Source organism: Podarcis bocagei (genome assembly GCF_964188305.1).
Source record: "Podarcis bocagei genome assembly, chromosome: 13".
Taxonomy (NCBI): Eukaryota; Metazoa; Chordata; class Lepidosauria; order Squamata; family Lacertidae; genus Podarcis; species Podarcis bocagei.
Window position 1 is genome coordinate 23,371,613 of NC_138138.1, and position 211,567 is coordinate 23,583,179.

Sequence of the window (211,567 nt, forward strand, 5' to 3'; positions counted from 1 at the left end):
CTGATGGCTGCCTCAGCCACTGTTTCCTTGGAGGTAGGTTTATCTGGTTGCAGTGGCTCAGTCTGAGAAGCTGCCCACCACTGAAAATTTCCCACAATGCCCCAGAACACTCAGTGTAGCAGAACTTTTTTGGGGGGATCACCAATCTTTTTTGGCCAGTAGACACATTTGGAATTTTGAGGAAGTGTCAAAGACACAAGTCACAAAACTGGTGCTATGAGCTATGAGAGCATGGCATGCCCTCCAACATTTCTCCGATGAAAATACGGACGTCCCATTCCATAATGATAATTTTGCTGTTTATACCCCACACATCTTACTGGGTTGACCCAGCCACTATGGGCAGCTTCCAACATACAGTGGTACCTCGGTTTACAAAGTTAATCCCTTCCTGAAGTCCGTTCTTAAACCAAATCTGTTCTTAAACTGAGACGCGCTTTCCCTAATGATGCCTCCCGCAGCCAGCGCCCTTCCACTCTTCGGCTTCCGTTTGTAGACCGAGGTAAAGTTTACAAACCAGAACACTACTTCCGGTTTTGCGGAGTTCGTAAACTGAATAGTTCGTAAAAGGACTGTTCTTAAACCAAAGTACCACTATATATAAAAAGCATAATAAAACATTAAAGAAACTTTTGCCTCATTTAGGGGCAGTATTTCAAGGGGCAGTAGGAAAATGAGAGTACCCCTAAACATTTTTTTAAAGCACTAGATAACCATACCCTCCAACATTTCTCCAGTGAAAATAGGGACATTCTAAGGAAAAGTGGGACATTCCAGAATCAAATCAGAAACCAGGACGGCTTCTCTAAATCAGGGACGTCCCTGGAAAATCGGGACACTTGGAGGGCCTGGCATGGCATAACACAAAATGGCTGCTGTGGGGGCATGGCATAACAGAATGGCTACCACATCTAAACGAAAGAGACAGGAACACAAAATAGTGTTGGTGTGCCACCACATCAACTCCCCCTTCCAAATCAAAGAGGGAAAAGGAATGTGCAATTAATGCAGGAGAGAACAAGCAAGTGCAAACAGGAACTGAGTTGCAAGAGCAGTCTTTTTTGCATTGTGGATATGGGGGGTGGGATCAAAAATTACTAAGACCTTTCACCGGCACCATGGAAGGTACTGGTGGCCACACCTAGAACCTCCAAGCATTGTGGGAAATTTAAATGGTAGGTGGGTTCCCAGGTTAAGCTACTGGTACAATGTAATTTCATTGCTGAGGGGTGGGGAGGTACCTTGCTCAGGGGCTGCTCAGCAATGAAACCAGCCTTGTTGTTATCTCTTGAGTGCGGTGTGCCCTGCTAAAGCTGGAGATTCTAATCTGTCCTTGTATGGTGCCAGCCTCCACAATTGTGACCCACCGAGCTCAACAGACCCACAGGCATGCATTCTGGCGTGTTGGGCATGTGATTAATATCCCACTACACCTATTTTGCAGTCAGGGGAATGCTGCAAAAACAGGTTTATTGAGGACCACCAGATAAGGCTGGAGGGCTGTGTATTCAGTGATGGGCCACAGTTTGTGCAGGTTTGATCCAATGGATATTCTGGAGTCAGCAATCAATAATAATAATAATAATAATAATAATAATAATAATAATAATAATAATAATAATAATAATAATAGAAACTGTGACATGCCCTTGCTCAGAAGCCTTAACATTCCTCCAAGGGATGAAATATCCAGCTACAATGCGTCACATAAGCCCTACATGAAACCTTTCCCTTTTCCATCTACTCGGACTGCAAAATGGGCATTTCTCTCACCATCATCTGTGACTTTATGTTTTTCCTCCCTCCACTGTGCAGCATTGGGGGTGTTTATAAAGAAAAGCCTGCTTTAGCATGGAGCTGCAACCCTAGTAACATGCATTTTGTTTTATAACTGATCTATGCGGGGATCAAAAGGTCATTTCTCTCCAGCTCAAACTGAACAGTAAACCTCATGGCAGGGGTGGGGATCCCTCAGGCTTGGGTGCAAAATGTCGCCCTCCGGGCCTCTCACATTTTGAACTCTCCCCAAGTCACACCCCTCTCTGCCCTGGTGACACCCAGCACACCAGCCCTGCTCCACACCCTCTCTGAGTGCCTTTGCCTGACTGGAACGTATCTCCGAACTAATAACACCTCTTGCTTGCCTTGATGAAGGAAGAGGAAATGTTTGTGTATATGTGAGTGGAAACCTCTGATCTTTGTGTTGCTGGAATGTAACCACCCACTTTTGCCTATGGCCCCACCCATCACTGATGTGTGGCCACCCACAAGGTTCTCCTAGCAGCGGTTCTCAACCTGTGGGTCCCCAGATGTTGTTGGACTACAACTCTCATCATCCCTGAGCTCTGGCCTTGCTAGCTAGGGGTGATGGGAGTTGTAGTTCAACAACATCAGGGGACCCACAGGTTAAGAAAGGCTGTAAGAGGGAATGTGTCCCTCAGGGTGAAGTAAGTTCCTTATCCCTGCCCTTGAGACCTTCCTTCTAACAGTGTGGAATGCCTCACTAGCTTGAGTTGTCAGAAGCTGTTTTTCTTATTTTCTTATTTGTCCACCTGCTTTATATACCACTTTTTGGGGCACAACTGCTTCTTCAAGGCAGGGTACAAAATTTCAAAAAGTGCATTAATGATAAATATTTTTTTTAAATGTCCAATTAAAACGACACACTCCTTCAAATTGAACAATAGGAGGTGAAAACGTCAATGGCGATCAATTAAAAAAATGAAGTGATTAATAAAAAGTAGATTGGAATAAAAATGGGTTTGTTTCTTAAAAGTTTCCAAAGATGGGGTTCTAAGGGAGAGAGTTCCAGAAGAGCAAAGCCTATGACAAAAAGATCCTGCCTCTGGTACCAGCCACTTCTCTGTGCATGTATGTGCAGGACTTGTTTGGGGGATACACAGGGAGAGACTGTTTGGTTCATATTTACTTCATAGCCTGAAATCCAAGTTCAAGGGTCCTTGCTCAAAGTGTCACCTAAATGCCATCAAACATCCAATTCAATCCAAACCATATTAACTCATATCCATTACAGTGGAGGAAAGGACTTCTGAAAATGATGGCAATGCACATTGAATTCAAGGTTGTCCTTTTCCCACATTCAGTTCAGTTGCCTCCAGTCAGTCCCTGCCAAGGCTGTCTGGTAAGTCAGGTGAACACTTGCTGTGAAGAACTGTATTAATAACTCACCTATCAACCTCAGTTGATACTCATAAAAACCTACTGTTCTGCTGAACTTTGCACACCAGTTTCATTGAACTTCATCACAGTTTGTCTTCCTAACGGGCAAGAATTACTTGCTGCAAAAAACTTGTCCCCGCCGTTGCCCCATATATATTGGGTTTCAAAAGGACAAACTTCCCCCACCCTCACCCATCTCAATAGAAAGCATTAGGCCACATTTGCAACATACATTTAAAGCACTCTGAAACCACTTTAAATAGTCATGGCTTCCCCCAAAAGAATTCTGGGGGCTATCATTCATTAAAGGTTTTGAGAGTTGTTAGGAAACCCTTAATTCCCTTCCAGATCTACAATTCCCAGAGTTCCCTGTGAAGAGGGATTGGCTGTTAAAGCACACTGGGAATTGTAATTAATTATAGTGATGAGATTGTCTCTGAGCATACACAGAGTGTCTCCCTAGTAAGTAGTTGCATGCAAACACAGACCAAGACAGGGTTGTGAAACAATGCTATGTGATTTAAGGGAAGGGCTGATTTTACATGATTAAGATCTACAGCTAGGTTTTGACTACCTGTTTTGAGCCAATATGTTAGCTGCCTTCTCTCCCCGACCACCTTTCATATCATCAGCCCCCAGACCTATCTATCCTTAGAAATCCCCGCTGCCCTCCAGTTCCTCTGTGTCTTCTTTCTCCCACTGATCTTTCATATTATTTAAAGTGGCCGGACTGTTTTCCACCATTCTGATATAGCTTTCTCTTTAATTAATTTGTGATTATTCTGTGACATCACAGCAGCACACCCCATGGCAGGGGTGAGAGATGAGTTGTTTCCATGGTCAGCTCATCCTTATACCTTGATCTCCCAGTGCTATCAAAAGAGTGTAGTAGGTCACTTCATCCTGGGACAAAAGAACTTACTGTGTTCTGCTTTGATAATAGATTCTAAGGACAGTGTCAGCTGCAGGAAATACAATCCCCTTTGGGCAGATTGGGGCAGGGTTGTACATCCAAGAATTCAATACAGAGCACGTCCATACAATATAGCCTTTCTTTACACTGAAATGTCCCTGTTTTATTTCTGTTTAGTTTCAAATATGACCCCACCCAGCTGTGTGTGTGTGTGTGTGTGTGTGTGTGTGTGTGTGTGTGCTTCAAACAGGTTCTTTATGAAGCTATTTCTGCTTTAGAGGCTACAAAAAGGTCTATTCAGTTGCATCCAGATGCATCTTCAACCCCCTCCATTTACCTTTATTTCCTCTTTGTATTAAGGGCACAAAAAATACGAGGAGAAATGAACAGAGAGGTTTTGTCTTATTTACAGCTTTTGTTTATAGCAGAAAGACATTCAACTAACATATTAGGAAAACTCCCTCAGACCTCCACAGCCAATCAGAGTAGGAGTTACCTCAGCAAATATCATGCTATTCAGACTGGTTGCTAGGCAACACCTCCCCAACCAACACCCTCTTGGTTGGCTGGCTAACTGTAAACAGAATTAACCATTCGGTTACTAGATGAATGATCCCTGATGCACTTCCAAAAAGAGGTGTGCATGGGTACTGCTCTCCCAACAACAGGAATGGCAGCATCAGGGATAGAAGGCACAACTCTGACTGATAAACTCTTCTGGCCCCATATCTCTTTAAGTGGCCATCTGGAAGTGAAAGGCACTCACTTTGTGCTGAGACACACACATCCATCCTTTTTAGAACTGTACATATCTCAGGGAGAAATCCTAACAAGTGAAAATAAGTGCCAGGACAAGGTCTTGGATTCAAATGAATACTTCAGTCAGTTTAGCTTGGAGTGCAAGATCTTCACTGGGATGTTACATAATGCTTCATAGCTGAGCACCTGGTAACAACTACAAAATAAGAAACAACTCCTAGGCCAGTCTTCCATAAGCTGGCATGGCCTCCTGCCTGGACCTTTAGGACTGCAACTGTGTATACACCATACATTTTCCTCCCAAAGGATCCTGGGAACTGTAATTAAAGATGCTGGGGATCATAGCCCTTTGAGGGGTAAACTCCCATTCCCAGGACTCTTTCGAGGTGGGAATGTGCTATAAAAAAATGTATGCAGCTAAAAACTCCCATCATCCCTTCACATTGGCCATGTTGGCTGGGGCTGATGGGAGTTGTAGGCCAAACTATCTGGAGGTTACCAGTTTGGGCAAGGCAGGACTGTACCTACACATTGGTGCAAACTGAAAATTCTTTACAGAAGGATTTCTTTAAACTTTTTAGACCTCAGAAGCATCCTGAAGCCCTCAAAAACATTAAAAATACAACCCTGCAAACAGAAAGTCAGCAGAGCAGGAAGACAGATCCAGCCCTTTGCCTGCTGTGGTGGATTTCTGTTTGAAGGAAGTTTTAACAGAGGGACGATCACCTACCTACAAGCCAAAGTGTTTTCAGACCATTCTCTCTCTTCTGCACCACCGTTTGCATGTACAGACTAGGACTTAATAACCAGGCATTTATTTGTGTGTGTTGTGGTATGCATCATGCTATCGTAACAAGAATCTGAGGATCAGGGAAACATTGAAAATGAGTGTGTACTCCTGTGCCCTCTGCAGACGCTGTCTTGCCTGGCAAATGGGTCTACTTGGTTGCTCACTCAGTACAGAACCAGTATGTTTGTTACTCCATTTGTTTCTTATGCAGTTTGTATTCAGTGTATGGGGAGAGACAGGGCCCATTGCTACTGCTTGTCTTCCAGAAGCAGCAGAGAAAGCTTTCTTCTTGGCTCTAAACCACTAGCAGATATTCCCAAACCAAAACCAAGGCATAGTCACAAGGCTTAACAGCTCTGTTTGAATGCAGACATGAGATGCAAATCCTGGTGGAGAATTAAAATACCCTCTCCTCTGATATTAAGAGGCCCAGCATTTCCTCTTTGCAAATATCTCACTGTGTAGGTTGAAGGAGAGGCCAAGAGTCCTGCAGTTCTGCTCCAGGGTCCCAGCTAAGCAGGAAGCAAAATTAAGAGGCCTCCTCGAATGCCCATGGGCAAAGGATAATCATCTTTGTGGCACATTTTTACAGTGTACCAGGAACTTTTACAGTGTTCGCCTCATTATGACCTCAGCTCAACCCTGGGATGTAGAGGTTAGGACCCAAGGTTGTCTGGCTCAGCAGTAATGTGATGTGGAGTTTCCTACAATCAAACCCAGCACAGATTTGAGCATCACATCACTACCCCTTTGCGATTTAATTGGATTCTATAGAGCTCAAGTATCTCATTACTTCAGAGACCACAGACTTTGGCTACATCTCTGCTCACAAAGTGGGCACATATTTATAATATATTTATCTGGGGGGGATCCAGGCACTACATTTTTTCAGGAAGGAGAAAAGGAGAAAGCAAGACATACATACCAGTGTCCCTTGTAGGTTTACTAAAGAGCAAACTTCATGTAGTTCAATGGGATTTACACCTAAATAAATGTGCCAATAGATGCAACACAACCCTCTGTCAGAAATATGCAGAATGGCCTGATTGGTCTCTTAAGAGACCAGTTATTATATCTATATCCCACCTTTCCTGCAAAGATTTTATCTTTCTAACAACCTTGTGAGGTAGGTTAGCCCGAGAAATGGTGACTGGCTGAAGGCCATCCAGTGAGCTTCAAGGCTGGGTGGGGATTTGAAGCCTAGTTCTCCAGGCCACAGTTAACAATGTTAAGCACAACAGTACAGTGGTACCTCGGGTTAAGTACTTAATTCGTTCCGGAGGTCCGTTCTTAACCTGAAACTGTTCTTAACCTGAAGCACCACTTTAGCTAATGGGGCCTCCTGTTACCGCCGGAGCACGATTTCTGTTCTCATCCTGAAGCAAAGTTCTTAACCTGAAGCACTATTTCTGGGTTAGCGGAGTCTGTAACCTCACGTGTATGTAACCTGAAGCGTATGTAACCTGAGGTACCACTGTACATCAATTCTTTTTAAGATGTCACATCACTTTTTAGTAATAAAATATCCTACGTTTCTAAAACTTGATGCACTAAGGCTCAGATTTACTGGAACCCACACCTTCCAACTTGGGACCTCTTCCCTAATTCACAAATGCCCAAGCGATCTGTGTGTGTCTGTGTGCATGGTTTCACACATGATCAGGGACGCTGTTCTCTTGTTTATTGCTTTGCATGGTTCAGGATATGCTTCTGATCTCCAGGCACCGCAGTGACAACGTGAAGCCTCAGGCTCAAACAAGGAAAGCGAAAGTTCAGGAGCATTCCAGAAAGGGGTGTTTCCAAAGGCAAGGCAGGAGGGGGCTCTCCCAGGCTTTAGGGAATCCCATCATCAAATGTGAACTGCTCTGGCAGATCTTAGCCCTCGATTAGCAAGCGAAGGAGCAATGACTGAAAAGGCAAATATGTGCCGGGAGCTGAGAGAGGGCAAAAGGTTATCAGGGATGCAGTTTCACTGGGAGGCAACCCAAGAATGAACAGAGAGCAAACCGATACTTGACTTGGGCTGCACACCAGAGAAAAGCCCATGCTAACTCCACCTGGTGGAATGTAGAAGAACAGCATGCTTTGGGGAGGGGGGTAGATGACAATGTAAAACCAGAAGAGAAATCCAGTATTTCCACTTTTCACCGGTTGTGCCTTATGTAATAAGGCCACAAACACTCACAGTGGTTTCCCTTTGGAATTCCCTCCTTTCAAGCATTCGTCAGCTGAATCCAAACCTCTTTTACCAGTGCTCTTAAGAGTTTCTTTGGAGAAGTTTTTAAAGTTGCCAAGATTAAATTGCTTGCTTTTAGCCTGGGGTTAGTTTCAGCATATGATTTTCAACAACCGTACGCAGTCATCACTTCAGAGTTGTGAAGCCTTTACTCCTTAGCGCTTTTTCTTCTCCTAAAGATGTACTGCAAGGCAAAGGGTACAGATTTTCCCTCTGCGTTTACACCTGAAGTCTTTCTCATGACTAGGTATCAGTTTAGGATCAGTTTTCCTTCTCCTACAGTAGATGGGCTAACTTTCCAGGTTGATGAGCCACTTCTGCCCCTCGCTAACTCAGCAAGGGCTTGAGACCCAATGGCTACCCACACCTGGTTTAGTCAGCCAGCCAGTCAACACAATTTCCCAGGGTGTGGCCACTGCCGCACGCTGACAGTTCTAGGAGCCACAGGTGAGAGATGAGGGCAGGGTGGGGACCAAGGATAGGGAAGCTACCCCAGAAGGAGCATGACATGTCCCCCACCAGAGCACTTCTGGAGGCAGGAAAGACGACACACACACTTTTTGTGGGGGGGAACAGGACAGAAGTTAATATTAATCCACATTCACCTTCAACTATCATTCACCAGGCTGAATTTTTACTGTCCAAATGTACATAGGCACAGACTCAAAGGTTGGTACACAGCAGCACTTATAGACGCCAGACTGCCCAGACAGAGCAACAACAGGAATTATCAGGACAATATCCAGTACTTTTAAGACCTTCACAAAGAACATTAACAGAGCACCACACACACACACACACACACACCAAAGCACGTCTCTGACCCATTAGGATCAGTGACTAATGTATTTACTGTTGCACTTCCAGTTTTGTCTATGGAAGAACCACAAAGCGCATGTAAGTTGTCACACTGGGAGATAACACCTCAAGGCAGGAACAGGAGTTCCTTAAAATGAATGTTACTGAAATGGGGATTTCCTGCCTCTTTCCTACCGTACACCCATCTGCTATGGATTAGAGAGGCCTGGCAAGTGATGTGGAAGGACTGCAGTTGCAAAAGCTTGGTAGATATCACCTCCCTCTTTAAATAAATGGAAGATCAACTTTGGACTCAAACTCTTTGATTGTCCCAGGGACTGTCAGGTAAGCATGGAATCTGATATCCAGGTCAGAATTCCACATCCCAAGTATCTCAGGCCTTTTTTACTTTAAAGAGTTCCTAGCTTTTATAGATTGAAGGTCGGAAAATGTGGGGGGGGGGGAGTGAAAACAGAAGCAAAAAGGAAGGGAAGACAGAGCAGAACATCCACCTGTCTTCCGCCCCATTAAGCCTTTCTAGTTCATGGGGACATAGGAAACTGCCTTATACAAAGTCAGATCATTAGCCCATCTTGCTCAGTACTGTCCACGCTGAATGAAAGCAGCTCTCTGCAATTTCAGCCGGACTGAATCTAGAATCTGCATGCAAAGTATATGTGCTACCACAGCCCCACACCTTTAAGCTCCTGAACCTATAGTCCTTGCACACCCTTGGTTGTAATAAGTGCTGGTCTATCCCCCTTCCACCACTCCCAGTCCTTGCACCAGAATCCACATATGTGTGCCTATGTTGTTTTACTGCATTTTCTGCACTGGGCACACTGGACGATTTGGGAGGTCTCTTCCAACTCCATCTTGGTTGCCCATTTAACAGACCTCCCAATTTTCATTTTTGTTGGTTTCAGAATCTGGGTCCTCTTCAACACAGAGCACAAGTCTCTTCTAATCATGCCTGATATAGTGAATTTATAGAAACTGAACTAAGCCTATCTGCTCCATTCTAATGCAGAACCACACAGATATATCTGCTAGCCACAGCATTAAGCCAGTCTGAAAAGTCAAGAAGTTGTTTTAAACTGCTTTTAATATCGTGTTCTAATGTTGTAACTTGCCCTGTGACCTTAGGCTGAAGGGCAGGTAATTAATGATCTCCCACCAGCACCTCTAACTGTGGAAACTATAGCTTTAGGGGATTGAAAATCCTCAAGGTTTTATGCTTTGTGAGAAATGTTAGCTAAATGTGTGAATAGTTTAAAAATCTGTAGTGCAGTCATACCCTGACATATTGTTACCTCCAGGGCCCAAATATATGAGATGGGCAAAAGGAGATTAAACTTTTAGAAGACACCTGAAGGCAGCCCTGTACTGGGAAGTTTTTAATGTTTGATGTTTTATTATGTTTTTATGTGTGTTGGAAGTAGCCCAGAATGGCTGTGGCAACCCAGCCAGATGGGCGGGGTGTAAATAATAAAAATTATTATTATTATTATTATTATTATTATTATTATTATTATTATTATTATTATTTGGCAGGTACCTTTTAACAGGGCTCAGAGATCCATGAGGGCCTCGCCCAGGTTGCAACCCAGTTACAGTGGTGCCTCGCAAGACGAAAAGAATCCGTTCCGTGATTCTCTTCGTCTAGCGGTTTTTTCGTCTTGCAAAGCAAGCCCATTGACGGATTAGAGGATTAGCGCTATTAGCGGCTTTTAGCGGCTTATCAGCTTATCGGATCAGCTGATAAGCGGCTTAGCGGCTTAGAAAAAGGGGGGGAAGGAAAAAACCCCGCAGGAACTCGCAAGACATTTTCGTCTTGCGAAGCAAGCCCATAGGAGATTCGTTTTGCGAAGCACCTCCAAAATGGAAAACTCTTTCATCTAGCGAGTTTTCCGTCTTGCGAGGCATTCGTCTTGCGGGGCACCACTGTAGAAGGAAAATTACTGAGGCTAAATAAAGTGCAGACCATGCTTGAGGATATATGTATGCCAACTTATTTCCCTGTTTCCTATGCATCTGTTGTCCAGATCTCGTGAGATTGCTAGTCAAACAAGCAACCATCCTGAAACAGTGACTTGCTGGCTCAGGTCCTTCTCTAGATCAGAATGAATGCTTGCACAGTTCAAGTAGAACATGCAGTTTGAGAGAAAGAGAGATTTGTGCTTCCTTAATGTGACATACTCTCAAGAATGACCAGTCCTACAATGCTTAGTGCATATGCAAGAGCGAGATTGCTGGTGGAATGGACAAACACACAAAATAATCAAGGACACTGATCTCAGGGATTGTAGGAACCAGTGCTGCTAGCAGGCCCCAAAATAAAAAAGAACACTTTCAAAATTAAAACAGAATGGTCGGGATTGTGCTTTGTGTGTAGGAGGAAGCCCATGCTACAAGTTTGCACTGCCCTTCTCCGCAATAATGTTTAGGCTGCTTCAACCTGCCTTTCTTCCAATGGTTCACACAGAGATTACCACCACTTTATCCTCACCAGTACCTTGTAAGGTAGGCTAGGCTGAGAGTTAGCAGCTGACTGAACAGCACTGCAAGGATTTCAATTCCAGGTCTCCCCAGTCTATGACTTTGTCCAGCGGTTCTTTGGGTGCTCTGTCTGAGAGGCAAGTGGGGGAACAAAGAATTTGGCACTTTAAAAAGAGAGAGGGTGAACTCTACAAGCTTCTCAAGGAGACAGCCTCTCGTAGATCCAGTTGTCCTCTCCTCTGTGGGTCATAGGTTTCAAGGGTGCACTGCTGTCTTGGAGGTACCGGAAAACAATGCGGTCATGCAAACGGTTTGTCTGGCCCTGCCAGAACTCTATGACTTTTGGTTTCAAGATGTAGCCTCCCCTGGAGGGGATAAAAGAGAGAGAGAGAGAGAGAGAGAGAGAGAGAGAGAGAGAGAGATAAAGAGACTGAAAGAAAGAACCCTAAAACAACAAAGCACCAACTCGCCAATTGGTAATAGGGCTGTGTGAGCTATAAAAACAAACCTCAGGGGGTGCGGAAATAAATCAAGAGGTTTAGCTACTCTCTAATCCCTGCTGTAGAGGGACACGGGTGGCGCTGTGGGTTAAACTATAGAGCCTAGGACTTGCTGATCAGAAGGTCGGCGGTTCGAATCCCTGTGACGGGGTGAGCTCCCATTGCTCGGTCCCTGCTCCTGCCCACCTAGCAGTTCAAAAGCATGTCAAAGTGCAAGTAGATAAATAGGTACCGCTCTGGCGGGAAGGTAAACGGCGTTTCCGTGCGCTGCTCTGGTTTGCCATAAGCGGCTTAGTCATGCTGGCCACATGACCCGGAAGCTGTATGCTGGCTCCCTCAGCCAATGAAACGAGATGAGCTCCGCAACCCCAGAGTCGGCCACGACTGGAATTAATGGTCAGGGGTCCCTTTACCTTTACTAATCCCTGCTGTGGTGTTTGCCACAACCTACATTCCTCAATTTCCTTTGGCTTGAGTTTATTCCAACCAGCCCCATCCACCACTGTAAAAAAGATCACAAGTTTCTGAAAAACTTGTGGGGGGACAACATACAGAAAACCAAACGGCCAGAATGCACACTGAGGCCTGACTCACCAATACGCTGGCTTAGGCACCTTAGCCTCTCGGTACACCTCTTCCAGCTCTGCATTTTTCTTCCTTAAATACTAACAAAAAGAGGAAAAGGGCTGTGAAGCTTTCCGTCAAAAGGAAACTACCTGGGAGCTTGGTAATAACTCGAATCTACTAGGTGATTTGGGGATATAGAGAGGCTTGCGGATAATCTGCACTTTGTAAGGATGACTAACGAGCATGTCGTTTGCTGAGAACTGGAGGAAGAGGATGCCAAGGGACAAGCTCAGTGGATAATGGGTGGTGTTAGGACTAGACTATTAATTTATTTAAAAGTTTTAATAGAAAAAGTATAATGAGAACGATTGGAAGATTTTCACAGAAGACATTATTGGGTAAGAAATGATGTTGCATAAATATCTGATACTTTTAATTGTTATTTTCTTTTTCTTTTCTTGTTACTTTTAAACTTTTTGTACTTTTTGATGTGGATAATTCTTTTTCTTTCTTTTTCTTTTTCTTTTTTCTTTTCTGTGCTTAACTTTGTTGTACTTACCTTTATTGTAAGACTGTATTTTAAACCAATAAAGATGTATTTATTACAAATTTATTTAAAAGTTTTATATCCCACCTTCCAGCCAAATGATCTGCAAGGTAAACTGTAATGATACATGCCAGGAATCCACAACATTTTGGAGCCCAGGGACACAGATGGAAATCTAAGGAACTGCCATGGCCACCAAAAAAAACCCCATTTCACAGAAGAAAGGCTGGTGATGCTCAAACACCCCCCCCAAAAGAAACCAAACACCTATACCCCCACACCTATTATAGACAAATCTAAAAGTTATTTGTGTTAAAAATGGCTGTTAAGAACTCAAGCTCAACTACAATAAGTCTTAACACACTGGATATCTACTGTAGCAGAGTTGGGGAACCTTTCTAGCCCATCTCCCGCGCCAAGTTTAAGCTGCCCATTTGTCGATTGCCTGAGCTTTTTTGACTGCAGGGGTCTTTGGAAGCTGCTCTTAAAGCATGGCTTGCACAGCGCTTTGCACAGGGGGTATAGAGGCACTGCCATCAGAGAGCCTTCTGGCCGAGCCCTACCATTATCCAACATCATATGAAATATCAGCTGAAATGGCCCGGCAAGTCAAATAATGAAGCCCAGGGACCAGACATTCCCCACCCCTGTACTACAGGATGCCTATGTTGTGGAGGAGCTTTCAACTTTTGTGCAGAACCATGTCTGAAATTGTTCTTCAATATCCCTGATGACAAGCAGTCCACCTTAAGAACCTTCCACGTTAAGGAAGTTTTGATACCCGTTTACAGATTATTATTTTTGTTACCACGTCTAACAACGTACACCCAAGCTCTCCAGCTTATCATGAAAAGGCATATTTCAACACTGTTTCCCCACCCCCAACGCTGGTTCAAGAAAGGGCAGCCCCAACCCTGCAGCTCCTCACCTCTCTGTCCGCAATCACCGTGCTTTGACGACTCACTACAGCCCCGATCTGGCTGCTCTTTGGACGCGTATAGAAGTACTTGTCCGATTCCTCCTCAGAAAGCTTCTCTACAGGGCCCTCAATCCGAACCTGCAAGCAATTCAGTTCAAAGCATGTGAAGCACAAGACCAGAGTGAGGATGTGCTAGTAAGGGGGCTTTGCTGTGCAGTTCAAATCATAGTTACCCCAAGCTCCTCTCCAATATGGTGGAATTAACTGAGAAAAGAGAAGGTGGGTGGAGATGGAAAACTTAATTTTTAAAACTTAATTGGACAATTCCAACTCTTCTGATTTGCTTGTTTTCTGTGTGAAGCACTGCTCAAAAAAAGTCTCTCCAACCTACTTAATCTTGCGTAGGCAAACATTCCCTCTTACTTCTTAAACCCATCAAATTGCCAAGTTAAAAACAGGCTCATTCCAAACTTTCCTATTCCACGTCATTTTTTTTGTCTATTGTCCATGAAACCAAATATGATGAGGAGTATAGCATCTAGATCAAGGGAAGTAATAGTGCCACTGTATTCTGCTCTGGTCAGACCTCACCTGGAGTACTGTGTCCAGTTCTGGGCACCACAATTCAAGAAGGACACTGACAAACTGGAACGTGTCCAGAGGGGGGCAACCAAAATGGTCAAAGGCCTGGAAACCATGCCTTATGAGGAACGGCTAAGGGAGCTGGGCATGTTTAGCCTGGAGAAGAGGAGGTTAAGGGGTGATATGATAGCCATGTTCAAATATATAAAAGGATGTCACATAGAGGAGGGAGAAAGGTTGTTTTCTGCTGCTCCAGAGAAGCAGACATGGAGCAATGGATCCAAACTACAAGAAAGAAGATTCCACCTAAACATTAGGAAGAACTTCCTGACAGTAAGAGCTGTTCGACAGTGGAATTTGCTGGCAAGAAGTGTGGTGGAGTCTCCTTCTTTGAAGGTCTTTAAGCAGAGGCTTGACAACCATATGTCAGGAGTGCTCTGATGGTGTTTCCTGCTTGGCAGGGGGTTGGACTCAATGGCCCTTGTGGTCTCTTCCAACTCTATGATTCTATGAAAAGTTCTTTTCTCCCACCCTACACCTCCGGATGCCTGTGGCCCAGATGTGGCCCATGGCCTTGTTCCATCTAGCATGTTGCTTCTTGCCTTGCAGTGGCGGGAACAGCTGTCTATCATTAGATCTTGAGGGAGGAGGAATAGCAAACTCACATCCCACAGACTCTATGGCCTCTCTATGGCACAGAGAGATGGCCACAGAGAGGGAAAGCACACGACTTCCTAGTCGCTATGGGGGTCTTTCCCATGGCCACATTTTAAGGTGCCCTGTTCGTGTTGGTGGCTCTCTGAGCTGAAAGGGAGATGAAAGACAGTAGGGAGGAGATGACTGAAAGAACAAGACACACGGCAATGAATAGCAGTTTCTGGTTCCAAAATTCAGACTCGCTACAAACCAGAGAGGATAACCACAGTACTCCCTCCAAAGGCATTATTTCATTTTCATTAGATACAAGAAGAGCTGAAGCAAACTCAAGTACCGACACTTCAATCCCTTCCATATTTGAGATCAGAGTTCAGCATCATCCACAGAACAGGCGAGAGAGGAAGAGCCTCCAGCTACAGCAAGATCATGCCCTTGTCCATCTGCCCAAGCCCTGGCTACATATAGTCAGACTCAAGAGCATATAAGGAGCAACTGGGAAAATGAAAAGGAGCAACCAGGACAAAAGTTCACCAAAGCTCCTCTTACCATGTCACCCACCCCATGTATTACAGAGGTTTCCAGTTTGACTACAGGACTTCTTTTCAGTAGATGCAGAGAAGACAGTTTACCTGGCGATTGAGGGGCTCCCAGTAGAAGACCATCGAAGCAAATGGGTTTGAATCCTGCAAACGGTGAGAAAAGCAACAGGGAAAAGAAGGTTGCCGTGTCTGCTGACTAAGGCTGTGTATATATCATATATTCAAAGCATGTGACTTCCCACAAAGAATCACGGGAACTGTAGTTTGTGGGGAATTGTAGCTGTGTGAGAGGTAGTGTTCCCTGCATTCTTTGGGGGTGGGGGAAAGTGCTTTAAACTTGGGTGTCTACACAGAGACACCTGGATTCCCTAAGCTAAAAGGCAAGGATGATCTGGAAGGAGGTTCTTAGACTGAAGAGTTTTTTGTTGTACTTTTCTTTTCAGTCAGCCTCTCTCTCTCTCTCTCTCTGCTCCTTGAATTGTCTATTTGCAGAAGGAAGAGGAATTTATACTCATAACCCTTTGGCTGGCCCAGTTTAGCTCAGGGTCACATGTTGCTGAGCTGGCAAAAACTAAGACTCCATAGATAGCTTCTATGAGACTTCCAGTTCCCCCTCAGTAGCTTGCATAGGTGCTTATGTATGTTCCCACAGCAAAATGGAAGCAGAATAGGCAAATATTTGCAACTTTCCTAACTTTGCGTAATTGATATTGGTCACAAAATGTAGATATCCTAAAGGATTGTTGCTGTTTCACTTAAAAAATAAGAAGCCTGGATTCAAAGTGTCAGCTCCATAGAAGTAAATCTGAGGTGCCAGTTTACAAAGGTTCAACTTTTCTCCGATAATCTTTCTGTACAAGTAGCACTCACCAGCTCTCTCCCTTTCCGGCTCTCATGGTTAGTGAAGAAGCGAAAGCCTTCCTGGCTAAACCCCTTCAAAAGCAGCATCCGAGCAGAAGGCCGTCCATCTCTGGGAAGGGATAAACACAGCTTGTAGATAGGCAATTATTTCCTCTTTACTTTGGCCCTGGGTCCTCCAGACCCATAAAGCACACAAGAATACAAGCCATCAGGCAACGATTCCTACCTAGTACAGGTGGCTAAGCACATGGCATTGACTTCCCCAATAGATGGGCACTTCATAGCTTCTTCAAACCATACAGAGAACTGCTTAATAGGGTTAAGGGAGGTCAGATGTTTCTCCTCAAAGGCCTGGGATGGGAACAAAAAACACCCATACTGTTAGCAGATGGCTACACCGTTTGACACCAGTTCTTCCCCCCTTTCAGTCACACATCTATCACTTCTCATTTCCAAAATGTGGTCAGTGTGTCATATCCTACTGCTTCTCCATCATGGGTGGGACACGGGTGGTGCTGTGGGTTAAACCACAGAGCCTGGGGCTTGCTGATCAGAAGGCCGGCGGTTCGAATCCCTGTGACGGGGTGAGCTCCCATTGCTCGGTCCCTGCTCCTGCCAACCTATCAGTTCGAAAATACGTCAAAGTTCAAGTAGATAAATAGGTACCACTCCAGCAGGAAGGTAAACGGCGTTTCCATGTGCTGCTCTGATTCGCCAGAAGCTGCTTAGTCATGCTGGCCACATGACCCAGAAGCTGTACAGTGGCTCCCTTGGCCAATAAAGCGAGATGAGCGCCACAACCCCAGAGTTGGTCACGACTGCACCTAATGGTCAGGGGTCCCTTTACCTTTCACTGTTTGACGCCAGTTCTTTTCCCCTTTCAGTCACACATCTATCACTTCTCATTTCCAAAATGTGGTCAGTGTGTCATATCCTACTGCTTCTCCATCACCTATTGTGTTCTTGTAAACTCACCAACCCTTTCCATTTCTCCTTCCCTCCTTTTGATATTCCCCAATTGTTTCATCATCCTCCCAACCTTCCATAATCATCACCTGACCCTTTCCTCCAAACCTGCCTGCATCTATCAATTGACACACCCACCCAACCTTCTGGACCCAGTCTCATAGTGCTTAATTTGAAGCAAAAGCTCTCTACCTTGTCTCTTAATATTTGCTTTGGATGCCTTGGGTGAGGTCCAGCCTGAATTAGATGTGAAGCCATGACTAATGTAAGCCCTGGTGATTTCAAAGGAATTCTAAATGCAATTTCAATTTGATCTAATCCCTTGTTCACAGCTTCAAACATCAAGGAGATCCTATTATTAGTTTACTTGCAAATTTAGTGAGAAGGAAAAGAAAAGATGAAAGAAAATTGAAAAAATAAAGAGAAGAGGAAAAAATAGAAACGGCAAATAATGCCAATAATGATAGACTACAATGCAGGTAGGTACAGTAACCATCAGTCCATCAGTATACAAATTTTAACATAAGCCCTTTAGATGTCCACATGGACAGCCACCTGAAATTGATGCCTATATGAAATATGTTAGATCTATATGAAACAGGTTAGATCAAATACAAACTGGGTAGTGAGGCCCTCAGACCATTATGTAACAGATAGTGGGCATTTATTTTTCCACAACTCTTTTATACCTCCAGCATCTGTTTGTGTTAAGACAAGTGAGCGTCTCTATATATGCTCAGCCACTCTGTATATGCTCAGAAACAACACCTTTATTACTACGCCACGATTCTTTTCGGAGCGAAAGTCAAACTGCGAGGCTAAGCGCAGAAACGCCGCGCAAACTCAGAGGCACTCTGTCCTTTAGCATTCCCCGGCCCCGAAACGCTGCAGTGCAAAAACATGTTCTGGGGTTTAATACTGCTCCCTCACCTCATCATCCCCCCTGTAGTCTTTCCGAAGGTGCGTCAGATCCATGGCACGAGACGATTTCCCCGCTTGGCTTGAACCACGAAACCCCAAAGGACGCGACCCCAGGCGAACCGCGCAGCTCAACATCAAAGGAACCCTTTTGCCCCCTTTGCAGTGCGCACGCGCGGAAAAGAGCAACGCGGGCGGAAGCAGCTCGTATCTTCTCCCCTAACCTCAGAGGCCGGGAGGAAAGAGGTCTTCAAGCGCCCAATCAGAAACGAAGCAAGAGCCCACCTTTTCCTCTACCCCCGCCCTAATTCGACCACAGCAAATCAAGAACGCGAAGTGACAGTCACCACCAATCAGAAAGTAGAAGGCGGTCCCTCGTAAACTAATAGAAAGCGACTTGCCTCTAGCATCGCGAAGGGTTTGTGTACAGTGGAAACGCGCCCGTAAGCTCGCGAGTGTACACAGTTCTTCGCTCCCACCTTTTGCTTATGAAGTTGTTTCAGCTGAGAAATAAATCACTGGCCTATGCTTTGAAAGCACATTCCAAATGCATTTTGTCTCTCAAAGTATTCTGGACCCTGTAGTTTACACTTCACAGAATTACAGTTCCCAGCAACCCTTAAACTACAGTTCCCATAATTCTTTGAGGGGGGAAATCTGCTTCGAATGTGCTTAAAAGGCACAGTGCATAGTGTACGCAATTTCAAGCCCCTACTGAGCAGTGTATTCTCCCCCAACTATTCACAAATGGTGGCAACAAAGACAAGGGCTTCTTGCTCTTCCTGAGATCTTATTTATTTCCCAAATTTTCTTCAAGCAGCTCCGCCGTAGATCCCTCGCCTCCACTTTTAGCACATTAATTAACCTCTTAGGCTAGGCTAAGAGACAATGGGCTTCATGGCCAAGTGACTGATTGATCATCAAAAAAATTAGATGCCAGTAAAGTCCAATGACAGCAGAAATGTCACATCAAGGGTAGTAGATTCATACATGCACCCACAATCCACAAATACATGGGTTTTTGCACAAAGAGTGTGATGAGCTCACCCCAAGTTGTATAACTGAAAGATCATTTTCTATATTTTTCAATAACACATATAGATTTGTGGGCAACTAACAGCTGCCAGGAGCAATGCCTCAACGCCTTCCACATGCGATGCAGCAGGAAGATTTTGGGCATCACATGGCAGGGCAGAATCCCAAGCTCCATTCCCTGTATGTTGGCATTTGTGTCTCAGCAAGGTCTATGCTTGGTCATGTGCACAGAATGGAAGATTGCAAGATCTCCAGGGGTGTGTTGCATGGGGAGCTGGCTTCAGTCTGCAGATGTGATATGAATGCTGGCAACATTAACTCTGCCGTGTGGGAATCGCTTGCAGGCAATCACAGTGCCTGGAGACAGACAGTCAGGTCCTGTATCCACATTGGCCAGAGGAGGAATGACAGCTGGGAGGAGCACAGAGAGAAGAAATGCCATGGTGCTTCTGCAATAGCACAACCAGACACCTTTATCTGCCCCAGCTGCAACAAAACATGTCTCTCTACAGACATAGCAGGCACTGTAACTCTGCAATGGTTTGACTTCAGTCCTGAAGGTGCACTCTTCCAGTTTCTCCTGAAACAGACGGATGCCAGCCAACACAGCACAGCAGCTGCTTTTGGACTGTTCTAAATCCCTATGTGCATTGCCAGAAGTTACACTTAAAATGGCATTTGCAGGATGTGTGGTGGTGACATCCTGCATAAGCCCCATATACACAAACTCTGCTACGTGTAGCAGGCACATGGGCAAATTTTGCCTGAATGAAAAGCAAAAAATGCATAACGAACTGAATGAATTAGAAACCATAGCACCTGTGTTCATATTAAGAGTAACAATGCCACTGTCTGACCCAGGTTGCTAAGGTAACAGTGACATGACCTTCATTGTGACACCTCCCTCTGCTGGCCCACCTATTAGATGACCAGAGGTCCTCTATGAGAGTAAGTGTTTGATGCTTTTCTCTTTCATTTTGTTAACATTTCCATAATTGTTATATTTTTAGTCTGACTTGATTATAAACCAATAGGACTGGAAACCTGCTTTTGGTGTATGAGACCTAGATGAGACGAGACTTCCTAATTGCACAGAAGGACTTGTCACCAACTGCTGTTACTAAACTCTCCAAAGATTGGAACTCCTATTTCTGTTCTTAACCAAGTGCCGGACATGAGTGGAACTGCTGGGAGAAGGAGGGTGAAATGTAGAAAAAACAGAATCCTCTAGAAATTGCAGGCAATGTGAAATGATAGGTTATTTGGGTGTGCTTAGAATCATCTGCACAGTTCAGTAAGAAGCAGTGTACATGAATACCTAACATATCAATGTTAGGTCGTGTGTGCTCCCAATTTGGTAAGATGCTGGACAGTAAATTTGTTAAATCTTAAAATACTTTTCTTTTCTAGACTTCGCTCTTGTGACAATGAAGCATTCTGTAAACTCTTCCTGGAGAAAGCGAGGGAGGGAGGGACAGACAGACAGACAGACAGACAGAAACACACACACACACACACACACATTTGAGGTGTAGCTAGGATTTGTTAGTGATTTCTGGTTCTATTGCTCTTTATGGCTTGTTCAAAGCTATTCTAGGGGGGACCTTCCTCAGCACTGAAAGGATTAATTTCAAAACTAAAATGGCTTGCCTTTTCCTTTGTGGGGATGTTATGTACTGAGTTGAATAGGATCCAAACTGCAGCAGTCTGATTGGTCCTAGAACAATAGGATCCAAATTGCAGCAGTCTGATTGGTCCTAGAACAATAGGATTCAGAATGCAGCAGTCTGATTGGTCCAAGAACAATGCAGCAGTATGATTGTTGGCAGAAACCACCCAATCATGCTCCAGATATAAGTGAATCCACAACCTGATTGGCTTACAGTAGAATTCCAGAATTGACCAATCATGTGCAGCCCATTGTGTAAATAATGTATATAAAGCAGATACTTTGAGGGGACATTCATTCATTCCTCCTCACCACTATGAGCTGAATAAAGAGCATGAAATCACTTTGCGACTCTGAGTATATTTCACTGGCGACGAGGATGGGATCCCGCTGAGCTGACTGCTACACACAGCACCGCAGCACCGCCACCTGCCGCACCGCTGCCTCGCACCGTGTATCCAGGCTTCAGCTCCGGGACACAAGGAACTCAGAATGGCAACCGACAGCAACTTCTTGCCGTTCAACGCTCATCACAGCCAGCATCCTTGGAACACGAGCCAGAACCTGAACCCCGGACCAGGGAACACCACAGGCCGCAACGTACACGTAGGCTGCCGGCGTACCTCGAGGACTATGAATGCGACCTCCCGGGCAGGACTGGAACTTAGAGGGGAGGGGTGTTATGTACTGAGTTGAATAGGATCCAAACTGCAGCAGTCTGATTGGTCCTAGAACAATAGGATCCAAATTGCAGCAGTCTGATTGGTCCTAGAACAATAGGATTCAGAATGCAGCAGTCTGATTGGTCCAAGAACAATGGAGCAGTATGATTGGTTGGCAGGAACCGCCCAATCATGCTCCAGATATAAGTGAATCCACAACCTGATTGGCTTACAGTAGAATTCCAGAATTAACCAATCATGTGCAGCCCATTGTGTAAATAATGTATATAAAGCAGATACTTTGAGGGGACATTCATTCATTCCTCCTCACCACTATGAGCTGAATAAATAGCATGAAATCACTTTGCGACTCTGAGTATATTTCAGGGGACCTTCAAAGCTCCAGCAGGCGATATTGAGGAAAAAGGATTTTGATTGCATATTATACAATTCCATAAACTGCTCCCACCTGTGCTTAGAAATATAATTCCAAAGGAAAAGAAATAAATATAATCCCCTCTATTTCCAATGTTCAGGCTGTGAGTGCAGTTCCTCATGTAACCAAAATGGCACCATCTGCGCACAAGAGAAATGTATCAGCAGGCTTGGGACAACTCCAAGGTTTGACAAAATATAAAAAAATATTTAGGAAAACACCCATCGTGTAGGAAAACTTGGGGAGGGGGGTAATGAGGACTGATCATGCCCAGAGGCCATGAAATGCTGACTAGAAATGGGCGGGTGGGAAAAAACTATGGGGAAGGGGAATGGAGTGGGATGATTGGAATCCTGTTGATTTGTCAAGCTCTGATGCTGCCCAGCAGGAGTTAGGGTGGTGCCCTAATACATGAATCACTCCAAGCCCTGAGATCAGTAGGGGTCCCCTGTTTGTGGTCCCATCAAAGGATGTGGCCTGTCAAATGGGCACCCAGGGCAGGGCCTTCTCTGTGGTGGCTCTGCAGTTATGATCTTCCCTCCCTTGGAGGCAAAAATGGTTAAGACACTGATGGGTTTCCAGCACATGCTGAAGGCTCCCTTGTTTACCCAAGCCTTTGGAAGCCATGTTGAGATTTATTTTTCATCCTCTAGTCTTTTTTTAGCATTTTTCACCAATTATCTTTGTTTTACTGTGGGTTTTCTTTTTATAGAAGGGTTTCTGTAAATCTTATTATGTTTGCTTTACGTAAACTGCTTTGAGCTCATGGCCTGATGCAAAGCAGCATAGAAAAACTCTTAAGGGTTGCATTCAACTAAGCTGTACTCAGACTAGATTAGACTAGACTAGACTAGACTAGACCCACTGACACGAACCAACATTAGTCACCTTTATTAACTTCAATGGGTCTAAGATGATTAGGACTAGGGCTGGAGACAGACCTAAATAAATAGAGAAGTAAATATCTAGAAGCACAACATACTACAAAAGCTCCATGTGGGCAGGTAGGGAAGGACTGCAAACCCTCATTTCTCACTTTCTTCTCCCACTCTGTTCTCTAGGCTGGAAAAGCTGCAGATCCCCATTCAAAAGAGGAATGCCAACACTGACGCAGCAGAAGAGGGATACCAGGCAATAGCCTCTGAACCAGAGGGCCTGGGAGTTTCCTTTCTGCCAAGAGAAAAAGGAGGATGTTTCTACGGAGGATGGGGAACAGCTAAAAATGGCCTGGAGCTGCTGCAAAAATGATGTCTCGGCCCCCAAACCTACCTCCACGCCTATGCGGCTGGAAGTACCAACGGCAGTCCCCCAAAACAAGAACCGAGAAGTCCTAAGTACAAACAACTATCCCCTTCCTCACTGCTGTAGAAGTGAAACCCCTGTGTTTCCAGCACACTCAACCCAGAATGCTCTGATAGCCCAGCACAATTCACATGTCAGTTGTTTGCCCCATGGGACTCTGGCAGTAGCAGTTAGTGGGGTGACAGCATTTAGCTGACCTCCCATCACTGATATCACTGCTGCTTACTGAGAGGGGAAAAGGGTTGTGAGGTCAGCCAGCTGCAAACGTACTGGCAGGAGCACTGGATTGGCTCCACCAATGTGCTTATGTTGTGCTCTCCCCCTCCCAGTAAGTCACCTCTCTCCCTCCCAGTAAGCTGCAGTGGCTGCTTGTGAAGCATACGCAACACAGGGCTGTCCAGGTGACATGGCTCAGAAGTCAGAACCCTGGGGGCTGGGGAAGACTTGGACGCAGGGCTCATCCTCTGAAAGACCTTCAGAAGCCACTACCCCACTGGAGATTTTCAGCAGAGGGGTTCCCCAGGAGTTAATGAAGCCTTCACCTCCACAGCCTGAGGAGATAGCCCTGACCTGTCCTCCAAGCCTCAGGATATGTCCTCAGAACCCTCAGCAGTACAGAAAGACACCTCTCTGTGGCCTAGGGAAAGCAGAAAGTTGCTCAGCTCTGTCAGAGCCAGGACCTGAGGAACAAACCATGGCTCCCTTAAGCACCGACAGTTTCCCGTGGAGTTGGGAAGCATCGAAGTCTTTAGCAGCCTTTCTCAACCTGTGGGTCCCTAGATGTTGTTGGACTACAACTCCCATCACCCCTAGCAAGTAAGGCCAGAGCTCAGGGATGATGGGAGTTGTAGTCCAACAACATCTGGGGACACACAAGTTGAGAACCGCTGCTTTAAAGCCTCCAGCCCATTTACCCTGCATCCAGTGTGCTGCTGGTTTGCGAAGCAGCGTGCACACGTCACATTAGCCGCAACCTTTCCTATCGTTTCTTATGAAACACGGTTTTTTGAAGTGTTTTCCCCTCAAACCAGCTTTTCTCCAAATTTAGAAAAAGAACCACCCATTTGCACTGTAAACTGGAAATGTGTCCACAGCCTCAGTTAGCTTGCTACCACTGTCTTGCATACAGCCTGACTCAATCCGGCTCTACTGTGAGCTGACCGTGGTCCTATTTTCCCCCTGCAAGTCCTAGCCTGGAACAGCAGTTTGCTCCAGGCAATCTGTGCAGGAGTTTATTCTTGGGATGATGATGATGATGATACCCCGCCTATCTGGCTGGGTTTCCCCAGCCACTCTGGGCAGCTTCCAGCACATATAAAAATGTAATAAAACGTAATAGAACACGGTGGAGACAGTAACGTGGAACAACCTTCTCGCATCCTCATCTGTTTTCGTAGGTGTGCGAAGAGGCCTGTCTGTAGCAGGCAGGCTTCAGGCTGGTGGCAAATGAAGCGTGCTCTAAATTTGGAAGAATCAAGGCTGATATTTTTTGATATTGTGGAACAGTAGTAGCAGGGTTCCTTTCTCTGGCTGTGCACACGCTATACCTTTAAAGAGCAATCAGATAATTATGGGCACCATAATTTACAAACTACAGTGCCCATAATTCTTTGAAGGAGGGAGAATGCACTTGAAGGGTACTTGAAATATATAGTGTGCATCCAGACTCTGTCTGGGAGTAGCCATCTTACTGTGTCCACATGGTTTACTTGTGGGAAGTGGCTGAGAAGCCCAGTTGGCTGGATCAGATGTGTCATGTGGAACAAGATGCAAAATAAAGCTCTTGCCTTAGATAGCTGCTTAGCCAGCATAGCACTTTTGCACATTGCAAACTTCTTTGAGAATACAGCTGCTCTCCCTCTGCCACCCATGGCTCTGTGGTAATATGTTGGGATGAATAATGGAGCAGCAATTTTCCTCCAAATCCTTCCATGCACGTGGGGTGGTTTAACTGAGGGCAGCTTCTTACAGTCGTACCTGGCCAGGTAGGCAATTTATTCAATTTATTATTTGCTGTTTTGGTAGTTGCTTATATACTGGAGCACGAGGAGGATGACGACGATGAAGAGGAAGAGCAAAAGCAAAAGCAAAGGAAAGAATCAGTAAAAGAGCCAGAACAAGGACAAAGAAAAGTACAAGAACAAGAACAAGAACAACGAAGGGTACAAGAACAAGAAGCAAAAAGAGTACAAGAACAAGAAGCAAAAAGAGTACAAGAACAAGAAGCAAAAAGAGTACAAGAACAAGAAGCAAAAAGAGTACAAGAACCACAAAAAGTACAAGAACAAGACAAAACACGGCGGCCATCAAAAGGTCAAGGTTGGTGCATAAATCCAGGAAAATATTTATCTGTTTAGGAAAAGTATATTATAACCTTCCAACTTCTGCCCGCCCAATACTTGTTCCAAGTGTAGAATGCACAGTGTCTTGTGTCAATATGTACATTAAAGATTCCCTTAGAACTATACAGGGTACACTGTATATAGTAAGCCACTCCCAGCTTCCAACAAAAAGGGCAACCCAGCTAGTCTTGTCTCTCCCAGTACATATTATCCAGTGAGTCAGTGAATATGTTCTAATTGGTGTGTCCTTTACGAATTAGAGCTTTTCTTTGGGCTACAGCACACACCTCCTTTTGCAATAAACAACTGCTACTCAGATAGTCTTGTACCCCACTTAAATATTATCCACAATGATCGAATAGATTCCAAGCTCTCTGTTGATACATATCAAGAGATTTCGACAAAGCAAGGAGACTATCATGTTACTAACACCCCCTTTCCTTTCCTTTCCTTCCCCCACCCCACCCCTGGAAGATGATGATATTGAAAGGCCCTGCACCTCCAAAGATGCAGCTGATGGGACGGAGGCAGAGACACAAACCAATCCACGCTATTTCCCGAAATCACCAAAAAAGATCACATTGGATGAGATCCTGCTTGGAATGCAGAAGATCGAGTACACCATCAGTAACACAAGTAAGTCAGGAGGACCTTTCATTTTTATGGAATCGAATTTGATCAAGCAGTAGAGGGTGTGTGACTGTCAAGAGCATATTGATATTGAAGTTGCAAAGGGAGATTGGGGTGGGCTTTGACTACACCCACTGCTGTCTCTGCCCTTCCCCACTGCTGGTGTGCTCCCAAGGTTACCCCCAGGGGAATGCAACACTCAACAGAAAAAAAGCTTCCTCGCTTCTTTGCACCCTTCTAGACTTCCTGTTTTTTTTACTTCTGTATCATTCTTGCCACTGCAGGTAACTCGCATGTGACACTTTTTTTACTTACGTGATTGCATGTAATAAAAAATTTAAGGTCTTAAACAGTGGTACCTCGGGTTACATACACTTCAGGTTACATACGCTTCAGGTTACAGACTCCGTTAACCCAGAAATAGTACCTTGGGTTAAGAACTTTGTTTCAGGATAAGAACAGAAATCGTGCCCCGGCGGCAGCAGGAGGCCCCATTAGCTAAAGTGGTGCTTCAGGTTAAGAACAGTTTCAGGTTAAGAACGGACCTCTGGAACAAATTAAGTACTTAACCCGAGGTACCACTGTATATATAATAAATGTTCATAAATGTACCAACCAAGTACATACATAGATCGGCACAGGAAGACCGACCTGAAATCATTCTGTCTCCCAAACTGACCAAATGTTTTCTCTGCAAGGAGTGAGGGGGTGATGGAACCTTCCCATTGTCTCAGGAACTGGGTAATCACCATCTCAAAGGAATGGCCAGACTACCAGGAAAGGCAATCAGATAAGGCATTATCAATAACCTGGCAGACAGGAAAAGCAACAACATTCAAATTTCTGTTGTAGACCGCCTTTTCTGTGATGTAGGTATGATGTATGGCGGGGTGGTCTTGAGCTCCAGAGAAGGCAATTTAAAATGTCTATATAAGGGCAGGCACACCTTTGTTCTGGGTCCTCCTCCTTTCTCCTACAAGTGAGGGAAGCACCCTGTTGCAACAGTTTAATAAAGATCAGGCTTACTAGCTGCTTTGCTTCTCAATATTCTCTGGTTGGCCTCTGTTATTTTCTCCACTGATGGAGAACGTACAAAGGACTCTATAAGGGCTCTTGTGTCCCCCATAAGGGAGTAAGGGCAGATTTTGTTTACAACAGCAGATGTGCAATTTGTGGGGGAGATAAATAGATGGAGAGTGGAGGAAACCCAGGGGTGTAGATTCAGGAGTTTGTGGCTTTTACACATATTTGTGTATACACATGGACCCCCGTAACCTAACCTTCCCATAAGATGTGAGTTACCTGTATTTGAAACCAGTTGTCACAGAGTGTGTGTTGAAGCAATAGTTGTTTTGCCCGAGTCAAAAATCATGCTGTTTCATTGCAGTGAGAGACTTTGAGCAGCGCCTTTCCCGCTTGGAGCAGATCGTTTTGAAAATGAGGAATGCGTGGATCCACCACAGAACTTGCCATCTAGAGGGTCTGGAATATGACGATGAACAGGATTAATATTTTTCCCCCGTCCTGATTTTATTGGTTTTGTAGATTTGCAAATCGACATCCTTCCCCCATCCAATAAAAAATATTTATTTGGGAATCAATAAGTTGTTTAATCTTCTAATCAAGACATGGCTAATTAAGACATATCTGTGTTTTCTGGTTATGTTTTAACACTTTGTGTTAAACAACCTTTACAATTATTTTTCAAAATTTAGACTTGATCATAATAAAAAGTTGACCATTATGGACTACCATTGGCAGGGTGGATAAAAATCAATGATTTTTAAAAAATAAAATAAATCAGATTTTTTTAAAATTTAAATCAGATTTTTTTAAAAAAATTAAATTGGATTTTTAAAATAAAATGCTTTTGGAGGAAAAAAAAATTCTAAAGATATTTTTGTATTGAAGTTACATTATAGTCCAAAGGCTATTCATCAGGAAATAAGGATTTGTTTTAAGTTTTTCATGTGTGCTAAAACTCAGTCTAAGTTGTTTTCTTTTAAATTGTTTAATCACATCAGTTAACAAACATGGGTAGATATGCTATAATTCTATTTTTCAGTTAAATAAATTGTTTAAATTATTATTAAGGAAATTATTATTTTTCTCCTTCCAATAAAGTACAGCAGAACAGTTGTCCAAATACAAACAGTTAACTTATGAAACCTCACAATAATTTCAAAATTATCTGTCTATGTATTTCTAATAGTATAACCAAATCAGTAATTTTTGATATAACTGTGAAAACTACTCTGAAAATTTATTATTCCAAAAATGAAACCTTCATCTGGTTGTAAATATTAAGATTATACCAGCAAGAATGAGTCTTTCTGTATAAAAAAAGATTTAAATCAAGTTGTACTGATTAGTGATTTAAATCAATTTGATTCAAATCCACCCTGATCATTGGTAATAATAATTAGCAAAACACCACCCTGTTATGGGCTATCATTGGTCTGTACCTTTGCCCACATGGTTTGACTTCAAACCACACAGGTAAAGGAAAACATTTAGGACGGTAACCTTGTTTTAATTCAAGGCTTGTCCCCATGGGTGGGCATCTGTGGAGGACCCACACCCTAGCAGGGGCTGACTGACCTGATCTCCCTGGATGTGCTTCTCTGCTTCGCCAGGCATCCTACTTGTTCACTGAGGAGCTGCCTTACAGTGAGTCGGACCATAGGTCCATCAAGCTCAATATTGTCTCCCCACAGTGACAGACAGTGGCTATGCAGGATTTCAGGCAGGGGAGCTCTCTCCCAGCCCTACCTGGAGAAGAAACTAGACCCGGCATAGGCAAACTCCGGCCCTCCAGATGTTTGGGACTACAATACCCATCATCCCTGACCACTGGTCCTGTTAGAGATGATGGGAATTGTAGTCCCAAACATCTGGAGGGCCGGAGTTCGCCTATGCCTGCATTGGAGATTGAACCTGCGACCTTCTGCATGCAGAGCACATGCTCTACTCCTGAGCTACGGCTGCAGTGGGTCAGTGTGTCTGGCTGTTGACTAAAAGTTGGGTGGTTTGAGCCCACCCAGCGATGGCTGTGGGCAGGATTCCTGCTTTCGACTAGATCAGTGTTTCCCAAACGTTTTTGGGCAACGGCACACCTGCTTACCGGAAAAAAATCTCGCGGCACACCACCATTAAAGCCCCGCCCCCGTGACGTCAGCGCGCAGCGTCACGCCGGGAGGGACGCACAAAAATGAAAGTTTTTTCCCTCCCCCTTGCCGGGGTGGGAGGAGGCAGCAGAGCGAGGGCAGCTGAGGCGGCGGCGGCAGCTGAGGCGGCGGCGGCTGCGATAGCGGGCGGAGGAGGAGCCGTCGCCGGGAGTTGCTGCTGCTGCTGTTGCTGCTGCTGCCCGGACATGCCGGCCTCCTCCTCCTCCGCTGTCTCGCGCTCCTCCCTTTTGCGCGCGCTGCCCCGCCGCTCGGCACGACCACCGCGGAGCCGCCCCGGCTCGACGCGGATCCTCCCTGCCGCCTCTCGCCGCCGCCTCTCGCCCGCCTCCCTCCCACGGCACACCAGCCGGTGTCTCACGGCACACTAGTGTGCCGCGGAACACCGGTTGGGAAACACTGGACTAGATGACCCTCAGGATCCCTTCCAACTCTCCAGTGGTACCTCGGGTTACAGACACTGCAGGTTACAGACGCTTCAGATTACAGACTCCACTAACTCAGAAATAGTACCTCGGGTTAAGAACTTTGCTTCGGGATGAGAACAGAAATTGGGTGGCGGCGGCGCAGCGGCAGCGGGAGGTCCCATTAGCTAAAGTGGTGCTTCAGGTTAAGAACAGTTTCAGGTTAAGAACAGACCTCTGGAACGAATTAAGTTCTTAACCCGAGGTACCACTGTACAATTCTAGGATTCCCTGAGAGACAGAACCTGCCTCTTGGTCTAGTCCAGAAGGGATGAGCTTTTCTCAACCTGTGGGTCCCCAGCATAGCTATCAACCTTCCCTTTTTTGGCGGGAAATTCCCTTATTCCAGCGCTGTTTCCCGCTGCTATCTCGGATTGTTAGATATTCCATGGACTGTCCCCGATACAGGTAATGAACTTTCCAACTCGGCCCGGAAGCTGGGCGGCGCGTCACTAGTCCATCTGCTGAAAAGTCTATAGGGAAGGCGAGAAGGCGCCTCCCCTCGGCAGCCAATGGGAAGGCGGCGGAAGGCGGCCCAATGAGGAGGCAGAAGGAAAGAGCTCCGCGGCCAGTAGGAGAAGGGCAGGAGGAGGCGCGGAGAGCTGAGCGTGACGTCCGGGGGACTCTGCGCCAAGCTTGTAAACAGACCCTATGGAGGTTCTGTTAAAGGTACAGGGTCTCTTCTGTCTTTGGGGTGGGAAGGCAGAAGCCGGCAGTTGGGGTGAGAAGGGGCTGCTCAGGGAAGCTCGTGAGGCCTCGACGCAGTGCTGCTTCTCGAAATGAGAGGTGTACTCTGCACATGCTCAGTGGCACTCTTTTTTTTGCACGGTCTACTCAATATGTTCCAGGTGTCAACCCTGCGTTTGAAAACAGGTTCCAGAGCTGTGATTTTGAAAGAAACGGAATAATACCTTCGGGTATAGGGCGGCATATAAAGTCAATAAATAATAATAATAATAATAATAATAATAATAATAATAATAATAATAATAATAATAATACTTCAGTTCTTGCGATTGATTGATTGATTGATTGAATTCTAAGAAAAAAATTGTGTGTATGTGTGTATGCACCATCTTGGGTATAATTTTAGACATATATATTATATATAATTGCATACAAAATGAAGTAAAAAAAAATTCTAGTGTTTAGAGCAGTGGTTCCCAACCTTTTTTTGTCCATGCCTCACCTAAGCATCTCTAAAATCCTGATACCAGCCCCCCCGTGACATATAATTCTTATTATTCAAAAAGAGAACTCCTATTCATGTGGAGGAAGCCTAAAAGGCAATTAACTGTTAATAACTCATTATCGAATTGCCCCCTTATGGGGTGTGTGCCCCATATTGGGAACCACAGGATTAGAGTGTTGGGCAAGAACCAGGGAAACCGGAGTTCAAAGCCCCACTCAGCCATGAAGTTCATTTGGATCAGTCAGTGGCTCTCAACCTACCTCACAGGGTTGTTAGGAGGATAAAAATGGGGGGGGGGAGCATATGCACCACCTTGGAGGAAAGGTGGAACGTAATAAAGAAACAAATAAACTCTGCAACATTAACAGCATTTAAGTTTTGTAAAATGGTATGTCTTAGAGATCCCGTTTACTTCTAAGTTATGCCCTCTTGACTGAGAAGACATTGATCCTAATGCCAGGTTGTGCAGATTGATTTTGGTTACCCAGTTGTGAAGATGCTTGATGGCATCTTAGTGTGGCATCAAAAAGAGTGTCCCAGACCTCAAAGCCCGAAGGCCTAGCTGAAGGATACATTTGGGCGGGGGGAGGAGGGGGACAAGAAGGCAAAAAAGAACGGGATCTATGTGTGTGTGTGTGTGTGTGTGTGTGTGTGAGAGAGAGAGAGAGAGAGAGAGAGAGAGAGAGAGAGAGATTGAAGCAAGGTATGGGAAAACAATATATGAATAATGGGGAAGGATAGGGAAGTTCTGTACTGCAAACCCTTTTTCTTCCACACCATACACTTGAAGTGCGTGATTTCCACCAAAGAATTATGGGAAGTATCAAAATTCAAGTCCACAATGTTCATAGCAGCCCAAAAATTTTTCAAGTTACTGCAAGACATCTTTGTATTTCATCTTTGTCTTTGTTTGCATAAATGAACAATAAAACCTGATGGACTATATTGACAGATACTATTATTATTATTATTATTATTTAGATTCTCCTTGTCTCCTCTACAAGATGAGGAGCGGATTGTTTTGTATTATTAAAATTATGTTAATAATTTATTTATTTTTTTAAAATGTGGAAACTTTGGTGTGTTATGGGTGCTGGGAACTGTAGCTCTGTGAGGGGGTAAACTACAGTTCCCAGGATTCTTTGGTTGAAATAACATGTTTTAAATTAATGGTGTATATGTAACCTTAAACTCAGACCCGTGGGAGAAGGCTTTTGGTGACCAGGGTGGGCACCCTTGCAGAAGCTTTGAAACATTTCATTCTGGATTTATTTACATGCTCTCATGTCTTCGCTGACAACAAATTCTATCAAACTCTGGCTCAAACTGAGGGTTGGTCTTGGACAGTTTCTGGTGCAGGTGTTGGCCTTTTCAAAGATGGGGACCAATAGCTGAAGGTATCACAGACCCAACAAGCTCCAAATCCTAGGCTGTGCAGCAACGTATGGATGATAATCTTCAGGAGGAAGCAGGAATGAAAGGCAACACTCTGGAGAGTTCTACTTTTCATCAGCCCCACAGGCTGACCTCTCAGCGACGAGTGGCTGAAGAATGTGTCAGGTATGGAGAAAGTCCAGGCACAATACTGTTACCAGGTATTTTCTAGTGGGATGTGCTTGTAAAGGGCCATCGGAAGAATGAAAAATGACATTCCAGTGGTAATGTTGAGTTGCAGTAGGAATTCATATTGCAAAAATGACAGGAGGGGGGGGAGTTGTAGGAGAGCCATGCAGCATAGAAGGGGGGGGGGGTACAATTTAGGCGAGATAACAAGACTTCGAGCAGTTTGGAGGGATAGTGTCCTCACTAGCAAGTGTTGCGTTGGGTTTTTTTTTAATGCCAGCATTTACACTTTAGGAAGTAAATTGGGACCATGCAGGTTACTAATGAGTTCGAATTGGCCGTCTGCAATTAAGGAATACTCGGACTCAAGTCTTTGTTCTAGAAAGGACACTATTTCCCCCTGTGTCAAAATTTCCTTTGCAATGAGTGCTAGTCATTTTCATGTTACTGTTTTTAATGAAAAGAAAGTTCTTTCCCCCCCCCCCTGCAAGAACGGACAGGGAAGATTCTGGGGAACCTAAAAGCAGCACAGCCGATTCATAAGAGTCATTCTGTGGTAGTTGCTTCCAGGCTTTGCAAGATCCTTTTCTCTTGAAACTTCCTCCTTCTTTTTGTCTGCTTCCAGCACCCAACCACTAAGGAGCGCTGGAAAAGCCTGCCCTCCCCTAACATGCTCATTCGAAGAAGGCATAAACCGGAAAAAAGCCAAGCTTGCTGGTAGAAGACACATGAGTCCAAGCCTTGCCCCTCCAGTCCCTCCAGTGCTGGAACTGCAGGGGATGTCTTACGGACAAGTCTTCCAGAATTTGGATCTCCATAACCAGTGTCCTTTCAGTATGCCACAGTGCAGGAGGACTCCAGAAAATCCTGAGGCTGCCCATGCAGCCCCTTACATGTCCATCTCTGCCCCTGCCAGACCAGGAGTGGATTTGTCACAACCCCCGTCACTGAGTCACCAGCTGATGGGTTGCTGTCATCAAAACACACACGAATGCACGCCTGTCACAGACAACAGCAGAGTGACGAGTCTGTACACTGAACTGATCAGAGAACTGGAGCGGCAGGTGGCAGAGTTGAGGAGAGCGCTGGCGTCTCGGGAGGAGGCTGCTGTGCGGCAGGAGAAGAGGATCCAGGAGCTGGAGCTGGAGAACCGTGAGCTGAAAGCTCTCACCCAGAACTTAGAGGAGCAGAACGACTTCCTGTCCATCAGGAACAGTGCAGGAGGAGGAGCACCAGCCAAGGTGGTGCTGGGAAAGGGACACCCTCTCTTTGGTAAAAAAAACCCAGTAACACCTAAATGCTGCTTGCAGTGGGGGAATAGAGTTCTACACCAGTGCTCTCTCCAGTCTGTACTGGAAGTTTCAAATGGAGGCAGTCCATGAGGACGTCTCAACAAGGGATGTGGTGTGAGAGGAACATACTAGGGGTAGTGTCCAATATGGCTATGGGAACAGGGCCTCCACAAGTTATATAAAGTGTAAACTGCAACCCAGGAGGTAGTGTCAAGCCCACAGTGCAGGGGAATTTAACCCTTCTCCCTGGGCCTTTTTGTAACTTCATATAGCCACCTCTTGCTCTGAGGTGGTGCTGTGGGTTAAACCACAGAGCCTAGGACTTGCCGATCAGAAGGTCGGCGGTTTGAATCCCCGTGACAGGGTGAGCTCCCGTTGCTCGGTCCCTGCTCCTGCCAACCTAGCAGTTTGAAAGCACATCAAAGTGCAAGTAGATAAATAGGTACCGCTCTGGCGGGAAGGTAAACGGCGTTTCCGTGCGCTGCTCTGGTTCGCCAGAAGCAGCTTAGTCATCCTGGCCACATGACCCGGAAGCTGTACGCCGGCTCCCTCGGCCAATAAAGCGAGATGAGCGCCGCAACCCCAGAGTCGGTCACGACTGGACCTAATGGTCAGGGGTCCCTTTACCTTTATAGCCACCTCTTGCTCTGAGTTGCCATGTGCCTTGCAGCAGGAAACATACAAGTACCATACATCTGTTGTCTTCCCCACTGGGCAAAATGAAGTCGTTTATTGTTTTCCACATGACTTCCTGATTATTTACAATGTAATCCACACGGTTGAAAATTCCGCCGCTTCCAATCACTTGCTTGTTGTGTCTATTAAGTGCATGCAGACAAGAGAGGTCTGCCATAGCTGTGCTTCGATCTAATGACTGCAAGCATCGGGCATGTTGCGTTTTTCTTCTTTGCTGAACTTTACCACTGAGGTGTCCCTATAGCACTGCTGGTTGTCTCTTCATATATGTTGAAGCTAAATGTGAAGCAGACAGCGCTACCAAGAAAAGGGAAGGGTAGGAAAAAAGAGCCATGTGATCCCTTCCAAATAGGAAGTACAGTAAGCCTGCAACTTATGTACATTTAATTTGCACACATTCTGTTTTATAAGCTTGGCAAAGGAGGAGGAGGAGGGAGGAGAAGGAGAAGAAGAAAGAGGTTGGATGTTCAGGAAAAAAGGCTTTGGCAATCTCATTTATCATTGAACCCAATGTGTTTTGACTATACACAATTTTGGCTTTAGACACGATCCCTGGAATGTAACTCCCACACAAGTTGCGGGTTTACTATGCTTTTAAAAACAGCAGCCTCAGGTCTCTGCTCTCAAATCCAGGTAGCACATCATGGGAAGATAACTACACATACTACTTTTCTGAGAGATTTTCCAGAAATCCTGTCTGATGTACAGTTCTTGTTGTCTGTATGTGCTTTTCTTTCCCCAGATGTCAATGAAAACAATATTCAGTTCCTCAAAAGCCTGGTGGCAGTGCTGGAGAATGTCACACCTTCACAGGTAAAGGTGCCATGTAAAGGGGATAAAAAACAATCACTCGGTTGTTTTTTTCTTTGAAGAGTAAAGTGGAATTGTGAATGAGAGCTGTTATGGTTTAGTATTCCACTACAATTGTCATCTTTATGACAATTCTCTGGTATAAAGCCAAGAGTCTCAGGCTTGTAGTTCAGGGCCAGCCTGTAGGTAGTTGACAAAATTACTGCCTCTATATCCAAGAATAGGAAGTACCCAAGAATAGAAAGTTTTCTTTCTACGTCAGCAGCTGACATTGATTGTGTGAATACAGGTTCAATTTCCAACTTCTCTAGTTTTTATTTTAAAAGGATTGGGTAGCAAGTAGTGTGAAGGACCCTGGAGAGCCCTTGCCGGTTATGGTAGATAATGTCAGGCTTGGAAGTACGCAAGGATACAAGAGAATATTACAATACAAATGGAAAAACAAATTTAATAGCTGTCAAGGCAACAAGAAATAACAGTATGAAGAGAAGATTGCACATGGGTGAAGGGAAGTAGTGGTTAAAGAGGGTGGGAGGTATAAGGCAGTAATTGGAAAATTGTAGAGGACAAATGTGCAATTTAGGAGGTTAAGAACAAGGAATTAAAAGAAGAAGATTTAAGTTAAAGAATAGTAAAATAAGGAAATCTGAGAAGAATTTAGTACAAATGAAAACATGAGAGTCATGTTACTGCTTCTATCTTGGTTTATTTTGGTTGTAAAGTCTTCTGTTATAAAGGTTTATTTTCGTTGTAAAGTTCTCTGTTGTAAAGATTGTACATAAAATCAATAAAACATTATTTTTTAAAAAAGATAATGTCAGGCTTGGTAGACAAATGATCCGATTTGTTATGAGGCAGCTTCCTGTGTAAGTCTATATACCACACTCTTTCTCTTGTTCTTTACTCCCAGGTATCTGTATCTTTTTCAGGTCAGTGGTCTGCAGCCACCACATTCTCTGGAAGATCAGAGGCATGCGCCAGCCACTGTGCCACATATCTCACCAGGTTGGAGGATACTAAACACAGAACCAGGTGGCTTGTCACCCTGGATAAATGCAGGAGATGGTTCAGGAAGTCCCATTGGGCTCAGTGATGCCACCAGCACATGGGACAACCATGTACAAGAGACACTGTCTGATGAGTCACCTGTATGGGCATTGCCAATGGAGGTAGGTGATGGGGGAAGAAGTCTCTCTCTGACCAGACGCTGCAATGATGTTAAACATATTGTAAGGCATTCATTCAGAGGGAACATTGGGTGGCATGAAGCAAGACCTGTCTCTGTTTGATTCAGGAGGAAAATGGTTCACACCTCTGCATCACAACTCAGGCAGAACTGTGCCACTGAGCTGTTGCTTTGTGGCAGAGTGCAACCAGTTACTTGCATTTCCAGGTAAGGCCCCCAGAGAGCCAGGGACCTGATGTCTTATGAATTAGCTTCCTGTGTCTGGCCATTAAATGAGGCCTTTCGTTTAACTTGGCTGATCGGTATTGCCACATTCTCAGTGCCTGTCTGGAAACAACTCCATGGGACATTAAGATAACAGAATAAAACAGCCATGCAGGGCACCATTTTATATTCCATGTTTTAATAGCAGCTTCAACCCATTTTCAAACCGAAGGAGGGAAGTGCAAAATACAGTGCAATGTTGTACCAGCCTTGAAGATTAAGTGGAATGAGAGTCGCTGTGCTTATTCATTAGGAAAGCAAAAGACGCCTGCAGATTCAGACCTAAAGCATATATAGTCCAGTATCCCATTTCCCACAGTGGTGAAACAGACACCACTGAGAAGCACACAATGAGGATGTGAGCGAAGTAGCGCTCTCCCACTGTTGCTCCACAGCAACAGATATTCAGCGACATTCTCCCTCTGGTCCTGGGGACATCATGATTCTTGGCAGCCCATCCTATCATCCACAAATTTGTTTAATCTCCTTGTAAAGCCATCTGAATCAGTGACTGTCACTACATCTTGTGGCACTGAGTTCCACCATTTAACTATGCCCTGGACACCATCCCTGAAATGTAGAATCAACTTTAGCTTGATGCTCCTGCCCATTTTCAAAAAGCGGGCAGGAAACACATACAAAGCAATGCAATGTTGCATCAGCCCTGAAGATATCGGAAAGAAAATGGGTGCACATGTTCAGGGTGTCATTCTGGATGTCAAGTTCAAAACCGTATTCAGCACCTGTTTTCAAGAGGGTAGGAGTCAAGGATTCCGTTCAAACACCTGGACTTTACTAGTCTGAGTCAGGTAGTGGCAGCTGCTTGCCTTTCCACATCAGGAGAGACATGCACAGGCCATGGTTGATGCTGCCGCTGAGTTGCGTCTCCTTTTACCTCCTCATGACTCTGGTAAACAGAATCAAACAATAAAGCTCCGATGTTTTGAGAAGCTTTCCTCCTGGACCTTTGGGAAACAGGTGTACAGATTGAGCTTTCAAATACAGAATATAGAATTGTATTGACAGTAGTGTATACCAACTAATATTCAAATATCTCAATCGCCAAGGTAGACACCATATAATATTCTGAAATTTTCCTCTTTGTCCCCTAACTGCCCTGCTGCTTTTGAAAATGGACCTGTAGTGTCAAGCATGTTTGCTCTCCGAAGAGAGAAATATATCAAGATATGTGCACAACATGCTTCACTTCAATCTCTCAAAGTGTGACCCATGTTGTCTTTCTTTAATGGAGGCAGGAGTTGAGCCGGGATTTGTCCTTAAAACAGAGAATGTTGTCCTGAACATGTACACCAACCTACATCTCTGTTATCAAGAGAGATACTGGTGGTGTGCTAGATTTTACATTTTCCTCTCCATGTTCTTCTAAAAATGAGTATGAGCTGTTATTGAATTTCAGTTAGATCGGTGCAGATTTGAGTGCCTAGTATTCTCAGCCCTGGTTATACAACTACTAAACATTACAATTTCCTGCCAGGTAGGTTTCAACACAATCAAATCCACACAGAATACCAAAAAGGTAAACCCAAGTGCGGCTTTGCTTGTGTGAACTGGACTGAATACAGCTAATGTTTTGTAGAGCGTAGCTTTGCTGCTGTTGCATGTCAGTGAATGTTTGAGCCGGTTAAATACTCCTCAGCTTGGTTCTGAATGGATCTGCAGCATCACAGTCTAGCCTCCTTAGATGCAAGAGTGGGAGAAAGGGGGCGGGGCTTCACCATCACACCTGGCTTGAGAGCAGTACATGTGAAAAGGATCTAGGAGTCTTGGTTGACCACAAACTTGACATGAGCCAACAGTGTGACGCGGCAGCTAAAAAAGCCAATGCAATTCTGGGCTGCATCAATAGGAGTATAGCATCTAGATCAAGGGAAGTAATAGTGCCACTGTATTCTGCTCTGGTCAGACCTCACCTGGAGTACTGTGCCCAGTTCTGGGCACCACAGTTCAAGAAGGACACTGACAAACTGGAACGTGTCCAGAGGAGGGCAACCAAAATGGTCAAAGGCCTGGAAACGATGCCTTATGAGGAACGGCTAAGGGAGCTGGGCCTGTTTAGCCTGGAGAAGAGGAGGTTAAGGGGTGATATGATAGCCATGTTCAAATATATAAAAGGATGTCATATAGAGGAGGGAGAAAGGTTGTTTTCTGCTGCTCCAGAGAAGCGGACACGGAGCAATGGATCCAAACTACAAGAAAGAAGATTCCACCTAAACATTAGGAAGAACTTCCTGACAGTAAGAGCTGTTCGACAGTGGAATTTTCTGCCAAGGAGTGTGGTGGAGTCTTCTTCTTTCGAGGTCTTTAAGCAGAGGCTTGACAACCATATGTCAGGAGTGCTCTGATGGTGTTTTCTGCTTGGCAGGGGGTTGGACTCGATGGCCCTTGTGGTCTCTTCCAACTCTATGATTCTGTGATCATAGCGCAGCTTTATAGAGTAACATAACCTCCTCCCATTGGACAGGAGAATGGGAGGACGAAGCTGGAACTGGTCCCCAACTCGCAAGTCTACGTTTCCCACCACCAGCTGGAGGACCTATCCCAAGTCTCCACTGACAAGCCTGAGTTGATGACCAGACGCTTGTTGGATTACTTCTTCTCTCGTGAAACTCTTGCCCGGTCTTCGGCCACTGGACAACGCATCGCCCACAACAACATGACCATGGAGAAGCCCACCCCATTGCCGGTTGCTGTTGTAAATGCTATCAAAGGTAGGGGATGTGGCGAGATCTTAAATAGTGCTGATAGGGAAAAGCAAAGTGTGAGCAGGTTTACAGTATTTCCTCTTCGGTAAAGATTGGGGCAGTGCCTTTTTATCCTAGCTGTTAAACCTAATTTGCTTTACTCTCAGATTAGAAATTCTGTTATAAACTTCCTCCTCATTCTCAACCTCAATGATTATCTAAAACCACTGTGTATCCCCTAAGCACAGTCAGTATGTTTTTAAAAGGCCTTTTGGCTGTATACAACTGTTATTTTTTATTTTATTAAATTTATATGCCGCCCTTCATCTGAAGATCTCAGGGAGGTCCACGAGATAAAAATGCAGGAATCGAAGCACAAAATAGTTAAAACAAAAATAAAACAATAACCCCCACCTCCCCCATAAACACATTTAGAAGGCCATAGACCAAGGCTTGGTTGAAGAGATACGTTTTCACCTGGCACCTAAAGATGTAAAATGAACAAACCTCCCTGGGGAGAGCATTCCACAAACGGGGAGCCACTGCAGAAAAGGCCTGACTCAAACTAAGTTGTGTCCATTAATTTCAGCGGGTTTACTTTGTGACTTGCATGGAATACAACTTGTAGTTTAGTTTGTATTTTAAAATAATGTTTCCTACAAAGCTGGAGTCTGCACACACTGTGCTTTGAACTTACGCTGTATGATCAAGGGGTTTGTGAAACTGCAATTATTATTAGGATGAGGGAAGTCAAGAAAATAGGAGTTATGTTGAGAAAAGATATTTTTGTCATGTTTTGGTCCAAGATAATGTGCAGCCACGGAAACCGTTGGGACGTTTGTGAACTTGGCTTATATTATTATTGAATCATCATCAGGTGTTTATAGGCTTTTATAGGGTGACAAAAGGTTGTAAGCTTATGTCGTAATATTTAGTGCAATGCTATGACCTCTCAACTTTTTCTTTAAATATACATGATTTTTTTAAAAAGGTCGCAGAAAAAAAGCTTTACAAATAAACTGGCTGCACTAAAACAAACAAAACCCTCCTAACTGTTGGCTTTTGCAGAAAATTCCCAATTCTTTGAAAATTTGGATCATGCAAACATGTTAAGATCTGTGTGCTTCACTTGCGTTCATTCTTCTTGGAAAAGAATTTGGACTGGTTTGGAAACATACAAGCTGAACTGATGTTTCCTGTGTGTCACCAGGAATAACACTGAACTAAGCCTCTGCTTCTGTCTCTCACTGTGCTTGCACCCCCACCTACAGAGTACGTCACCAAAACGTGTGGCAGAGGCTGCAATTTCAATGCGGTGATCAACAGTAAATGTGGGACCTCCCGAAGGGCAGTTAAGAAAATGATTGACCCGGACTGTCAAAGTGGACCGAATGGCGTTACAACCACTATTTTCCAAGAACCCCTCAAAGGGTAGTACAGTAACCCATTTTGAGACCAGGATGACACAGATTTGGGTTCCTTCTTGTGCAGCAATAGTGGCAGATGGAGATCATGGAGACCAGGTTCCTATGGATTGAGTCTTAACTTGCCAGTGCAGGGGACAGGGAAGAGAGGATGGAATTCGTAATGTCTCTCTTGGAAATCTCAGCAAGTGGGACGACCACAGAACTCTTCATTTCAGGAAGCCTTGAATGGACGGGATGAGAACTTGACTCCCAAGTATTTTCTGAGCTACGTGTTTGCCTAGAACAGTAAAGCAGTCTGAAAACAGATTTCCCTATTCTGTTACCTGAGAACCGTAATTTTAATTTATTATCCACTAGCATTTCCCAAAATGGGACCACCTCACTCCTACTTGTTTTTTAAGTTTACTATCTCACACTCAGTTTTACCTTCAGCTGCAAACTGTTTGGTGCTACTGCCTTTGTAACTCGCCCACGGTCCTCTCAATCACCATTATTTTATGAAGGTGGGAAGGTAAGTCAGATATCCATTTAAAAAGTCACCCGCTGGGGGAATTTGAGCTCTCACCCATTTCCTCTGCAACCCTCATCTCCTGCATACTGGTCTGGACAGCCAACCATGGAAGCCACTTGTTACTGAAGCAAAAACATGCAAGACACTAGCTTCTAATAAATGTTATATTTCTTGTAAATAAGACATGTTTCAAACTGGAGTGTAACAGCATGGGTTCATTTATTTCTCTTTCCTGACTACCTCTCAAAACGGTTATTTTCCCAAGTTGGTGGAAAGGCCTTGATGTGCAAGACTTTGAGGGCAACAGGACGGAGGTTCAGGTTGGTGGGAAGAATTATGTATATTCTGAGCCCACACACTGGAAGATTAGTTGGCTTCCTGACAGCTAACTAGAGCGTACAATCCATTGGGAAGTTCTGTACAAGCCCCACTGAAATATACTTTCTGTTCATTTCAGTGAGACGTATGCCATAGAATTTCCTGCTGGCTTGAGCCTCTGAAAGAATCCACAAAGTATAAGCAAGTTTGCCTTGCCTGCCCTGCAGTCTAAGGCTTGTTTTATAGGCAGGGGATAGCCTGAAATGGGAGTCCCATGATGACTTACCCTGCCGCTACTGTGTGCAAAGTCCAACAACAACATGCTCAACATTTTGAATACATCAGCACTGTGTGTTCCTGTGGAACGTATACACCAGCCACAGGCCATACCAATACATGAAATTAATAAAGCTTACCTGTGAATGTTGTTAATGCTGTACACAAAGGGATGGTAAGAAAGAGAGAAAACTTAAATTCAAAATGTACATCCTGGCTAACTAAGTTTTGCTTTTGCATTGTAAACTAAACTGTCAACAAAGTCTGGAGCTGCCCTTGCGACCACCTGCATATAGTCTCAAAACACCTCTCTAGAATCTCTTTATACCTCAGCAAACCACCTAAATGTGCTTGCTCTTTCATTCTTTAAAATGCAGCAAAGCAAAACGATCCTTTGTTCCCAAACTGTGGCTGGATTTGCTTCCAACGATTGGATTTATCAAGAAATGTGATTTTTCTCCCCCCCCCCAAACTCCTCCCCTTCTGGGCTGGCGTCACACTGGCCAGCCGAATTTCATAGCATTGATTAAAAACAACAGCAAGGAATTGCCACTTAAAGAAAAACATACTTCAAGCCGTTACAACTAAAAAATAAAGTGGATTTTTTTGTTTAATTTAAAAGCTCAAAAATAACAAGCCGTATGCTTCTGAAACATGTAGGAAACACATAACGCAATATATAGTCTATGATACAATATACACTATAATACACAAAAGGGGCTGTATCGGACTTCTGTTTTAGAAAAAAAAGCGGGAGGAAACACTAGTTTTCTGGAAAGAAATATGATGGAACATAAGGTGAGTGGGAGGGAGAGAGGAGAGCGAACACCCTTCAGTTCTGGAAAAACAATGCTTGCATTTCGGCACACAAATAATTAGCTCACTTCAATAGGGCTCGGCAGTCTGCAACCTCCCACTGGGTTGCAGCCCATCACTCCAATGCATTAAAAACAATCTGTTTCCACACATGGAGCTGCATCATTCGTTCAGTGCTGTACTGCATGCTATACACCACAGGGTTTGCCAAATGCCTCGCATGTGTTAAGAGCAGATTTCTGCTGCCCTCGTGGCTGTCTGGATCAGGGCACATGGCTCTGACCCATCAGTTCTGCTACAAACAAACAAGGGATCCCATTCACACATAATATTTTCTCCACTCTCCTGAGCAAAGTGCTGCTGCTTGCACACCATAGAAAGCTCCGTGTGTACACACAAGAGCACCCCACTCCCCTAGTTCACAGGCCTGGGTGCAGAGCTCTTGCCTTAGCACAGGGGCTTGGGTCTGTGCCTGAATCCTTCCTTGGAGTGAGACTTTCTTTTAAAAAAGGAGGAATCATTAAATTAAAAAAACAACTCACAATACATAATTTGGAGGAAAATATAAGGCAACCTTCTCCGTAGAAAAAACAGGGGGCTTCCTAAGGAGGTTTCTTTTTTTTAATATAGATATAGATATATATTTATAGATATTTATAATTTTAAATATAAAGTAGGAATGTGCTGGGGGTGCAGAGAGAGTCCCATTTTGGGCGGCTTCCCTGCCCACCATTCAAAAGCTTCACAAGCACATAGAGGTGGGCGGGAAGAGGGAATCAAGATTACAAGTGGGGTATAGTTTCGCTGGTGCTACTATCAAACACACAAGGAGGCCCTTTGGTGCGGCGGAGCAGGGCATTCGCTTGGTGGGCTCCTCAGGCCACTGGGTGGATGCGCTTTGCCTTGCTAACTCCTCCCCCACCCCTTCCCTGCCCGCTACTGGGCTTTGTGCTGATATTTAGCCAATTCGCTTGGAAGCGACATTGATTCTCCTTCATCCCAGACTGAAACCACAGAGTCTGATGCACCTTCCAAGAGGTTCTGACAGAGTGTGCAAGGAGGTCATCCGATGGAAAGAACAGCGGCTGTTACTCCCTTCTTTGTGCAGATGTTGCCCCAGTCAGGAGGGTTGCTTGGGCATGTCGCTGTCCTTTCGCAGAGACCTTCCTTCGTGGCAAAGGGTCGCCAGCACCCACACTGCTCCCTTTCCTTTTCCGATTGCACCCAGCCCTACAAGTTCTTGGTGACCAGGTGAGTTTTATAGTGCTTTGTCAGGTGGTCGCTTCTAATGAAGCGCTTTTGGCACTGGGCACACTCAAAACGCTTGTCGCCTGCCGAAAGGAAGGAAACGAGAGCGACGTTGGCATGCGCGATACAAGTTCACACAAACGTGTAAATTAACTGGTGGGATTTACTGACACAAGATGTGGTGATAGGAACTTGGCTTGGATGGACTGATTTTTTAAAAGGTTTCAGAAAAATGAATGAAGCTATTAGCTTTTATAAGTAAATGAAAACCACATATACAGACATTCATAACAAGAATGGCTTATCGCCTTCAGCATGTCCTGCATGCTACAGGGAGCATACAGGAGTCTCAGCCTGCTGTTTGGGGTACCTTCTTTAAGCAAAGCTTATAACAGATATTTACATTAGGGTTGTGGGGAGCCTGTGGTTCTCCTTACTGGACTCCATCTCCCCGCAGCTCCAACCAGCATGGCTAACAGTCAGGGATGATGGGAGTTTTAATCCAACAACATACTGAGCCCCAAATCTCCACCGCACTTGTAGCAGCCACCGTACGGCCACTGTAGCTGTGCAATAGTTATGGTGCCAGCAGCTATGCTTGAACAGCAACATGTTCAAGGCTTGGGTGAGCGCAGAGGCAGTTGCTTTAGAGAAGAATTGGCGTAGGGTAGTTATAACCACAACCTGTGAGGCCAGGAGTCTCTCATTGGGTGGCCTCCAGCAAGAATCTAGCTTAGTCCTTTCCAAGGAAGTAAACTCTCATCTCTGAGCTACACCACTCCAGCCTGCGGGTGGGGACACATATAACTCAACACTTTTCCATATAAAGTTCCAGCCCACAGAAAACAAGTGGGTTTGGGGAAAGCTAGACTAGAATACTTCTCCATTAGATCTAATTTTCTATACGGAGGAATTAATTTCTGTATGAGGAAGCTTTTAAACATGTGAGCAACCCCCCACCCTGCAATAGTACAGCCCAAAGACAGGCTCACCGTCAGAGCAGGAGCTAGGCCACTGCCTCTCAAGTCTTAGCTCTCCATCTGTGAAACGACAGCAGCCTCATAGGTTTGCCTTACATCAGGCATGGCCAAATCTGGCCGCCCAGATGTTTTGGGACCACAACTCCCATCATCCCTAGCTAACAGGACCAGTGGTCAGGGGTGATAGGAACTGTAGTCCCAAAACAGCTGGAGGGCCAAGTTTGGCCATGCCTGCCTTACATGGTTGTCATACAGATGACTCAGAGAAGATGCCAGAGTAATTAGGATTTATAAAATGCTTTTCCTATCCATTAGTGTTATACGACTCAAAGAGCAGGGGTGCAGGTGGGAGAGAAGCAGAGAGGAGACAACCCACCTGTATGCGTCCGGGCATGCCGCTGTAGCTCGTCACTTCGCGTGAATCGCTTCCCGCAAAAGACCCAGTTGCAGACGAAAGGGCGCTCGCCTGTGTGCAGGCGCACGTGGGCCCGGAGCAGGGAGGTCTTGCGGAAGGTCTTGCCACATTCAGGCACGTGGCAGATGTGCCTCTTCTTCCCCTGATCCCCCAGCCTGGAGGGAAATAAAAGGGGTGAGAAACTGTGCGTGGTCTAACTTGTGTGTGAAGACCTGGGAACACTTGACTTCAAAGCAGAGTGCCCTGGTGAAACCTCACAGATCAGATTACTAGCTCTCCAAGGATGACTTAAGTAGCAGCAACACTGCTAACTGGTACCAAGTAGTAACCCAGCTGCTCCTCTGGAAATAATCTCCACTCTGTTGCTGCCACCCAAATCCTAACTCAGGAACAGAAATATTTGTTGCCAGAGCAGCAATCTGTTGAGAGGACTAGGGGCTTCTTCCCTTACCTCTTTTCCCCATCCTTGCAATTGGGGCAAGTGCAAGCCATCCGCCGTCTCTTCTCCCCAGGCTGTAGGTCCCCCAGGAGTGCTTGCTCCATCTGCAGCTGAATCTGGGTGGGGCTCAGTCCACTGATGGTCAGGTTGTTGCCAGAGACATTTTGCACCGTCAGCTGTTGCTGGCCTGCAGGAAGAGGGATGGATGAAGCTTAGTCCAATACTAAAATATGCCCAGATTCAGTGGGGGAGGTACAGTTACTCCACTAAAGCTCCATAGAAAGTTAGGCCAAGATTTCACAGGCCCCTCATTGCAACTTTTCTCCCTTGCCTTTCTACATGTCAGTACTGCACTGGGCTTGAAGAACTATCCAGGGTTCTGAATGCCAGGATTTCGTTCCTGTCTAGGACTGGGCACCAAGGTTCTCCCCAGCCTTATCAGCTCTATCGCCCCTGGTTTTAGTTCTCGCTGGAGTTCTCCTTCACAGCCCTACCTGCTCCCCACATCCCACTGCTTCCTCTGACATCTTGCCGTATTATGAACACCAAGCCTCTCATAACCTTTTCCGTCTCAGAGAAGCAGAAGTAATAAGTGTTGCCTGACTCCTTATTTCCCCAGTCAGCAAGTGTACAAAAGCAGAAAGGGTGCTGTGGTGCTATTATAGGTGTATGTGCAAGGACACACCACGCATGCAATTGAGATAGCATAAGGATGCCTTACAAAAGCCAGAAGATCCTCCGGCACTCTTGAGCATAACAGCACTGCCACTACATTTTGGGGCTGCTTTAGCCATCAGAAGTAGCCATTCTCCTGCATCCATTTGGCAACTTGTCCTCATTCCGGGTAAGTAGGTCAATACAATCCCAAGCTTGCACCTCCTACCCAGGAAGATAATTATGAAAAGAAGCTTGAAACAGGGACCTCAAGCAGTAAGGGTTTTATTGCCTACCATATCAACTTTTATATGTGCCGTAAACTATGTGCAACAAGATTTGCAGGGCACAAGAGAGACATCGTTTAAGCAACCCAATCCTAAAGCAAGTGTACTCAGAAATTAATTCCACTTAAATTTGGTTTTGTTCTATGGCTGTCCTAGTCTCTCTTGTCTCTATGCCGTTTCTCTCCATGTTTCCCAGGTGTTGTCCCAAACCTTTAAAAAACACACACACAACACATATCCCTCCAGGAAAGCTATATCCATCTGGATATGCTGCTCATCGCAGGATCATTACATATCACATACACTACCTCCTGTGTTGGTGATGGTGACAGGAACGCCTTGAACTTGCACCCCATTGATGCTGATGGTCTGCATTGCCTGAGCAGCAGCAGCAAGCTGAGCGGCATTGAGACTGATGATGCCTCCGGCAGGGGCGATCTTTGGCAGGGCGCGCTCTTTGCGAGCCCCTGTCTTTTTGGTACTTCCTCCTGTCTGGGAGCTGCGGGGTGCAGGACTGCTGCAGGAAGTGGCGGAGGAGGCAGTGGAAGAAGGTGCCACAGTTACACCTGGGGCTTCCTGCAGAAGCACTGTCTGCAGCTCACCGGAAGGCGTCTTGAAATAGACCTAAATAAATGACACAAAAAGGAAAAAGCGTGCAGTCTGCAGCTTCCCATTCTGGTGGTCTCCCATTACCCTTTTATAGCTTTATTGTAGATTACATAACACTTTCTTAATACAGACACATTTTCTATCCCTGCATTAATGTAGATACCTTGATCATAATGAACATGGGCTCCCCACCTCTCTATATTATACCTTATCCCTATCACTGTGATAATTCCTTATGCCAAGCGTACTCTCTTATACATTTGTCACCATTCTACTTTTGGCAATTTAAATAAAAATGTAGTTTTTTCACTTTATTGCAATATAGACATTAATATCGCCAGATAACTTAATTTTTTAAAAATCCTGAACAACAAGTCTGGCTCCAAAGCTACCACTACTACTACTAAAAGGTTTAACATGCTAAATGGCACGACAGAAATGCAACCCTCACTAATTTTCTTGGCCTCCTGGTTGCAGTAAAAAAAATGTTTAGGATGCTTTATAAAAATATATATATTAATTATTTGTAAGCCACACTGAGTGCAGGAAGATGAAATTCTATAAATAAGTAAAATAAAATAAATCAAAACAAATTAAATGTGATTTAAGAGGTTTGGTGATAGTAGACATTTTATTTTCATGTTGTCAGGATCTGTAGAGATGGGGCAGTTTAGAAGTGAAAAAATAACCAACAGATCTAGATCCAAATAAAGCTACTGAGGTGAGGTGAGGGAACCAGAGCTTAGTACCCGTGTCTGGGGATGTTGGGGGGTGGGGGACAGCAATTACCTCCAAGCACTGCAGGCCCCACTACAGAAATATGATTTTCACAAGGACTGAAAATTACTGGATCAGACCGCTTGCTAAATAATTTGCACATAACCTTAGCATTTTTTATATTTTGGTTGAGAAAATGGACTCCCTACATTTTATATGCATGCATTATGTGTGTGTGTGCACGTGCATACAGACACACTCAAATGAGCAAATAATCCATTGGGTATGTACTTTACTACGCTTAGAAGATTGGAATTCCTCCCACCCTAGCCCCAATTTCACCCCATAATTCCAGGCATTCTTGACCTGCAACTGAAAACCCCAAATACCTGAGTGGGAATTGGCTCAGTTGTCTGGATCTGGAAGTTCTGCGGGGATTTCTGAGGAACGGTTGGAAGAGTGGCCGAGGCTGCCTGGACCACGCGCAGAGCCTGCTGTGGAATCTGCACCACCTGCTGCTCCTGTTTGGGTTGGACCACTTGCACCTGTTGGACCATTGCTGGCTGCCCAGATCCCGGGCTCTGCACAATCAACAGGTTGTTCCCTGCTTGGATGATGTTGTCGGCCGTCGTTTCTATCAAGACCGTCTCCACTTGCTCTGTCACAGCCATCGCAGCTGCCTGGGGTGAGGACACCACCTTCTTCCGGGCCTTTTTGCTCGGTTTGGAGGGGCTGTCTGGGACGATCTGAGTTTGAGCACTGGTGTCCCCGGCACTCACCAGGTTGCTCACTGGCAGGGTAAGAGTGACGTTGCCGCTGGTGCCAGTTAACTTGACCACGTTGCTTGCGTTATGGACAGCTGTTGGTGGGGTCTTATGAGCGGGCGCAGGTTTGATTGGCACAGGCTTATGAGTTGAGGAGGAGGAGGAGGAGGATGCTGACGAGGAAGAGGAAGAAGGGGTGATGGTACTGGGAATAATCTGTATCTGGTTGCCCAAGTTCTGCTGTACTTGAATGGTCTGCCCTGATGTCGTCTGGATCTGCGGAACCGCCTGGTACTGGATGTTGGCAGGTGAGCGGGCCCCTTTGTTGATCACAGTTGGGTTCTGGATAGTGAACACCAATTGCCCGCCGGGATAGGATGTCCCGAGCTGAGACCCCTGGATTTGGAAGAGGTTCCCTTTGGATGACAAAATCCCAATGCTGTTCTTGCTGGAGCTCAGCGGGAGGGGAGCAGGCTTGATGGGCACCAGTTTCCGAGGAGCAGGCTGAGGAGGGGCAGGAGAGGCAACTGCTGCTTCTACAGCTGGAGGACCGATTTTGCTACATGTGGCTGCAAGCAGGGCTAGTGGAGATGGCTGAGAATCCTACAGGAACAGAAGAGTTGTGTTACAGGTAGGCTGGCAACAAACAGGTTGTTTCAGATTCAGCACAGCGTAGCTGGAAAGGAAGGAAGCCCAATGTGTGAGCAGTATCTTAATTTCCACGACTAAGATATGGGGCTTTCGTTCTAAGGGTGCACAGTATCACATTCTCAAATAAGCAGATCTCACCACTGAATTTGACTTCAACAATCTAGTGTAGTTTCTAAGAATAACAATATATTGCACTCTTGAGTGCCTAAGGTGCTCCACCTACATAGTCTCAAAATCCAACAGTCCTATAAAGTTAAGTCAGTGTCATCTCCACATTGCAGGCAGACTTCCCCTGTCTCTTGATTGCGGATAAATTGACTGCAGGCATTTTCCTGTCCTCTGCTTTCTATTAAGGCTTCATGAGGCCCAAATGGAAGCTAAGATATAGCCATGCCTTGCTCCTCATTATAACGTTTCCAAAAAAAGAACAAAGTTTTCATTTCCTGCTGTATATGAATAACACCAGAAGCTTTTGTGGGGTTTTTGAGGAGCATTGGCCTCAATACTGCTCTCACACACATTTGAAGAACAAGAGCATATAAATGCTGATTTCTCTCCGTCGCCAAGAGAAAACGGGTCAGGGGATATTCTGGAGTTTTCAGAGACCTCTGCTTCCTATAGTGCAAACAGAGATGCTCTTTGATGATGGCGAGGAAACAAAAGAGATTCCTGAAACATTCACACAAAGGAAGAGGGCTGGAATCAGAACATTAACTGCGCTTCAAAGAGAGTATCTATGCTCCTGTTCATTCTGCACCTAAAATGCTTCTCTCAGGCCAACTTTACACAAACATCAAGCAAGAAAGAAGTCACCCGAAACTGAAATTACATGGCAGGTGCCCCCCGCCCAGTTGTACTTATACAGTAGCTTGCCACCATAGGAGCCAACTCCTAAGGGTCAAGGTCCCTTCAGTGCCCCCCATAAAATATTTGATGGGGCTGCCCCCCCCAGTTGATGGCCATTGCCATGCAAATGGTGTGTGTGTTGTGTCTTGTGATTAATTATATGGGGCAGGCCTTACTTGCCCCCTCAATGTTTTATTAAAGTTTATACCCCTGCTTGCCACATGGGTTAGAAAGTGGCATGAGGTCTCCTTCATGCCACTGCTAACAGTGGAGAAAAGCCACATGGCAATGATGGATCTGTATGATCGGTAGCACCCCACAAAGAGTAATCACGGCAGCTGCCAGAAGCTTGCTGTCTCTCTCAGAGCCAGGCAATCTGGGTGAGGTGGTCAGGTGAATGCCTGTGCCATTGCCACAGCTGCTAGAAAGACTTCTTAAACTTAGATTTGTAAAAAAACCAAAAACAAAAAAACACTAAAAAAGGTCCAAGTTTAAAAGGCCTTTCTAACTTCTACAGGAAATCACAGCAGCGCACGCTTTTTTCAGGCCACCTCCTTTGTGTGTTTTGAGTGGGTGGCTCTGGGCTCCCAGTGCTCTGGGAGTTCAGGAAACCAATGAAATAATTATCTCTTTCACATAGGATCCCGAATCCCTGTGGTGTACCTGCCCTCTCATTTCTTTGATCAGGGCCAGGGGACGTATAGAATGTAAATCCCTTTCTCTGCTTCATTTTTTTGCTAAAGCAGACGATATCATCTGGGAAGGAAAGGGTTGCCAGGAGCAAAGGCTTTGGGAAAAGCACATCCGTTAGTTAATAGCTCATCAACCAAATGTTCAGTAATGGTGCTTACTTGACCCAAGGAATATTTATATAGGGCATCCAACCCAATCTGAAGGGTGGGTATGCATTAAACATGTATTGGGACCAATGACACATTTAGAATGGAAAACATGGAATAGCCAAATTGGGACTGCTTCAGAATGACAGGTGGGGGAATTCCTGCTTATACAAAGAGGAGAGCATTCTGACATAGCCTTTTCTCCGACATGTTTTCTACACAGAAACCACTTTCACATGGGAGAGCATTAAAACATAGCATTTGCCACCTGAATTCTGAAGCAGTAATATCCCACATGCTTTTTTGAACATGCAAGATCAAGGAAACCTGGGAGGACTTGACTGTCAGCTAGGCTTTCTTTGCAGCGTGAATAATCTGCTTTGAGCTTCAGTTCTACAAAAGCCGGTCAGCCAATGCCTTTCTTTACTTACAGCCCAGGACCCTACCACACAAGAATTGCTGTCCTGTAACTGGAACCAGCATTCATCGTTTCCTCATGCAGCAACACCACTAAGCCACAAACATCTTAAAGACCTACCTGAGCTGTAGAAGCAGCAGGCTGCAAGTATTCGCTGGGACTGACAGCAGCAGTGGCAGCCATACTGTCCTCTGTATCTGCAAGAAGGAAAGATGGCTAACTGTTTACTGAGGCCTGCATCCACAATGGCAATATCCACAAAAAATCAGAGCCTTCGGATTATTTTCATTTTTTAAAGCATATTTAAATCTCTTGATCACAGGGCTAAGGTATGGTCTGAAGGCACAGGAATGCACTACCTTGCAGTAGCTAAGCAGGGTCTGCCTCTGGTCTGTGTCTGGGTGGGAGACCTCCTGGGAACCACATCAGTCAAAGAGTCCATGTAAAGCACAGGTGGGGAATTGGTGGTCCTCCATATATTGGTAGTGAAGGATGATGGGAGCTGGTAGTCCAGCAACATCTGTAGGGGCTTAGGTTCCATACCCTTGGTGTAATGACTTCCTCTAAATCATGGGTAGCCAACTAAGGCCTGGGGGCCAGATCCGGCCCAATCGCCTTCTTAATCTGCCCACGGATGGTCTGGGAATCAGCATGTTTTAACATGAGTAGAATGTGTCCTTTTATTTAAAATGCATCTCTGGGTTAATTGTGAGGCCTGCCTGGTGTTTTTACATGAGTAGAATGTGTGCTTTTATTTAAAATGTATCTCGGGGTTATTTGTGGGGCATAGGAATTTGTTCATTATTTCCCCCCAAAATATAGTCCGGCCCCCCACAAGGTCTGAGGGACAGTGGACCGGCCCCCTGCTGAAAAAGTTTGCTGACCCCTGCTCTGAATGCATGTTTAGCATTTCAAAAAGTGACCAATGCCCAAGAGACCAGACATCTCTTACAGGGTACACTCAATCAAAAGTCTTGATGAAAGTCTTGAAATGGTTTCCACATGGCATAGGAGCCAACCCCTAGGGCCGTGGGGGCTTCAGCCCCCACAATAATATATTTGAGGGGGCCATGCCCCCACAAAGTTGATGGGCATTTCCATTCAAATGGGGTGTGTGCACTGTGTCATGTGATCGATTATGTGGGGTGGGGCTTACCTGGGCCCCCACAATATTTTATTCAAGTTGGCACCTCTGGCATGGTAGCCATGGATAAAGTAGCATCCACCCTAGTCTCAAACACAAATAAACAAGAGCAGAGCAAGCTGACATGGACTAGACTCCCAGTGAATGGTTAAAATAACCACACACCCCTCTTTTTTCTGCAGGAGGTGGTTGCTCTCTTGCCTGCTTTAAACTTCTGCTGTTTAGTTTGCACCATGTGGGGCAATGAGTAGCTAGCAGCTGCGTAGGAAAGTATATCGCGAGTCTTGCTGGTGGGGAGGTGGGATTTTGTTTGCATCATACTGAGTGAAAGTGAACAGATTTTTATATAGGAAAGCATGACGGTGGTGAAGAAAGTGCAACCTTAACCATGCCTATTCAGAAGTCCTACTGAATTCAATGGGAATTACTTCCAGGCAAGTGAGGTTAGGCTTTCAACCTGAATTCTGATTTAAATGATACATGGCCAGGATTAACATGTCTGCTACTTACCTATGAGCAAAAGCTACCAACCCCAAGTCAGAGCCTAAGAAATCACTGAAGTTAGTGGAGAACAAACACAAAAAGTGTTTGACGGACTGAAATAGGGCACACAACATTATATTTCAATGCAAGATCATGGCAACAGTCCTTTTTTACTCTTTGTTCTGACTAGGCTATGGAAATAGCACGGGTCAGCAGATGTAAAAAGCTCCTCTTTGAGCGCCACAAAGATGTGGATGCCCCCCTCCCACTTTCAGACAGAAAAAGCAATAAAAAAATTGAACTAGCAGGCTCTGAGCCAAGTCACCACTGAATCCGCTTCCTAGGTGCAGAAGGGGTCCATACTTATGGGAAATACCCCCAAATTTTCAATAGCTAATTTTGAGCTCCCCCAGACGAAAGACTGGCATCCCCCAGAAAGTCTAGTGTGTATACTGCATAAAGCACTTATATTGGGGGTGGGTGGGAAATGGCAGTTCTTTGAGCTGGTTCCCCTCATTCCACTGGAATAACTAACAAGTGTGTGAAATCAGTATTTGTACATAGTAACTAGTGCTCAGACTCTTAAAAAAAACCCCAGTTGCCAGGAACCCACAAAACCACTTATTTCAATTGGTAGGATTCTCAAGATTCTCCTTGCACCATCCCACATCGCATAGTAAGGAGTACAATTTTAGAGCATGTTGTGCTAGCAGACACAAGAGTGGGAAATGGACTCTAAAAAGGCACAAGGAAAGGATTGAGGACCTGGGAATGCTTAGTCTAAAGTGGTTGGGGAGGGGGATCCTAACTGTGGTGGCACAGAAGCAAGTCCCAGTGAATTCAAATGGGTACTTCTGTATCAAACACAAGTCCTATAGCATCATAGAGACTAACCAATTTATTACAGTGTACTTTTTATGTGTCTCAACTGACTAAATAAAAAATGAACAGGGAGGATAGATACTATATATGGGACTGGGGGGGGGGGAGGAAAAGGCATACCTTCAGTATACCTAGGGGCCTCTATAATTTAGCATGTCTGAGTGTATCATGGGATTGTATCCAACTAAATTCTACTTCGAGTAAACCCACTGAAAATAATAATTAGTCATGTCATTCATTTCAGTGGCTCTAGTCTGACTAGCCGTGGGTGGCGCTGTGGGTTAAACCACAGAGCCTAGGACTTGCCGATCAGAAGGTCGGCAGTTCGAATCCCCACAACGGGGTGAGCTCCTTTTGCTCTGTCCCTGCTCCTGCCAACCTAGCAGTTTGAAAGGACGTCAAAGTGCAAGTAGATAAATAGGCACCGCTCCGACGGGAAGGTAAACAGAGTTTCGTGTGCTACTCTGGTTCGCCAGAAGCGGCTTAGTCATGCTGGCCACATGACCCGGAAGCTGTACGCCGGCTCCCTCGGCCAATAAAGCGAGATGAGCGCCACAACCCCAGAGTTGTCCATGACTGGACCGAATGGTCAAGGGTCCCTTTACCTTTGTCTGACTAGCACTGGATACAATCCATGGATTCTATTTTATAATGTATTACTTTATCTATATAATGTACATCTTGCATTTATGGCGATGACTGGTGACCAACAGTAAGAAACACCACATCTAGAAATAAATAAATAAATCATATAGCAGCAATTGCTCATTCAAATAAACAGCAAAATCTAACGGTTCTAAATTTAAAATGCTTAAATCAGCAGTTCTTAAAAGTCTGGGGAAACAAACACCTTTGCCTGGTGCCTAATCAAGTCTCCAGGGCAGGAGGAGCCCTCCTTTGGGAGAATGCTCCAAAAGTCAGGAAACATCATGGAAAAGGCTCTCTCCAGTCATCACCCAGCACACTTTAGATAGAGAGGAGCACCAGAATAAAGGCCTCCAGTGACAATCATAATGGATTTGTGGGTTGCTATGAGAGAAGATGATCAAGGAAAAGAGACGGCGGAAGAAGAATGGAGAAAATTTAAGAGATACCTTAAGGACTATTATAAACTTGACGAATGTTAGAATGTTGAGGTTTGCAGGAAAAAAAAGGAATACAGTGACATAAGAACAGATTATAGAAAAGATCAAGATGACAGAGGTTGGAAAGGAATGTTTAGAAGTTGCTAAAAAATTATGGACATTGGAATGCAGAAAGGGGGGGTATGGGGGAGTCCCGGAAAAGAAGTTTATGAAAAAATGTTATGAAATTATACGTGTTTGTATGTCTTTTTAGGTGTTTGCTTGTCTTTAAAATTTTTGTAAAACCAATAAAAATTTTATAAAAAAAAAAAAAGAGAAGATGGTCCATCCTAAGCAGTGTGCAGCTTTAGAAGTTAGTGTAGACTTTAAAATTGTTGCACATGGTGGGCCTTTACACTGGCCAGACTAAATATGTTACCCTCAGCTGTTCTTGAAGGTAGATATCAAAAAAATTCATTCGAGAACCGGCTCTGCCCCTGTGGAGCTGGCTACGTAGAGACTGTGTCACACGTTCTCTTGTCTTGCTCCCTATATAAAGATCTCAGGGACAAGACCATCACACCGCTCCTATCTGCCATCCCAGGCCACTCTTGTGAAGCCAAACTGTTCTCACTCCTAGCCGACCAGAACAGCTCGACAACAGAGAAGGTTGCCAAATTTATCGAGAGAGCAATGAGACTAAGAGCTGCTATCTGAATGACATTAGTGTTGTCACCCGGATTCCTCGCCTAGGATCTTATTTTTATTATCATTATGTTTTACTACTATTATTTTATTACCTCTGCCAAGTTTTAAGTATTGAGATTATTAATTTATCTGCATCTGGTTATTATTATCTTTCTCCCTGTCCTGACCATCCCTCCGAGGTTATATTTAATATTTATAATCTTGCAATTTGGCTGGCCTATTTACTTAACTGACCTGGAACAATGTACCAGAGAAAAGGCCGTCGCCCATGGGACAGAGGGTCATTGATGAATGATAATCCAGTTTTTACCTAAGCTTTTAATAGGTCATAAGATTTTATGGTATCTATATTTGTAATGTATTCTTGTCGATGTTTGTCCTTCGATGCTATGGCCTGTCGGCTACGCAAATAAAGTCTCTATATATATTTTGTTACTTATGTTAGAATTCATTTCATTTTAAGCTGCACTGTTGTTTAAAGATTGTATTTTTAATTTGTTGTGAGAATTATAATGTGTCTTTACACATTATAATTCTCACAACAAATTAAACATACAATCTTTTATTCAAAAACATCAATGGACTTTTTAATCCATACTAGTTTATGCCTGTTGCTTCCCCACTATTATTTAAGTATGTGCCCACCCTCTTATAACTACTGACTGTCCCACGTGTATGTCATTCCCACCTCTCTCCATACCTTCCTGGATCCATGACCACATGTTCTCTCTTGCTCTTGGGCCACCCATATTTTCTCCTGTACACTATACTCCTGTATGCTATAACCACATGCCCATACGTGCACCCAGTAGTCAGCCACCAACACATCGACCCTCAAGCACCCTCTCATACCTACCTTTTACTTGTGCTACTTGACTTAACAGCCATCAACCTCCTTCTTTCGAATGCACAACCTAGGCCCTTCCAAACATATGAGACCCATCCTTCTCCATGCCACCAAATTATCTTTGCACCTTTCCACCGGTTGCTGCACTTCCTTCGTCACATTCAAATTCTGTTTTCTACTACATGACTATCCAATGCCTCCCAACTCAATTCACCCACCTATTTTCCCCTTGGTATGAGGACCCCCCCATCACTTACACCCAATAACCACGTGTCTCCCTGTACACTTTGTCCCCCCAGTTCAATGCCTGCCTTTGAACCACTTATCCCTGCCCTGCTCCTCTTTCCCTTGCTAGCTACCTTTGCATCCAGTGCTTATCTTCTTCTGCCCCCTGCTCAGTCCCTGCCCATCTCCTGCCCACCTTCTAAATACCCTTGGCTGTGGCCCCCTTTTCTGTCCATTGTTAAGGCTAGTAAACCTACCACCACTACCACTCATGTACCTTCAAGAGCAGCCTAACATACAGAAGCTTATCAAGAGACAGGCACCTTTTTTGCTAACATGAAAGCAGAGGACCTGCAGACAGCTTCACCTGCTTGATATCAGGTTGCTATTAAAAGTCCGAGCCCAGGGGGAAAGCAAACAAACCCCCTCTGCTCCCACTCCCCACATGCCCTCTGACCCCAGGAACCAGACGACGACCCCAAGCCCCATCTCCCTCTCCCACTCCTTGCATTCCCCCCTCTCTCTTATGGGTCCCCCGAGGAGGCGGGCTCTCGTCTTAGCCCCGCCCCCTTCCGGTCCCAGTTGCTTCAGTCCCGCTCGCGCTCTCGGCCCCCTCCCTCCAAGGCCCCCCTCCCACTGCACAGACCCCTCCTCTTCCTCCGCACGCCCCCGCGTTCCCATCCCTTGGTTTCTCCTCCCACTTCTTCACGACCCCGGGCCCGCCCCGCTGGGCTCACTCACCGGATAGAAAAAAGAGGCGGCAGCGGCTGGGACCCCCCTCACGGCGCCATCTTCCTCCTCCTCAGCAACCCGGGCACCGCCCTATGAGGCCCGCCCACTCCGCTGTCGAGCGACCAATCCCTGCGCGGTCCCTACGCCGTTTGACCAATCAGAGCGCGGGTGGTCCGCCTGCGTAGCTGCCTCCGTCCCGATCGGCACGGCGTCTGGCCAATCGCCGCCCTTCCCCTGCTGCGTCGGGCTCACCCAATGGGAAAGAGCGGCTTTGACAAGGACGGACGTCATTTCAGAGCCCAATCGCAGGCGTGAAATCACGAATTGACTAGCCCAATCGCCAATTGGGGCTGAGAGCAGTGTTGCGCCTATCCTTGATTGATTGACAGGCAAAGGACCCGCGAGGAAAAAGAGAGAAGAGAAACACATCCACACAGAGGCCTTAATCAAGGATGGGTGGGCTTTATTTTTTGGGAAGTCTGATTGGCCAAGGGATGGAAGAGTGGCTTCACAGGAGGCCAATAGGAAAACTGGGGTGATTCCTCCGCTACATCTTTTTACGAGCGTTTGGGTTCTATACCTGAACTGGCTCCTCACCAGAGGCGGCTGCATTTGGGGCACCTGCAGAAGCTGCGGCGGCCCTAGAAGAGAGGCGGCGACTGAAGACTGAGACACAGTTTTTTCTGTTACTTAAAGCAGTTGCAAACCAAACGGTTTCCAAGCTCATCTTTGCCATCTTGGAAGCTGGAGACATTTTGATTATGTTTTGATTAACGAAAATGGGAGGCCGGGGGACTCCTCGGCCTTTGGTAGCGCACAGCGTCCGCCACAACAGCAGCGGCTTGTCTTCCAAATCATGTAAATGGCACCAGCATTTATGGATTAGGCAGGCAGGCAGGCAGAGAGCCCGACAGCAGGTGGAGCCAGAACCAAAGGCACGTAGAAATAGCTGAAGTCCAGTTTTGTCCCCATCGCTCCTGCCTGCTAAGTTGAGGGTCGATTTCAAAAATTTCCACTGGAAAAACGGTTATGTCCCTGTGGAGATGGCAGTACAGTGGTACCTCGGGTTACATATGCTTCAGGTTACAGACTCCGCCAACACAGAAATAGTACCTTGGGTTAAGAACTTTGCTTCAGGATGAGAACAGAAATCGTGCTCTGGCGGCAACAGGAGGCCCCATTAGCTAAAGTGGTGCTTCAGGTTAAGAACGGACCTCTGGAACGAATTAAGTACTTAACCCGAGGTATTGAGTCAGTGGCTCATGTTATCACTCCTCTACTATTGTCCATGTGGGTCGCTCAATCATTCCTACTCCTGTCTCCTTTGTTTTAGAAGATCAAGATGATCAGGTGACAGCAAAAACAGCAAGGTTTTTAGCGGGGGCAATTAGAATAAGATCTCTTATTTGATTATTGATGTGAACCCCCCAAATGTATTTTCTATAGTTAAGTTTTTACCTCTTCAGCACATTTTATTTTATTGCTATGGCTAGTGGCTGATGCAAATACAGATTCTGCTAAGTTTTCCAAGAACAACACAGAGTTGAGGAGGAGGAACCTGACAGGCAGGGTCTCCCCCACACACCAACCCTGGACTAGATGTAAGGCAGGCAGGAGCGGCCTGAAGTTGGTGGGGCAGTGCCCCCACTTGCCCTAATGCAGTGGTAGCCAAACTTGGCCCTCCAGATGTTTTGGGACTACAACTCCCACCATCTCTAGCTAACAGAACCAATGGTCTGGGATGATGGGAATTGTAGTCCCAAAACATCTGGAGGGCCGAGTTTGGCCACCACTGCCGTAATGGATCACACTGTACTGCCTGGATGAGGGCATTTCAATCTACTAGGCCACTCTACTCAGTATTTTAGGTGGTGACATTCATTTTTTCATTCAGTTTATATCCCGACCTTCCTCCAAACTCTTATTTGTTCCTTTGAAGCCCCACCCTTACCCACTCCCCACCTGAAAGCTACTGAGAGATCAAGGAAAACCAAAGGATCATCATGTTTCCCTCCCCTTATGGTTTTGATCTATGGGCTACTTTTAAAATGAGGCTGCATTTTAAATTGCATTTTAACCTGTACTTTAAATTGGTTCCCCCCCCCCCGCCGCCATTGTATTTTTACTGTAATTTTACTGGTGTTAGCCGCCCTGAGCCCGGCTCTGGCCGGGGAGGGCGGGGTATAAATAAAATTTATTATTATTATTATTATTATTATTATTATTATTATTATTATTATTATTATTATTATTATACAGGACCAGCAAGGCTGTTTCGTTTGCAAAGCCAGGCCTGAAGCCCACTTGAAATAGATCTACAGAATGGTTTTATCCAACAGTGAGTATGCCTCACCTGATATCCCCGCATCAAAAACACAACCTGGGCACAGCAAATGCAAGCATTTATTTCGCACCAATTTGCCTTGCCACTTCAGGCATTCAGAAACCTCTAGGCCTCAATATGCTTTACAACTCTAGGGGGCACCAAATGCTTTTGAGAACAATGCAGGCCAGCATCTGCTCAGATGTCCTGCAACATATTCTAGACTTAGCATTTGGTAGTAGTGCGATTGCAACCAGGACCTATCGTAGCATGGTTCAGGCTTCCATCTGCTCCGTTCCACCCATCCTCCAGCTTTATGCTCCCTCCTCAGTAGCCACTTAGCACTGTGGCCATTCTTTGCTGGTCTGTTGTGGGTTGGGTCCCTGGCTCCAAATATACTACCTTTTCCTCCAAGGAGCTCAAGATGGTGTACATGGTTCTCCCCTCTCCATTTTATCCTCACAATAACCCTGTGAGGTAGGTTAGGCTGAGAGGCAGTGACTGGGCCAAGAGCACCCAGTGAGCTTCATGGCTGAGTGAGGATTCAAACCCTGGTCTTCCAGGTTGTAGCCTTAACACTCTAACCATTGCTCCATGCTGGCACCCAGCCTGCTGATATTTCCCTCTTATGTGTGGGTGGTGCTGTTTTGGCAACATAAGCGACTGGCATCAGAAACGGAGGGAATGCTTATCAACACTGGACAGTTCAAAAAGGAGAATCTGGAAAGTCAAAGAAGGCTGTAGTGCTGAGTCTTTAATTTTCTCCCCCCCAGACTACAATTCCCATCATCCCTGACCACTGGTCTTGCTAGCTAGGGATGATGGGATTTGTAGTCCAAAAACAGCTGGAGACCCAGGTTTGGGAAACACTGCTAGAGTAAACCAGAGGGAGTTCAACCTGTGGAAAATATTCTACAAATGACTTAGCATTTGTAGACAACAGCCAGCCCTGTGCCTCGTGAGTGTTCATGCCTCATTTAAAGCACATGACTTCACTCAAAGAAGCCTGAGAACTATTCTTTACCCCCTACAGAGCTATGATTCCCAGCAGCCTTCAGTTCCCAGGCTTCTTTGCAGGAAGCCATGTGTTTTAAATGCATGGTATGTACACAGCTAGTTCTCAAGAGGGTTTGAAAATCGAGGCTATTGCAATGCATCGTGAACAGCAGCAGTTATGGTCTCTGAGTATTAAGCCTATGCATTCAGTTTGGTCTTTAAAAGAGACTCTTGAAGCGATACTATAGGCATCTTTAAATATATGATGGGCTGCCTGTCACAAAGAAGATTGGGCAAATTGGTTTTCTGTTGGTACGTTTCATTCTTCCACAAACCCCTCTTTAGTCTGTTGTATGAGTAGAAGAGCCTTAAATGCCATTTTAAATACAGTGGTACCTTGGCTCTTGAACTTAATCCGTTCTGGGAGTTTGTACGACTCCCGAAACCATTCGAAAACCAAGGCACGGCTTCCGATTGGCTGCAGGAGTTTCCTGTACTCAAGCGGAAGCAGCATCGGATGTTCGTTTGCTGAAAAACGTTCACAATCCGGAACACTTACTTCCAGGTTTGCAGCATTCAGGAGCCAGTTTGTTTGACAACTAAGCCGTTTGGGAACCAAGGTACCACTGTAATGATTAAAAGTTATCAGCAGCTATAGGTGTACCTCTGGCTATCTGGAGACAGACTGCAAAAGCACACCATCATCTCTATGCCCAGCTTCCAGAGCCCCCTGGCTGGCGACTGTTGGAAACAGAGGGCTAGATTAGATGGGCCTTGACATCACTCCCTCTAATACCAGACTCAGATGATGAGTGCCAATTAGCACCAGTACCAAATGGAATGAATGGGAAATTAGAGGGAGATATAAGCAAGCCACAAAATGTTGAGTGTCCGTTGAAAAATAATGGATTTGTGGTTTTTTTGGGGGGGGGGGTGAGTCCGGAATCTAGACGTGTGTGGCAGGTGAGGTGAGGATTCACTGCAGCATTTTGTTGCAGGTCGCAGTTGTGATTCAGAAAAGCAATTGTGCATTCTCACACAGGCAGATTATACATTTGAAGGGAGACTGTAAATTCATTTGAACATCAAAACCCAAATGTAATCTTTGAACCGTTGGGATTTTGAGAGTCTATGTGCAAATATTGGTGAGAATTTTCCTCCTCTCGTTTGCTTCCCCTTTACGTTAGGGGTGTGTATGTGAAACCAGGGCATCATCAAACCCGGAAAGGGCACTGACAAGCGTGGCTTCACTGAGAATCTTTGTCCCTTTTATAGTCTCTGAGATGCTTCAGTTGCTCTTTCATGTAGACCACAGAGCGTTGCTGAGAGTTTACTAAGAATCTTTGATCTGGCTTTAAACAAAAAGAGGAGTCTATGGTTGGGTGCCTTTTCTTTTTTTACAGACCTACCGCTCTCCCTCTCCTCCCCGCTTCACAATCTGTATTAGAGAACACTAAGCGAGTTCTGGCTTGCTCTGAAGCTATGAGGTTGAGAGATAGGTTGCATTGCGGAGATGACAAAGACCCTGTTGTGGGGCCAGCCAGGTACAAGGGTTTAAAGTACAGGTGGAAAGGTTTGTCAGTTTCCATTTCCCTCAGTCCCTCATTTCTCCAATCTTAAATTCAGTTCACCACATTTATTTACATGTTGCCTTTATATATACCATCATTCCATGGTGGCTTAAATTTTTTTTAAAGTCATCATTAAAATCCATCCTAATATTTCTCCTTATATGCAGTTTTGCAGCCTAATGAACACATTTCTGCAAGCAATTTCCTTTAATTAATGCACTTCTGTACCCTTTTTTAAAACCTGCATTGCATGCAAAATTCTAAGTGTGCATTTCAAAGGATAGCTAGATTTCAGTTCATATCTTGTTGCGTGCTGTGCAATTTAGGACTGAATTTCTTCCCATCCCTGAAGTTGTTTACATATTTTGTGTCAGGGTAGACACGTATTCTTTGGAAAGCTAAAGAGTTTTCAAAAGAATACTCTCCATGCACTTACCTGAAATTGCTAGATTTGGAAAATACACTAATAAGGCTGCATGTACATTTCACCTTTAAAGCAGATTCAAAGCACATTCTTTCCCTCAAAGTATTCTGAGCACTGTCGTTTACACTTCCCGGAGTTACAGTTTCCAGCAACCCTTGACAAACCACAGTGCCTAGAATTTGTTTGTGGGGTGTGTATGTGTGTATGATTCGAATGTGATTTACAGGTACACAGTCTACTGCAAAGAGACAAGGCAAAATAAAGCGGAGGCTTCAGGCCTAGTTCCACAGTATGGGGCTGGCAGAATGCATCGACTCCCGCATTTCTCTCCCTGGAAATATTTGGCAAAAGAAGGAGGAGATGTGGTAGCAGCATCGCCTTCCCTCTTTTACCAGCCCAGCTTCACTTTATTAGCTGCAGTTTGCAGGAGGCAGGGGAATGATGATGTCCTGTTGCCACATGTTCCTTCTACCACATGTCGCCAAGGGAGATGCAAAGGTAGAGAGAAATATAGGACGCTGCCTTTTATCAGGTCAGACTGTAGATCTATATTGCCTCTATGTCAACTGGCAGCAACTCCCCAAACATTTTTAGACAGGCGTCTTTACCTTTTGTGTGCAAACCATGCGACCTGCCGCTGAATTTCAGCTCTTCCTTGAGGGTCTATGGCAATTTACACCCTTGCAGTAGATAATGGGAGCTGAGTTTGAGCGCCCTCCAGTTTCTGTATCTGTCCCTTGCAGTGTTGTTTTTTTGAGCTGGAGCTCAGTTCCGGCACCTCTCACATGGGCGCCATTGCAGGCTGACACTCCCCACACCCGTTTCTTGCCTTTGCGTACTTCTGAGAAGCCTAAAACGAACATTTCAAGTCAAAATGGAAGCTGGCCAGCGTATGTGTGTCTACACTTTTTTAAGATCTATGACTGAAATATACTCGGAGTCGAGAGTGGATTTCATGCTCTTTATTCAGCTCATAGTGGTGAGGAGGAATGGAAGTTCCCCCACAATATCTGCTTTATATACATTATTTACACAATGGGCTGCACGTGATTGGCTAATTCCGGGATTCTCCTTGATATATACTCAGAGTCGCAAAGTGATTTTGTCATCGGAGGAACAGGTGGGGAGAGGGCTCACGGAGGCTGGGAGGGACTCAGCAGCGGAAGCAGGGACCAGCAGGGGGAGAGATGGGTCTCTGGAGGAAAGTCTCACGAGGGCTGAGAGAGACACAGCAGCTAAAGCAGGAACTAGCAGGGAAAGGGGAGGATCTCTGAGGGAAAGCGAGCAAGAGGGAGGGCTCAGGGACACGTCCAGCGAGAACAGTGGGGAGGTGTCAGAAGCTCCCATAGGGAGACCCATTCCTCGCCGGAAGCTGTCACGTCGTGAGTCCAGAAGACGTGTTTCCGTTAAGGAGCTTCTATGCTGGAAGCGCTTCCGAAAACAACCACTGTCGGAATCTGCAAGTGACTAGGGCAGACATGTCTGAGGAGCTCTGTCACACACAGAGGTTTGTGGAGTTGCACAAACTCTGAGGGACCACGATTTTACGCACAAGCAGCTAATCATCCCATCACAGATTTCATGCTCTTTATTCAGCTCATAGTGGTGAGGAGGAATGAATGAAACTCCCCTCAAAGTATCTACTTTATATACATCATTTACACAATGGGCTGCACATGATTGGCTAATTCTGGAATTCTACTGTAAGCCAATCAGGTTGTGGATTCACTTATATCTGGAGCATGATTGGGTGGTTCCTGCCAACCAATCATACTGCTGCATTGTTCTAAGACCAATCAGACTGCTTCAGTTTGGATCCTATTCAACTCAGTACATAACACTCCTGTAGGCCAATCAGGTTGTAGATTCACTTCCACCTGGAGCTGGATTGGGTGGCTCCTGTGGACCAATCAGACTGCTGCATTTTGGATCCTATTCAACTCAGTACATAACAATGACTCTACTTTGCTCCTAGCCGCGATCGGTTAAGCTAAGCTAAGCTAAGCTAATTCATATTTCCTTTTCTTCCACCCATCTCCCGTGTAGTGGTGGCAGGATTTAAGCTTTCCTACCAGTCCTCTACCGTTGCACACATGCACGTTCGCACAAGGGCCCTTCCAGGCTGCCCATGCCATCTGCCTGAATGTCAGAGAATGGGGGGGGGGCACATTGATTTGACCTGCACCAGAACCAGGGGTGACCCCCCCAACCAGCTAGGCAGACAGCTTGCCATAGTGTTTAGTACCTCCACAGGCAGTGAACATGGCTGCTGTGAAACCGGCATCTGTTCAGGGCTGCCCCAAGTCATAGAATCATAGAATTGTAAAGTTGGAAGGGACTCTAAGGGCAATCTAGTTTAACCCCCCTGCAAAGCAGGAATCTAAGCTAAAGCATCCATGACAGATGGCCATCCAACCTCTGCTTAAATACCTCCAAGGAAGGAGAGTCCATAAACTCCCCGAGGGAGTCCATTCCACTGTTAAACAGCAATTTCAGAAAGCTTTTCCTGGTGTTTAGTGGGAATTTCCTTTCTTGTCACTTGAAGCCATTAATTTGAGTCCTACCCTCCAGAGCAGGAGAAAACAAGCTTGTTCCCTCTTCCATGTGACAGCCCTTGAGATATTTGAAGAGGGTGGCTTACTCTAACAACGTCATGGTGAGTTCCAGCACCTATTTTTCCTGGAGGAAAAAGCACAGCTGGAATGTATTCTTGAACTCTGACAATGGCTCTAGCTTGCTTGGGTGGAAGAGGGGTGTGTGAGTACGTGTAGAAACTAGCCTACTGTACAAAGGCAAAATTTACACTCATTGCTGCCCTGGCCCCACCCACCACTGGCATAAGGAAATGTGACCCTGGCATTGACAAAAATTCCCCCCTCGGCTCAACAGAGTTCTGCAAAGTCCCCATGAAATTACTGGGTGCTAGAGCATCAAGAACACGTCACACTATATGGGGATGTTCTTCATAGAAATAAGGTCGCATCCATCCTATACCTTTAATCACTCTTCTCTCACTTTAATTATCATGGCTCCCCTCACAAAATCCTGGGAGCCAGGGCCAGCCCAAGACATTTTGGTGCCTGATGCAAACCACAAAATGCCACCCCCCTGCCAGGGAAGAAGGGGTGAGTGAGGTTCTGCGTCAGGAACAAGGGGGTAATAAAGATCAACATCTGGGGGGAGGGTAGGAGGAAACCAGAGGTGGCCCCCTCACCTTGCCTCATGAAGCTGTAGCTTGTTAAGGGTGCTGGGCCTTGTAGTTCTGTGAGGTGCCTCCCCTCACAACTCTCAGCACCCTTCACAAACCACATTGGCCCCCAGGGTTCCTTGGGAGCAGCAATGACTACAGTGTTGCCCTGCAAGACGAATGCCTCGCAAGACGGAAAACTCGCTAGACGAAGAGAATCACAGAACGGATTCTTTTCGTATTGCAAGGCACCACTGTACTAAAGAGATGTAAAAGTGCTTTAAATTGTATACTGTGGATGCCACCTGAGTAGAGGAACATCGCTTCGAAAAGAGCGTTGTCTGTTTTGCAAGGTGCACAGGAGTCAGGAAAAAGTGTCACAGTGGAAATTTTAACATTCATGCCACACTGGTGAACTTGCAGGTTTTTTAAAAAACACAGGTGCTTGAATAGGGAAACAGTTCAAATGTGGCGCAGTATTGTGGGCGGAACAGGGGCAGATTAAGGTTTCTCCCCCTCCCCAAGCTGGGGAAATACCTGGATTCAAAGGCTCCTGAGCCGCAGCACCTGGAGGAGGGTTAAGCAAAAGGGGCCTTTGAAATAGTTACATCTCCCACCACCACCTGCCCACATCCTTTCTCTTCTGCATTTAAGAACAACATGGGAGGGCTATTATATATGGGCCTAGAAAACAGAGGGGAGTTCCACTGCTGACGGTTTGTTGTAGGGTGGGATTGGACATGCTCCAAAAGTGAAATATCTCCTATAGACCCTTTTGGCCCCCGAATACTTTCGGAGAAGTCCAGGAGGGATACATTCCTCTTCCTCTGCTTGTTGCACAAGGGGCTATAAATTTGACCCCACCCACAGAGCTGCCAACCCTTTGCCTCTCCCTTTCTCCTTCCCGAGGGGGAGGAAGTCACATGGGCAATAAATCTTCTCCAGTGCCCCGAAGCACTTCTGGAAGGCAAGGCAGAGGTTCGTTGGAATCGCAGAGCAGAGAATATGCTACAGGCTGAAACCAGTTTAACTGTCTCCCCTTCTTTCTGGGGAATTCGGGGGCTGTATATCCTTCAAGGGGGGGCCCAACAGATATCCGAAACGAGGTTCAGAACTTTCACAATATACAGTTCCCAATAAGTTTGTGGTGTATATATTATATGCCTTGAGATGAGCAGCATAGAAAGTGTGTAGACCTAAATTCAGGTCTTGCACCTTAAATTTATTGTTTGTTTATTAAAATTTATATACCATCCTTCATCACGAGAATAAAAACACAATATAAAAAAGCACAAATAAATACTTAAAACAGAAACAACAAAATAAAGGCTTCCACCCAAAGAATCGTGGGAACTGTAGTTTGCTGGAAATTGTAACTGTGATGGATAAACTAGAGTTCCCAGGGTTCTTTTTTTGGGGGGGGGGGAGAAGCCATGCACTTTAAATGTACTCTAAATATATGATGCGCACATTGCCTTGATCTGAGCCATGTTGATCTTTCTTGATCTTGATCTCACCAGAGCTTAGCTCCAGAACTTGTTTTATATACAGTACTGTACATGTTTTATATACATGTGAAACTGTCTTATATCTGCGGGCATTATTAGAGGCTTGCCCAGGGGACCCAAGCCTCAGATCTTTGGGAACAGGCCCTGGCTCTCCTGCCCCTTTCCCTCTCCTAAAAAAAATAATTATTATTATTTTAATTAGTTCGCTTACAGGACAGATGGGTGAACTGCAAAACGCAGTGCTGGCGAAACCCCAGCTACCCATCATTTAATTAGCCAAGAGGCTAATGCATATGAAACAGCGTTTGCAAATTGTGTGCAAATTTGTCTCAAGACCTTAAGTAATTAGCAAAGCCTGCTTATACCATCAGATCATTTGGTCAATCTACATTTAAAGCATATTCCCCACCCCCACACAAGAACCCTGGGAACTGTAGTTTGGTATGTGTGAATGGAATTTTAGCTCTGTGAGGAGCAAACTACAGTTCCCAACATACACATATTAGCTCAGTATTGTGTCCAGGATTTCAGACTGGAGTGTTGATGGTCATTTTCTAAACATAAAGAGTTATGCAAGTTTAATTTGTCCTGGGTTGCTGAACAGGGATTCATATTGAATTTGGTCCTTCCCAGCATCCAGTGCTCACTTTTCTGGCAGAAGGGCTACAATCCTAATCCCATTTACCTTGGAGTAAACCTCACTGAATTCAATGGGACTTACTTCTGAGTAAACATGGTTAGGATTATGCTGTTTTAAGTAGATATATAATTGTATTGTTAATTCCTTCTCCCTCTCCCCCCCAATCCTGATTTTAAAAACAATTAGGTAGGGCTTACTTAGATGTTACTGCTGTTATTTGGAAGGAAACTAATATTTATTTTTAAATAAATAGTTCTGCACTAACCAACTGGTTTTGATAATGAATTATTATACACAGTGTTAGATAGCTTTTCGTTTTCTTTTGCTATTTTTCTGTAAATTATCAGAATAGAGGGAGCTACTTTTCTAGCTTGTGCACATTTATTTTTCTTTACATGAATGGCACTGCAGTATATATTTGTAGCTTGCCTCTCCCACCAGGACCCGAAGGCTGTGCAAATGGGTTCCCCTTCTCCCAACGACAGCCCAGTGAAGTATGCTCGGCTGAGAGATGATAGAGCAAATACTAAATCCGTAAAACTGCACATATTTTGTTGTTGTTTGTTTTCATTTATCAGGGTTGTCAAACTGTTTTTGGGTGGTGGTGGTATTTTGCTGTAAGAATCGGGGCTAAAAAATGTTGCAGTTAAACCAAGAGGAGCTGATTTTCTGGCATTCTTTAGATGGGCGGCATTATAGATTTGCATTCTGTTTTTCCTCCAGAGAGATCAAGGCAGTATATGTTACCCTCCCCCTTTTTATATTTGCAACAGCCCTGTAAGGTAGGCTTGGCTAAATTAATATATGCAGAAGTTCTTGCCAATAGATTGCAGGGCAGCGGGTGTCAATCCACATGCAGTGTACATAGCCCACGAAATCCTGTCACCATCCCTGCACAGACTGCATTTCTCTTACCACGGCATCTAGGGTTAAAGGTGCTCCTCTCAAAGGCGCAAGTTGCCCAAGCAAATAGCCAGAGATGGCCATCATTTCAGATACATGTAATTCTGAAGGGGGGAGGGAAATCAACACACAAAATACACCGTTCAGTACAGTGCTGTTGTTAAAAGCTGGGTATTCCTTCAAACAAACAGAACGAGAAAGTTTAAAGAAGAACTAGGATTGCGTACAAAGTCTTGGGAAGAACAGATCCCTGGTCATTTGGGGGCTCTTAATTTTGCCTGCAAACGAGAACAGCCAGCAGAGGCCGCTGTTAGCCCTTCTGGGTACTGGTGGTCTCTTAGATGGTCACCAGTTGTACATAAGGTTTAAGAGTAATTTCAGTGTGACATAATCAAACCCTCTTGCCAGCTCATTCTTCCCGTGATTAAGCACAGATTAACTACTGAGCCGTCACAGGAAACTGAAATCTCACCACTTCAGAGCCAATAGGGGCAGCCTGGGATTCCCACCCCCACTATTCTTTGTACTGAAAACTCTTGAGAGATTAATTTTCCAGCCTCAAGGAGAACAATTTTAAAGCCTTACTTTGCTTCATTGAAACTAAGGCTTTTCAGACACCACGCATTTAAAGCACGTTCCCCACCCCCAAATAATTTATTAAGGGTACGGAGAATTGTAGTTCAGTGAGGTGCAAACTGCAGTTCCCAGGATTTGGGTGTGTGTGCTTTGAACGTATGATGTGCATGCAGGCCTACTTTGCGTTATTGAAACTAAGCTTGAGAGATTCACTGTACTCAAGATGTCCCATTGAGTCCATAATGAACCCAGTCCCATTCCATCAGTTGAGTATCTTTGGAACCAAACTGCTGCTGTTCTGTCATCTCTCCCCACCCTGCTTTCCATAGGCTCACCCATAAAAAGCCAGGCAACCTCATGCACCCTGCCCCTTTGCGTTTTGTACATGGCGTCTCTTATTAATGAGCTCTCTCCTTGCCGGGCAGTGCGGTGTGTGCTTGGCTGAACAGGGCTGGCCCTGCAAATCTCGGGCTGGCTATAAATATTTTCCGAGTCTTTAATTGCAGTAAATTATCAAATTACATGGGAGACTCAGCTGGCTCTCAGGCCAGACGAGAGTCATTGCATCTCTGAAATAATCGTAGGGGAGTGGGACACGCAGCTTACTGTGTGGCTGCGTACACACCTGAAATGGTGATCTTTTTGCTCTATCCAAGGTGTACCCTAGGCAGAAATGTTGCGAGGGAGAAGCCCAGTGTTAACTGCAGGGAGAGAATTGTATCGCCAGTGCAAAACATGAAAATTGTAAGTGCAGCAAACTAGCGGAGGCTGATCTGTTAAATGGAACACTGCTCCATCAACCTCAGTCTGCCCTCAGCCAGACCCCACCTGCCTTCCTATAGGTCATTCTGGCAGTCAACTTCTGGCTCCTTATCCTCAGTTTTGCCTTTTGAGAACTCACCAGAGAGGCGGATGGGACAAAAACGAGAATTAGTTAGCTCCAACTGTCTTTGGTTTTGGCTGTAACTACTCCAGGATTCCAGTCTCTCTTTCTTTCTTTTGTGATTTTTTTTAAAAAAAGTTTTAAGAGCTAATTAGTTATTTATCCCTTCTGGACTCCCCCCCCCCCCGGATTCCAATTTCTCCCCTTTGTTTCCTTACACATCTTAACTTTTCCATTCAAATTCAAGTCCATTTATAACCATCATTCACATTACTTCATAGATGTTATATCAATCCTGCTATTGTTTTTAAATCTTTACAGTGAACCTTAAGGTACTCTATAAATTTTGCCCAGTCTTGTATAAACTTTTTTTCATCTTGATCCTGGATCTTCCCGGTCATCTTTGCCATTTTGGCATAGTTTATCATCTTAGTTATCCATTCCTCCTTCATTGGAACTTTCTCTTCTTTCCATTTCTGGGCAAGTAGCATCCTTGCTGCTGTACAGTAGTTGCATACATAATAGTCTTCACCTGTTACTCCTAATAAAAAGGCCTCCAGTTTTATAACATTTTAAAACATTTTCTTCAATTCATTATAAATTATTTCCCAGAAGCCGATGGTATTTATCTCCAGGAAAGCCAGCAAAAATGTGTAAGAATTTATCTAATGTGTGCTGGAAGTGTAAAGATAAAGTGGGTACATTTTATCATATGCGGTGGTCATTCAAAAAGGTAGTAGGCTTCCAGGATTCCAGTCTCAGTTGGCATCACCTATTATAGCTTAAGGCTCCCATCCTGTTACATGAGAGAAGGCTTCAGATAACACAAGGGAACTTACTTCTGGGTAGCTATGCACAGGGCTGGGTTGTTAACTTATCCCAAGTTATTTTAATGAATGAAAATGTACTTGTCGTTCTTTCCCGAGTGCTCGTCAGTTATTGCAGTGCCTTCGCACTCATCCATCATAGCATAGGAAGATGGGAGCTGTTTAATTTGAATAAATGGATGTAACTAAGGTGGTCGGATGCAAGAGAGGGCGGGGCTCCTGAACATGTTATTGGTGTGTAGAAAAGAGAATTTCAGCAGGTGTATCTTGCTGATCCAACTGGAATTCTGGGCACCTTCAGACTGGCGTTGTACTGTTGTGTGTATTCTGCAACATCTTCTTGACACGATAACAAGCAGCAGACTTGTTTTGCTTTAGTTCGCTCTGTGGTGCTCCCCCAATGCTACCTCATTCTTGCTGTCCGGAGGAGCTGTGGCGCAACAAATCGCAGAACAAAAACAAACCAGAAGACAGAATCATAGAGTTGGCAGGGATCACGAGGGTCATCTAGTTCAAGCCGCTGCAATGCAGGAATCTCAACTAAAATATCAGTGGCAGATGGTCATCCAAATTCTGCTTTAAGACGGCCAAGGAAGGAGAGTCCACAACCTCCCGAGGGAGACCGTTCCACTGTCAAACAGCTCTTACTATCAGAAAGTTTTTCCTGATGTTCAGTCGGAATCTAATTTCTTGTGACTTGAAGCCATTGTCTTGAGTCCTACCCTCCAGAGCAAGAGAAAACAAGCTTGCTCCAATCTCCACGTGACAGCCTTGAGATATTTGAAGATGGTTATTGTATCTCCTCTCAATCTCCTCTTTTCCAGGCTAAATGTACCCAGCTCCTTCAACCGTTCCTCATAAGGCTTAGCTTCCAGACCCTTGATCATCTTGGTTGGCCTCCTCTGCACATTTGTGATGCAAAATGTTATGGGATTTCAGTAGGAGTTTACAAGGTATGCACTGGTTAGAAAATAAGCAGTGCAACCACCTCGAAAACTTTGCAGGCACAAACCATGTGGCCGTCCTGATACTTTCATAAGCACAACACATCATGAATGCACAATAAAAAGGACAACTGGAAGGATCCTTCATCTTCTTCTCCTCAAATGTTAAAAGATGCAGTAGCTCTGTCCTTTCTTGCATCTGGCCATCCTAGGGAAAATACTCCATGCAGGACTCAGTTGTTTAACAACAGAACCAACAAATTTTGGCTACTGAAAGAAAGCTAGAAGGAAAATCAGGAGTGGATTCTTGTATGATAGGACTGTGAACTCAGGTCTGGCACTAACAAAAAAATTCTAGGCTGCTATATTCTCAGAAGTGCCCTGCTCCTTCAGTATCTGCCCTTCAAAGCAACTATTTCACATTGGCTCCAGCTAGTTGGAATTGGAGTTCTAGGGAGTGGAGGAATTATTTATTGCAAGTTTGAAGTCTTCCCACCCCTAGCTTAAATCCCACCCCACCCTACCCTCGTACAGCAGATCCCGGTTGCTATTTTCATATTCAAGAGATTGCATTTGTTGCGTTTAACCCTTGAAACTAGGGTGGTTGCTCTTCTGGGAAAAACAACTAAAGACAGCACATACACAGCTGCATTTGGAAATGGGCGGCAGAATGTGGAACTTCACCGGGATCTTCCAAGGCCTAGAGCTAGCTCCCTTGCTAACCACTAAAATAAAAGGATTGGGTAAGGAGCAATCTTGGAATAATTCGCTTAATATTCCAGGGAAATGATGATTTGGCAGTGGATTAAACCTTCCAGACCAAACAACTGCCGGCAGGGGACGCTTGTGGTTTCTCGGCTTTCTGTTCAAATTGCTCACATGGTTTTGGGGTTTCCTCTCCCACCCTAAGGGCTAGAAACTTGTTCAGGAAAAGAGAGGAAGAGAGAATGAAAAGCAGGAAGGAATTCTCAGACTTCTCCTGACTAGGTTCCATGTAGATCGGAGCCTTAGTTCTTAGCAGCTGTGTTTATCTTACAGAGCAAGTAAGATTATACTTTTATTAAAGCAACTAATCATATGCATAAGCAACAAGTGTTGTCTCTCGGTGTTTATTGAAACAATAAATCATACGCATAAGCAGTAAGTGTTGTCTGTTGGTGTTTGTCTAAATTTTAAGACACCCCAAGTTCCCTTTAGTATTCCGCTGCCTTGTCTCCCCTTTGTCATGTAAAACAAAGCGATTGAGTCATCTCTTCTTGCATAGGCACACTGTGATTGATGCCTGAGCCCAGTAACCATTGGAAAGAGACAAAGCAAGCAGAAGCCAGAAGACAAGGAGGAGATTGGACGAAGCCAAGGTGGTTGCAGGACTGGCATTTTCAAAACATTTCACACCAGTTATCTCAGTGAACCTTACAACAGTCCTGTTAGGTAGGTCTATAATATTATAACCTATCTGTGGATGGGGCCCTGGAGTGCTAAGGCTGATCAAATAGAGACATACCTTTAAACCACATTCAAAACACATTGTTTCCCTCAAAGAATTCTGGGCACTGTAGTTTCTTAAGGGTTGTTGGGAATAGTATCTCTGTGAGGGATAAACTACAGAGCCCAGAATTCTTTGAGGGAAAGAATGTGCTTTGAATGCCCTTTGAAGGTATAGCGTGTACACAGCCCAGGCTTCTAGGATTCAGTGAAGTAGACCAGGTTTTGCCACGAATGGCTCCATCACAGCTGCAACCATTTCTAGAACACATAGAATCCATAGGCCAGTGGGGCCAGGTGAAAACAGAATTTATTCTGTTTTATGCTTCAAGTAATAAATTCTAAATCGGACACCCTTTCTCTGTCCCTCTTTCCTGTATATGTGTGCCAAACCCCACACACCTTCTGGTTTTTGTTTTTGTTTTAATTGATTTGGGAATCTTTTATCCTACTTTTTAACCACATGGTGTTCAAGGCAGATGACAACAGTAATACAAATCAGTTTAATTAAATGCTATAAAGCAATAAAATAAAACAAACAAAATCAATACAGATAAAACAATAAAACTAGCTAGCTAAAACCAATTCTCACCTGTAGGGTGTTGTAGGACATGAGCAGCACTTTGAACTGTGAAAACATAACCAGCCTGGAAATGGACTGGTAGCTAGTGAAGCAGTTGGCTAACCCCTGAGAGTGAGTCCCACTGAATTCAGTTGGGCTTTTGTCTGAGTATGCATGGTTAGAATTGCACAGTTGTTGGGGGGGGGGGTTTCCTCACATTCTCCCTGTACCCAGCACTAGCCATTACTTTGGTTGCAGCACTCTAAACTAGCATTTCATGCAGTTTTTAAAGATGCAGAGGCCCTGTCAGCAACTACCCCCTAATTCTGACCTTGCACGTTGGGGAGTTGACCCATAAGATCAAGCTAGGCGTGAGTCCTTTCAAAGGATATTGCTGTGTTTTCCTCCAGGCATGCCTTAAGTCTGGCTTGGTTTTGCAAAGGACTAGAGAAGCCCCATAATGCCCCATAATGAAAAGCCAGTGGCGAATTTATAATTAAGAATCTGTACCTCCTGTTTACCTTGATTAGAAAAAGTAACTCAAGGTTGAAAATTACCAGCAGGTGGCAATGGTTGGTCCTCTGACAGTAGACCATGGATGGGTAGGGAAGATTGTCCTTTCAGGGCTCTACCATCGCCATCGATCCCCGGCATTGAATGTGTTGGCCTAGTGTGGGGCTCCGAGGAGAGCTTGGCTGTCTGGCTGGTGTACCGGCCACCTAGCGCACCAGCAGCCACCCTGTCAGGCCTATTGGAGGCGGTGGCCGGCTGGGCCTTGGAGTTCCCTAACCTATTGGTATTGGGGGACTTCAACATCCATGCTGATGCCACTCCCTCCTCACAGGCTCTGGACCTGGTGTCTTCCATGGCGACACTAGGGCTCTCCCAGTTTGTTTCGGGCCCCACACATCAAGCAGGCCACACGCTGGATTTGATCTTTGGCGTCGGTATAGATGTGATCATGTCTCCTTCGATTAAGGTGCCATGGTCTGATCACTACGCTCTGAAAGCCAGGATTGACTTTCCACCCCCACCCTGCTTAGGTGGCGAGCCAATTTGGGCTCGCCCGCAGAGGCTGATGGACCCTGAGAGATTCCGCCAAGCCTTGCGGGACCTTGCTCCCCCTGGCGACTCATTGACTGAGCTTGTTGAGGGCTGGAATGCCCAGCTCCTGGCAGCCATCGATGAGATCGCACCTAAGCGCCCTCTGCGACCCCGCAGAAACCGGGCTCCCTGGTTTACCGAGGAGCTCCGGAAAATGAAGCGGGACCTCAGACGGCTAGAGCGAGTATGGCGGGGTGCCCGTGACGGAGCCTCAAGAACATCTTATAGGGCTTTTATGAAAACCTACGAGATGGCGGTGAAGGCTGCTAAGAAGTCATACTTCTCGGCCTCCATTGCATCCGCTAGCTCTCGCCCAGCGCAATTATTTAGTATAATCAGGTCTTTAACGTCCCTTGAGGGACAGCCAAATTTAAATAACAAATTGACACACGGCTGTGAGGCATTTGCGAGCTTTTTTGCGGAGAAGGTCTTGTCGCTCCGCCATGACCTCCCTGCCAATTTGGATACAATAAAGGAACTGGAGGCCCCTCGACTGTCCTCGGGTCCAGTATTGGACCACTTCGACCAGATATCCCCAGCCGATGTGGACAGACTCCTCCGAGCTGGAAAGCCCACCACCTGTCCTCTCGACCCGTGCCCGTCTTGGCTGATTAGAGCGTGTCCAGACGAGGTGCGGGCCCTCCTGGGGGATATCATCAATTTGTCCCTTGGCACGGGGACATTCCCAGGGGAACTGAAGGAGGCAGTGGTGCGCCCGCTCTTAAAGAAAACATCATTAGATCCTTTAGATCTATCCAATTACCGCCCGGTTTCGAATCTTCCGTTCCTGGGTAAGGTGATTGAGAGAGCGGTTGCTGAACAGCTTGGTGGGTTTCTGGATGAAACATCGGCTCTGGATCCATTCCAGTCCGGCTTCCGCGCTGGTCATGGGACCGAGACGGCTCTGGTCGCCCTAACAGATGACCTTCGTAGACAGCTGGATCGAGGCGGGTCGGGGCTGCTGATTCTTCTAGATCTATCAGCAGCTTTCGACATGGTCGATCACGAACTTCTGGACCACCGCCTTGCCGACGTGGGGATCCAGGGCACAGTCCTTCAATGGCTGCGCTCGTTTCTCTCTGGTCGGGGACAGAGGGTGGCGCTTGGGGGGGAATTGTCATCGCGCCACTCCTTGGTGTGTGGAGTACCTCAGGGTGCGATACTCTCCCCGATGCTTTTCAACATCTTTATGCGCCCCCTCGCCCAGCTTGTTCGGAGTTTTGGGCTGGGTTGTCATCAGTATGCCGATGACACCCAACTCTATCTGTTGATGGATGGCCATCCTGACTCGGCCCCAGACACACTGACCAGATGTTTGGAAGCTGTGGCTGGATGGTTACGTGGGAGCCGGTTGAAGCTAAATCCTTCGAAGACAGAGGTCCTGTGGCTGGGACGGGGCGATATGGGATTGGGGGGGCAACTCCCATCTCTTGCGGGGGCGCAATTAGTGCCAGCACCGTCCGTTAAGAGTTTGGGTGTAATCTTCGACACCTCCCTTTCCATGGAGGCGCAGATTGCAGCTATAACAAAGGCGGCATTTTTCCATCTCCGCCAAGCTAAGCAGTTGGCTCCTTACCTCTCTCGCCCTGACCTAGCCACTGTGATCCACGCGACGGTCACCTCCAGACTGGATTATTGTAACTCGCTCTACGTGGGGCTGCCCTTGAGACTGACCCAGAAACTCCAGCGGGTGCAGAATGCTGCAGCGAGACTCCTTACGAGGTCTTCGCTGCGAGATCACATTCACCCGGTGCTATACCAGCTGCACTGGCTCCCGGTGGAGTACAGGATCAGGTTTAAGGTGCTGGTTTTAACCTTTAAAGCCCTATATGGCCTAGGACCCTCGTACCTACGGGACCGCCTCTCCTGGTATGCCCCACAGAGAAACCTACGGTCTTCAAATAAAAACATCTTGAAGGTCCCAGGCCCCAGAGAGGTCAGGCTGGCCTCAACTAGAGCCAGGGCTTTTTCGGCTGTGGCTCCGATCTGGTGGAACGCTCTGTCACAAGAGACCAGGGCCTTGCGGGACTTGACATCTTTCCGCAGGGCCTGCAAGACAGAGCTGTTCCACCAGGCCTTTGGCCAGGGCACAGCCTGACTCCCTCCCTCGGCAATCTTCGCAGAGCTCTGGCCCAATGGTTGCCAGTGGCTTGAATTAATTAATTTTTATAATGAATGGTTTTAGAATGTTGTTTATGTTGTACTTTTGTACTGTTTTATTGTTGTTAGCCGCCCTGAGCCCGGCTTCGGCTGGGGAGGGCGGGATATAAATAAAATTTATTATTATTATTATTATTAGGGGAAGAGGTTGCATGCATAGCTCCTGTGACTTCTTCCATGGCCAACACATTTTTATTTCTCAAACTGGGAACGATTTAAGCATGCCTAAAAGTCTTCTAACCAAGTATTTGAGCTCAGCTTCACTGCAAGAGCTCAGCCTCAGAACCTGCAAGTAACCAGCCAGGCACATGCGAGTGACTTTGTGGAGACGCAAAGTATTATGCCTTATTACGTATTAACTGTCATAAGCTCCATTATGCACCCACATTTGAGTTTTAGGCAGGATTGGCCTGAGACATTTTGGCACCTGAAGCAAACCACATAACGGCCCATGTTCCTGCCAGAGAAAAAGGGGTGAGTGAAGATCTACCTCAGGAACAAAGTAGGGGAATAAAGATCTCAATTGGGAACAGGGTAGGGCCTCATATGTGCCAAAAGGCCACTGTAGAGACAGGTTGGGGGTGGGCCGCTGCTGAAGGCAACAGTTCTTCAGTGTGCAATGCAGAAAGGATGCTGCTCCTTCATGCTGATGGGAAAGCTACCTGAGCTTCACCTTTCCCCCTCAGGTACAACCTGTTCTATACCTTCATGGGTTGCTTGCCTATAGGAGGGCAAGCAATGTGTGAAGTACAGGTGGGGAAACTTTTAAAGCCTGCAGACCACCTTCCCTTGTGGGCAACTTTCCAAGAGATGCATAGCATTAGTAGGCAGAGCCAGAGGCCAGAGTGGACAGGGCCAAGGAATGATGCACCTGTACGACCAGGTGCAAAAACGTCAGAGGCTTCTTCACACCCACACATCTCTCCGTCATCCATTCATGTAAGCAAGAGGCATTATGTTATCCACTTCTGGAGTGAAGTGGGGGCCTTTGGTCCCAAAAGCAGTACAGTGGTACTTCGGTTTTCGAAAGTAATCCATTCCAGAAGACCGTTTGACTTCTGAAACGTTCGAAAACCAAGGCGCAAAGGGCAGTCTGCAAATTCAAACGAGAAAATTGGGGGGGGGGGACTCAGCAAAAGCCATTCAACTTCTGAGGCGCGTTTGAAAACGGAAGCATTTACTTCTGGGTTTTGGGCGTTCGAAAACCAAAACATTCAACTTCCGAGACATTCAAAAACCGAGGTACCACTGTATAGAAATAAGCCAATGAATGAGAGAGAGAGTTATTGGCTTGGCCTCAGCCTCCTTGTGTGGAAGCACTGTGTTTCTGCGCACTGTTTCCACACATGGTTTTTTATCATATGAGTACCTTTGGGCAGAGTCTTTGTTTAGATGCCTTTTAAACCACTCTCTCCAACTCAACAGAATAACATTGGAGAAAGGGTTATAGCAAAGTGATAGAGCAACTGCTTTTAATATAGAAGTTCCTAGGTTCAGTCCCCACCTTTGTCTGAAACACTGAAGAGCGGTTGCCAGACCAGTGGTCTGCCTCAGTTCAAAGTAGCTTTTTATACTCTTAACTTCTACAAAGCCACACAAGGGGGAGCGGAGATGTCCTCATGGTGTCCTATTGCAAGTACCTTTGTTGTCAATGACGTTAATCAACATTTGACACATTTACCTATTTAGGAATTTCAATTCTGCCTTTCAAAACAGAGTTCTTTCCAAATAGAGTTCCATGTTTCCAAATGTCTGTACATAAATAGTCCACACAGACAGGGAAAGGTTTGCTGGGGAGAGATTTAGAAGAGGAAGAAACCCATCAGTTGTGTTGGGGGTGGCAGAGGATGCTGCCGTCCCTCCTCTTTGTCCTGTTTGGCTCAAAAGTTAAGATGGAATGAAGGGATACTTGGCTTCCGACTGGACAGATTAGGGACTGTAATGTAGGAATCCCGTCGCCATGGGTGGATTCCATACCATAAATAAACCAGTGCTCACTCTGTCCCGCACCTGTGTTTATCTGTCTGTGTCTCGGCTTCCGTTCAGCCGGGAGGGAGAAGGGGGGGGTATGGAGGGAGGAAAGGGAATATATTCAATTGCTTGAGCAGACTTGTGCAGGGCGGCGGCGGGGGGGGGGGCAGGAACCAGGGGGGCAAGCTGACAGAGAAATAAGGAGTATCCAAGTGGGGTGGGGGTTGAGGGGAGGACAGTATAAACAATAACATGGTACCATTTCATATGGTTTGCTATAACAAACAATGGAAGGAGCGTAAGGCTGCTGATGGGAGTAATGAAGGCAAGCTTTTTAAGGAGCAGAGGTAAGACTAGGCCAAGTTGCTATGGCAACAAGTGTAGCCTATCTTGGTTAGGTCATTAGCACTTGAGGCTGTTGTGAGGGCAGTTGAACTTTATGGTGGCTATAGGGATAATTTCTATAGCATGTTTGCCGTGACAGATATCGGAAAGATTGGGAAATTTATTTGCAATACGTTTACTTGCAGGATCGCTTTACCCCATATATATATTCACTTGACCGCTTTGATTTGCGGAACTGGTGCAGGTGGTGTGTGATACTTATTCCACATTTGTAATAAATTAATCTTTTTTATGTGGCATCGTCTACACTTTGGAACTCGCAGCCTGTTGACCTGCTTAAACCACTTTTGTTTAGGCAAGCCTGTCCAGGCATGTAGAAGTTACATGTTTTATCTCATTTTAGCTACTGTTAATTTGAATAATTTTTGATTTTTTTAAAAAACTGGGTTTTTTTAATGCTTTGTTTCATATTTTTGTAAAAACCTTAAGAGGTTCTCTTGCAGTCAAGTACAGGCCTCAGCCAGGTTGCTCAGCTGTGGTGAGGGTATCTAGGGTTATATCTACAATACAGGGCCACCCCTACCATTAGGCAAAATGAAGCAATCATCTCTGGAGACAGATGCCAGAGGCTAGGGGTGACAGCAACCCTGTCCCCCCCACCCGCAGTCATTTCTTCTCTTTTGGGGAATATTCCTCACTTTGGGGGAGCAAAGCTGTGTGTGCCACACATCTCTGGCACCCTATAAACTCGGCTGCATCCCTCTGGTGCATGGTAGGACACTATCTCATTGCCAGTATTGGAAGTAAAATTTGACTGTCGGGCCAGTCAGCATCCATACATGGAATGGGGAAGGGGTATCCAGGGCCAGACTTATGTATAGGCTAAGTAGGCTGAAGCCTTAGGGCCTCTAAATCTAGGGGGCCTCGCCAGCCTGCCCACTCCCCAGCAGGCAACCTCCCCTCTCCCAAAATTGCAAAGCCAAGACTTCATGCAAGGGGAGGGCAACTCAGGCCCAGCAACTATGATACTCAGGGCTAGCCAGTGGGGCCCAATTTGAAGAAGTGGGGCCCAGCTTTAGGTGTTTGTTTTTTTGGAGGGCTCCAGTTCACAGCCAAAGTCTGCAGAATCTTAGAGATACAGTGGTACCTCGCAAGACGAATGCCTCGCAAGGCGAAAAACTCGCAAGACGAAAGAGTTTTTGGTTTTTTGAGTTGCTTCGCAAGACGAATTTCCCAATGGGCTTGCTTCGCAAGACGAAAACGTCTTGCAAGTTTGTTTCCTTTTTCTTAAAACTGCATTCCTATGGGAAACCGTGCTTCGCAAGACGAAAAATTCGCAAGACGAAAAAACTCGCAGAATAAATTAATTTCGTCTTGCGAGGCACCACTGTATAAATAAAATCCATCTAGATTGCTCTGGTGCAGGGGGACCTTTAGGAGCAGCCCGCAGGGCCCAGTTTGGCCCAGTTGCTCCAATTGCCTTAAGGTCAACCCTGATGAGACTGTGCAGGGTTTGGACTGACAAGCCCTGCACCTCCTAGGTCCCTGGTGTCACTATTCAGAGTACAGACTCAAGGACTTGTTATGGAAATAAAGGAGGGGCACTTATTAGAAATCAGTTTTGTCACCTCCTCCCACAAACCCTGGGACGATGAGCCCAGCCACCTTTTATTCACAGTTGCATAAGCACTACACTACAGCATGGCCATAAACCTGTACATTCAACAGCTGATATACACACCCAATATGTATCAATGGAGATTTATGTTACTGCTTTATAAATGAACACTGTGTTTTATTAATGGACTTGGTATTTTTGGAATTACCTAAGCGCCACCAATAGGGAGCTGTAAAATCTGATAGCTAACCAATCGGGTACTACCAAACAGCGACTCCTATTGCTGAAAGCAGGTAACCAGCAGGAAACGCTTCGGCTCAGCCTTTGCACTGTTGACTAAACATCCCCTGCTGTGCAGATAATGGAGAAAGCTTGTAAATTGTATCCCTTCTGGTGTCCTGGCCAACTCTATTACACTAGTTTAAACCCTGGTGCACCAGGAACCCAGAATAGCAGCAAATAAAATCTGCTCATATGTCAGTGGCTGATAAGACTTGTCAACCAGTTCTTCCAAAGTCTTCCTAAATTATAAAGCTCCAAAATACAGGCCAAAAGAGAGCAGGTCTGGGAAGAGCCCTGCTCCATGTAGCTCCTGCTCTGCCATTTGATAGGATGCCCACTTGCCCTCCTTCTTGACATGGAATGCTCTCTATTGGAGTCTCCAGGTCCAATATAAAGACCATAAGAAGGGAGAGAAGGGACCTTGAAGTTCCCAACAGCTGTTAAGCAAGCAAGCAAGCACACAGGTCACTTTTGTTGCAGGATGCCTATGTCCTGGCCAGGCCTGCACCCAATCTTGTTTTTGTACAATCTTGTTTGTTCTCAGTAATCAAAATTACCGGTATATTATCAACATATACAAGCAGAAAAGTTGTTTTCCTTTATTTGCAAGGAATCGTACAAAACAAAGTGGCACTAATAAAGAAAAGTTCCAGGGTGGCAACAGAAAGCAAACTAAAAATGCTTTTGCAGTTCATCAGAACTATCCAGCAATAGCAAGTTATAGGAAAATTGGTGCTATAAACAGTAATCCTTCTAGTTGGTTAATTGATTTGGCAACTTCCATGCACATGGCGTTTGATGCTAATTCCCCGCAAAGAGTTAAATGATAACTCATCAGAGGCAGCGACAGTTGCAAATGGAAATGAAATATCTGTGAAAGGAAGAGGAGCAGGTTTGCTCAAGTGTGTTGCAGGTAGAAATACTGTTTGTAATGAAGTGAGAGCAGTAGTTTCTCAAATTAACAAATAATAAAGTTTTGAGAATTTACATGCTACATTAAAATTGATTAATTCATTGAGAAGGGGATTGTAAGAAAAACACTGGGGCCTAATTTGAATTATAGAATGCAAACCAAATCACCTGTCAGGAGAGCTATGAGATTCAGGTGAGGGTCATATGCCTTGTCAATCCCAGCAGGTATATAACAGGAAGACCTGCCTGCTCCAGAGGGATTTAACCACAAACACATGCTCTCCTCCTGCGATTTCCGGCAACTGGCTAGCAGCCATCAATAGCCCTCTCTTCCTCCATGAATCTGTCCGGTCCTCTTTGAATGCTGTCCAAGTTGGTGGCCATCACTGTCTCTTGTGGGAGGGAGTTCCACAGTTCAACGATGAGCTGCATAAAGAAACATTTCCTTCCATCCATCCTGAATCTCCCACCACCAGATACCCACGAGTTCCTTGGAGGAAGCCGTTATCAAATCAAATCTTTATTATTATGCTCAATGACCAGCATTAAGGAAGCCATTATAATTAAGTCAGGTTCAAATCTATTGCATATGAAAAGCTACAATAATTTTATGAATAACAATATCACAGGCATGCTGTTATCATGGCCTAGCTGTGTTTAGGGCTTCATTTGTACTATACATTTGAAACAGTAGCATATCATTTCAGTCAGTCATTTCTTTGCCCAAGGAATCCTGGGAACTGTAGTTTGTTAAGGGTTGTTAGAGGAGACGCCTATTCCCCTCACAGAGCTGCAATTCTCAGAGTTTCCTGGGGAAAGGGATTGCTCGTCAAACCATTCTGCTTTAAATGTATAGTGTAGATGGATCCTAGGAATGGTTGCTCTGCCAGAAGGCTTTTGGGGTAAAAACAGTTTGCTATGTACATGTGGGGAACTGAGGCAGTGTTGCAGTTGTGGCGTTACATAACCTCTGTGCCAGTAGCTATTAGAGAGAGTTTACCCACACACCAGCAATTAAGGGTGGGGGATGACACAGGGTTTTCTAACTTGTACTGAGATTTCTCATTTTATGCACCTGCCCATTTGTACTATAATATATCACTGCTTCCATGTTATATTTTTCTAGGCCTATATAAATATGAGTGTGTGTGAGGTCAAAAAACCTGCAGAATAATGAGACTTGCTTCTAAGAATTAATTTTTGGAATGTATCATCCAAAACAATTGCAGAGGGGCAGGCGGTTCATGTACATTTTTTTTTACTCATTTAGGATATTCATAAATCGCCCTTCCTCAAAAAGGAAACCAGAGCAATGTACAAGAAGAACAAAACAAAAATACACCAAACCTCAATAAAAACACACGCAGGCTAAAAATTAAAGAACGAAACCATTAAAACCCAGGCTCCCGTTTTGCTGCTAAGGATTAAACATCTCAATATGAAAATGAATACAATTCTCCATCATCAAACCACAGAAGCCTGGGTAAATAAAAAACATCCTAAATTGACATCTGAAAACCAGTAACACGTGAGGCAGATGTAAATCCAGATGGAGATTGTTCCAAAGTCAGGGCCCTATGAAGAGAATAATCTTCTATATATCCCCTCATCAGGATTCCTCGCCAGTACTGTGGGCAGATTCCCACCCACCATCAAAATGGCTGGTATTGGAGAAGGTGCTCCTTGTATATATTTACAGCAGGTGGGGGGCTAATTAGTCCTGCCAGGCCTCCACATCTTGCCCATTAGGCCACTTAGGCCAAGCTACATGCATTTGGCAAAAGGGTTTCAAGTATGTGGTGATGCAGATAATTTAAAATATAGGGTGAGATCTAAGGTAAAAACAGAATGTGTATAAAACAGGTGCTGAAGTTGCTGTCCCATACCCATCCCCCCCCCGAGGTACCGCTGCCGCACGCAAGTTTGTACAATTAAAAACGCCAAATCTATTTGACCAGGAGCTTGCAGTGAATTTGCAAACACCCTGGAGGCCTTCAGAATGCCCTTCATATGGTGTGGAGTTTGGGGCACCTCCTTCCTCTAATTGGGTTGCTGCTGCAGAGGGACCCACAGTAGACAGGGTACTTGTGTACGGCCCTGCTGCGTAGCCAAGCACGCACACACACACACACACACCGCCAAACCTCAGCATTGCCCCAGGGTGGCCAGCTAAAACCAGCTCCTCGCTGGGACCAGCACCTTCCACTGGAGCCAAATAATTGCTTGGTCCTTTGTTGTTTGGTGTCTACAGCCCCGGGGCCTTCATTTGTGGGAACTTGCTGTGGCTAGTGCCTCCCTCTTTAATTACCTTCTCCTCCTGCTCATGCACCCGCTCCCTTGGCTTACTCACTCCCCGGCAGCCGGGCGCGACTCTCCAAAAACGTTGGTCCTTTAAATTGGGCCTTGGCAGCTGTCCCTCCTCCCTTCCCTGCACACTCTCCCTCCATCCACCCCACAGCAGCCACAAGGCTTTTGTATCAAAGCACTTAACAGAAGTGGCGTGCGAGAACCTTGCAGTTATAGCCTCCGAGGAGGTTTCAGTTGTGGCTTTGCAACAACATAAGCAGAGCTCTGCTGGATTAGAACAGGGATGAGACAGTCCAGCATCCTGTTATCAACAGAGACCAACCTCAAAGAATCCTATGAAAAGGGCAACAGCCATTACTGTTGTATCTCTTGAGCCCTTTGTTATTTAGTGGTACATGAGCTTTGAACATGAAGGCTCCATTTTGCTACTATGACTAATAGGTAAAGGTAAAGTGACCCCTAACCATTAGGTCTAGTCGTGGCCGACTCTGGGGTTGCAGCGCTTATCTCGCTTTGTTAGCCGAGGGAGCTGGCGTACGGCTTCCGGGTCATGTGGCCAGCATGACTAAGCCGCTTCTGGTGAACCAGAGCAGCGCTGTTTACCTTCCTGCCGGAGTGGTACCTATTTATCTACTTGCACTTTGATGTGCTTTCGAACTGCTAGGTTGGCAGGAGCAGGGACTGAGCAACGGGAGCTCACCCTGTCGCGGGGATTCGAACTGCCAACCTTCTGATTGGCAAGTCCTAGGGTCTGTGGTTTAACCCACAGTGCCACCCGCATCCCTACTATGACTAATAGCTGCTGATAAACCTATATTTCATGCATCTCTCTCTTTAAAAAGTGATAGAATTCCACTATCTGAGAATGCGGTGGTGGCCACTAATTTCTATCTATTATTATGTGTAACATAGAAATTCTTTTTCTCTGTTCTAAATTTAGGACCACTCCAGGCAACTTGTTTATTGAGCATCCATATTGATTTGCTTGCAAATCACTTGTCCTGCATTCACCCCTATTTACTTGTAGGTTGTTTATATCAATTCCTGTTAGTACTTCTTTCACCCCACTTTTTTCCCAATGCATTTTCCAAACTGCAAAAAACCTCATATTCTTTTTTTAAATTAGATTTGTGGTGTTAGAGCGGCAGAACCCTTTAATCCACTTCAATTGCAAAAACCCAAAGTGCTGGTATGTGCTTGAATCCCTCCTGAAAAATAGTGACGGTCTGACGGCATCCCTACTGTGTCTCAATTTCATTGCATGAGCCCAATTTTTAGCATTACAAGAAGATAGGGGATCTCATATTCCATAAAGTGCCTGCTATTTCTACATCCTTATATACTTTCCCCCTTCTGTTTCTTCTTAAGCTTTAAAGGGGAGGTGTTGCGACCCCTTGATTATTCTGGTTGTTCTTTTCTGTGTCTTTCACACTGATTTGATTAATATTTATATTCCGCTTTTCCAGCAACAAATGTTGAGCTCAAAGCGGCTCATAAAAATGACAGTAACATTTTTTAAAAAACAAAAACAAGAAACATTGCAAACGCTATAATAGCAATCACAGTGGCATATCAACAAAGGAAACAACAGTGGGCAGCACATTGAATAGGAGTTTGCAAGCAAGTGTAGGCAAACAAGTCAGATAATGTGCATCAGGTGAAGACATCCCCACCCTTTCTTTGGTGTGTACACCAACATAAAAATGCAACTTGAAGCACAGCAGGGGGAAAACAACCTCACTGGGAGCTCATCCACACTTCCATTTGTACTGCAATTTAATCTGTCCTGTGATTTCTAGGCACAGGTCTGATAGGTTTTTCTTTTGTTCCACCACTTTCCCCGAGAAAACCTGCCGTTTTACGACTGAATTGGAAGAAACATAAATCTGCAGAAATGTTTCAGATTTTTAAATTTGATACCACCTGCAAACTTGGCTACCTCAGTGCTCATCCCCTGAATCCATATCCTTTATGAACAGTTTAAAGTGGTAGTGCCTAGTGGTTAAGACGGGAATGGGGGAGAGGTCTCTGAAATCATAGGACATACCTTCAAGGTTATAAAATATGAGTTACCCTCTTAACTTTTTTTCCACCGAACCTCTTACAGTCACTATTAGGGTAGTACAACAGTGGCTTTTCAGAGTGTGCATATACATGAATTTGAACATGATTTGTGTTAGTTATGGTTCATGTTCAACAAGGAGTGCTGAGATGTTTTAGAAAAAATTAACACCGAATACAAGGGTACAATCTTGTGTGTACAGTCACCCCACCCTTGAGTTTGACTTGCCAGATCTAAGATAGAACCTCAGTGAGAAAGTTGTAAGTCAAAAATAGCTTATCTCCTGAGTTTAAGCCAATAAAAACTCAGAAACGTGAGTCCAAGTTGTTTGTTGCAAAGCAATATGTTACAGTCAGATCATTCTGCAAAACTGCAACCCCGCCCAGTGGTCCAGGCAGTGGTATTTATAAAGTTTCAAACAAAGCATTTCAATTTTCACCAAACATATACATCATTACCTCATTTCATTTTAATACACATGTTCAATAAGCACTGGCAATTTCTGCTGATTAAGTCTTGATTCCCACCGTGTTCTGTTACATTGTGTTAGTGTGCATGTTGGGAACCTGTGTTACGTGTAGCCATTTGCACCATGTAGCAACTTATGTTCTAGCTTTGAGGTATATCTTTGTGATTCACATATTACCTGTATTTCTGCCCCAGTGGGGGCGGCAACTTGCAAAACCATCAGTTTCATAAAGGAATAGGTTACCATAATTTCTGCATTAGAAGCACACTTAAGGATTTACAGGGGTACACATTACCACATTTATTGTGGCCCTTTGGGCCGCCACCACCACAAGACCAAAGGGACATGGTTGTTATGACCTGATTTAGGAGCTGGGACTAGGGGGGAAAAGAAATGCCACATGAAGGCTGATTTCTTTTCTTTTAAAGTTTTATTTATTGCATTGTGGAGCGTTTCCGAGCCTTTATATTCTGGATTTGCTCACACATACATAAATATTAATATACGTGCACTTGAAGAGCTGGGGGGATGGAAGGACGGACATTTTTTATCAGCAGCTATTCTTGTTAAATGAATTAGGTTTTGGTTATATTCCACTCGGATTGTCAGGGTCCAGAATGGCTGAGCCAGGGGAGATTAGCTCTAAAGTACTTGGTCAACAGACTTGGGTTCCCAGCCTCTGTTAGTGATTCCTGAGACAAATTTGCCTAATTCCTTTAATCCTTTTCTAGCTCAGATAATTCTTATTGCTTCTAAAACTTGCACTGAGTTCCATGAATGATTCCCAAACACTCTTGCTTTGCTTTGGCAAAATCCCATTTCCAGCTTCACCTAGCCTTTGACCAACAGCTAAAAGATTATACCCTTCCATCGGGGAGATGGTAAAGCCCTTATGAGATCTGTTATTAAAACCCACAAACAGGTACCGGAAATGCCAATAAAAATATTGGAAGATGCATTAAGTTTGACTTCAAAAGTGTGAATGAAAAATCTAAAACCGCAGCTCCAAAATTACTCATGGGATCCAAGCAGATACTTTCTTTAGGATACAGAGAGCTAGGGGCAGAACATATAATAACTGAGGATTTGAATGATTCACAAAATTTAAGTTTGTTTGCTTATTCAGTGATCCGATATTAGATCTAGTGTCATTTTAAAACACAGATGAGGACTATCATATGATTTCCGGTGGTGGTTGCCAGTCCACACCAAGATTTTGTGGCATCCAATCCCTCTTTTCAATGCAGGCAACACAAATGATGATATAAGTATTCTGTCTTCTCCCTACACTCCCCACTGCAGTGGACAGGCTTCAAATATGCTTTGTGACAGTGTCTTGCAGTTCTCATTTAGCAGTGCAGGCTTGCCAGACAACAGAGGGTGATTCTGGATGACCTGTTTACTGTGCATTCATCCTCATTTGTTTGCATACAATTTGGGCGCAGGTTATACCTGCCAGCTGACTCCATTGAAAAACATTGTGTGCAGAGTGAGAAGATCACCGTGTACTGAACATTTGTCTGATTTATCTGCATGGAGGTTATTTGATGTTGTCACTTCTAGCCATTCTGTGGCTTGTCTTTTGGGGAGGCAGCCAAGAGCATTAAATCTGCTTTAATCATGCTGTCTAAATGTGCTGGTATAGTATTGAAGCATATCCACAAAACAGTAAAAGTCTGGAAGCAGTCATAGAAGCTCTCTGCACCAGTACTTGTTCTCAGTGGTGATTACTGGGCCACAGTGATGCTCTGATGTGCATGCTGCGCCATGTTTACTTGTGGTTGCAACACAGGCAACACAGTATTGTGTACCTTTTCTGATAAGTAATACAGAAGCCACAGGCCTAGTTTACACAATGGTATGCATGTTCAGGACTTGATAACTGCCACATTTGGTGATAACTTGTGCAAATGTGTCAAAAACAACCTTTTCACCTGGTGCACGGTTTTCAGTGGAGTCAGCTGGCACAGTTATCTAATGTAAGGAAATCATGCATGTGTGCAGCAGGCCATAGTGGTAGTCTGGTCCATCCCCATCCCCCAACCCATTTTTGGTGCTTGCTAGGCAACTTTAAGGGACACGGGTGGTGCTGTGGTCTAAACTACTGAGCTTCTTGGGCTTGCCGATCAGAAGGTCGGTGGTTTGAATCCCCACGACGGGGTGAGCTCCCGTTGCTCCCGTTGCTCAGTCCCAGCTCCTGCCAGCCTAGCAGTTCAAAAGCACGCCAAAAAATGCAAGTAGATAAATAGGTACCACTCTGGCGGGAGGTTAAACGGTGTTTCTGTGTGCTGCTCTGGTTTCGGTGTTCCATTGCGCCAGAAGCAGCTTAGTCATGCTGGCCACATGACCCACAAAAACTGACTGGGGACAAACGCCTTCTCCCTCGGCCTGTGAAGCGAGATGAGCGCCACAACCCCAGAGTCGTCTGCAACTGGACTCAACTGTCAGGGATCCTTTACCTTTATCTTTTTAGGCAACTTTAAGAACACTCATCCCGTAATTGTGACCTCTGTGAAAAACGTAAGTTAGTGCTCTCTCTGTTCCCCATCTTTTTCCAAAAGTGCATGCTAGATAGCACAGAAGTCAAGTTGCTAAATCACACCGAGGATTTGTGGCTTTCATTCAGCATACTTTCGAGCAGGGGTCAGCAACCTTTTTCACCATGTGGTGGGCCGAACTATATTTTTTTGGGGGAAAGAACGAATTCCTATGCCGCACAAATAACCCAGAGATGCATTTTAAATAAAAGGACACATTCTACCCATGTAAAAACACACTGATTCCTGGACCGTCCGTGGGCTGGATTTAGAAGGCGATTGGGCCGCATCCAGCCCCTGGGCCTTCGGTTGCCTACCCCTGCTTTAGAGGGTGTTTTTTGGCATTAGCATACAGGTTGAGACATTTAGGCACCCTACTACCCCTGCTGCCCAGTGGTGACACTGGTCTGCGCAGAGTACCATCTCAATCCCTATGCTGGCAGCAAGCAGTGTTTATCATTTGGCATGCTGCTGATTCCTCTGCCTTCCATAACATTCTTCACAACTGAGAGCTAACTACGAGATATATTGAAGGTAAATGTATTTTTTATATGCACACGAAACAGGAAAGACGATGGTCTTCTGCTTACTCTGTGGTTATACTAAGAACTAAAGACGGTGCTTTCTATTAATGCTTTTTATATAAATGCCACCTGGCATGGGAGGAGTTCAAAGGACTCTCAAGCTATTTTAATTTAGTACAATGGGCCTTTACAGATGAGGAAACTGTGTTATGGGGGGGGAGGCGGCAGTAAGTGAGTTGCCTAAAGAGCCATCTTAGCATCTCAAGACTCCTCGTCTTCCCTGCTGCAACAATTAAACTGGAATCCTAAACATCGTTACCCATAGAGCTAACTTCTGAGTAGATACGCATGTAGATATGCAGCCACTGTCAGACTTAATCTCCCAGATGTGGGAATGGAAACCTGGTGTCCGGCTTCCCAGCTCAGTATTTCTGTTTCTGCCTACTTCCTGCGGGAGTGTATTTAATAGTTTAACAGCGTTCTGAGTGGCATATATTTGTATGTTGCCTTTCCACCAAATCTGTGTACATTTACCCACCTTCCCCCTTTTATATGTACAACAGTCCTGTGAGGTTGACTTGGCTGAGTTAATATATGTACTCAAGTTGCAGTTCTTGTCAACAGATTGCAGGGGCAAGTGGATGCAGGGGGTCCAATCCAGACAGTGTATCCCTGCACTCCAGTCTCAAAAGTTTTTTTCCTTTTCTCCAAGGATATTTTAAAGCACTGCTGTTAAGGGTCCAGTGATGTCAATATGAAGCATTACCAATTCCCTTGAACCACTGTTGCATTTCAGCCATATACAGAAGCCATTTTCAGCCACCTGCTGCTGAGGCAATGTGATACGCATGAGTTTCTTTCTTCTGATGCTTTATGAATAATCTTTGTCTTCATTGCATTGCCTACCATCTTTCATCCCTTCAGGCAGTAAACTACTGTAGATTAGAGTTGAGGTTGCTCCCTGAAGCTTTTGAATTCCATTCACCACCACCTCCTCCGTCTGTAATTTACATTTCTTTTCACTGGTTTCATCTAATGGACTACAAATTATTTATTCCCTTGCTAAGGTTTTCTAAAGGATGCTCCTAACAATTAAGATGCACAAGATATGCTTGCAAGAATTGTTCTAACAGTGACACTGGTATCGTAGGGTTCTTTGTAAGAGAGTTTTACAGATGGAATAATGCAAAAAACTGTAAGATGGTTTATGTTTTGTCTTTTAAAAATGGAAATGGCAGCGTCTCTTGACTCCTCTTAAATCCAACATAAGTTTTGCAAAAGCTAAGTATCAAAGGTAACCAGGAAGTTTTCAAGAGCTGAGCTGCTGGATCAAACTCTTTACTAAGTTAGGGCTGCCATACATCCGGATTTTTAGAGACATTATCGGGATTTCAAAGGTGGAATTCACGCTGAGGGGAAATTTCTGAAAGGCAGCACTTTGTCCTGGATCATAGGCAAATCAATTGAAAAATCACGTTTTTTTAGCATTTTTGTTTTTTAAAAAAGCAGCTTAATAATTTCAGTGGTTTCCTTTAAAAAAGCTCAAAATTGTTGAGAACCTATTGGGGAAAATTTGCTGCTTTTATTGCTGCTCAGCATTTAACAGCAGTTCATTCTGCTACTTTTATATTTCCACCACTCAGGAAGTAAGCAGCAAATGTTAGAACTGACAAACTGAGCAGACATAAATACATCTCAAACTATTTTTCAGCCTTAAAATGTGATAATGAAGGAAGTCTTTTTTACTTTGCCTTTACATGATTCAGGGATTAAATCTGAGTAAATGCAAATACTGGGGCCAGCAAACTTTTTCAGCAGGGGGCTGGTCCACTGTCCCTTAGACCTTTGGGGGGGGGCAGACTATATTTTGAAAAAGAAAGAAAGAATGAATTCCTATGCCCCGCAAATAACCCAGAGATTAATTTTAAATAAAAGGACACATTCTACTCATGTAAAAAAACGCTGGTTCTCGGACCGTCTGCAGGCTGGATTGAGAAGGCGACTGGGCTGGATCTGGCCCCCGGGCCTTAGTTTGCCTACCCATGATTTACAACATGGTTCATAGGTTAGAATCTCCTGGGTTAGCAAAAGTAGCTCCAGCCCTACCTCTCTTAGAATTTTTAACATTGGCAGGTATGGCATTGATTCTGCTGACTGGAATTTCACTGCTGGGCACCTAAAGCCCCATTTCCTTGGAGCTAAACAGAATACAAGTGAAGAAAGCTCTCTGCAGTATCAACTGGTCCTACAAACACAGGCAGCTGCTTGAGAACCATTTCTCATGGTGTGTTTGCGTGTGAAAGTCAGTTCCTGTGTGTGTGTTGTACTATAGTACCAGAAGTCTACCTGACAGTTGATCTCGGATGTGTATCCAAATTAGCAAGCTGGCATAGCATCTATCTGTAAGCATCCTAAAATTAGACTCTGGATTGAGTGGTCTTACAGTATGAGGTGGTTTTAGGGTTGTACGACTGGTTCGGTCACACTGGGTGCCACACTGCAGGGAGCACCACAACAGTGTTGTTGTAGAACGGAGTTCAGGAGGCAAGGGGGTGCTGGATGTTAGCATTGCACAGGGTGCCGCTGAAATTTGAGAGTGTAAAGTCTGCCACTGATGCAAACAGGAGCCTCTTCAGATGGTAATGCTATTTACCTCACCTACTTCAAAAAGCAGATCCTGAAGCTGAGGCTCCAATACTTTGGCCACCTCATGAGAAGAGAAGACTCCCTGGAAAAGACCCTGATGTTGGGAAAGATGGAGGGCACAAGGAGAAGGGGACGACAGAAGACAAGATGGTTGGACAGTGTTCTTGAAGCTACCAGCATGAGTTTGACCAAACTGAGGGAGGCAGTGGAAGACAGGAGTACCTGGCATGCTCTGGTCCATGGGGTCACAAAGAGTTGGACACGACTAAATGACTAAACAACAACAACAAAAACTTCAAAAAGTGGTAAAACCCCTGTTGCATTTGGGAGCCCTCCTGCTCATTCTGCTGAGTGGGACCCTGAACATCTACCCCAAAGTGATGGGGTTTTAAATCAATCTTTGAATAAATGATATAAATCAATCTTTGCATAAATGGGTCTACAGCTTAATAGAAATCCTATCTTAGACTGTATACTCACCCTAAAATATAACTTTATCCATACTCTTAATAAACAATACCCACATGTAGCAAAAATGACTTGAGAGAATCTCAGAAGGGCTTGAACAAGGGACTTGTCCACATTTGAGCATAATTTAGCAATTAATCCATATTTTCCCCACCCACAATTTGAATTAAATTGGAGGAGTTCACACCCTCACGAATTCTCAATTTATATCTGAGAAGCAACTTTGGTCTTTCCCATGTTTTGCATTTATGCCCGCCTGCTATTCTGCCAATAGCAGTACTGACAGGGCATGCTTGCAGATAGCTGCCCATGCACCCTTAAAAAAAACCCCTCCCCAAAAGTGTGCAAAACAGCTTCTGTAGTTTTTGCAAATCTAAGGGATCAAAAGAAAAATAAACAAAAGGCTGAACTTGCCTATCTTTACTAGCACGGTGAAAAAGATGAAATCTATGCATGTGTAACAGTTATCTTGCATGTACACACCTCAGCTTTCCTGTGGCTTAAGTTTTCAAATCAGATGGAAGCAACAGTATTTCTCAGTAAATGTTCCTCCCCTGCCATAAGAGTAACAAAATTTGTACCCCTCCTTGCTGCAATTACTGGCAAAAAAAGAGAAAAGCTCCCACTGGTGCCTAACCCCTACCACAGCACTGATGGAAATCTAAAAGAGACAAGTCTCATGTATGCTCCCCTAAGCTCATTGGAGGAGTGGCAAGATACATCTAGTAGTTCGAGAAGGACTAGCAACCAGGGTTCAGTCCCCACTCTAACATTAAGTTCGCTGGGTGACCTAGGGATGCCATATTGCAAAAAGTGAAAATCTGGACGAAATAGCTGTTGAACCAAAGTAAAATCGTCAAAAACGGCACTGCCGACATGGGTTGCCATATGTCCGGGTTTTGCTGGACATATTGCCAATTTCCGCTGCTTCCGACCACGGAATTCCATGTGTGTCCGGGAAATTCCAGACATATGGCAACCCCACCTTGGGCGAGTCATTCCACCTATTCTACCAAACAGGCTTGTTGTGAGGATAAGATGGGAACTGGGAGAACTATGTATGCCGTTCCTTGGGGGAAAAGTGGGGTATAAATGTAATAATAAATGAGTGTGATAAGTAGGATTCCTAAAGGATGAGTGGACATCATGTGGTTTCCATGCTTGTCTTTGGTCCTCCCTAACCCTTTTGTGAATTTGGGGTTCTCTTCATGTGCTTCTTTGCTTCCAGCATTCTTTTTCACCCTCCCATAACTTTCCCTGGTTACCTCTGTCACCAAGAGAGCTAGAAGCTTATGCTTTTTTAAAAAAAGAGGAACTGAGATTCTTAAATGTTGACTAAAAGTTTGCATGTTTTCTTTTCTTTTACTTTTTGTTCCTTCTTTTGTTCCAAGGAGGAACTCTGGCACAGACAATAGATTTGGGGGCTCCACTCTGGCGCAAACAAAGGCTCCCACCTGGGACACAGTGCAATTCATTTTTTTATATGACTTTGCTTTGTGGGATCACTCTCTTTGTCTCTGTTAAATATCAGTTGTATCTTCATTAGAAAGGAGGAGTGTCTCCGCTCCTGTGAAACGGAAGGCAGTGCAACAGCCATCTTGTTTGGGGTTAGCTTTGCTTTGAAAATGAAGGGGATGGCTGACTTTGAGTTTTATTTCATTTTTTCCCCTCTCTTTCTCTCTCTTTCTTTTTTTTTTTCTTTTTTGGTGGGTGACACATACATTCAAGCACTGGAGAAGGCGAGTGCAAAATGGCAAAAGAACAAACAAAAATACGTAATTGGTGGGGATTTTAGTGATATGCCTTTCAGTGAAGTTTGCCTTTGCTCTCTGCTCATCTTATTTTACAGCCTATTTTACTGTCCAGTTCTTGACAAAGTACATATTGCATGTAATTACATGTGAGAAAAGATGAAAAGTCATTTATGGAGGGAATGATGTTCAACAGAAAAATGGCTACAGGCTGGTACTTAACCCTTTCCTTGCCCATCACTTCTCTGCTTCAGTTCCCCCGCACATGCCTCCCCTTCCTCCTTTATGGTGTCCAGATGCAAATTAATCCCTAGATGGATTGAGTGAGCAAATGTGCAAGTTTTTGTAGGAGAGACCCAAGTGGCTGGCTGCCCTATGCAAGGGATAGCAGAGAATTCTGTCAAAATGGGAAACAGTCCCAGAAACTGCATCAGTTTGTGTGTTCATTCACAAGCCTCATCGGAAATCAGGCAGGCAAACATGATCAGTATTTGCTGGTGCCATTCCCCCACATCCCAAGCCTCAATTCATTGTCATTATTTTTTCTCATTACATGATTGATGACTGCCTCCCTCCATTGAAATGAATGGTGTGGAAGCACCCAACAATAATGTAATTAACTATGTTGTTAAATTAGGCCACAGCAAACAGCAATCCAAATAACATTGCTTTTGGAGAACCTGAATTGTAGCAGAATGGAAATGGCGCTGCATGCGATAGGAGGCAAAATGGAAAAGTATGCCTTTTTAGATCCCTTGGAATAGCATGCTGGAGGTCTCCTGCTATCTGTCTCCAAAAGCGTGGAACCAGCTCAGTGCTCTCTAATACTTTACATTGTCAGATGTGGCTGTGGATGTGCTAGACTGATGTGTTGCATCAGGAATTGATGTTAGCTTTGTCCGAACTAAACTTCAGTTTATTGGCTCTCATTGTATTGTTGCCTACCCCTGGTATAAATGCATTCTAAAGGTTTTATGGGTTTGTTTGTTGGCTTTCGTGTTTCTACCGTGTTGTAAGTCTCCTTGTGTCATTTTTGTGAGTAAATCGACATAAAATCACTATCAGCATCATAGTAGCAAAGGGGACACCTTCCTGTCTCGTTTATAGAGCTCTTCCTTCCACTCTGAGTAAATGATGACTTCAAGTGTTGCAGCTGTTAGGTGGCCTGGCAAGTTCTGGAGGAAGGACAGCAGGCCTGACAGGTTTGGGGAGAAAGGAGAGTTGGGAATAGAACAGACTGTGTAGAGTGAATCTGATCTGAGTATGTGTGTGTTTCTCACTGTCTGACTCGACTGGGAGGGGAAATGTGGAGGGGGGTGGTAGAATACAAGCACTGTATGTCATCAGAATGATTCATTGACCTAGCCCTGGCCAGAGAGTCCAAGGCAGGCCCATACAGAGCTTGTCTGAGGCCCAGGGCGGGAGTCCCCAGTCAGCTGGGAGCCACAGAGTGTACTCGGCATGACAGTGTAAGTCCGGCAGCCCCCTGACAGACCCCGCCCCCCAGCCAGCTTAGACCACCAGGGCCCACAACAACAGCCCTTTGATCATGTGCAGTGTGTGTTTGCCTGGCTACCAAGACGCCAAAGCCACACAGCTGCAGAGGGGAATACAGTGGTACCTCGGGTTACATACGCTTCAGGTTACATACGCTTCAGGTTACATACGCTTCAGGTTACAGACTCCGCTAACCCAGAAATATTACCTCAGGTTAAGAACTTTGCTTCAGGATGAGAACAGAAATTGTGCTACGGCGACGCAGCAGCAGCAGCAGGCCCCATTAGCTAAAGTGGTGCTTCAGGTTAAGAACAGTTTCATGTTAATAACGGACCTCTGGAACGAATTAAGTACTTAACCCAAGGTACCATTGTATACTATTTTAGCTTATAAAGGCTTAGCACTCGAAGCTAGGAACTGGCCATGGAATAGGTGTGATATCGATAAGAGAGCATGTCAGGGACTCTAGGACTTGAATTAAGAACCTTGTGAAATTAGATTGGGACCTAGCGTAGTGAAGTTTTTGCACTCAAGCCTTTAAGCCTCCTTAGGAATAGGCCTGTGCAATATTAGCCCTTGTGATTGGTGAGCTATTTCTGGTTATAAACACTGGGAATCTGCACCTTGACGTGAATATTGCCCCCTCCCCAAGGTCCATCTTCTGTAAAGTAGGATCGGTGGCTATGCTTTGTGTGTCACTTTAGCTCTCAGCAAGTGATTCCAAGGACCTTGGGCTGGACAACTCATTCACTCAGCCTAGATTCAGGCACAGCTACCCAGAGCCAAAACTTGGACCTATCAGTAAGCATCACTGCAGCTGATGTAAAAAGAAAGAAAGAAAGAAGATGTCCTGGCTAAATTTCTGCCTATCATATAGCACAGGGGTGAGCTTCTAAGTGGAAATGAGCTAGCCATCCTTACATTAACTCTACCCAGTTGAAAAATATAACTGTGGGAGGAGCAAAGAAATGTGCTCAAAGCCCACTTTTAATGGGTCTCATTACACTGCCATTCTAAGGGGAAAGCTGATCTCCTTATCTGAGTTGTAAAAAAAACAAACCACATCAGGCACTGCTAATGGTTTCTTCGAAGAATTAGAAAGTGGCTTGCAAGCCTCATTTTTAAGGCCTCATAACCTACTGGAGGTGTAATTTTCAGAGAGCTAATCCTACTCTGGTGGTGTCATTCTCGCCCCAGGTGGTTGTGACGTTGCTTCAGTTGGCTCATTCACAAATTCTGCTCCCTTTGATCCTGCCCATGAAACAAACCTGTTTTGCCATTTATTTTTAGGAGGGCAAGGCCCCATGTTTCCCTTTGCATCTTACATACATAAATATGTAAGAGGCCAATGCACTCAGGCAAACCAGGATGGATGTGCAGAAGATTTGTTTTAAATATCTCTGTATCATACCCTCCAAACTCTTAAGATGGGAGAACACTGGTACATTAATTTTTGTGTTCAGTGAACGACATATTTGTGTGTGTGTGTGTGTGTTCAGATAGGAAAAAAGCCAGCCACATCCCTGTGGCCAATGGCTAGCTCAGTTAAAGAGCTGTTGCTTTAATACAGGAAGGGGAACCTTTTCTGTCAAGGGGCACGGTCCTTAAGGAGTAATGGCGGTGATGGTGGGGGGCTGCATGCCAACAGTGGGTGGGAACATTCTCTATCTGCCTTCTCTCCCCCCCCCCACATCTTCATTCTCTCTCTCTCTCTCTCTCTCTCTCTCTCTCTCTCTCTCTCTCTCCCTCTCTCTCTCTCTCCACCCCCTTCTCCCTGCTCTCTTTCTGCCATCCCCATACTCTTTCCCTCTCTTTCTCACTTCCTGTGTGTGCGTTAGCGAGTTTAATGGAAGAGATTGTGGGTCTGGTTGCGCACACGGCTACTGGCACAACAGAAGACAGTTATCAAATAGCAATGGAGGATGCTAGGAGGAGTCACCTGGGGGAAAAGTACCAATTTACACTGGAGAGTCAGTCACCTGTGCCAAATCTGCCAGCCTGGCCCAAGACCTTTTGGAAAATACAAACGGCACCCTCTCCCACCAGTTAACCTGTGGGACAATCCACTGTGAAATTCTCCTGCACAAGCAACATTAAAATAAAAGAGAGCGACACGAAGGTATGACTGTACAATTGTGTGGCACCCGTTGATTTCGGTGGGGCCTCTGTAGAAGTTACAGGTGACTTGTGTCCCAAAGGTCAGATCTCTCACTCTGCTACCTTCAGTGGTTTCCAAATATCTCTTAACCTTTCCTGATGAAATATAATCACATTTGCACCTTGAGTCATGTATGCACAGAGCAGTCCTTGTTGATCCCACTTTCTTCCAGCCAACTAGATAAGTGACAGACCAGAACAGACTGCAGGGCTTGGGCATACTAAACATGCCCCTCTCAAAAGCCAAGTTCAGGAGTGGCCTTACATGACGCATTTTTGGACATGAAGGCTTTGTTTGCAAAATATTGTGTGACTGTTTCATGTTAGTGCACTGAAATAACGTCCCACAAAAGATGAAACTTAGGGCATGTGCTAGCTAGAAACTCACGTTTCTGTTAAACTATCACATTTTTTTTATTTGTCTTCAAAATCATGGAAATTTCCCCTCAATAGGTTCTAAATTTGGTCAAACAGGTTCTCCCCTCCCTAGATGACAATACATGCTTTCTGATTAAGATAGGGAGGGAAAGGAAGCGGGTATAATTAAAAATCAGACATGAATTATTCAGGGCTGTCAACTACTTTAAAAAATGTTAGGAGAGGCTGGGTTTTTCTTAAAGGTCAGATCCCAGAGCCTTTTTGGAGCCTCAGCGATTATAAATGCTATACAATTTTAGCAGAGATGAACTGGCAAAAGCCATAATAAAACAGGGCAGGATGGAATGGGAAAGCACACAAACCAACTCTGAAGTTATTAAAGAATAGGATACAAAATCATATGTAGGCTTCAGTTAAAGACCATGGCAGCTTAACAAGGGCAAATGAGGAGGGATGTTTGCTACATTGCAAACCCCTGGTATAAGCCTTTTTATTTTTAATGTCCTTGATGACTGAAATGCCACCTGTGTCACAAATTCACTGTGTGACCTTAGGCAAGACACCACCCTCCCCAATCCAATCTGCAACATGGGTCTAATAATAATAATACCTTACAGAGTTGTAAGGATTACTGAGACAATAAGTGTGAAGTGATATGAATGTTAGATAAATACCGGATGTTATTATTGAAGTTTAGCTTACATTTACCTGTTGCCTCACTTTGTCTTCACAGCAGTCTGGCTGGGTGTTCTGGCTTTTTTGAGAATGAAGATAAGGCTGGGAGAGTTGGGCACAGACAAATGGAATATAACTAAAGAGAATGTTCACCTGCCCAATGGTTTGTCTTCCTATGGTGATGCTCTTGCACAGCTTCCATTTATTTAAAAGAAGCTTGTGCAGAAGGTGTGTGTGTGTGTGTGTGTGTGTGTGTGTGTGTGTGTGTGTGTGTGTGTGTAACCACATGCTCAAGTGCTAGAAATATATTTCCCCCCTCAGGCACCAAAACTGCTTTGACTTAAGTCTTAGACTACCTTTAAAGCACATCTGCTCCTTCAAAGAATTCTGGGCACTGTAGTTTGTTAAGGATTGCTGAGAATTGTAACTCTGTGAGGGATAAACTACAGTGCCCAGAATTATTTGAGAAAAATAATGTGCTTCAAATGTACCTTAAATGTGTAGTGTATACACAGCCTCAGCAGGGTTCTCTAGGCCCCCAAACCAACCTGGCTGTTTTAGCATACCCCAAAGTGCTCATAATGGACAATTGAACCAAACGGCGAGAGACAGACCCTTTTAGCTTCTGTTGAGCCTTTGCTGGTCAACCTCCATGTCTCCCTCCTGCATGGAGCTCCTTCACAATACATCCAAGCTGCAGGGCAAACACACACACATGGCGCTCCATGGCTGACCTGCTTTCCTGACAAACAACAATTTGTTTTATGACAGAAGAGGAAATTGCCGTCAGTTTCACAAGAGCCAGCTCGAGTTTGTTTGATGTGCTCTGCCCTGCGGGAATAGGAGATCTCCCTCTCCCTCTCTCTTTCCCTCCCTTTCCTTCTTCTCTGCCCCCTTTTTTTCCTAATTACTGTTTGAGAAGCAGCTGCATGGAAGCAGTCCTGGGAGAGGAGGAGCAGTGGCTGAAGAAGGGGAAGCAAGCCAGACTGGCACCCATGTTCGCTGAGAAGTTTCACTTACAGACCTTAAACTATTTCCAAGCAGGCAGCAAAAACCGTTGTGGTGGCTCCGGCTGGCAGTGTGTGTGTGCACATGCATGTGTTGAGGAAGAATTAGATTTCAAGAGCAAGCCTGACTCCCATCAACTGCTTTGTGTGGCAGATCTGTTCTCTTTAGGGATGATCTGCTTCCTCATTGTTTTGGCTGCTACTGGTTTTTAAGCTTACCAGTTTTGCTGATGGCCTTTCTTGTCAGTGTTCACAAGAAACAGTGCCAGGGAATATCCTGCTGTCAGCATTGCCATCTGAACTCTTAAGTGGGGGACATGCTGGCAATTTGGCAGTTAAAATGCTCAAGCTGAGCTGATAAGTTCAAATTATTATGTGCATTTGGGCATCCATCTTTTCTTCTTTGGTTTGTTGCTGTGTCTCGTTGGTCCAAAGTCCTGCAAGTCATAACATGTGGCCTCTCCTGTTCCTGGGTCCCGTTGTGGGTTTCCCCCAAGCTTCTTCCCCTCAGATTCTTGATTCCTTTACCCTGTTTCTCATCTACCTGCTTTTCAGCCGATTACCCAACACGGTTTCTCCCTTCGCCTGTGATGTCATGACAGGAAGCCTTCCACCCACCCACTTTACATTCATCTTGCTTGCTTAGAACTACTTTTACTGTCCTCCTTTTCCCCCTACAGCATAGAGCTGCTTTTGTCTCTAGGCCATGAAGTTCCCTTGCCCCTGCTCTGCACCCACCTTAAAGCCTTCCAGCCACCTAGATGAAACTGCAATCTTTGTTAGTGTTCCGTTAATATAGCTAACCATTTCCCGCTGGGTGGTTTGACTGTTCAGGATCATTCCAAAACAGCCAGTGCAGCCAATGATAGGATGGGAGGCTGTAGTGGTTGGGAGTTACTCGTGCGTAATCCTGCCCCGTTTGAGCATTGGATTGCCTGGTTAAACCCTCTGGACTGCACAGCCCATCTCAGCGTGGCTGCCCTTAGTCACTCGTAGCATCTGACTGTGGGCGTTTCTTAAAGCGCTGCCAACATAAGAGTTGTTTGACGCCCAATCGTCTCCGCCTCTCACTGCGCGGGAGTCTCCTGCGCAGGGTGGGCGTGGGCAACGGGGTGCTTGGGCTCTCCTCACTAACTTCCAACGAAGAGTCCTGGAGCCCCTGCACCTCCCTGTCCCGTTGCTCTCCTGGATCCCTGGTGTTACACTCATTCTCTTCCCCTTCTTCCCAGCTGAGTCTCCCCCTAGCGCTGGGACCTTCTCCTGCAGAATCAGAGACCCTCTCCTTCTCCCGTGCCTCTGATGTCAGTTCCCTGACAGAGGCCTCAACAGCGACATGCATTCCGGGCTGTTTTAAATTTATTTTGAATAGATGGGTGGTTAAGGTACATTGCCTTTTGTTCTAGGCACTGGAATCCATTGTCTTCCACTGCTCTTAGCTCAGTGACTCTTTGCTCAAACCGCTTTGGCCAGAGTGGTGCCATAGAAAAGGTATCAGGTTTAAATATATGAGACCCTGGTTTAAATCCCTACTGAGTCATGAAACCTACCGTACTGCTCAACCAAGTCTAACTCATAGCATTTTGGGGAGGATAAACATGAGGGAAAGAAGGATATCCAGACTTTGAATTCCAAAGAAACAGGGCAAAGGGTGAATCTAAATAAACCAACACGCCTAGAGTTTAATCTTTTCAAACCCACTAGCCTTGGCTGTATACATACTGTATTACCAGATTTAAAACACAGGATATTATTTTCCTCCATTCAGATCAAAGCTGGTTTGAGGAGAAATGCTTCTAAACCCAGTATTTCATAAGAAACAACAGGATGGATTGTGGCTGATGTTGCTTCCCAAACTAGCAGTGGGAGTGCATTGGATGCAGAGTGTAAATAGGAGTATATACACAGCCTCTGTGCTCTGCTGGAGCAACTTACTGTGAAAGTATATTTCTGCAGTGTATTGGCATGAGCTGGATGGCAGAGGCTGAAATCTGTGTGTCTGTGTCTTGTGGCTGGATAATCTTGCTTCTGCAGTAGGTGGTATTAGGAACTAGATTGAATACATTTACTTGTGACCTATATCTCAGGGTGGAATTACATGTTACACAAGAAACATGGTGTTCCCAGCCATGTGTTCTCCTTGTAACCAGAGGTGCTGCTGTCAGATTTGAAGTGCAGGAGGTCATAATGACAGTCGCAATAGCCATGCCCCCAAGGAGATTCAGATATACACATCTACAGTACACAGCAGAGTACCTGTTTTATTAGGAAAAGCTGACAGCGAGCATGCTGGACTCTGGTTGGGGAAACCTGGGTTCAGATCTCCTGATCAGCCATGCAATTCACAGGGTGACTTCAGGCCAGTCACTTCCCGAGCCTAACCTATCTGTCAAAGGGATCGTGAGCCAGACCAGACCTGTCCTCTACCCCCACCCCAAGCTTACAATGCTGCCATAAACCGGCTTCAGGCTTCAGCGGATGTTGTAATCTCTCCTTACCATGAAAAAAGCCCCAGAGCTTTGCTGTCCCAGTCTTCCTGCTCCACTATAGCACGGCTTCTAACACAAAGAAGATGTTTGCAGGGGAGCAGCCGCAAGCCCATGGGATGGGATGCCTAATGGTTTGCCAGCCCGCTGCTGCTGTCCTGCAGATTTTCTCCTGCTTGGTCTGTTTCTCTTTGATGCATCATCAATGGTAGTAGCAGGGGACAGGTGAGAACAGGGTGATGCTGAAGAGGGTATGATGCTGGTGTGGTGTGGGAGAGCTGTTTAAGTTGGAGGGAGGACTTAGAGACCATCCACAAAGTATTTTTTTTTTTTTAAGGAATCAATGCATTAATGTACTCTTCTGCTGGCACACACTCATTTCCTTTCGGAGGAAAAGCTACCTCTCCTTCCTTTTGGAGAAGCAGTAGTGTTACTGTGGGTACATGGTTTGGGGGGCAGATGTCCAGGGTGCCACTTATCAGAATGAGCTGGAGGGTCCTAAAAATGCAGCAGGGCTGTCTAGCCACATTTGGAAGTAAGTACCTAGCCAGTGGTGCTGTGGGTTAAACCACAGAGCCTAGGACTTGCTGATCAGAAGGTTGGCGGTTCGAATCCCCGCAACGGGGTGAGCTCCTGTTGCTCGGTCCCTGCTCCTGCCAACCTAGCAGTTCAAAAACACACCAAAAAGTGCAAGTAGATAAATAGGTACCGCTCCGGCGGGAAGGTAAACAGCGTTTCTGTGCACTGCTCTGGTTTGCCAGAAGTGGCTTAGTCAGGCTGGCCACATGACCCGGAAGCTGTACACCGGCTCCCTCGGCCAATAAAGTGAGATGAGCACCGCAACCCCAGAGTCGGTTACGACTGGACCTAATGGTCAGGGGTCCCTTTACCTTTACCTTTACCTAGCCATTTAAAGAGGGGAGAGGTCTTCAGACCATTAAGTCCAAAATGTAAAATTATCTAACTGTACCACTGCACCACCACCAGTTAGCAGCAAAAGTACAGATTATTTTCTGCTAAGAGTTGTATCCCTTTCAGGGTACATGTAAAAGGGGTTCGGGAGAGAAACTGAGAGATTTTTAACAGAGAAATACTGGAACGGGAAGCACTGAGAAGCCCCTCCCTCATCCAGTTTTCCTGTCTATATTACAGTCTCCACAGCTACACTTTGAAAAAGCCGTACATGTCATGGAAAACTATATGTGAGCATTAGTAAGCATTTTTTTGCTATAAAGTAGCTGAATCTATGGAATTCATGCTTTCCAAAACAATAGTGTAAACCAAGCACAGCTATCCTTTGAAATTCGCACATATTAGAATATTGCAATGCAGTTCTTCAACCACTGTTTACAAAAAATGCATATATTACGGGAGAGTTTACTATCTAGATCAAAATCTAGATAGCCTGATTGATTGATTGATTGATTGATTGCATTTATATACCGCCCTATACCTGAAGGTCTCAAGGTGGTTCAAAGGGCAGTTAAAATAGCGTACAAAAATGCATTATATTAGGAGAAATTGCTTGCAAAAATTCACATGTCAGTCAAAACTTCATGTAAAAATGTGTTTCTTAGGATAAATTTGCAGTAAAATGCAGAATGTCTGCCATTTTGGATGCAAAGTGGTAGACACAAAAGCCATTTCCCCATTTCTTCCCCAGAAAATGCAACACAGAGTGGAATGGATGGTACATCTCTGTAACCTGCTTGGCATTGTGCCCTTCACTCTACCCTTCTTCTTCTTCTTCTTCTTCTTCTTCTTCTTCTTCTTCTTCTTCTTCTTCTTCTTCTTCACATTTCTATACAGTGGTACCTCGGGTTAAGTACTTAATTCGTTCTGGAGGTCCGTACTTAACCTGAAACTATTATTAACCTGAAGCACCACTTTAGCTAATGGGGCCTCCTGCTGCTGCCTCGCTGCCGGAGCCCGATTTCTGTTCTTATCCTGAAGCAAAGTTCTTAACCTGAAGCACTATTTCTGGCTTAGTGGAGTGTGTAACCTGAAGCGTATGTAACCTGAAGCGTATGTAACCCGAAGTACCACTGTACTGTCCTTTATCTGAAATTCACAGGGCAGTTTACAATATAAAAACACAAAAATATATGACATGATAACAATAACAAAAACAATAACTCCACCAGCACACACACAGTTTAAAAAGCTATACTGTAGGTTGTTTAATAAGCCAAAGGTCTGGGAGAAATGTTTTTGCCTGATGTCTCAAGATACGTAATGAAGGTGCCAGGTGAGCCAGGTGAGAATAAGTGGGGAGCCACTGCAGAAAAGTCCTGTTCTTGTCTTGCCACCCTCCAGACCTCTTGTGGACGAGGCCCACAAACAAGGGTCTCAGATGATGACTGCAGAGTCCAGATTGGTACATATGGTGAAACCTTGAGGTATTGTGGTCCTGAGCTGTTTAAGGCTTTCTAGGTCGAAACCAGGAATTTGAATTGGACTAGAAAACTAACTGGCAGCCAGTGCAATCTGGCTAGCATTGGCGTTATACGTTCAAACTGTCTTGCCCTGGTGAGCAACCTGGCTGCTGAATTCTGCACCAGCTGAAGTTTCCAAACCATCTTCAGAGGCAGTTGTTTTTCTAAAGCATTGCAAGACCAGGCATCAGGTTCTCCCACCCCACCCCATGCAAATAAGAGACCAATGAGGCTGGTTTTGGGGTCAAAACATGCCACAACGGTATTGAAAGAGGTTTGGCTTGGGCATGGGGCAATCAAAATACTTCCAGCCAGCCCACTGGAAGTGACGCATGGTCAGTCCAGATGGGGGTTCCCAAGACTTACATAAAATAGTGTGACCCCCGCAGGGACCACCATCTGGGGGAGTGTGCCTTCGGCCCTGGCCCCCCCTGGGCACATGGACACGGCCACTCCCCCCCCCCGATACCTTTAACGGGATACCCCAGCGTTTGGAGGGGCAGGCAGAGACTACAACCTTGCCTCCATCCAAAAAAAGAGGATAGCCCCAATGCCTAGCCAGTTGTGACAATTGCTATAATGTAGGCAAAACCACTGGGTCAGTGCCAATTTAGCCTGGTGGGCAAATTCCTACCCGGCCCTCTTAAAGAACAGCGACCACCGTAGCCGCAGCAAAGTCATTGACTATAAGTTTAAACCAAGGGTGGGTGGGCAGTGGAAAAACCTGGTGAAGGAACAAACAGGTAGTGCCCCAAGTGTGGGCTGCTTAAATGGGCAAGGGGCAGATCCAAGGGAAGCCTACCTGCTCTGCCGGCTCTGCCCCCTGGCACAGCCCAAGTCCCCAGACTGCACCCCCATTAGCCAAAGCTGGGTGCAGGCCAGGATCCAGTTCCTATCAGGAAGGGCACCACTGTTCCAGTTCCCTTGTCAGGGCCAGGGTGAAGCCTTTGCCATCCTGCAACACCGGGGCACCAAAAGGGGTGAGCGGATGTGCAGTAATCTAACCTACAGGTTACCAGAGCTTAGACAACAGAAGTTAGGCTATCCCTGTCCAGATAGTGATAATTTAACCATCAATTAAAGCATTGGCTGATTTATTTGCTGATTAAGTTTATTAAAGTTTATTAATAAAGTGTATTAAGTTTATTAATGCCCTTTGTCAAGGGTTAATGGCTCTACTTCACCTTTGCACACTGTGTGGCAGTGCAGAAGGGCCAAATGGAAGCATCTCTCAGTTTCTACACTGTATTTTGTGACGTAGCCTTTCTGCCTTGCTGGGTGAAGCATACAGGGCTATGTAGGATCACTGAAATGGGTCCTTTGTTTTGGAGAGAGAAATTGCTATGGCAACAAAACCCTTTGCAGAACCATCTCATTCTGGAATCCCTTTGACCTTGACCTGAACTCATTGCCATTTTTGCTCTGTCACACAAGCGTGCCCTGCTCTAAAAGGAACAAGGCATGAGCAAACCAGCTCGTCTCCGCAGCCATCTCTTTTACACCACTCCACCCTGTTCTGTGGGTGAGGAACTCCATAATTGAGTGATTTATAGATGGGCTTGGCTTAACTAAAATATACACACATACAAGCAAAAAGCAATTAATTGAGCCCTGCTTCGTATCTAACAGCTAGACACCCATATTTGAGCTAATAGTGGTAGCCTCACCGTTGAATTTCAGTCAGCAAGCTGTGCATTTTCCACACTAAAATAATTAAAATTCTGAATCCCTGTGATCTAAGTCTAATACCAAGGAAAGCTAAGCTCGGCTATTTTTCTGAGATGGAAATAATTTCTTGTATTTTATTTGCTAATTTATAGCAGATATTTACAAACCGCCGACTCAAACAAAATATCAAGGCAGTGTGTAGCAATGTATACAAATAGAATGAGACATGAAAATGTCATCAAAATAATCATAAAAATGACCAGCTTTTATTGCAGGGGCAGGGGGATTACACAACTGAATAGGCCCATGGCATGGCATAAAAAGCTCTTCAAGAGACAAATGAAAGTTAGCTGCAAGCAGTGCTTTTTTTCCTGGAGGGACACAGCGGTACGCATACCCCTAAGCATTTTGTGAATCTCAGTTTGGCTTATTGAGAGGCAGTATTTCAATATGAGTAGGAAAATGAGAGTACAGTGGTACCTCAGGTTAAGTACTTAATTCGTTCCGGAGGTCCGTACTTAACCTGAAACTGTTCTTAACCTGAAGCACCACTTTAGCTAATGGGGCCTCCTGCTGCCGCCGCGCCGCCAGAGCACGATTTCTGTTCTCATCCTGAAGCAAAGTTCTTAACCTGAAGCACTATTTCTGGGTTAGCGGAGTCTGTAACCTGAAGCGTATGTAACCTGAAGCGTATGTAACCTGAGATACCACTGTACCCCTAAACATTTTTTTTTAAAAAAAGCACTGGCCGCTAGGATGTATGCCAAATCTCTGCTGGAAGAGAATTCCACAGGATCTGACCAGCAACATTAACATTCTAGTTAAGGCCTGCCAGATCTCTGTCACACAGGGGACAACTAACAGCAATCCTCTGGATAACCTAAACATTGATATGGGTAAGCCAAAGTTGTTCAGAGCTTTGCATATTAATACAAGAACCTTGAAACTGGTCAGGTAGCTTATAGGCAGCTGGTGCTGAAGTTTTGGCAGAACTTTCACATGCTGTCGGCCATCTACATACTTTATTCAACAACTTAAACTATTTTGCATAAGTAATTCTCCATTTAATAGTCATGGCGGCAAGGATCAAAGAGCTATGTGGGACACTGAAGCTCCACCCCCAACCACACCTCTGAGCTCACTTTCAATCATTTATCTGCAGCCATAAGGCCTAGAAACTTGCTTTTAATTGTTTTCAAACCGAAATGGAGATGGCTAGAAAGCAGAATTATGCACTCAGTGCCACAAGTTCGTCTGTACACCTTCAGAATTGTGACATACACAGAGCTCTGATTAATCCACCTATCACTACCACCAAAGGGAAAGCTATGATCCACCCATCAACTCCTCACAGTCCAGGGAAAGGTAATCTGTGGGCCTAAAGACAGAGCTGGATTCCCATCAGCCCCAGGCAGCAGCGATTAGGATGATGGGAGATGTGGTCAACAACATCTGGAGGGTTACAGGTTACCCACCCCTGCCACAGACCAACCACAACATATGCCACAAGCGGAGCAGCAGATCTGATTCCTCCCTTTGTTCGGAAGGCTGCATTCCAGCCTACTGTGAAGTCTACTCTCCTTCCAGGCATGTAAGAGGCATTATCACAGTTCAATAATACTTTCCAGTCTGGCACAAGCTCTTGAACAGGGTGTGGAGCAGGGCTAGTGAGGGGTGTGGCCTAAGAAAAGGGGTGTGGCCTGGGCAGGATGTGTGATCCCAGGAGAGTCCCATGGACCAAACAGCCACATTCACCCCCTGGCCAAAATAATAATAATAATAATTTATTATTTGTACCCTGTCCATCTGGCTGGGTTTCCCCAGCCACTCTGGGCAGCTTCCAACAAAGATTAAAAATACATAAAAATGTCACACATCAAAAACTTCCCTGAACAGGGCTGCCTTCAGATGTTTTCTAAATGTCAGGTAGTTGTTTATCTCTTTGGCATCTGATGGGACGGCATTCCACAGGGCGGGTGCCACTACCGAGAAGGCCCTCTGCCTAGTTCCCTGTAGCTTTGCTTCTCGCAGTGAGGGAACCGCCAGAAGGCCCTTGGCACTGGACCTCAGGGTATGGGCAGAGTTCCCCCCTCCTGGTTTAAACCCTCCATGCCGTCAGGAGCCGGCGCAGCTGCTGTTCACTTTTAAGAAACATTCAGGCAATTACAAATTGTGTGAATCACTTCATGTCTAATTTGTCAGCTCAGTTTTGGCCCTGGGTCCACTCACAATAAAGAGACCAGCCAAGTCTGCATGGGGGATATAATGTGGAAAAGATTCTTGCACCCTCCCAATCAATCTATAAAAGGGAACCGTCTGGACCTTCCTGCCTCTGGCCAGGCAGACACCTGTGTGAGAGTGTGGGCCTGGGCTTACTAGCTCCTTACCGGCCAGGTTTAATGGACTACTGTTTGCTGGGCTGTAAACTGAAGAGAGATGGAGGCAGGGCTTATTATTTTTTTAATCAAAACCACATGCAGGTTTAAACACTTTTAAAATCCAGATATTAATCTACAGTTTGTTTCACAATTTCCCATGATTCATGAAGCCCTGCTATTTCCCTCATCAGATGTGTGGAGTTGCGGGAAATGTTTTTGAAAGAGCACCTGCGATTCCTGACACCATCCTTCAGCTAATGTTAATTAGCTAGGAGAAGAGTTGAAGTATTGCCAGAAGCTACGGACCTTGCCTAGCTTGTATTAAGAAAAGCTCAGAGAATTGTGCTGAGATCTAGCAGCTCAGTTCCCGCAATGCATATCTCAAGGAATCTGCAATCAAGCTACAGCAGTGGCTGGGAGCCTATGGCCCTTCGTAGGACTCCAGCTCCCATCAACCCCATTCAGCATTATCAGTGGACAGGAATTGTGGGAGCTGTAGTTCAACAACATTCAAAGAAGCTCTCTGCTTTGTAGCTCAGCTGTTGCAAAGGCTATCTGAATGTCTGCCTCCAAGGTCAGAGGCGGTATCCTTCAGAATGCCACTTGCTGGAAACTGCTTTTGTGCTCAGATCCTGCTTGCCAGATTCATCTGGTTGGCCTCAGCGAGAACAGGATGCTTGACTAGGTGGGCCATTGGCCTGGTTCTGATGTTCTTATGAATCATCAGTAGCAGTGTTTTGGCAGGGCTGGCCCAAGACATTTTGCTGCCTGAGGCAAAGGACAAGATGGTGCCTCTCCCATTCCACACCTAAAGCCGACCAGTCAGGCAGCTGAATACTAGCAATGAAACTGTGTCCCCTGCAAGCTAGATTGGGGACACAGGGCAGGCTGCATGGTGCACCCTGCTTATTGGGCAGCTGCCTCACCTTCCTTAATGGCAGAGCCGGTCCTGTGTTTAGGAAACCTCAGTTAACACAGCAACCATTTCAGTTTTTTAGAAAAGTAGAGTGGAGCAGAAGAAAGCTAGATGATAGAAAGTAGGAACCAAGAGTGACAGAGAAGTAGATCTGGATTTATAAACTGGTGATTTAACGATTTGGCAGATTTGCCTTTTGCAGCACTGTTACCTACTGAAGGGAAAAAAGAGGGCGGGGGGTGGGAGGGAAGAGAGAACAAATTACAGATCCCTGGGAGGAAGGAAGCAAAGTCTTAAGGCAGCGGAGGAGGAGGAGGAAGAAGGGATTTGAGGTAGGGGTGGGAGATACAGACGCGAGTCTATGTGTCTGAGCCACAGAGATGCTTTTGAGCCACCTGGAAGGGCGGCTTCTGAACTGCAGACATCAAAAACCCACCGACGGACGCGCTGTCTCCGGGACCGAAAGCCTTAGCCGGGTGCTGAGCAAAAAAGCTTGCAGGGGGAGGGAGTTTGGATATTTTATTTTATTATAAAACAAGGCCTGCAGAGATCAAGGAAAATAAGGAAGTGAGTGGACCAGAAAGCCCAGGCCTCACACGGCATTTCTTCAAAAACATGCTATGAAAATTAGATGAAAAACTTACTCAGAGGAGATGGGGGAGGCAAGGTGGCGTCAGAATCAAAGTGGGGGAGTTGTTTCAAGCTAGTGGTGGTGACTTTCCTAGCTGAGGAACAATTTTTGTTGTAAGAAAAGTGAACGGTCCCTGATAGCAGATACCCTGACACTCCCCCCCCCCAAGAAAATGGAGAGAGGACTTTTTTCTGGCCTGTTCTGACCTACAGAAAAGTTATTTTTTGTTTCTTTATAGAATCATAACATGGATTTATTTATTTAAGTGACTTCTGGGTGTGTACACAACACAAGTTTAAGGTGGATTTGATGTGTCTTCGTGTGAGCATGTTTTTTCACTGTGTCCGCACAACATCGTCCAAGTGGCAGCCCACATTTTATTCCCATTTAATTCTGATTCGCCCAATCCATAGTTAACACAGTATGGGGGGGGAATGTGACCTAAAATTGCACATTACCTAGATGTGGATGCACTAGAGCGCATTGGGTAGGGGGGCTATTTCCCCCCAATGTGCTTGGTGGTGGCGCTTTGCTGGGTGCTGTCCATCGCAACACACCCTATTTCCATTTGCTCATCACCTGAATGCAAACTAACAATTTTGTTACCCATAGGGTAACCCATAGGGAAAGATACAGATAGGGAAAGATACTAACAATTTTGTTACCCATAGGGTAACCCATAGGGAAAGATACAGATTGCCTATTTCCACCAGTGGTTGCTGAAGGTACATTTGTATGTTTTTTGTAATTTTTTAAAACAGCTGTTTGGTGCGGAACTTCTGTTGCACACAATGGCTGTATTAAAAATAAATATTAAATAGGCCAAAGCAGGTATGGGGGTAGTGGGGGGAACCAAAAGAAGACAAACTGTCTCCACACCCCTCTCCTCCAAATTGCTCTCCCCATCCTGCCTTGGCCATGTGTGCTTGTGTGCGCGCATTTGAAATGTACTGTTTAGGTCCTTCTCCAAAAACACGGTGGCTTTCTGTGTTGGGCGGATGCGTGGAGATCAGAGGAGCCTGTGTCTCCACCTGCCCAGCTGTTCTTTGCTCTGGCAAGGCACTCCGTTGTGGGCTGCTAGCTGTTTAGCTGGTGGGGCCAGGCACAACGCACAAATACATTTTCGGTTTTGAAACTGCTGTTTTGCGCAAATTTGGTAAAAAAGAAAATCTATTGCAAAAAGTAAAAACTGGCCATTTTGCCCACTGTGAAACATGCCTGAGGCTTGGGCTTTGGTAAAGTTTCATTATTGCACTAATGCATTGATTTTTTTTTAAAAAAGGTGTATGTGGATAGTTATACACCTGGGCACAAGCCCACAGTGGATCTCAGGTGTCTGGAATGTCAGACGGATGGGGAAGTATATTAATGGAGGAGACAACGCCACATAGTGCAAATACATTCCATCAAGCACTGCTTGCTGGCATAGACAGGAAACATTGAGATAGTTTTAAACTGAAAGCACTTTCAGTTGGTTAAAGCATGAGGCTGATAATGCCAAGGTTGCAGGTTCAATCCCCGCATGGCTCAGCTGCATATTCCTTCATTGAAGGGGGTTGGACAAGATGATCCTCAGGGTCCCTTCCAACTCTACAATTTTATGATTCTATGTGTGGACAAAAGGTGTACAGGAAAATTGGGCCTGTAAAACCCACTTGCACACAGCCTCTATTTACTCAGACACACCCAGGTTAAAATACTGCAGAATGGCTAACAGGTAAAAATAAATAACTGGACATGAACCCCACATAAAACAGAAGCAGCAGGAAAAAACAATGCCAGGTTTAAAACTGTATAAAAAGCCAGCATTTAGAAAGCTTTGGCAAGTAATAAGGCCTTACCTTGGTATGAAAAAGACTCCAGCACCCTTGGGTAGGACCCAGTGGTACTAACACCTGCCCTGGTATCTGGGTCTGTAGGCCGCCATTTTAATTCCCCACAATACTGCTGATAACAGGGCATTGTGTGAAACTCAAGTGACCAACGGCTGCTCTCACCATCACTGCCAAGTAAACCCACCCACTTAAGAAGGGGACTGCTAAAAGGCATTTATGCCTAGGGTTCCCTCAGCCAGTGGAGCCCTCCATAATCCCCTGTCTCCATGGAAGGCATTTCAGAATTGGGATACCACAACTGGAAAAGCCCTGTTTTATAGGTGGTGGTGGTGGGGACCCAAAGAAGGACTTGTGAGAATCATTTTAGTGTCCCAGCAGATTCATGTGAGAGAAGGTGGTCTTTAAGGTCCTATAATTAGAAGGGAATAAACTGTTGTTGTTGTTTAATTTCAGTTTATAGTGGTACCTCGGGTTACATACGCTTCAGGTTACAGACTCCGCTAACCCAGAAAATGTACTTCAGGTTAATAACTTTGCTTCAGGGTAAGAACAGAAATCGTACTCCGGAGGCGTGGCAGCAGCAGGAGGCCCCATTAGCTAAAGGGTGCTTCAGGTTAAGAACAGTTTCAGGTTAAGAACGGACCTCCGGAATGAATTAAGTACTTAACCCGAGGTGCCACTGTATGGCCTGCTCTTCACCCCAAGATCCCATGGCAGCTTACAACAATTTGAAACCATCTGACCACCAGCACCCATCCACCAGCCAGCCAAATCACCTGGGCTCACCTCCAAGCCTGAGTTCCAGGGACAAATGAAATAATTAAATCTTTTGTGTGTAGATTCCCCACCCCCCACCCATAAGTAACTACAGATAGCCCTCACAGATAGTGCATTAGGGGAAAGGGCTTCAAGGACAGTCATTTGGCTTCCGAGGGGTTTCTCTGCAGATGTGAGCCCTGGCATCACTCTTCCTTAATAAATTAAGAACTGCTCTGCCCAGATTTGCCCATGCAATCCAGGCCACTCTGTGCCACAAGCAGAGAGAGCAGGTGCTCTGTAAGAAAAGTGCCTGCAGAACAGAATAGCTCCAGGTGACTCGGGAAAGTGAGTGAACCAAATCACGCACTTCATGAGTCAGGTAGGAAACATTCGAGTGTTATGAAGTGATATTATACTGCATCGCACCACTGGTTTTCCTAGTCCAAAACTGTCTACTCTTGACGGGTAGCAGTTGAGTCTCTTCAAGATCTACGCCTTTAAACTGGGTATGCCAGGAACAAAACTGGAGACGACTTTGGTTAAGCCGTGTCACTCGGCTGTGGTCCCATTTGCCTGACTAATCGGAGGAGGAGGAAATTCTCTCCCAAATTTAGGCATCACACAAACAAATTGCACCAGGTTATCCTAAAAGAATATTTGCTGTTTGCTGTTTCCAAGTGCATGCCACCCTGAATACGATCTCTAACAATGGCATTCCCTCCTATATCCTAGAGAGAGGGGAAACCCATAATGTCTTATGTGGGGAACCCTTTCTGAACACAATCCTCTGTTCTGCCCCCATATTAATAAGAGGGAAGTGAAAGCTGTTGTGAGGATTTTCCACTTTGGGTGTCAAAATAACTTGGACCAGCCTTGCTTACGGGCGAACAGTACATTATGCACAGATTATATAACTATAGACCCAGTAGGTCTTTTTCAGATTGTAAATTTGCTTTTTAATAGACAACTGAGAATGCGGAAGTAATTGGGGTGGGTGGGTGCCCTTACTCCTTTTCTCACATGCCACTGTCCTGTTACAAATAACCCCATGGCAGTTTACTCATGTAGTGTTTTTGAGGCAAAGAATAATCAGGCCTACATTTATTTATTTATTTGTTTGTTTGTTTGTTTGTTTGTTTGTTTATGGTGCTTGCTTGCTTGCTTGCTTATTAATAAAAACTTACATGCTGCTTGGAACAACAACAAAAATACATACAATAAAACAAAATCCACTAAATACATTAAACAGCTACCAAAAATACCAGCCTCATAAATAATAATCCAGAATCAACAAAAATATCAACTCATAAAACTCTCAAAGCCAGGTGAAGAAAACAGGAATCACCTTAACATATCTGCAATGATAACATTTCTTTTGCTGTAGTGAGGATATCCCCCTGGGGTGTTGTGAGGTATGTCCCAGGGGCCAGGGGCCTATTCCTATAATCTTTTGGACCCGGCCCCAGATATGCCCTGTCCCCGCTTTTAAAACTTTGCCTAAAGGTTGAATGGTCATACTACAAAGTGCAGTGCTGGTGAAACCCCAGCTAGCCACCATTTTAATTAATTCTCTCAGAGGCACTTGTTTTAGTTTTATTATGTACATAAGCAAATGTAAAGTGAGACCTCAGCTCTCTCGGAGGCTTAGTGAGGGCAGCAGGCCAGGCAGAGTGGCATCATTATTTCCTCACCACAGCCTCACTCAGGAAAGCACACACAATATCTGAATACTGTTGACTGAGAACAGAGCTGGAAAAGGGAAGCTAGACTGCAGCAGCCAGAAGAATTGTTGCACGGTAGCTTCTGACCATGGGCAGTCTATTTGAGCAGTGAGAACATGGAATTACAGCCAATTCAAGAGCCACCACCAATTTTAACCTGCTCTTGGGCAGTGCAGGTCCCGTGGCGAAAAGGAGCATAAAAGAGGGAGCTGTCTCTGAGCATAAGAATTTCTAGTTGTCGCAACTGCTCACAGCCTCCTGTGTGCATTCTCTTAGGAATGCTTTCAACATTTCCGTCAGGTAGGCCACTGTCATTTGAGTATTCACAGGCAAAACTGAACACACAGCAACAGAAATTCCCTCCACCCCCATGCAGCTCCCTGAAAAGCTGGCTCTTAATTTAAAACTCATATTTCAGATTATGAAAATCCAGCTTTTGGATGCACAAAGTGGGGTTTCCCCAGCTAATTCTGCAAAATGTCAGGCCTCTTTCCAACATCTATTTAGCCTCTAGTGCAAATCTAGGATCTTTCATCTCTCTAACATCTCTCTCTTCTCCCCCCCCTCACTCTCCCCTCTTCCTCCCGAATCCATCCTCCTCATCGGGCTATCTTCCTTTCCACCCCACCGCCCTTTCCCTCTTTGTCGCCATCCAACAAGCGGAACTCTCTTCCTAAGTGCATGGAAAGGATTGGCGGCAACTGCCTCTCTCCTTGTAATTTATGCAAATGGCCTCTATAATTAGCAGTAATTTCAAGGCACAGCTCGGTGCTTCAGACGCTCCTCAGCGAGGAAATGCCCCAACGGTAATTCTACGGCATTAACTTTATTTACTCCACCTGTGTGGTCTCGGCACTAGCTAGGCCTGTGAGCAAAGATACGATACCGGTTCTCTTCCAGGAGATGATCCTGAGCTGGGGGCAAGCCCCTACCTGTCCCCAGGGAACCATGGCCTTGGGAAAGGGGAGGGGGGTACTGCAGGCAGATGCTCCTGATAAAAAAAGTTCCATGAGTTTCACAGTAGGGCCTCAGGGCGAAAAAATAATATTTGGGATGGAATCTGTAGATTTACGGGATAAAGCGTCATCCTCGCTTCCCACCACCTCTGAACAATGCTTCCTGTGGAACCTACTTTTCAATCTGTAGCTATTTAATATTGATCATACTCTCAGGGATTGATCCTGTATACTCGCTATATCCCTGGCCATTCGACATGCTGGCTGGGGCTAATACAGGGTTGCTATACGTCTGGGGATTCCCGGACATATCTGGAATACAGCAGTCGGCAGCAGTGTCCGGGCGAAAATCAGTTTTAGGAAATGTCCAGGAAAATCCAGACGTATGGTAGCCCACTCATGTCGGCAGTGCCGTTTTTGCCGATTTTCCTTAAAAATGGCTCAAAAACGGCAATTTTCTTTTTGCAATTTTTTCCCCCAAAGAAGCTCAACAACATTGGGCAGAACTAAAAAAAAAAGAGAGCTAAACAACTTTGGCCAAAAAAACCTCAACAATTTTCAATGTTTGAAATATGGCAAGCCTAGCAGCTAGTGACTGGTCCATTGGATTTAGGAAGTATAGAAGTTTTCAAGTGACTTTTATTGAATCAAGACCATGGATAAGCATAAGAGATGTCTCGCGGATAATAATGGCATTGAAATTAATTGGGTGGGCAGGGGAAGTTTAATTCCAAAAGTAAAAAAAAAGGTGCACAAGTTCATAATTCTAGCTCTGAATTCTGAAGTTCTGACCGGTTTTGAATAGGTGCAATATTTTGTTTCAACTGCACATATGTAATTCAAACCTCAAATGAAAGCAAGAGCCATATATATTTGCAACAACAAGGCAGTCCATTAACATGATAACAGCCGCCATCTGTGGAAGCACTAATGGCCCTCAATCAAATGGAGAGTATCCTCACATTCACAAAGCAAGAGAGAGAGACACTGGGTACACACTCCTGTTTACTCTGGATCCAGTGTTCTCCCATGGCTGGTTTGGGAAGTGGTGTACAGTGGTACCTCGGGTTAAGAACTTAATTCGTTCTGGAGGTCCGTTCTTAACCTGAAACTGTTCTTAACCTGAGGTACCACTTTAGCTAATGGGGCCTCCCACTGCCGCTGCGCCGCCACTGCACGATTTCTGTTCTCATCTGTACTATTTCTGGGTTAGTGGAGTCTGTAACCTGAAGCGTCTATAACCTGAAGTGTCTGTAACCTGAGGTACCACTGTACGCATGTTATAAACCTCAGTCCATATATGTCCTGTCACTTATTATGAAATACTGTACTTTGATATGTTTTTCCTCAAATGGGCTTTGAACCAAAATGAGAAAAGAACAGCCCGTAATGCGTACACAGCCTGCGTACACAGCCACAGACTCCCATCAAGCGCAGCTGTTTTTTCAGCACCAGTTCTTAAAATCTCTGGCTGTACTCGGCTTAAAGAAGGTAAATCTGCAGCCTAAAGAGTTCATTAGGCTATATCCACACCATATCTTCAAAACACTCTTATACCACTTCAACAGTTGTAGTGAATCCTGGGAACTGCCCCATGATCCTTTGGGGATGTCATAAAGTGCTTCCATGTATAGTATGAACGTGACCTCAATCTCAGCGTGGTGCAGTTGTTCTTCAAGACCCAGGGAGACCCAGATGAGTTATGAAGCTTACTGTCTGACCATTTTGAACACAAACCTACAGCACAAGATGATTGTGAGGATAAAATGTTGTCTGTATGTGTAAGAACCACGTATGCGACTTTGAAGTATTTGGACAAAAGGTGTGGTAAAAATGCAATACATATAAATAATAATATTTTCTTGTGTGCACTTATAAGCACTGGAATGCTGCAGCCCGAAAGGACAGAATGCACTCTTTGTTAGTGGTTCTCCAATGTGAAGGACAAACCGAGCCATGGTGGGGTTTTGGTGTAGTCTTGTATCCAGCTAGGGTGCTTCTATGCAGAGGTTTATTAAGGAATCCGTGCAGCTCATGCACATCTGCTTAAATTCCACTGCAGGGGGAACCAGGAACTCTGGAATTTCAGCAGGCTGCATTCAGAATACAGTGGTACCTCAGGTTAAGTACTTAATTCATTCTGGAGGTCCGTTCTTAACCTGAAACTGTTCTTAACCTGAAGTACCATTTTAGCTAATGGGGCCTCCCGCTGCCACTGCACCACCGGAGCACGATTTCTGTTCTCATCCTGAAGCAAAATTCTTAACCCGAGGTACTATTTCTGGTTAGCAGAGTCTGTAACCTGAAGCATCTGTAACCTGAAGCGTATGTAACCCAAGGTACCACTGTACTGTTTTGCAGTTCTTGTATTACTATTTTCAACCTGATCTTCATAATCACCCTCTGGAATAGGTCACTATTAGTCCCATTTTGTTGATGGTCAGCTGAATCCTGGAGTGAGTGACTTGCATAAGGCCACCCAGACAGGACCTCAGTCATTTCCAACTCTACAATTCTATTATTCCTAACCAAGACATGACTTTTAAGTTAGAGTTTCTGATGTCTGAGTCCCAACGCTTTGGATCTGGGGAGCGGTTGAGGACAATCTCTGCTCAACACTGAATCTTTGAAGATGGGAGAGAAGCTGGTTTTGCATCATGCTCTCTAGAGGGTAGATTGTGGAAAGCTGGATATTTGGCTGGTGGAATACTGATGGGATTCACTTTTCTGAAGGAGTCTGGAGACTATCGTTGCGACATCTTCAGCAAGCTTAATCTCAGCAGAGCAGGCTCAGTGGAACAGGGACACAGCTTGGCATGGCTTTGCACGCAGAGAGTCCCAGTTTCACTCCCTGTTGTGTGTAGGGAAGAGTTGTCCTGCCTGAAAAACATCAGAATACAGTGGTATCTCGGGTTACAGACACTTCAGGTTACAGACTCCACTAACCCAGAAATAGTACCTCGGGTTAAGAACTTTGCTTCAGGATGAGAACAGAAATTGTGTGCCGGTGGCAGGAGGCCCCATTAGCTAAAGTGGTACCTCAGGTTAAGAACAGTTTCAGGTTAAGAACGGACCTCCAGAACGAATTAAGTTATTAACCCGAGGTACCACTTTCCTGCTGCCAGTCAGTGCAGACCTGGGGTGGAGATTCCATGGCCCTCCAGAAATTGCTGGACTACAGTTCCCATCATCCTCGGCCACTGGACATACTGGCTGGAGCTGAGGGGAGCTGGATTCCAACAACATCTGGAGGATGCAGGTTCACTATCCCTGGTGTAGACAATGCTGAGCTGGTTCATCCAATGGTTTGACTCAATATAAGGCAACTTTCTCTGTTCCTGTTTAATCCATTGAAAGTTGGGCCCTTCGGGCAACCAAAGACCAGTTGGATGTGTGCGTGTAGCTCTTGTGCTGACAGTCCAACTTCCCCAATTAAAGGAAAAACCGGTTGTACTCCGAGAAGACCTTTGGGTGTGCATCAAATGTCCATAGTTTTGGTATGTGTGATGTTCCCTCTGGCTACTGTTAAGAGGCAGACTGCTTTAGAATGTGTTTCAAGAAACCAAAAGTGTTCTTTCTTGTATGGATGCCAAAGCCCAGAGATTTCAGCATGGAAAACGCACAAAGCCAACCTGAAATCTCCTCAACCTCACCGTCTTTGCAGCAAGGGGTGTTGGTGGTCACCAGGTGGCGCTCTTGCCAGTGCAACTAAGAGCAGTTTCACAAGTTACGCAAAAGGGCAAAACAGCGCTGTGCACACTCAGGCAATCTTGCTACACAAGGGAGACACATTTGGAATTAGGTCAAATCCAATATTTTCAGCTTCCATTGTAAAAAAAGTTTCTAGTGAACGTAATCATGGGGGCAACACCTTTGAAGTGGGAAAGGGCTGACTACAAGTTGTATAACTCTTTAGCCATAATAAACTGAAGCAGAATAACAGACACACAGTGGATGTGGATGCAAATGTAGTTAATTTGTCTATAGGATTCTGTTAGGATTCTGTTTTCTTGGTGCAGCATGTGTACGTGGAATCCACATCCCTGACTAAAGGCACTTTTTCCTCACTTCAGCTATTTGTGTGCAAGGGTGAATACAGTGCTGAAGGTGTAGAGATATTTAAAAAAAAACTAAAACTGAAGTTCACGCAGGAAGAGAGATTTACAGTGGTACCTCGGGTTACAGACACTTCAGGTTACAGACGCTTCAGGTTACAGACTCCACTAACCTGGAAGCAGTACCTCAGGTTAAGAACTTTACCTCAGGATGAGAACAGAAATCGTGCTCCGGCAGCGCGGCGGCAACAGGACGCCCCATTAGCTAAAGTGGTACCTCAAGTTAAGAACAGTTTCAGATTAAGAATGGACCTCCGGAACAAATTAATTACGTAACCAGAGGTGCCACTGTACATTAATATCTGAACCATCATTCACTTTTTATGTCACCTGTGAGCATTAAGTGCGCAACTGGTCTTCCAGTTTCCACTGTTAACCACATGTCCCTATATATTCCAGACAAAGGGGTTTGTGGCTATCATTTATTTGCTACAGGAAGCACCTTGCAAACAGAGATCACGTGACCCAGGTGGCGCGGCAGTGGCAGCATCAAAGCTTCACAGGTGGTAATTAGAATGATTTTTCAACTCGCTGATGAAAAACACCCATCATTTAAATTAAATATATAATATGGGATAATGTAAGCTTTGGGCGAGGGTCTGAAATTTGCAGCCCTATCCTTTGCATGCTTATTCAGGAGGAAATCCTGCTTGGTTCTGCAAGACTTACTTCCATGTAAGTGTACATAGGATTGCAGCCTTGGTGTATATTCTGCTGGGTTGTGTGTTTGTGTTTGTGTGTTTAAATCTAAGTTTATTGGTCTATAACGTGGTTGGGGTACTGTGATACAAATCAGAATGGGCAAAAGTCAAGGTGGTGAAAGTTATACATTCAGCAACGCCTGCCACTCCAAAGATTTCCCTGGTATAAAATATATTGACATGTCATTTCAAAATAGTAATTTGTCCCAAATTAAGAGACTGGGTATGAATTGGAATAAACAAATGCATAAATATGCAACTGAAGGGACAGGAAGGCCATCAGAGCAAAACCCAGGCTACCTACCACCAGATTCCCCCACAGATTAAATTGCAAAATTCAGATTACAGCACGACATTGGCAGAACAAAAGAGGGAATCAAATGCTTGACCTCAAAAATGCTCTCTTCACTCACACCTCCTTGCTGCTCACATTTTATTTCATTTTTAATTTGCGTACCACCTTTCCACTTTACTGTTCTTAGGGCAAAATATGCAGCAAAGTAACATGGTCATCCTCGAACAATTTGAGCAATATTCAAATTCAAAATACAACTAAAATCCAGAATATAACTAATAATATGTGACACAATTAAGAAATGAATTTCACATATAACATTACGAAATAATATAATATCAGCTAATGATAAGAAAATAAAATCACCTCATCAGGAGTACATTAGGAGTACATTAGGAGTACCTTAGGAGTACATTAGAAACAACCATGAAAAATGGGTTATCCAGACTAGGGATGGGGGAAGAATTTCATTCAGTTTGCTTTTATAGGCAAATCTGTCAAATGCACACTTTCTAAAACAATCTGAGAACTGAAACACAGCAGGCTTTGAAATTTGCAATCATGCAACCAACAAAAATGTTTACAAAAATGCATATATTATGAGAAGGTGTGCATAAAATGATGCATTTATTAGTGAGAATAGCATACAAAATGCCTTAGATTAAGTTTTACATCAGTCACAGCTGTGTACAAAAATATGTTTTATTAGGAGAAAATCACACTAACATGCTGGTGATTTTGTTTTTAATTGCAAATTGCTGTAAACTAAATTTAAGATTGAAAAATGAGAAACAAAGAACCAACGTTGATAGATCATTTGATCCATAATCCATACCAAATTAGCTACACTCGGGGCCCTTTTAAATCTATGTAAAAAGATTAGTCAAACTAACTCCCATCTGGATCCAACCCAGGAGTAGCAAAAGGATTTATTGGGCTAACTTCCAGCCAGGCATGCAATACTATCCTTAAAAAATAAATAAAAATGAATGCCTACACCTGAAGATGAACTCTGTGTAACCTAAAAGTTTACACTCCCAGCATTCTCCATTGTAATCTATGGCCCAATAAAGTAGCATCCATTTCTTGCTCAGCACAGCCGACAATGCCATTTAATGCACATGAATGAGCAAAGCCCTGGGTTGAGAGGAGAAGGGGGAAAGCATTCCTTCACCCTGAGTTGATTCCCATGTAACCTTTTTGTGACCTCCAGCAGAGGGTCAGTTGGTTGGGTGGCTTTTTAAATGTTTATTTTGCTTCAGGGTTTTTTCTCTTTGGTCATTGCGGAATGCTGATTGCTCTCTAATCCTTTTAATGTAACCAGCCAACCTGTCTTCAATAGAAACTGCCTGAATTAATGTCACTATTTCTTTCTACTTCAGCTTCAGCCTTTCCAAGACTTATTTTGTTCAGTCCCCAATGCCTGAAATAAAGAACAAAAATCCGTATATAATTTGGTATTGTTGCTATTATTACTATTGATCATTTATCTAATTCCCATCAGTGCACGACATACAGTACCAGAAAGGTTGCTGGGTTAAGTTTGTGTGTTGCGGGGGAAACAACAAAGAGTCTTGTGGTACCTGGAAGACGAACGTATTTATTACGGCATAAGCTTTTGTGGAAACACGAAGTGTAATCCTCAATTGCAGGTACATGTACACAGGAGGGGAGAATTTGTTAGTGCGGACATCAGAGGGAAATGAAATGCAAAAAATAAGAGTCAGTTACAATTCAGTTACAGCGAGATGTATGCAACATAAGTACAGTGGCCCTTTGCAAGAGCAGTGATAGGTGATAAATCTGCTAGCTTGGCAACATGAGTTAATGAAGGTTTGTAATGGTACATGAAACAGTAGCAGCCCATATTGGGGGGAGCAGAAATGGCATGAGGCTTGATTAGGGCAAGGTTGTAGTGAGTTGAGAGGTAGTGTCAGGAGGGGAGCTTAATAGCTCCCCCTCTCAATGGGCTGGAGCAGTCAGGAAACCGTTGTCTTTAGCCAGCCCTAAATGATTAGAACTGAACTTTTTTGGTGAATTGAAATTCTGGCGTTGTGGTCTAAACCACAGAGCCTAGGGCTTGCTGATCAGAAGTTCGGCGGTTCAAATCCCTGCGACGGGGTGAGCTCCCGTTGCTCGGTCCCTGCTCCTGCCAACCTAGCAGTTTGAAAGCACGTCAAAGTGCAAGTAGATAAATAGGTACCACTCTGGCAGGAAGGTAAACAGCGTTTCCATGCGCTGCTCTGGTTCGCCAGAAGCGGCTTAGTCATGCTGGCCACATGACCCGGAAGCTGTCTGTAGACAAATGCTGGCTCCTTTGGCCAGTAAAGCGAGATGAGCGCCACAACCCCAGAGTCGTCCGCGACTGGACCTAATGGTCAGGGGTCCCTTTACCCTTTACCTTACTTTCCTGTTAAGAGCCTCCCTTTGATGTTTGTGCAAATATAGCCACAGTAATTCAGTAGCAGTGTGCTGCTGATACACTGAAACGGTCTCCTATTAGGAATCAGGACTCAAAACTGGGTTTCTTTATATCCAGTCCTAATCTGTTAGCTATTGTGTTTCAGCCCCTGCTTTGGAGGCAAGGACTTGAACCAATTGATTCAAGCCACAAGACAAGAGATTTTGACTAAACATCAGGAAGGACTTTCTGGCCGTAAGAGCTGTTCAACAGTGGAACACACTTCCACAAGAAGTGGTGAACTCTCCTTCCTTGGGGATTTTTAAAAAGAGGTTGGATGGCCACCTGTCATGTATTTTAGTTGAGATTCTGGTATTGCAAGGGATTGGACTAGATGACCCTCAGGGTCCCAACTTTACAATTCTTTGATTCTGTAAGAGAGAGCCATTAATCACGTGCAGAGTGCAACCTCTAGGTAACTGGGTCTGCATCCAGTCCATACATATGGAGCAGAGCTGCGGAAAGCGGTTGGCTTCTAGGTACGCATTATTCTCAGTATCTCTGGTTTTTTAACCACCGTTTTAAAGAAAATGGAGCCAATCCAAGCACTCCAGTGTGAACTTCTCATTCTGTACCGCAGAACGAAAACAACAGCAACCCAACATGTCACCACAGTTAATGAACCGAAGTTTCGAAGGAAGCAGAGGAAAGAGACCACAGCTTTCTGCCTCTAATTATCCTGTTTGTGCATCTGAAAAAAAGGGGGCTCTAGCCCACTCAAGTTGCAACAGGTAATATGTTGATGTGTATATTCCCATCTTACATATGTAATACATATCTATTTATGTGTGTACGTACTGTCTTTTACAAAGGAGACCCACTGCCAAGGCACTTGTCCGTGACTGAAAGGGTTAAAGTCAGCAGGTAGTGGGTGGGGCTGAGAGGTGGGGTTTGGCTCTATCCTGGCTCCTTCCCTGCTGTGAGTGCTTGAACCAGTCACTCCTGGAGTGGCACTTGCATATACCTGCCTAACTTGCCTCTGACACATTCCCTCTCAGTGCTCTACCGGGACTGCCTCACTTCACTGGATTCTGGATTTTGCTTTGGAGACAGCAACACAATTTGCCTGACAAGCCAATGTGGAAAGACCTGCTGGAGGATCGCTGCTCCTACCAGTCACTCTAAACAAGTATGTAACTAAACTTTTTTTAAATTCTCTCTCTGTCTCTTCTTTCTCTGTGTGTGTGTGTTTTGTTTTGGAAGACAGCTCTTCCCAGGCAGATGCTAAAGTCACAGGTGAGCCAGGGGTGCCATAAAGTGACCCAAAACTTGGGTCATCTTCTACCAATAATGACAGGTGGATAAAATTGTAAAGAAATGTTCTCTAACCACCACCACTTACCCCATAAAAAGGTAAAGGTAAAGGACCCCTGGATGGTTAAGGCTGGGAGACATAATTCATTGAAGCATTGTAATAAGATCTGCCACATACTTAAACGTCCAACTTGGTGGTCCATATCCTGTCATTTAATTCTGTACTAAGGAAGCCCTCCTGCTAGCACTGCTCTGATTTATGCAAACCCTTGAAACCATTTTTTAAATCAGTTTATAATTTAGTTAGCTGTACTTTTTGTTTAGTGAGGCGTTCAAAGCAATGTAGCTGAGCTTGCGACCCTGTGCGCACTTAGGGAAAAGTCCAGTTGAACTCAGGGAGAACATATTTCCAAGTAAGCATGCAAAACATCAAGTTGCAAAAATACCTTTTAAAATAATGGACTGAAAGACTGATGAAAAGCTGGTTTAGCACAATTACACGACTTTAGGAAATGAATAAAATACAGTCACATTTTTGACACATTTCAAAATGAGATATTTTTTTTAAAAAAAAACATGCCAGTTTAAAGAAATTATAAGGGGAGTATGTGTGTGTATCTATATGAATACAACCAATGCAGATGAAAACAAGGATATATAAATGATATAGGAAGCTGGTTTTTATGTTAAAAAATCATCATTTTATAAAAAGTTAGATTTCTCACACTTCAAACCCAGAAAAGGTCTGGGTGGTATGTCTCATTTGTGTTGGTTTGATCTGGATATCAAAAGATGCAGCTCTCGTAGTTTGAAATTAATCCCATTAAGAAGTATCTTTAATGTGGAAAAACAGGATCAACCCAACTAGGTGTCTCCTGAAGAAACAAAACAAAAACCATAGCCTTGAAAGAGAATGATCACATTTCAAAATTAATTCTCTCATTATATTGTGGGGTAGCGGAATGTATATCTGCAAAGACATTAGGAAGTCAGTCCAAGATGAGCACAGCCTCTCTCCCCCCCCCCCCCGCCCCTGGCCAGAAGTGCATTTTAAATACTTTGCAAAAATATTATAAATGAAAGGACTGAATGCAGTCTTATTGAGAGTGGCTTCTTTCCTTGCAATCAGGAGTCAACATTTAAAATTAGATAGGAATTTGGGTTTTTACTGAAGTCTTGATTTAAGTCCATGGCATGGTTCAATCGTTTCAAGATGTTTCATAGGAAGCAACTTATAAATGGAATTAAGTGATAGATGATAGATAGATAGATAGATAGATAGATAGATAGATAGATGATAGATAGATAGATAGATAGATAGATAGATAGATAGATAGATAGATAGATAGATATGTCATGGTTTACGCCAGCCTTGCACCACCCATATATTGTCGCCTACAACTTGCATGGCGTTTTCTGCTGCTGCCCTGATCATAAACACATTTCTTTGGGAACAAGCACCAGTTTGTTGCACCAATGGGTTAATAAAATCTTAAAGTAAAAACAATAAAATGGGCATCGGTAACCATGTACATCCACAGCCATCTGTCCCCCGGCTATAATTTAAAAAGAAGATGAAAGGGTGCTGACTCTGGAACGGTTTGCCACTATCGCCTTCATCTACCATTCTCTGAGTAGTCATGTGGGCTGTTTGTGTGCTGGGCTTCAGGGCCCTAGACTTTGGCCTTGAGGTCCAGCAAGTGTGCTGGCTGGTGCTGATGAGAGTGGCAATCCAAAACATCTGAAGGGCACCTGGTCAGTAAAGGCTGGTTTACCTTACAAGAATCTCCGGGCCTCTTTACACACTACATTTTTAGTTATATGTATTAAAGGGTATAGCAAAAAATGTGAACATGACATATTTCTGAAAACACGTGTCTCATACAGGTACATTCAGAGTGTGGGAATGGCTGCAGTGCTCTGTTGAGTATGAGCATAGAGGCAAACCTGGGTTGCCTATTGTGTCCTCTGTGAAAGGCTGGGCACCAAATGCCTTGTCTTGAGCACGGCAGTGTATGCATAGAGTTTTACTGATCCCACAATTCCCAACGTAACTTGTGGCAGCTCCATGCTTTTCTTGTGGGACCTCGCCACTGTAGAGAAGAAGACTTGCAGGTGAGAATTGGGAGAGAGATGAGAAACACAAAGGTGTATCCTACCGTTGAGGGTTTGGTCTCAGGGGCCAGCCCAACTCAGTCATAGATCTTGTCTTGTCAGTGATGGCTGGATCAAAGTGGTGCCAGCAGTCTGTTGATTGAATGCCTTCGCGTTGCCCATGAACCAAATTAGGCACAGTTAACTTTTGCTTGTTCTTACTCCTGTGCTCGTGCGCAGCTCTCATTTATCTCAACGATGCTGGCACTGGAGAACCTTTTTCCAGTGAACTGTATCCCATAGCTCATACCAGATCTGTCTGTGTTCCACCCTGCTGCCCTTAATGGAGAACATCATCTGCCGCCTGAAGCACTCACATCACTCTGACTCGTGTTAGGGCCGCCTGCGTGAACAAGGGAACCAGGACTGCTGTGTTGTAACCAGAGAGTTGTTTCAATTTTTAGGTTACGAAAGAATGCCTGTAAAATACGTTTTGTGCTTCATGAACATGACCAATGAGCATCTGCAATTCTCTAGTCAGCTATTTCTGGGGAGGTGAGACTGGCTATGGCTACCTAATTCCTGGATACCTGACTGGTAGCCACAAGCACAGTATTGCTCCCATGTGATAGGGGAAGACATAACTCCCGAGTTAGATTTGTCGGATGTATCTTGGATGATGGCCTACCCCTTTTTGTTTTTCTCCTCTCCCTCTCTTTTTAATTTACTCCAGTTCTCACACACAGAACCAATACATGTGCTAGTTTTGTCCTACTTACACAGAGGTAAATTTCCATGCATGGGAAACCATTTGTAATAAGCTTTAATAAGAATTAATAAATTACAGTAGGGTTCTAAGTGCATTGTTCACATCAACCCCAATAGACTGTATAACATAACCTGTAAAGGAGGCCAGAAGTGTTCGCCACTATTGCAGCTGGGGTGTGTGTGTGTCTTCACAAATGTGATGCGGGAGAAATTCAGTTTGGTTTGCCTTTCAATGAGAACCTACCTTATTTATGCTTTCTGAAATAATATGCAATCTAAAACACAGTTTTTCTTAGACATTTGCACTTCTCGGGATTTTGTAGTGCACCACATCAACCAAAAACATTTGTACAAAATAGTGTGCATTAAGGGAAAGTATGCAAAAAATCATATATTTTTTGCATACTTTCCCCTAATACAAACTTAATTAAAATAACATGAATACACTTTATGTTATGGCAAATTGCTTGCAAGAATGTGTCTATTTTGCAAAATGGCATACAAAAATAATTCATTAGGAGAAGTGGGCACTAAAATGCTGACAAATTTTCATGGGGACTTAAAAACCCCCACCTCAAATTGATGCAGAAATATGGTGACCTGAATTCTGAACTGGAAAAATTAGAAACGGAGAGAAACAAAAATGGCCAGATTCCTCTATCCTTTGCAAGAGGCTTAGGGAACTATGACTTGTGAAAGGCCGCCTAAGTCCCATCTGAACTAGATTGTTGGACCACACCAGCTCCAAAATGTATGAATGTGTTTCTTGAAACGTATACTTATAACAAGTTTAGAGGTGCTGAGAATGTTAGCTACTCAGACTGCCCACTACACTGATGGCAAAAAGCACACCCATGTTGCCCCCGTGTGTAACAGAAAAGACCTACATTTTCCAGATGAAGTACTATAGGAAGCAATATAATACAGAGGGACCAAATATCTATAGGTTTGTCATCTGCCAAGCTGCCATCTTGGGTCCTAACAAAATGTGGTCTTTGTGCAATGGGCTACCTTTGTGCCGTGCAGAAGTAAAAAGATTTCTTTGACATAACACCCATACATTCCCACAAACGTATGTCTCCATACAGGCAAACAAGAAGCAGTATTGCAGTTGAAAGGACATATTCCAGCAAGGCAAAAACACTGAAGGCCTTCACTTAGGCAGGCCAGTGAGCAGTGAGCCTGGGGAGGCAGTCCTGACCCGAGAGCTGGATAAAGAGGCCTGTAGGTGGCTGCAGTAGGATTCATTCAGGACCAGTTCAGAGCCAAACAAACACACTGGGAAGGCAGGACATGGAAAGCTTGGCCCATACAGTGTGTGATCCACCATGCAACTGCTTTGCTGTACGCAGAACGGAGCCTAAAACTGCTTGAGCACTGACATAATGAATGTGGGTTCAGCTTAGGTTGTTCCCTGTGATTCTATGAGGACATAGAATCATAGATTTGTAAAGTTGGAAGGGACCTTAGTAGTCATTTAATCCAACCATCTGCAATGCAGCGACCTTAGCTAAAGCATCTATGACAGATGGCCATCCAACCTCTGCTTATACACCTCCAAGGAAGGAGAGCCAGCACCTTCCACAATTCGCCGTTAAAGAGCTCTTGCTGCCAGAAAGTTATTCCTGAGGTTGAGTCAAAAATCTCCTTTCTTATAACTTGAAGCCATTGCTTCGGGTCCTACTCTCCGAAGCAGGAGAAAACAAGCTATGAATCATCCTAAAAGTGGACAGCACAGATTATTTCCACAATATATTTCCACACATTTAGCAATATTTATATTTCTCATCATAATGGGGAGAATGTAGCTTGGCGACCTGTGTGCCTGCCTGCTCAGTCTGCTGCCCTGGTTGGTACTAACCAATGATAAGCAACTATCGAGGCAGATACTCTCCCTTCTTAGGGGATTTTAGTTTCAAAGCGGACTTCAGCTGGGCAGCCCTTCAAATACAGGACTGGAGAGCAGGGCACATCACTAATGTATTTCAGTACAGTGGTACCTCTGGTTACAGACGCTTCAAGTTAAAAGATGCTTCAGGTTACAGACTCTGCTAACCCAGAAGTAGTACTTTTGGTTAAAAACTTTACCTCAGGATGAGAACAGAAATTGTGCGGCGGCAGCAGCAGAAAGCCCCATTAGCTAAAGTGCTACCTCAGGTTAAGAACAGTTTCAGGTTAAGAATGGGCCTCCAGAACAAATTAAGTTCTTAACCCGAGGTACCACTGTAGTATGAAAGACTCAGTGAAAGACTCAGTGTGCAGAGTCGTATGTTGAGTTCTGCACAGGTCCTTTCAGGGCGTATCCTCAGCGTGCTACGGTGATAATGTAACTGGTTCCTTGGATGCCCATACAAACCATCGGTGCAGGTGGTGTTTTGAGCAACGTGAGAACATAAGGTGAGCCTGCTGAACCAGGCCAATAGCCCATCATCCTGTTCTCACAGTGGCCAGTCAGATGCCTGTGGAAAGCCCACAAGCAGGACATGAGTGCAACACCTGCAGTTCCCAGAAACTGACATTCAGAAGCATGCTGCCTTTAACAGTGGAGGTAAAACATAGCCATTGTGGCTAGTAGCTGTTGTAGAAAAAGTAGCAGGAAATGGTTCCTGCCCCCCCAAAAAAGCTTACAGTCTGGTGCAGGGTGACAACAGCAGGAGAAACATGGAGGTAGAGGCAAGAGTAAACAAGTAGAAGCTGTTTGCTCGATGGCGCAGGGCCACTATGCCAGCTTCCCAGGAGGTGGGCTAGTGTTGCTTACTGGGAGAGATTCCTGCATTGCAGGGGACTGGACTTGATGAGCCTTGGGGTCCCTTCCAATTCTATAATTCTATGATTCTAGATTGTGGGGTGATTGGCACTTAATAATAATAATAATAATAATAATAATAATAATAATAATAATAATAATTTATTTATACCCTGCCCATCTGGCTGGGTCCCCCCAGCCACTCTGGGCGGCTTCCAACAAAACACTAAAATACAATAACCTAACTTTACAAAATAACTTTACAAAAGCTTGTGCATTTGCAGCACGCTGATGTAACTGCTGGGAAGCTAGCATTGCGGCTCTGCCTCACTTGTTGAGCCACTTCTGCAAACAGGATACTTTCATTAAGTTTAGCCATTTTTATCCCCCTTCCCCTAATATACCTTTTCCTCCCACAATGCCACGGCTCACAAAAAAAGCAAAACACAGCTGAGCATACACAGGCTTTGCTTCAGTTGAAGATATTACAGTTTGAAACCAGATTACATTCCCACTGAAGCTAAGGACTCTTCCTGGTTGCTGCTAATTTTGGGTGGGATTCAACAAATTCAGGTTATGCCATTGCAGGTGATTGCAGAGTATTGCACGACAAACCCGCTTCCACGAAGGACTGGACTTTTTGAGATAAAGAAAGGGACAGGAAAATGCACCGGAAAGTGTGAGATAACACTTGCCTTGACACAACATCATCTGTCCTCTCCACAAACTCGTCAATAAATAGCCGATGTTGTCTAACCGCTCTACAAACCAACATGGATGAATGTTTAGTAAGCAGGTCATCTGGAAGTGACCTCAGTGAGGGAAGTTCCTACCTTGATTTCAACATCAAGAAGCTTTTTCTAGATCCAATCCATTATTATTATGGTGATGCTGGTTGTAGTGAGACGTGGGGAAGTTAATGGAAGACTGTAACTATCCCTCCTGTGGGCACATGGTGAAGGGACTTGGTGTTTCTTTGTCCGGCAGAATAAAATGTGGCCATCCAATGAGTGGAAAGGAACTAGGTATATGCTGAAGCAATCACATATATAGTTTGCCACGCGGCCAGAGTAGGAGTGTGTGGGAAGGACATAAAAGCATTATCACTCAACCCATATTTCCCCAATTAAAAATGGTTGAGCAATCTAACGATCTGTGTTGGATGATCATAAGAACAGACTCTACATAGCTCAACTTTCTCTACTAGAAACCTATTCTAGTTGCCAAGACTGGTCTAAGACACTTTGGTGCAGGGCCAGGTTTAGGTTTGATGAGGCCCTAAGCTACTGAAGGTAATGGGGCCCTTTCTTTATATGTCCAGTTGTCCTTTGTCAACAACAAATTGTCGCTGTTTTTTTGTGTTGAATATATGGTATACGGTAATTTATGGACCTAATAGGTCCATACACAACACAAAACACTGTTGCTGTATGTAGGTTTTATTTCTTTGTTTATTATCTTATATTTTGGAAAAGTACATCCAGTTTTTTTCTTTACATTTTTTGGGGGGGCTCCAAGAGAGTGGGGCCCTAAGCTATAGCTTGTTTAGCTTATATGTAAATCCGGCAGTGCTTTGGTGTCAGAGCTACAAAATCCAAATGGCATCAACCTTTCTCTAACACAGGGCACAGATTCTATTCCCATCAGTACCCAAACCCTGATTTGTTTTCTTTTGATGGTTGCCATGTTTTCTCTGGCTAGTCACTAATTTTGGGTGGGATGAAATCATATGCCAGCAATTTCATGTTGCACAATTATAGTTAATTGGGTTAGTCTTGCAAATGCACTTCCTCAAAAGATCAGAATGTTTGTAGTTAGGAAAGTGACAGGAAAATGCACTAGAAAGTGTAGGATAATGCTTGCTTTGATGCAACATCATCAAACCTCCCAATGAATGCTTAGTAAACAAGTCATCCGGAAGCACCCTTGGTCACCATTGTCAAATGATAGGTGCATGTTAGATGTGCTTCTGCAAGTGTCTACAGGCAATTTATCTTTCAGTTAGAGACTGTGGCTCAGTTTCAAAATTCAAGCACATTTTTTCAATTAGCGTTGTGAACAGATTTAGACTGAGGTTTGTTTTAACAGACTACTAGAGCAAGACTTTCATGTACTTAATTAATTGATGAAATATACATGAAAGTTGCAAAACCACAAGTGCAGCCTTAAAGGATCCTGATGATGGGACACTTTCTCTTTTAAATATGCTACTGTAACAACTTAATGAGCAAAACCTACCACTATTTGCTTATTGTCATCCCTACTAATTAATTGAGAGTGCAAAATTTAACCTGCCATTAAGGCTTCCAGACAGTCGCACTGATCAGTTTGATTCTAGCCCTGACTGAAAAAATAAAACAAAGCCTGTTTTGTTTAATAATATATATTAGCCCCATAGAGGTTTGACAGTGGTGAGGTATCAGAGAGGCTAGGTAACAAATAATGATGAATGAGAGCAACATAAGTTAAAAGAACTTAAATTATGTTGTTGTTGGGTATGAAGATGGGAGAGGAAGGAAGCTTAAGTAAAGGTTTTGCTTAAGAGATTGACTTTGAGGGGTAATGTGAAAGAAGGAGAGAGGTGTCACCATGCTACTCAGGGACAGGGAGCGCCCCAGAGGTCATTGGACTCTTAACTGCCATCAGCCCCAGCCAGCATGGCCACTGTTCAGGGATGGTGGGAGTTGTAGTTGAGCAAATACTTGAGGTCCACAGTTCCCAAGCCCTGATATAAGTGTTCCGGGAGAAAATTATGGGATTGAAGGGCAGGAATAGTGAATGGGCAGAGCTAGTAAAGAGAGCACATGACAGCTGAGGGTGGTAGATCAGGGATATATTGGGAATAAGGTTAGAAAGTCAGGGCAGGCCATAAACACCTTTAGAGGTAAGGATATGGATTTGTGCTAAATGCAGGAGGGGGTGGGAAACTCGTAGCAGGGATTTGAAGAGGCCATCATGCAGGTGACGGAAGAGAAACCAGTGGCCCTTCAGACGTTGTTGGACCATCATCTCCCACTAGCTCCAGATAGCATGGACAATGGCCCAGCTGATGGGAATTGTAGTACAACAACACCTGGAAGGCCAGAGCTTCCCCATTTCTGATATAGACAGAGAGAGGGGTGAATTGTTGGGCCAGGAGAATTCTAGGCTGAGTCAAAAACTGAAGGATTGTAAGAAGCAGCCAGGAAGAAGAAAACTGTAGTAACCAAGATGGGCATTAAGGAGGTGCCTATAAAAGGCCCTGTTCTTGCATTAATATAAAGGAAGAGGTAGATAGTGACATTCTGTCAGTAGAAAAATAAAGAGAAGTGGAAGGCTTGGGAAGAAAGATGAGAACTTCATATTGGGTTGGACCCAGGCTAAGTTGGTTGTATTTGGTTTCCATCAAAATCCATGGGATTTGTAAAGTTTGTAAAGACAAATTGCTCCCATTGATTTTAGTGGAAATGAATGCAATTAGTGCAGGGTCCTTCCCAATGAGTGTTTCTTGTAGGGTTGGTGCTCCTAATGCATGCAAGCTTCCCACCCCACCCCAGTGTCCACATAATGTCATTGTCATCAAAATGCCGGTCCATATCCCTGCCCCCAATTTAATTCAGATTTATCTCATCTGGGGGAAATCCACTAAGTTAAAACAAAACAAAACACCTATGGCCAGGTACCTATTTGTACCATCTCAATAACCCATTTACGATATTAAGCCTTAATCTGGAAGCACCCTAAGTCTGGATCATTGCGATTCGTTAAGGACCATGCCTAAACCACTTACATATGAATGTGTTTCATGCCACTCCTTGTTTAAATGTGCTTTCATGCCTGCCATGTGCACAGTGTCAGCAAGCACACCAGATGCACGTTCACCCAGGCCACGAGTGTCTGGCATGCCAACACTGAATGCATATGGACTAGCGCAAGTGAGAGACGCATGCTAAGGAGATGGGAGTGGCGTGAAATGCTTACACCGGTGAATATTTTAGCTGTAAACATGTTTAATTTGAGCCTGAGGTTGTGGGGAAGGCCCGTAGCTCAGCAGTAGACTATCTGATTCGCATGCAGAAGATCCCATGTTCAGTCCTTGGCATCTCTGGGTTGGGGCTGCGAGAGAACCATGTCTGAAATCATTGTCAGTGAGAAAAGACCGTACTGAGTACTGACCTAGATGGGCCAACAGTCTGTCTTGGTCTAAGGCAGCTTCCTGTTTTCCTCTGAAAAGACATAAAGGATAAAATATCAGAAAGGAAGATGGAGGGGAGAGAGGGCGGGAGTTACACTTGGGTAGACAGACATAGCTGAGAACAAACGGGAAGCAGCAGCTGCAAGGGGTGGGATCTGGGATCAGAACCATGGTGTACAAGAAGGGTGTTAACCCTTTCCTTCCATACCATGTTCCCAATGAAACACACACACACACAAAAGCTGTTACTTGCATTGAGCCTATTGGTACCAATGGAAGCTTCTCTCTCAATGGAAATAGCAACTTTGAGGGTTTCGGTGTGTCAGAACTGTGGGGATGGAAAGGTGAAATTCCCTCCATCCTCAGCCTGATCTGGTCACCCCTAGTTACTATTTCCTTTTTTAGTAACAGACACATAAGTAAATCACATGTTTACCATTAAATATACTTTGGCTCTGTTAGACTGTAAATGGTATTGCAAACCTAGTACAGCCTTCCCTGGGCTGATGCTCTCCAGATATGGTCAACTTCAACTCCCAGTAGCCCCAGCCAGATGACCAATGGTTAGGGATGCTGGGAGCTGTAGTCCATGTATGGCTTAGGACATAAGTGTCAACCCGTTGGCCCCTCAGATGTTGTTGGACTGCATCTCCCATCAGCCCCAGGCAGCACAGCCAAAGATCACGGATGATGGAAGCAGAAGACCATTAACATCTAGAGGGCCACAGGTTCCGTATCACTGGCTTGGCCTGTTATACACAAGCATGTACCTATTTAATGGGTAAAAGAAGAATACCAAGAAAGTGCAGTACAAATGTGACAGAAAGTGTCATTTACAATGGACTGTGCTTGTAAAACACAATGATCCAAATAACCAAAACATAAAACCTGTTAGTCACATTAGCTATGTAACTATTTGGAACAAATAGTCTTTCTTTGCAGATATGTGTTCCTGTATGAACCTCATTTTATATTTAAACACTTGTGTCCTTCAGGTGTACCCTGAGCAACTCATTTTAAAATTTAATAGAGCTGAGCCACAATAATCGTTTAAAATTGTTATTACAGTTCAAGAACCCTTTTAAGATGCTGAGAAACCTCACCTGCACTCTCTCTCTTTGCACTTTAAAAAAAGCATAAACAACCAAAGATGCAAAATGATTCATGACATTTGTTGATCTTTAATTCTAGTTTAAATCCATACCATCACCATCCCTATCAGATGCAACACATTTTGTGCTTCTATACCAATTTAATTATCATGACTTCCACACAAGAATTCTGGGAATTGTAGTTTAGTGAAGATGCTTAAAATTTTGTGTTAAGTGACCCCTAGCCTCCATTGCAAAACAACAGTCTCCAGAGTTCATTGGGGAGAAGGATAATTGTTAATCCTGTTCCAGTCTGTGCTATCCATATGCCTTAATTAGACATCTCAATTTCTGCTACATCACACTTCTGGCCACGTAAAGTGGCCATTTGAAAAGGAGTGGGGGGTTTTTTGCTGCCACACATTTCGTTCTTTAAGAAATGCACAAATGTATTAATAAGTGTCATAAATGTTATTTGCTTCTTTGGTGCCTGTGGGTCCCTCTGGAGAAAGGTGGTGCTTCTGTTCTGAGAACGTTGCTGGATAAGAGTGCTATGTGGCTGTGCAAGAGTTATGGGCGCCCATTGCTTTGTAATATGAAAGGAGGCAAATGACGTCCCTTCCTCTCCCTTTGGACTTTCAAAATGTGTAAATCTTCAAGTGGAAGCCGTGAATCCAAAGCATGTTCACTTCACCACAAAATAATTTAATCCAATTAAAGATACCATCAAGACTACACTTTAATCTCTGCTGTGGAGCTCAAATTGAACTGAGCGTTTTGTGGCCTGCACATGAGGTTTAGCTACATTTAGGATGAATGTGCTTTTTAGATTTTTATCGTCTCTTCATCCTGAATGCTCAGAGCAAGTAATCACACTGTTAAAGTGCAACCAATTACCATGCAAGACAATTAAATAATACTTGCGTTTTTACCTTTCTAGTGTTTTAGGAACATAAGAAACACCCTAGAACATTGGTCCATCTAACTCAATATTGTCTATACTGACCAGCACCTGCTTGGTAAGATTTCAGGCAGGGAATGTTGAACCTAGGTGACATCCACACCCATACATTTAAAGTGCACAGCTTCCACTAAAGAATTCTGGGAGCTGTGCTACAATTCCTGGCACCCTTAACAAACTACAGTTCCCAGGATTCTCTGGTGGAAGCCAGGTGCTGCAAATGAATGGTGTGGATGTGTCCCTGGAACCTCTTATGGGGTGTGTCAGAGACCTGGAGAAACTTGGCTTCCCTTTGCTGGAGAATGGTCAGAAAGTCTGCTTTACAGGGGACAGCCATCACATCTGAAGGCATTTGAATAGATGTCCAGTCCAAATCCAGTTTAAGAACAAAGAACCCCAAGTTCTGAGACCTGCAGGCTTTTGAAGTCACTTGCCAGCAGTTAGAACTCAAACAGCAGACTAAACAGGCATATAGACTGTGTTACACATGGGGTCAGACTTTGGTAATATGGCCCCCTGAGCAAGGACAACATTTGGTGCCCCCTCAAATATTCTTATTTTCACAATAATTCCTTTTGGTACTGATGCTTTTTAAAATGAATTTTCTCAGTAGGTATCTTATAAAAATAGGTGTTGTTGTTTGCTCCCTGCCCCCAAGTTCAGCGTCCTTTGGGAGGGAACGGCCGAAACCTCCAAAATCCAGCGCTTGTATATGCTAAACCTTTAACGCAGCACATTTGAATAGCATTATTTTCCTCAAATAATTCTGGGCACAGTAGTTTGTTAAGGGATACTGGGAATTGTAATTTTGTGAGGAGTAAACAATCTTTTTTTTTTATCAGAGGCTGGGAAACTTGTGGCCCTTAAGATATTGTTGGACTCCAGTTTCCATCAGGAACCACCAGCATGGTCTATGGACAGGGATGATGGGAGTTGTAGTCCAATAAAATCTGGAGGGCCATGGATTCCCCATCCTTTTTAGAAGGCGTGTTCATATTTCAAATCAAGATTCAGCTTTGAAAGGGAAACATTCTAGTGTGAATAAAAAAATCTGGATACCTGCCTTCTGATGATGCTTGCCATCTGCACTTTTTATGCATACTTATATTTCTTTTTTAAAAGCTACTACCCTGATTAATTGGGTCACATTTTTAATTGACTAAAATTGTTGGGCGGTTTGTTAGTTTTCAAAATATTACTCTTATCTGGGTAATAGTTTAGCGATGCAATCTTGAAGAGTAAGTCCCGTTGAGTTAAGTGGGGCTTACTCGCAGATAAATGTGAATGGGATTGCAGCCTAAATCTTGCATGCTGCTTGGAATATCTTGATGGTCCTATGTTGCTGATGCTAGGAATTTTATGCTAATGAAGCAGCCACCAAGAAAGCCTCTCCAGAGGTCTTCATCATTTTAGACTCACCTTAAGGTCGCAACGGGATATAGACGAGGATTTGGGGAATTTTATCGCACCCTGGCTTGGAGGCTCTGGGCAGGTTGCAACATAGATTCAAAACAAACATAAACTCCCAAAATAGAACACATGAAACGCGGCAATAAAAGCCTACAAAATACAAGATTTAAATAGCCCAACAGGCCAGCCCTAATCATGTCTTATGTAGAATCTCTTTGATCTTAAACAAAAAGGAAAGAAAAATAAAGTACATTATAACCCATGCTAAACTTTAGGGTTTTGATGGGTAATATATTTTAACTATATGATGTGACTCCAGCAATTTAAAATTTATTTAATGATCACAGCGTGGTAAGAATCATATACATCTTGAGTGAAACTCAGTTATTACCGCATTGGTGTTTATACATCAGCGGATTGCATTTTCCCACCAGCCAGGCATAGCAGTTTTGCAAATGGCAAATCAGTCATGTGTACATTTATCTGCTGCTAGTGATCAGTCTGCTCTGTACTTGTTTTAAAGCAGTATTTTATACCCCACTTTTCTCCTTCAAATGAAGATGCCCAAAGTGCCTATCTGTAAATAAAAGAGCTTAGAAACAAAAATACACGCAAAAAAAAAATTTATAAGAAAAGCCCACATCAAACAGAATCAAGGCAGCTGTAAAACTGAAAAAATTAATAAAAGCAACCAAGAACCAGCCCAACATAAAAATCAAAGCTCCGACTTTCGGAAGTTTGCAGCTGCAAATTCAGCTGTCACAGGAGACAGAGGTGGAGAACTTGCAGACTGCAATCCTTCTGGTCTAGAGCACTCACTCCTGGTGTATCTGTCATATATAATGGCTGAGATCACAACTGTCCCACATCTGGGATGTGTACCAGTTCACATTCATAGCCTTTTCACACAAGACTTAAAGCCTAGCAACATCTACATTGGTCAGAGTTCTCGTCTGCATCTCCAATACCTTCCTCATACTTTCTCTCCTGCTTCAACAGCAATCAGACATTTGCAGAAACAGCATGAAAGGTGATCAGAGGCAGTGTAAACCTCAGCTATGAAACACCCTTGCATATTGCCTAATAGCAATTCCCAGTTGACTCACTTGTGGAAGCTGAGAAGAATGGCTAAGCGCTCTTTATAGTGCTATTGGAAGATCAAAGATGAGTTATGCTATCCCTTCACTGGCTTGTGCGTGTGAATCAAAGGGAATTGCCTACAAGATGAGAGATGAAGGCTCTTTGTGGTTGCACCGAACATTCTTCTGCACAACAATTAAAAGAAAAGATCATAGTCTAAGTTGAGGGTGATCTCACAAATGACTAAAAACTATAAATCCTGGTAGTTAAAGATATTGAAGGGGGGGGGGAGATATCTTAAAACAAAGAAGGTGTTTCTTTAAATATAAACCATCCTATACTGTATTTGATGAGGGACGCGGGTGGCGCTGTGGGTAAAACCTCAGCGCCTAGGACTTGCCGATCGCATGGTCGGCGGTTCGAATCCCCGCAGCGGGGTGCGCTCCCGTCGTTCGGTCCCAGCGCCTGCCAACCTAGCAGTTCGAAAGCACCCCTGGGTGCAAGTAGATAAATAGGGACCGCTTACCAGCGGGAAGGTAAATGGCGTTCCATGTGCTGCGCTGGCTTGCCAGATGCAGCTTGTCACACTGGCCACGTGACCCGGAAGTGTCTGCGGACAGCGCTGGCTCCCGGCCTCTTGAGCGAGATGAGTGCACAACCCTAGAGTCTGGCAAGACTGGCCCGTACGGGCAGGGGTACCTTTACCTTTACCTTTATATTTGATGAAGGAGGGTGTATGCTTCTTTTGGAACAAGCCAAATGAGAAAGTCGCTTCTTAGAATCTGAGGCAAAGAATCCCCTAATAATTATTGGCATATTCAGGGTTGCCATATTTCCTGGAATTCCTGGACATGTCCTCTTTTGGCAGCCCTACATGCCCATCCAGGGGGAATTTGACATTTTAAAGCACATGTCCTGGATTTTGGGTTTTAAAAAATTGTGTGTACGTGGGTAGTTTTGGTTCAGGCTTGGGCTGTGGCATGGGTAGCTTAGGCTCGGAAGTGGCAGAAGCTCAACAGTTTTTTGTGTCCAGACTTTTACCTCTTGGCAGCCCTAATATGAGCCTCAAACTATTATTAAGATTATTTGAATCCTCTGGTCAGATTATAGCATAAACAGGTCTAACCCCACAAAAGCATTTTGCCATTACATGTGATTGCACAACATCATGCATATATTCTAGCTGTCCAGCTGCTCCACTAGGAACAGTTTCTTACATCCCCATATCAAATAAATGCTGATGGTAGATGTTACTGAACACGTTTCAACCGCAGCTTGTAGAACCAGATCCATTATGGAATTAAGCATTTACCTAAACATTCCTTATTTCTTATCACAGAGCGCTGATACGGTCCGCTTACGAATTTACATATTCAAAAGTCAAGAATGGGAATGCAAGCTGTTGCACGACAGATGAAAAGGGCAGGCAGGGAGCAGTCTTTGTTGCTTCTAGATGGGAAACGTGTACTGCAAATGGTTCCATTTGCACATCTAGCAAGTTAACTTCCACCCATTCTCATTTTCAGTCATAATATTAATTGCTACTCTGTGATTTGTTGTGCACGCTAGGGATGTGCATATTGGTCCATTTCACTTTTGCAGTTTCTCACTTGTCCAATGAGTTTTTATTTATTTATCAGATTTTCCATGGTAAGGCTGGCATTTTGATGATGCCACGTGGTGTGGATGCTGCAAAAAACCCCACAATCCAACGAAACAAAACCCTATGGCTTTGAGCAGCAAAAATTCCAGAGTAAACTCTCATCTGGAAGTACCCATAATGTGTAATATTTGTATGGACATGGGTATACATGTGGTAGAGGGAATGAGCCATTGTTTCAGGATAAACCATTGAATAAGTGGGGTTCAAAATGCCTACTGTGGCCTACTCATTTAGTTTATGCAGAAATACGAGCTACTACTTCTCCTTTGTCAAAATGTTGGATGACCTGGTTTTAAATAGAACCCCCTTTTGTTTTAAGAGGCTTTTTGCCCATGCCCCTAAAAGTATTTCTGTCCAAGAACTTGGATGGTTTCTACAGTTGGTCTGGCTCTGAGCATAAGGACAAGGAGTTTATTTTTATGTATTTATTTTATGTTGTTTAATATATTCTTTTAAAGGTAAAAACTGTTCTTTAGGTAAAAACTGTAAAGGTAAAGGACCCCTGGATGGTTAGGTCCAGTCAAAGGCGACTATGGGGTTGCGGCGCTCATCTCGCTTTCAGGCCAAGGGAGCTGGCGCTTGTCCACAGACAGCTTTCCAGGTCATGTGGCCAGCAGGACTAAACCGCTTCTGGCGCAACAGAACACCGTGACGGAAACCAGAGCGCACAGAAACGCCGTTAACTTTTCCCCCACAGCGGTACCTATTTATCTACTTGCACTGGCGTGCTTTCGAACTGCTAGGTTGGCAGGAGCTGGGGCAGAGCAACAGGAGCTCACCCCGTTGTGTGGGTTTGAATCACCAATCTTCTGATCGGCAAGCCCAAGAAGCTCAGTGGTGTAGACCACAGCTGTACTATAAATGAGAATGGACCCATAGAGTCACAAATGGGACTGAGAACTCCATGTAGTTAGTAGAACAACCTAACCTCTCCTGTTGATCCTGGCTTTCTGGCCCACACTCCCCATCTTGGTATTAGTCGTTGTTCTGGTGCCTCAAGCCATACTCTACCAGCACAGGCGCTACCACCAAAATGCCACCACCACCACTGTCTCAGGCTGTGTATACATTACCATGTACTCTGGCTCCAGCATGCTCCCACTGCTGGTGTTTGAAGCCAAGTACGCATGACATCAGCCACAATTCGTAGGTGTCCTGTAGGCTGTAGCTTATTGAGAAATACTCCTGTTTGATTCCTCAAACCAGCTTGCATCCCATTAGAAAATGGGAGCTCAGGGTAAAGTTGAGGTGTGTACATTTCAGGTAGCCATTGTGGATGCACAGATGACCACATCAGCAAAGCAGAGTTTGGAAACAAATCGGGTAATGGGTTTACTCGACATCCCGACTCCCTCTCTGGTGTGTGCAGTGACTTGAAACGCAGCAGGGGGGGGGGGCACAACTTTCCTGTATTTCAAGCTGCTAATGTGTACATAACCTTAGACACAGTACGGCATATTTTCGGGAGCTCTGAGTCCTGTGAAAACAGGGCAAGGGAGCCCTAGAGGAACAGGGGCCATCAGCCAAAGGGCGTGTGTATCTGAATCTAAAGGAGATGGCAATCACAGATGGTTCACATGATTTTAATACTCCACAGCCATACCTGCTTAATAGGTTTAGCATTTGCCCATCATCTTTCTTCATTGCTGCGGTGTCCTAAGGTGATAGCAGTTGAAAGCATGCCTTGTATGTGAGGAATGGGGAGGGAGGGAGAGGGAAGTGTCAAGATTTTGATGGTTATGCTGTCAGAGGCAGTACGAAAAAATTGCACTAAAAGGCTGTGAATTTACGAGGATTTTGTAGAGGTGTCTATGTGTGTGTTTTGGCAAGTTGCTGTCAAAAAGAGAGAACTTAATTTTAGATTGGAAAAATGAAAGTCTGGGAGAAGCTAAATTGGTAGATCCTACCTAAACGGCTCCTGCCAACTCTATGGTACTACTGATTATCCCCCAGAGATCTGCCATTGGATCCCGATCTACCTTCTGTCAGCCTCTGTTGTGGTTATGATTCTAGAGTAGGCTTTTGAATTTGGGTATTATGCATAGATCCTGTATGTCTCTTGCTAGCAAGAGGTACTGAGCCAGATAATTGCTACTGGGTTGCTTCCAAGCTACAGTACCATAGTCATGTCTGCAGTATGAAGATTAAGCAGTGCATACGCTTTCAAGTTTTGTTTTGTTTTTTTAAAAACTTCCATTCTGTATATGTGAGAAACAGTGTGCATTCTTAGGGAAGTTGTGCCGCTGTAATATCAGTCACATAAGTTTTGATGCCAAGTGTACTTACGAATGGGAAGTACATTCCACAAATCCACTAATTGCCACCAGCTGGGCTTAATCCTGCGATTTCCATGCACCTCAACACACCAATCAAAAGCTGTTTAGAGGGGTAAGTGAGGCAATTCAGAGCATGCACCAGATCACTACAGAAACCCAATATAAGTAGTTTATTAAGTAAATAAGCGAGAGAAATGATATGTTGCATATGTTTTTTTAAAAAGCATTTAAACGGCAGATCCTAGACCAAAGGAGCCTTTTAAAAGGATTGTGTGATCTGCATGTGACCCATGGGTTCCCCAAGTGAACAAAGGCAAATACCTGTGTTGCTTCCAGATGATCTCTTTCCAAACATCGTGCAAACAAATCATTCTTCCTGACTGATTTGCGCAAACCTTTTTCAGGGAGGTTATGTGGCTATATGTTCAATAGGTCTTACTCCTGTGTAAGTGTGTTTTGGATTGTGGCCTAAGGCTAACCAAACGGCTGCTTTCATCACGACTAGGAATTTGTTTCGGCAATCTTCCCTGCACCTCCAGTTCAGATGTTACACCGCTTGCAGAACTTGCACAAGCCGTTATTTAGTGGGAGGCAGGGTGTTACCTGAGCCAACTGTGATAACATCTGCAGTGCCTCATAGTGAGAGAGAGTGAAGAGGGACTTGAATGATTTCTCCTTTTGTTTGACTGGGAACTTGATGCATCCAGTTGTATAGATGAGTAATTGGCTGGGGCTTAAAGATCGAGGATGGATCATTATTTCTGTCTCACAGACTTGAGCCACACTCCGCGTTTGTCGCAACAGACTGAGCAGGGCACCATGTGACCCTGGAAGAGTGGCTAGGGCCACCAATTGTGTATATTTGTGTACATGTGTGTGTAGTGGATGTATGGCTCAAGGTTCACTGGGTGACCTTGGGCTAGTCACAGCCTCTCAGCCTAACCCACTTCACAGGGTTGTTGCAAGGACAAAATGAAGAGCGTAGAACTATGTACAGTGGTACCTCAGGTTACATACGCTTCAGGTTACAGACTCCACTAACCCAGAAATAGTGCTTCAGGTTAAGAATTTTGCTTCAGGATGAGAACAGAAATTGTGTTCCGGGGGCACGGCAGCAGCGGGAGGCCCCATTAGCTAAAGTGGTGCTTCAGGTTATGAACAGTTTCAGGTTAAGTACGGACCTCCGGAACGAACTAAGTACTTAACCCGAGGTACCACTGTATACCACTTTGAGCTCCTTGGAGGAACGGTGGGATATAAATGTCATCGTCAACATCATTGTAATTTTATTATTTGTACCCCACCCATCTGACTGGGTTGTCTCAGCTTCTCTGGGCAGCTTCCAACAGTAAAAACAGCAAACGTTAAAAACTTCCCGATACAGGGCTACCTTCAGATATCTTCTAAATGTCATATACTGTATATACTTGAGTATAAGCCGACCCGAATATAAGCCGAGGCAGCTAATTTCAGCACAAAAAACTGGGAAAACTTATTGACTCAAGTATAAGCTGGTTCACCACACCACAAACCAGGTGGTGGTGGCAGTGACGGAGGAAGAATAAGCAGCCCGAAAGGGCTGCTTTCAGGCTGCTTGTTCCTCCATCGCCGACAGCGGCAAAGGCGGAGGAGGAGGAAGGAGCAGCCCTAAGCTGAGGGAGGCTTTTTCAACATAAAAAATGTGCTGGAAAAGTCGGCTTATACTCCAGTATATACAGTAGCTGTATATCTCCTTGGCAACTAATGCGAGGGCATTCCACAGGGCGGATGCCACTACCGAGAAGGCCCTCTGCCTGGTTCCCTGTAACTTCATGTCTTGCAGTGAGGAAACGGCCAGAACCGGCCCTCGGAGCTGGACCTCAGTGTCCAGGCTGAACGATGGGGGTGGAAACGCTCCTTCGGGTATACAGGGGGCTGAGACAGGTCAGTTTCAAAGCCCAGGGCAGAAGCACATTTAGGGCAGTGTGACCAGTTCCCCAGCACTAGGCACCAAGCTGCGGAGGGCACCTCAGGGCACCACAGCTTTGATGTAATGCGCATGCAGAACAGAAGCTGAGTGCCAGGGAGTGCCAAATTTAGGCCTTGCACAGGGTGCTGCTGCAATTTGAAAGACCAAAGTCCGCCCCTGCCCAGGGTGGGGTTTTCCCTTCTCCCATTGCACCATTTCCATAGAACTGGGGAGTGAGTCACACCGCCACACAGCACAAGATGGAATTCTGGGATACTCCATCAACTTTGATGCTATCTGTCTCTTCGAAGCCACGCAGCAGCAGGGGGGGATTAGAATCTACAACTGTGAGCCCACTACTTTCCTCATCTCCTCCTTTTCTTTTTCTTTTCCCCAACTGCATACTTGCCCTCTTTAAAATTCTTCCTCTAGAGAAGCTTCGACCCAAACTGGGGACAGGGGAATTCTAATCGATATTTGCAGATTGACAGTCTCTCATTTTTTGACTCTACCAAATTTCCCATTCTGTATGCAGATACAGTGGTACCTCAGGTTACATACACTTCAGGTTACAGACTCCGCTAACCCATAAATAGTGCTTCAGGTTAAGAACTTTGCTTCAGGCTGAGAACAGAAATCGTGCTCCAGCGGCGCGGCAGCAGCAGGAGGCCCCATTAGCTAAAGTGGTGCTTCAGGTTAAGAACAGTTTCAGGTTAAGTACGGACCTCCGGAATGAATTAAGTACTTAACCCGAGGTACCACCATACATTTAGCTGCACAGGATGCAAAAGTACTGAACTTGGCAGGTTTATGTGTAGTAGGATCCCCTCAAGATGTTGCACATTTCAGTGGGAATCTTGCAGAAGGGGACATCTTGGGGGAAGGTGCCCAGTGAACCAGGCCCCCTTTCTACACATTCCCCTGCCCCCCATTAATGGCTCTTAAAATCTTCTGCCTAAGTTAGCTGTATTATGTTGGTAAGCGATACAAATGTGGTTAGCCTCTTAGACCTCTAGCTAGCATGTGTTGTTGGTGGTCTGTGTTAAGTGCAATTGCAGATTTGGCACAGGGAATTCCTCAAACACAACCCACTTAGCTGCATATGGTAGTCACCTTTAGTATGGTGGCATTCATGTTACTTGACTGGCTACTCCTAAACGTCATAAAGCGTTATTTATTTGAGTTGTATTTCCTTGTCCTTCCTCCCCAAACAGCCCAAGGCATCTGGCACAGCAATGATGAAACATTAAAAAAACACCAACTAAAAGCATTTTTAAAGGTTGTTGTTTTAAAAGTCCCCCCCCCCTGTAAAACAATTAAAAACATTTTCAACCAGTGATTTCAGGGTTGCCAGGAGCAGTGTCTTTCAGCCATCAAATGGCTGGGGAAACAGGAATATTTTCTTAATTTCTCCTGAAAATGAGCACTGAGGGAGATAGATACACCTCATTAGGGACACCAGACTACAAATGGGGAGAAGCCACTGAAAATATAACCAGCAACCAGGCAACCCCCAGTGGCTGACTATTAACAAGACTTCACTTGCCTATCATAGGGTCCAAGATGGTTGTTACTGGGGAAGGTGCTATTTTAGGTGCCATTTAGAGTTAATATGCTAGTACTGTTGTCTTTGTCCATGGAGTTTTCTTGGCAGGGATACTGGAGTGGCTTGCTGGTTCCTACTCCAGGTGGATCACGTTTGGTCAAAACTCTCCACTATGACCTGTCCATCTTGGGTGGACCTGCATGGCATAGCTCATAGCGAGCTCTGGTCCTTGGGGTCACGAAGAGTCGGATACGACTAAACAACAACATGCTAGTACTAACACCTTGAGTTGGGCCTGATAGCTCACTGGCTGCCAGTGCAGTCTTTTCAAGACCAGTGACACATGGTCCAATCTGACAGACCGCACTGGCAGCTACAAGGGCAGCCCCACATACAGTGCATTGCAGTAGTCCAGATGGGAGGTCACCAAAGCATGGACAGCTGAAGCCAGGCTATCCCAATAGGGGTGTGGCCATTGTTGGTGAACCAGCCTAAGCTGGGCATAAGCACTTACTGTATAGCACACATAAGCCACCAGAGTATACTCCCAGAACATGAACCTGTCCTTTAAAAGGAATGTAAGCTCTCCCAGGGCAGGTAATACACCTAATTACCAGAAATGGAAATGACTGTGGCCTTCTCCTTGTTCACCACAAGTAATGGCCTGAACGGATGTACAGTGGTACCTCAGGTTACATACGCTTCAGGTTACATATGCTTCAGGTTACAGACTCCGCTAACCCAGAAATATTACCTCAGGTTAAGAACTTTGCTTCAGGATGAGAACAGCACAGCGACAGCAGGAGGCCCCATTAGCTAAAGTGGTGCTTCAGGTTAAGAACAGTTTCAGGTTAAGAACAGACCTCCAGAACGAATTAAGTTCTTAACCTGAGGTACCACTGTATCTGCAAAGCAAAATGGTCCTCGTGTGAGAGAGCCCAGGGAATCTCCTAGCTTTCCCCACTTCGAATTGTAGTTTCCCCGTCACTCCTCTTTTTAATTTAGGTTTGTTACCATTCACATGACATTACAATTCACTCTGGCTCAAGTACACTCTCGCTGCTGGTATTTGAAATCATGTGCGGAGGATAACCTTGGCCACGATCCATATCTATCCTGCAGTTTCTTGAGAAATGCTGCTCTTCAATGCAGTTCCCCTCAAAGCAGCTTCTCTCCGGTTTGAAAACGTAAGCCACGCTCACTTTGCGGTTAAGCTGAGGTGTGTGCATCTGAGGCAGCCGTTGCGCATGCGCAAATGGCAGCCCATCGGCAGATGACAGCTTCATGAACAGGAGTCGGAGTAGGGCTGCAGGCACAGGGAAGGCAAACAGGCAATTAGTACCTGGTGAAGATATTTCCACCTCCTCTCTGGCGTGTACATAGGGTTGCAAATATGACTTGAAACACAGCATGCGGGTGATGGAATGACCTCCTTGTGATTTATGCTGCTAATGCGTCCATAGCCTTGAAGTGACTTTTAAGAAATGATTTAAGAATGCACTTCGACTAGAAGCAATCTTTCTTTATAAAAAGCAGCCCTGAGCTCCTAGCCTGTATCAGGAAGGGCTTTAACCCTTTCCATTTTGTTTTCCACTGAAAATCTCCCCAGAATTTGCTATTTGCCCCTATTCCCCCCCCCCCACACAGTGGGGGGATTCCCTGCAGTGGGAAATGGCGGGGGGGATTATTAAAGCTCCCGCTCCAGCATGCTATGGTCCCAATCCGTGCTAGAATCCACTACAGCTGCTTTTTGCAGATCAAGGTATATAGTCAGTCTAAATGTGCTTAATAGTCTTGTCTAGTTTGACACTACTGAGATAGTGATTTGAGCAAGCCTACATAGTGAAGGTGTCACAGTCCAGTCTACAGGCGATTGAAGTCCTGGCTGAGGACGTCGGGACCGAGGGCAAGATGGCAGGGTGGGAGTAGGAACGAGAGTCCAGAAGCCAGGGGTCCGAGGGTCAGGAAGCAGGCAGGTACAAAGTCAAGAGTCCGAGGGTCAAGAAGCAAGGAGTCACAAAGTCAAGGGTCCGAGGATCAGGAAGCAAGACGCCAAACGCAGCGAGGCAGGAAATGTGTTGCTGTGGCAAAGAGCTGAAGGGAAATGCTGACCTTATATCCCTTCTGGCTCTAGCCACCAGGTGCAGTGAGTAACCAAGCGGCCTCACCTGTGCGGCCGCACCTTGCCTCTCCAGAACAAACTTAGGAAGGCCCCAGTCCTGCGAAGCCCTAAGGGTCACAGGGCCCGGCTCCTGCACGCACTCCTGACAGAAGGTGCTCTTCATTCACATTTTACATTACATTAAAAAAATATTTTGGAACACTAATGTGAATATGGCAAACATTGCTTGGGAAAACAGAGATTCTTAGTAGGGATCTGGAACTGACTGGGCTTCCCTGCTGAAATTACACTTGGTGGCAAAAATGGATTTGTTGCTGTATAATAAACAAGTGAGGCCTGCAACTAAATGTTGCAGAATGGAGCATTTCATCCAGGATTGTAGCCAGCCATGACCACTTCCAGGATGTTCCATTCAATATCCCCTGGCCTGGGTTTTTTGGGTATTCCTTCCAACTGTTGGACAACATTCTGTGGCTGCTGAGTCATTGGACTGTTTTGGAAGCTATTTTCCCTAAAGATTTGTTTGTTTTTCACAAACCTTGGGGTTTCCCTACACCAGCTGATACCTTTCTCTTGCGCATAGAAAGAAATTGGACGTTGAGCTATTTTTGAGTGAGGAAATAGGCAAAAATGACACTGCCGACATGGGCTGCCATGCGGCTGGATTTCCCCAGATATTTCGCTGATTTCTGCCCAGACACTGCTTGCTGAAGTTGTAGTTAAGAAATATTAGGTTCCTCACTTCTGGAATACAAAGTGGTCTGGCTATAAGGAAACTTGGACCTCCTCTGCTTATGATTGCACCGTTAGGATTGTTACTTTCTGGCAGGGCTGCTTTATGCCACACAGAAATTCAGCAATTGAAGGTTTTCCCAGCATGACAATGCCGTGATGGGAAAACCCGAGGAACAGGCAATAAATATGAAATAGGAGAGCTGCTGATCTCGAAATGGGAATGGGTGGAGGGCCTCTGGAAGAAATGGGGGGGGGGTTAAACAAATGTTCCATGTTTCTTTATAGAACTAAGCATCTCTATTCTACAGAGAAAAAATGTTCAGAAACAATATGTATTTCCTGACATCCATAAACACCCATAAATAAAAAGATAGCTTGGCTTGTCTGCAGCTGTTTCACCCTTAGTGTGTTGGATATCACAATGGTTTGTGGACTCTTCAAGCACCTCTTAGTTTTTCTTAGCTTTGCTTGGCAGGCCTCAAATCTTTATTTTCTTCCCCATAAGAGTGGGAGGAAACAGACGGTGCGTTCTTATGCTTCGTAAAGTACTCAGCAAACCCTCTTCCCTTCGATGGGACAAGGCAAGAGTTGTGCCATCACAGCTAAGTCGGCTGAAGATCAGATGGTATAATTACTGTTATCTGCCTTGCAGAAGCCGACGATTAGAGGGTCTGTCTCTAAGAAAGGCTTTTGAAGAAAAAGAGAATAAGCTATATTTAAATCTCTTCCCCACCCCATACCCTCACCACAACAACCTCTACCACAGTGGTGTTGTTTTTTAAAAAGAACTAACGTGTCTACGCTACGCTCCAGACATCCTTTTTATTGTGCATTCATGATGATTTGCACTCATGATGGTAGCAGTAATATACTATCCAGTTTTCAATAGTTTCAGGGCAGATATGACGCTTTGTTTCTGATTGATGCCATGCCCCATAGCTTCCTGCTGAAATCCTATAACTTTTTAAACCACAAATGTTCCCAGGTTGCATTGAGGGGTAGGTTGTCCCACGTTTGTTGCAAGAGTGTCCCCTCCAGGCAGCAAGAACGTGGGGAAGCGTCACATAACAGCTAACAAAGCAGGACGGTGTGTGGAAGGCGCAGTATTAATCCACCACAAATGCACTATTATCGTGTCAATGACACGTTGCAAAACAAACTAATAAACATAAACCAGTCAGGAAGGGCCTGCAAACAGTGGCTTTCAAACTAGGCTTCTGGGATCTCTGAGGTTTCTCAGAAAAAGGTCAGAGGGTTCTCAGTGAAAGGATCATGCGATCCATTTGGGATCCCACCTGCAGGGAACAATGTTCTAAAGCATTTTAGAGAAGCCAGTGTGGTGTAGTGGTTAAGAGCGGTAGACTCCTAATCTGGGGAACCGGGTTCGCGTCTCCGCTCCTCCACATGCAGCTGCTGGGTGACCTTGGGCCAGTCACACTTCTTTGAAGTATCTCAGCCCCACTCACCTCACAGAGTGTTTGTTGTGGGGGAGGAAGGGAAAGGAGAATGTTAGCCGCTTTGAGACTCCTTAAAGGGAGTGAAAGGCGGGTTATCAAATCCAAACTCTTCTTCTTCTTCTTCTTCTTCTTCTTCTTCTTCTTCTTCTTCTTCTTCTTCACAAGAAATTCTACCATAGCTTTTTTGTCAAAAAATTGTTCCCCTGGGATTTTGGGGGGATTTCCAAATAAATACATCCCGCCTCCTTGGTTTTACCCAGCACCAGCTAACCAGTATGAAATAGGAAGACTTGGGGCTTACCTACACTTAACTTTCCTACACTCTTTCCGGGCATGGTCTGTGATTTAAAGCTCTGTGTCCGAGCACCTGCACAATTTTCTTTTGCTCCAGAGCTTTCCCTGTGAAAATTCACTCTTGAATGCTCAGTCAGAGCAAATATCAATCACAAAAAACCCTGAATTGATGTTTGTTCCGATTCAGCTTTAAAGAGCACGTTTTTGCTAGGGAAACTTGGGGGTGGGGGCACGCTTGGACACAGAGCGGCAAAGCACAGACCTCTGCCTGGAAGGAGCAGGGCGAAGCGTAAGTGTGAATAAAGTCCTCAGAAGGAGTAGGCGTTGGGGAGAATTTCGATTCAGTTTACATGTAAATGTGAACCTTCCTAACTCAGACCTTTTTTTGGAAACAATGCGCAAACCAAAACACAGAGTACACTTGGGTAAAGATACCTATATTAGTGAAGATAGCCTACAAAAATGCACTGTATTGGGGGAAACCAGTTTGCAAAAAAATGTGTATGTGCCAGCAATAAATCACATGGAGTAAGTGAAGTTAACTTTTTGTTAGATGAAATAGGATCTGCTCAGGAGTACCGGGCCTAATGCGCAGCTATTCTTTGCTAGGTCTTGCCCCTATGAGGCAGTTGCAGAGACTGACGGTCCCTACCTTCCCACAGCAGCCTAAGTCTCCTTCTCCCCTGGGTCCTTCCTAAGCAATCTGAGACTATGCTGGTGTATCCGTTTTCTTGCTCCTCTTGCTTCATTCTTCTTCTGGTCCTGGGAGACGTGGGGGGAGGGGAGCATGCCATAGCCAGCAGCTTCCCCCACCTGACTCATCTCTGCCTCTTGGCCTCCCTCATCCCACTTTCCTGCTTCAGCTTCTGCCTCCAATTCTGGACTTCTCTCTGCCACAGACTCTCCCTGCTCACTAAACCCTGTTACCTCTTCAACTTCCGACCCCTCCTCCTCCCAGTCTTCTCCCTCTTACCGCTTGTTGTCATCCCACCACCACTCCACAAGCTTTGAGCCTTCTTCCTTCCCTTGGTGGTTCTCCCGCTTGTACTTCCCACCATTCTTCTGCATTCAGCCAGTCCATGACAGTACATTAGGCAGAACTGTATAGAAAAATGAGTATATTGGGATAAATCCACACTAAAATGCTGGCAAATTCTCATAAGAACTTGGGGGGAAAGCAAACTGGTGTGGAAATGTGGAGAACTGAAGATGGGGAAAATGAGAAACTCAGAAACCAAAATCGACAGATTGCCTGTCCCGTAGAGGGAGGGTTAAGATTTCTGTGCTGTTGTTTGCTGTTGTCTCACAACCATTTCTCTCTCTTCCTCCTTCTTTCCTGTCCAGGTGTGTCTGAGAACCTACCCACCGAGGAGTTCTGCAATGCTCACAGCCGTCTGTGGTTCTCTTGGCAACCAGTGTTCGGAGACACCCCGTTCCTCTCCAACCCACGTAGAGCTGCAGCCTCTGCAGACCTTCCAGCCCCACACCAGCCCGGATAGCGGGGGAGATTTCCCGTCCTCTCTGCAACCCACGGAGCTCCAGCACCTGCCTTTGGCTGGGCCCGACACGGAGTATTCGGGCAATGCTGGTTACGAGCTGCATGGGGCTTCAAGGTTAGACCTGGACGGCGAAAGCCAGCTGGCCCCTGGCCCGTACTCAAAGCTCCTACAGGCAGCACCAGATATGGCTCACCACTATGAACCTTGGTTCAGGCCTACCCATCCGAGCAGCGGCGCTGACGATGGTGGCATCAATCCATGGTGGGATCTCCATGCTGGATCCAGCTGGATGGAGCTTCAGAGTGGTCTCCAGCCGCCGGGCCACACGGGCGGACTTCAGCCAGGGCTGGGTGGCTATGGCACTGCAGAACATCAGCTCTGTGGCCCGCCTCACCACCTGCTGCCTTCAGGGCCACACCTCATGGGCCAGGAAGTGATCAAGTCCCTGGATTCTACTCAGGAGCCCCACCCAATGGAGCAGGCTGGGGATGGTAGCGGTAGGCCAAAGAGCTCAAGGCGCTCCGTGACCCGGAGTTCTGGCCAAACCGCCTGCCGGTGCCCTAATTGCCAGGAGGCCGAAAGGGTGGGCCAGTGCCCTGACAACTCCAAGAAGAAGCACCTCCACAACTGCCACATCCCTGGCTGTGGCAAGGCCTATGCCAAGACATCGCACCTGAAGGCCCACCTGAGGTGGCACAGTGGCGACCGCCCCTTTGTCTGCAATTGGCTGTTTTGTGGGAAGCGCTTCACCCGCTCTGATGAGCTGCAGAGGCACCTTCAGACCCACACGGGAACCAAAAAGTTCACCTGCCCCGTTTGCAACCGGGTCTTCATGAGAAGCGACCACTTGAGCAAGCACATGAAGACACATGAAGGTGCTAAGGAGGAAGGAGAAGGAGAGGCCAAAGCTGGGACAGAGCCTCCCGCAAAAGTCAAACGGGAACCTGATGGAAGCTCTTCAAGTGCGGCTTCCCAACCCAACTGAGCCTTTCTTCCTCGCCATCTCTCCATCATGGTGCCTCCTGGCCTACTGACTTGTCCTCCTTGCTCAAGGCTCTGGGATCACACGACACCCTCTAAGCCTGAACCTTATCCTGTCTTTGGAAGGAGAAGTTATTTATTCCCTAGGAGGAAAGGACGATGTTGTTGGGACACACTGGGAAGGGCCACGCCCTTGAGCAGCTTTCGGCTGGGTGTGTTGAGTGTGTGTTTGGGGAGTATGGGAGGGATATTTTTGAAGGATGGTCTTTGAGGTGGGTTGGGCTAAGTGGAATCTTCTGGGCAGATACAAATGGAGGGATATGGGCCTTACCTGTCTCCATCTTGAATGATGGGTTTCTTGTCGCTATTATACACAGAGAACACACAACTGTGTTAACAGTTATGGTGGAACGACATTCTTCAGTTTAAGCTTGTAGAAATTTAGGGGGTTGGATCTGCTATTCAACTCCCACCCACCCCAGGTCTCCGATTTAGTAGGTAACAAGGCTACCCTAGATTTGTAGGCAAAATAGCTACCACACCTCCATTGGATTTTTATTTTTATTTTTTTTGGAAGGATAATGGGCAGAATTGTTGGCTTGTGTCTTAGATTGCTACCTTGCTCTGTTCCCAAAGCCTCTAAGGCCCTCAACCTTATCCTTAACTATGGGTGTTTTCACAAGTGGCTCTGAAAGTACATTTTAGTTCCCCTTGTGGCCCTTGTAACCTAATAAATCATGCACTACAGATTTATTTTAAAATTTTCTTAAGGACCAGGCTGAAATGTGAGTTTATACACATATTCAGCACTTTCTTTAAGTCACCTGTGAAAGGATACAATCTCCAAAACTGTGTTTATACCCTTAACTAGCTTCCAGGCTCTCTCCCAATAGACATTCCTGATCTTAAAATGATAGGAGCAGGAGACTGCTCCTGTAATGTGAATCTTTGTAACATGTTTGTAACATCACAGGAGTGTGACAGATATTTAAAAATCATCTATGATTTTCAACTCTTAAGGAGTTGCAAAATCCAAATTGAACGCAGACATAACAGCTGCTTCCATACTAGGTGTTTAGTGTGGAATAATGCCCTGTTCATTCACATTTGGGGTGTGTGTGTGTGTATGTATGTCCAATACAGCATTGTTATCCATTTATAATCTTCCCTGTGTTTCTTCTGTCTTTTCTTACCATAGAAAATCTATCATTTTCTTAGAAGGACAGAAGACTGTAGATGCCCTTAGCATTACCCTTCCATCTTTTTTAGAAGTGTTGTGTCGACATGGACAGTGATGTATCCAGCAGGTGAACGAGTCTGGGTTTTATAACCCTTTTTAATTGAGCTGTTAATTAGTGAAAATACACTTCTCTGGCTATATATATATTTTATTTAACTTTTAAAAAATGAGCCAAATGCTGCTTAAATTAAAGTGCCATAGCACTATAAGACTCTCATGCTAATAAAAAATACTAAGAAGAAAGCTGTTTCAAGTCACTGCCATTTTAGAAGTACACACCCTCCCTCCTAATTAAATGCTTCCAAGCTACAGTTTTTAAAAACTATTAAAATATTAGTGAAATACTGCTTAAATTAGTGTGTTGCAGTGCTATAACACTATAATGCTAATTTTTAAAAAGAGGGGGAAACCTTTCTGGTCATTGCCATTTTAGAAAAGTGGCTTACCTGATGAACATACAGAAAAAGTTCAATGTCCTCAGGACTACGGAAAATCTATTGCAATTCTGCTTGTAGCTTGCAGTGGAAGAGCAACGACTTAGTAGTGCTATGCACCTCCAGAAGCAGTCATACAGTTAATTCTATGGAGCTACCGTACATTGCTGTCCTGTTCAACAATAAGGAAGTTTCTAGACCTCATTGTTGTAAAGCAGAGCTTAAAAGCATCTCAGTGGCGCATACCAAGAGCACTATGGGAGTACTGAAAAGCTAAACTATACCCACATTGTTGTTTGTGCAGAGGAATCGTCCTTAGGTGGGAGGGAGGTGTAGGGAGAACACACATAATGGCCTTGTTTACATGTAATGCTAAGCTAAACAATGGCTAAGCACAGATGAGCAGTTGTGCTGGTGCACAGTTAGAAAATCACAATGTTGTGCTCCTCCCCTGCTCCTGCTGTGCCACTGGGAGTTAAGGCATGGTTTGGCTAGTTGTTACATGCGAACACAAGTACATGGTTTGTCTCCCTAAACAAACCACACACAGTAAACATTGGTTACAGCTTGTGAGTTGTTTGGAGAGGAGGGGAGAAAAGCTCATTCATGCTAAGCCGTAGTTTGTCTTACTGTGATGTGAAAACCAGGCCAGTGGGCATATTACTACACTGATATTGTGTACTTGCTGTACGTACATGGATCACATTGGGTGGATTGGTGGCATGGATCGTTCCCTTCACTCAGCTCAAAATTCTCAAGTGGTTTGAAAACAGAAATTTTGGGTAAGAAATTATGCCTCAATCACTGATGCACAGAACTTACCTGTGATAAAAAAACCTCATGTCTTAAAATTATCCCTGTAGTGAAGCATATGTATCTGACTATAGGTGAGCTCTCTCTGTTGATGTTTCAGACACAACATTTTTAGCTGTGTTTCAGAAGTGCATCATATTATTGCATTTGTAATCCCTGTTAAAAAAAAATACCACACACACCAGACCTAAAATGTTGCACAGTGAAGCAATTGTATGCATCTCCGTTTTGTTTGTTAAAATAGCAGTATGTAGGGTTCCTACTCTCACAAGGAACTGAATTTGAAGGAAAGGGTTCAAATTCAAAATACACAATTAACTGTATTTCTATTTGTACCAAATGGGAGGTGTTCCGAGATTCTTTTTTCTGCAGCACAAAATGTATTGCGTTCTTTGTCTACATCCTTAGCCCACTGAGGCACCTGCTACACTAATATCTCAGTCACCACACAAATTTCAATGCACAAATGCAGTTTTGCAAAAACATTAAATTTGATGGATGGGATTTTGAAAACCCAGTTTCGAAAGGGTGGTCTTTAAAAAACACACACACACACACAGCTCCGTATAGATTTTTCTTGATATATATTTGAAGAAGTCATGTAAACTATCGCATTGCCAAAATTCAGTCTTTTGGTTGTGTCTAATCTTAGTCATAGAGTAGACCCATTGAAGTCAATCAGTTTAATGTCAATGTGTCTACTTTGAGTACAACTTATCTGGCTACAACCCTTTGTATGCCCCGTCCCCAAGTCCAAAAGCATCTCAATATAAAAATACAGTATTCTGCTAACTATATTCCAAATAGCAGAATTCAGACTTGAAGTTTTGCAGGCCAATCAGATTTAGGAGAATGGACTGGAGACTCTTTCCTACCCAATCCCCAATTTGTTCTAGCTCTTCAAAGCCTCTTCCCACACCCCACAATCTTAGCATTTTTCCTCCTCATTAATGACCCCACCTGGAAAGTTCAACCATGTTGCCTCCTGCCCAGTAGGGGTTTCTCCCTTGCTCTTTTTGTCTTGTGGCAATATCCTTGGCTCCACCTGCCCTTTTCCCCAGCATGCAGCATGAACGTTGCTCTAGAATGGCATGAGGGAGGATGTTTGGAGAGAGAGAAATTGTGTGGGATCTCGTGCAGCCTCACAGCAAGAAGGTGTCCAGACATGTCCAGGCCAGAAAAGGAGAGAGGAAAAGAATATATAACAACAATTGCTTGGGAAACGCTTGTTAAAAACATAACTCTGCCCGAAGGAAGAATCCTTTTTACACACACACACACACACACACACACACACACCGAGGGGAAGGGAATAACTAATGGCTCTGCTCTCTTAATGTGCTCTCCCTGCCCCCTAGCAGAGCAACAAAGGCCCTTCCAGTGATTATGACTTTTTACAGGCTTGGATTGGCTTCAGTTTTAAACTAAATCTGGGCATGGTTTGGACTAGGCTATGGATCCTGATTTTTTTATTTTTATTTTTGGTGTTGGGTTCTTCTTCTGAAAACCCTTATTCTTCTCATTAGTTAGGCCTGGGTTTCCCAAACTTGGGTCTTCAGCTGCTTTTGGACTGCAACTCCCATCATCCCTAGGTAGCAGGACCAGTGGTCAGGGATGATGGGAATTGTAGTAAAAAAAACTGCTGGCATCTCAAGTTTGGGGAACTCAGAGTTGGCAACAGATGCCCAAATTCAGGGTGCTGGGTGCAGGGGCTGGGCTGGGCTGTAGTTAAGTACAGTGTTTCTGTACTTATTCAAAGCTTTATTTGCATTCTAAAAACAGGGTGAACAACTAGGGGTTAAAATCTATCTGGAACCTATCATGCTTTCACCTGGAAATCCTTCCCTCGGATCATGTATATTTGCGGAGGTTGTCTAGTGAGGGAAAGGCTCATGTTCAGAGGCATCCCTCAGCTAGCATAGAAGAATGCATGATTTGAGAATCAGTGAGTTGGCTGAAAATAAGTTTGAAGACTTTACAGTCCCTGCTGCTCCCTGTTCTAAATGCTGGTAACCAGACTGTGGTAACTCAGCGGTGATAAAAATGTTTGTAGGCAGGTTATGCTTAGTCATGGTGAGAGGGGGGGGGGAACACTACGAGTGTTGTTATCTTTCCTATCACCTTTTACATTCTGAGGCATTTTAAGAAAGCGAAGCCCTGGTGAGCTGAGCCATGACTTGAGTTCGCAGCATGATTTCCAGGACAATTTACCCAGATATTATTAAGTCCAGTTCTTGGTGCTTTCCTGCCCGTGAGGGTGGCCGAATATCCTGTTTTATAGGGGAAAGTCCTCTTTTTGAAGGGCTGTCCATCCTAAGTACAGTTTAAAGATAAAGAACCCTAAGAAAAGAGGAATAGCTCAGTCAGTAGAGCATGAGACTCTTAATCTCAGGGTTGTGGGTTCGAGCCCCATGTTGGGCAAAATAGTCCCGCACTGCAGGGTGTGGGAGTAGATTATCCTTGTGGTCCCTTCCAGGCACACACACAAGGCATGTAATCACAGGATCCTCCACTATGGTGAGAAGTATTGTATTTCTATTCACCGTATTTTTCGCTCTAAGACGCACCTTTTCCCCCCTAAAAAGTAAAATGTGTGTGCGTCTTATGTGGCAAATGCAGGCTGCGCAGCTATCCCAGAAACCAGAACAGCGAGAGGGATCGCTGCGCAGCGCTCCCTCTTGCTGTTCTAGCTTCTGGCTTAGCCGCGCTCTGTTCCTTCCCCCACCTCCCACAAAAGCCAGAAAAAGCCGCACTCCCTTTAAAGAGCCGCGTGGAGCATGTGTGTGGCTTTTGGGGGCTTTTCCCCGAGGAGGGAGAAGGGCAACCCCTTAGTGATGGGCTGCCCCTCTCCTTCCTCGGGGAAAAGCCTGCAAGCACCGCACACACGCTCCACGCAGCTCGTGAAAGGGAGCACTGAGCAGAGCCTGGCATGCATACAGGCTCTGCTCAACGCTCCCTTTAAAGAATTTTTTCCCCTTGCGTTCCCCCTCTAAAAACTAGGTGCGTCTTATGGAGCGAAAAATACGGTAAGTTATAGTTGTCATTTCTAAATTTGTGTGTTTACATATAAAGGAGCATGAGTCATTTTTATGCAAATCTGCACCCTTTCTTGTCCTCTTTTTTGTTCTTTTGGCGATGCTCATGCAGTCACTCTCCTGCCCATGGGTTTTCAGCATGCCTTCGAAACTGAACTAGTGCACTGGACACTCGCAATCCACATGGAAACAGCAGCATCCAGAGTCACCGCTGGCTAACAACAGTAGCCAGTCCCCATGTGCAGACTCCCTTTCTCTCCTTTTCCTATTTCTTGTGACCTTTGCTGAGGAACTGCTTTCGCTGTAGGAGAACGGCACAAGGCTAAAAGTGTGGTGTCAAAATAGCCTCGGGCCCCAGAAAACAGCCCTGACCCAAATTGTCCAAGACGAGGTACGTGTGTGTGTGCAAGTAAATCTCGACAAACTTAGCGACGTGGATAAGCTCGGTAGCCCAAACCTTCTGGAAAAGCTGAGGATTAAATGTGAACGCGGGTGGCGTCGGCGTACCCGAGCAGGAGAAGGCAACTTAGCCAGCCCCAAATTAGTAGGCCGACATTTCCCTTCTGGGCGCGAAGGAGGAGATCCCACAAAGCAGCTGGCTCGTGGCTGCATCTGCCGTGTGCGTTTCGTGCAACACGCTGTCCATTGAGTGATTGCCAAATGCCGAAGACACCTGCTGCTTTCCCACACCCACTTCTCTCTCTCTCTCTCTCTCTCGCCCGCCACTCTCTTCGCCTCGGGGGAAAGCTCAGGCAGGGGGAGGCGGGAGCAGTTCCCAGAAGCCAGAGAAGCAGGCCGAGCCAGGATTCCAAAGAGATGGCCCAATTGTGTGGGGCAGAGAAGAGGGTGTGTTGTACACCTGTCTCCTTTGCTACCCGGGCCTTATACATTTCGATTTGATTGGATTTACACTTCTCTCGCGAGCCTGTGTTGTGCATTCCAGCTGCTGTTGCCTGTGATTTTAAGTGAAATCTTAACATTTAAAAAAAAATACAGAACTGTCATCGCTTGTCAGGAAAATCCCCTCTCAATTTCTCCCCAGTATTTTTAGGGTGTTAATCAGAGCTGGAAGGGAACACAACCTAGTCTATTCCCCTGCAATGCAGGAATCTTTTGCCCAACATGGGGCTCAAACTCACAACCCTGAGATTAAGCGTCTCATTCCCTACCTACTGAACTTTCCCAGCTGTCTCTCCTCTGGTGGAGGAAGCAGATCTGAATGTATGGAGCCGAGTGTTTGGTGGCCGAGGAAGCAGGTTCTTTTCTTGCTGTCTCCACCCTCCCCCATCCGAAAACCCTATTTTAAAAATGAAACGGCTTGTGTTTTGTATTAAGGATTATTGCAATTACTTTCCTACCCCACCCTAGCCCGAGATCGGTGAAGCCCTTGAGCAAATAATAACAAGAACTGGATTTCCCCGCTAGCTGATGTGTAATGAAATTAAAAGGAAGGGATTTTTAGGGAGGGAAGTAAATATGAAACAAGCAGGGTGAAAGGGTTATAGATCTCAGCCTGGAGTCTTGAAACCTCAAAACTCAGGTTTCTGTTCATAGCTGGAGGTACTGGTGGTCCTGTTGCCAACTTTTGCTGACTTTTGCTGACTGCTCGAGACCCTCAGTCGCTTCTGGAGTCCCTCCAGGTTTAGGGACCCTGAAGTGTAAGCTTAAATAGTTTCATAGCAGATCCGCCCCTGCTTCTAGCCCAGATTACTGAGCTGCTGCTATTGCCTTGGCATAGTATGTGGTTACAGCCAAGGGCATTCAAGGTGCCCTCCCTGGCTTTATTGGACACAAACAGACAGCTGGGTTAAATTTCCTCACATCCTTCAGTTCCTTATGCTAGGACTTTGTTGTTTTTTAAAAAGGCAAATCCATCCTGTCTGCCTCACAAATCCTGTTTCTTAATCCTAAATGTGTGAGGTCAGTATGTGGTTACTTGGTGGTGAAAGGAAAAGCACTTTGTGCATGCTCAGAGGCGTTTTTCTTATAACTGGCATTCCTCATTTTGGGCCCTGGTGCTGAAAGTAGATTCCAGGGCTCAGCCTTGGCACAAGTGAAGCCCTTTCTATCCCCCAAGAAGAACTCCACACCGGCCAACCCACCACCCATATTAGGGTTTTCTGCCTTTCACCACCTCCTGCTTTTTTATTCTGGATTTGGCCAGTGAGAAGAGAGACAAAGAAGCCGCCAGCTGCTTTTGCTTGCTGGACTGAGAGACTCGAAGCCTGACACTTTAAAATTTACAAAGTTCTGTTTCCTTTGCTTTTTCCATTTGACAAACAAACAAAAATCAGCCAAGCCATCTATAAATCTTGTGACTCTGGGAAGCTTACCCTCTCACGTCATTTCCCACAGTTTGTGGGAAGAGCAGAGGTCTGGAAATTCTACAATAAAAGATTTTTCAGGAGCCGGCCTAGTACCCTTTCCCCTAACCCCCTGCCAGGAGAGGTACTAAAGATCTGCAAAAGAAAGCAATAAATCTCACTATGCTTTTTTGCTGGTCAATTTCCTTTAGTAGAAACATTCCCATGAAGTTTTCATATTTTTCTTCACAGCCATGAGGACTGGAAACTTGTTTCAATTTAAAAAGTTGGGGAAAACAGAAAGATTAACAAATTCAGACGGCAATCCCTGCTAGGAAGTCATTCCCACCAAAATAAATAACAGTTGTTCTGGAATCATTGTGCTTACAATAATTGAGCTATCTGTCTCAATTTTGCTCATCAGTTAGAAGTTTCCAAGACAACTTGAGACTCCTTGGTGGCTTCTTACCTTTATGATCCCAAAAGGCAACATATAGAATGGCTCATTTCCAAAGGCTATTGAGTAACTGGTTTTGTAGGTAGCCACAGCACCCATCACTCTCCCCTTCCACCATGACTCTGTGAGAAATTGTAGCTGGGGGGGGGGGGCAAAAGGAAGATGCTGGGGGAGATCTGAAAACCCCTTTATTGACTGAAGAGAATGAAGGGCTTTGTTAGAAAAAATCCTGAAATCTCCCTTCACCTAGACTGTGAAGTGGGGCTATATACGGTACATATTAGAGTTGATTGGTTTGAGATGTGTGTAGCAATTATTTATCAACGGGGGAAACGCAGGGACAAGAAACAAACAAACACGGCACAAAAGGAAGTCTGGATGAGAGCGCTAGGTCATGGGTAGGCAAACTAAGGCCCAGGGGCCAGATCCGGCCCAATCGCCTTCTCAATCTGGCCCGCGTACAGTCTGGGAATCAGCATGTTTTTACATGAGTAGAATGTACCCTTTTATTTAAAATACACCTCTGAGTTATTTGTGGGGCATAGGAATTCGTTCATATTTTTCTTACAAATTATAGTCCGGCCCACCCCAAGGTCTGAGGGACAGTGGACCGGCTGCCTGCTGAAAAAGTCTTCAGACCCCTGCCTTAGGTGGACCAGAATGCCCCAAATTTGGTCTAATGCCTTTTGCCACACTCTGAGTCGAATGGGCAAGTTACTAGAGGGCTGGTCAGCTTAGAAGCACCCATATGACCTGCTACGTTATGGGATCAGTAGTGGAGCAAACTGTTTTGTAGGACCTCGTTCTCTTCCCCCCATCCCCAAGTGTGCTAAAGTAGAGCAGCTATAGGGATGCAGAAAAAAAGGCTATGGCACTATTATGACAAAACCAGAATATTCTGTTTTTACGTCTGGAAATATTATTGAGGGTTAGTTGTTGTTCCAAATGAAAATAAAGGCTGGGCACACACCGAATATTGAAAACGCATGACTGCGCCCTGCCTCACCCCGCAAAGAACATTGGGAAATGCAGTTTGCTAAGGGTGCTGGGGGGGGCGTTGCAGCTTTTTGAGGGATAAGCTACAGTTCCCAGGATTCTTTGGGGTGGAGAGTTGTGTGCTTTAACTAAATGGTGTGTACATGGCCTAAAAGTCTCCAGGTTAGCAGAACTACAGTCGTTGCTTTGGTAACAACAATCCCCTCCCTGACCTGCTCCAGCCCAGCTTTTGTTTCTTTCTTGACTTGGCCAGGAGGCAGGAGGCATGTGTTTGTGGGGAGGCAGAGGAGAGAGAGGTATGTAACAGCAGGTAATCAAGCTGTGCCATTAAGTCATAATTAGAGGATGTCTTTTTAATGAGGGCTAGCGATTGCCTTAAAAAAATATATATCAAAAGCTGTAAATTCTCAGGATGTACAGCTCTGGGACGGTTGCTATAGCAACCACCAAATCCTCCCTCACCTGTCCCAGGCCTCTTGTATGTCTTGACTTGACTGAACCAGGAAGAGGAGTGCAGCAGAAAAATGTAATATTAATAAATCTCCCTTGGCAAATGTGTGTTTGGATGCGTGTTAGAACTGCATAGAACTGCTTCTTTGCTCGTTAATGGGATATCCCCAGTAAATCAGGAGCCTTTCAGCTGGTTTCTGTGAGTTTAATAATGGACTTGGAATTCATGGTGGGGAGTACTTTAAAAAATGGGACTTTCTAGGGGTTCGTAGCTGCTCCTCAGGGAGTGGGGTGGGATGTGCTGCTTAAAGACCGAGAGGAAAAGTTGGAAGTGAAATACATTGTGTTTTTAGGAATAAGTTTGGAGTGCTGGAGACCATCCATGAAATATTCCATACTTTTAAAGGCCTTTTTAGACACCTAGTCCCTACCAAACATCTCTGTAGCTTGTAACTCAGGTGAAGAGTAGAGGGGCAGTGGACATCTCCCCCCTCCCCACATTAATCCATCCTTAGCTTAACAACCTTAATTATTTTCACATTATGTAGGCTGATAGAGTATTAATTTAAACAGGGCAAATATATATATATATTCTGATGCAGTCTGGGTGGGAGTGTGTTGTAGTTTTGCATCTTAGAGCAAGGGAGCTGAAAACCAGAGTGAGAGGTGTTCCTGTCATGAAGCTAGCGCAGTTGGTAGATTCTGGGTGCCATTAAGGCTAGCAGAGAGAAAATACAGTCAGAACTGACCTTTAGTGGCGTATCTCATTCATTTAAATTAGGTTTGTGCGGGAGAACTTTCTGGTAGATTGTGCCTGCTATTCATTAATGGGTACAGAATGCTGGGTTGTGGTGGCTTTGTCTCAGGCAACAATATGACTTGGGGTAGTTGATCTTCCTCCTCTCAGTAGCAAATACATGTAGAATTTAAATGGAGTTTCATACCAGTTCAATACTTCGCATATATTTCTAAATGCAGGTTCCTGTTTGGGTGATGGAAGTTTCTGTATGCAGCAAATTCAAAATATGAGCATTGGAATGGAAATTTTGGCCCCGTCCTACGCAAATATTGGAATACATTACTAGTGTTGCTTAACAAATCGCTCACACTCACACCCCCAAATCATCAGCATATCTGTATTTTCCATGAAGGGAAAACTAGCAAAGCTTGTCCTTATAATATTTTTGCTATTTGGGAAACCAAATGTTATATCTGAGTTTCAAAAAACGTATCTTTCTCAGGTTTTGGCCACAAGTTCAAATCACCAAAAAGTGGTTATTGGCTCTTTCAACTAGACACTTGGAAAATACAGATAATTTCCCAAGAGGTAACCTACCATGGCAAGCATGCAGCTAATTGGGGGAGAAATCAGAAATTTAGGAACCAGAGAGAGAAGGGGGCTTGCTAACTTGCCTTGTGCGCAATGGGGTAACGTGCTTGCTTTTGGAAAGCTAAAAGCAGAAAAGGCATTCCTGGCAGGCACGTGTGTGTCTGTGTGTGTCTGTGTGTGTGTGTGCGTGCGTGTGCGCGCACAGTGACACACAGTAAGTCCCACTATGCTCAGTGAGGCTTACTTTTGGGTAGGTGCCTAGAATTGCAGCCTTGAAACTCAAATACCCCATTTTTAAAACTTTGGACTTGCAATATCCTTACTGTGTGTGTGCATGTGTGTTTTGCTATGAATACTGCGAAATACAGAGATGGATTTATTTGGGAGAATTACCACCAAATAACTACAGGAAGCCAGGACCTCTCTGTCTTGATAGAGTTCGTTGGTTTGTTATCTGGTGCAGCAAAAGTAAAGTTCCGCAGCCTTAATAATAATAATGAAAAATGACTGATTTCAGTATGGATGGTTGCCTGATGCTGGGATTGAAAGATGTGAAATGTTGGCTTACTTTCACCTGGGTGTACAGTGGTGCCTCGCAAGACGAAAATAATCCGTTCCGCGAGTCTCTTCGTCTAGCGGTTTTTTTGTCTTGCGAAGCAACCCTATTAGCGGCTTAGCGAATTAGCGCTATTAGCGGTTTAGCGGTTTAGCAGCTATTAAAGGCTTAGCGGCTAAAAGGCTATTAGCGGCTTAGCGGCTTAGAAAAGGGGGGGGGGAGCGAAAAAAATCGCAAGACTCGCAAGATGTTTTCGTCTTGCAAAGCAAGCCCATAGGGAAATTCGTCTTGCGAAGCGCATCGAAAAACAGAAAACCCTTTCGTCTAGCGGGTTTTTCGTCTTGGGAGGCATTCGTCTTGCAGGGCACCACTGTACCAATAGTAATGGTTCCTGGTAATGGTAAAATGCAACACATGATCTGCCCTTCTGTTTGATTTCTCTCTTCTCCTTCAGCACCCTGCTCCCATTCCCTTCATTCCTCTTCCAGTACGGTTTCTTACACACTGGGGAATATGCACTAGGATTTGTCTAGCTGTGAAGTAAATTGGGGTGAAGACTTGTGGGGTTCTGCATTTTGTACCCTAATAAAAGAGTGTGTTTTCTACCCTACTTCTGTCTGTCTGCTTCAGCAGAAGGGCAGCAAACTGAGAGTATGTGGGCAAAGGGGGAACAGGCAGCGGTGAGTTTAGCCTTTTCCAAAGCAAATGTTTCATGCCTAAAAAGAGGTACTGGGAGGCAAGCAAGCTAAGCTCAATATCACGCCCTGTGAATTGGTAGTGTTACTTTCCTAATACCCAGTGTGAATGGTCTGTCTAGGGTTACTCTGTGGAAAAGAGTACCTAACACACCTGCCTTTTTATCAGTCCTTTAGATGGAAATCACAGGGCTCAAACAACGATGGATAACAGCTCACCAAGTCCCTAAAGCTTTGATACCTAAAACCATCACCACTTATTGCTACCCTGAAACTATCTCCAAAGTAATATATCTCTAAAATATAACATAGGGACACAGGTGGCGCTGTGGGTTAAACCAGGGCCTAGGGCTTGCCGATCAGAAGGTCGGCGGTTTGAATCCCCGCAACGGGGTGAGCTCCTGTTGCTCGGTCCCTGCTCCTGCCAACCTAGCAGTTCAAAAGCACATCAAAGTTCAAGTAGATAAATGCGGGAAGGTAAACGGCGTTTCCGTGTGCTGCTCTGGTTCACCAGAAACGGCTTGGTCATGCTGGCCTCATGACCCGGAAGCTGTATTCCGGCTCCCTCGGCCAATAAAGCGAGATGAGCGCTGCAACCCCAGAGTTGGCCATGACTGGACCTAATGGTCGGGGGTCCCTTTACCTTTACCTTTAAAATATAACATATAAAACCAAAAAGGTGTAGAAACCTTGAAACCCAGTGCATGTGTTGTAAACTGCTGAAACCATTGCTGCTTGCTGACATTATTAACAAACATAAGTTAATTTACTTGCACAAGAGTAGGGTACATGCAAGGAGCTCTGCTTGGAAACTTTGGTTCTTACAAAACCTTGCTTGATTTTTATCCTAATTTGCTAATAACGTTGTTAAAGAAACCACAATGAAGACATACAGTGCTTTTACAACACGCTGCATTAAAAGGCAACCCACAAGGTATTAGGCACTTGAGAGAAGGGAAGCAGTGCTTGGTGAATTAAAAAGGGAAGCCAGGATTAGGGAGCGGGGGGGGGGGGGGAGGAATAAAATTTAGTTCAGATTTGGAGACAAATCTATCAAATTTTCAATTTACAAACAATACACAATCTGAAATACAGCCATCCTTTGTATTTGCACTACTACGAATTTTGCTGTGCTATTCTTCAGCTGAGCAATGTGTACAAAAATGTACACTATAGGATAAAGTGTGCAGGGAAATGCATATATTCATAAAAATAGCATACAAAATACATTATATCTGGGAAATGTGCATACAAAAATGTGTGCCTTAGGAGAAATTTGCGCTAAAATGCTGGCAGTTTCCCCCCCCCCCATGTCTACTTTTTTGTATACAGTGGTACCTCAGGTTACAGACGCTTCAGGTTACAGACTCCGCTAACCCAGAAATAGTACCTCGGGTTAAGAACTTTGCTTCAGGATGAGAACAGAAATCGTGCGGTGGCAATGGGAGGCCCCATTAGCTAAAGAACAGTTTCAGGTTAAGAATGGACCTCCAGAACGAATTAAGTTCTTAACCTGAGGCACCACTGCTTATAAAAAAGAAAAGCAAATTGATGTGAATAAAATATTGGAAAAATCAGAAACTGTGGGGGGGGGGCGGAGAAACAGGTTCACCCATCCCTAACAAGGATGCAGAAGACATATGCCAGGAACTGATTGTCGCCCAGATATTGTTGGGTGACACTTCCCATCATCCCTCAATCATCTGTCATGCTGGCTGGGGCTGTTGGGAGTTGGAGTCCAACCACATTGGAAGGGCCACAGATTCTTCGGCCCTAACGCATGTCCCATGACACTAAGTCTCAGGTGTCTAGTGACCAGTACCAGTTTACTCCTAATATAGTGCATAACTAATTATGGAAGTGCTGCCACAAATGGCGATAGCGGCCTCTAGCCTATACGGCTTTAAAGTAGGGTTTGGTCAAATTTATAGCAGCCTCCTCCAACCTGGTGGCTTCCAGATGTGCTTTGACTCCAACTCCCATGAGCCCCAGCCATCCTGGCCAATGGTCAAAGGATGATGGGAGTTGTAGTCAGGAAGGCATCAGGCCGGGGAAGGCTGTCATAGAGAATATTATATCCATCTCCTGGTTTTAGAGGCACCATGCATTGGAATATCAGTTACTAAGAGACAATGGCGGCTGTTGTTTATTGCTGTCATTGTGGGCTTCCCACGGCCATCTGGTTGACCATCATAGAATTGTAGAGTCGGAAGGGACCATGAGGGTCATCTAGTCCAACCCCCTGCAATTCAGGAATATTTTGCCCAACGTGGGGTACGAACCCACAACTGTGAGATTAAGAGTCTCATGCTCTACCAACTGAGCTATCCTTTGGGCAGAGGATGCTGGACTAGATGGGCTTTTGGACAGATCCAGCAGAGCTGTTATTCAGTGGGTGGGGTGGGGTAAACAGAGAGCATTCTGCACATGAGAAGAAATGTTCTCATCTGGATTCAGTGGGGAAATGGAAGGATTGTTTCTGCGTCACTCGGCTGCTTGTTTGCCTGCCTTCTTATTGCTTTGAGGATCTCGGGAACTATGGGCCACTCCAAGATCTGCTGCCTCGCATCCCTTTGCAAGAGCAGACATGGCAGAACAGCTCCCGGCCATTTTCCCGTGGCCACCTTTTACGTGATTTATCATCCATGTTGACAGGAGGGAGGGAATCGCTCAGCCATGTGGAACTGGTCTGGTTTCATACCACCGTGGCAGCGCATGACAAGGCAGAGCTTCTGATGTATGGGATGCTCTGAATCAAAAACTTTTTTTTAAAGTTAATTGATACAGAAGAAAACTCTTTCATAGCTGGAAGGAGAATCAGCGCTGGGAAAACTGGATCTAGCTCAGACCCCCACCCCCTGGCCCTGGAGACTGATGGTGGATGGTGCTTGGGGTCTAGCAAGAAAAGTTCTGGGGTTGACCCTGACCCTCTATTAATCTTGAAATGGTGTTGGGGGGGGGTGGCCCTAGGAATCCTGCTTCCTTCACAGAAGTTTTTTTTTAAATGTTTGTGTGGTTGTCTTTTTTTGTGGGGGGTGCTTATAAATTCTTCTTCTTCTTCTTCTTCTTCTTCTTCTTCTTCTTCTTCTTCTTCTTCTTCTTCTTCTTCTTCTTCTACCACTCTTCATTTGTAGACCCCAGGGCGGTTCACAGCATAAAAATACAAGATAAAAGCACAAAATACATAATAAAAACAAGAACAAAAATGAAAAGATAACCCTGAATGGTGTTCCTGTCTCTTGCAAGGATTTATTTTCTTTCTTTTTCAATTTTTTTAATTAATTTTCCACAAAATTTTTAAGACGAACAAACAAACAAACATACATCCTAATTGTAATTAAACCAATCTTAAGATCATTGTTAAGTGACTTCCTCAAATCCCCCTGGTTGAATTTCATTGTATAGCATTTTAACAATTTTCCAAAATCAATCTTCTCAAAAGAAATTAACTTGATCACGCTTGCAAGGATTTCTTGGCTATAGCTCAGAACTGCCAGCCTTGTTGGGCTTCACCAGTAGATCAGGGCGATGGATCGTCTCGTTTGGCCCCCTGTTCTCACAAGGGCCAGCCAGACCTCTGTGGGAAGCTCGCAAGCAGGCCTCAACCTCAACAGCCCTCTCCCCTCCTGCGGCCCATGATGCTGCTAGTTCTGATCCCAGACCCCAGTGACTGCCTTGAAGACCAAACTAAGGTCCTGCTCAGAATAGACCCACTGCAGTCAATGAATGTGACTAACTTTGCTCCATTCATTTCAGTGGGTCTACTTATAAGCCTCTTGGGCTTGCCGATCAGAAGGTGGGCGGTTCGGATCCCTGTGACGGGGTGAGCTCCCATTGCTGTGTCCCAGCTCCTGCCAACCTAGCACTTCAAAAGCATGCCAATGCAAGCACAGTGGTACCTCAGGTTAAGTACTTAATTCGTTCTGGAGATCCGTTCTTAACCTGAAACTGTTCTTAACCTGAAGCACCATGTTAGCTAATGGGGCCTCCTGCTGCCGCCGCGCTGCCAAAGCACGATTTCTGTTCTCATCCTGAAGCAAAGTTCTTAACCTGAAGCACTATTTCTGGGTTAGTGGAGTCTGTAACCTGAAGCGTATGTAACCCGAGGTACCACTGTAGATAAATAGGTACTGCTGCGGCAGGAAGGTAAACGGCGTTTCTTTGCGCTCTGGTTTCCATCACGGTGTCCTGTTGCACCAGAAGCCGTTTAGTTCTGCTGGCCACATGACCCGGAAGGCTGTCTGTGGACAAACGCCGGCTCCCTCGGCCTGTAAGCAAGATGAGCGCCGCAAACCCATAGTCGCCTTTGTCTGGGCTTAACCGTCCTGGCGTCCTAGAAATTAAAAAAGATCTAGAAATATGGTCAAATTTGAAATTGTCAATGTTAGGCCGAATTGCAGTGATTAAGATGAATGTACTGCCTAGAATGTTATTCTTGTTTCAAACCTTGCAGATTCTTGACAAGATGGAATGTTTTAAGAGGTGGCAGAAAGATATCTCGAAATTTGTCTGGCAGGGCAAAAAGCCCAGAATTAAATTCAAAATATTGACAGATGCTAAAGAAAGAGGGGGGTTTGCCCTGCCGGACTTAAAATTGTACTATGAGGCAGCAGCGTTTTGCTGGCTGAAAGAGTGGATGCTCCTCGAGAACACAGACATTTTAGATCTGGAAGGTTTCAATAATGCATTTGGTTGGCATGCTTATCTATGGTATGATAAAATTAAGCTGCATAGTGCCTTTAAAAATCATATTGTCAGAAAAGCATTGTTTAATGTTTGGATAAGATATAAAGATCTGTTGGAAAACAAAACCCCCAGATGGGTGTCTCCAGTGGAAGCTAAAGCAGTGAAGAAACTCAATATGGAGGTCGGATGGCCGAAGTATTGGGAAATTTTGGAACAGGAGGGAGATAAATTGAAATTACAAAGTCATGAGAAAATGAAACATAAAGTACAAAATTGGTTTCAATATCATCAAATAATGGAGTTTTTCAAACAGGACAGGAAAATTGGCTTTCAGGTGGAAAAATCAAAATTAGAGATTGAATTGTTAGAACCCAATACTAAGAATTTATCAAGAATGTATAACTTGCTGCTGAAATGGAATACACAGGATGAAACAGTTAAATTGGCTATGATTAAGTGGGCACAGGACATTGGTCATAACATTATGTCTGCTGACTGGGATTGGTTATGGAACACCGGTATTAGATTCACGGCATCTAATGCCGTAAAGGAAAACATTATGAAAATGGTTTACAGGTGGTACATGACCCCAGTCAAGCTGGCAAAAATTTATCATTTGCCTGATAATAAGTGTTGGAAATGTAAAGAGACTGAAGGTACCTTCTACCACCTTTGGTGGACATGCCCGAAGATCAAGGCCTTCTGGGAAATGATTTATAATGAAATGAAAAATGTACTTTTCCTAAAAAACCAGAGGCCTTTCTCTTGGGCATTGTCGGCCAATTGGTGTCAAAGAGGGATAGAATTTTCTTTATGTATGCTACAACAGCAGCAAGAATACTCATCGCAAAGTATTGGAAGACACAAGATCTACCCACTCTGGAAGAATGGCAGATGAAGGTGATGGATTACATGACATTGGCTGAAATGACTGGCAGAATCCGTGATCAGGGGAAAGAGACGGCGGAAGAAGAATGAAGAAAATTTAAAAGCTATCTTAAGGACTATTATAAACTTGATGAATGCTAGAATGTTGAGGTTTTTAGAAAAAAGGGATACAGTGATATAAGACCAGATTATAGAAAAGATTAAGATGACAGAGGTTGGAAAGGAATATTTAGAAGTTGCTAAAAAATTATGGAAATTGGGATGCAGAAAGGGGGGGTATGGGGGAGTCCCGGAAAAGAGGTTTATGAAAAAATGTTATGAAATTATACGTGTTTGTATGTCTTTTTAGGTGTTTGTTTGTCTTTAAAAAATTTGGAAAACCAATAAAAAATTTTATAAAAAAAATAAAATAACCGTCCTGGCGTCCTTTACCTTTTTACCTACTTAGTTGAATGCAACCCTAAATTTGAAAACTGTGTGATTTGGTCCATGCTGTTTCAACTTCTAGTTCTCCTTTTTCCCCCCTCATGATATTTTGAACTGGTTATTTGTCAGGCAGCAGCCTCTTATGGGTTAATTGGTAGTGGAATTAGGCTTTGGAGAGACTTTTGAGTTCACATCCCCACTCATTTTGCTGGGTGATCTCAGGCCATTGTCTAATGTGCTTCTCAGTGCTGTGGTGAGAGTTAAGCAAGAGGTAGTTAAGCCTGGCCTGAACTCCTTGGAAGAAGGATGGGATAAACACTGGGTAGAACAGCAGGACCTTCTGGGGTCAAATCAGAAACTGGGATGGACAGCTTCTGTAAATCCCAGACTGTCTCTGGAAAATAGCGGCACTTGGGGTGGGGGGTGGGGGGTCTGTTAAGGTCCCAGGATCCTTTGGGGGAAGTCATGGGCATTAAATGTGTGCTGAATATCCTTTAAATGTCTAGTGTGGATCTGCCCATTAAAAGCTGCTTTGTACCACATTTCAGGCATAACATTACCACATGGGGAGACTTGTTGCTAACCTCCCTTGGGAATTATCCACTCCCAGTCCCTTTCCGAGCAATGTGTCACATGCACTGTTTGAAGAGCACCTGGAGATAGAATCTCCATTACCCAATATATTTGTGGAAGATATTCTCTTCTCCTTCCCTCCCTCCCCCCACCTCACCTCAGCTTATTATTTCAAAACATAAGCGGGGAGGGATGGGAGTTACTCCCTTGAACAGCCGGTCGGACAGGACCAAAGCACTTCCGACCGATCCAGAAGCTACGGTCGGCCTGCATTTTTCATCTCAGGTTTTCTGTCACCTCCGTGGTGGGAAAAGGGGTACAGGGCGGGGGGAGAGAGAGTGTTTTAAAAAAAGACTCTAAAATTGAAATGAAAAGGATCTCCCATCCCCACCCAAAATTCTTCGAAACACCCACTCCCAAATCAAATCGTTCTCCTCCAGAATAAACGATGCAAACTTTGCAAACTTTAATGTGCGTAAAGCTTGACTGCGTTGAAAATGTGCGCTTTTTAAAATAAAATAATTGATCCATACAGTGCTTAAATTATGGAGTGAAAGGTAGAGTGGCCCTTAATAAAATCTACAAGCTCGATTCCCCACAAATTTCAGCTAAATGATGCCAAATGAAGACTCAGCTACACCTGTTTGTAGTCAATCCCTCTTCCTATGCAACTCTAAAAATTATAACTCTGTGGCTGGGGTGGGTGGGAGAAATAGGAGTCTCCTAACAACTCTCAGTACCATTTAACAAACTACAGCTGCCACGGTCACGGGTCCAAGAGGTGTTAATTTTTTGCCCCAACACTTTTCCCGAGAAAACCCCTCTTAATCTTAATACAAGATCTGGATAGAGAGATAAAAGCAGACCCTCCAAGTGTCCCTATTTTCCAGGGACATCCCTGATTTAGAGAACCTGTCATGGTTTCTGATTTGATCCCAGTATGTCCCACTTTTCCTTCGTATGTCCCTATTTTCGTTGGAGAAATGTTGGAGGGTATGGAGTTATCTGCCCCCCTGAGCTGTCTGAAGGCAATCCTGTGTAAGGAAGGGTTGTTGTTTTTTAAAGTTTAATGTTTTATTATGTTTTTATCTATGTTGGAAGCTGCCCAGAGTAACTGGGGCAACCCAGTCAGATGTGTAGGGTATAAATAGCAAACGATCATTATGAAATAGGACGTCCCTATTGTCACCAGAGAAATGTCGGAGGGTATGTAAAAAGGCCTTTCCAAACTATCACACATCACTTTGGAATTCAACATGAAGGGCAGAACTTTCTTGAAGGGTGAGGTTCCAACTCCTGGAGCAGGAGAAGGTGGAGTCTCTGGGGCATAGCTCAAAAAGCTCAGACTGGATTGAGATCCAGCCTGAACCAACCGGTTGTAGAGGAGGAAAACCTATGGGTGACGCAACAGGGTGTAACATCCATATAAATAATGCCTGGGGTACAAATCGGAGGAGGCCACCGGACCAGCAACTCCAACTCTGTAAGGGAGTGTATCTTGTTATCTGTATCTTACTTTCTCCACCCTTGTCCTCTTTTTGTTGTTGTTGTTGATTGTTTGTTTTTAAATCAAGTGGACACTTTCGCTTACTCCAAAGAACTTGCTCAGGCTTGAAATTGGAGCCGGATCTAAAGGAGGGTGTCACAGTCACGGGCCAATTGGGAAATGGGTGTGTACCCAAAATGGGAGAATCATTTGCACCCACCTAGCAGTGCTCAGAGAGTGTGTGGAGAATAAACATGGGACTTAAGATGCCCAGCAGCAAGGCAGGCCTTGGAACCAAAGGCCTGGTTATCATCCCTGAGTACTTGCACTCTTAATGGTTTTTACAAGAGATCTGTCAAATCATCTTCTTCCTAGGTTTTACCTGGGCTTCTTGCAACTTTTTTCTTTAAGGCTACAGTAAATCCATATTATTAGGGACGCAGGTGGCGCTGTGGGTTAAACCACAGAGCCTAGGACTTGCCGATTAGAAGTTCAGCGGTTTGAATCCCCGCGACGGGGTGAGCTCCCGTTGCTCGGTCCCTGCTCCTGCCAACCTACCAGTTCAAAAGCACGTCAAAGTGCAAGTAGATAAATAGGTACCACTCCGGCAGGAAGGTAAACGGGTTTCCGTGCGCTTCTCTGGTTTGCCAGAAGCGGCTTAGCTGTATACCGGCTCCCTCAGCCAATAAAGCGAGATGAGCGCGACAACCCCAGAGTCGGCCACGACTGGACCTAATGGTCAGGGGTCCCTTTACCTTTACCTTAAATCCATATTCTTTTTAAAGAACAGAACAGTAGTTCAGTCTCCCCAATTGTAGATTGCTGTAGCACTTCTCTTCCATCTTTTTAAAAAAGGCATAGTTTCAGGTGTGCAAAGATGTTTTGAGTCGGTAGGCCTATTGCCACGCATGTACAGTTTGGCACAACCTCACTACTGCCTTTCTTGACAATAACATTTTTAAAAGCTGTCTTTTAATTGCCCCATTTGCCTATTTTTTTAAAAAAATAAAATATTTATGCAGTAGTACTTAAATGAAAAAGTGCTTCACGCAAATTTTTAAATTGATTTTAAAATGCTCCATTTCCAGTCTTTCCAAACACCTCCATTTTTCATATAACCCCATCCCCAACATTCTGTTTTTAAAAAGTAATTGCAGAATGTCCCTGACTTTTTTAGTCTTTTAGTGTGACTTTTATAAAATGATTTTAATGGTAGTATTAATTTGAGAATTGCATACTCCGTAATCCCCATTTGTATGAAAGCTGGTAAGACTGCTTGATAAAATTGCTCTATCTGTGAGTTGCTGTTACTGACGGCACGTTTCTGTTGTTGTTCTTTGTAATGTTTTGAAAAAAACATAACAAAACATTAAATAACAGCCACAGACTTCGGGGGGGGGGGTTAGAAAAGTCACAAGGAAATCCACTGACTATTTTGGGATGAAGTAAAGATGAATGGGAAAATGCATAAACACCACACAGGCAAATCAGGATGAATGCACTTTGTTGTGAATAATGCTGAATAAGGACTGGACCTAGTCTAACCACTGCATAAGCTCTGTGCAAGAAAATCAGGATAAACATGGAATAAACAGGTCATCTGCAGGCACCCTTGGATTTTGCACCTTGAGCATCAAAAGGTCTTGTTGCTGCCCTGTCGAAGAGTCCTAGGGATGGAGCAGAGGAGATTTGGGAGGGTCAAGGACAGATTGGAAAGGAGAGACAAGCCTCAAGTGAGAGTTTAGAGAAGCATGTCATGAACTAAAATGACCTGTTTATTCAGCATTCATCCTGATATTTTGCACAAAGTTTGTGGGGAGCTTAGATGGTGCTGAGTATTAACTGAGTGTCCAGTCTTATTTGTTTGTGTAGTGTATACGACATGGTGTCAAGCAATTGTGATCCCACACGCTTTCCAGTTCATCACTCTCCTTATCACAAAGAGCCAGCAACTTTAATTCTGTGGTCCAAAAAATTGTTGGTATGTGATTGAATCCCACCTAAAAACAGCAAGAAACCTGAAGGGGCCTGAGGCAGAGCTTGGACCGAGATATTTTCCTGTCTGATGCTCATAACAATAATAATAATTTATTATTTGTACCCTGCCCATCTGGCTGGGTTTCCCCAGCCACTCTGGGTGGCTTCCACAAAAAACAAAAATACACTAAGATAACACACATTAAAAACTTCCCTGAACAGGGCTGCCTTAAGATGTCTTCTGAATGTCAGGTAGTTGTTTATCTCAAGATGGCATCACCCTTCCATTCCAGAAGTTGACCAAACTCCAACACTGGCGACGGGCTGGCACACTTCACGACAGCAGACAAGCCATGTGGCAAACACAAAACTCATGCCACCGTACCCCATCCTCTGCTGGCTGAGGCAGCCACCTCCCTCTGCCTAATGGTAGTGCCAACCCTCCATGAAGCGTGTGGGCTTGCCAGACATGGAACACAATGCGCTGGGTAATTCTGCCGCATCAAAATGAATGGGAAAGCACAAGAGGGCGGACAGAGGCTAATGATAGGAAAGCAGTAGAAGACAAGAAGGAACTGTAAACACTTGACCAGCTGGGCTAGGTCCCTTCTCCCTACTCAAACAGACATTTGGCAGACGCAGCTTCCCCAAGGCGCCAATTTGAAAGACCAAAGTCTGCCAGTGAATTTAGAACCAACAGCCTGGAGATGAAGAGCCATCAAAGACCATCTTATGTGGGCTTGATGGTATCTGAAGCGGGCAGACTCCAATTTCCAGAAGGTTGAGACCCCCGACTTCCAAGGTCAACAACTTCTGGCTGCATTATAGTCAGAGCTACGAAAGCTGGGTTGCCAGGCAATTTCTCAGGGCCTCACCAAGGCCTGTTTCTCAACTGTGAGCAGCCTGTTTTCATCCAAGCTGGTCATATTATGTACCTTGTAACGTAAAGGATGTGGTTTCTGTCTGCTTGTTTTCCTCTACCCTCCCCATCCCTTTTGTCTTTTGCGCCCTAACCTTCTAGACTGTAAGCCTGAGGGAAGAGATGGTGTTGTTTTTATTTATCTCTGCAAGCGAAGAATTGGGGGGGGGGGATATTTAAATAAAATAGAATGATAGTAAGGCCGGCCTCCTGTATATTTAGTAGTTGTGGAAAAGAGGGCCTCCCAGCAGGGGAATTTCAGCAGATGTAGCTTGCATGAGCAGCTGTCAGATGCCTTCCTGGCCTGGCTCCAGGGATGGCAAGCTACACCTGCTGAAACTCCCTCTTGCACACAACAATTAAAGGCCCAGGAGCCCTATCCTTCTTGAAGCTGGGCATCTTCGGTGTGCAAGACCACAATGGGTTCAGCACCGGATTACCAAATACATAGGCAGAGTAGGCAGTAGCCTTTTAGGGGCCCCGTGACATCGGATCAAAATAATATGGATTTGATCTTGAAATGAAATTACAATCAAGCTGTTTTTGTGGGAGGGTGTGTGTGCTTTTGGTTTTTTTTATTATTATTATTATGTATTTTGCATTCTCATTTTGTGTTTTCCTGTTGTGAACAGCCCCGGGCTCTTCCGATGAAGTGGTAGACACATTGAATAAAACAACAATGGGGGTTCATTGGGAGAATTTCCTGCCTCGTGAGAAGGCCTTTTTTCTTTCGTGCCCTAACCTAGACTGCAATCCTGAGGGAAAATATGGTGTTGTTTTTATTTATCTCTGCGAGGTAAGAATTGGGGGGGGGGGATGTTTAAATAAAATAAAAATGATAGTAAGGTCGACTTCCTGTATTTGGACTTTCCAAACGAGCTATTTGGACTTTCCACCTCGGGGCCCCCAAACACCTTAAGTTGGGCCAGGTTTGCGTCTGCAGACACTTGAGTAACTTTTTTTTTTTTTACTACAGTACTTCGCTTTGTCCACTCTTAAGAGAAACCTGCGTTTCACGTCCTGGGCTCGGTACGTGATCGAAGGGCGCCCTCTAGTGTCCTTCTGGGGCAACGACAGCATCACACACACACACACCCCAAGCCCCACACACGTTTTCTTAATAAATCATCCAGGCAGCTCCAAACATAAACCGGCCCTAGCGCCGCCGGTTCTCGGATGCCGTCTTCAGCTTTGCAAAGTTTGACCCCGGTTCGCTGCAGACGGCGGACTCGTCTCCTCCCTGAGCGCGACAGATCCGGAAGACGCGGTGGGGGAAGGCTAGTCGGGGCTCCTGCCTCCTGCATCGGAAGCCTGTAAGAGCCGTGGGGGATTGGGGGCTGGTGGGAGGGAGTGCACGCGCGAGAAAGGGATTTTATCAAGGGATATAATATTTTATCAAGGGCTAGAATATAACTCAGCAGGCCCTGGGCAAAGCAGAAGGGGGAACACCTGCAAGCGTAATAGCAAATAGTAAACGGACCAGCATGGTGAATCGGCTCGATTGTAGCTGGAGGAAGAGGAGGAGGAGGAGCGAATGAGCCGTTTCAAAAAGGGATATATTGCGAAGGGCCTGCGAGAGTTAGGAAAAAGTGCAATAGTCACCGCCAAGCCCTGGCTGCTGCAGGGGTTGGGGGAGGTAGGGCGATCTTTGTAAAGTATCATTGAGCAGGGACCCCACCCCGCAAGGCCTGCTAGGATAGACGTGGGTGAGTCGGTGGGTGCATAATAATAATAATAATAATAATAATAATAATAATAATAAATTTTATTATTTGCACCCCACCCATCTGGCTGGGTTGCCCCAGCCACTCTGGGAGGCTTCCAACATAGATAGAAGCATAATAAAACATCAAACATTAGAAACTGCACCGTGGCACATGCCCTCTTATTGTGCATGCCATGAAAAGGTTACAGGGTGCAAGGTTCTCTGCCATGCATAGCACACACTGGAGAGGGAGCTGGGCTTTAAATGTTGCAAAAAAAAAAAAGGCTTGTGAAAAGTTTGGGCCCTGCAAAGGGGTTGGGGGAGGGAGAACATTAGGAAGCAGGGGCGGCCAGGGCTTTTTTTCAGCCGGAACTCGCTGGAACTGAGTTCCGGTGCATTTCAGGTGGGTGGCTTGCCATTATAAGAGAACAAGAGAGGCATTTGTGGTGAGTTCCAGCACCTCTTTTCATACAGGTGTTTGTAGGAGTGGCATATAAGCATTTAAAGGAGCCTGCTGTCCCTGTTTGTGATGGCTATCTTTGCATACCTTGAGCTGATAAAGCTACAATCCTAACCTCACTTGTTAGGGAGTAGGTCGCACTGAATTCAACAGGGCTTCGTTTTGAGTAGGCATGCTTAGCACTGCAGTGTGCAGTAGCTTCAAATAAAGTGGGAGAGACTTTCCCGCCAGGTCAGAAAGCAGAGAGAATCTCACACAACACTTAGCAGGAGTGGAAGCTGCAATCTCCAGCTGTTGTCTTGTGGTCTTGCCTGTAGATAGAATGACTGACCCTTGTCCCTGTGGACCCTCCTCCTGCGACTGCTTCGTCTCTCTTCCCCCGGCCTCTGCGGCCAGAGAGGTCATATTTGGCAAGAATTCTGACCGGCCGAGGGATGAAGTCCAAGAGGTAGTCTATTTCCCAGCCAGAAGCCATGCCAAGGGGGCAAAGGTCCAGGTGAGCTAAAATCCAGCAGGCAGTACGGGAGCATGGAGCTTCATTTGTGGGAGAGGGCTATGTTCTAGAAAGTAATGAGAAGTCACATCTCCAACGTATCTATTGCTGCGGTCCATCCTAAATCAGGGCACACAAACCACCCCCAATTACTGGCGTATACATTCTCCATGAACAGAACACTTTCCAAACCGTGACCAGGTTTGCAGGTAGTGCTAAGCCAAACTATGCTTGATCAAACTCTGGTTTAGCACACTGGTCCTCAAACTTTTTTCTCTGGGCCACACTTACACAATAAGTATTTTGCTCCTGCCACACCAAAATTTCATTGATAATTAGAAAATGAAAAGATTGCAACTAGGATTGTCATCAGTATGACCTGACGCATTTTGTTCTTATTTTGAAAAATTATCCATATTCTCCAAATAAAAACAATTGCTTTATACTACACTGAAATGTTTAAATGCTCGATTGTCCTTGAATCTTCCCACCACACTTGTTGTTATCTCTTGGCACGTCAGTGTGGCTTGCCATACTTGTTGAGAACTGCCGGTTTAGCATGAACATATGGAGTCCATGGTGACTTTGCTTCTACTGCTTTGCTGTGCGGTAGCCTATGGTTTGGCCTAACATGCCGTCTGAACCTGGGTTTATGGTTTGTCTTGCTCCAGACAACCCATGAACTGCAGCCAAGGCTTCTTCTTGTTTGCATTTCATGGTCTGTGCAGGAGACAAACCATAAGCTCAGGTTTGGGCAGCGTGCTAACCCAAACCATGGATTAGCTCACTGCAAAACAGCAGGACCAGAGAAGGAGCAAAGCAGCCGTGATCTTCCCTCGAGTAGCCTGCACACTCAGCATTATGTGTGAATTGAGCCACTATCAGGAAAAAGGAGGCAGAATCTGTCCTTAATGCACTGCCAGCCCTGCCGTTCCGGAGTCCTGTGTTCCATTCTGGGTACTAACATTTTAAGAAAGATGTTGGGAAATTGGAGTATGTATAGAGGATGGCAAATTAAGTTCAAATTAGCACCTTGGAGCACAGCGAAGTTGTATATGTGTGCCCCCCCCCCCGCATTTAAAAGCTCTTTTCCCCAAACATGTTCACATCAGCACAGCTTCATTAGTGTCAGATTCATTTCAGTAGGGTGCTGATGGAGAGGGGATATCTTTACCCTATGCAAAGATGCATTAGGAATGGCTTGATAAACAACACATCGAACAGGGAAGCGTATCACACTTTTTTTGTGAGCAAGACAACAAAAATAATGAAAGCGCCAGCGTAGACTTTTGTTTCAATGACTGCCTTTCTTCCCAGTGCACATATATTGAAGTGGACCAGGTTGAGAAGACCCATGCGGTCATTCTCAGCCGACCAGCCTGGCTCTGGGGAGCCGAGATGGGGGCCAACGAACACGGGGTCTGCATTGGCAATGAAGGGGTGTGGACCAAGGAGCCCGTGGCAGAGGAGGAAGCCTTGCTGGGCATGGATCTGGTCAGGTAAGAGACGACATGTTGGGTGGCTGAATCATCAGCTTGTGCCCAAGTTGTATTCTCTGCTCCTCTGTAATTGCCTGGCCAGCCATGGCCGTAGCCAGGATTTTTGTTAGGGGGCAAGCTTTCATTAGGAGGTCAGAACTTCAGATTTGTATTGGTTTTTATTGATTTAGGGGGGCATCTGCCCCCCTCCCCTCCCCTTGGCTACGCCCATGCTGCTGGCCCACATGGAGGCTGAGATACTGTCATTGCATCTGGACAAAGATGGTCTGGCCTCAGTTCTTGCATCTGTATAATGGGAATGACAGTGAAACCCTCTCAACAATTGTTCTGAGAATTGGTGAGCTAAGAAGAGTTACAGCACTATAGTTGTTCATAATAGTGCCTTGTGAACTCTATGGTTCACCTCCTTCAGCCCTCCATTGATCCAGGAAAACAGCATCCCTGGTAGGTTTGAAAACCGCCAGCGAAGGAGAGTCCACATTCCAAGGCAGTCTGTTACACGATTAAACAGCCAGAATCATCGGGAAGTTCTCCCTAATGTTTAATCAGAAAGCTTTTTCTTGCGATTTAAGCCATTGGTTCAGGGTCTGTCTTGTCGAACTGCAGAAAACAAATTGCTTCATCATCTATATGACAGCCCATCAAATATTTGAAAGTGGCTATCATGTGTTCTTTCCCCCCAGACTAAATAAGAATCACAATGTCTCCCACAGTATCGGCAGATATTGGGAACTTGTTTATTTCTGAAGCCTTTTTAGTCCTGTTGAGTTACTGCAAAATTCCCGACTGGTTGAATGAAAGAGTGTCAAACACTGTCTGACTTTTTAATAGCGATCAGTCACGGTTTGCAAATGATCTTACTTAAAAATCCCTGGTTCGCCTAAAAGCCTCTTAAAAAAAAAAATCTATATTGAGAAAATATATTGCTTTTTAAAGAATACTGTAATCAGTTCGGTGCATCAATTAGGGCAGAGATGGTTAATCTGAGGGCTTTGAGCTGTTGCTGGACTACAACTCCCATCATCCCTGACCAGTGACTATGTTGGCTGGGACTCATGGGAAACGGAGTCAACAGTGACTAGAGAGCCATCCATCCCTGAGTAAATTAGTTCACAGCCAGGTTTGCAGAGGCAGTAATGGCCAAATAATGTATTTCAGGCTCGGTTTGGAGCGGAGCAGCAGTGCCCAGGAAGCAGTCCAGGTTATAACAGCCCTCCTGGAACGTTACGGCCAAGGGGGCAGTTGCAAGGAGGAGCCGACCCCCTTCATTTACCACAACACCTTCCTCCTTGCGGATCGCACTGAAGCCTGGGTTGTAGAAACAGCCGGGCGGTTTTGGGCGGCTCAGAGGATTCGAGGTGAGTACATTGCAGAAAGAGATGATAGGACACCTTGGATTTTAACGGATACACAGAACTATCTGGCGTTGCTCTTTTGCAAACGGTCTGGGCTTTTGTTTGCTTGCTTTGCCGAGATTCCTGGTTCAGATTCTGCACTGAGAAAAGTTCAGTTCGGAACCCTCCATGTGGTTAGAAGGGGCGTCTCCACCCCCATTGTTCAGCCCAGACATGAAGGTCCAGCTCCGAGGGCCTTCTGGCGGTTCCCTCACTGCGAGAAAAGTGGAGTTACAGGGAACCAGGCAGAGGGCCTTCTCAGTAGTGGCGCCTGCCCCATGGAACACCTCCCATCAGATGTCAAGGAAATAAACAACTATCTGACTTTTAGAAGACGTCTGAAGGCAGTCCTGTTTAGGGAAGTTTTTAATGTTTGATGTTTTATTGTGTTTTTAATATTCTTTTGGGAGCCGCCCAGAGTGGCTGGGGAAACCCAGCCAGATGGGTGGGGTATAAATAATAAATTATTATTAGAATGTTAGACTAGGACCTCAGATCTCCTTCAAGGAAAAAGGAAGTATATAAATGAAATAGATAAAAACCTTGGGCTGTTGAGATGTATTATGGAATTGTATTCCAGATCGGCTAAGCCTTTTCAAACTTCCCACTGGTTGAGCAGGATCTCCTTGTCTCTCCTCCCACCCTGCAGAAGGTGCCCGGAACATTTCCAACCAGCTGAGCATTGGTACCGACATTACCTCTGAGCATGCGGGCCTCAGGCAACATGCCCGGGAGCAGGGATGGTGGAGTGGCCAAGGGGCGTTCAGCTTCCTGGAGGTATTTTCTCTCACCCACCAGCCTGTGCGCATGGAGGCGGCCAAAGCTCGCTATTGTGCTGGCCAGCAGCTGCTGCACCAACATTCAGGTGTGTATCCAAAATACATAGAGGTGTAGGGTTTTGGAAGCTTGTTTTTTGTTTTGTTTTGTTTTGAAATGATTTTTATTTGATTTTACAAATGCAAAGTTATATAAAAGAATCCAAATACAGTGGTACCTCGGGTTACAGACGCTTCAGGTTACAGACTCCGCTAACCCAGAAATCGTACCTCAGGTTAAGAACTTTGCTTCAGGATGAGAACAGAAATTGTGTGGCAACGGGAGGCTCCATTAGCTAAAGTGGTACCTCAGGTTAAGAACAGATTCAGGTTAAGAACGGACCTCCAGAACGAATTAAGTTCTTAACCCGAGGTACCACTGTATATATCCATATACAGAGTTTCCTCTGAATCTCGGAACTCCCACCCCCTCCATGGGGACCCATTTTAAACATTTAATACTACATATCCTTCGGCCCTCCAGATGTTTTTTGGCCTACAACTCCCATGATCCCTAGCTAACAGGACTAGTGGTCAGGGATGATGGGAACTGTAGTCCAAAACGTCTGGAGGGCCAAAGGTTGGGGATGCCTGTTTTATATCAATCCATGGTGATTGTTACGCTACAAGTGAAATCGAAATCATGCTAATGTTTCCATCTGCTTACAGTGGTCTCCTAAATAACTTAATTTCCCCCCGTTCTTTTATAAAGTTTTTGTCCTCTTGGTTTCTGGGTTTTCCAGTCAGTTTTGCCATCTTGGCATAGTCCATCAGCTTGGTATGCCACTCCTCTCTGGTAGGGACTTTGTCTTCTTTCCATTTCTGGGCCAATAACATCTGAGCGGTTGTTGTTCCATACATGAAGAGTCTTTTCTGCTCCTTTGGTATATCGGTACCTGTAATTCCTAATAAAAAGTCTTCTGGTTTCATAACAAAGGTTATTTTAAGCATTTTTTTCCCCATTCCATTACTTCTCATCTCCCAGAAAGCTTTTATTATTATTATTATTATTATTATTATTATTATTATTATTATTGGCTTTGTTTTGTGGAGGGAAGCGTGTCCCATAGAGCCGCTTAATGTTGGTTCAGATAGTCAAAAACTCAGCCCAGATGGTCATGTGACCCCACTGGGGTGGCAGCTGGAAATGCCAACATCTTCCTGGTTGCCTAGCAAGCATCACTCAAGGGGACCCAGAAAACTTACATTATGGGACTGCAAACCAAATGCTACGTAACAGATCTATTTAAAGATGTGATTTTAGATGTAGGCCAGAAGATCTATGCGGTAGTAATGGGTAGATCTCTCTCTAATGCTGACACCCGATTGCGAGATTGGTTACCTTGAGACTCCTGGCTCTCGCGTTTCTGCCCATTCTGTTTGGTGTGGTGGTTAGGCATTGCATTTGGGCGTAGGGGGACCCACCGATCATCTGATGCAGAGAGAGTGCTTATGAGCACATGCAGAATGCTTCCCTTTGCCCTTAACACTCAGGAACCTCACCTAGTCCTTCTGCATGTCAGTTTGGGTAGGGCAGAAATTAGTCAAGAGGAAGTGACTCTTACACAAGTAATAAGGTCCGGCCCAGGACATTTTGGCGCCCGATTCAGAAAAATCCAAATGGGTGACCATTTTCCAACAGGGCTCATGCGGGAGACTTGCCCAGTGGATTGTGCCCAGTTGGTCCGCCTGCCTCCCACTTCACCACACTTGACTCTGTCCCCTTGCCTTGGCTCTGTAGTAGAGCAAGCCTCCTTCAGATATTAGTGAATTCCGACACCTTGACTAGTTTGCCCTCTTCTTCTGGTATCGTTACAGTTTCCCATCTTCCTCTTTACTGATGTGTAGGGCAGATCACCGCAGAGACCATTATGACCATCTTGAGTGACAAGGCCAGCGGGATCTGCGTCGATTCGGAAGGTTTCTGCACCACGGGAAGCATGGTGTCCGTCCTGCCGCAGGATCCCCACCTGCCTTGCATCCACTTCTTCACGGCCACGCCAGACCCTTCCAGGTAAGCCAAAAGCTCCTGCTTCCTTAAAATTGGTGAGTGCACCTGCCAAGTTAAGAAGAGCCTTGCTGGCCAACCCAAACAGCTATTGGAAGTGCATTTGTTATTTCAGGTGAGTTCCTTATTCCCCAGTAATTTATTGGAATGGGAAAGAGTTTTATGTGAACAAAATAAATGTGCCTTTTACAGTTACTGAAGACCAGTCTCCAACCAATACATAATCTATGGAACAGGATAAGTATGACATAATCTGAAATTATCTTTCTTGTAAAACATTGTTTTCTCCCACCAGCCTTGAAATACTTATAATGATATGGTTGTGTGAAAGTTCATCCTGTTAGTATTTTATGCTTCATTTGATAAGTTCCCTTTTCTGCAGGACTTTCCGAAATATGTTTTTCCCCCAGAAAGCTGTTTTTTTGCCCCCTAACAAAGCTATAGGACAGGTGATACTGAAATTAAATGATGAATAAAAGGAGTACAGTTGTACCTTGGCTCCCGAACACCTTGGGAGTTGAACGTTCTGGCTCCCAAACGATTGAAAACTGGAAGTATTTTCCAGTTTTCGAACATTCTTTTGGGAGCTGAACATCCGATGGGGCTTCCATGGCTTCCGATTGGCTGCAGGAGCTTCCTGCAGCTATTCAGAAACTGCGCTTTAGAAGCCGAACGTTTCAGAACGGACTTTGGGAACGGATTCTGTTCGACTTCCGAGGTACGACTGTATTCAAAAATCTTTCCATCTCAAATTAAGTAAAATGGCAGTAAATCAGTGCGGACTCTTCTCGGGACATGAGTGCGCTAACCCTCTCCGTCAGGTGCTCCCCAGCAACTGTGAATCAGCAACCATGCTGCCTCTAAAACAGAGGTTTGCATGCAGCCGTCCTGACTAGTAGCCACTGGCAACCTAATCCTGCATGACATTGTCTAACTGTATTTTAAAATTTGTCCACGTTGGTGGTCACTACTTTTGAGCTTCAGAAAAGCAGCACATTGCATACTTGTTTTAATTGTTTTTAGTTTTTTTTTAATAAATCATGTTGTCATGTTCATATGATCTCTCTGTGTTTTAGGGGAACTGTTTGATTAAGAGTGTCGGGTACATTGTCCAAATCCTCTCCTCTCTCCTGCTCGGCAGGTCGATATTCAAACCCTTCATCTTTGTTCCCAACGTCACTTTCTTTCACCAAGTGCAATCGCCGACCTTTGGCGACAAAGACCCCGTCAGGGAGACGCCCAGGTTTCAGAGGCGGGTGGACCGACGGCACAATCTCTACAGGGAACACCAGTTCGTCCTGGACACCATGGACCGCAATGAGGTGAAGCCCTGAAGAACCACTTGCAGTTACTGTAGATCGGGGCTGGGGGACTTGTACCGCCTCCGGATGCTGTCGGACTACAACTCCACTAATCTCTTGCCTTTTCCCCTATGTTCTCATTCTGAACTCTTTCCTCTAGCCCAGCTCCTTGTCACCTGATATTTCCCAAACCTACTTGGTCCCACTTTCCATGTTCTCTGAACTCTGCTCTTTGGCTGCCTTATTTCTAGCTCTCTCTTTCTGTCCGCCTTTGTCTCTAATCACTTCCTTTCTCATTTTTTTAAAAAAGATTTTTGGGTTACAAAAGTACATAACAGTCGTACCTTGGATCCCAAACGCCTTGGTACTCGGACGTTTTGGCTCCCAAACGCCACAAACCTAGAAGTGACTGTTCCAGTTTGCGAACGTTCTTTGGAACCTGAATGTCTGACGGGGCTTCCGTTGCTTCCGATTGGCTGCAGGAGTTTCCTGCAGGCCAATCGGAAGCTGCGCTTTGGATTCTGAATGTTTTGGAAGTCGAATGGACTTCCGGAACGGATTCCGTTCGACTTCCAAGGTACGACTGTACATCATCTCCATTTTCAGAGCATAAAGTCCTTTCTACAGAACGCCTCTAATCACTTTCCACCGGCTATTCTCCATTTCTTGTTGCTCTTTGTCTTCCCTTCTCAGGTAGGGTTTCCCCACCCAGGTAGGGTTTAAACAGCCCTGACTTGGGATGTGGTCCCACCCAGTTGTAGCCCTAAATGCATTACCCCAGCTTTTCATGAAACCTTGTGGGTGAGCGAATTGGCTTCCAAGTCCGCCCCCCCCCCCCCAGATGACATCAACCATGGGTATTGAGGGGCGGCATCCGCCATGCCAGGGATGGGTGACAAATGAGTTATGGCAACACCCTAAGGTCCCCATAATTAATGCCCCGTTCTTTCTCTCCCCTCTCCTCAGCATGAGCGCCAGAGACTCCAAGAGATTATGCGGAAATTTCAGCGGCAAGCCCTGGAGGCCATGAAGAACCTGCTGGCGGGCTCCTTCACTCTGAAACCCCAGGAGCTGGCTGACCTCTTCTATGACTGTGTGGTCACAGAAATCAAGTTATATAAACAGTAAGATCCCTATCAGGGCAGAGAGATTGAGGTTCATTCCTGAGACCACTGAGAGTTCCATGTGTGAAACAAAACCCTACTTGAATGATATATGACAATGCTGCACCTTTAAAAAAACAAAACCTTAAAATTGTGGAGTTGGCATAGGCAGCCTTCAGAATTCATTGTTGCTGCAAGAGTGAAGACCATGGGCATGGTTGTGGCTTTGAAAAGTTTGTGAAGGCTGGTGGTTCTGAAATGTGGAGCAGCCTCTGCATCTTAAGGGCTACAGACGAACAAGGGAAGTGGGTAGCACTTTAGTGCACTTCTGGAACCTCCAACTGGCTACTGTCAGAAGCAATGAAGTAGAGCGAGATAAGACATTTGGAATTGTTTGGCCTGAGCTGTTGGGGACATACTAGATAGATCTCAGTCTGCAAGATAGATGGGTCTCCATTTAGTTTTGTCACTGCGTTTTTGGTCTGGAGGGACCGAGACAAATAATCTGGGAGAAGGGCTGTTTTTTTTTTCCTTCTAAAAACAGAGAAACAGTCCTCCGAATTTTAACATCTGTCTGAGATATCCCAAACATTTTTCCCCCTAAAACGACCGAGATTCCAGCAAATGCTACCGGTGTATTATTGTAGACACAGCAGTACAGAATAACCTGTGAGATGTATATTCCTCTCTTCTGTTATGGATGCTGCAATCCTGATTTATTTTTTTCAAGCTCTGTATCCTCAGCCTTACCACTGTTCTCAGTTGCTGAGATGATTTGGGATGGAGCTGCCTTCTAAACAAATATCCCGTCCCAAACCTTTCAGAGGTTTGATGGTGCAAATCTATGATTAATCTGAACCTGCACGTAGCACAAATACTCTGGGGAGATGACGCAAATTGCCTTTAAAAGGCAAATGCAAGGTTTCAGACCTGCATTGTTACTTTGTTTCCTCGCCAAGTTTTAGGCAGCTCCAAACTCCTAACAAGGAATTCTGAGCAGCCTCATAACTCTATACTTCCCAGGAATAGTTTTCACAGGTAAGCCGATTTTCATCAAGTAGGTCAGAATTTCAACAGGCACAAAAAAGCCTTTCTGCATGTCCTTGGGAAGGAGCAAACCCCACTGGCCTGAGTAACCCTGCAGCTGGCTTTGCCGCTTGCACCCTTCACTTAGAGGAAGTACTGCCTAAAGGTTTCAGCAGAGGGCCTTTGTCAGTTTTCTGCCTCCTTGCCATGCCCCTCCACACTTAAAAGATGGATAACGACCCATCGGCTGATTAGATTCGAGGAAGTATTGTATTTGTTTGACAGAATAAAGCAGAAATTATAAACGAAAAGCAAAACGATGCACTAATCATTTCTTTATACCTTTGCTTGTGGTTTTCGTTACACCAGACCCCTCTCCCTTTGAAGCTTTCAGCTGAGTTGGACTTGAGCCGACAGCCTTCCCCTTTGAGGCTCTTGGCTCCTTTTTGGGTGTTGGGTTTGCCGTTTTCGAAAGGTTGGAAGGAGGGTGGTGGTGATGATCACTTTGGAGCACGCTCCCCTCTGGGGCTGCGGATATTATTTCCGGTACACCGAATGGCCAGGGCGGCCTTTCAGTTGTGTTGAACACCAGCTCTCTCAGATTCTGCATCTGCCTCAGCTCCTCCAAGCGGTCTTCGTATTCCCTCGCTTCCTCCTCCCTCCGCTGGGCTGAATGGGCTCTTAACTCCTCACGGAGGTCGGCAAAGAAGTCTGCCAAATGAAGAGGATATAAGTAAAAAAGCAGGCTCGCTGTGTTCTGGCACTAGATAAACGCCTCCCCACCAATTCCTTTTCCTACTGTCCATTCTCAGCAAATGTGCAGTGGGAATCTATGACTTACCAGGGGTTGTTTTTTTTAAGGGCAACAGTGTGTGCACTCTTGGCCAAAATAATATGAATTATTTGCAATGACATGGAGTCTGCATCATCCGGAAGACAATTGCTCTTTAGGAGCGGGGAGCTCTGTGTCAGCAGCTGCTGCCTCTAGGAATGGGCACAGAGTGTTCCTTTATGTGGGGATGACTAGTGGAACCCCACAAGTTTTTGACTAGTGTGCGTCACTGGAACGACAGCCCTTTTGGCCTTGGAACCAGCTCAGGCAGGAAGTTGGAGAGTCACTCAAATGTTCTGCACTTAATTATCCCAGAGACATGAGGCAGCTGCTCTGCTGAAGCTATGGAGTGCTGGGTCTGGTCAGTCCATAAATGGGAAGACCCTCTGGAAATGCTACGTAGAGCTCCATAACAGAGAGAAGTGAAATATTGTGTATAAATGTAACGACTGTTAATAAACTGCTTTATAAACTTACACATAGCATCTTATTTATTAGATTTATATACAGTCCGCCAAAAATCTCAGGGGGGGTTCACAAGATGAAAACATTTTATTTATTCACCAGATAAAAGCATTTATTTTGTTGAAACCAACAAAACAATAGCCCCCCCCTTCCCTCCCACAAACACATTTAAAAGGCTGTAGAATATTAAACAGCCAACTGAAGGTACATTCTTTCACCTTTGGTGGACGTGCCCAAAGATTAAGGCTTTCTGGGAAATGATATATAATGAACTGAAAAAGGTATTTAAATATACCTTTCTGAAGAAACCAGAGGCCTTTCTCCTGGGCATGGTCGGCCAATTGGTGCCAAAGAAGGACAGAACATTATGTAGGCAACAACAGCAGCAAGAATACTTATTGCAAAGTATTGGAAGACACAAGATTTACCCACTCTGGAAGAATGGCAGATGAAGGTGATAGACTATATGGGACTGGCAGAAATGACTGGCAGAATCCGAGACCAGGGAAGAGAGACGGCAGAAGAAGATTGGAAGAAATTCAAGGACTATCTTGGGAAATATTACAAAATTAGTGAATGTTAGAATGATGTTGGTTAGAATTTAAGTGGTTATCAGCTGTAATGATTAAGATAATTGGGAAAAAAGAAAGAAAGGTGGAAAATTAAGTGAAAATTAATGGCGAGGATTTGCTGAATGAATAATTTGAATTGGAATACAAAAAGGGGAGGTAGGAGGTCTGAGAAGTAAGTTAAAAGAAAATAAGTGAATGGAATTATATGTGTTTTTATTTTTGTGTTTTTGTTTTTTGTATAACCTTTGAAAAGTTAATAAATATATTATATAAAAAAAATAGAATATTAAACAGCCAAAGGCCTGGGAAAAGAGGAACATTTTCGCCTGGTACCTAAAGTTCGGTAATGAATGTGCCAAGCAAGCTTCCCTGGGGAGAGCATTCCACATACTCTCTGCAGAAAAGGCCCATTCTCTCCCCCTCCCCATTTTTTAAAATTAATTTTCACAAAGACAAACAAACACAAATCATAATCTTCTTAAAAATTATACTTATTAACATTGTTAAGTGACTTCCTCGCTTCCCCTTGGTTGAATTTCCACGCATATCCATTTAACGGTTTTCCAAATCACAGTTCTTATAAAATTTACCTTTAGCTTTAACATCTTACAGTCATTTCATTTTGAAATTATACAAATTGATTCATCACTTAACTTACATAAAATCCTAAGCCAATTAGTTATCTGCAAGTTATTTCCAACTAAGAACAGGCCCGTTCTCGTGTCGCCACCCTCCAGACCTCACGTGGAAGAGGCACCACGCAAAGAAGGTCCTTGGTCCCTGATGTTCCTAACACCTAAAACCTGGCCTGGAAACTTTGGGGGTACCTTTTTCTACGCTCAGAGGTATAGCGAGATCAGACCAATCCTCGTCGCTGTCTTCTGAACTGCCCTCCTCCTCTTCTTCAGTGTCTTTCTGATTGGGAACAGCCTGCATATCCAGTTCTTTCAGATGGGGCAGAGCTGCCAACACGCGCTCCCTTGGGAGGGCCAGAAGGAAGCAAGAGTTCTCAAGCTGGGCGTCAAACAAAACAACTCCCATCTTCAAAGCCCATGGCAGCCCCCTAGTGAGGTGGGAACAGTTGCTAAAGAAGAGGCAAGCTTCCTGGATGCGCCCGTTTCTTTGGCACTTGAATGAAGAATCGGACACAGAGGCCTCCCCGCCCCCCCCCAATAGCTGCTAGAAGCCATGCTGTTGTTGCTTCGAAAGCCCTGCCACCACTTCCCACATCTCCCATCCAATCTGATCCTTCCCTTGACTTTTTCCTATGGTACTGTGCATGGAAACCTCCATTCCTGCAGGATGCCCAGGCAACAGGCTGGCAGGTCCCAGAGATGGGGCAGGTATGCCAACACAGGGAACCGGATGGGGGGGGTTGCACTCTTCATCCCTCATCTGTAGGTTCTACATGGGCATGATGCACATGCATAAAGATATTGGGTGGGATATTATGCAGGAGCATGGATCGATTCTTGGCTTTACCTGTAGCTGTTCTCCTTAGTGCATTCGTTTCCTGTCAGGTCAAGGATCACGAGGCTCCGGGGCAGCTCATCTGTACAGAAAGTTAGGCAGAATCGGGGAAGCTGATGGGAATAAATGCAAACTGGATACAGGATTATTCAAGTTTAGCACATGAAGCAAAAAATGGGGGATGAGCTCCTTTTTTTACATGGGGCAGCTGCCTTTCTGGTACAGTCAAACCTTGGTTCTCGAACGGCTTAGTTGACGAACAAATCGGCTCCCGAACGCCAAAAACCCAGAAGTAAGTATTTTGGGTTTTGAACATTTTTTCGGAAGCCAAACATCCAACGCGGCTTCTGCTTGCGTGCAAGAAGCACCTGCAGCCAATTGGAAGCCACGCCTTGGTTTCTGAACGTTCTGAGAGTTGAGTGGACTTCCGGAACGGATTAAATTTGAGAACCAAAGTACCACTGTACTAGCTTCTGAGGCTAAAATAAGGGTGGCAAACAGATCTGATTTTTCAACCCAGTGGGAAATTCACCTGCACAAGAGAATTTAAGTTGGCAGGTACTGGATTTCAAGAGGGGTTTTGTTTTGTTTTGATACTTATGCACCGAGTACTCCTAGCCCAGTGTTTTATTAGTCAAATTGGCTGGATAAGCAGCCGGCCTGTTTGATTTAGTCTTAATACCCATCAGAGTAGACCGATGGGTGAGTTGTTTTCCACAATGGATCCCAGGAGACTTGATAGTCCACAAGAGAGTATTGCAGATGGTGAAGCTGAGTGTAGGAAAAGCTGTACCTGTGTCCAGTGTTTCAATGCGGTTCTGTGAGAGATCCAGAAACTGCAGCTTCAGGAGACTATGGAGGTTCTCCACTTGGCTAATGCGGTTCCCGGCTAGTGTCAGAAAACTGCAGTTGTGTGAGAACACAATAGGAGGAGGTGGTGAGATCCAGGAGACCAAAGATGACTCTGCCTTCTAGAGAAGGGGAACTGCACACTGAAGCTGTGATTTACTTCTCACTGGACAGCAGGAAAGAGTTGTGATGCAACTCTCAAAGCCAGATGCAGCCAGCCTCTTTTCCCTTCACTCTCCTTTATTCCCTGCATTGGTTTAAAATTAGCAATGCACTTCTGCTCCTCACAATTAAAACTCCCTGTACCTTTGCTCCTGATGATGGAAGCATAAAAATAACCCCTCCACAACAAAAACCAGCACACCAGAGAGAAGGCCTTTAGCCTATATTCTCTTTATGGTGTGAATAATACCTCTTACCTGTCTGGGCAGGTCCATGTCATACACTTAAAGAACATTTAATGCACATTTTGGAGAAGCCAAGTGCTTTAAATGTGCATCGAATGTGGAAGCTGAACCAGACGTTGGGCTTCTGAAAATCAAAAACTGGAACAATCACTTTTGGTTTTCGATTGTTCAGGAGCCAAAACGTTTAAGTTTACAGGTGTTTGGCTTTTGAGGTTCCACTGTATAATGTTGGGAAAACAAGTAATTTTACTTACGTCAAGTTTGGAAAGCAGCTCAAGTTCTCAATTTTCTCTATTTGGTTCTAAAATGAAATTAACATTAATCAGCTTCAGAACTTCTGAATAATGGAGCCCAGGAATGCACACACAAGCAATTTTTTCTGCCTGTGTTCTGGGTTCAGTACTGCTTCAACACACAACCAAACTTTTTCACAATGTCCTTGAACTTGGGCCGATACCTTTCTCCTGGGATGCTTCTCCCCTAACTGACCAGGCTTTGACAGGGCTCTATCTTTCCAAGAGAATGTTGTTGTACCATGGCAGTGAACAGTGTGGTGATATATTTTACCTGTTGCAGGTAGAGGCTGTGGACCTGCTCTAAACCTTGCAGATTTGCGATGCAGCTAATTCTCTCTCTGTCTAGCCTGAGGGTATGAAGAGAAGCCAAGGCTTGGGATCTAAAAGGAAGAGAAGTTTATCAGAAATCAGCCCCACATCTCCTTTCCTTCCAGCCCTGAATATTATCACCATCTGAATGAAAGCTCAATGCATAAGATACTCACATACTCTCTGGGGACTCTTTCTCCACTGGAATGTTCAGGTTCCTCTGAGCAATGAGGGATTTCGTCATACTCACTCCTCCTATGGGGAGATAACTTCTGTGAGTTATCTGAAAGCAAACCACTGGAATTCCCTTTAGATCACAAAGCCAGGTGATGTTTAGCTAACAATTCACTTGAAGTGCCATATTAGACCAAGGGTAGTAATAAAAAAATAAGCCTGTCTTCTAAAGGCTCAAATCGATTCCTATTCATTGACTTCATGATGCTGTAGGGTTGCCCTATTTTGAAGAGCAAAAAAGAGAACACATCTGCCGACTTCTACATTTAAATATGGATCGCTATGACGACTCTACCCATGAAAAGAGGACGTGTCCTGGAAAAAGAGGACACATGGCAACGCTATGCAGGGATGGGCAGAACATAATTTGCAGTTCAGTGTTGGGACTAGTCCTTTTTTTGGTGGATCACCTGACACCTGCTGGTTGCTGGGCTTCTGCTAAGGAAGCTTACGTAAGTGGACTTTGATGTGATTCATCAAGGCTCTGAATTTATATGGTTTTAAGGAAGAGACTGAGTGCATATTTGTATATTCCAACACTTAATATTGATTAGTTATGCCAGCATATTCTCATTTAAAAAAAGAACCAGAAAAACTGACATCAGCACACCCCTCCATTGGTTGGCAAGACTGAACAACCATCTTCCTTTCTCCTCTGAACAGAGGAACGTTGCAAGACCTGTTCTCTGAGCAAATGCAGCAGTGGTTGGTGTAGGTTGACATGTCTCCACCATTCTGTAGTCCTGTCTCAGCCATTTTGTGCTATCTCATGCTCCCATGGCAGCCATATTGTGACTGGCGCCCATGACGCTTTCTTAAAATTCCATATGTTTCCACTGTCTCAAAAAGGACTGAACTTCCACAGCCACTGCCCATCATGAACCATGATTTGGAAGATTGGCAGCAACAGCAGCAGATACATTCTATGCCTGAGAAATTCTTAGTCTCTTGTTAATTATGCCATTTTAAACGTGCATTTTATATTTTAATTTCTTTAGTAATGTTTTCTTTTGAAATGTTATTATTAATTTATTTGTTAGCTTTGCTGTGTTAAATGTGCATTTCTCACTTGACCTCCTTTGTAATGTTTTCTTTTGAAATCTTCAAAACAACATTTTTGTTTCCCATTACAGTAATTGCATTGCTTCAAATGTATGCTTTATATTTGACTTTCTTCTGTACTGTGGATTGTTTTATTTGACATTTTAATGTAGGTTGTAAACTGCTTTGAGGTTTTTTCCCTTAAAAATATAATGTGGGATAGAAATTAATAATAATAATAGCCCTATAATACAATGCACAATCAAAAGGATTCTAATTTTCAAGTTCACCTAGTTTTGTGCATTAGCTCTTACATGCAAACTTGTTTCATATTTATAATGGAAAGCAAATAAGATCTAACAAATTATTAAGAGCAATTGGCACAGGAGAGTAGCTGGAGTGCCCATAATGTTGACAAAGGAAGTTTTCCACCTGCTGAATTTCTCCTCCTCCCCAAAAGCCAATCCTACACAGATATAGTTGTGGGTGTCTATGAAAGGCTGGACTGGATGAATCCTAAGCCAGAATGAAGACTGCCGGAAGAAATATCAACAACCTCAGTTATGCAGATGACACAACTTTGATGGTTGAAAGTAAGGAGGAATTAAAAAACCTCTAAATGAGGGTGAAAGAGGAGAGAGCAAAATATGGTGTGAAGCTCAACATCAAAAAAACCAAGATCATGGCCACTGGTCCCATCACCTCCTGGTAAATAGAAGGGGAAGAAATGAAGGCAGTGAAAGATTTTACTTTCTTGGGCTCTATGATCACTGCAGGTGGTGACAGCAGCCATGAAATTAAAAGACGCCTGCTTCTTGGGAGAAAAGCGATGACAAACCTAGACAGCATCTTAAAAAGCAGAGACATCACCTTGCCAACAAAGGTCCATATAGTTTTTCCCAGTAGTGATGAATGGAAGTGAGAGCTGGACCATAAAGAAGACTGATTGCCAAAGAATTGAAGCTTTTGAATTATGGTGCTGGAGGAGACTCTTGAGAGTCCCATGGACTGCAAGAAGATCAAACCTCTCCATTCTTAAGGAAATCAGCCCCGAGTGCTCACTGGAAGGACAGATCCTGAAGCTGAGGCTCCAATACTTTGGCCACCTCATGAGAAGAGAAGACTCCCTGGAAAAGACTCTGATGTTGGGGAAGACTGAGGGCACAAGGAGAAGGGGACGACAGAGGATGAGATGGTTGGACAGTGTTCGCGAAGCTACCAGCATGAGTTTGACCAAACTGCGGGAGGCAGTGGAAGACAGGAGTGACTGGCGTGCTCTGGTCCATGGGGTCACAAAGAGCCAGACACGACTAAACAACTAAAGAACAAAATGTACCTGTACATATAACACACAGAGAACCAGCCCCACTTAGGGGTTAAGGCACCTTCAGGCACGATTACTCACCTCCTGACATCATTGATGGAAAGGGTCACCAGCCGGGATACCTTGACCACACCACTCCCAGCAATGCAACAGGCCTATCTATGCTGAGTGTGAGGCACCCTGGGAATTTGTGGTGCTGTGAGGCGGAGAGGAAGGGAACCTGAAGCAGCTACAGTTTGGAAATCTCCATAGCAACCGTTCGGAACTAGTGTCAAGGTCGTCCTGGCAACAAGCCCTGGGAGCGGGTAGGGGAGAAACGGCCTTGGCAGCAGGAGCAGCAGCTTGGAGGTTGCCTAGCAACGGGTGGGAAGTCGCGGGATCTCCTCAGCAACAGGCAGAGAGGGTGTTGTGGGATTCCCTTTAGGAAGGCGTGGAAGGTCTTCCCTTGAAAGTGGCCGTGCGGCAACTGCGGGAGGGGAGAGAGGAGGGTGATTTTGGGGGGTGGCGCAGTGCCCTTTGGGGCAAGAGCTTGCAGCAGGATTCTGCCTAGCAAGGAAAGTGCATGCATTGGGGTATGTTTCTCCTGAGGGATGTTAGGCGGCTTGCGGGGCATCCTTTGCAAAGCCTCAAAGGCTTGAGAAGAGGGTCTTCCGAGTTGCACCTTGAGGAGAGGGGGCACCCCACTCCGAAGGACGCCTTAAGCACACCTGGAGTGGGGGGTCTTGAGGAAGGGTCTCAGCTGTAGCGAGAGACGGGGCGGGGGTCTCGGTGAGATTTTATTTTTTTTTAGAAGCAACAGCTTGGCGCATTTAGTGGGGTTGATGGAGGAGGTCGTGAAGTTTTCCCTTAGCAACAACAAGCGAGGGCTGCTGGGAAACAAAAACATCCGCCTTTAGCTTCTATGAAACCATTGTGGAGCAGAAGGAGAGCGCGCAACCCGTTGCTAATAGCCAGGAGGTTTCTTTTTATTTGTCAGACTTCATAAGGGGGAAAAATAGGTTCCTTCTCCTTTAAACCTCCCCACCGCCCACCCAAGGAGGAGCTATGCTTCCCATCCCATAATGCTCGGCTTCTGTTCGCCGCACACCCCTCAAGATGGCTGCTGTTACTCGCTGGTGCAAAAGGTTTTGCAAAACCGGTAAGGGCAAGATCGATGTTGGAGAAGTTTTGTTCTCCTGCAGTTACTGGTTGCTAATAACTGCCCCTTTCACGCGTTGCATTTTCTCCCCTTCAGCCTCGTGGGGATTCAGTGCCCTACATCTCGCCCTGTTGAAATCCAGAATCTTAATAATTTTCTTCCCACTCCACCATCCGAGATCCAGCATGTGACATTTCTGGGGTGGTCTTTTTTTTCCTAAGTGGACAGACACTGTGGCGTGTCCAGTCATTCATTTCAAGGCTAATAAGGTGTTGCAGAACTAAAGGCAGCTGCATCGATTCTTTAAACCAGTGCAGCGCTCGAAGGACTCTTGTGGGGAGAGCTAGGCTCAAAGTTCCCATAAATTCGGGTTTCGACCCCAACCCAGCCTGGCCTTTCCACAAATGCGTGATCGAATTTGTTGTGGCAAATTACCCAGTCTGGCACTGAAGGGGAAGTGAAGTTGGTGGGCATGCAGATTGCGCTATCATAGAATTATGGAGTTCTCTAGTCCAACTCCCTGCAATGCAGGAATCTTTGGCAGAAAATAAATTTAGTTCGGTCTTTTAAAATGCATCATCTGTCATTTGTCATTCTTGTGAAATGTATTATTGGCCATTGGTTGACTATGGTAACAATCTGGAGAAAATCTGCCCGTATTGGGTTTCCTACTGAGGCACCCAAAATGCAAACTGTCTATAAAAAATATGAATGGGAGGCAGTCCTAAATTCTTTGTGCCTCTGATGCCATAACAGCAAAAATAATGTTCCTTACCACTTTGTTCCTTGCTATAAATTATATACTCAGAATTTACATTTACCGTATTTTTCCATGTATAAGACGAGCTTTTTTGAACGAAAAATGAGGTTCAAAATTTAGGGTCGTCTTATATACGGGTAGTGCTGGGGTGGGGACGACGGGCCAATCGCCACTTAAAATCTCAGGCTTGGGCTTCATTCCGGCGGTTGAGCGATTTTCGGCATTGGCTACTTGATTGTTGGGGAGGAATGCCGAAAATCGCTCACCCGCCGGAACGCAGCACACAACCGTTCGCATCTCAGAAACCACCTATCAGCTGCCTGATCGCCACCAGCGGCCACCAATCATACTCCCACTTGCTGCGACAAGGGCAGCTGTCTGTTGGCTGCTGCAGCGGCAATCGAGAGGGCTAATGGCAGTGATCGGGCAGCTGATAGGTGGTTTCTGAAACGCAAGCAGTTGTGTGTTGTGTTCTGGCAGGTGAGTGAATTTTGGCATTCCTCCCCAAATAACCCCCCACCAGAAGCTCAGTCCCCCCTATTTTCTAATACAGTCATACCTCGGGATGAATACGCTTCAGGTTAGGCAAATTTGGGTTGCGCTCCGCGGCGACCCGGAAGTAATGGAGCGCGTTACTTCCAGGTTTTACCCTGCGCGCATGCGCAGACCATCAAAATGATGTCACACGCATGCGCAGAAGCGCCGAAACGTGACACGCGCAGACACAGGTTACGTTCGCTTCAGGATGCGAACGGGGCTCCGGAATGGATCCCGTTCGCGTCCCGAGGTACCACTGTATAGAGGTCATCTTATACATGGGGGCATCTTATATACGGAAAAGTACAGTACATTAGGATAGACTGTACTGTTATCCCTCCAGGCCATTAACATTTGGTAAACCCCCCACTCAAGCTGTGCTAAGAATTCCTGTGTGCAGACACATTCAAAATTGTGCTTTTGAACCTGTTTCAGCTCATCTCTGACGCTGAGTTACCAGAGCTGCATGCAATACTTTAACTATAGGCACACTAGAAATATGTAGAACAGCATTCGGATGCTTCTTTGTGCCTTTAATTTTTCCGCCTTCTGCTGTAATCTGTAATTTAGCTGGCTTGCATGAGTCACAAAGCTTTCTACTCTGTAAGTGTCTATTAATGTTGCTGCCTGTTTCTGGAGCACTAGTTTGGAATGTGTGGATTAGTATGTGGAGTGGCAACACCTGAGGAAGTGAACACTAGGATTCTATGCTTCCCCTTAGCTCAGTTTTTTATGGTTGGAAAGGATGGGATTACACAGTATGAGAGCCCGCAGAATGTCCTACATTTGGGGGTTGTGTTTTGGGGGGCCTAGCCTTTCTGATTGTTCTGCTTTTCCATTGCTCCAGACTGGCTGCCCACCCTTCAGCTTATTCGCCATGGCTCCAAAGCCGTCACTCGCCACTGGAGACCTATGCATTTCATGCGTCAGAAGCTGATGGAGGTGACAAAATACATCCCACCAAAGCCCTTGATCCCAGAGAGGTGCATCAAACCCCAAGTGAAACAAGTTGAAGAGGTAACAACACCACACACCATTCTGCGCTGATTGTTCCTGTCTAAACTCTATGGTGCAGAGCCCTCAAAATCATAGAGTAGGCTCTCTGCCCTTCTTTATCCGTGTTTTTGCCAATTGCAGCAGGGCTGTTATAAACTCTGAATGCAACTGATGTTTGATGTTCTGCTCTTTTCCTGAATCTTCCCTGTATTCCTTTCAGTGCCTGCTGAAGACATTATTATATAGACAAGCCTACCCCACCTACTCTGACGTTTAGAAAGTTTTAGGCAGTTTTATTTGTTTTAGTCTACTTTGCCGTGGTTTTAATGTTCTGTATGTTTTAAATTACGGTTGTAAACTTTTGGTGATAATTTTATTGCTTTATCTGTAAACTGCTTTGAGGTTTTTCTACAATATAGCTGTGTGTGTGTGTGTGTGTGTGTGTGTGCGTGTGTGTGTGTGTGCGCGCGCGCGCGCTCGCACAACACACACACATATACAGTGGTACCTCAGAAGTCCATTTGACGTCCAAAACGTTCAGAAACCAAGGTGCGGCTTCCGATTGGCTGCAGGAAGGTCCTGCAGCCAGTTAGAAGCTGCGGAAGTCACATCGAACATTTGGGTTCCAAAGAACATTCGCAAACTGAATGCTCACTTCCAGGTTTGTGGCATTTGGGAGATCCAAGGTACGAGTGTGTGTGTGTGTGTGTGTGTGTGCGCGCACACACACACACACACACACCCCTACCTTTTGAGGCAGAATCATTGGCAAGCCTTGTCACTTTGGCTCTTAACTGTTTGCCCCAAGTGAAGGATTGGAGGTACACAAAACAGATCACTGAATTTTTGTTCTGGAAAATGAAGTCCTTGAAAAAGGACTCATTTGCAGAGAATCCTCTTTAAGGGCTTGAATTGAAGGAACTACTTAGAGTAATGCAAAGGTGTCTTATTACCTAATGGAATTCACTCTCCTATGACAAACAACTTTTGAAACTTTCCTCATTGCTATGTGATACAGGGAAGGCTGCTCATCACTCTAAAGTTGGTTTCCGTAACTCACAAATATATATTTTATAAGAGTTTGCAGTATAGAAGTAAATAAATAATAATGAGTGATAATCACTATAGCAGGTTTTGCACATGTTGCCTGTTGAGCCTGGATATAGCTCAGTTGGTTAAGAGTGTAGTGCTGATCAGTGGCGTAGCGTGGGGGGTGCAGGGGGGCCGGCCGCACCGGGCGCAACATCTGGGGTTAGGGCAAATCCACGGGTTAGGGGGCGCAAATCCACGGGTTAGGGGGCGCAAATCCACGGGTTAGGGGGCGCAAATTACTTGCCTTGCCCCGGGTGCTGACAACCCACGCTACGCCACTGGTGCTGATAACGCCAAGGTTGCAGGTTCGATCCCCATTTGGGGCAGCTTCATATGCCTGCATTGCAGGGGGTTGGACTAGATGACCCTCAGGGTCCCTTCCAACTCTGTGATTCTTTGAAGTCACAGGGATAAACCTTCATAGCACGAAAACTTTCTAACGGAGTTCAGGCTTCAATGAAAACATTTCATTTGGTTTTAATGCTTCACTAGGTATGCACAGAGCATGGAAATGCCCTGTTCCCTGGGCAGGGTAAGTAGATCTAAATCAGTTGCTTAAATCATCGGGAACACAATGTCAATTTAAACCACTGATTTAAATCAAGTTTAATCTAATTCATTTGTTTTCTGAACAGGCATGTATACTGCTTGGTATTGCTGTTCAATTTGCAACTGAACAGAACCTTTATGTTACCTACAGAGATAACTCAAAACCTTTGCACTCTGCCTGCCTTTCGCAGCACAGGATTTACATCTGTGTAGCTTTTGACATCTTTGTGGCTTTTCAGTGTGGTGTAGTGCTTAAGAGTGGTGGACTCGTAATCTGGTGAACTGGGTTCAATTCCCCGCTCCTCCACATGCAGCTGCTGGGTGACCTTGGGCTAGTCACACTTCTCTGAAGTCTCTCAGCCCCACACACCTCACAGAGTGTTTGTTGTGGGGGAGGAAGGGAAAGGAGATTGTTAGCCACTTTGAGACTCCTTCGGGTAGTGATAAAGCGGGATATCAAATCCAAACTCTTCTTCTTCTTCTTCTTCTTCTTCTTTCAAATCTAATGGCAGCAAACAAAATTTCTCGCCTTCCCCAGGAAAATGGCTACCTGAAGCTGTTGCGTCGAGATGTCGAACAAGCATTCCACGAGAGTAAAATGATCGCTATCTGCCAGTACAACCAAGTTCCTGCAAATGACATGGTACTCATGGGGTATCGACTGCGGAAGTACAACATCCATGTCAAATACTTCCCCAATGAGGTACAGTTACATGCAAACAGTTCTTTTAGGAATAGAGAGGGCAACGTGCCTTAGAGCATGTTGCCTCATTTTTCCCCAAGCAATTTTCCGTATCCTGTGAAAGCAAAACTTAATCAGAGCTAAGCTTTGACATGCAAATTTGCTGTATTGGATATATAAAATGCTGCATGAGGTGCCTGTATTCATTGATATCTTGACGGACTTTGTATCTGGGCAGCAGATTAACAAAAACTGTTGTTGCTTAGGCATTTCATTAGAAAGCACCAATTTCCAGCAAGCTTTGTCGTGTGAAATTTTGAGACCCTTTTGGAGACGTCTGCTCAGAAACAACAACATCCAAGGAATTTTGAGTGAAGCGGAAATTTTGATTTGGCTGGCAAAATTCCCTAGAGGGGCTTCTTGTCCCTTGCCCAATGTCTAGCAGCAATTTATCAAATAGCCATTAGAGTTTGCTAAGTCCGCTGGCTCAGTCCAGTCCTACAGTATACTAGCCCAACTACTTCTCTCAGTCCCCTGTATTTTCTGCCCCATATTCCCCTAACTAGATTCAGCCTTTCCTTCAACTGAAGGTTGCCTTATAGCTAGTGGTGCCAGACCGCAACCCAGAGACCCTTCATGGTCCTTTACAAGTTCCAACGCAGTAAGAGAGGTTGTAGTTACAGCATCACTTAACTCTTTTTTTAAAAAGAAAATCTTTATTAATTTTCATAGACAAATATACTTGAAATACATAACATATAATGCAGAAAACAATACAAATGAATAAAAACAACGAAATAAGAAAAGATAGAAATAACAAGCATAAACAAATACAATATATTACACTTACATGACATATTAAAATATATAACTTCCAATAATACTCATTATACTACTTATATTATCTGTATTCACTTAACTCTTATTTCTTGACTTGTAAATCAAAACTGGAGTCCTGCCCCGGTTCAGCAGGTATTTTCCCCATGTTTATTTGGTTCTTTGCTTCACCTTTCCAGGTCATGATACCCTTTCTTTCGGAATCCAAATATAAGAATCTCCTCCCTCTCTTTGTGGGGCGCAACCTCCTACTGATGAGTCCGGAAACGAGGGCACAGGAAATGCTGCGAGTCCTGAGGGGTGTGCCACAGATCAATCTCCTAGGTAAATGTTGAAAGATGGATAGCTAAATTCTGTGTTATCAAATGGATTCAGAAATGAGAACCAGGTCATGAGTTGAGGTATGCTGGAATGCAGATTTCCATCTGGATATTGAGGCAGTACTTGATTCACAACTCTTGTTGATTTAGCAAGCATCGAAGCATCCCAATGGAATTTTATTATCAATTAAAACAGACTTCACAGGCTGGTAAATAGAGAGGCAAATGCAGCCTAATGCTCATCTCTGTACTATAACTTCCTAAAAGATTACGTCACATGCTGACTTTTGTAATATTATTAAATAGTTTTAAGCATCAAAGTGAATACAAAAGGCAGTTGTGGCGCAGTTCCTATTCAAAAGGCTTATCTTTGGCAATCGCTCGTAGCCGAGTAAGATTGTCTTCCATGAACACGGTTTTAATAGTGAGTGTGTAAGTGATTGTGGAGGCCAATTCTGGATCCACACATCCTTCCACAGTGGGGACATAGGTTTCCAGGCGGGACTTGATCCCGGTGAGGGTTTGTCAAGCGTGCCTTCCTCTTAGCACATTTCGCCCTGAGTTCAAGCACCTTCAAAGTCCATGACACCTTTGGTAAAGGCAGTTCTCCAATTGGAGCGCTCACAGGCCAGTGTTTCCCAGTTGTCTGGGTTTATACTACATTTTTTTTTTTAGATTTGCCTTGAGAGAGTCTTTAAACCTCTTTTGTTGACCACCAGCATTACGCTTTCCATTTTTAAGTTCGGAAGAGAGTATATCATCTGTATTCAGCTAACAAGATAGGAGTTGGGGATAGAAATCAACTGGAGGTTGCCAGCAACAACAAGCGTGGATGGCAGAGGGGTGAGTCAGGCAGCAATGAAGGAAAGGCTCTTGATAACAGAGGAAACCGGTGAACATAGAGCTACAGGGAGAGACCATAGAATGCTAAGGGAACCTGGCCCTGCAAATTGCCTGGATGTGAGACCACTTGGGAAACACGCAAAGTTCTTTGGAAAGAAGAGGTGGGTAAAAACTGAGACTCGGGTGCATGAACTTGAATGCCCTGTGCTAACCCAGCTGTGTCTGCCTGGGTACCGAGACTCAGCACACCATTACTCCAGGTTAGTCCATGAATTTCAGTGCACCTCCTTTGAGTAGGACATCTTTGGATACAACCCTATGTCTCCTTTTAAAAATGATTGTCCTTTTAAAAAAAACACTATTCAATCTACAACCAGTACTATAAAGTTTTGATTTGGCAACCCTCTTCCAAATCACTTTTTTTAGTTTTTTATTTATACTTTTCAAATTTATACATTTCATTAGAATTACGATCAATTGAACATTTCAAAATTTGAGTTCCTTCTCCCCACCTTTCTGTGGTTCTTTAAATTTGTTTTTTAATACCTTCTGCATATCCAAGTTCATTTAACTTGCTCATTTAATTATCTACTGTAAATATATACTCTTATAAAACTTCAGGTTATTAAAATAATCCTGCTATTGTTTTTATCTGTTTACAATTTATCTGTAAATATTCAATAAACCATTTCAATTTTTTATAAAAAGTTTGTTATCTTGATTTCTTATTCTTCTGGTAAGTTTCACCATTTCTGCATATTCCATAAGTTTTTGTATCCATCCTTCCTTTACTGGGACTTCTGCTTCTTTCCACTTTTGGACAAGTAACATTCTTGCTGCTGTAGAAGCATATGTAAATAAATTTCTATACAATTTAGGTAGTTCTGGGGTTTTTTAAAATAAAAGTTATTTTGAACATCCTTTTCAATTCATTATATATGATTTCCCAGTAATCTATGATCAAAACAACCTCTTTCTCTTTACATTTCCAACATTTGTTTGATTTAGATATATACATTTTTGCCAGTTTACTTGGTGTTAGATACAAATGATATATTATGTTCATATACCGTACTTTTCCATCTATAAGACTCCCCCATGTATAAGACACCCCCTATTTTGGAGGGCTCAAATTTAAGAAAATGGGGGGAGATGGCACAGAACTGTTGAGCTTTTTTGGGGGGGAATTGCCCTGGGTTGTTGAGCTTTTTTTAGGGGGAATTGCTGAAAATCGTTCACCCATCGGCATTGCAAAATCCGACTCTCCCTTCGCCAGCAGAAGCTGACAATCGCCCTCCCTATTGCCTCAGCATCAGCCAATTAACACCACCCATTGACGCAGCAACCAATAACACACACAATAGCCGCTGATGGCCGCAGCAGCAACCAATCAAACATCCACCCTATGGCACTATCCATGTATAAGACGACCCCCTTTTTCTATCATGATTTTCACAGAAAAATACCTAGTCTTATACACGGAAAAATACAGTAATTTTCTCTTAAACTATAACATGCTGTAAATTTTATATCTATGTTCCACAATTGTTCCCAAGCTTCCATATCTATATTATGACCGATATCTGTCATCACTTTTTTACTTTTAGTACTTCTGAATGTTACTGATGGTGCCTATTTTCTCATCCTTCCAGGAGCTTGTGTTGACAACACCATCCTAAGCAAACAAGGTTTCACAAACTATGCCAAACTGCCGTCCATGGTGACTGCCCAAGGGGAGGTCGTGGGTGCCCTCTCTCTCATGACATCCCAGACTAGCACACTTCTACAACGCGGCCCTGTTCACTTGACTTCCTTGCTGGACCAGTATGTCAAACAGCAGAACTGTGAATCAGTTGAAGCAAAGGAGACAGGGACTCTGGACAAGCCAGAAGCCCTTTGATGAACTTTCTTCCCATTTCTGCTCATTGCTTCAGGCACAACTTGTATTCTGTTTGTTGGCATGTTTGTATCCTGGGTTGGGCAAAGTTGGATGGCTGAATTTTGTATATCAAGTGGATTTGGGAATGAGGACCAGATCATGAACGAGGTATATGCTGGAATGCAGATTTCCATCTGGATATTGAGGCAGTACGTGATTCAAAACTCTCGTTGATTTAGCAAGCGTGAAAGCATCCCGATAGAAGTTTATTATCAATTAAAACAGACTTCGCAGGCTGATAAATAGAGAGGCAAAATGTTAAATGCAGCCTAATGTTCATCTCTCTGGTACAGCTTCCTAAAAAATTATGTCACATGCTCACTGTTGTAATATTATTAAATATTTTTAAGCATCCTGCTGTGTGTGTCTTACTGTGTTGGGCTACAACTGGGATGAAGGTAAGCAGTGCACTGAATATAATCTGTGAAACCAAATAGGAGTTCTGTGAACTCAATGCATGCACATTTTATTAATAGGGTGTAACTCTAGTAAGTTGCTTTTGAGGCACTCCAGAGTGGATGAAAATGTTCACTTGCTCTTCCAGCAAGAATACCCCTTAATGGTTAATAGAAATGCTTGCTTACAAGATGTACTTGTATTGTTTTGGGAGGGGGAATGGGTGATAATGAAATGTTATTTATGTAATGTATTGTGTAATACTGGCCTTTCCGGGATAGAATCCAGGGCAGTTTACAAAAACTGAAACAGCAAAAACAAGATAAAGAACATGAAATATGACTAAATAGATCGCAGACACATGATATAACAATATTTTAAAGTGCTAGGGGGAAAAAATGGATTTTTGCCAGGCTGGCACCAGTATCCAGCAAGCCTCCCACAACTGGATCCTATCTCTAGAACAGTGATGGCTAACCTGTGCCCTGAAGGCAGTATTTCACCTCCAGTGGGTGTTTTGTGGACTCTCACGAGCCCCACAAAATTTGCCTTTAAAAAACACACAAAAAACCTTTTAAAAAAATACTGACTGCTCCCATAGGATATGATACAGTGGTACCTCGGGTTACATACACTTCAGGTTACAGACTCTGCTAACCCAGAAATAGTACCTCATATTAAGAACTTTGCTTCAGGATGAGAGCAGAAATCGTTCTCCGGCGGCGCGGCGGCAGCAGGAGGCCCCATTAGCTAAAGTGGTGCTTCAGGTTAAGAACGGACCTCCAGAATGAATTAAGTACTTAACCTGAGGTACCACTGTACTATGATACGATACTGCGATGCCAAAAGGTTTTTGTAGCCTCCAAACTTACTCCCTTAAAAAAAAATTTTTTTTTTGCTTATTTCTCCCACTGTGATGCCAAACGTTTTTGGTGCCCTCCCCAATGCCATTAAAAATAAATAAATGTTAACACCTGATTTGGCACTTAGGCCATGCCCATTTGGTCACGTGGCTCCCAGATGGTTGGTCATGGGTCATTGCGGCCCTCAATCCCCAAAAGTTTATACGCCCCCATTCTTGAGAATGAGTCGTACTTCAGATGAAACAGGGAACTGGAGGTTGGGGTTGGCAGGTGACTAGTCATCTAGTTAAGTCTATAGGCAGGATGTTGTGGAAGGAGTTGCTTTGTCAGGTGCTTGAATCTCAAGTGGTTTGGGGCTTTGAAAGCAGGCACCAGCACTTTGGATCGGGCTCTTTGACTGCCAGACTGCTATATTATTATTATTATTATTATTATTATTATTATTATTATTATTATTATTATTATTATTATTATTTTCTACCCCACCCATCTGGCTGGGTTTCCCCAGCCACTCTGGGCAGCTTCCAACAAAAGATTAAAAAGACATTTAAACATCCATCATTAAAAACTTCCCTGAACAGGGCTGCCTTCAGATGTCTTCTAAATGTCAGAGAGTTGTTTATTCCTTTGACATCTGGTGGGAGGGTGTTCCACAGGGTGGGTGCCACTACCGAGAAGGCCCTCTGCCTGGTTCCCTGTAACTTCGCTTCTCACAGTGAGGGAACTGCCAGAAGGCCCTCGGAGCTGGACCTTAGTGTCCAGGTTGAACGATGGGGGTGGAGATGCTCCTTCAGCTATACTGCTCAACTTACAATTTCATAGAATCATAGAATTGTATAAATTTAACAAAAGCATTGCCTGCACCCTTTCAAGCCTATTGTCATAGCAGTAAAGGGTAGGAACTTGCTTTTAAAAAAAATAATGCGCTGAGTGAAAACAGAATTGGAGGCTGTTGAATGGGATGTGGGGTGTTGCCATGACTTTGACGTTTCTGGCCTTTGTGCATCTTTGCTGTTGTTTCCATTGAGCCTTTTGTGCCCTACCAGGAATGTACGGTTAAACAAGTCCAACCCTCTTTTTTCCTATTGCATTCCTCCAACTTGCCACTGAATGACCTGACAAAACACGTAGCCGTTTCTAGAATCTCTGTGGTCCCAGCATGAGTCATAAATGCATTCTGTGTGATAACAACCAGCTGTTCCTGAAAAGACAAAAATTGCTTTCCCCGCTGGTGGTCTGCCAAGTGACCAGTGAAAAGGCAATAGGCATGCGGAGCAAGTAGCAGTTCATTGCCCTAGGAACTCTTAATTTGTGAGGAAGGGTATGAGACTTCTGTAGTTGCCAGGCTCCTTTAATGGGGAGCCTTGACAGCTAAAGCAGGTTTGAAACAGGTTAAGATTTGTGGCATAATTAGACATTGGGGAGTGATTCATCTATGTTGTAGCTGGTTGTATCTGCTAAGCTTGTTTAGGAAAGGCATTCAGTGACATTTCCCGCCCGCCCGCCAATTGAGCACCTGTAGAGAGAGAAAAAGATTTGAAGAGAAAGGCTTTTTGAACTGAATACCATTTCTCCATAATCCAAAATACACTTGGGCAGGTTGAGATTACTCAGTGGAGAATGTACCAACATCTTCCTATTTTTCAAAGCCTCAAGCAGGATAATAATTGTAACTCTGTTGAACACCATAAAAATGCTATAGAAATAAATGATGTTATTTCATCTCAGATTAAGCACTGGCAATTAATCCTTCAGAATTAGGCACTGGGAGGCAGATGTGCTTGTTACACCAAATGAATCGTAAGTCTTCATGAGAGTCGGCTACATCATTGGCTGTAGAGGTTTTCCAAATACTAACCTCCAAAACATAAATTTCTTTCCAAAGACTACACATCAGAGTGCACATAATTATGCTGTAATGGGATATAAAACTGCAAGAGGGGTTCAGAATTTCAAACCTCGGTGTATGGTAGAAAAGTGGTGACATCTAATCTTGGGACAGAGACTATTAGCCTAGCCAAAATAGGTGAAGAGCCAATGATAGCTAATCTGGACCACAAAAGTCAGGAAATGTAAATAAAGGTAAAATGGACAGATCCTGCAGACATAATTTATGTAGGCAAACGCAGGCAGTTCCCGGGTGCTCTCACACTCAAGTACAGGAATGGTGGGCCTCTGAAGGGCCTAAAACATCTGGAGGACTACATAACTATTGGCCATACTGGTTATGTAAGTTGAGTCCAGCATCAACTGGAGGCCCAATGGTTCCACATCCCTCTTCTACTATATAACAAAAAAACAGAATCCAGAGGTAAGCTGTTCAGGCTGGCTTTGCTTTCAAGGATTACCTTTGGAGGAACATCCAAGGCGTCATAAACCATGGTTTATGGTGACATGGATAAGCAACTCCCTCCCACTGCACACTGGAATGCACTAGACTAGCGTTCCCCATAATGTCTGAAGCTGCCAGCTCTGGCTTAATGTTGATCAACAAATCAGGAAAATAAGCCAGGAGAGCATCCTTAAACGGGATTAATTTTGAGACACAGTTGTAGGGCTAGGCACAAAACCTGCCCCTGGTCTCAGACTCTAGCATGAGCAAGGCCAAAGAGCAGATTTAGTCCGCACCTTGGGA

General features: G+C 44.7%; 8 protein-coding genes and 1 long non-coding RNA gene across 17 annotated transcripts; 6 read left to right on the forward strand and 3 right to left on the reverse strand.

The window, feature by feature from the left end:
• Positions 1-7,086: 7,086 nt before the first annotated feature.
• On the forward strand, positions 7,087-11,348 carry LOC308572610. Its single transcript, XR_014001828.1, has 2 exons — positions 7,087-10,291; positions 10,643-11,348. It is a non-coding gene; the product is annotated as an uncharacterized lncRNA (long non-coding RNA).
• Positions 10,973-18,422, reverse strand: PNPO (pyridoxamine 5'-phosphate oxidase). The gene is made up of 7 exons (XM_081168805.1): positions 18,244-18,422; positions 16,574-16,698; positions 16,357-16,456; positions 15,577-15,630; positions 13,718-13,846; positions 12,270-12,340; positions 10,973-11,540 (listed from the first exon to the last, which is right to left on the reverse strand). The coding sequence occupies exons 1-7, from the start codon at positions 18,367-18,369 to the stop codon at positions 11,375-11,377; spliced, it is 771 nt and encodes a 256-aa protein (XP_081024931.1). The 5' UTR covers positions 18,370-18,422; the 3' UTR covers positions 10,973-11,374.
• A 1,693-nt stretch (positions 18,423-20,115) lies between these two features.
• On the forward strand, positions 20,116-27,911 carry LOC308571283 (uncharacterized protein). Of its 2 annotated transcripts, none has more exons than XM_081166898.1 (5): positions 20,116-20,214; positions 23,095-23,367; positions 25,361-25,654; positions 26,152-26,313; positions 27,695-27,911. In XM_081166898.1, the coding sequence occupies exons 2-5, from the start codon at positions 23,256-23,258 to the stop codon at positions 27,814-27,816; spliced, it is 690 nt and encodes a 229-aa protein (XP_081023024.1). In that variant the 5' UTR covers positions 20,116-20,214; positions 23,095-23,255; the 3' UTR covers positions 27,817-27,911. The 2 variants fall into 2 exon arrangements, with proteins under 2 accessions (XP_081023024.1, XP_081023025.1); XM_081166899.1 differs by lacking the exon at positions 20,116-20,214 and adding an exon at positions 22,150-22,218.
• A 2,493-nt stretch (positions 27,912-30,404) lies between these two features.
• LOC308571131 (uncharacterized protein) lies at positions 30,405-41,798 on the forward strand. The gene is made up of 7 exons (XM_081166547.1): positions 30,405-30,625; positions 32,496-32,708; positions 33,337-33,983; positions 35,442-35,512; positions 36,439-36,678; positions 39,442-39,688; positions 40,933-41,798. Exons 2-7 carry the CDS (start codon positions 32,593-32,595, stop codon positions 41,094-41,096), a joined length of 1,485 nt encoding a protein of 494 aa, XP_081022673.1. The 5' UTR covers positions 30,405-30,625; positions 32,496-32,592; the 3' UTR covers positions 41,097-41,798.
• A 1-nt stretch (position 41,799) lies between these two features.
• Positions 41,800-58,094, reverse strand: SP2 (Sp2 transcription factor). Of its 2 annotated transcripts, none has more exons than XM_081166419.1 (7): positions 57,971-58,094; positions 51,997-52,073; positions 48,748-49,725; positions 47,341-47,656; positions 46,104-46,278; positions 45,614-45,807; positions 41,800-44,340 (listed from the first exon to the last, which is right to left on the reverse strand). In XM_081166419.1, the coding sequence occupies exons 2-7, from the start codon at positions 52,057-52,059 to the stop codon at positions 44,240-44,242; spliced, it is 1,827 nt and encodes a 608-aa protein (XP_081022545.1). In that variant the 5' UTR covers positions 52,060-52,073; positions 57,971-58,094; the 3' UTR covers positions 41,800-44,239. The 2 variants fall into 2 exon arrangements, with proteins under 2 accessions (XP_081022545.1, XP_081022546.1); XM_081166420.1 differs by lacking the exon at positions 57,971-58,094 and adding an exon at positions 57,014-57,740.
• Positions 58,095-58,529: 435 nt separating this feature from the next.
• SP6 (Sp6 transcription factor) lies at positions 58,530-158,113 on the forward strand. Of its 3 annotated transcripts, none has more exons than XM_081166738.1 (5): positions 58,530-58,900; positions 60,221-60,299; positions 125,595-125,745; positions 126,013-126,143; positions 153,978-158,113. In XM_081166738.1, the coding sequence occupies exon 5, from the start codon at positions 154,014-154,016 to the stop codon at positions 155,115-155,117; it is 1,104 nt and encodes a 367-aa protein (XP_081022864.1). In that variant the 5' UTR covers positions 58,530-58,900; positions 60,221-60,299; positions 125,595-125,745; positions 126,013-126,143; positions 153,978-154,013; the 3' UTR covers positions 155,118-158,113. The 3 variants fall into 3 exon arrangements, with proteins under 3 accessions (XP_081022864.1, XP_081022863.1, XP_081022862.1); XM_081166737.1 differs by having other exon boundaries at positions 58,530-58,896; XM_081166736.1 differs by lacking the exons at positions 58,530-58,900; positions 60,221-60,299; positions 125,595-125,745 and having other exon boundaries at positions 125,956-126,143.
• Positions 158,114-163,449: 5,336 nt separating this feature from the next.
• Positions 163,450-189,448, forward strand: SCRN2 (secernin 2). Of its 3 annotated transcripts, none has more exons than XM_081166627.1 (8): positions 163,450-164,687; positions 180,860-181,038; positions 182,353-182,534; positions 183,693-183,892; positions 184,578-184,793; positions 186,592-186,757; positions 187,893-188,073; positions 189,019-189,448. In XM_081166627.1, the coding sequence occupies exons 1-8, from the start codon at positions 164,657-164,659 to the stop codon at positions 189,178-189,180; spliced, it is 1,317 nt and encodes a 438-aa protein (XP_081022753.1). In that variant the 5' UTR covers positions 163,450-164,656; the 3' UTR covers positions 189,181-189,448. The 3 variants fall into 3 exon arrangements, with proteins under 3 accessions (XP_081022753.1, XP_081022755.1, XP_081022754.1); XM_081166628.1 differs by lacking the exon at positions 163,450-164,687 and adding an exon at positions 179,564-179,690; XM_081166629.1 differs by lacking the exons at positions 163,450-164,687; positions 180,860-181,038; positions 182,353-182,534 and adding an exon at positions 179,234-179,690.
• A 422-nt stretch (positions 189,449-189,870) lies between these two features.
• Positions 189,871-198,435, reverse strand: LRRC46 (leucine rich repeat containing 46). Of its 3 annotated transcripts, none has more exons than XM_081166765.1 (8): positions 198,062-198,435; positions 195,558-195,636; positions 195,344-195,452; positions 195,031-195,077; positions 194,314-194,423; positions 193,533-193,653; positions 192,878-193,029; positions 189,871-190,892 (listed from the first exon to the last, which is right to left on the reverse strand). In XM_081166765.1, exons 1-8 carry the CDS (start codon positions 198,072-198,074, stop codon positions 190,510-190,512), a joined length of 1,014 nt encoding a protein of 337 aa, XP_081022891.1. In that variant the 5' UTR covers positions 198,075-198,435; the 3' UTR covers positions 189,871-190,509. The 3 variants fall into 3 exon arrangements, with proteins under 3 accessions (XP_081022891.1, XP_081022893.1, XP_081022892.1); XM_081166767.1 differs by having other exon boundaries at positions 193,533-193,602; positions 198,062-198,328; XM_081166766.1 differs by lacking the exon at positions 198,062-198,435 and adding an exon at positions 197,051-197,145.
• A 491-nt stretch (positions 198,436-198,926) lies between these two features.
• Positions 198,927-208,027, forward strand: MRPL10 (mitochondrial ribosomal protein L10). The gene is made up of 5 exons (XM_081166872.1): positions 198,927-199,118; positions 201,263-201,432; positions 203,591-203,755; positions 204,751-204,895; positions 207,387-208,027. Exons 1-5 carry the CDS (start codon positions 199,076-199,078, stop codon positions 207,632-207,634), a joined length of 771 nt encoding a protein of 256 aa, XP_081022998.1. The 5' UTR covers positions 198,927-199,075; the 3' UTR covers positions 207,635-208,027.
• Positions 208,028-211,567: the final 3,540 nt, after the last annotated feature.

Coding starts and splice junctions, on each gene's coding strand:
- LOC308571131 (XM_081166547.1), top strand. CDS start 32,593: ATGGATGATAATCTTCAGGAGGAAGCAGGAATGAAAGGCAACACTCTG. Junction 32,709..33,336: donor GTGGCTGAAGAATGTGTCAG/GTATGGAGAAAG, acceptor GTCTGCTTCCAG/CACCCAACCACTAAGGAGCG. Junction 35,513..36,438: donor AGAATGTCACACCTTCACAG/GTAAAGGTGCCA, acceptor TATCTTTTTCAG/GTCAGTGGTCTGCAGCCACC.
- LRRC46 (XM_081166765.1), bottom strand. Junction 195,453..195,557: donor AAAGAGTCCCCAGAGAGTAT/GTGAGTATCTTA, acceptor TCTTCCTTTTAG/ATCCCAAGCCTTGGCTTCTC. Junction 190,893..192,877: donor ACCTCTGAGCGTAGAAAAAG/GTACCCCCAAAG, acceptor TTCATTTGGCAG/ACTTCTTTGCCGACCTCCGT.
- LOC308571283 (XM_081166898.1), top strand. CDS start 23,256: ATGGCCTGGAGCTGCTGCAAAAATGATGTCTCGGCCCCCAAACCTACC. Junction 23,368..25,360: donor CAAGAACCGAGAAGTCCTAA/GTACAAACAACT, acceptor CTGTTTTGGTAG/TTGCTTATATACTGGAGCAC. Junction 26,314..27,694: donor GTACACCATCAGTAACACAA/GTAAGTCAGGAG, acceptor GTTTCATTGCAG/TGAGAGACTTTGAGCAGCGC.
- PNPO (XM_081168805.1), bottom strand. CDS start 18,369: ATGTTGAGCTGCGCGGTTCGCCTGGGGTCGCGTCCTTTGGGGTTTCGT. Junction 16,699..18,243: donor ACTACAGGGGGGATGATGAG/GTGAGGGAGCAG, acceptor TTCCCATCCCAG/GCCTTTGAGGAGAAACATCT. Junction 12,341..13,717: donor CGGTGATTGCGGACAGAGAG/GTGAGGAGCTGC, acceptor TCTTTTTGTTAG/TATTTAAGGAAGAAAAATGC.
- SCRN2 (XM_081166627.1), top strand. CDS start 164,657: ATGTGTTTGTGGGGAGGCAGAGGAGAGAGAG. Junction 164,688..180,859: donor GGGAGGCAGAGGAGAGAGAG/GTATGTAACAGC, acceptor TCTTGCCTGTAG/ATAGAATGACTGACCCTTGT. Junction 188,074..189,018: donor ACACCATGGACCGCAATGAG/GTGAAGCCCTGA, acceptor CCCTCTCCTCAG/CATGAGCGCCAGAGACTCCA.
- SP6 (XM_081166738.1), top strand. CDS start 154,014: ATGCTCACAGCCGTCTGTGGTTCTCTTGGCAACCAGTGTTCGGAGACA.
- MRPL10 (XM_081166872.1), top strand. CDS start 199,076: ATGGCTGCTGTTACTCGCTGGTGCAAAAGGTTTTGCAAAACCG. Junction 199,119..201,262: donor CAAAAGGTTTTGCAAAACCG/GTAAGGGCAAGA, acceptor CCATTGCTCCAG/ACTGGCTGCCCACCCTTCAG. Junction 203,756..204,750: donor TCAAATACTTCCCCAATGAG/GTACAGTTACAT, acceptor TCACCTTTCCAG/GTCATGATACCCTTTCTTTC.
- SP2 (XM_081166419.1), bottom strand. CDS start 52,059: ATGGCTGCCACTGCTGCTGTCAGTCCCAGCGAATACTTGCAGCCTGCT. Junction 49,726..51,996: donor CTGCTGCTTCTACAGCTCAG/GTAGGTCTTTAA, acceptor CTGTTCCTGTAG/GATTCTCAGCCATCTCCACT. Junction 44,341..45,613: donor GCATGCCCGGACGCATACAG/GTGGGTTGTCTC, acceptor TCCTTTCGGCAG/GCGACAAGCGTTTTGAGTGT.